Source organism: Medicago truncatula, chromosome 2 (genome assembly GCF_003473485.1).
Source record: "Medicago truncatula cultivar Jemalong A17 chromosome 2, MtrunA17r5.0-ANR, whole genome shotgun sequence".
NCBI lineage: Eukaryota > Viridiplantae > Streptophyta > Magnoliopsida > Fabales > Fabaceae > Medicago > Medicago truncatula.
The window spans coordinates 42,414,863-42,693,261 of NC_053043.1; the positions used below are offsets into that span (position 1 = coordinate 42,414,863).

General features: G+C 32.1%; 31 protein-coding genes, 1 long non-coding RNA gene and 1 other non-coding gene across 44 annotated transcripts; 23 read left to right on the forward strand and 10 right to left on the reverse strand.

Annotated features, from left to right (window-relative positions):
- The first annotated feature begins 5,034 nt into the window (after positions 1–5,034).
- Positions 5,035–11,845, forward strand: LOC11408129 (transcription factor TGA9). Of its 3 annotated transcripts, none has more exons than XM_013609492.3 (13): positions 5,035–5,342; positions 5,439–5,585; positions 5,663–5,751; positions 6,126–6,202; positions 6,423–6,674; positions 7,409–7,453; positions 7,554–7,613; positions 7,721–7,798; positions 7,899–7,947; positions 8,936–9,207; positions 10,030–10,251; positions 11,047–11,189; positions 11,492–11,845. In XM_013609492.3, the coding sequence occupies exons 2-13, from the start codon at positions 5,470–5,472 to the stop codon at positions 11,577–11,579; spliced, it is 1,491 nt and encodes a 496-aa protein (XP_013464946.1). In that variant the 5' UTR covers positions 5,035–5,342; positions 5,439–5,469; the 3' UTR covers positions 11,580–11,845. The 3 variants fall into 3 exon arrangements, with proteins under 3 accessions (XP_013464946.1, XP_003596814.1, XP_024632385.1); XM_003596766.4 differs by having other exon boundaries at positions 5,037–5,342; positions 6,126–6,205; XM_024776617.2 differs by lacking the exons at positions 5,035–5,342; positions 5,439–5,585; positions 5,663–5,751; positions 6,126–6,202; positions 6,423–6,674 and adding an exon at positions 6,984–7,197.
- A 5,906-nt stretch (positions 11,846–17,751) lies between these two features.
- On the reverse strand, positions 17,752–17,875 carry LOC112419614 (small nucleolar RNA Z278). The gene has a single exon (XR_003009739.1). It is a non-coding gene; the product is annotated as a small nucleolar RNA Z278 (small nucleolar RNA).
- Positions 17,876–21,479: 3,604 nt separating this feature from the next.
- On the reverse strand, positions 21,480–23,563 carry LOC11406589 (myb-related protein 2). Of its 2 annotated transcripts, none has more exons than XM_003596769.4 (6): positions 23,235–23,563; positions 23,052–23,128; positions 22,917–22,977; positions 22,725–22,821; positions 22,546–22,615; positions 21,480–22,344 (listed from the first exon to the last, which is right to left on the reverse strand). In XM_003596769.4, the coding sequence occupies exons 1-6, from the start codon at positions 23,440–23,442 to the stop codon at positions 21,688–21,690; spliced, it is 1,170 nt and encodes a 389-aa protein (XP_003596817.1). In that variant the 5' UTR covers positions 23,443–23,563; the 3' UTR covers positions 21,480–21,687. The 2 variants fall into 2 exon arrangements, with proteins under 2 accessions (XP_003596817.1, XP_024631594.1); XM_024775826.2 differs by having other exon boundaries at positions 21,503–22,344; positions 22,725–22,824.
- Positions 23,564–35,285: 11,722 nt separating this feature from the next.
- On the forward strand, positions 35,286–36,246 carry LOC11412224 (protein BIC1). The gene has a single exon (XM_024777532.2). The coding sequence runs from the start codon at positions 35,610–35,612 to the stop codon at positions 36,045–36,047; it is 438 nt and encodes a 145-aa protein (XP_024633300.1). The 5' UTR covers positions 35,286–35,609; the 3' UTR covers positions 36,048–36,246.
- Positions 36,247–40,006: 3,760 nt separating this feature from the next.
- On the forward strand, positions 40,007–42,925 carry LOC11412225 (60S ribosomal protein L10a-1). Its single transcript, XM_003596774.4, has 6 exons — positions 40,007–40,152; positions 40,260–40,300; positions 40,661–40,880; positions 41,459–41,624; positions 42,062–42,267; positions 42,696–42,925. Exons 2-6 carry the CDS (start codon positions 40,296–40,298, stop codon positions 42,747–42,749), a joined length of 651 nt encoding a protein of 216 aa, XP_003596822.1. The 5' UTR covers positions 40,007–40,152; positions 40,260–40,295; the 3' UTR covers positions 42,750–42,925.
- Positions 42,926–44,205: 1,280 nt separating this feature from the next.
- On the forward strand, positions 44,206–46,567 carry LOC11415783 (ferredoxin, root R-B2). Of its 2 annotated transcripts, none has more exons than XM_003596775.4 (2): positions 44,206–44,344; positions 45,865–46,567. In XM_003596775.4, exon 2 carries the CDS (start codon positions 45,872–45,874, stop codon positions 46,337–46,339), a length of 468 nt encoding a protein of 155 aa, XP_003596823.1. In that variant the 5' UTR covers positions 44,206–44,344; positions 45,865–45,871; the 3' UTR covers positions 46,340–46,567. The 2 variants fall into 2 exon arrangements, with proteins under 2 accessions (XP_003596823.1, XP_039686669.1); XM_039830735.1 differs by lacking the exon at positions 44,206–44,344 and adding an exon at positions 45,033–45,377.
- A 7,673-nt stretch (positions 46,568–54,240) lies between these two features.
- Positions 54,241–59,588, forward strand: LOC11417043 (glucan endo-1,3-beta-glucosidase 14). 2 transcript variants are annotated; one of them, XR_003009442.2, is made up of 4 exons: positions 54,241–54,401; positions 54,710–55,749; positions 56,401–56,545; positions 59,199–59,588. XR_003009442.2 is itself a non-coding variant. In XM_003596777.4 (3 exons), exons 1-3 carry the CDS (start codon positions 54,347–54,349, stop codon positions 56,470–56,472), a joined length of 1,167 nt encoding a protein of 388 aa, XP_003596825.2. In that variant the 5' UTR covers positions 54,241–54,346; the 3' UTR covers positions 56,473–56,860. The 2 variants fall into 2 exon arrangements, 1 of the variants encoding a protein (XP_003596825.2); XM_003596777.4 differs by lacking the exon at positions 59,199–59,588 and having other exon boundaries at positions 56,401–56,860.
- Positions 59,589–65,607: 6,019 nt separating this feature from the next.
- On the reverse strand, positions 65,608–69,892 carry LOC11408131 (probable calcium-binding protein CML48). The gene is made up of 5 exons (XM_003596780.4): positions 69,302–69,892; positions 69,163–69,209; positions 67,280–67,455; positions 66,657–66,675; positions 65,608–66,118 (listed from the first exon to the last, which is right to left on the reverse strand). The coding sequence occupies exons 1-5, from the start codon at positions 69,744–69,746 to the stop codon at positions 66,008–66,010; spliced, it is 798 nt and encodes a 265-aa protein (XP_003596828.1). The 5' UTR covers positions 69,747–69,892; the 3' UTR covers positions 65,608–66,007.
- An 8,970-nt stretch (positions 69,893–78,862) lies between these two features.
- Positions 78,863–82,300, forward strand: LOC11412913 (rho GTPase-activating protein 5). The gene is made up of 5 exons (XM_003596783.4): positions 78,863–79,603; positions 80,014–80,134; positions 80,241–80,360; positions 81,118–81,348; positions 81,527–82,300. The coding sequence occupies exons 1-5, from the start codon at positions 79,263–79,265 to the stop codon at positions 82,067–82,069; spliced, it is 1,356 nt and encodes a 451-aa protein (XP_003596831.1). The 5' UTR covers positions 78,863–79,262; the 3' UTR covers positions 82,070–82,300.
- Positions 82,301–84,912: 2,612 nt separating this feature from the next.
- Positions 84,913–86,057, forward strand: LOC11412227 (protein FAF-like, chloroplastic). Its single transcript, XM_003596784.3, has one exon. The coding sequence runs from the start codon at positions 85,029–85,031 to the stop codon at positions 85,812–85,814; it is 786 nt and encodes a 261-aa protein (XP_003596832.1). The 5' UTR covers positions 84,913–85,028; the 3' UTR covers positions 85,815–86,057.
- A 1,754-nt stretch (positions 86,058–87,811) lies between these two features.
- On the reverse strand, positions 87,812–90,860 carry LOC11406591 (N-carbamoylputrescine amidase). Its single transcript, XM_003596785.4, has 9 exons — positions 90,585–90,860; positions 90,228–90,276; positions 90,041–90,132; positions 89,758–89,909; positions 89,634–89,680; positions 89,506–89,539; positions 88,817–88,983; positions 88,442–88,538; positions 87,812–88,289 (listed from the first exon to the last, which is right to left on the reverse strand). The coding sequence occupies exons 1-9, from the start codon at positions 90,674–90,676 to the stop codon at positions 88,114–88,116; spliced, it is 906 nt and encodes a 301-aa protein (XP_003596833.1). The 5' UTR covers positions 90,677–90,860; the 3' UTR covers positions 87,812–88,113.
- A 512-nt stretch (positions 90,861–91,372) lies between these two features.
- LOC11406592 (40S ribosomal protein S25-2) lies at positions 91,373–92,206 on the forward strand. The gene is made up of 3 exons (XM_003596786.4): positions 91,373–91,528; positions 91,623–91,829; positions 91,917–92,206. The coding sequence occupies exons 1-3, from the start codon at positions 91,526–91,528 to the stop codon at positions 92,028–92,030; spliced, it is 324 nt and encodes a 107-aa protein (XP_003596834.1). The 5' UTR covers positions 91,373–91,525; the 3' UTR covers positions 92,031–92,206.
- A 1,942-nt stretch (positions 92,207–94,148) lies between these two features.
- LOC11406052 (germin-like protein 9-3) lies at positions 94,149–95,231 on the forward strand. Its single transcript, XM_003596787.3, has one exon. It carries the CDS (start codon positions 94,548–94,550, stop codon positions 95,166–95,168), a length of 621 nt encoding a protein of 206 aa, XP_003596835.1. The 5' UTR covers positions 94,149–94,547; the 3' UTR covers positions 95,169–95,231.
- Positions 95,232–98,071: 2,840 nt separating this feature from the next.
- Positions 98,072–98,692, forward strand: LOC11406593 (germin-like protein 9-3). Its single transcript, XM_003596788.3, has one exon. The coding sequence runs from the start codon at positions 98,072–98,074 to the stop codon at positions 98,690–98,692; it is 621 nt and encodes a 206-aa protein (XP_003596836.1).
- Positions 98,693–101,047: 2,355 nt separating this feature from the next.
- LOC11412228 (germin-like protein 9-3) lies at positions 101,048–101,665 on the forward strand. The gene has a single exon (XM_003596789.3). It carries the CDS (start codon positions 101,048–101,050, stop codon positions 101,663–101,665), a length of 618 nt encoding a protein of 205 aa, XP_003596837.1.
- Positions 101,666–105,232: 3,567 nt separating this feature from the next.
- On the forward strand, positions 105,233–108,699 carry LOC11413716 (nuclear transcription factor Y subunit gamma). Of its 2 annotated transcripts, none has more exons than XM_024775955.2 (2): positions 105,233–106,047; positions 108,422–108,699. In XM_024775955.2, exons 1-2 carry the CDS (start codon positions 105,294–105,296, stop codon positions 108,445–108,447), a joined length of 780 nt encoding a protein of 259 aa, XP_024631723.1. In that variant the 5' UTR covers positions 105,233–105,293; the 3' UTR covers positions 108,448–108,699. The 2 variants fall into 2 exon arrangements, with proteins under 2 accessions (XP_024631723.1, XP_024631722.1); XM_024775954.2 differs by lacking the exon at positions 108,422–108,699 and adding an exon at positions 108,057–108,242.
- An 11,565-nt stretch (positions 108,700–120,264) lies between these two features.
- On the forward strand, positions 120,265–122,607 carry LOC11408133 (uncharacterized). The gene is made up of 2 exons (XM_003596792.3): positions 120,265–120,466; positions 121,911–122,607. The coding sequence occupies exons 1-2, from the start codon at positions 120,337–120,339 to the stop codon at positions 122,297–122,299; spliced, it is 519 nt and encodes a 172-aa protein (XP_003596840.1). The 5' UTR covers positions 120,265–120,336; the 3' UTR covers positions 122,300–122,607.
- A 3,097-nt stretch (positions 122,608–125,704) lies between these two features.
- Positions 125,705–127,558, forward strand: LOC11417045 (NAC domain-containing protein 90). Its single transcript, XM_003596793.4, has 3 exons — positions 125,705–125,897; positions 126,265–126,554; positions 127,014–127,558. Exons 1-3 carry the CDS (start codon positions 125,741–125,743, stop codon positions 127,314–127,316), a joined length of 750 nt encoding a protein of 249 aa, XP_003596841.1. The 5' UTR covers positions 125,705–125,740; the 3' UTR covers positions 127,317–127,558.
- Positions 127,559–128,791: 1,233 nt separating this feature from the next.
- LOC11417046 (neoxanthin synthase, chloroplastic) lies at positions 128,792–130,630 on the forward strand. Its single transcript, XM_003596794.4, has one exon. It carries the CDS (start codon positions 128,893–128,895, stop codon positions 130,399–130,401), a length of 1,509 nt encoding a protein of 502 aa, XP_003596842.1. The 5' UTR covers positions 128,792–128,892; the 3' UTR covers positions 130,402–130,630.
- Positions 130,631–131,547: 917 nt separating this feature from the next.
- LOC112419485 (probable CCR4-associated factor 1 homolog 11) lies at positions 131,548–132,889 on the reverse strand. Its single transcript, XM_024777279.2, has one exon. It carries the CDS (start codon positions 132,730–132,732, stop codon positions 131,887–131,889), a length of 846 nt encoding a protein of 281 aa, XP_024633047.1. The 5' UTR covers positions 132,733–132,889; the 3' UTR covers positions 131,548–131,886.
- Positions 132,890–135,281: 2,392 nt separating this feature from the next.
- Positions 135,282–136,976, reverse strand: LOC11408134 (capsanthin/capsorubin synthase, chromoplastic). Its single transcript, XM_003596797.4, has one exon. It carries the CDS (start codon positions 136,890–136,892, stop codon positions 135,420–135,422), a length of 1,473 nt encoding a protein of 490 aa, XP_003596845.1. The 5' UTR covers positions 136,893–136,976; the 3' UTR covers positions 135,282–135,419.
- A 1,614-nt stretch (positions 136,977–138,590) lies between these two features.
- Positions 138,591–140,217, forward strand: LOC11412229 (casparian strip membrane protein 4-like). The gene is made up of 3 exons (NM_001424893.1): positions 138,591–138,984; positions 139,619–139,742; positions 139,867–140,217. The coding sequence occupies exons 1-3, from the start codon at positions 138,662–138,664 to the stop codon at positions 140,080–140,082; spliced, it is 663 nt and encodes a 220-aa protein (NP_001411822.1). The 5' UTR covers positions 138,591–138,661; the 3' UTR covers positions 140,083–140,217.
- Positions 140,218–150,990: 10,773 nt separating this feature from the next.
- LOC120578284 (uncharacterized) lies at positions 150,991–152,679 on the reverse strand. Its single transcript, XR_005644240.1, has 3 exons — positions 152,646–152,679; positions 151,909–151,962; positions 150,991–151,077 (listed from the first exon to the last, which is right to left on the reverse strand). It is a non-coding gene; the product is annotated as an uncharacterized lncRNA (long non-coding RNA).
- Positions 152,680–155,510: 2,831 nt separating this feature from the next.
- On the forward strand, positions 155,511–162,007 carry LOC11406053 (OVARIAN TUMOR DOMAIN-containing deubiquitinating enzyme 6). 3 transcript variants are annotated; one of them, XM_003596802.4, is made up of 10 exons: positions 155,511–155,650; positions 155,779–155,827; positions 155,912–156,711; positions 157,272–157,433; positions 158,703–158,780; positions 160,359–160,437; positions 160,520–160,665; positions 160,923–160,988; positions 161,085–161,259; positions 161,522–162,007. In XM_003596802.4, exons 3-10 carry the CDS (start codon positions 156,031–156,033, stop codon positions 161,728–161,730), a joined length of 1,596 nt encoding a protein of 531 aa, XP_003596850.2. In that variant the 5' UTR covers positions 155,511–155,650; positions 155,779–155,827; positions 155,912–156,030; the 3' UTR covers positions 161,731–162,007. The 3 variants fall into 3 exon arrangements, with proteins under 3 accessions (XP_003596850.2, XP_024632390.1, XP_024632392.1); XM_024776622.2 differs by having other exon boundaries at positions 155,779–156,711; XM_024776624.2 differs by having other exon boundaries at positions 155,556–155,827.
- A 3,506-nt stretch (positions 162,008–165,513) lies between these two features.
- On the forward strand, positions 165,514–171,392 carry LOC11414400 (mRNA-decapping enzyme-like protein). 2 transcript variants are annotated; one of them, XM_039830736.1, is made up of 9 exons: positions 165,514–165,818; positions 165,903–165,943; positions 166,059–166,108; positions 167,397–167,541; positions 168,551–168,607; positions 169,363–169,489; positions 170,235–170,699; positions 170,849–170,915; positions 171,103–171,392. In XM_039830736.1, the coding sequence occupies exons 1-8, from the start codon at positions 165,660–165,662 to the stop codon at positions 170,903–170,905; spliced, it is 1,101 nt and encodes a 366-aa protein (XP_039686670.1). In that variant the 5' UTR covers positions 165,514–165,659; the 3' UTR covers positions 170,906–170,915; positions 171,103–171,392. The 2 variants fall into 2 exon arrangements, with proteins under 2 accessions (XP_039686670.1, XP_003596866.1); XM_003596818.4 differs by having other exon boundaries at positions 165,515–165,818; positions 170,849–171,392.
- Positions 171,393–174,395: 3,003 nt separating this feature from the next.
- Positions 174,396–179,110, forward strand: LOC11412416 (leucine-rich repeat-containing protein 9). Its single transcript, XM_003596816.4, has 10 exons — positions 174,396–174,555; positions 174,650–174,721; positions 174,804–174,896; positions 176,269–176,350; positions 176,532–176,588; positions 177,112–177,176; positions 177,272–177,367; positions 177,527–177,613; positions 177,700–177,780; positions 177,873–179,110. Exons 1-10 carry the CDS (start codon positions 174,457–174,459, stop codon positions 178,545–178,547), a joined length of 1,407 nt encoding a protein of 468 aa, XP_003596864.1. The 5' UTR covers positions 174,396–174,456; the 3' UTR covers positions 178,548–179,110.
- Positions 179,111–189,461: 10,351 nt separating this feature from the next.
- Positions 189,462–190,828, forward strand: LOC11417523 (F-box protein At2g27310). The gene has a single exon (XM_003596813.4). The coding sequence runs from the start codon at positions 189,609–189,611 to the stop codon at positions 190,572–190,574; it is 966 nt and encodes a 321-aa protein (XP_003596861.1). The 5' UTR covers positions 189,462–189,608; the 3' UTR covers positions 190,575–190,828.
- Positions 190,829–195,278: 4,450 nt separating this feature from the next.
- Positions 195,279–199,326, forward strand: LOC11426519 (intracellular protein transport protein USO1). 2 transcript variants are annotated; one of them, XM_024776838.2, is made up of 3 exons: positions 195,279–196,654; positions 196,792–196,914; positions 197,514–199,326. In XM_024776838.2, exons 1-3 carry the CDS (start codon positions 196,202–196,204, stop codon positions 198,852–198,854), a joined length of 1,917 nt encoding a protein of 638 aa, XP_024632606.1. In that variant the 5' UTR covers positions 195,279–196,201; the 3' UTR covers positions 198,855–199,326. The 2 variants fall into 2 exon arrangements, with proteins under 2 accessions (XP_024632606.1, XP_003596858.1); XM_003596810.4 differs by having other exon boundaries at positions 195,506–196,654; positions 196,783–196,914.
- A 4,156-nt stretch (positions 199,327–203,482) lies between these two features.
- Positions 203,483–206,221, forward strand: LOC11413720 (NAC domain-containing protein 40). The gene is made up of 4 exons (XM_024775675.2): positions 203,483–204,025; positions 204,850–205,103; positions 205,204–205,551; positions 205,699–206,221. The coding sequence occupies exons 1-4, from the start codon at positions 203,833–203,835 to the stop codon at positions 206,050–206,052; spliced, it is 1,149 nt and encodes a 382-aa protein (XP_024631443.1). The 5' UTR covers positions 203,483–203,832; the 3' UTR covers positions 206,053–206,221.
- A 1,162-nt stretch (positions 206,222–207,383) lies between these two features.
- On the forward strand, positions 207,384–211,653 carry LOC112419516 (uncharacterized). 2 transcript variants are annotated; one of them, XM_024777493.2, is made up of 3 exons: positions 207,384–207,689; positions 207,913–208,079; positions 211,295–211,653. In XM_024777493.2, exons 2-3 carry the CDS (start codon positions 207,921–207,923, stop codon positions 211,460–211,462), a joined length of 327 nt encoding a protein of 108 aa, XP_024633261.1. In that variant the 5' UTR covers positions 207,384–207,689; positions 207,913–207,920; the 3' UTR covers positions 211,463–211,653. The 2 variants fall into 2 exon arrangements, with proteins under 2 accessions (XP_024633261.1, XP_024633260.1); XM_024777492.2 differs by having other exon boundaries at positions 207,385–207,689; positions 207,885–208,079.
- Positions 211,654–223,872: 12,219 nt separating this feature from the next.
- On the reverse strand, positions 223,873–224,205 carry LOC11414950 (protein GL2-INTERACTING REPRESSOR 2). The gene has a single exon (XM_003596806.1). The coding sequence runs from the start codon at positions 224,203–224,205 to the stop codon at positions 223,873–223,875; it is 333 nt and encodes a 110-aa protein (XP_003596854.1).
- An 18,312-nt stretch (positions 224,206–242,517) lies between these two features.
- On the reverse strand, positions 242,518–243,938 carry LOC11406595 (NDR1/HIN1-like protein 1). The gene has a single exon (XM_003596803.4). The coding sequence runs from the start codon at positions 243,736–243,738 to the stop codon at positions 243,073–243,075; it is 666 nt and encodes a 221-aa protein (XP_003596851.1). The 5' UTR covers positions 243,739–243,938; the 3' UTR covers positions 242,518–243,072.
- A 17,959-nt stretch (positions 243,939–261,897) lies between these two features.
- Positions 261,898–263,020, reverse strand: LOC25487546 (uncharacterized protein At1g08160). Its single transcript, XM_013609500.3, has one exon. The coding sequence runs from the start codon at positions 262,915–262,917 to the stop codon at positions 262,219–262,221; it is 699 nt and encodes a 232-aa protein (XP_013464954.1). The 5' UTR covers positions 262,918–263,020; the 3' UTR covers positions 261,898–262,218.
- Positions 263,021–278,399: the final 15,379 nt, after the last annotated feature.

The following is a 278,399-nucleotide window of genomic DNA, read 5'->3' on the forward strand; positions in this document are numbered from 1 at the left end:
TCTGATGGCCAACCATCAAAACTCATAGTCAATCATCCAATACACGTATGAATCAATCCTTGTTTTTACGTTAGTTATCTTGTACTTTATCTATGAGTAACTAATTCTTTTGTGGTTAAGCTTGAGATGAATCTGATGTAATCCTATGGGAACCCTAGTTTGTTGAACTCATTTGAATATCAATGAAAGTCTAGTTTTAATTCATATTACTTTATGTTTAATGCTTTTTGTGTTTATCATCGACTACTAACCCTAGCTTTATGAATATGCAAATCGATCTTAGAGATTGAATGACCACTAACCCTGGCTTTTGACTTTGATCTAGGTAATAAGTTTAACCTAAGTAATCAAGCTAGAGATAGATCATTATTAGGCTATGACACAGGGATTAACGTTCTGTTAATACCTCCAACAGTTTCAAATTAATTCACTTAAGAGATTAAGGAGTTGTCACTTGCAGGGAGAATTCTAGGTCAAGAGATTGGGTAGAATTACTTTGTTAATCTATCGTTAAATTAGATAATCATTGCTTGAATTAGGAGTGCAAATTACCATATGAGAACTTCGGAGGATTCAAAGGTCTTAACCATACATCTCTCTAATTTTCTAAAACCAAACTTTTATTGTTTTTAATCCGTTTATTTTACAAATACCAATCTAACTTCCTAGGGCAACTTTGAATTTAATACATCTTTTTTGATAAAGAAATTGCAGAGTAGAAGTTAACAACGGTCCTCGTGGATACGAATTTATTTATTACTTCGATAGTTTTGGTTCACTTGCCAAATATCTATCATGACTCGTAGCCAAGTCTGAACCCCGTCCTGAGTTTGGATGAATCTATTAGGGAGGCAAAAGGAAAAGAAGAAATAAAAAAAAAAATACTAAAAACAATTAATGGTAGCTTAAACTTTTAATAAATGGTTCTCAAAGACTCACTAAACTAACACATCTCATTCTCGGCATAACCCTTGTTCAGATAATACTTTAACTCAATCAGGTGAGGAGTCGACGCTATTTTTCCCCTCTTAGAAGGAAGCACATGGGGGTCGTAGGATCCCACATATCATATCTTCGAAAAAAATCTTGAGACCCCTCTCATTCAATTTATCCTTCTCAAAGAGCATTTTCTCTTGCATGGCCTTTTCCAATAAACATCAATTCAACATAACAAAAAATTGGCTAAGGGCACCTGAATTAGACCACCCTCTTCATCCGTTGATTCGCGATAGATGCAAGTCATCTTCTTTGCATTCGTTGAAACCTTCCGAATTTGATAATATTTGTCTTTGAGAGAATATGTCGGGAGCTTAAAGATTTTACTCCCATGTTTGAAAAAGTACACGCATTCATTTCCTAAAATATTTCTACTCTCAATCCAGAATAGGTAACATAATAGAAAAATCAAGGTGTAATCCCCCATGTATTGGCACAATGACTCGTAGCCATGTACGAACCCCATCCTGAGTTTGGATGAATCTATTAGGGAGGCAAAAGGAAAAGAAGAAATAAAAAATACTGAAAACAATTCCTGATAAATTAAACTTTTAATAAATAATTCTCAAAGACTCACTAAACTAACACATCTCATTCTCGGCGTAACCATTGTTCAAATAATACTTTAACTCAATCAGATGAGGAGTCGACACTTATTTTTCCCTCTCATAAGGAAGCACATAGGGGTCGTAGGATCCCACATATCATATCTTCAGAAAAAATCTCGAGGCCGCTCTTGTTCAATTTATCCTTCTCAAAGAGCATTTTCTCTTGCATGGTCTTTTCCAAAGAAGACACATGCATCAACTAAAGGGCAACTCAAAGAACGTGGATTTAAAAGTGCAATTATCACAAACAAATCTTGAGACATTGCTGAAACAAAAGGTCGCATCATGTGTTACCTCCAAGTTACACCCGGGACATTCGAAGATAAATATCACCCGGATTAAAACTCACCACATTCTGTTAGCACCAAAAAATTGCATGAAGGTTACTTCGGATTTTTGAATGCTACAAAGACCTCGTCTCAAGCCAAAAGCCAATGACTTGTGGCTACTGTTTTGAACCGGGATGACGCACAATCCTCTATATCTTTATTCCACTATTACAAATAAGTTCCAACAAGGCGTCCACATGCTAGTATGATCTACCTGGATCAATGAAGAGTCATGTCGTAGAGAATCATACACTTAAGAGGTACCTGCTTTTCTTTTGCAAATATTATAGATGAAAGCACTTCTACTTTAAAGCAAAAACCAATTTTTATTTTGAATAAAAAATTAAGGTAAAGGGATGGTACCCGATCTAAAGCGTGTTTATAAAGGTATTTGCACTTTTTTCCCTCCAATTTAAACATCATTTTTTTCCCGCCCACTTTAAACAAAAACCAACTTGTTTCCATAGGTATTAATGAACATCTTAAACCAACTTTGAACTCCTCTTATGCTAATCATCTAACTTACTGATATTTAATTAACGACTGATTTATATAGGTTTGAGTGAGGGAATTTGTCAAATTCCCACTAATAAGCAGTGTGACCAATACTAGTACAACTTTAGAAACTACATTGTCTCCTGGCATCATGGGTCCATGGCCAATCATTGATTTTTGTCAATAAATATGAATTGTTAATGCAATGTTACCTCCTATACGTGACATCCTTTAAGAAAAACTCCTATACATGACATCTCTGCTTGATCTGCAAATGACCATTCACCTATAGAAAATGGTCACAACTCACAACTGCTCAACGTTACTCTCGATGTGAATTTAGACCAAGATGCAAACTGGTCCACCTATGACCACCCTAGTAAAAAAAATTAATAAAAAAATTGCACTTTTAGTTACACACTTTGTCGACACGTAATGACTTAACATATTAATAAGTTTAACATAATCAACAAAAGAATAATTAATTTTGGGATTTGATTCAGACCAATCACCTTTCTAGATAGGTAAAACAAGAGACCTCAAAGAATTACGGCTCAAGGGAGTGAAACATTCAAGGAAGGAATGACCTAAATTGTCTAAAGCTATAAAATCTTCTCAAAGACACCCCCACATCAATGAGAAGTTGTAAGGTATATTGGAGACAAAGGTATATATTCATGTATATTATTTATGCAAATAAAAATATGTACTTTAAAAATATATTGACCTAACCCATTGGAGTGTTTATATTTTTTGAGCCAAACCATATATTTTAAGACCAATGATTGGCATCATAAAGGAATAATTGGTAGGAGGCATATTACACCTGCAATAGGTATTAGATGACCACAAGTATAAAATATTGTTTTTTACTTTATGATATGGATCATGGGTCCATTACATAAAAAGTCTCCTTTATCCTTCTACTCTTTCTGTCTGTCCTTTCTTTTTATGCCTTGGATATGTTACACATTTTTATGTGGTCAATAATATTGGTCCAAAAAATTATAATTTATATTGATAGACTTTTTTTGGTTACAATATATCGATACACTTTGAAATTGAGGAAATAATCAACTTTGACATTCATAATTTATAGTATGTCATAGCATTCAATAGGCTAGTCTGAAGTTGACGGATTAGTGTGATTAAAGAATACTTCTACCGTCTCAAAATATATGTCATTTTAATATCTATATTTAAAAATGTAACTAGTTTTGAATGAGAAAGAAAAATTATGACTTATTTAACAAAATCGCTCTTTATTAATAGAATATATTAAAAGAATTAGAAAAGAAAAAAATTAATAAATAGCAAATGGTAGTATAATAGAAGAAGAAGACATTAATGTTTTATTAATTTTTGTAAAACAGACATAAATAAATGGACAAAATTAATCAATAAGAATAATATATGTCTGTACTCATGTTGAAGGGTGGGAAAAAAACCAAAAAATCAATTCGAACGGCTGAACTGAACCGAACCAAACAAAAAAAAATTGAGTCATTACTAACAATTCTGAAACTGAACAGAAACAGTTCGGTTCGGTTCAAAACAATTCAGTTCGATTCAGTTTGGTAACTAAAATTTAATTTCGTTTGATTTTTTTATATATTTTTTTTAATGGTACCAATAATAACAGTTCCGTTCGATTCGAAACAATTCAATTCAGTTTGAAACAGTTCAATTCAGTTCAAAATGCAAATAGTTCGATTCAGTTCAGTTATTTTAATTTTAACAAATAGTTCATAATTCGGTTCAGTTCAGTTAATTTAAATTTAACAAATAATTCGATTCGATTTAGTTTTCATCATAAACCAAACCATGCCCACTCCTACTCCTATTAGATAAAGTTTAGAGATTTAACTAGGATAAAAATAGTCATATACAAACTACATATTAGATTAGTGATGGAAAATGAAATGAAATTGCTAAGTATTGGTATTTGATGATTACCATATGTACTACATATTGCTATCTGCAACAAGATTTGCATTTCTATAAGGAGAAACGAATCTTAACGTGGCATGGTTTAGGTGAAGACAGAGAGTGGATGTTGACCCATCAACAAAGGGGATAATACCAAACAAATCCATCTCAGAGCTAAGATTAAATACACAAAGTGGTTATGTTTATTATATTCTACTAGTATATAATGTTTTGGTTGAAACGGTATGAGCCTAAATATTTTGTTTCTATGTGTAACAAAATCAACTTTATCTTTCTATTTTTTGCCAACTTCAATAAGAAAGAAAACTCAACTTGAACTCATACTGAATTTATTGTGTTCCCATTTCCAAGATCAAAAATGCATGAGTTCTTCATTTTTTACTATACTTTGTTTTATTTGATTTCTTACAAGTACATATATATAGCCCCACAACAAAAGAACCAATAAGAAAATTCAGGCGGTTACAAGAGAGATAGAAGAGTGGAGTAGGAGTCAATGATTCTAGTGGGTTCCTGTAATAGGCCCCACCTGTTCAATTTTATAATAAATAAGAAAAAACAATTTTTTTTTTTTTGTTTTATTCAATTTTTTTTATATTTTATTTGAGCCACCTTTGAACCCCACAAGTCTAAAAAATGAGCCTGAGACAATTTTTTCTGGGACAATATATTGTGTGAGTTTTTTCTTAATTCAATATATTCATTCAACTAAGGACAGTGTGTGAAACAGACTAATCAATAAGGTTTCTTCATAGAGAAGGAGAAAAGAAATTGATATAGACACCCCCCTTATAAAAGATAGAAAGTTGCAAAGAGGATCATATCTGAAGAAAAAGACTGGACCCTCTTTCTGTCACAGCCTACAACTTTAGATTATATTAGATATTATTACTTTGACAACAATAAGCTTTGATCTTTCTTTGCTTCTCTTTATACAATTCTAATTATTGATCATTCTTATAAGGTAATTACACAAATGACATCATATATAAGTATGCACAAACTATATACCATATGATTATATTTTGTTTGTTTATGTGAATTGAATTTTGCTTTATAGGATATGAGAATGGTCTAAAGAATATTTATGCATGGCGAGCCAAAGAATAGGAGAACTTGATTTTTCTGAGACAGGACATTCAACTCATCATGTCCCTTATGGAATTCATCATAGGATTAATAATAATAATCCTTCATCAAGCTTAATGTATGAGACAGTACTGTTTTATTCATTTTGGTTTGTATAGTATTTAATTTAGTATAATGTTTTTGTTTGTTTGTTAGGAATGAAGAATCTGGTTTTGATTTTGGGGAGCTAGAAGAAGCAATTGTTTTGCAAGGAGTTAAGAATGGAAATGATGAAACAAAAGCATGTAAGTTTTGCTTTTTTTTCTATCAAATACCACTTTTTTTCTGACCTTAGATAAGCATAACCAACTCTTTCTAAAAGTAGAGGGAAAGAAAGAAAAAAAGCAAAGGTTTGAATATGTCTAAAGAGTGCATAGTTACCATTTCCAATACCATAATGATTCTGAGGCAATAGACATGGGAAGGTGTGGGGTTACAAACTTGGAAACCTCACTTCCCTTTTGCATGATTTTTACTGACTCCATAACTGCTGAAATATAAAGTTAATAGATTAGGTTCTTCTTTTCTTCAATACCTTTTACAATTATTTTGGTAAAAAATTTAAAGCCTTTTATTTTGGTTGATCCTCTCAGATTTTTTCTTTCATGATTCTTTGCAGCTTTTTTCACAGCCAGACCTGCTGCTACACTGGAAATGTTCCCTTCTTGGCCAATGAGATTCCATCAAACCTCAACAGTAGTAATACTCTCTCTATCTTTGACCAATCTATTTTAATTATGCTTATCATAGATGCTTCTTATATAATGTTCAATTCAATTTCAAATAGAATGCATGCTTTTTTGTCATTGTTTTTCAGCCCTTGTCGCATCGATTCGTTTAAAATAATGCATGCGACGATATGAGCCGATTAAATTATATATTTGAATATACTAATGATTTGTATTTGGAAATACAGGGAGGTGGTAACAAATCAGGAGGTGAAAGCAGTGATTCAGCACTATCAAGCAAAAATGAGAACCCTTTTGAGCCAGAATCACCCTTAAGTAGTAAAAAAGCATCTTCTTTTTCATCAGATCATAATAATAATATGGATCAGCAGAATCTTCAGCTACAACAACAGAAGATGATAATATCCAATGATGCTTCTGCTGCTATAAGAACAGCCTCTTCATCACAGAATCAAATATCAGCAGCAGCCAAAGAAAAGGTTAATAGTAAAAAAAAATAATCACTGATACTGTTAAAGTGTTAAATCACTTAGTTATCTGTTTCCATATCCCATAAACTAAGGGAAAGTTTGGTCTTTCTTTATTTACTGTTTTGAATTTGTACTATCTTCTTGGTCACGTAAAAACAGCACAGATCCCAACAGATTTCAGAAAATCAAAACAACAGAGAGTTTTCCTGATTCCTGAACGATTTTCTGACATGAAAACATGATAGAGAGAGAGAGAGAGAAGGATACTAGTAGTATTATGTTGTACTAACAAAAAAACAAAGTGAGAATCTTTTGAGTACTTATCAAAGTTTTTTTTCGCATTAAAAAGTGACTCATTCTCACACACTCTTCACTTGATATAGTGAAAACTTGTGTTTCTCTAACACAAGTCTAAAGAAACAGTTCACAAAAAATGGCTGAAAATGATCCATTTTGCTATCCATATCACATTGAAGATGATTGCATTCCTACTGAAAAATGGTCAAATGGACTTCAACATTCTCAAAATTCAGTGAGCACACTTTAATATTATCATGCCATCTTTTTGTTCTTCATTGAATTAAAAGTGTAGCATTTTTATATGCTTAACAAATTTTCTATTTTTCCCTCACTCATTTGCTTAACCATGCATTTTTGTTCTACACTTGAAATATTTGTGTATGTCTTTCTGTTTTGCTTTTAATTAAATAAAACTTATATATGGATAATTTCTTTTGTTGTAGAAAAAAGGAGCTGGTTCAACATCAGATAAGCCACTTGATGCAAAGGTGTTTGTTTATATTTAAGTACAAATGTTCATTTTTATTATGTCTTTTTTTTCATGTTGATGTTTTATATGCTAAGGTAAAAAATTTGTACTTGTTTTAGACATTGAGACGTTTAGCACAAAACAGGGAGGCTGCAAGGAAAAGTCGTCTAAGGAAAAAGGTTTGTGTGTCCTATACATATACATATACATATAGATACACAAAAGTTGTAGAAAAATGTAAAAATGAAAGTATGAAACTTACTCATTGAATTGAATTTTTCTATAGGCTTATGTGCAACAACTTGAGTCAAGTAGATTAAAGCTTACACAATTGGAACAAGACCTTCAAAGAGCACGCTCTCAGGTACTAAAGTCAAATATTGTTATATAATATATAGTTTATTTTTATTATTATTTTTTACTTTTATTGATTAATTATTACATAAATGTTAATTTAAAATTAGGGTATGTTCATGGATTGGAGTGGTGGTGTTGGAGGCAATATAAGCTCTGGTGAGTTTATTTTTCATATGAAATTATGTGTATTTTCTAATTTGTCACATTCAGAAACTTACCATCATTTACTATAATTTAATTTTTTTTTTTGGAAGTATATATAGGTTTTTTTAAAGGACAAGTAAAAGTCAAAACTTGATCTTGGGTGCTCATTTCAAAACGTAGAGAAGTCTCTGAATCTGACCGAAATCTAAGAATAAATAACTCGTGTGTTTGAATTATAAAAATATACAATAGGCCAATGTTTATGTTCAAAAAAGTATGACCTTTTTTAAAATATATAAACTCTAATATTCAAAACTATGTCCTTTTCTATCATGTATAAACTATATATTAAAGCTGCTTTCAAGGGTGCCACTTGAATATTTCTTTTGCAGCTTGGATTATTTTGGCTCTATATGGGAACTATAATAATACGATGAAGATTACATTTTTAATTATTAGCTAGATATTCATCTTTTGCTTTGAAATAATCTTGTTTTCAACTAATCTTGCTTTGATTTTTTTTATCAGAAATGACTTTTTAAATATCATTTTTTACAAATTACTGTATTATTTATTTTACAACAAAAGATATAAGTTGTCAAACAAAAAACAAAAGATATTAAAAAAATCATATTTAAATAGCAAACAAGATATCATTTTTCTTATTTTAAAATGAGCACCTAAAATCTCATAGAGGGCACAAGTCTTCTTTATTCCATTATGATACTGCTCATTTCCACTTTTTGTTAGTAATAATAATACAACTTTTGAAAGAAAAAAAAAAAGGAGTTGTAAATAAATAAATAAATAATCATGAATTATCATGCACAAAAAAATGCACTTTAAGAAAAGGAAACGCATTACGTAGTATGATTAATCCACTTTGTTTAATGACAAGAAATTAAATTTGGTTCATTCCTTGCCACATTATTGCACTAGCTAGTCACCAAAACAACCGACATAATATGAAAATGTAACATATATTATTAATAAATTGTAGGAGGTGCAATGTTTGACATGGAATATGGAAGATGGTTAGAAGAAGACAACCGTTTATTAACGGAGTTAAGAAACGGATTGCAAGCGGCGTTAACAGATAATGAAATGAGAGTAATGGTGGATGGATATTTGTGTCATTATGATCAAATATTTAGACTCAAAGGTGTCACTGCTAAATCAGACGTGTTTCATCTTATCAATGGCATGTGGACTTCTCAAGCTGAACGTTGCTTCCTTTGGATTGGTGGTTTTAGACCTTCTGAAATTATCATGGTTAGTACAATACAATACTTTTCATTCTATAATTAGTGTTTATAATTTGGTATAATCATGGGAGTATGTAACGTCAATACTTTTTAGATTTAAAAAAATACTTTTTTTTTTGTGTGTAAAAAAAAATGCTTTTGATGTAGAATAGATATTAATTTTTAGAGATTCTGTAAAAAAGTCAAAGTTGTTTGTTTATTAAAATGAAAATCATTTTTTTAGATAATCACTTGTAGAAAATATTTTTAGATCATATATGTTATTAAACCACTTATCTTTGAAGTAGTTTAAGATTATTTTCATTTGCTTACATATCATTGCTTGTACATAGAGTGGTAGAAACACTATTTTTTAACCTCTTTATAACATACACTTTTTTATTTAATGAATGAAATCAATGTCGATTTTACATAAGTGATGAGATTCACACTGATTTCACTCATAATAAAAAAGTGAAGTGAGTGTCATTAGGAGATGTTTAAGATAGTGTTTCTAACACTCATTTAATATCTAATTTAATAATTTAAGATGAAACTTACACTTGAAATAAATTATTTTAAACAAAAAAAAAGCTTCGTTTTTTATTTTGGTGAAGAAAGAGCTTGTGGTTACGTTTAGACATAAATAGGACTAAAAAATTCATTTAACTTAAATAAATAAATAAGTAGCGTTCCGCAACGTCACTTTCTCATAAGTTGTCAGATGTGTGGCTGTACGAACTTACTGTTCCAATGTAACAGTAAATTATTGCATGCACAGACAGTAATAATTACACACTAATTTGCATTAAGATTAATAATGTGTTAATATTGATAATCTGGTTGTCAGATGTTGATCCAACAATTGGAGCCACTAGCTGAGCAGCAGATAATGGGGATGTATGGACTGAGGCATTCTTCTCAGCAAGCAGAGGAAGCTCTCTCACAAGGACTTGACCAGTTGCAACAGTCTCTTGTTGACACCATTGCTGGAGGACCCCTTGTTGATGGTGTTCAACAAATGGTTGTTGCTATAGGCAAGCTTTCCAATCTTGAAGGTTTTCTTCGCCAGGTACATAGTAGAATTTAATTCATATATACATCGTCAGGGACACCATTTTATTCATACAATGATATATAACGTTATTATCTGATGCTAAAATACTTAATTAACCCGATCTTGATTCAACTTGAGAGTATCTAACCTTCTTTTACTTTGTCTTGCATGATTTTTCCTTATTGACATTTTGCTTTTGACTTGTTTTCTTTATTTAATATTTATGTCCTTTTTGCATCTGTATATATAATAATAGTAATTACATATGTTGATCTTAATTAAATTACCTCCACTACTTTGGTTGTCACGTCACTCTTTCCAATTAACTAGATATGTTGCTAATCTCATAATGCTTTAGTTTTAATATATGAATTTGCTAGCTACAAATGTTCCATCATGTTGCTCAAAAGTTAGTTAGGTCATAAGCTTGATGTAATATTTCCATCTTAAAATGTTTTATTCAAAAGTTGGTTTTGGAAAGAGATGCTCATCTTGCTTATTTTTAAATTAAAGACATTTTCTCAAATGTTTTCTAGTAAATTTAAGAAGTTAGCTTGGTTGTCGAGGTAAATGACACTTAAAAAGAGTTTTATATTTTAGGGTTCTACCCCTAAAAACTAACATAATCACTAACTTATTATTAACATATACTAATAGAGTAGTAGTATAAGAATTTTACTTGCCAGTGATTAGTTAAATTTTTAAGAAGTTGCTCATAAAATTTTATTTTATATTTTAGATTCAACTATTTTCCATATTAGCTTATTGCTTATTGATTAAGTCTCATTCATTCATGTTTTTCAATTGAAGGCCGATAACTTGAGGCAACAAACTCTTCACCAATTATGTCGATTACTCACACTTCGTCAAGCAGTACGCTCTTTTCTTGTTATTGGAGAATATTATGGACGACTTCGAGCTCTTAGTTCTCTTTGGGCATCAAGACCACGAGAGTAAGTTAAATATATTCTAAATTATATATTTACATTTAGTTAGTAATTAATCTGATGCATATTTGTAGGTTGAAATACATTTTAATTATGATCTTTGATTTAATTTTACTAAGATAGTACTTTTAATTTCATTGAATTGTGTTTAAATGATATTTTTCATGTAATAAATGGTGTTATAATTTTGCTTATAGAAAAATTATGCTCAACTTTTCATCCACTAACCATTTTTCTTTTATCTTTAATTAGAAATTTATTTTTGAGTAATTTATATATGACCAATTTCTTTTGTTATATTCAAACAGGAACATGATCAGTGATGATAACTCATGCCAAACAACAACAGACATGCAAATGGTTCAACCTTCTCAGAATCATTTCACAAATTTCTGATAGATGTATAATTAAAGTCCTACAAGTGGTTCTTGTTTGGCTGCTTAATTTAGAAAATGTCAGTTGTTATCTAGGAAAAATTATTTATTTATTTTACTTTTCAATCATCTGTTCTGGTGCCTTTATGTTTATTGTACATGTAAATTGAGCTTTATGTGCATGATGAGGAAGCTCCAATCCAACTTTAGCTAAAGAGAAATAGAAAAACAGTTTATGAAAATTGAAAAGGTGCCTGCGAGATATAGTTAAAGTATCCAAAAAATTAATATTGATATCTCCAAGATTTGCTTCTTTTCTATTAACTAAAGTGTATCTTGAAGTAATTTTAATCATAGTATAAAATTTTAGGATTCTTAACACTGTTTGATAATATTATAGTGCAAACTCACTGCTAGAAAAAAATCAAATTATTGACAAACAGTTTATGAAAAGGTGCCTGCGAGATATAGATAAAGTATCCAAAATGTTAATAATCATAGCACCTATCTAGCTATTTGCTTCAAGTTTCTATTTAACTAAAGTATATGCCGAGCTTGGTAACGCAAGCTTGTGACTTAAATATGGACATTAAGATGTTGAAAGGTCTTTGACATGTGTCAAAAATTTGACTAAAGTATATAATCTTATCTTGCAGTAATATTATATTGGAAAGTTACTGCTAGAAAAAATCAAATCATTGACTAAAATTAATAACAAAAAAGGGGGTCACAAATTGGGTGAACAGAGAAGGATCAAAAAGAGCAACCACTTGAAGTAGAATATAAGTCTTTCGCAACTGAAAATAATGCATGTTCACTAGAATCAATCTTGATAAGAACTGAATTCAACGAGATTCCTCAAGAAATAAATTGTTGGAAAAATACCACATAGAATTATTATAAGGTAATAGACAGCAAGAATTATTAGCATCAAATTAATAGAACTCTAAATACAATAGAATAGAGAATATGTAAACTTATCGAATATTGACTGAGGCGTGCACGAAGCACTGGTTTAAGAGTATTTCGCCATCTCGAATAGGTTACCCGATGCAGTAGATCTCGTGGCTAGTACTCTCCAGGATACAACAGTCAGTTCTTGCTAGCACCGCATGTGAATTAGTAAGGTCTCAGAAACCACTTTTGAATGCTCATGGAAACTTAGTATATATTTGTTATTAGAGACCAAAAGAAAAAAGAAGAGATGAAAGCATCTAACAATGTTCTCTCTCAATGTAACTTACGTATCCCTATTCTTCTTCTCTCCCCATGTAGCTTAATCATATAAATAACTCATTAAAATAAATCAATGGTAACGGTTACAAACTAAGTCTCATGTTAATCAGGAATGACCAACATAAAGTGCCAAGTAAATAACAACGGTTATGTGACCAGGTAGTGCAATTAAAAGAAAACGTGCATGAGACTTGGTCAAGGAAAACCAATTGATTATAATTATTAATAAAATTAATAGTAAATATAATAAATCTTTAAAATAAATAATTAATCAATTAAAAAATCCTACAAAAATGTGTATGCTTGGAAAATTGGTCATTGTGATGCTCTAAACCGCGCAATGTTGCAAGGTATGGAGATAGCTTGGAGTGAAATAATTTCAAACTCTATCGTGAAAAGTGACTCTAAAGTTTTGATAGATCTGGTTTGTCAAAACAACATGGTGGATTACGATATGCCAACGTTAATTAGTTTTTCTAATAAAAAATGTAGGTTGGAGGAATAGAGACGTCAAATCCAACCATATTTGACGTTAAGGAAATCGAAGTGGAGATTTCTTTGCTAATTTTGATCTTGGTTTAATTGAACTATTCAAAATTACTCATTCTTTAAAATCCTATCTCGGATAAATTGATGATTCATCTAGTTGATGATACTATTGGAGTCTCCTCCCATGCTTGTTAGAATTTCTTGCAATTTTTTATTCTTTTTTTCTTTTGGGATTTTAGGCCTTCTTTGCACCACGACAAAGAAGAGGGGATAGTGCATTGCATTTATAATAGAAGATAGATACTACATCAGCCGCTACATACTCCATTCGGTATGATATTTAGTATTTTTTTTTTTTTTTTTGGTGATCAAGGTTTGAACTCTAACTAAACCTTACATATATATATTATTTTACCAACTAAACTATACTCACGATGACTAAGCAAAATGTATTGATTCACACATATTAAGATATAAATTACAATTATTAAAACATTATTTACTACAAGTCTTTTTTTTTAAGAATCTTTACTGCAATATTGTAATTAAATTTGCATTATGATTATGCACACATGCCAAAAAATAGGAGAATTAATAAGAGTTATTTTAGGAACAATCACATTGAATATAATTAAATTTGATAATTTTGAATATATATGAGGCCACCAAATTATTTTAGCTATATTTACTTATACTATAAGGTAAGAGGGAGTATTATTTTGCATAAGTCACAAATAGTAAAATGGTCACAAATTAATAATGTTGTAATGGTATGGTAGCTGCACAAATTAAATTGGGTTTGTAGCCGAAAGGAAAGGGTTGTTTCCTCAAATCATTCATGGAATTTCATTTTCCACCCTTCACTCTTCTCAAATGCCCTCCAATATTCAATAACGTCTCAAAAAAATCTCTTACAAAATGAAACTTCACATTAAAGAGGTGATGTATTAACTAGCATTTCTACAAGACACAATGTTGTCTCTACCTACAAGAAAGGTGGTATCAAAGGGAGCGCCTAAATGAGTGAAGTCTACACCGAAAGAATTCATCCACATGTCGAATTCGCTCTACATGGGAGCGTGTTGATTCTCAATTTTTCGATAGCCAATCGTCACAAATCAAGACATCACTTCCAAAGAAGTAAAGTGCACGTATTAGCAATTACTCGCGCTCACAAACTTCAACGCCTACTACACAACCGTTTCAGAATTTACCATACATTAAACAAATGTCAAAGATCGTGAGACCTTACATCGAAAATATTGTGAATGCAAAAGGGGTGGTAATTATGGATTTCGGGTCATAGCTAGACACATGGACATGGATGAGGAAAATCACATATTGGTTCGTATTGCACTTATCGAAAACTAATAAGCAAGACTATTTACCGATATTTGGTTCATAGGAGTGTTTTCAATATATCATGAATGATTTACACCCTGCAACAAATAGTGGTGGAATTGCATATATAGATTGTACAGAGTGAAAGAATCGCAAGATTGATGAGGCTGAGCAATGAGAGTTTGCATTTATGGGTAGACAAGTTTTGTTCAAAGACCTCATGTCTAAGGAGCCGATACCGCCGAAAAATCATCTCAATCCAATTTATTGCGACACTCCCGAAAAACCAAGGAGAATTTGAAGTAATTAAAGAAGATGAAGATAATTCCCTATCATTAGCTAGTTTGATAGGCTATGATACTTTTTTGTCGGTGTTCATCCTTTTTTTGTCGATATTACACTGATATATTATTTGGTGACCGGTTATGTAACGGCGATATTTATTCCTAATATGTAACTAACATTATATAGACTAGCAAAAAGACGGACACGTGATTATTGCGCTAACGTTTAAAACATATAAACTGTGTTTTTTAATGAAATTTTGATTTTGATTAAAACCAAAAATATAAATGTTTATTGTTTTCAAGTTATAACAAACCAAACTAACCGAGATTATATATATCAATCACACCAACAATATAACAAAAAAAATATAATATAGCATTTTTTTTAATGACACTAACGACAATCTTTATTATAGAAAAAATTGTTTAAGGGTATACTTGAGATAATGAAAAAGTAAGTATAAATATACTCATCTAGTTTGTTACACTTTTAAAATGATAAAGGAAAAAACCCAGACATATATATTCATATAGTGTTTGTTACATTTTTTGTAATATTTAAATTTATTCTTATTTATTTGTTACATGTGTTATTTTTATTAAAAATCAAAGGCATTTTTGGAAAGAAAAATCCAGCCCAAAAGAGCTGAAAGGGGTAGTTCTCTTTATATATATATATATATATATATATATATATACAGCATACATAATATAAATATATGAAGTGAAATATTTGTTGGTGGACGGTTACGTAACGCCATTTATTGCTTGCATTTTTTAATATCTAATTATTCAACTATTTATTTTATCTTTCACTTGGTTTTATTACCATACTTGTTATTACATAAACTTCTGTGAAGTGAAACATGTCTGAAGATGCACATGTTGAAGTTGAAGGTCATGTCCAATACTACGCCACGAAGAAAAATATGAAGGTCTTCTTAACCCCCACGAACAAATTGAACGGGTTGAAGTCACAACTTAACAAATACTTCGTCCATATTGGTAAAAATCAAAGAACATCTTGTATATTTGTACATGTGCTATGTGTGAACCTAATGGTGGATAAAGATGAAAATAGTTGGAAGACCGTGTATTTTCCAAGTTACCCGTGATGATGGCGACTTAGATCACATGTTACTTAGATTACATGTTTAGGTTAATGGTTAAAAATAACATATTACATCTTTGTGTTCTATCCATTGAAATGTAATATTTATTAACATGAAAAAGTATAATATGTTTAAATTTGTGTCAGTAATGTTGAATTTTAATGTATTGGCGTCAAATTTGTGATTGTATATTTAACGGCGAATTTGTGTAATTTCGATCGATTATGTATAATTATATAATTATGTGCGATTTACGACGAATTTGTGTAATTTGAATTGATTATGTGTGATTATTTGATTATGTATGATTAACGATGAATTAGTGTAATTTGAATCAATTATACTCCCTCCGATCCTATTTATAAAAAACAGTTATATTTTAATAAATGTGAAGTTATCCAAATATTAAACAATAATGACCCAGGCAAAATATCATATTTAGTTGAGCATATAAATCAAACAATTTATATTAAATTGCACAAACCACGCAATGCCAAATATGTCATTCTAGCAAAATTTGTTTGTTTTAAATTATGTAATTTTACAATAGCAGAAAATCTTAAAGTTTACATCTCTGTAATGCCTATTATTATTTATTTATTACTTTATCTTTTTTTAATTATTTTAATTAATGTTTTTCAGGATATTTTTGTAAATCAACACACAATTATTATTTTCTATACGACATCAATTACATTTTCTATACACAATTATTAATGAACTAACTCAAATGACACATATAATACAGCCTCTATTCTATTTTATATGTCATTCAAAGGAAAAACACTTAGGAAATGTAGTTAACGTTGTATAGTAAATCGTAATTCGAGTTGTTTTAAAAAGATATCCTTCACAAAAAGGTATAGAAAACATAAATTTAAAATAATTAAAAAAAGATAAAAATAATAAATAGAAAATGGCATAATAGAAAAATAAAATAAAAATTATTGATATTATAAAATGACATAATTTGGAACAAACAAATTTTGTTAAAATGACATAAAATGAAACTTCAACTTGTAAATGAGTAAAGAACTATCTTAATATTCCTATATGAAACTTCAACTTTCGAAATATAAAAAAATATTAAAAATCAAAACAGAAAGTTGCCGTGGGATTAAATAATGATGGTATGCAGAATAAAATCTAAACAAATATTGAATAATTACAGAGACCAACCATATAATTAATCCCTGATAATCTAAAAAATCATCCACAAGATTTAACTAAACCAAAACAATAATTTTTATATCATATGGAGGTGTGCGTAACTCCAATCTCAACTAATTCTGGACAGAGCTTTAAACACCACTCAATCTATATGAGGAGTTAGCTAAAGAGAAAGCACTCATGATGATAAGCGTGCTCCTCAAAACAGCTTATACTCCCATAAAATTATTTACCACAGTCAATACAATCACAAAAATCATAGTAAAAAACAGACAGGTTAATAAAAAGGTGATGTTCATATTCGTGTAAATGTATCCCTAGCACCCCTTGCATATATTATCTCTTCGAAGCTTCTACTTATCTGAACAAACATTGGAATATCTCCATCTCCTTTTACACTAGTTGGAAAGTTTCAAATGGAACTTCTCAATTAGAAGTTAGGACATTGAAAAAACGCCAATGTCTGTACAAGTAAGTTCAGGAACGGTAGCCTAGGAGTCACAAAATAATAGACAAGCAGACCGCATTTATTCGTGTTACCATACAATATTAATACAGCTCCTCAGTTTAATCTCTTTATGTCATTGGAAATGTAGCAACACCAAGTAGGTTCACCCTGCGAACAGGATCTTGGGTTAACAACAACCTCAGACAAGTTGGATTGTTTAAAAAACATCATTGGTAGTTGGTACAAACCCAACTCAAAACAAAAAAGCACAATAGTAGCTAACTAAAAAATATCATAAACAAAACAAATGCATAAAAATAAAACAGTGAAATTGATAATTGTTCAGCCCGCGTGGCCATCACTGCCCCAACGCAATCAATACGAAAGAGGCTCTGACCGCGGGCAGTCTTCATCGCAGAGTTCCAACGGCAAAACGGTCTCCACCTCACAATCGGGCTGGGTACGGGGCAGAGTCCACCGGGAAGGGAAGCTCCGCCGTCAGCGTAACCGGCTAGAGTGAGATGGAAGATGAAAAGTGTGCCGCGGCTTCTCTGCTCAGATAAGATCAAGTAGTGTTTAGGTATGAATTAGGTTTTGTGTTCATTTTATATGCCAATTCTTGTACCCTCTTTTTATTCCCAAAATGCCCATCCTTATCGTTAATATTAAATTGGGCTGGGCCAATTTCATTCGGTTTACTCTAACTAGTTTAATTTAGGAAAGGTTTTTTCACACCCCTGATTTCTAAAATATCATACATGTGTCAAAAATTATATTTTACAATTCAGGCTATGTTTAGTAAAAATCAATGGATAACGGATAAGATAGACGATAAACATTAAACTTATATAACATATAATAAATAAGATGTTTGATAGTAGATAAAATAATTAATTAAATTTGTAGTATTTAGTAAAATTATAAGCTCAAATCGTACTTAAAGTAACTTATTAAAAAAAATGTTATAAGCTAATAATAAAAATATACAATCTACTTCGTTCATGTGAACTTGTATGCTAGCACCAAAAAAAAAAAAAAACTTATAGCTCATTCCAAGCTCAAAATTTGACCTAGTCAAACTGAGCTAAAAAAAAATTATTTTTTATAAAGAACTTTTAAACTTTACCTTGTTTTTTTATTCAAGTAGTTTAGTGGCTAGAACTCACCTTTTTCAAGATGAATAAGTGGAGTGTCTGAGTTCGAACTACGGTCCCTGCATATAACAATGCATGTCATTGTCAACTAAGTTGTGATCTCGGGAACAATTTTACCTTGTTAATATGTTTTCATCAATTATTCCACGTAAAAGATTGCATCTAAATGCTTTCGAGGGCTGTTGAATCTCAATGAATTACACTGGAAATTTTATGACACCAATCTTGAAGACCACACTCAGCATGATATGAAAGCATTGATAAACATATGAGTTGTTTTGAACTACTAACATATATATGCCACACCAATCTACTATACAAATTTTTCCATAGAAGTCGATTTCACTAGTGGTTTCATTACTTAAAATAATCGAATCGGTCTTCTTTCTAACTATGTACAATTAATCATGTCAAAGTTTGTTCACTTTTGTCTCTTAATATGTTTTTTTGGCTATGTCCCTAGTTTAGGACTTAAATTTCTTATATATGATAGGATTGATTCCTCACGGATTATTCCATAATCACGGAACAATTCTATCAACCATTGTATTTGTCCACCTTTTGGAACCCATCTGGCTTCGCATATTTCCTTCCAATCATTTTACTAATTCAATCACATATGTTTTCAATGTCACTGAATTAAAAAATAAAAATTAGTGGCACCCACTTTACGTCAAGACTACGATGGACTCACGTAAACATAAAACATTTTCAAATTACCAAGTTGGTGTTACAGAGACGTAGTTACATGATTGTTTACTTTTGAAATGGGATTGTTCTAATTCTTTTCCGGAAAAAGAAAAGAAAAGAAAAGAAAGAAAGAAAAAAACAGTATTAATTCTTGTGGCCTATATGGAAGGCGCGGGTCTAATTCTATGTGTAAAAAATTGGATATCCTCCGTTGACTAGAGGATTAAAATAATATCAAATTTAAAAAATTTTGTATGAGATATTTGATGTCGATATCTTGCGTTGATTAGAGGATTAAAATAATATCAAATTCAAAAGACTTTATATGGGATATTTGATGTCGATATCTTGCGTTGACTAGAGGATTAAAATAATATCAAATCTAAAAGACTTTGTATGGGATATTTGATGTCGAAGACTCTAATTATTATGGTGAGTTAGAAAGAAAGAAAAAAAGTAAAAGAAATTCAAAATTATAATTAAATTTATAATTTATCATGTGATCATAATAATCTCCATTTATTCGATATATTTTTCTATATTTTTTTTCCAACTATATCTATAAAATATTTGTAATATGCTTTCAGAGATTTTTTGGTAGTGGTTGGGATACTTTGCATATTTTATGTATTGTCCCAACCAACTTAGTTAAGCTCACGAGAACATGCTTTCAGAGATTTATTCCGCTATATCGTTTCCTCAAAAGTTTCTTATGAAAATTTCCTTTGAATCTTAATTTGATTTATTTCATTTTCATTCCATTTCCATCAGAAATGTAAGTTTCTATCAAACGTGAGAAAGTTCGTTCTTAACTCAAGATTAAGTGAAGTCACACACATCACTCACCCTCATGGTATTCATGAAACGACGAAGCACGAGAGAGCAAGACAATTAAAGAAAACACTTATTTGTTTCATTGATTTGATCATGATCAAACATATGTCAAATTTTCTCAAGAACGCCAAAAAAATTGGTTTTATTCTTCTTTCATGATATTAGCCTGATTGATACTTTAGTTTCTATCATAAAGATAATGAATAGTTAAGCAATCAAAATTCATTCTTTTTAGTCGAATTGACATTTTTTAGTTTCATTCGTAAAGAAAATTAATAGTCAACTTTATTCTTATTTTTTGTTAAGCAGTTACATATCGTTATTGGCATTTTTTATTTATCCAAAAAAAAAAAGGATAGTTGAGAAAAAAATTAACCGATGTATTTTCAACATTTTTTTGTATTTTTCAAAAGGATAATGTTTTATGGACACTCTTTTCTCTATATAAACATTATACCATCCCCATGTAAGATACACAAAATATGAATTCTTTGTGTATGTGGAAACCACATGTATCAATATCAAAATGAAAGTGTGGTATACATATTCCAACTTGTGGGGAGTAATATTAGTTAATTAGTTAGAACAGTTAGTTGTTCTCAATGGCTATATAAGCCTTATTGTACTCACCATATAATCATAATATTCTCATTGTTGAATATATATTTTTATCTCATCTACAATTTCTATAAAAAAAAATTGTTATATATTTTTCATTTCTAAATTAAAGAAATTAAAAAATGTTTCTAAAATCCATTAAAGTAATGATCGAAATATATGATCATCTATCACATTATTCCTTCAATATTTTTAAAATCTCAAATATACATCATAACATATCTTAAGGGTGTGTTTGGATGAAGGGTTTAGGAGGGGAAGGGAAGAGAGAGTTCACTTTTCATTTTTATATTACGGATACTATGACATATTTTTTAAATAGTTAACATATTAACATGATAAACAATTATATAATACTTCAATCACACTTAATTTATTTTAGAAAAACATGTTATATAGTCCGTAATTTAAAAAAGAAAAGTAAACTCTCCCTTCCCTTCCCCTCCTAAACCCTCAATCCAAACACACCCTAATAAGACTACTTCATCATGCTAATGTCATTTTTTTTAAAATTTTAATATTTGAGTTAAAGACATGATACTAGACTCATAAACAACCAATGCATGTTACGTACCACATACCAAGCTTGCATGGCATTGATAGCATGAACTTAATTTGAATTAGGTAGAATAAAATTGTATCGATATTACTGGAGCTATCTCCTTCATAATAATGGTCGATTACAAATTCATCATTGCTCATAATTTGTTGCATAAACTTATTCCATTTTGCTAAAATTGACTCTCTCATATTAGTTCCAACTGAACCTATTCAAATCAAGTTGTTTACAAGTTGTAGCACCTTCATTATTATCTCCACGACTGTTTAGATCCAATCTTGCAGTGTTCCTTTGTTGAAACTCACCAATATCTAAGTGATTCTCAACTCCAATATTCATAGACAAATTTCCATGATTTCTTTCTAATTCATTATTATTTCCTAATGGAGTTAGAAAATTACTGTTCTTTTTCACTTCCTCAACACACCATTTTAGTACTTCATTGTTTCTAAGGTTTTGAACAGAACCTGCTAATTCTGTTGCTTGTTGTTCTTTTCTTTCCATGAACACATGGTTGTTATTATTGTTGTTGAAGTGTCTTAATCCAAACCCTCCATTTTGAATGATCTCTTGTTCCTTTTGTGATCGGTCAGACGATGTTAAGCAACTACTGTCCATCGAGCCGTCGTTTGGTTGAGGACAAAATCCTTGTAACTCTTTCATCTCTGAAAATGTTGAATTCAGACACTGTGAGGATACTTTTGACACAAGCTCTGATAGTTGAACTTTTGCTGCTTCAAGCCCTACTATTCCTAAATTCTGTCTACCAAGTGTTTCTTGAGCTTTTTCAAGCACTGATTGAAGGTATTTCCCTTGAGCTTCTATCCTTAGCTGCAAGTGTCTTTGTACCTGGCACAGGTTTTGAATATTGGTTTCTTACAATTCAAGAAACAAAATTAACGCGATTGGATTCTCTGCAACGGCTGCAGTAAAGTTAGATCTTACATTCAAAATCAATGATACTAAGATCTAACAGCTCTACTGTCGCTGCAGAGGATCTGATATGATCCAAAATTAACATGCATATATATTTAAGCTGCAAAGACTCACCTCAAGTTGTTCATTGAGTCTTCTCTGAACCTCAATCTGCATTTGCAGCGCCTCACTTATGTGCAAATCTCTACCAAAAGGGATATGAAAGTCAGCATAAAATCTTAAAGTGGTAGAGTTTTCATATAAAACAAGATTACATTAAGAGTGTGATTAAAAAAGGGTTTTGTTTTTCTTACTTGTTGTTATTAGTCTGTGGTCCAAGGGTTAATTTATTCATGTGAGTTCCATTGGTTTCAGAAAGCCTCTCATCACTTACTGAAGTTGCATGTGTGTCTGCTAAATAAAATATAAGTATCTTGTTAGTAAATAGCACTTTCGATTAATCAAACTTTTAGATTAGAAGAAATGAAAGAAATTTGTTCTCTTACTTATTTTGTGTGTCACATTACTGCTGCTTTGTCCATGCAGATTCTTGCTTAATCTGTACTTCTGGTGACAAAAAGGTTAAGATGATCAGTAATTGAAGGACTATGAATTGTGAAAAGGATCAATGATATTTTTACCTGAAGATGACTCTTTAAATGGTATAAGGTAAGCCCTGGAATTCCCATGAGTTTCATTACTGTTTTTGGAGTTGCCTCTGAAATAGAAAGATGGTAATTAAATTTTCTTTAGTAAATTAAAATTCTATGTTACTCAAGATTTGATGATCCAAACCAAAAGAGAGTGAGTATATGTATACTTACTGTCCGCTCCGCCTAACTGATTAACTGCTTCGATAAACCTTGCATGAAGATCAGGTGTCCATTTTAATCTAGGTTTTGCATCTGTTGAGAGCACAAGTCCTGAATCACTAGAACCATTTCCTGTTTGAAGGAACATGTGCCTCTCAGATGGTATTGACATTCTTGAAGAAGAGTGAATATTTTTTCCTTGATGATGATGATGATACATCCTATATGGAAGTTGAAACTAGATTGAGCCTTGTTTTGAAGTATTTTTATGGTTGATAGTATCAAATATAAGAGAATTTTTTAATGCTTGTTGAGCTTGTCTTGGTACTTCTTTACACCTTCTCTTCAGCTGAAAGCATGCTGAGACTGGTATTTATATACAAGAGATTGAGGTATGGAATCTTGAATAGAACCAATTGAAAATTAAACTTAATCCTTCTAGGTTGGTGACCTGATGAATAGATACTATTCCTTCCTACTTTTGTTAACTTGTGGGGCCATTTTTCAACTTACACTTTCCATTCTTAGATAGTGTTGTCCATTTGAGCTCCAGCAATCTCTCTCAAGTGTGAGTTTATCCATTCATCGGGTACGCTCCCTTAAAGTGAAAGTTCTTTCATCAACAACACTTGCACTACGGTTGACTCACATACATTTAACAAAATAGGTTGTCTGGCCACCACACTTTTGGGATGACTACCGATACAAGGATCTGACCATCTTTATTCAAACCATTGATTCTAATACCAAATTGGGTCACAGGGGAGCCATAAACTATATGAGATGATCACATTAGGCTAAGAGCAACCACGCAAATGGTTCGGACACCACATCTTCACCAAAAGTGTGAGTCTTCTTACTCACACTTGATACTCCGAACAACATAGACAATAGATCCACCCAGTGAGCACGTATCCGCTCAACCACTCTCATTATAGAAAAATTTAGTATGGTCATTTTATAAGGCTTGAACAACCCTTGCTTACCTTGGAGCTAACTTTAGGGGTTGAGTTAGGCCTAATTGACAAATTCAAAGAGAAATCATTGATTTTTTTAATTTTCCTTGCACAAGCTTTATCCAAATACATTATGGGTTTCAGGTGCAGGAATTGTACATGAACTAAAATATTTTTAATATAAAGAAATTAAAGTTATATGCAAATATATCAATTTCCAAACTGCATTAGGTTCCAGAATTGATCCTTGAAATTTTAACCCAATATGCATTCTTATTCTTTTGCCAGATAAAAGTGGGAATCATATGCTCAAATTTGTAAGAGTATATTTTTTTTCTTTTTCATATTTTATGACTTGGTTCTAAAGAATCTGATATCCCTCTCTACTTGGAACAGCCAAAGCCCATCCTTTATTTTTGTTCTAGAGAAGAAGATTCTAAGAACTTATAAGCCTATAAAAATTTTGTTCCATACCTTGTTGATCTTGTTGTCATTTTTCCAAGTCCTGCATGTACATTGTTCTTTAATTAATATCATGATAAATGAATGTTAAGATCAATAGTAAAGTCTTGAGACAAAGACATTGTGAAGGAACATCTTAATTGGTTGTATATGAAGAACTTAGATAAATTGGATTCCATTGACTAAACCACCATAACATGCAAGATTGGATGTTAATAAAAGAAAGAAAAAAAATTGTGCAAAGATGCTTCCTATATTGGAGTGTTTGGAGGTAAACGAATAGAATATGAATACATTCTGTTTTGTCTCCTTCAATAAGTTTGGTACTTATTCAGCTTGCACCATTTAAAATATAAGTAAGATGGACCCTAAACTTTTCATTCTTTCTTTGGCACAAAAATACAGTCCCTATCCTTTGGAATCCTAAGCAGCCAGGACTTAATGAAAAGAGGAAAGATAGAATTGTACTTGCTTTTATACTTGCATTTGGTTTAAAACAGTACTAGTGCATACATATAGGTCCACTTACCTTGCATTTGACTTGTACTACATGGTTAATGTAATTGATTCTTAATGTAAGAATCATGAGTACATTTGTCATCCCAATTATTATGTTATGTAACACTATGCTTATAATTTTATTTTATTTTGTATACATTTGTTCTTATCCTTGGACATACAACTTCCACTAAATGGCATATACCATGCTAAACCACACTATGAAAACAATTTTCAAAATATTGTGTTAGAATCTGATTCAGTTTTATTTAAAACCATGCATTCCATAGGCAATGCATGTGTCAACTCCATGCAAATATGCATTATTATTCAATTTGAAAAATGTTATGTTACATGGTGCAAGTATTGTTGTGTGATTAAAATTCTTTCAATGATCTTTTAATGATTCTTAGAAATCGTGGTTGGGCCTAACATAACCCCACAAAAATTTGCTTGTGAGGTGAGAATTGTCCCCACTTATAAACACATTGTCAGGTCGTCTCCTATCCGATGTAAGACTCTTAACACACCCCATCACGACCAACACTATTGGGCTTCGTTCGTGGATAAATGGTGGGTGGCCCGATAACGGAAACCTGATAACAGGTGGCCCGATGGATCTTGAAGAGACTCTAATACCATCTTAAAAATTGTGGTTGAACCTAACACAACCCCACAAAACCGGCTTTTGAGGTGATGATTGCCCCCACTTATAAACACATTGTTAGATTATCTCAAATCCAATGTAAGACTCTTAACGATGATCAACAGCTAACTCATATCATCGTATAATAATATAAGAATTATAATAAATTAGAGTATAAGTCACAAAACACTAAACAACTTGTCATCAGACATACACATAGAAATAGAGGGCTATTAATAAAACCATATCTGATTTTCTGAAACCTGCTGATAGATAAGATAAACATATTATAATATATAATGCTAATAGCTAGAAAACATTAAAAAAAAAATATTTATAGTAAAGATTCCTTGAACAGTATCTTGATATCACTTCTTCTTGTTGTTCTTGTTCTTGATTCTGATATTTGAGAATATTTAATGCTGCCAAGAGAATCATAAGAGACTTTAGGCAAAGTTAAAGGTGAGTTCCTAAGTAGTTTTCTTGCATGTGGATTGGAATAATATGGGCAAGAGGATTGATTTGGTACCTTTTTCCCTCTTCATATCGAATTTTCTCCTTAATTGGACTTGCTACAACCACTTGTCAAGGGCATTCATAATATTTCAAAATTCATTATACCAAAAAAAAAAAAAAAAAAAAAAAATAACACAATTATATAACTCTTAGAATGTATTCCATCACAAAATTCAGGTGGTCTTTAATATTTTGCTCTTATGTCAACATAACCATTAAGTATTAGTTTATTGGAAGAGAATAAAGAAAACTAATTAACCTTTGTGGTAAAGTCCTAGTTTTAGTATTGTTTGTTTAGTTTTATATATTCTTGTTGACCATGCAATTAGATGTTTCTTTTTGGTGATGTTAATGATAACAATTGAGTGTTTTTTTATCTAATCAAAATTAACCATACATGGAAAAATTTGTTGCCACAACTTTCATTTCAAGTGATTTTTTATTCTGTTTGTGTTTGTATGCAGTATAAAAAAGTTGTGAAGTTTTCAAAATCAAAACCATATATGGAATAATTTGTTTATGCAGCTTTGAACATATTTTTGTTGATTCTTCTAACGAACAATTTTTCCTATATTGGTAGTCATCTTTACTTTATGCTGCCAAACTGTCCTTGCCACTTTCAATTCTTTAGCATCTTTAAAAGAGTATGTGTTTGTACAGAATAGAGGGTTACTTATCTCTTTCTATGAGAGTATCCAATTGGCTTTACCTTCTGATATAGTGGATGTCCCACCTTGTGACAGGTCCCATGGGAAATAAATTTGTATTCTTATTATAGTTGAAGTTATTATTACTTGCAGAGAAACGGACATTGACTTGTGTTAGTACAAAAAAAACTAAGTCCTTGAAAAGAATACATCTAAAACATCACTCAGTAAAGCAGATGATAAATACGATAGAGGTTTATTGAACGTGACAACATAATATGAACTATTAGCTTCCAACTTAGTGAGAATGCTTGCTTAAGAATTTTCCTCCGAGAGTATATATATGGTGAATATATATAGTCTATTCCTTAGCAAGATAGTTTCGATTGAGTTCCAAGAGATTTGCATTGTGATGGAACCGTAGAGTCTCCTTCATTATCAATTGCACCACATGAAGAGACTCATAGTAACACAAGTTTTCTATAGTCCGCCTCCCAACACAACTTGATTCCAAACTAAAGAGCCTAAATCTCAGCATGAAGGATATTAGAGATCCCCACTCTACCAAAGAAATCAAATTGAAAACTGTCATAGTGCTTACGAATTAGACCACCATAACCCATATTTTCTCGATTTGTCAAAGCACCTCCATCAACATTGAAGAAGTGTTGCATCTATCTACTTTTTCTATTATGCTTCATTTTCTATATTTATTATTGTATTGAATGATATACTGTTGAGTATAGCTAATATAAGACATCGAAGAAGGCAAGGTGCCCCGCAGTAGTGCTCTATAATTAAAGAGATACCAATACTACTATGATCCAGTTTACAATATTACCCATAAACTGTACTGCGGGGCACCTTGCCTTCTTCGATGTCTTATTGGTAATATTGTAAACTGGATCATAGCCCCGCAGTGTTGTTTTCCAGCGAAGGTATTTATCCCGAGATTTCCACGAAGCGCTTTCTATAGTGTGGCGACGTCATTAAATCCCTTATTTTGTGGAAAACAGCATGTTGGTGGTTTTATAAAGCCAATCACGTTGTTTCACAATCCTTTCGGGATACTCCATCCGTCTCTAAATAATAGTCATTTAAGGTTTATGTACGATTATTAAGGAAATGACTAGTTGTGTTGATTTTGATGGTAAAATTAGTATTATTTATTGAAACACTCTTATTAATTGTAGTTAGTGGAGTAGTTAAGTTGGATGAAATTCAATAAATAATGGTATAATAATGGAAAAAATAATAAATTCTGCATTGGTATTCTAAAGTGACAATTATTTTGAGAAAAAGAAAAAATGATAAAGAGACAATTATTGTAAGATGGATGGAGTAATTGTTTCGTTGTACATAGCTTTATCGTTAATTATATTGTGAATTTAAATTAAAATATGGTTATTGAGGGTAAAATTGTTCATAAAAGAGTCTGAGTAAGGTTAGTTGTTAGATAACTTTAAAGCTCCTTTTTTTAAAAGAATTTAGCGGTGAAATTGACACACACTAATGATAGTGAAGAGGTACTGTTGATTCGAACCTGCGTTTCAACATATGAAAGTATGTATTTCCACATTCTTTCAAGTATATATTTCCACATTCTTTTACCATTGAGTTTAAAGTTTTCTTTATAAAGTGGTATAATGGGGTATATATTATTATTTACATGTTACATTAACATAAGATATATTCACTTTTAAGTACAAGAAGAAACTTTGAAATGAGAAGAACAGGACACAAAGAGAATCAACTAGTAGACTAAGTGGTCAATCATCATGAACTAAAACCATTTGGTTGTGAATTTGTGATATTTAGTTGAGTACACATGATGGCATTGGTTGAAAAGAAAAGCAAGAAATGACCACGGAATGCTATTCCTCACGGGGAAAAGGTGAAAAACAATTAAAATAAAGAGAAAGTTTCAAAGATTCTTTGGAATGAGAATATGAGAATTTTAACTTAGATTAAAGCCCTGTATATCATATTCTCAAGTAAAGAATTTAGTTATTCTTCTTCTTTTAAAGCCACAAAAAATGGATTCTCACTTCCCCACCTATCTTTTTTACTAATTGCAATCAGATGCTTTTTAAGTATTCATTATGATTATCACAACTCCTTAATAGTATTAATATCAATTCTTAGAGAATTGCTATGTTTAGATGTTGTTTATGATGATCTAATTATAAGATTTGAGTTTCCTTTTAACTTTTATTCCATCTGAGAAAGTGACTTGGTTGGTTGATATTTGGATTGTTCTAGCTCATTGGTGTTTAGTTGTTGTTCCTACTTTGGATAATTCCATTACCTTTTCTACTTTATTTTTATGATGGGGTTGTCGAAGTCTTTAAATTAATTATCAACTTTCTAAACAAATTATATTTAGTTTGATCATGTAATTCTATTTTTATCTTCTGAAAATTGCTATCTATCATTATTATAGTATATGACTATGTTAGATTTGATTTGACACCTAATTTAATAGACAGCATGTAATTCTATTTTTAATTTTAACAAATATGCAGATATATCTTAATTTTATGAGTAGAATATGATTCTAGTATGAAAGGATTATGGTGACAACCAGCAGCATTCTTAGACTAATTATCATGGGTAACTAGCAAGGAATAGTAGAGATATATTTACAAAACATATAACGAATATATAGAAGAAAAGGGAATATGCGATGGTTATGGTAGAAGAAAAGGATATATATGTGGAGGAAGGCAATGTAGTATGCCCAAGATATTGCAAAGTGAAATGGTAGGAGTGTAGGATATAGGAAGATTTCATTAAAAAAATAATAATTCCTTCAACTAAAAAATTAAAAAATTGAATGTTAATCAGGCATCCAACATACCCTGCATTTGCGGGTATCCGGTTGAACCTGCCCCGACTTTGAAAGGAAAAATTTGTTTTGACTGAGTACAGAAACGGATTTAAGTTTTTGCTATATTTTAAAAATGTGGTGTTGAACCCGAACCAACACCATAATAGTAAAATAATATTTATTTTTTATATACATATATTTATCCATTTCCATTTTATTTAATACCTTTTATATATTATAAATTTTGATCTCTTTACAATAGAAAATTAGAGCTTGTTTGGTATAGATTTAAGAAAAAAATGGATTTTTCTTTGTTTTTTTAAAAATATTTTTTTTTATTTTGAAAATTTACTAAAAAATAGTAGAAGTTATTTAAAACTTATTTGTTATAAGTTAAAAAAAATAAATTTTGATATTCACTAACTTAAATATTTTTTAAAGCGTAAACAATGTGATGCATCTGAAACTCGTTCCAATGCCACTTACATATTGCACAATCTAATTTGATTGTTTTGTTCATATAATTAGTAACATGAAGCCCTCCCATCGTGATTAATCCAAGAGGGCATGAGACAAAAGTTATGTAGCAGTTAATGGGACAATAGATAGCAGATATCTCATCCTTGTAGAAGGAACTCTAGGTCATCTCTACCTCATAGATAATCAAGAAACCTTGAAAGGAGGCATAGAAAAAATGAAAGAAGATAAACAAGTTTGACACCTCAAGCTAGACAGATCAACCACATATCAAAAGGATTTGTTAGAGGAGTATCTTCTAGCGGCACTAGAAAAAGGCATCTATGGACTTTAAAGTCAAAACATCCCCGCACCAAGGTTGGGACGTCTTACCAACCATTACATTTTCAGAAAAATACTACAAGAGAATAGACAGACAACAAGATGACGGTCAAGTCAGTGAGAATGGTGAACTGTAACATAAAGATAATATTAATCAATCGTTGCAACTCGATCGATATTGTATTCGATAAAGCTTAAAAGTAGTTAGGCTTACCGATGAATAATTTCGACAAGTGTATTAAATCGTTCATAAGTTATAAAGTGATGGGTAAGATGTCTCTACATATTTGATTGCGCAAAACAGTAGTGGGTTAGTAACCTAGTTTGATTGTAGGATGTTAGTGGCGGTTAAGATTCTTCGAATCCCCTCTATTTATTTGTTGGATTAAAGACAAATCAGCATTCACTAATTAGACAAGGGTTCTATTTAAATGATGAGTTCGTGGGATAGTGTGTCCCTCCAACTGTTGAGTTTCACTTGTCCGTCACTCTAAGGTTATACTCGCTATAAAGGGTGCAGGGTTGTCAATCCTATAGGGTCATGCCTACACATGGAGTATTAAAATGGGGTCTTACTCTCTTAGAGGTAATTGAAACATAAAAGAATTAGGATTCCTAAATTGTCATATAAAGGCTCCAACTTTGTCTATGAATCTTAGAAGGTCATCATATACTATTACCTTAGTAGTTCTACCTTATCAAGGGGGAAAAAATAAAATTCAATATGCAACATTCGGAAGAAAAAAAGTGTTTGCTCTATTTCTATGTTCAGGCATCAGCCCTAGGTATGTCATACTCCTTAGGTTCAATGAAAGCATTAAGACTTTTGCATAAGAAATTATAACATAAATGAATAAAAGACCTGAATTAAAAAAAATCAACAAACAAACAAAGGTTTATCTTAGAATCCTACCAAATTAGGGTTTAGTTACTCATGGTAACTACAAACAAAATTACAAAAGAATAAAACATATCCTAGATACTAAGGTTGATAAGAGACTCCTCCCTTAAAGCTCGTAGTGTTTGCCTTCATATTGAACTCCTTCGTTCTGAATGAATAATTGTAAATGAGAGGAGTTGTATTTATAGGATGATTTCTAAAAGTTGTTTCTTCTCATATGCGCATGTGCCTCGTGCGTAGGTGCAAAAACAGTGATTTTTAGCACTGGTTTGCACAACTGGGGCGCGTTGTGTTGTCCTTCAGTGTATTTTTGCCTTTTTCTTTGTCATTTTGAGTGTTTTCTTCATTCAGTGTATATATTTGTCCAACGGAGCATTAAGAAGAATGTAAATTCATATACTTAGATCTAAGGGAAAATTATGATCATATGCCCCAACTTGTTGAAAAAATTGGAAGAGGTAGAGATAGTAGGGATCCACCTTAGTTCAAAAACTAAGAAGCAACTCAGACATATTTGCGTGGAATCTAGCAGACATGCCAGTTATCGATCCAAGGTAGTTTCTCATCATATAACTGATCATAATGTTTGACCTATAAGATGATTGTTGCCACGCAAAAGACCTTGAAACTAGCAAAGGTAAACTTTATCAAGGAGATCACATACCTGAAAAAGTAATCCAATATCGTTATGACGAAGAAGGGCCATGGAAAATGGTGAATGTTTACAGACTACACCAATTTGAGCAAGGCATGTCCTAAAGAACCTTGTTCATTAACAAACATAGTCATGTATTTGGATGGAACCTTATACGCCTACTCAAGGTACAACCAAATGCAAATGAGAATTTGCAATGGCCTAAATTATATTCTTTTATTTTTGTAACGGAGGAAGTACCACGATGGATCTCTCACTCAAATTAAAAATAAACATTATAAAATGGTCTAAATATTTGCTTTTATTTTGGGTTAATGATGGTCTCTATTCTCTCTCAAATGTTTTCACAAACAGAAAGTGAAACCCATCTATTGAAACTATTTTTTTTTTTTTTAAGATTTATTGAAACTATTTATGGGCCTCGCTTTATTTTATATATAAAAAATAGTAATTAATTTAGAGAGAGTAAAAATTTGTTATTCTCCCTCAAAAAAAAATTATTATTAATTTTTTCGTCATTAAATCAATTAATTAGGGTTAATACCGTTTTTGGTTCATGTAATATTAGTGAATTCCGATTTTGGTTCTTATAAAAAAAAGTTTAGATTTTGTCCTTGTAATATCATATACTTCCACTTTTTATCCCTCATTAAAACATGTCAGCAGAATCTGTCTACATGGCATGTTGACTGGGATGCTTTAATATTTTTTTAATCCACTTAAAATATTAAATTATTAACATCATTTAAAATAACAAAACATAAATTAAAAATAAACCTATACATTTTAAAGGTGTTGTTCTCATGAGCTTAACTCGGTTGATTTGGACAATGCATAATATATGCAAGGTCCGGGGTTCAAACCTTGGCCACCACAGAAGAAAAAAAAAGGTGTTAACACGTTGGAATGTGTTTGAGGGGAGAAAAAGGCGAATATAGAAGCGTGCGGTCTAGAAGAGGCGATAATTTGGCTTGGAAATCGAGGTTTGATGGCGGTGTCCATAGAACTTGACTGTAAGCAAGTCGTAGACAACATCTCCAACAAAATCGGTACCAATTATGAATTAGGAGCTATTCTAAACTATTGTAAATCTTCACTTTCTAGATTACCAAACTTTAAGATAAGTTTTATCAGACGACAAGCAAACAATGTGGCTAATTTGTTAGCAAGGGCTTCATTGTCATATGCTAGGTCTCAATGTCATGATCATATGCCATCTTGTATCGAATTTGATATTATGAATGAAATGAGTTAATTTTGTTCCTGTAAAAAAAAAAACATATACATTTTAAATAAAATCTGATCCATGTTCTTCATTCCTACGAGGACTAAAGAAATTCACATTCTTCATCTTCTCAAAGCTATGAGCAACAAATCCAAGAAACCACCTAACTCTTAAATGAGGTCATTTACTCTTCTCCAAAAAAGATGCAAGTAAAGTCTCACATATGGGGTTGTTTTTTGTGTCTATTTTCGTGGTCCCCCTTCTCCGACCCCATGAGCGAAATTGGGATTTTTTTTTCCCTCTTTCTTTACTTCGCTACTTTAGTTTTGGACTTCGATTCTGGTTTTTTTTTTTTTTTTTTTTTGGTTACAAATTCTGGTTTGTTTAGTTATGAGTTTTTTATTTATTTTTCAGACTAAGTTATACATGTTGAAGATGAACCATTAAAGCAACAAATTTAAGTTTTCCAAATCTGTTTTTTCATTAAAGACAATAGAGTTGAACTTCTCTGAGTGTTTTAGATTGTGTGTTTTGGAGTTTTCCATATCTGATACTTCCTCCATTTTAAAATGAGTGTCGCTTTAGTCAATTGCACGCAAATTAAAGAATGAAATGAAATAATCATTAGACATAACACTTTTACTAAACTGCCCTTATTTTATAAGAAAAAGATAAACTTAAAGTTGTATTGAAAATTGTGTGAGAAAAGTTTGAGTATATATTGAGGGTAAAGTTGAAAGAAAAAAATTAAAGTTGTATTGAAAATGCAAAGTGATATTCATTTTGATTTTTATTTTTATTTTTGCTAAAATGACACTCATTTTAAAGACTGAGTATTTTTTTTTTTTGTTGGATTTGGTTGTGTGTGGTGTGTTTTCTAGCTCTGTAATCAATAATTTGGGTTGTCGGATTGTTTCAATTAATCTAAACAATAGAAACGAGATCAAAAATCGAATTTGATTAAGGAAACGAAATCAAGTCAAAGAAGTAGAAGAAGAAGAATCGAATTCAAATTCGGGTTGAAGAAGCAGATTGGAGGTAGGAAGAAGAATTATTTATCTTTTTTATTTATTTTCAAAGTTTTTTTTAAGGACTTTATTTCCAAAGTTAAAATAGTTTAAATTATGTTTTTGTTTCACAATTTATTTTAGATTAAAATTCAACAAAAGCCATATATCACCTGAGTAGATAAATAAAAAAATGAAAACTAAAAGAATTACACAATCAGCTTGTCAAGTAGACAAATTATGCAGACGTGTTTAAATGAGGGATCAAAAGTAGAAAAATCTAATATTACAGAAACAAAATTTAAATTTTTTTTTATAAGGACCAAAAACCAAAATTCACTAATATTACATACCAAAATATAAAAGGAATTAATAGTTTTTATATGAATCGTCGTTTTCTTTATTAATTTAGAGATATAACCTTTTATATTGTGTAATCTTTTATCAGTAAAAAGTGTAGAAAAATGTTTTTTTAATATTATTTAATACGAACAATAATCTTATATAATATAAACGGTTGTGTGAGACTAGTTGTGTTCTTTATAAACGGTTTAATACGAACAATATAGTGTAGAAATATATATATTTTTTTCCATTGAGAATCGTTTATAAGATTACACAACCATTTTTAAGATAAGTTTAATACGAACAATAAAGTTTGACTTCCTCGATAAACATGGTGAAATAGATCAGTTTTTTTGATGGAAAAGTAGGGACACATTTTATAATTTTTTTAACCAAATTTTTGTCCTAATTTAATTTGTTTAGTAGTGTAGTTTGTTGGACTGACCCGGGGACAAAAGATGCGAAATATCTTGTTAGTTGGGGGTGCCCCTGCCCTTACTATGTCCACGTCTTTTCTCATCAAATCAATGCCAATGAAAGCCAAAGACAACTAAGAAGTAAATTAAACGCTAACAACTTCATACATTTCCACAATGCACGTCCACCTCACAAAACCCTAAGGTTACAAACCATTCTCCACCTACACATAAAATCTCACTTCTCCTTCTTTTTTTTTTTTTGCTTACGTACATAACAACTAAACCACACAATGACACAATCTATTTCTTGAAGACCATTCGATAAACGTAGAAACATTACATGCCATACAACATTATTTTCATGACGTGTACTCTTAAACCCCCACTCAAGTTCTAACTTCTTCTTGCACAAACAAGCTTATTATTAATTAGCATCTCCATAACCACATTAAGCAACAACAACAATCACCCTTTTTTTCTCAATGGATCAAGAAAATAGATTGACTCATAACATCTCAACATGGAAGAGAAGAAACCCTACTTGCCATATTCCAACTTCATTATTATCTCTTCAACAAAGTGATTACAAGCTCGAGTGTAACTCTCCAAATAAAAAAAACTATGATGAGATTGATGATGATGATGAAAAGGCCAAAGAGGAAGAGAATAAAGAGAATGGTACTGCTAGGGTAGAAGAAATTACGGGGCGTGAGAGGTTGAAGAGGCATAGGGAAGAGATGAAGGGAAAGGTTAAGGTACCTGAAAACTGGGAGAAGGAACAGAAGTTGAAGGAATGGGTTGATTATACTACGTTTGATGCATTGATATTTGCTCCTCATGCATTGATTGTTACTGCTCGTGATGCCCTTATTGCTGATGTACGTAAATCAAGGTCACAAAGATTAAGGATCCATACCTAGTTTCTTAATTTATTTTGATTATTTTTTCTTTTTCCTTTTAGTTTTATCATGAATCCCTATACATACTTACCAATAATTAATGGATCTATCATGTATTCAACCTAGCTACTATTTTTCTCATTTTGTTATTTGGTATAACAAAGGAAAATAAGAACTAGCATATATTTGTTTACGAGAGTTTATGGATCGATCTTTCCTAGATCTGCTTTTCTTCAAACCTAAAATCCAAAAAATAGGTACACCATGGAATTCCTTTAAATGTAAATTACATATGCATGGTGTGTGTGTGCGCACACACCAAATATCCTCTCAAAAAAAAGATCCTAATAAGTACAATATTTCCTATAGTCCAAGTAGCTAACGTGGGAAGTAATAATTAGGAATACCCATAGAGCTGTTGAACCTGAAACCTAACATTGCTTATAAAAAACTGCAATGTTTCCTAGTTTTAATATAATTAAATTAAATGTTTTTAGATACTTATATACAAAAATCAATCTTTATTTGGGAGCTGTCCGGTGGTCTTATGATCATATGTTTGGTTCAATCTTGTTATTCTCCTTAAATTAATTGGACTGGTATAGAAGACTATACCACATGGAATTTACTATACATTGACTATTCAACATATCCAGCTCAACTTGAGTGTTCAGGCCACGAGAGCTCCACCTCATCTCAGCTCGTCCCTTCAGCGTGCTTAGCTCAGCTCAACCATTCAGCATGACCAGGTCAGCTCGTCCCTTCAGCGTGACCAGGTCAGCTCGTCCCTTCAGCGTGACCAGCTCAGCTCAACCATTCAGCATGACCAACTCAGCTCGTCCCTTCAGCGTGACCAGCTCAGCTCGTCCATTCATCTCAGCTCGTCCCTTCAACGTGTCCAGCTCAGCTCGTCCCTTCAACGTGACCAACTCAGCTCGTCCCTTCAGCGTGCTCATCTCAGCTCGTCCCTTCGGCGTGCTTAGCTCAGCTCGACCCTTCAGCATGCCTTGCTCAACTCTTGTCTTCAGGCCAACTAGAGCTCCACTTCCTCACGTTACCATCCAACGGAAAGTTGTGGTCCTCATAAGAAGTGTTTCATGGTGTGTCACGCGTCCTGCACGGACAAGTGACGTAAGCTGCACGTGTTGTCATGTACGGATGAGATACACAGAGAAGGAGTAACCAATATTGCTAATGGGCCTGGACATCCATAGAGAGGCCCATTAGGTCAAGAAAATGATGACTATAAAAGAGGGCACTTAGAAAGCAAGAGGGATGGATTATTTCTAGCCTATACATTGTATTTTCACCTTAGTCATTTTAGAGTATTCTTGGAGCTCCTCATAGGCAGCTCCACTGAATATCTCATCTATTGTAATTCATGTTTACATACGTGAACACTAATAACATCTAGTTTTTAATTCTTTTAAGGCGAATGAAGAATAAGTTGAAATAACAATTACTTTTTGTGGCTCTTAAAATCAATTTTAATATGTTTTATAACATTTTTTCTATAGAAACTTACATATTTATTAAAATAGCATCTAAGATGTTAAATACAAAATTTAATCAACTTTTACATAATGTATTTAGTTAAAATATGCACAATAAATAAATTTATAAAAAAAAGTGATTTCAGGAATTGCAAAATAAGTACTTATTATTATTTTAGTATATTCTTAATTTTCCTTCTTAAAAAAAGAAAAGAAAAAGAATTACAGTCAAAGGAGAAAGGAGGGAAGGAGTGAATGAAATTAAAGGTGAGGTTTTCAACCACTTTAAGAAGAAAAACATTTTCCTTCAAAAAAAAAGAAGAGAAAACATTTGTACTCATTATGTGTACAACGTCTATCAAGAATGTATATATCAGAGTCAGATGGAGTTTCTTTAACTCAACAATTTTTTTTTTGAGAAGGTCAAACAAAGTTATTTGGAAGCTTCAAAAGTCCTGGTCCGAATAAGATTAATTGTGTTTTTAAAAGAATTTTCGGAAGACATTAAAGAAGATTTTGAAGTTTTTTTCTTCTAATTCTTATAACTTTGTACGGTTGCTACTTGTCGTGAATAATACTTTTAGTGATCTAATTAGTAAGAAGACGGATTTTTAATATTTGGTGGATTATATATTAACTCACATTTGTTTTTTAGGATGTCAAACAAGCTGTGCAGGACTGTGACGACTTCAAAGGTCCTAATCCGGATGAGATTAATTTTGCATTCTTAAGATAATTTTGGAAAGACAATAAAGATTTTTTGAAGTTCTTTTCCGATTTTCATAACTATGGACAATTGGTCTATGTCTTGAATAATACTTTTACTGCTCTAATTTCTAAGAAGACAAACTCTCCACATTTTTTCTGACTCTCTTGAATATGGTAGGTATTGGCATATGCATCCATGATGATCAGGGTGAGTTTTTCATGGCTAAGACAGACTGTTTCTCTCCTCTTTGTGTTGTTGAAGTTAGCGAGGCTGTTGGACTTCACATGACACTACAATGGGTGGCTGATCTTCATTATGACAATGTTGATTTTGTTTTGGATTCCAAGTCTGTTGTTGAACGTTTTAATTCAAACCTAGGTGATAGCAGTGAACTAGGTTGTATTATTCATACTTGTAGGCAGTTGTTCGATTGTCATTTTCAGAACTCCCATGTCGAGTTCAATAGGAGGCAAGCCAATGAGGTCGCTCATGAATTAGCTAGGGTAGCCCCATCTCATGCTAGCTCCCACGTTTATGGTGATGTACCGTCATGTATCCAAGACTTGATAGTTAATGAAAAACAATGAATTTTTTTCCTTCAAAAAAAACTCTCCACATTTGGTGGATTATATATTAAAATGTGTTATTGGGTGTGGGTATAAGGCTCTCTCTAAATGTTTGGCAAATTGTCTAAAATGTGTTGGTGTCTTAGTTGCCAAAGAGGTTGTGAATGAAGCTAAGAAAAATAAGTGGGGCTTAATCATGTTCAAAATTGATTTTGAGAAAACGACCGTGGTGAACTTAACTGAATATTTACGATGGGCCAAATATATTGAAACAGTTAAATAGATATAATCCTATCTTGATAATTTTAGTTGTTGACAAAGCTCCTTGTGTAGTTAGTTACATTTCAAATGACAATTTTGTCTTTCATATTTCTACTAATAATTTTCATAGATAAACTTATCTAGGGTAGTTAAATCTACAATAGTAGATTAATTAAAGTTTTTTTTTTTTTGCGCAACATATTAATTAAACTTAAAACTACACTAACTTATAAAAAAAGCTAAATAAATTTTAAAATAATGGGATAACCAAAACCATCCTGAGACAACACTACCTCTTGTCCCTCCTTCTGACTCTGTAAATTGGACTTATCTTGACTCTATTTTAAAAAGGATGAGTTTTGCTTTAAAATGGAGCTATTGGATGTTATAATGTCTTAAGACAACAACAATCTCAATTCTCATTAATGATAGTCCCACAAACGAATTTATTATGAGTCGAGGGTTAAGACAGGGTTTATCCTTTATCACCTTTCTGTTTTTGATTGTGGCAGAAGAGTTTAATCTGTTATTTGATGATGTTATATGATTGAGAAAATTTTGTTGTTTTCAAGTGGGTGATTATGTTGCATCCAGAGTTACTAATCTTTTGTTCTAAAACATAAATTAGATAGGTTCTGAATTAGCATCACTACTAAAGAAAAGTCAACATATTTTTGTATAAGCAGCCCATTTTGGTTTAGAGAGGGAGGATGAATTAAAACGAAATACAAAGGATTGAAAACATATAAGGATAAATGAACTCTTTTTACATAGAGATTGACATGATAGTAAGTAAGTAGTTATATGAATTGATATGATAATAAGTAAGTATATTAATGCATAATCAAAAATTGTTTCGAAAATTTTGATACATTATGTTGTGACAACTCGTTACCCATTAAGGATCAAAATGACTTTAAAAAAAAAAAGAGTGTAAACAGCAATTTTCTTGAAATGGGTCCATCAAACCCATGTTCTAGTGTAAGAAGCCCAACCCACAAAATACAAAAACCCTAAACTCTGAAAACGGGTTAACTTATGCGCATTGCTCTCATTTCTTTCGTGCGGCTTCATCCTCTTCCTCCCTCCACTCTAAGGTATTCTCACTCTTCTCTCATTCTCTGCCTGAAACCCTAATTACGCTTCTTCTTCGTTACTTTCTCTACTCACAAAACCCTAATTTTTTTTCTGCTTTCTTTCACAGGTATAAGATCCAATTGCTGCAAGACTCTGATTCAAGATGAGGTATTTTTTCTCTTCTATTTGTCCATGTTCACATTTTTTAGCTTTAGTTCTATTTGATTTTGATCGTGTTAGTGAAAATAGTTCAATAATTTGTTGTTTATCTTTATTGATTGAGAAAATATAGGAAAAAATTGAAATTAATGAGTTGGACCGAAATATGGTTTATAATAGAACATTATGGTGTAATTTGATCCATGTATCCAACCCCATTTAGTGGTAATAAGCTTGGTTGTTGTTTTGTTGTCATTGTTGATTGAGCTTTGTTTACTGTATTTATGATTTATAGCGTGTTAATGAAAATTATTAATTGAAAGTAAAAATGGGGTACTGCGATTTAATGTTTTTGATGTGATTTTGCAGTAAGCTTCAGAGTGAAGCTGTGAGAGAAGCTATTACAGGAATCATGGCTGATTCCAAGGAAAAAAACCGAAAATTTGTTGAGACTATTGAACTCCAGATTGGTCTTAAGAACTACGACCCACAAAAGGATAAACGTTTCAGTGGTTCTGTCAAATTGCCTCACATTCCTCGACCTAAGATGAAGATTTGCATGCTTGGAGATGCTCAGCATGTTGAGGAGGTAATGATTTTATGCTGTAGTCAAACTGTTTTGTTGGATCCATGCATGGAAATAGTTAATGCTTAATTGAAGTGAATTTGAGTTTCAAATTTGTGCACTATTACCTCATTTTGGTATCTTACAATTTATTTTGTGCTATTTGAATTGAGTTTTGTTGGTTGCTAGTATTGACTTGTTTTCTGAAATAGGTTGAAACAATGATATAATGTTTCTACCTTATGTCATATAGATGATATAGTAACTACAATTCATGAGCGTAATATTTTTCATTTATTGTTGATGGTTGTGATCTTACATCTTAGAATAACTTTTTAACATTTAGAAAAATCTTTATTGGTCATCAATATGCTGTTTAGTGGCACTAAAGTACTATTGCTTATTGGAATTTTAACAATCTGCTATTTTTTGCATTCCACGAGTGGCAAAATTGATTTAGCAACCACAAATCAACAAATTGAAGTCTTTAATTTAGTTTCGATGGTAGTGATTTTGCATTATGTGCTGAGGATAATTTTGAATATTTGTTTCCTGCTAAATTTCTTGTGTAAATGTCTTACACTCTAATATGCATATTGTAGGCTGAGAAAATAGGATTGGAATCGATGGATGTTGAAGCTTTGAAGAAGCTAAACAAAAACAAGAAACTGGTGAAGAAATTGGCAAAGAAGTACCATGCCTTTTTAGCTTCTGAAGCTGTTATTAAGCAGATTCCCCGTCTTTTGGGTCCTGGTCTCAACAAGGCAGGCACGTGTTTTATTTTTCTGGGTTTTTCAACTCTTACACATTTCCAGAATATTGTGATTTTCTACTGTCTCTATTGTTATCTGTTTTGCATTGCTGTCTTTTTCTTTATGCATGCTCACATGTTTTGTTTATCTTCCATGTTTGAGTTATATATGTATAGAATGTTTCTAGGGCCTGGTTGTATTCAAGTTCACATTGTGTTCACCCACACCACACCAATTTCTTGCTGGTTGAATATCACAGTCAGATTATCTAGGAACTTGAGAGTAACAATTGTACCTTGTGTTCAAACATTGTTACATTACTTATAAGAACCGCCAACCCTGCTTCTTTTTTATTTAGTTAGCAGCTTGTTTCAAAGAACCGCCATATCATGTTCCTTTCAAATTTCAGTTATTGCCTAGACTGATTTGGATATTTTGTTTGTCCCTTCACAGGAAAGTTCCCTACACTTGTTTCCCACCAAGAATCTCTCGAGGCTAAGGTTAATGAGACTAAGGCTATGGTCAAGTTCCAGCTTAAGAAAGTGCTGTGCATGGGAGTAGCTGTTGGCAATGTCAGTATGGATGAGAAACAAATCTTCCAAAATGTACAACTGAGTGTTAACTTCCTCGTGTCCTTGTTGAAAAAGAATTGGCAAAATGTAAGTATTCCACTCATACCGTGGTTTAAAGTCATTTCTTTGTTACTGTCTTTTATGTTTTGACGTTACATCATTGGATTTGGATGATGAGCAATAATAGGGCTATAACATCCATTTTATTGTGTTGAGTAAAATCATTGCTTTGTTACAGTCTATTTTATGGTTTGACTTGATGTATCATTGGATTTTGACATTAGATTACCGGTAATAGGCAAAATCGGTAGTAAATACTGTTTAATTTGCATTTTTATTGAAGAGTTTGGCCTCAATTAACCTTTTGTGAAGATGTAGCAGTACCTTGTTATGAATTTTCACAATTTATGTTCTTCAGTTGTGCTGTTGAGAATTGCTTTTGCTCCTGTTGTCTGCTTTAGAGTATTGAATTTGGTTGAAGCTGCCATCTAATGTAAAGCTATTGTTGGTTTCAGGTTAGGTGCTTGTATCTGAAAAGTTCGATGGGCAAATCTTACCGTGTCTTTTAAACGGTCTTTACATCCAATGTTTTTGAAATTGAGCTTAATATTTTGGTTACTGTAATAGCTGAGACAGCAGGTTTCCCTTTTCTACAGTTTTGTTTGATGAGATTTTGTTGTCAGTATTGTGTTCTTGAAGATTATGTCAGAAGTGCTAATTTTATTCCGCATGGTTTATTTCTTCAGCTTTTTGCCCTCTTCTTTCATGTATATTTTTTATGCAAAGTTGCTCCCATAGTCTTTGTAGAATAATTTTATTGTTATGCATTTCATCAGATATCTCGTCTATGTCTATTGTTCAAATGAATTTTGAGGTCACCTCCATGATGGTCCAAATCACCCTAATCCCAAATCCTCAGAATTCATATGTAAAACACGTCCTATTTTTTTATTTTTTATTTTATTCAAACTCAACTCAACATGGATTGACTTAAGTTGGGATTGGTTTTACTATCTGAAGTCCCATTTAGTCCCATTAGGTTTGGGGTTTTCCAACCCGGTGGAACTCCAAAACCAGCTTTAAGCCACTTATTTTGCACATATATGGTTTCGCTGAAGATAAGTTATAACAAGCTCCTTTATCGAAACCTCAATAATATGCGTACAAATAATAAAAAAAGAAAGAAAATATCAGTACTATATGCGTACAAATAATAAAAAAAGAAAAAATATCAGTACTATAATGACGCATAGATTAATGGGGAGTTACATAGAAAGTTAATGATGTTAACGTAAACAATGCAGTCTTTCTATTAAGTTCTTTGGGTTTAGTTGAGCTTTGTAAATTTGGAGAAAAAATCATGAAAAGAATGTGTTTCTTGAAAGTTTAAACGATGTCAAATCATAGTACAGAGAAGGAAGAAAATGAACTAGCTACCTCATGCGTATCGTGCAACTTAAGAAGAAATAAGGGTGTCAATACAAGAACAATTTTTCCTATTTTTATGATGATATCTAAATATATACAAGGGCCACCCATTTTGTCCAATAACATTTTTTTTTTTAATAAAAATTATGATTTTGTTGATGAAAAAGACACTTTATTAACACACTAGATGAATGGAAGAAAGTCCATTATAACCAATATGTAAATGAACATTTAATAAAGGATTAACAACCAAAAAGAAACTAAAATTTTGGGCACAATGACCCTGATGAGTCCCCGAATCCGTACAATAACTAGCTTGTTGGGGCAAAATTGGCTTAAAAAATAACTTGAGAAAGAGTTAAGTCACAAGACAATCTAATACCATGGAGAAAAAAGGCCACATTTGAGTACAAATTATATTACAATTACTAAGATTGCAGTAGAACCCTTTGATTAACTTGTCACAAATAATTTAACCAAAAGTGAAACCATCATCAAGACTATTGCTAGCACCATCTACATTTACTTTAAACAAAATTTATTAACGAAATGGGGTGGGAGAATGAATGATTTCGGATCATTTGAAAGTGAAGCCCAAGCCCAAAGAGGAGGAGATAAACTATCACTTTCCTTCCTTCATTCGTCCGTTTGGCACTTTCCTTCTCTCCTTTTCTCGTGACTTCCTTCACAGCGCTCTCCGACAATACAAAACGCATTCCTCATTGTTTCACTAACAGTAAGTTTTTTTTTTTTTTTTGAAGTTTTTCTATTACCTTATGATATCGTTCTTATTATATTTTCCCTATAGTTTTTATTAGGGTAACAAATAAACAAACCACTGGGAACTGGTAGTGGTACAGGCACTTGTTGTGTCTCATGATTGTGCTCTAAGAATTAAGGGTTCATTTGGATCAATAGCTCAATTATACACTCACTTAATTACTTAATATATTCTAACGACTTATGAATGTCCTTAAGCTGTTTTCAGCTTATTTCCATAAGCTTTACAATATAACTTATGGGGGCGTTTGTTTGACGGTTTAAAATTTCATTCCTGGGATTAACCTTTCCTGGGAAATAATAATGGGCATCTTATTCCTGAGTATTTTTAGAAAATTGTGTTTGGTAAATAATTGTCAGATTCATGGGAATTGTTTGTGATAGTGGGTATATGGGTAGTTATTTCCATTTTAGTACCATTTACATGGGAATCTTTTATTCCCGCCCACTTTCTTTGGGAATAAAATCATGGGTAAGTGGAAGTTATTTTTTTCCTAGGAATTCTTTATTCCCGGGAGTTATTTTTTTAACTTTGTAACAAACATAGGAATCTATAATTCCAACCTCCATGTTCCTGGGAATAATTTTTTAAACCAGGAAACAAACACCCCCTATATGATAACAATTTCTAGTTTATATGAGAGTAGTTTGACTTATCCTTTGTTATAGAAATACCTTATAAGTATTAAGTAAGCACTTGCATGATAAGCTCTTCTGATATATAAACTCTTAATTAAGTTGTTTATCCAAATAGGACCTTAACAGTTAGCACCTTTTCACTTTAATGTAGACAGGATTGTGAGTGTTGATTGTAGACAGTAGGTATAGTTCACTTCTTTGGTTGGGTCATGTTCAATATGATTATGAAAGAGTTTACCATTCTTGTGTACAAGCATGTTTGCTTTTTGAGATTTCCTTCCTGGAATCCCTCTTAGTTAGACATCGAATTCGGACCTAATGGAGATTGGATCGTGAGTTAGTCGACCCTGGTAAGAATCAGTGCGATCATAAGAACTGGGTACACAGAAGCATAAAAAAAATTTGATCATTTATTTCTATTGTGTGTGAATTGCATGAGGTATTATGAATGTTAAAAACAGTATTAGAAATCTTTGAGATACTAACCTTGTTTCTTTTCAACATTCATAACAGTTAACAACAATATTAATGATTTTGTTGTTTTTTTTACCCTAATACAATGAGACTAAAATGATCAACTGTTAATTGATAGTTCATAATTAATTTATTACTTTTGAATTTAAACAATGATTGACACATAATGTATCTTTATCCTACGTGCTGTAGCAATCGAGTTATTGCTCTATTTCTGTCTAGCAATGTCAAATTTATGGAACATAATCTGAATCCAGCTTGCTTTCTACTGTTGTTTTCTGTATTTATTCATTGAATCTGATATATTTTAACCCCTGATGTGTTTTGTATAAGACGCCATTTGTAATATCAATTCAATTTCAGGGTAATCATGTCAGCCTTGTCAACTGTGAAGGTTTACCGCTATTGCACGCTTAAAGCTACCAACCAAAATCAATTCACTACTGCCGCAACAGTCAAGTGCCCTTCTTCTCTAGGATCCGCGAAGAATGTTTCACGATCTTTTGGCCTGAAGTCATCTGCTTCATCTAGGGTTACTGCGGTGGCTGCTTACAAAGTTAAGCTGATTGGTCCGGATGGAAAAGAAAATGAATTTGAGGCAACTGATGATACTTACATCTTAGATGCAGCAGAGAATGCAGGAGTTGAACTTCCATATTCATGCCGTGCTGGAGCATGCTCTACCTGTGCTGGGAAGGTTGTTTCTGGTTCTGTCGATCAGTCAGATGGGTCATTTCTCGATGACAATCAATTAAATGAAGGTTATGTTCTAACCTGTGTAGCCTATCCAACTTCAGACTGTGTTATTCATACGCACAAAGAAGGTGACCTCTTTTGAAAATTTCTGCCAGAAACCCGTGCCCTTACTGGAGGAGATTTGGAGTTTTAGTTAGACATTGCAGCCAAACTCGGTTTGTTATGCTTATATGGGATTTTTAAGTTATGTACAATAATGGATTTTTGTTTGTGTCATGAAACTTTGTTAGTTTGTTATTTAAGATTTAGATAATGTGCGTTGTTGCTTGGAGTTTAAACGTTTAAATAGCCTCTTCGATGATTTTCTGTATGCTCTTTTGTTCGTTTCTAGATTCTGCTTTTTGAAATTGCTGCTACATGATTGTGAAAAATGAATTAACATATCTTGAATTTAATAGTAGCTGTTAGTAGCAGCTACAAGTAGACTTTAGGAAAGGCTCTCATATAGTATTAATATGGGAGTAATTACAAATTATATTTGAGTAATTTTTTAAATGTTTGAGCTCTAACATCATTCATGAAAAGTCTATAGATTGCAACTTGATAGTTTCAATTGACAAACGTCAAAGTATGTTTACACATTCATATTAAACTAACTAACGAGCTTTTGTATTTGAAGCTCAACTCTTCTGAATATGCCTGAGGATTTTTACATGATTTTATTACACAAGAAAAGTTGAAGATTAATGCTTTCATTCTTTTGGTTTTTTGTCAAAGCGTTTGGCTCAACTCTTTTTGCTTCCAAAACTACTATGAAGCAGAAGCTAAAAACAAAAAGTTAAACAAAAATAAAATTTAAGCTGTTGGGTAACTTTTTTTGGATCAAGAAATTACTTTTAAACCAAACTTGTTTGATATGATAGCTTCAATTCAAACCTTCGATTTTATTATAAAATACATAAATGAATGAGTTCAAAAACATTTTATCATCAAATTAAAAAACAAAACTGTGATTTTACTATATCATTATTTTTGGGTACAAACTATATAGCATTATTTTTATATGATTATAAATAAAATCAATTCAAATCCTTAAAGTTTTTTTTTTGGAAGGAAAATCCTTAAATTTGAATGCATTTATTCAATTAAACAGACAATTTTGACCATATTTTGAATAAAACGAATACTAGTTTGTCTCTCTTACTTCCCAATTTACACATTGATAAATAACATTAGAGAGAGTCGACATAGTTTTGTCTTTTAAAAAGAACGAGAGGAGGGAAACAATTTTTTGTTTGACACTACTAAAAAAACAAAAATTAGTGAGGAAAATTTAGTGAGGGAAAATGTGAAATTCCTCTAATTCAGTCACTAAATTTTACGATCAAGGAATTTGAGAGGGATTTTATTTTTTCCGTCGCTAAATTTACTCCCTAATTTTGTTTTTCCTAGTAGTGTGAGTAGAACTTTACAATACTTGCACACCCTGAAATTTACAATATTTACGCAACCACTTGCTCTAGACTCTGGTGCTAGCGAAGGGAACCAAATGAGGGAGGAAGAAGACATGTGGAACTAAAATAGAAAGGAATAAAAACAGAATATAAGTAGCTTGTCTTCGAAGAAACTTAATGTATGTTTGGGTTCACTTTTGAAGCGGTCAAAATTGATTTTAAAGGTGTATAATTGATTTTGACATGTTTAATTGATATGAAATATATTCGATTTTGTCTCAAGAATTTATTCTAATTAGAAGCTAAAATTTGGAGTTTTTTTTTTATAATTAATTCTCAAACTCAAATTTATTGTTAACTAACTTTTACATTCATACATTCAAATATAAAATTACTTTAGTTTCTACTTATGTTTAGTCAAAATCAATTTTACAGAATCCATTTATTTGAAATTAATTTTCATCGCTGCAAAACAAACATACTTAAAACAAGTTATGCGTTAGTCTTTCAAAAGCTCCTGACCTTTGTCACTAGGTTGTTCTAAACCCCTTTCTCAATAAAAAAAATGTTATCTTAAATAAGCTATTTTTATTTTTAAAGGTTTTCTAAAAATCTACTTGTTTCAGCTTTTCCTTCAAATAGAGAAGAGAAAAGTAAAATTAAGTTTGGTCAAAACATACATTAAATACAGAGAAAAATTCATTCCATTTAAGACATCTATGCCAAAAACATACGTTTCGTATTAGTCCATCCTCCTAAACACAAGTGGACCAAAACGCATAGATAGTGTTTCATCAAATATGTACAACAATAGGCAATAGTCATGCCTTCATTCAATGTCTGCGTATTTAAATAATAACAGGTTCATATAACCCAGTCCTATCTTTATAGGAAGGAGACTATTACATTATGGAGAGGAACTTTCACACCTTCGATATCACTTATGATAGTTACATATTTATGGTGTAAATCGGATGTTTTCTGCACGCAAGTATAAAGACTGACACATAATTTATTTTAAATTAAATAAAGATGTGAGGTACAATTTGAAAAAGAAAAAAACCCAAGTTAAAGTTAGATGTTAGAATAAGTTTTAAAGTGACATATCCACCTTATAAGTTGGTTAATGATGATTAAGTTCAATATAAAAACTTGAAAAATGATATTAAAGCTTATCCAACGAGCCACTACCATTTAAGTTAAAATAAGTTGCTTCCTAATTAGAAATTATTGTATCCAATTTCCAGCACTTAGCCAGAAAAGAAAAAAAATGAAACATGGTTACGTAATACTACTTGGTTATAGTACACAAATTGTGATTTGCTAGTTGCTACATATTTATTACGTTACCAATTTGAAATTGACATTTTCACACTTATTGGACAATTTGCATATAGCAGGCGGTGGCCGTACATATTGTTTGCGTTTCCACATATTGCCAAAGCCTTTGAGCCAAAATAGTTATTACCTGTTTGGTCAAATGGACAAATAGAGTTTCATTGCGTCTAAGGGATACATTTTACTCCGACCGTTCCTTTTTAAGTGTCATTTTTGGAGAAAAATTTTGTTCCTATTTGACTGTCACTTTCAAAGTTCAATGCAACATTAAATGTTGTTTTATCAATAGTATTATCTTGGTTATTTATTGCGGAGAGAGAAATATATGAAATGAGATATTAAATGAATAAGGTCATTATAGTAAAATTATAGCTTATTGCATCAAAGGTAGTATCAATTGTTGATTGTCTTGGTTTGTGTAAAATGTCAAAATGTGACAATTAAAAAGGAACGGAGGTAGTATCTCTCAATTTTTATTTAGTATAGACTCTGACACGGACACCAAACACGATACCAATACTAGCTAATATGTCAACATCGATAATAATTTTAAAAGAATGATATTATTCAATCTAATTATATGTGTCGGATATCATATATATTTGACATCAGAACACGTATAATCCAAAAAATGTATGTGTTTCATGGCTCAAAATCAAATACAACTCACCAAACAATGTCTTATATTTCGGTTTATCATCATTGTCCTTTGCCAAATAACAAGTGTGCTTGGTGAAGTGGGTTTTTGAGAGTAGCTATCGAACGTTTTGTAAGCATGCACGCTTAGCTGACGTTGCAAGCATTCTTTACATTGCAAAAAATAATGTTGTATCCCCGATAAAATAATGTCGAGTTGTTGATAGTGAAACAAAACAAGAGAATAAAAAGTTTGAAATTTTTTCTTTTAATGATTGTTCACAGAAACTTTTCTGTCATTTTCCCAATATAATTAGAAGATTGAATATTTTTTATGTTGGATTGGAGAAAAGGGTTGCTTTTTCCAGAAGGCAGGATTCAATTGAGTGTTAATATTATCATATTTTTAGATCGATTCTCATGAAACATTTATAATTAACCAAAGGTATCGAATCCTAATAGCAAATCGTGTTCCTTTCATTTGAAGACTTGTTTTTCTAAAAGAAAACAAAAATAATCGGCACCTAATTGCGTCAGAATATGGATTAATAACTCTCATTTGTGGAGCACTAATGCCCGAGTAACACAATAATCAATCAATTTGACTGTTTTATATGTAGATTAAAAGAATACTATAAAATAGTCTTAGGTTTTGAACCCGACATCTCATGGTTATATATGTGAGTTTCATTTCATGTGGTGTTTACTATTTGATCAATGAAAGATAACTATAAAGAGGAGTGATATTTGAACATCTAATTGAGATAATTTTTTTAACAACTTCTTTTTTCTCTCTTTTCATTGGTCAAAAACAATGGAGAGAGAGAAAAAAAAAGAGAATAAAGGTATAATGTGAATATGAGAGAGAAAGTTGTCAAAATGTTGTACAAAAGTGGTTGTACAAATATCATTTCTCAACTATAAAATAGTATAAGGTTTTGTACTCGACATCTCACGGTTGTATACGTGAGTTTTATTTTATGTGGTGTTTACTATTTAATCAATGAAAGATTAATGAATTTATCGATACTATAAATGAAAGATATTGAATTAACAATGGTACATATTCTCTTTGATCTCAATTATAATAAAAAATTATTTTTTAGACTTATTGAATAACTAATGTATGTGTTTATTTTAAACTAATTGTTTGAAACCATAGTTATCTCTTCACCAAACACACATTTATTAGAAGCTTTAATTTTTAGCTTCACTAGATTCACGGTGAATTTACATCGAGATGGGAGAATAAGTAACCAAAAGTCAATCCAAACGTATGAAAAATACATAAGTTATCCAATAAATCTAAAAATTTAATGTTGCTTAAAATTTAATGTTACATAGGTTAACCAAATAGTGTGATTCTTCATAAAATTCAAGTTAATTGGATTGCAAGAAACAATTAAAGAAAAGAAAATACATCTTCTAAAAGCCTCATGGTTGGATATTTTGAGATTCTCATTCAACATTTCCAATTTTTCCTTAAGAAAAAAAGTTGCACACCTCGTAGTAGTAAAAGGTGCCAAACCCTGGTTTATTTCCTCCGAAAGACCCTTACGGCTGAGCCAAAACTTATTAACCTTGAAAGGCTTCGACCCCATACATAATTGCAAGGAATACCATATCACCAAAGGATAATAGTCGGGAACATCTTGAGGAAGAGATCATTGAATGGATACCCTTCACATCTCCCACCAACCATCAGACACCAAGATACGCTATACAAACCATATCACTTTCGTTCGACTTATACTATATGAATCTTCTCCATATGATGGGCAAATAAGCAAGACTCGTGTGTTAAATAAAATTCCCAAACTCAAGTATCTCCCTCATCCCACCAACCGTTGATCCTTGAAATGCCTCTCCTCTCACTCTCATAAAGCACTGAATTAAAGTCGCCCAACACACACCACATTCTTCCTCAAGGGAACCAATCGACCTAATTAGCCGACTCCACATCACTTTTTTCTCCTTCGGGGAGATATTCGAGTAAAGACTAACCACAAATAACCTAGTCCTGAGAGCCCCCCACACCCGAGGAACACACTCTGGACGCCCACCTTAGAGAAAAAGAACAGAGAGAACCATTATGATTTGCACCATATAAAAAAGAATCCAACCACTATTTTCTATTGTCGTGGTAAAAGTCTAATAACAAAATGAGTCACCACAACGAAAAAACAAAGAGAATCTGACACAACCTTTAACTTCTTTCTTGTTTGGCCACAAAATCAAGATGAATGTACGAACAAAAATCTCGCATATTCTTATTATTATCCTCACCTCCCCCCAAACCTCTATTATTATTGACTAACCTATAACGACTCCATACCATATTTCTCTAAGAAATCCTTCTTCTCTAGTGCTACCAACTTGGACATTTATACTATATCTCTTATCTTTGCTACTTATTCAATACTTGTATATAAATTAACTCCATGTGTATTATCATTACTTTGAATCAACAAATGAATAAGATTAAATTCATTTCGCACTATTTTCTCGCTATGTAATTTGAGCGTTCTTAACTCATATCATATATACTCAATAAAACTTTAGAGTGTTAGAGTATTCACTATTTTAATTATGATTGATTGCACTTTTACTCCCTTAATTTTACCACATTCATAAAAATAGTATCCCAATTTTAAAATTATACATTTTAGTCACTAAATTACTATCACATTTTTTTTTAACTTTTCCTCACCAGTCATATTTTTCCTTCAAAAGTATCTATGTGCCACATCTCTAAATGAGCTCGCATTAAAACACCAAATCCAAGCTAATATATAATTTTTTTTTTTATCAAATAATTCAGTATTTAATATTTACATTTTCAAGATAAATAAGTTAAGTCTCTATGATTCAAACTCAACCTCTATGTAATATTTTTCAATGTTTTTATTAACTGAGCTAAACTCACGTGTAGCTGATATATATCTTTATATGCACCTAGGCTATTAATTAAAATGTATTAATAAATTACAAAATTAACAAAACAATTCTGAAAATAAAAATTAACAAATTAACAAGTTATTGTGAGGGAGTGCAAGTGCCGCAAAACGAGTACAGTATTTTAAATCGAAAACACGTGCGAATGCTGATGTGTCAGCGCGTCCTCATAAAGGCGGTGCTAAAAACATGGTCGATACTGAGATCCGCGTATATGCATTTAATTAACTTTTTATAGTCCCAATATTTTCACTTTTCATTAAAATATTACAAAACCAAATCTTTTTCATAAAATTACGGTTTTAATATGAACTTTTATTCATTCAAAAATCTTATAATTATTTAGTAGTATTACTAATAGTATTAGGGTTTTTCTTAACAAGTGTTTCAAGACACTTTTTAAACATTTCTAATGAAAAATTAATTTAAAAAAAGAAATAAAAACATCAATTTTCAATGTAATAAATGAACAAACTTTCATAAAATCTTACCATTTGAATGTTTAAGGAATGTTCTGGGACACTCGTTAACATTTCCTATAACATTGTTAACAATCTTTATTTATTTTGTAAATAAATCTTTATTTTTCGTTATGTACCGACAACAAAATCTGTGATTTTCTATAACAAAAAATTAATTAAGAATTTCATGAAAATAATTATATAGGAAATTATTTGTCAAAAAAACAAAGTATTTAGAAAATACTTACCTCACGGGAAATGAAATTAATTATTTGTCAAAGTTTAATAAAATCTATTTTGCAGTTTAAATCAAGTTATTTATTCAGGTGATTAATGAGTTTCATCAAAAGACGAATCATTTTAAAGAACTTGTTTGATTTTTAAGTGAAACAATTTTTTGACGACAATACTTACCTCATGATCCAAATGTTTATAACATATCTCATAAACACAACTCATTTGATTTGTAAATTTCTGCACACTTAAAATATATGATCGATTGAAGTAACCTACCGACCAAAAACAAATCCATAATAAACCTATGCATCTGCATGATTATGGTAAGAGAGCAAAATAGAGTAATTCCTAATTTTTAGGTAAATAAGATTTGAAACAAAATTGAGAAAGAATGAAAACTTGGATCAAAAGATTCACATTTTGACTTTTGTAGATTTCAAGTTTTAATTTGGAAACATTTTTTTTTTGTTACAAAAATTTTAGGGTGAGGGGATGGTGCCTCAGTCCAAGGTAGGGAAGACCTTCGGGCTCAAAGAGCACTTACAAAGGGAATTACATTTACCTCCCTCCAAAGGCACTAGCGGGGTTCAAACCCGAGTTTTCTCGAATTCAAGACCTGTCTGTTTACCACTAGACCAAGCCTTTGAAGTTAATAATTTGGAAACATGACCTGTGTAATCTTCACCTTTGCGTAATTAAATTACTGTAATGAATCAAAATTGGAGAGAATGTAATTAAAATATATTTCTTCACTTAAAATCCTATTTGCACGAATAAAAGAAAAGGATCTTATTTGTAAATATCATAAAAAATAGTGGCAAAATAATAATAAAACCTAACTATGTCGGTGACTTGCCAGAAATAAAATCTGTCCAATAGTACAATACGTGTAAAATATGTGGTGGATTATATAATAATGACAAAAATAATAAAATAGAACAAAAAACAGAGTTGCTCTGTTTATATTTACATTACATGATTGTGTTTATATATACACATATATATGATAAGACTTTGTTTTGTGGCTAACCTTAGTTTTGATTTCTCAGCCTTCATTTTTGGGTGAGAATGGCAATCTCTTCCTTCTGCTTCAGAGTGATAATGCTGTTTCTCACCTTTTCAGGTTAGTCTTTTACTTCTGCATGCATGATTCTCTTTCATACCACATGTTATTTTTATTTTTACAACGAATCGAAACGACAAGTGCTGAATTTCTCTGTGTTATGAATCACACAGTAAGGCCATTCTGCCGCTTACAATACCCAGAAAATAAAAACTGCTTTTTGTTGTCAAGTATAATCTTTATTTTGCACTTTTTAATGTTTGAATTTGATTTTTTACCTGTAACAATTTTCTTGAGTTAGATATTTGTTCTACTAAATTAATTTAATAAACAAATTTTAATATTTCAAACTTTTTTTTTTCTTTCAGATTTGTTTATGCAAAGCTATGGTTTGGATTTTGGAATAAACTATGGACAAATAGCAAACAATTTACCATCTCATTCACGTGTAGCAGTTCTTATAAAATCATTGAATGTGAGCAGAATCAAACTCTATGATGCTGATCCAAATGTTCTAACAACATTCTCAAATTCAAATGTTGAATTCATGATAGGACTTAATGATCTTCAAAGTATGAAAGACCCTATTAAGGCACAATCATGGGTTCAACAAAATGTTCAACCTTACCTTCCACAAACCAAAATCACTTCAATTAATGTAGGAAATGAAGTATTAGGTAACAATGATATAAACAGTTATAATAACCTTCTTCCAGCAATGAAATCAGTGTATAATGCACTTGTTAATCTTGGATTATCTCAACAAGTTACTGTCACAACTTCACATTCTTTCATCATTATGTCAAATTCATTCCCTCCTTCATCTGGTGCATTTAGAGAAGATTTGATACAATATATTCAACCACTTCTTAGCTTTCAAGCGCAGATCAAATCGCCTTTTTTGATCAATGCTTATCCTTTTTTTGCATACAAAGGTGATCCACAACATGTTTCATTAAACTATGTCTTGTTTCAACCAAATGCTGGTTCTATTGATCCTGCTACAAATTTGCATTATGATAACATGTTGTATGCTCAAATCGATGCCGTTTATGCTGCTATAAAGGCGGTAGGGCATAGCGATATCGAGGTTAAGATTTCTGAGACAGGTTGGCCTTCTAAAGGTGATCCGGATGAGGTTGGAGCTTCACTACAGAATGCAGAAATTTATCATAGTAATTTGTTGAAGAGGATTGCGATGAAACAAGGAACTCCTGCAAAACCTTCTATTCCTATTGATATTTATGTTTTTGCACTTTTTAATGAAGATTTGAAGACTGGTCCTGCATCAGAGAGAAACTATGGTCTTTATTATCCTGATGGTACTCCAGTTTATAACCTTGGATTGAAAAATCAAGTCCCTCAAGGGGGTTATTTTCCAGGAATGATTATTGAAGGCAAATCCAATGTAAGTACACTCATCACAAAATATTTAAATTAGGCTTAAGTATGTATTTCATCCTTGCAATTAGGGTTCGTTTAAAAATTGGTCCCTATAATCGCTAATCCTGACAATTTACCCTTGCATTGTTTAATCATTTAAAATTTCATCCCTCTCCCCACTTAATCACTGCCACGTCACTAATTTGATGACGTGGCAATCACTGTCAGACATAAAATTCCAATTTTACCCATGGGTTTCCAATTCTTTCTTCAATATTTTGTCCTCTTCTTAAGGGCAAAATTGGAATTTCATGTGTGGCAGTGATTAAGTTGGCCAAAGGACGAAATTTTAAATGATTAACGATTGCAAGACTAGTTTGCATGGATTAGCGAATACAGGGACCAATTTTTAAACGACCCTTAATTGCAAGGATGAAATACATATTTAAGCCTTTAAATTATTTTAGTTTATGTTAGTAAATTTGTAGATTACGTTAGTTTTCGGATTTTGAATCCTAGACATTCCGATTATGACTCATTTGATGTCCCTTAGCTCACCAACCGAGCAGTCTGCTTCGGATATTATCTTTTGTAATTAACATTTTTTTAGAGTATATTTCAATATGACTGAGTAATATTTGATGTATTTAATTCTCCAATTTTTGTTAATTTGCAGGCTTTGTCCATCAATTTTGTTCTCTATATTCTTACATTCTTGGTGTTTGTTTGGGAGCTTTCAATATTGTGATGAGAGAAGAAAATGATTGCTATGAAATTTCAAATGGATCATTCTTTACAGGAGGGACTACTTGGACTTGGAGGTGAGGAAAATTTTGATTTTGTTCCTGAATTTTATTTACAGTGTTAATATTTTTATCCATTTATGATTCAGTATTTGTAGGGATACCAAGTGGTTATTAAGAAAATGAAACCATAGTTTTTGTGTTGTAGAATTCTTTCTTCATTCTTTAGGTCCATAGTAATTACTAGCAATAGAATATGTTATAGTTTGACTTTGTAATAGTACTTTACTGGTACAAAATGAAAATACAATAGTCTGAAAAATGAGAAAGTTTGTAACCAAATAGTGCAAATGTTTTGCCTAAATGGTATCAATTTAAGCATAACCTTTCCAATGTTGTCCAAATAGTGTCCTAGTGCATGCACCAAGCAACTTTCTTGTAGTCTATGAAGTACAAACGCATACACGGGCATCAAATTTTACATCGACACCGATAATAATTTAAGATATCAGAATAATTGAGCGTAACCATACATGTCTTGCACCAAAATGCCTTCAATCTTAATCCTAGCTAAAAATATCCTAGAAAAACTACTTACTTTTCTCATTATTGTTAGAGAAATGATATTTGTACAAAGATTTTGTGACAACTTTTGTACAACTTTCTCTCTCATACTCACATGATGTTCTTATCATCTCTCTTCCTTTTTCTCTCTCCATTGTTTTTGACCAATAAGAAGAGAGAAAAACAAGGTTGTCACTAAAGTTGTTATGAAATTGATGTACAATGCTCTTATTGCTATTATTATTATAATATGGTGATGGGTCTCCATCTTTCTTATCTTCCACATGCAATTAATCATATGCATGTGCATCTTCATCCGTGAATAAAATTATTCTTGTCTTCAACTATACAAAAGTGCAAATTCGGTAATACAAAAAGAGGAAAGAAAGTCTTGAGGATCCCTCCTGCCAGTGCCAGATAACCAAACATCAATATTGTCAATGTTTGTGAACCTTATCTCAGATATGGAATCCCCTTTTTCCACCACTTTTCCCTTTCTATCATTTTGTAGTATAATGATTGGAGTTCTTCAATTCAATTCTATGCTACCCCATCTATCCTTAGTGAGGAGCAAGGTTTGGAACCACGGTCGCAGTTTTTGGCATGCTAGCGGTCGCATACTCGCATTGCAATCTTTAATCGGTAGAACAACTAGTAACGATAAATCGCAAGACAATGAATATGATCGTTTTTTTACGAAGTTCAGCCAAGCGTGCCAAGACTACAGAGTAGCTGTATACTTGCACGATTAGGGTTTATAGTGTTACAAGTCATATATATAATTCTTTTGTTTCTTAAGAAAGTCATGTACATAATACTAAAGTCCAGATTACAACAATAACTTTGAATCGTTTTAATACGAAGGTCGCGGTTCGCTTCATTTCGCTCCCTCGCCCTTTGCCTATCTTTTTATATAGAGAGAAAAAAAGTTCATACCAATAGGTCGTGCGGTCAAATAGTGACAGTGAGAAGATCTCAACCATCCGATTTCGATAAATGGTTTATAATATATACTATTTTCTAATTAACAAGCTTTAAATTTAAACCGTTTGATTTCAATCAAAATACTTTCATTCAAACGACGGTATGAAATTCATGTCTTTTTTGTCACCTTTGTTGAGCACGGGTCCCATATGTTTACATATTGGACGGTATTGTTGAGTATCATATACAACTTAGAAAATTTCAAAAAGCTTGGTGCAGATTTGACTCTTGAGCATCTGAATGGTGAATGGAGAAAGAAAAATTTGAACTCATGAACATGATTTAGAATTTTAATCGTGCTGATTAATTAATTTGTTGGACGAAAATCATGCCATGTTGTAGATTCTTCAAAATGTGGGTCGCAAAAAGTGGCATGGAGGTGGCTGATTTAGACATAGACATTAGAGTATAGACATGGACATGAATGTTCCTTTGACATGAATTTGTACAATTCTTACATCATCATGGTCCAAGTGGGGATGAGATTGACAGATAGACGCAAAAACAACTATGAGAAATTTTATAAGTATATCAAACAGTGATTGCTAGCTGCCTTTATCTATGCTTGATCTTTTGCTGCATAAAAATGATTCTCTTTTCTGATATTTTCCATATCAAGTATGATACTTATTTTGTTTTAAATATCAACCAATATACTCAAGAACACTGGAATGGGATGGCTAGAGTCTATTTTAACATAATCAAAGTTTTAAGTATGAACTCGGATTTAGGCATGCAACAATGTTAAAACTTTTAGAAAAAATTTACCGGTATACGGATCTCATAAAACTCTAGGAATTGGTTTCTGCAATTATGTGCGAAAGATCCCTAATTTACTTAAAAAAACACCAACTAAAGTGTGGATCCCTTTAAATTTCTTCAAAGGGACAAACATAATTAAAATCCCCAAACATGCAGAATCATCTATCGTCTGTCTTTTTACCATTAGACCAAAAACTTAAAAATTTAAGAGAGCATGGACTCAATTTTTGTATTAGTTAGTTCGGGAGTTGCCATTTTTTTAAGTCTAGACAATTTGGACAAAATATTCTAGGCTCTTTTTCTTTTTCGCGATTATTACTTAAAAGATTTCATCCACTTTTTACAAATATTTTTAGAACATCAGATTTCATGGATTAATGTGTGCAATTTTGTTGACTTAAACTCTGTTGGATCTTTGCAGGGAGACAAAAGAAAAGAAGCAGATCTTTTTATTTCGAAAGCAGGTCCTGCACTTTTTGTACACATTGGGGAAACTTTCGGTGCTTAGTTTGTATAATAGCTTCTTTTTTACCAAAACTATTCATATAATTTTGATAAAAAACAATTCATATAATTATTATTTATTTCAGAATTCAGCAATAATCAAAGGTAGAACCTAGAAATTAGATGTGTAATATGTAGTGCAATATTTATTTTTAGATCGAAAGTTGATATATAGAAAGTAGATTTTCTCTTCAATTTAGATATAGAAAGAAAGAAAAGAAGGATAGTGTTGTATATGTAGAAGAAAGTGTTGGGTTTGAGTCTGGGTCAGCAATATACCAATAAATTATTATTTGTATTTTTCTAATAATTTGCATTTGTATTATGATTACCATCATAATACAAATACAAATATTGTGCCTTGTTTATGCAAGCCAGATAGCAAGGTATATTTTACGATAGGGAAATTAACTTTTTTTTTTTTTTTTTGTCAAGCAGTTTATTGGTTAGAATTCATCTTTTTTAAAGTGAATAAGTGGGGTGTCCGAGATTCAAACCCGACCCCTGCATATAACAATGCATATCCCTACCAACTGAGCTATGCTCATAGAAAGGGAAATTAACTTATATTGGTGATTAAAACAATCTTATCAACTTGACCAAAAAAAAAAATCTTATCAATAGTTCAATGATAATATTAAAAAAAAATTACTCCATCCATTGCATTTTGTTTGACATTTTAGAAAAATAGGTTTGCCCCATTTTAATTTTAATTTTGATTTCATAATATCAACAAATCAATTTTTTTTGACAAAAATTATAAATGTTTTATCATACACCTTCAACATGAGTGATAATAGTGGTGATGCGGAGTACATAAGAAAATTCTAATTAATATAAGAGGTAAAGCAACCACCGTTGTCACATATGGTAGCCTTTATGCTCACACTTGTGATTTGAATTCCAAAAATTATGTAATTGATAGATTATACCGTAAATTTTATTGTAAATCTTCAATGAGGTCGTTTCTTTCACACCTTCTATGAAAATGTGTCACTTTTACTCTAAATTTTACATTATCAAAAATAAATTATAAGAGGTAAATGACATATTATACACTTATATAATATATTTTGTTAAATTGAAAATATTAATTAGGTTTCTTAATTTCGTTTGATAACAATAAATGAAATGGAATGGGTGGAGTATTTAAAGCTATCAATGCTAACATACTGAAAAATTTAATATTAAAAATACCCATATCTCTTCATTAAAAAAAAAAACTCAATTCTTTTATATTATTTAAGTTTATTCCCGGTCATTTTATAATTTAGGGTTAATTAAGTAAATTTTTATTCCCATCAATATTTTTTATCCTTAAAATGCTTAAGGAAAATGTCATAGAGACTAAAAAATGTGATTTTATTTTGTAGGAACTAAAAATAAAACTGAAAATATTTATAGGGACTAAAAACTTAATTAACCCTATAATTTAAAATGTACTATAAGACCAAAGTAGTTGAGATAAATGGAAAAGATTAGTCGTGCAAGCAGCCATTGTTACAAGTAATAAAGTATAAATAAAGAAGTTGAAAATTATTCTCTTGTTTTGTTCTAGTCACAACTTCTCAAGTAGTATATCCAATGAATATAATAGGCCAAATACCTCTTCGGGTTTTTTAAGTTTCATGTTTGTGTCAGATAGATCCTTTAAGTTTTCAAGATTTCAGATAGGTTCTTTAAGTTTCGAGTTTTTTTTCAGATAGGTCTTTTCTATCAACCTCCGTTAAGCCAAAGTTGATTTGATAGAAATGACCTATCTGAAACAAACTCGAAACTTAAAAGACATATCTGAAATCTTTAGAAACTTAAAGGACCTATCTGAAACAAACGTGAAATTTAATGGACCAGAGAGGTATTTGGCCAATATAATAACAAGAGTAGTGTTATATCTCGCGAGTAAGGAGTTGCAAAAATCACAAAAACAGGCGTGTCAACAATTTTCAGCCGGCTTTGGCGGGAAAACACGGGCCAGTGACCAATGAAATTGTTTCACTTTGCTTCGTGATGGTACCTTTCGCTACATCAAGCAATTTTCGGATTATAATAAGACTACTAGTAAGAATGGATAGATAAAAAAAACTTATCAAGTAGCGTATGTTCATATTATATGAGGAGCTATTTCTTAAATAGATTTGCTTACGCTTTGATTACAAAGAAAATGATGTATGATTGATTATTTTATTTTTGGTGCACGCCTAGCTTGCAATTTAGGAATTCTTTTTCATTTGAAGCAATGATCAAATGGGGGACCTCCTCATCTACAACCATTTTGAGCTTATGACAAAGAAGACAAATACCAACAAAAAAAGTAGAACGAATAATACTATCAATGAATATTTAATGAGCCACTCAGGATCGAAAATGAAAGTCTACCAGCTATTGGATGATTGCCAATGGCTCCAACCCATTGTGGTTGTCACTTGTCATCAATAGGTGACTTTGTGGAGCCCTTAGACTATGAGTTAAGATTAAGCCATGATAATAGCTTCAATAATGAACCATTAAAGTTTGATTAAATAGGCATTTCAATTATTGAAATTGTAATAGTTTATTAGAATTACTAGTGCAAATTAGATAAAAGTGTGAATTCAAGTATTAAGAGTCTTCAATAAAGAGCTAGTGTCAAACATAGATATGCAAGTTATACATCAATATTCCTTGTATTATAGACTTCACCAATTGTACTATTTCCATAATGGATAAAAGAAAATCATTCCACTCAGAAATCTCTGCCTTAATTTTATGAGCGATTGATATGTTTTATATATAAAACATGCATTTGTGCAACCCAATAAGTTGATATGAAGCTTAGCCATAACTTTTGAAAAGATTTATCAAAATTATCAAGCTACTTTGGATGCTTTTATAAAAAATCAAGATATCATCGACATGAAGCACACTTGAAGGAGTTCGAAAACCATATCTCATTCAATCCAATGTAGGACTTTTAATACACCCCTTCTCACCCATGATTGGATATCTGGAGCATACCTCGAGTGGCCTGATAACAAGTGATCTAATGAATCTTAGATAAACTCTGTTATCATATTAGAATTTAGGTTTGGCCTAACATAACATTTATTAAATTGTCTTGTAAGGTAATGATTGTCTGTCACTTATAAACATATTCTCGGGACATATAGCATCTAATACAGAGATTTAACACACCTTCCTCATGCGGCCACATGGAGATGACCTGAGTGGTCTAATTCAATCGTTAAAAACCTGACTTGTATGACGAGGACCGTCTAAACACTTTTTGAGGATTAAATGGACCAACCTTTACGATTTCAAAGATTAAAATACTTATTAGCTCTTAAACTTTATTCTTAAAAAAAAACTTAAACGATACTTTAGGGACTGAACCATTATAGACAAAGAAATAGTAAGACAAATTTTCAACATGAAAATGCTTAGCTCAAACCCTATGTAGTCAATGAAGTTAAATCTTTTTTTTCAAAAAACCAAAATGAATTATATTACTACCACAATACCCTCTCTTAAGCACAAGACATACCCTAGAGAAGAGCAAAAGTCAACAAAGATACAATATTAACAGTAAACAAGAAACAGAACAAACAAACCTGAATTACACAATTGGGTAATGCCCAAGCACATCAAAGGGCTAAGCCACCAATTGTGATAGTCAAAAGTAATGTTGCTGAATTTTGCTTTTAACCACTAGAAGATGAGCTTAACACCATTGGCGGAGCTGCATGCACCTTAGGGGATGCAGCTCAACCCCATGGGTTCTTAAAATTACACCAACAAATCTTTCTAATTTCAACTTTAAATCCCCTGAAAATTTAAGTTTGCACTCTTATCTCAAAGATTGTTTCTCTTATGCACCTCTAGTTTTTCTTTTTTACAGATTTGAATATTTGGTTGTACCTCTTTAGTTTTCGTGTCATGAATGTGTGTGAGACACTCTTATCATACTCTCTAAATGTATCGAAATTGTAGACACATCCTCAGTGCATATGTGTTTTTAGTAATTTTATAGATTAAATTGAACAATGACAAAACATATTCAAGAATAAAATTAACTATCTAAAAACTAATTCGAAGATTAAAATGACTAGTAAAAGAGACATTTATGAATGTATTTGCAATTTTGATACATTGAAAGATCAATACGGCAACAATATACATTCATGATAAAAATATGAAAGTTCGAAAGTTTGAACCCCCCTAACCTACGGTCCTGGCAACGCCACTGCTTAACACGGTCTAAAATTTGGAAGGTCGGGCAAGCCTTGTTAGAGAAAATCATGTTATTTCGATCTTTTCAAATAATCCAAATGCAAGCACTTCAAATCATAATTACAAAAGAGCATTTCAATTTTGAAGTACCGACTAAATAGGAAAACTGAAGTAAATGATCGAAAACAACAAATGGGGAGGCCGAAGCAAAGCACATAATAACAACGATCCAAACACAGGACAATTCAGAAAAAGGTGATCTGCAGATTCTAAATGACCGCACCCACTCACACAAAGTGGAATAATTCCGCAATTATACAACAGCTTGTCCTTCTGATGCGGTTCATTACTTTCTTCAATTTGGTTCGTGACTGTCTAGACTCTTTGGCTGACTGCTGTTCTCAGACTGGTGCAGCAGGCCCCTTTCATATGTTTTGTCTCACTCTTGATATATTTGTAATGTGTTAGAGTATCCCTTATACTCCCAATTAATATATTTTGCTTGTAAAAAACAAGTTTACACAATATTAAACGTGCATGCTGCTTGCTTTGCTAATCCAATGATATGAATCACCCTTAGCTTCCAATAAAATCTAAATTGAATGTTTCATGAAGGGAGAAAAACCAAAAGTGAATGTTTCAGTTCCCTTTGCATTACCAAACATATTTTTCTAAACTGTCTTCCTTTTTCTTTTTTTTAAAAAAACTCGGTATCCGATTCAAGTATCGACTGATCCGAGGGACCAATCCCACCGCCCACTTGCGGGGGTCCCATTTAAAGTCAGAGCAAGCTTTGTATGGACTTAGTCCACCGAAATTGGCACCAGAGGAAATCGAACCTGAGACCTTTGGAGAAGCAAACTCAGATCCCAAACCAACCACTAGGCCAACCCCAAATGGGTTCTAAACTGTCTTCTTAAAAATAGTTTTTCAAAACAACTTCAAACTGACCCTTAATTCTTTATCTACCGAGGTAAACTTCTATTCAAATACGTTTTGCATTCAGTTTGTAAATAGACAATTCCAATTGTGATCGCTAATTTGCTACGTGGTGATCAGTGCCATAATTTGTTTGTATTATTGTAGATTAGGTGGGGTTTAGCATGGGAAAGGGAAGTTGTTTCCCACCATGGGAAAGTAAATTTTAACCATTAGATCAAATGAGGAACACATTTTAATCCTATTCTCTCAACACTAGATTTTTCCACACTATCTTCTACCATCACTCTCTCTCCTCCATGGTCACTCACCCACCACCAGCATAAGGCCACTGTTTCTGTCTAAACTCTCATCAACACTCTTCAATTCTTCTTGAATTGCAAAAGATGATTAAATCACAAACAATATTTAAATTTATTTATCCTCCAAATCTAATGAATTTTCAAATCTAATGAAGTTGTAGACACTACAACAAATATCACGATCACATCTTTCTTTTGATTTGTGATTAAACCCTGTTTAATTTACCGAATACGATTAAAATGAATTGAATTTGAGAACACTACAACAAATTAGAGTGTTTTAATGAGTTTGTAGAAATAAGCGTGGATGAACACATCGGAAAGAGGCAGTGAAGAAATGCTTCGGAAAAAAGCAAATAGAGAATATGGCACGGCTGACATGCAAGCTGTAGAGACAATGGCAGGTAATACTGCTGTTGAAGAAGGCACTGTGTTGTGGTGGTGGTGGGTGAATGGGGACATAAAAGAGAGAAGATGGAAGAATGAAGATAGTGTAGGAAATAATCTAGTGTTGAGGGAATAAAATAAGAGTGCGTTCCTCATTTAATTTAATGGTTAAAATTTACTTTCCCATGGTGGAAAACAACTCCCCTTTCCCATACTAAACCTCATAATTTGTTTGTATTACTGCAGATAATATTTAGTCAATATGATACCATTTGTTTTGAAATAAATTCAGGAAAAGGGTGGTAACCATCTTGCCAATTTACAAAATCAAGAAGCAGAAGATACTAATATTATAATAAAAAATATATATTTTGCAATGACACTATCACATCAGCAACTACAAAAACTAGTCTATCAAACCATGTAAAACTTCATGAAGATGGAGTTCCCTATAAAATTTTGCAGAGCCATTGCATAATAATTCAAGCACCATCACACAAAACACTCCAATACCATCATTCAAATTATAGACAAAGATCATGAGATTGATGCAGCTTATTACAGAACTGTAAAATAGAGCTATATAGACAACCATAATCCAGTGCTGAAGCATAACTCTCTGTACTAGCAAAGTGCATATCTCTTCTCATGCAAAACTTCTAAATAATGTTTAGGATAAAAGAAAATGTGTGAAAGACACATTTCAGCTCTATTAACTACTATCCAACTTATTACATTGCTTATTTACCTGTTTTTAATCACTTTTTCTTGCCTTATTATTGCTCAATCAAAGTGAAATAGAACAGATAATTACAGCTTAAAAATTTATGGACAACCAAACACAAAACAATCAATTGAATGTAGCACAAAATTTGTCAATGAGTACAACTTCTCAATCATAAGATACAAGGAACGGAATGACCATAGACATAAAGTCGTCATATGCAAGTGTAGCTGAACCCGAGTAACGCTTGTCCTTATCCTTAAACTTGTCGGTCAAACCCTGAAAGTGCAACAAGTAATTAGCATGGTAACAAACAAGTAAATCAAGACAATGCACATTTATGTAATTTGATAAAAATGCTAATTTCTAAAAAGTAAAGGGAATAAATCTTTTTCCAAAACGCTAATGTCCTATTTTCGTTTGCAAAATTTATCGCATGTAAAATGCCACCCTAATGTTTATTTCCTATAACATAATCAAGACAATGCACATTTATGTAATTTGATAAAAATCTTCATCTGAAACCAGATATTCAAACTGAAACCATGAAGCAGGTAAATCAGCATATACCAATGGAAGGGGGGAATAAGGAACACAAATTAAGAAATATAGATATGAAATGCATGTCCTTAGCTTCCAAAGCTAGATATAATCAAGATGGTGCACATGAATGTAATGGCATAAAAATCTTCGTCCGAAACCAGATATTTCAACTAAAACCGTTGAGCAAGTATGGAAGGGGAGACTAATAAACACAATTAAAGAAATATAGATATGAGAAGCACGTCCTCAGCTTCAAAAGCTCAATGAGTTTTACCTTGATAATCATCCCACACCTGCACACATCCAAAAACAGAACATGAGATATATAATATAGGGACATTTCCAAATAAAATAAACCTCAAATTGGTCCTTAAAAGATTTCATAGTATTAATTTGGAGCTTGAAATATTAGCGATATAAAAATGATTCTCAGATGATGATTGTTATTGTCGCATGACATTTTAATGTAAACAGCAAGTCTTTCGACTATTTTAATGTAAGAAAATTATCTATTTGGATTGGTAAAAGGAAATGGCATGGAGTACAATGAAATAGAAAATTATCTATTTGTTTGGTTGGATTATTTAAAGCAAGATATAATGAAATGAAATCTGATAGATTTCGTTCCATCCAATGCCCATTCCCTCTTGTTTGGGAAGTATGATAAGGAAACAGTTTCTATTTCATCATAAAAATTCTAAATAAGAACATGATAATTTCATATCAATCTGTTACATTTCACTCCATTAGCTATTCATGCATAATCTTAAGAACAATGTGGTATAAAAAGTCTTTTCAGGACCAAATTAAAATCTTTCAAGACCAAAATTGAAGTTTACTCTTTTCAAATAAATTAGTGTAAAAAAATAAGCACGAGATCCAGATAAAATGTCTTACTCGACAAAACTGTCGAAACCGAGTTCAACCCTCCTGTTATTTCCATCACTATACTTTGAAAGCAGAAGTTGTAGAACTGAGGCCGGTACTGCATATCCAATACCATACAGAGCATCTCTTAGCTCTAATGGATCAATTTTTCCACTCCTATCTTTGTCGTATCTCTCAAATATGCCCTACAAGCGAAGTAAAAATTCAGAGGGAGCATGGATGAAATTCTATATTAAAGCACAAAATTTTAACATCCTGTTAAATTCCAATACAAATAGGTGTAGCGAGAATCGTGTCACTTATCACTAATTGCAGTAGAGAGGAGTCAATGACTTATTACACAACATGGATGAAGTAGTCAAAGTAGGATTTAAATCTGATCCACTTTTACACTGTCACTGAACTATATGATGCAATTATTTAGAAAGTTACAATCTTGGTAGATGGTGTGACATTTTTTTAGTGATAATGTGAAATATTTCATGTTGGAACAATTTTAAAAACTATATTCCGGTTCAGGATGTACATAGAAGAGGAGAGGTGGTGTTTTACAATGTTTGAAATAAAAACTACTACTAATCTATATAGCATTAAACACCCAAAGTCCATATTACTGGACAACTATGATGTAAGATATGTGATACATTAATCAATTCCTTAACAAAATTTGCCACAGCTCAGAAAAGCAAGCACATAACATCAAAACATGCTTAGATTTTTTAGATGGAAGCTAGCTAAGTAACAAAATTTGACACAACTCAGACAGGAAAGTATATAACAAAAAAAAACATGCTTTGGTGCTTTAGATGGAAGCTCACAACCGTACAAGTATATAAACTGGAAGAAATATGCTGCACTGGAGTTATTTTTTTCAGTTGTGTTATTGGAACATCAAAACACGAACATGGTATGGGACACCATGTCTGTTTATCTCTATCTCTCTTACTTTTTATCTTCTACCACTCACACACATTTTAAAAAATAGACAAAAAAATCAAACAACACATATTCAACATCAAAATTGTAATGTCAAAAATCATTACTCTTTTTCTGTTAGAATCCTGCGTAACAAATCAACAATCGTCCATGTTGCATTGACCATATAAGGATTGGAATAGGCTTTACATCACTACATCGAAATTCAAAATGGACTAGCCCGAACTCAATTCAGAAAACCATCTAAAGGGAGAAAGATTGCCCAATTCATCATAAGCCATTTAACATGAAAATAGCCCAACGATTAACCGAATTTCCTTTCTGGGTCTTACTAAGGAACCCAAAACTAGGAATTTTACGTTGAAGGAAACACTATGTTGACTTTTTAAAAGTTGAATGCAAGACTTTTAAGACGAATATTTCTAAATTAAGTTTCTTAACATGTGCCCCTAAGCCAAGACACATGTTAGCATTCTCATTTCTTATTATAGCATCTAACCTTATTTTCTACCGACATGGCTTCTGTCCTAGGGAAGCAAGTAACTAAATTAAATCACACAAAAATACCTAAGCTGCTGAAACAACAAACAGACACTATTTGTCTGCAGACATTAGAGAATATACAAATCTCATGTATGGATTAAATCATTTGAGCTTATCACCGACCAATACGGTTTAGGAGAGCTTATGGAAACACCTTATAATATACCCGTAAGTTGTATTCAGCTAATTTTCATAAGCTCTCCAGAATAGCTTATCAATCAAAACAACTTATATCTCGTATAAAAACAATTTGATTTTATTTCGTCTTTTGTAGAAAAACTAGCTTATATATAAGCACTTATATGGCAATCTTCTAAGCTATAAACAGTTAATTATCTGACAATCTTTTAAGCTATAAACAGTTAATTAAGTTGTTTATTCCAAGTTAGTAAAAGAATGAAAAAGAGACTTACTCGCCAGTGACCAAGGCAATTCCAAAGCTCTGTAAATTCCTTTGGCCCTATAAACAACACAAACAATAAAAAATTAGCATCAATAAAATCCTCCAAAAAAAAAATCAGAAAAATTAAAATTAAAATAATAAAAGCTTACCAATTCTAAGTGATTCATGAGGATGTTTGAAGAGAAACATAAGAAGACGAATAGTCCTTAAATTAAAGCTATGAAAAGAAGAAGAAAGAGCTTGTTGCAATTCTCTATCATCAATGAAACCACTTCGATCTCTATCTACCATTTGAAAGCTTCTTATAACATCTTGGTTTGTTCCAGGTGGAAAATTTGAATACCCAGATGAAGAAGAAGGAGGATACCCAGATGAAGATGGAGGGTACCCAGATGAAGAAACTTGTGAGGGAGGGTAATTATGAGGGTGGTTGTAGTTTGAAGAAGGAGGTGGAGGTTGGGTGTAGTTGTTGTAAGATGGAGGTGGGGGTTGGGTGTAGTTAGTATTTTGGGAGGTGTAGTTAGAAGGTGGTGGTAATTCAGGTGCAGATGGAGCGTATGATTGAGGAGAATTGTATCTGCCGTAGGAAGACATTGATTTGATTGATGGTGTTGTTGAAAATTGAAAGAGGAAAACCCAAAAACCAGAGATATAGAAGAAGAGAAAGATAAGAGAAACACGCGAGATGGAAGTTTCTGCGTATTACGTGTTTTTGCGTGTGACTCAGTTAGTTATCGACTAGGCGCGTAACTTAAATTGGATAATATCGTAAAGGATGACAAAATCATTACTTGTCAAAAAATTGATTCAACTTTTGTACAGAAAAAGGTTTTTTTTTGTGTGTAAGTTACTCCCTCCGTTCCGAATTAGCTGAGTCATTTTTTCTTTTTACATATGACAAATGTATAAATAAAGTATAGAGAAAAATGGTTTTAAGTGCTCTTGATGAGTATTAGTGCATTCTCCACTGTCATAAATGCAAAGTATAATATATTAAATTAAAAGTTGTGAAATAAGTATTAATTAGAGTTTTATAGTAAAAAAATAATTAATATTATATTGAAAAGTAAGATGGCTCATTATTGTAGGACGGAGGAAGTATATGTTATCATAGGAATTTAACAAAATTAGGTCACAGTTAATTTATATAAGCTTTTTCAAGCAATTACTCCATATTTTACCACTCTTCATATTTTTATTCTTCGTTTTTTTTTTTACTTTTTATTTTCAATAAATTTGTTGGATATGGAATCACATTGCCTTAAAAAAAATACTACTATTCTAACATATAATTGATGTAAAATACTTTTTTTCCTTTATACTCCCTACGTTTCAAAATATAAATAAAATTCACTTTTTAGGTTTATTCATTTAATGATGTATGTGGTTCATAATATGGATCACATATATCATTAAATGAATTAATCTAAAAAGTGAATTTTGCTTATATTTTAAAACAGATGAGTATTATTTAACTACTTCATCAATGCAAAAGTGTTTTTTCTTCTTTCTAATTCATCATGATTAGGATCTTATCCCTCATTAAACATCTCAAAGTATTCTTCCGTCTTAGGTCATTTATACCTATTATAAGACTAATTTTCGAGTGCTCAACGATACATTTATTATTTTTAATATGACTAGACTACATTTTAAATAAGCCACTCCTTGAATTCAATTCAATTTCCTTTAGTTTTTCTCAGCATACCATGTGGGATTTTAGTTTAGTTTTGCAAAAAATAATGTCGATTTTAGTCAATTATATTAATCTATTTATTCTTTGACTATTTTAATAATACATACAAAGAAGAAAGTATGCTTAATTGTATCTTTGTAATGTTTTTAGTGAAAAGAAAACAACTAAAAAATATAATGATTATTAGGGCTTCAAAGATTACTTAATATCAACCACTTGACTTGAACCCCACAAAATTAAGAAAATTGTTCTTCTTCCTTTCAAATTTGCCCATTTCAATCCTGAAATTTTCATATTAACCCCAACGTAAATTAACTATTGTTCGGTACCAATGACAGTTAACTCACGTTGGCACCAACGGCAATTAACTTGTGCTCGTGAGAGTTAAGTGCCGCTGATACCCAATGTGATTTAAGTGTCGTTGGTACCGAGCGACAGTTAACTTATGCTGAGGTTAATATGTGAATTTTGGAGTGGGAATGAGAAATTTTGAAAAGGAAAAGAACAAATTTTCATAAGTAAAATAGTTGATCCATCTAAAAATGCATACATATCAAATTTGTTGGGTATTTGGGTATTGGCTTCATTGTTGCTAAAACAAATACTCATGTATGTTGGATACGATGTTCCAACATCTTGGCACGGTTCAGTGTGCCCTGTTTATGTGGCTTGGTTTACGCAATCTTTATCTTATTAAGGAAACTACGTCCTATTTCTTGTTCACCAAGCAACGCGTTTTTGTCCAGAATCATCTAGAAGATTTGTTTCTAAAATATAAACAATATTTTAGGATTTCTTGGTGGTGTGTTTGGCAGTTCCTAAAGATGTTCCTACTTTTTAGGAGTTACCATATTTGTGAAATATATTTTCAAACGAGATTTTGGAAAATATATCTATGAAGAATATTTGTTTCGATATATTTCTAAAAATAATATTTGATTCAAATATATGTGTATCTAGAAGAAAGATATTTTTCCAATGGATATTTTATTTGTAAAATATATTTTCAAAAGAGATTTTGAAAAATATATTTTCTGAAGAATATTTGTTTCAATATATTTCTGAAAAGAATATTTGATACAAATATATGTTTATCCTATGACGAAAAAGCCCATGCTTTGAATGGCTATATAAGGAAGACTTGTACCATAGTTTTATTCACGAATTCAATGTTATTGAATTGAGTCATTAGGGTTTCGACTTGTGCTTTATCTGTGAGCCTCTCTTTGTATCACCTTGATGCATTGAGTTGGACCTTTAGTTGAGTTGTATTGTATCAAAACCATAGATTGTTAAAAGAATAGTTTTTAGGGTTTTGAGTCGTCTTCCATGTGTGTTCTTCTCTTGTATCGTTTGTGATGCAAGTCTAGGACTGTTTTTTGAGTTGTAAACTCATGTTCACTACTCCGAAGCTGTGAAGCAAGGAGCTAGGTAGATTGTGTACTACACCAAGGTTGTGAAACAAGGTGCTAGTTGTTTGTTTGAAGGTAACTTCAACTTTGTGTTTTGTGTTTAGGTCTGATAGGTCACAGGGGCTGTGACTGACCATAGGATAGTGAGATGGGATCTCAGATCTAGGAGTTCCTAGGTTGAAGTCTAGACGGGTAGGTCCTAGGTCATAAAGTGTAAACGAGGAGTTTGCTGAGAGCTTTTGAATAAGGACTACACTAGTGGATTTCCTTCCTGGCTTGGTAGCCCCCAGAGTAGGTGTGTTTGTCACCGAACTGGGTCAACAAACTCATTGCGTTCTTTACTTTCCTGTCGTTTATTTTCTTGTTTTTATTTCTGTTTACGCTATGATGTTGAAACATTAATCGAAACATCGCAAATGTTAAAAACATCATACATATAACATTTAAAACAAGTACGCCAGAATTTCAAAATTAACATTGTTTAGACCATAGAGGCAAAAGAAGGGACGACGATGTTGATTATTGTCGTTCGTCAATTAACTAAGATGGTCTATTCTATTCACCCCAATTAAGCTCCAGAACGACGACGACGTGAGAATCATGTTCTCTATATTTGCACAACATAGTTTGAATTGACCGATAGAGTTTGACGTTTCATTGGTCATATCTTTTCATGATATTTAGGAAAGTTTGATACCCATGACCTACGAGAAAAATTAGAGGTTGTATGAATAAACGAGATGAAGAATTTCTTTTGACTGATCCATGATTTTATTTGTGTTTGATTATGGTTTTTTTTTTTTTTTTTGTAGATGTTTAATTATGTCGTTTTACGTTGTTTAACTCTATTGTTAAGTTATCTTGTTGAAATTGTTATGTTTAATTTATGTTATTGTATAATTTAGTTTAATTACAAATTTTATTATTTCATGTGTTTTGAACATAGTTTGAATATCTAGATGAAGCGTGACAAACCTCCAAAATCACAACTTTTAGCACAACCTCCACACATGTCAGATTATACAATCTGAACTAATATTCAGTGCGCGTTTAGATGATATAATCCCAAAGAATACAAATTTGGATTGTGATGTTACAAGCAAGATTCAGACGGTTTGTGGTTCATTTTTGGCAAGTTTGGTTCGTTTTCCATTTTGCCTTTGATTATAGTTATAGTTTAAGGTGGTGTTGTGACTATAAATAGTCTTGCATTCTTCATTTCTTCTCCATTTTCGTTAATAGTTTCCCTCTTATTTCCTTCTTCTTTTTGCTTTCTTACTTTTTCTATGGAGGATGTGTGGGAAGTTATTAGGGTGAAAAAAGTATCTATAAGAAAAATAATAATAGGGTTCAGTCTAGGTTTTCTCTTTTTGAGCCCAATTCCGTTTGGTTTGACACCCCCATCATGTTTTGTTCTTGTGGCATGGGCTTCGTCAATTGATTTTTTTGATATTTTCTTTTTAACGATAGGATCATTATATCTTTGTTTAACTAAAACAATACATACGTAAAACAAAATTATTTAGAAAAGCCACATAAAATCTCTCACGTTCCCCATTTTATGAAATCAATCTTTTTAACAAATCAAAATGAAATATATATTACTCAATGGTGTTTTCCTTTGCACAAGGAGCGCAAAATGAAAACCCAAAAACAACGTTTACATAATTACAAAGTCACACAACCGTAATGGTCACCAAATAAACAAGACAAAATTACAAAAACACACCCATACAGGACAACAGCTGTCTCCATCAGTCGTGGTAAGTATAAGCTAAGGCCACCTGTTTAGATTTCAGCCATAAGAAGGAATTTAGCTTGACTTTCTCAGTGAGTATTGAAGGATTGGATATCGTATTTTGGAATACACGATTATTCCTCTCCTTCCATATCACCCAAACAGTTGCAAACCAAATTACAGTTAAAAATAAATGTGTAGTTCTTGGCATGCCTGCCATCTTGATAAACTGAATAAAATGATGTCAAAGCTCACCAGATGGCACTAAAGAAATGCCTAACCAATTCCGCACATTAGACCACACTTGACTAAAAGTAACACAATGTAAAAAAAGGTGTGAGGCCGATTCTATGTTATCACACCCAGCTGCACACGCACCATCTGTTGGAAGCAGAATACCCCTCCTCACGAGATTGTCTTTAGACAATGATCAACAATATTAGTCTCTTTTCTAGAAAACGCAGCATAAAAGTTAGGCTATTCTTCCATGGTCTCAAGACCAAATCAATAATGTTTGAACACACACACATAAAAAGATTCTCCTCAAAATATTCAATCATCTTTTTTATCAATTGTCTCTATTATTAAAAAAATACTTCTTTATGTGTGTGTGTCCAAACACTTTTTCTTTAGTCCTGTGACCATATTAGAATTTCTCTAAAAGTTGTTACAAAAACCCATTAAAAATCTACATTTAACAAGAATAGTGCCTGCTTTTGTATTATCCTGAGAGGGTCAGTTCAGTTGGTCTACAACCAACTTAAACAAATTAGTACGGTACACGTAGGGACGGATCTAAGAATACATTTCAAGTGTGGCTAAATAAGTAGGAACTGAAACAATGATTGATTTTTAATATTTTATACTTTAGTGATTGAATTTTCGGTCACTATTTCTGTCGGTAAACGTATCGGAGACTGATTTTTACTTTAACGACTGAATTTTCAATCACTATTTCTGTCACTAAACATATTAGCGACCAATTTTCATACCTTAGCAACTAAAAATTTGGTCACTAAAGAAATTTTTTGTAATTTAAAAAAAAAATTCGTGATGGCCATGAGCTAGATCCGCCCCTGGGTACATGCTAGTTTTTATCTTAGTGTGTACTCTTCTTGATTTTATTTTCTTACAATATTCACTCTTCTTTTTGGTATCTCAATATTGCAATTTACTCGATAATACATATTGTTTTATGAAAATACTAAGGATACACGTTAAAAAACTAAATTAAAAAACATTTTATTAGAATTTGTGTATTTTATATCTTAAAACTTGTAAAAAATTATCTTTTCAATATGAAATCAGTTTTTCTTTTTAACTCATTAACTTATATTTCTAAATTATACATGGGGCATAAGGTAGCATGACCATATTTTGCTGTTTAAAATTTCAGTGAGTCTCACTAAATTATGTAAGATTATATAAATTTGAAAAAAATATGTACCAAAAAATGTGTTGTTAACATACCTTATGTGGATTTTGCCGTGCTTTCTATGTTTCCGAGACCCCGACAACTAGGAACTATGCTCCTTCGACCAATGACATTATGGTATTTGCGATGGCATGAATTGGGGATGTTGGTTGCAACTTTTTATAACAAAGCTGAATCTTTTTTTAGTACTTTTGTAACAATGTTGAATTGGGGATGCTGTAATTTTACAACAAAGCAATGCAGATAGGGAACAAATTAACGTTTGATGTGTAAACTTATTAAGATAAGTGTATTTTCAGCGGTAGCACACCCTAGCTACACAATATAATCTAGTGGAATCTAACTAAATAGTCCTTGCAGTTTGAGATTGTGTTATTTCAAAATAGATGACTTTAGTCGTTTATCTAAGCAAACATAATTAAAAGTTTGAATTGTCAAAAAAATAATAATTAAAAGTCTGAGTTTAACTTATTAAAAAATATTCCTCTCTATTCTACAATAATAGTCGTATTTGACAAATTCAAATGGATTAAGAAAAGCGCTAACCATTAGGTCAATATCCTCTCCATTTATGGAAAAATTTATAAATGGAGAGGATCTTGACCCCTAACCATTACCCTCTGGGCAATGATTAAGGTAACCAAAATTAGTAGTTTTATATTGGAAACAACAATTTATAAACTTTTTACAAGTTAACTTGACTACTTTTGATCATTTTCGAACACAAATTTAAAATACCATCCATAAAGACAATAAAGAGTGAGAATAGCTATTTCTTGAAGATGTCTTCTTAATGTTGATTTGATGCTCTTGAATCTCTTCTCTCTTTTATCATATTCCTCCCCTTATTTTTCTATTCTTGACGAGGTGTGTTATGAAACATGATATCCATGGAATGAAGGAGAGAAATCTACAAACTCTTTGTATTGATGGAAATAGAATATTACAAATGAGTGAAAGTTACCCACTAATGGGGTGGTTACAAACTATTTATACTAAAATCTACTAAGACTAATATGAAACTAAATTATAAGTATATAAGTAATTTACAAGAGTTAAGAGTTCTTAGAGTTATTGTTCATATGTCTCAAGACATACATTTATTGTGAAGTGGAGAGGAAACACAACCTTTCATAAAATTTGTATTCACTACAATCAGCGAAAATCAGGTTTCTGAAGTTATAGATATATAAGTGGTTGTTGGATCTTACAGACAGTAAAATTTATATTTAAATATAATTTTAAATATCAAACTTTGATTGTTCGATCTTAATTGAACGACTGTTGATATCTCGAATGAGTAAATGTGGGAAATATTGATTGTATGAGTATCAAATGCCCTTTTATATTAAGCCATTTTTTTTAAGTATCATATGATGGGTGAGGGTCGAGTTAAAGGATAAAGAGTTGAGGTATCAGTTTAAACCCCAACTAATTTATGATTAAAAAACAAAAAGTCGTAAGTATCAAATCATGTCCTTCCATCAAAAGTTACCATGGTTCCACTCATCTTGAATTAATTCAACTATAAACTACACTATTCAAGTATAAGATGGATATTCCAGGTCTGTCAAAATACTATTCAACCAATGTTTAAATTAATGAAAGACTGATAATTAGAAATAAAATTTTTAAGAAATAGATAAATTATCAAAAGATAGTGGAAGTACTAAATTTTGAATCGGCTCAATCATTTGGAGTATCATCGTTAGGATTTAATTTATATGCATTTTTAACCGACTATTTTTTAACACCGTCAATCAATCATTAAAATATTTGACTTTAATCATAACTACATATTTTAAAAGTTATAAATATGGGTGATTGTGATTTTTTGACGTGTAAAAGTTTTTAAATTACCTATGTATGAAAATTAATCTCTTATTAAATCAATTATATTATCATCTTAACGTATTACAAAATCAAAGTATTTTTAACATAAAAAAAATGTTAATTATATTTGTTAGTTTGCATGTCATTACCAAAAACATCATGAGGTGTGAATACTGTAAACAGCTGTAGTAAACAATATACAAATTTAATAAAGGTTTAATAACATAAACGTTCCCTTAACTAACTATGAGATTTCATTTTAGTTCCATTATTAATTTTTATTCTAATATGGTCCCATAAATTTCCTCTCTAAGTCAAATAAATCCATTCTATTAACTTTTGTTCAAAACCGTTAATATTCATCTTCCTCCTTCATCAACTTCATCCTCAAACTCAGAAAATTCATCATCTTCATAACCAATCTAAAAAATTAATAAACATCATCACAAAACTCAAAAAAAAAAAAAAAAAACTATAAAAAAACCCAAAAACTATTAGTTTGGTTTAAGCTTTAAGGAGGATTCTGATCAAGATAATATTTTGGGTTTTTTTTATAGTTTTTTTTTTTGAGTTTTGTGATGATGTTTATTAATTTTTTTAGGTTGGTTACGAAGATGATGAATTTTCTGGGTTTGAAGATGAAGTTGATGAAGGAGGAAGATGAATGTTAACGGTTTTGAACAAAAGTTAACAGAATGGATTTATTTATTTAACTGAGGGAGGAAATTTATGAAACCATATTAAAACAAAAATTAATAATGGGACCAAAATGAAATCTTATAATTAGTTAAAGGACCATTTATGTAATTAAAGAATGATAGTACTCTACTAGCATTAGTTTAGGATAGGGTTTACTTATAACTTCAAACTAACGCTAGTGCTTCTAAACTAAATTAATCCCTATAATCAAAATTTGAGCTTTCATAAACACAATGGAAATGGATTATGTTGTAAATATGAGACGCAAAAATAATCATAAATATCAACTAGACTTTACCATGAGATAAATTTAGTGAAAACTTTAGAATCTCCGGACTTCATTTTAAACCTAAGTAAAAAAATGTTATTATCAATCTCTATTCGTCTGGGTGATTACGTTGAATGAGGTGTATGAATTTTCTTGTAGGTGTTTTTTCTATATTGTCAGTCTTTGTTCGTCTTGTGCATAGATTTAGTTGTTATTAGCTCCATTCATTTTTAATTGTCACATTTTGATATTTTACATGAACCAAGATAGTCAATGATTGTTACTACTTTTGATGCAATAAGTTATATTTTTACTATAATAACCTTATTCATTTAATATCTCATTTCATATATTTATCTATCCGTAAATAAATAACTAAGGATAATATTGGTAAAATAACATTTAATATTGCATTGAACTTTGAAAGTGACAGTTAAATAGAAACAAAAATTTTCTTCAAAAGAGACACTTAAAAATGAACGGAAGGAGTAATAAACTTTGCCATTAAAAGAAAACTCAAGTCACCATTAATATGAACTACTTTGACACCTTACTATTGCTCTTTAAAGACATTCAACTGTTGTAACTTGCAAGATTTCACTTTAAGTTTATTTCCCACCACTTTGAGGGTCCTTTAGCTCTACTCTTCCTTTTTGTTTCCCTTTCAATGTTGTTGAATAACATGTTGTTGTTGTTGGTGTCTTTCTCTCTCCACTCTATCTAACACACAAAATAAGTTTCATTTCATTTGCTTGCTTGTTCAACTCTCCAAAACACGCAACAAAATAATATATAAAACCTTAAAATACTCACTTCATGATTCTCACGTCCCACACTTTTCTTCATTCTAACTCCAGCTCAACACAATACTCAAAACCAAGTCTTACTATTTCTCATTTCTTAAACTATTTTCTCAACAAATCTTGCATTTCACCACTTTCTTTATTCAGAAAATATCTTTAAACATTCCTTTCTTTTTTATATTTTTTTTTTTGTATATTACAAGTTAAAGCCTTTTTCATTGCCACCATGACAGAAGTTCTCCATTCTCCACCTCATTTTACTTCATCACAAAGAACAACACCTTCAACTTCAACTTCTTCTTCTCCTCTCTCTTCATTCTCTTGCCATGCCATTTTTCAACCTCCTTCACAACCACATTTTCCACTTTTTGAGCTACTAGTAACTCTTTTCAGAAAATCATTATTTCCTTTTAAGAGTAGTGGCAACAAAGACCTTTGCAACATGGACATAAGTCCTCCAACTAACGTGCGCCATGTCGCTCACGTTACTTTTGATAGGTTCAATGGTTTCTTGGGTTTGCCTGATGAGTTTGAACCTGATTTTCCCAGAAGGCCTCCTAGTGCTAGGTATATTTAATACAAATTTGAGACAGAAAAAAAAGAAATTTGTCTCAAATTTCGTCGTCAAATGTTAGAGACGGAAAAATTTGAGACCGGTTTTATTTTTTTTCCATCTGATTTTTGTTAATAATTCAATTTTTTTAGTAGTGTATATAATTCATTTTTATGATGTTCTATTCCATTTTTTATTATTACAAAACATAGTTTACTTCTTTACCATTTATATGTCATAATTTGGATTGAATAAGGGTGACAATGCATTACTAATTTGGATGCTTGGTTTTGATTAATTTCAAGAGAAGATTTGTTTATTTAGATGCCGCCTTTAATTAGCGAATGAATCATTTTCATTTGATCTAATATGTCCTTTTTGTTTTACCTTTTTCTCTCTTTTTTTGTTTGATTTTCACATGTAGTGCAACTGTTTTTGGAGTTTCAACAGAATCCATGCAGTTATCTTATGATTCAAGAGGGAACAGTGTGCCAACAATTCTTCTGTTAATGCAAAGGCATCTGTATGTTCAAGAAGGGTTGCAGGTTAATCAGTTATATGATAAGTGCTTATGCTATAAGCGGTTGTTCAATTTTCAAATGACTAGTTCAATCACATTGCTTGATTTTAAAGTTGAATTTATACATGTAGGTGGAGGGGATTTTCAGAATTAATGCAGATAATAGTCAAGAGGAACATGTTAGGAATCAATTGAACATGGGATTGGTTCCTGAAGACATTGATGTACATTGTCTGGCAGGACTAATTAAGGTATGACATGACTAAATGATTGCATCTAGTTCATCTGTTCATGTTGATGTGTTTGTGAATGTTTGTTTAGTGAATTTATCTGAATGGTGATATTGCGAAAATTGCGTCTCTTTTGTGATCTGAATGTTGAATAGTTTTGCTTCCAGAATTTATGTTTTTCAAGATTTTTTACTTTTTTTAGAAAGGGTCTAAAACTGTTAAAAATAAATTATTATAGATCTGACTAGTAATAGAATCATGTGTGCAGATAATTGATTCATCATGTAATTGATTGGAGAAAGGAAATTATTAATTTCAAACAGTTTTCTGTCCGAGTATAATAAATGAGACAAACAAAACATCATTTTCAAGACACATTGGCTTATTTGATCAAATTAATACTATTAGCTACACCATGCAATATTTGGGATGGTAAATTGGGAATCTGATATATCCTGTAGTTATGAATGGACTTTTTTTTATTATAGAAAAACATTAGTATGTTAGATGTTCGGTTCGTTTTTTCTCCTTCACCGGAGTTTGAACATTGGTCCTTTAACTTCTTCAACTCCTTTACCCTATATGTAAAGTTTTATGATCTTGCACAAAGCAGAAGTCTTATGATCCTAATGTCATGCGTATTTGACAAGAATTTCGTTATCACCATGCAGTTTCGTCTTTGAAAATTAAGTTAAACGATTATATATTTTCCTTTTTTATTAATGCTTTTATACTATTTACTACGATGATTTAGTTTGATATTCTTGTATTTTTCAAGGCTTGGTTTCGGGAACTTCCTAGCGGCGTTCTAGATTCGTTATCACAAGAGCAGGTAATGCAATGCCAAACTGAGGAAGACTGTATTGAACTAGTGAGACATCTACCTCATGCTGAAGCTGCACTCTTGGATTGGGCCATCAATCTAATGGCTGATGTAGTCGAACACGAAAATCTCAATAAGATGAACGCACGCAACATTGCCATGGTTTTCGCACCAAACATGACTCAGGTCTGTTCCAATTAATTTTGATTCTCAAGCGATTTAGGGACATCTGAGCAATCCAATTAAACTTTTTTTATTTTGGCTATGAAGTATTTGCTAAACTATTATTAGTTCATGGTTATTCTGATAGTACTTTTACCTTTAGGTTCAAGTTAATTACAGTATTTGGATTTTCTGATTGCAGATGGCAGATCCATTCACTGCATTGATGTACGCAGTTCAAGTGATGAATTTCTTGAAGACACTTATATTAAGGACGCTACGAGAAAGAAAGGATTCTGTCGTCGAATCTAATCCAAGATTGAATTTAGAACCTTCTGATGAGAATGGACACCGTAGACTTTTCGAGTCGTTTCAGAAAGAAGATACTGCAGCAGCAGACAATAAAGAGGCTAAAGAAATTTTTGTTTCAGAAAAAACTGTTGTAGAATGTACACCCGAATCACTCGAAAAAAACTCCTCAACTGAAAGAGAATCTGGCAGTTTGATACGCACTTCTGAGAATCCAATTTGCAATGAGGAATTGTATTGTGAGTTTCCACCGAAAAAAAACATGGGGAAAAACAACAAGTCTGGTCAATCAAGTAGTTCAAATGCTAGAAAAGGGTCCAAAAAGACAAGAGGACAACAACCTGTGATCAATGGAAAAGGGTCGGTCGAGAAAAAGGGAATGAGGACTTTGAGCAGCACAGATACAAGATCAGACCGAGTCGAAGCTTGGCGGTGAAAGAAGCACTGAAATGTAAATTGATATTTTCACACTGTGCCTTTTTAAGTTTGTTTAAAGTATAAGGTTGCAAATTTCTAAGGGAATTCTGTGAAGTGATTCATTCCAGTATGTTTTCTATACTTCCTGTGTTTGTTTAACTTATATCTGTTTCTCATTCTATCAGAAGAAAAAAACTTATCTGTTTTTCAATAATATCAATATTATGATCACACTACCATTGTAATGAAATATGATTCCTTCATTCACAATAAGTTTGACATGTTCTTACATAGCTAAGTTGGTAATATACTATGCTACGTGTTTAATTTTGAGTGGAACCTTTTTTTTATTGGGCCATGATAGTGAAATTAAAACTTTACAAACATAAAAGAAATAAACAATACTGTATGGTTGATTTTGGAGGAATCAATCAAGGTCCACAAAAATAGACCCATTGATGGCATTTTTATGGAGGTAGGAAATATCAGGAGGATGGAAAACCACACAACTATGAAATTTAGAGTCACAGAAAATGTTGAAAGCTATACTCACTAATCATATCACATCAATGGATCATTTGTATGTATATTGCTATATTAGGATAAGGCAATAAGAGAGAGGACTAAATGAGAACCAAACATTTTCCTAGAATAGACCGGAAATATATCGAATGAATCGAATATTCAACCTTCTTTTTCCAGTGATGACAAAAAAATCATAAGTGGAAGTGGTAGAATTAAAAGGCATCCATGCTTTAGTTACTGGTTTGTGGCAATTCTACTTTGAATCCTTATCTTAATGCAGAAAGCAGAATATTTTTTTAGTGACACCAATTGATACTTGATAGAGAATGCAATTCCAAATTTAATCTCCAATACAAGTGCTATTCTTAGGGTACGTTAAACTCACTTACTGAATAAGTGTTCACATTATAGTTAAACTATTTAATATAAATTATAAGCTGTTTTCATAAACTATTATGAAGAGTTTATTCAAATAAGCTGAAAAAACAGTTCAAGAACATGCATAAACTATTTTCATAACTTCTAAATATTTATACTAGTGTTTGTCATAAAATAAGATCAAATAAACTGTAAATTAGATAACACACCTTCCATGTAAGAAGTCAATGTACTCATTAGTCCATTGTCAGCTATGAAACACGGACACTCCTAGACACGTGTCAGACACCAACATGACACCGACACATAATTACACTAAATTATGTGATTTTTTCAAATTATCAGCGGTGTCGGCATGTGAGTATCCGTGTCGTGTCTGTATCCGTGCTTCATAGATTGCCAGTTACCTATAAAAAAAAAGTTTATAGGAAATGCAGACTGAATAATAGAGATTCATCTTAAAAACACCTATATAATTATGAGATAGTTGACTAATCTTATACGAACTAAGATTTAACTTTTTTGACAGTATACGAATTTGATACTGTGGTACAATATTTCACATGACAAAGTCCATAAGCATGCCATGTTGCATGCACAATTGAATCTTGTGGAGCCACTTGTACAACAACAAGTGGAAGTGGTTACATAAACGTCTGATTGATAATTAAAGATCAGTTGAGAGAAGGTTGTGGCTATATCTATAGAATATGGATATTAGTGGTCAACAATCCCCCACACATTCAGCATACTTTGGACGTCTGATCGAAATTTGACAGTCCAAATTTGGATTCATATTCGATTTTTTAAAAAAAAAAATCTGAAGTACCGAGTTTGAAATCTAGACTATCTGATTTCAATTCAACGATTACAAATGTACTGACGACGTGAGTGCTTGGGATTGCTGACCGCAGGAAATCTGAATTCTTATCTGTACATGTACAGAATAGTATTTGACATTCAACATCAATGTACTCTGGACAGCACCATGACAGGATCAAATCATTGCTTAAAATTTGCACATCACATTCCAAGATAGTTGTGGTCCTGTCCCTTAAATGTCCTTCCTCAAAGGGAACTTGTAATTAGTTAGCCATCTGTACAAGCATGCTCATGATTATTGTACCTTTCTTTTCATGTATTTAGGTAGAAGTTTATAAGATTAAAACATATTTTGTCTGATACAATTAGTTATTACATATAATAAAATCTTTGAAAAATTCTATGCTATCAAGTCATTTTCCCATGACCTCGGAATAAAGGCAACTATCAGCTTGCAAGCCCTTTTAATATAGGTGAGGTTGCATGCAAAGTCTATCCTAGATATTATAGAAAATTAAGATAAATCTCACTAGTGGTGGGTTAGGTTCCTCCACTCGTTTGAGTTATGGGTTAAATGAGTTAAAGGACCGGAGTTCAAACTTTAGTGAATGTGAAAATACTAACACAACAATTATTGTACTAAAATTTGTCCATCCAGAAAAACAAATGAGTCTCACTAGTTACTAGGGAAATAGATGAATGCGGACATGCAGTGTTACTGTTGCAGATCTAGACCGTCCAATATTGATCGAACAATCCTTATTTTGAAATTGTTTTAGGATTTGTTTTACAAAGTACAAAGTTGGAATATGAACTATTTGATTAAGATCAAACAATAGAGAACGTTGACGGCATGAATTTGAGATTGTCTCGACTGGGAATCCAGTCTAGTAACTAGTCAGCTACTAAGGACTTTTATGGTTATATAGTGGGATTGGTCCCCCAGATTAGTCACTTATTGGATTAGATGCATAGTCTTTTTTTTTTTTTTTTTTAAAAAAAAAGACTTATGGTTATGGCCCCTAAATCCTGGTCAAGCATAGCATAGTCACTCATTAATAAGCCACGCCAAAAGAAAAAAAAAACAAGATACAAAATATCAGACCCTGTTGCTACATATATAACAGTATCTTCCTCTTGATTTTTTTTCAACTCATCTACTTGTATTCCTCCTTACCCTTTTCTTCTCTCACTCATCTTTGAAAAACCTATTTATAAGCAGAATACTAACTAGCTCACTAGCAAGCAAAGCCATGGCAACCTGTGACAGCCTACAACACATCTTTGATACCCTATTGCCAGAAAATCCAACACTGCTTCAATCCCTTTCATTTAACAAAATTAAACCAGTAAAATCCATAGAGCCCTCCTCCTTTACTGAGATATTTGGTGAACTCCACTTCAAGGAATCATCATCACCAGAGATAAACCACGCAAAGCTCAACCAGATCAAAGAGTCTGAGTCTTCTGACACTATCCAAACTCCATCTTCAGCTTCTTTTTCAATTACACCAATAGCAAGGCATACCAACAGGCACAAAAGCAGTGACAGCTTTTCATGGTTGAATTCCGAAAGTATGCATCTTTGCACCGAAGGTCTTGGTTTTGAGAGTTCAGACGATGTCGAGGACTCAAAGAGTGGAGCGAATGAATCTTTACAAATTGATCAAAATGAGAAACGTGTCGAACATCATTTATCTTCAAGACATCATTCTTATGGAGAATGTAGGAGGTTAAGGGTTAGTGAGTACCCTCCTCCCATTTCAAGCATAGGGAGGACTGGGAAGCCTTGGGTTTATTTCAGGTCTATTAGGAATAATGGAAGATTTGTCCTTGAAGAGGTAAGGATACCCACACAGGAGGTCTTGCGTGCTTATAGAGAGGATGGAAGGCTCAAGCTGCAGTTTGTTCAGCCTCCCGAGGATGAGTTTCTGGAAGAGGATGAAGAAGAGAATGATATAGGAAGCATAGATGAAGAAGGAGAAGACATGGCAAAAGAAGAGGACAATTCTGTAACACATCATCCAAATGAAGAATAAGAGATTGCTTGATGGTTAAGTTACTGGTTACTCAATTAAGGAAAGACAGAAAAATTGAATAATCAAGACACTTATATATGTTGCCTATGGATTTGCAAAAATAAGACTGAAAATAATACTTGATAAGCACTCTTATATATGTTGCCTTTAATTTTACTCTTTCATATTTACATGTCATAAGTTTTTGTTATTTATTTTTCAATATTTGTCCTGTAAATAGAAAATAACAATGTTTTATATGAAGCACAATCTTATTAAGCAAAAAACATATCCCTTGCAAACGAGTATTTTTTAAATGGCATGTGAACCTATGACTATGTTTCTCATTTCATTTTCAAGAGAAGAGCGTGTGAAGTATTTTTTGGTGGAAGTTCACATGAGATCTATGACAAGGAAAGAGACATCAAGACACTTTTACTATGTCTATCAGTTGAGCATACAAGTCCTACGTACATGGTTCAACCAATCAAGCTGTAACAACAAATTATTAATTTCAATTTTCAAACTTGTGATTTCTTGTCATAAAATATATAGTTTTATACATAAACCTAAGAACAAAACGCATGACATGCAAATGAAATTGTTAATTATATGGTGTTCCTTGTCCCTGTGAGCATATCTCAGTTGGCAGGGACATGTAGGGGTGTTCAAAACCGAACCAACCCAATAGAAAAACCGCAAATCGAACCAACCCAAACCGAAACCGCAAAAAACCGCACTTGGTTCGGATGAGTTCGGATGACTTTTAGACTGAACCGTGCGGTTCGGTTCGGTTTGCGGTTTGCATCTCAGCAATCGAACCAAACCAAACCAAACCGCAAAAATACTCAATGTTATTAAACTAAGTAAGTACTGTACTAGCCCAATACCAAAGTGAACCCAAGCCCAAGCCCAACACTATCCAGCAGAAACTACACAATATTCATTTTTTACTGCCATTCATTTTGGAGTTTAGAATTTTCTACATACAGTTGTTTATTATATGAATGATTGTTATTCATTTCTTAGTCTAGAATTTTCTATAGATTCGTGATCATCCTTGCAAGAAAAATTTTACATTTATTCAAAGAGGCAATATTTATATTGATAGTTTGCCGAATTTAGAATCATGATTTTTATTCACTAAATCATGATTTATATTGAGGCAATGTTTATGATTTTTGTTTTTTAACTTTAGATATGACTATCAAGTTGTTATTATTTTGGAGTCATGATAATGTGTTACTTTGGAACTTCAAGTTGTTCTTTTTTGGTTCTTAAATATTATTTTGGTACTGTAATGTTATTTTAGATAAATAACTTTTATTGGTATTGTAATGCTATTTTGGAACTTCAAGTTCTTTTTTTGAATAATTAAAATTGCTTGGTACTAGTTGGCAATATTAGAGTTAATGTAATTTTTTTATTTATCTCGCGATTAACCGCATCAACTGAACCAATCCAAACCGCATTGGTTTGGTTTGGTTTGGTTTGGATGACTTTTTAAAAATCAACCGAACCAAACCAAACCGCATGCTTTTTTCTCTCGCGGTTTGGATGATTATTATGCTTGAAACCGAACCAAACCGCACCGCGAACACCCCTAGGGACATGCATTGTTATATGCAGGGGCCGGAGTTCGAACCCTGGACACCCCACTTATTCACTTTGAAAAAGGTGAATTTTAGCCATTAGGCTACTTGACAAAAAAAATAAAATTATATGGTGTTCCTTTCACTTCAAAAGAGTAACATACCCCATTAACACTATCAAAATTCAGAATTGGCTAAGATTTCAAAATATATAAAATAATGAGAATAAAACTCTCTTTCACATAACTTCAGCCTAATCAATAATCAAACAATCAAACAGTGAGATCATACATAAAAGTGTTTAAATCAAACACTCTTTATTCGATAGTGTGAGTTGAATCTAGGTTTGCAATGACATCAAATCAAGCAACTCGTAAAGCATTTTTTCTTACCGTAGTAAATATGAAGATAAAAACCAAGGGAAACTAAGACAATCTAGTCTAGAAATAAACCAGAAGCTAGAATCAGGTAATAAGATTGCGAAAAGGACACTACATGAGTAAAGAAGAGGAGCAGGTAGTGTATTTAAATGGTGCAACAAAACATCAAAATAGTTTGCTCATTGATCTTTAATGCGCATATTTATTATATTACACAAAATTTGCAGATGGTGTTGTGTTCTCCCATGTTCTTGCCTTCTTGGAAAGTGACAAATGCTCTGGAAGTTTGAAAAGGCTTAAACCATCCCAGGCATAATTATATAACAGTGAAAAAGTAAAATGTTTCTATCACAGAACAGGATTTTTGCCGTCCAAAGTTAAAAGCACCTTATATAGATCTGGACGCCGATCACGGAATACCCCCCAACAATGTCTCATGGATTTGATTTTGTCCAAATTAAATTCAGCTATAAGAACTGCTTCCTCTTTATCATCCGCAATTGAAACAATTTCTCCAGTAGGCCCTATTTGTTGAAAGAAAAGCCAGAAAAAGGAAAAGAGAACTTAGTATGAATAAATGTGAAAAAAGCATATAGTAATATTTTAAAGATGAACTTTTATCAATGGTCAGAAGTAACATTTCCATTCCGTAAAGGAAACAGTTCGATCAAATCACCTGCTATGAAGGAGTTTCCATAAAACTTTATCTCACTTTTACCATGCTCAGTCTCAATTATCTCATTTCCTATCCTATTTGAAGCCACGAGAGGTACCTGCATTTCTTCCCATAATTAATTCATCAGATAAAGGACTAACTTGAAACTTTAAATTAAGTTACAGGGCCTCTGGTGCAATTTTGCCTATAAATAAATTTATATATAAGTGGCCAAATAAATTTCTCTCTCTCAGAGACATACTTCAGTATAGCATATCATGGCATACATACACCAAATATAAGAGATTGTAAGAGAGAAATGAGGATATGCATCTCATAGACCCACATTATATACAAAAATATAGGTGGGTGGGGTAGCTAGTATTCAAAACCTACCAGATTGGCCCCAGCATGTCCTTGCATTACTCGTTTCCAATGGTCACGAGAGTCGATGCTTTGATCATGAGGTTCAGATCCAATAGCAGTTGGATAAAATAAAATTTCAGCACCTTGAAGCGCCATTGCTCGGGCTGCCTCCGGAAACCACTGATCCCAGCAAATAGCTGACATGAAAATTAAACAATTAATTTTTCTGAGGAAAGGACTGGTGACATAACTAACAGAAAGTTGAAAAATGCGATTTCTAAAATGCCGTTTGATGCTATAGCAAAGCTAAAGTCAAACTGGGAAAAATGCTTTCTAGAGTCGTAATTCTTTGGGTTTTAGAAATACTAATATACTCACTCTAAATAATGGTTTGACATATGCTTTGTAGATATAGCCGATAGGGTCTCTTGGATTAACTTATTTGAACTTGTCGACTGACTTAAATACTTGTGACATTGTTTGGGAGAACTTATAGAAACAACTTATACATGTGCATAAGTTGTTTTCATCTTATTTTCGTAAGTTCTACATGATAGCTTATGAAAACAGCTTATAGCATCAATGAAAAATGTTTGACTTTATTTTATCAATTGTTATAGAAACTTATATAACAAGCGCTTATGATAAGCACTTAACTAATTTGTTTATCCATACAGGGTGATAAGCCAAAAGAATAGAATGCCAAGAAAAGTTCTTACCGACTCCAATTTTCGCATATTTTGTCTGGAAAACCTGTTTGGAAAAAGAACCTCAATGTTATACAATGTTTACCGGTCATAGAAAAGAATGAAAAACAAATGCCGACAAAGTAGTTCCCAACACCCACCTTAAATCCAGTGTCACCCGGATTAAAATAGAACTTTTCTTCATAACCTGTAGGGGAGATAATACAATTAGTTATTATGCACACATATTAAGTGACACATATAGATAACCAGAATATTGCATACCTGGTCCATCTGGGATATGGGATTTTCTATAAATTCCAAGATCTGTTCCATCAGCATCAATAATGGCAATTGAATTATAGTGTGCATTGTTTGCCTCTTCAAAGAAGCTAACTGGTATGACCACACCTAACTCTTTCGCAAGTTTCTGCAGCCTACATTATGCACATTCAAACAAGAATATTCACTACAAAATAATGTACAAAAATGTCAATATCTACTATTCCTCTGTCCCTTAAAGAGAACCACAATAATGTTTCAAAAGCCAGAATTTCACTTATTTTACCTCATAATTGTAGGATGGTCTTTATAGGGCTTAGCTCTTTGAATGAAATCCTCTCTTTGTGCCTGACAGAAGTAATAACCTTCAAAGAGTTCCTGAAATTAGGGATGCATCAATAAGATTGATCCAAACACACAGAAATAATTTGGAAAAACACCACTAGGGGTATCCAGGGTTCTAATATGCAAACCTGAATCAGAACAATGTTTGCACCTTGTTTATGAGCAGCTCGAACAAGTCTGCATAAAAGAGCCATAAGCATGAAATTATTTGTATACATTTCGTTTTCTCTACTGATTAATATATAGATTATCTCATATTTACTTTAAAAAGAATTAGGAAATATTGAAGAGTTTTAGTTTGAGGCACAAACAGAACACAATAGACAGAACTAAAACTATTACGTCTAAGATCCTAATTAAGTGATTATTTATAACAAAGATAAATAAGTTCAATTATTAAGAATTAGGAAAAAAGTGGAATTTAAAAAAAAATAAAAATTGTGGTTGATGATGATGAATTATATATAACGAAATAAGAAGAAAACCTTTCGGCAGTGGTAACATTGGTTGAGACATCATCGGTGCAAGCAAACTGAAGAGCGGAGACAACTACTTTTCTACCCTTGTCTTCCGCCATGTTTGGTTTAGGCTATGATTTTGGGAAGAGAATAGAATAGATATTAATATTATCTGCCACCGACTAACACACTGGTTGCTAACAATATTCTTTCTTTCTGGGTAAATTATTCGCCGAACCTCTTTTAGACTTTCTGAAAAAACACTTTATGCTCTGGGTGTGCGTGTTGCGTACAACATCTTTCTTTGATATTAATCCTTAGGAAAAGGGATGTAGGTAATTCAAATTCAACAATGTTATTTGAACGATTGTTTTATGTGACAACTTATTGGACAACCACGTTATATAAAAAAGTTTAGGTGGTGGTACAAAAATCAAAGCAATAAAAAGAGAAAGTAGAAGTAAAATGTGTCTATGAGAGAGAGAAAGTAGAAGAACAATTTAGATAGTTGTCAAAAAGTGATTGTTCAAATATCATTTTGTAATTAAATAAATTTGAACAAATTCATAATTCAACAATGTGTGTCGACACTTTAATTATTGAATAAATTTGTAATTGAACAAAGTCGAAATATACATTCATATGAACCAAAATGAACATTGTAATAAAACATAAAATTATTATAATATTTTTTTGACGTTGATAAAGTCTTGAACTCTATCACTTGGTTAAATAAATAATAACTTATCATACTATTTTTTTTTTTTAAACATATATTATGTTATTGACTATATATAGTCTAAGAGTTACTTGGGCCCTTGGTTCATAAGTGGGTCAAACCTAGGCCCATACAATTCGAAACACTACAAAATCCGAAACCCTATATTTTGTAACTGAGTTATTGAGAACAAACCTTCTTTCTTCCACATCTTCGCTGCGGCTGGTACCTCATCAACTCCAAAACCCTAATGGTAACAACCATCTTCAAATCCCTTAGATCCCCAATTTCCATCATCGAATTCCTTTCCTTAGTATTGACATTAACTTTCATTTTCTTTGTTGTAGGCACCGAAGAAGGCAGCACCACCACCGTCATCAAAGCCAGCGAAATCAGGAGGAGGAAAGCAAAAGAAGAAGAAATGGAGCAAAGGTAAACAAAAGGAAAAGGTTAACAACATGGTCTTGTTTGATCAAGGTACCTATGATAAGCTTCTCACTGAAGCTCCCAAATACAAACTCATCACTCCTTCAGTCCTCTCCGATCGTCTCAGGGTAAACTTTCTTATCTTGATTATAACCATTTTATAGATTCGGCCTTTGTCGCTTTTATTCGTTTTAATGAATTTGCAATGTTTTCAGATTAATGGATCTTTGGCACGTCGTGCAATCAGAGATTTGATGGCAAGAGGATTGATTAGGTTGGTGTCTGCTCATTCTAGTCAGCAGATTTACACTAGAGCCACTAATACATAGACGGTTTTGAGGTGTTTTTAATTTTGCAGATTGTGTTTAGGGACAACATTATTATGATGATGTGTTTGGTTTTGATGTTTTTGTTATTTTGATGAAGACAGTTGTTGAAATTTTGTTTTTAATTAATCATGACGAGTTAAATTTGTGCTTTGATGAATGCAGTTATGTTTACATTATTGTGTTTGGGGGTGATTTTGTATAATTGATTAATTTTGGTTAGATTTTAGATTGATTTTACTCTAAAGTTTAGTCAGGTTTAGATTGATCATGATCCTATTGTGCAATATATTAGCAAATTATTATAATGGGTTTGCGATATAGTAATTGTAATACAATAAAATCTTAGACATTGGTAACAAAAAAAAAAATTGGATTCGTCTTGTACGCCAAACTAGCATCAACATAGGTTATGGATGGATATTGATGTATAGGACTTGGTCTCGTAGAACATGGCCAGCAAGATTAGCACCTCCATTATATGATGGAATTTGTAGACTGTTTGGAAAACATAGGAATCTAAAAAATCATGCTGCATCTACAATTGACAATTCGTAAATTTAGCTGTTGTGTGTGTGTGTGTGCGATTTAGTTATATGACAATTCGATTCATTTAGATTTTACCTTAGTTATAAAATGCATGATTGTTGTTGGTATCAAATTAACTCTGGAAAATGATCTGTGGTGGGTGGGTGAATAATGTTAACTGTATTTGATGTATAACACAACTGGATGGTGAAGATGAACAGTACTTGTCTAATGTTTGATGTGTAAACTGATAATATTGGTGCTATTAATATAAAGTCCCTTTGGAATACTTATTTATGTTTCATTTTGGTTTAATGACATTTTCATCACTTGTAACATCCTGAGCATCTAGTTCCATTTTATCCCATCCCTCTTCTTGATAAACCCCTAATCTCATTTCAAAACCAACATTGTCTTGCACCCCACAGTTTTGGTTTTACAACAATCATTTTTTTGGTTTTACAGCAATTTGAGATAGTTACAATGAGAGTATGAGAAAGTGTTGGTAACAAGTCTCTTTTCAATGTCATGCCCCAGTGGCAATTTCAAGAGCAAAATATGTTCTAAGCTAAAGTTTTTACTTTGGCATACGTTGCTTCTGTTGCCTTAAAATGAAAAGTACTATTCAGTAGTAAACAGCAAAATGTCTTGCACAAGAATATTTCAGAATTTCTTAGGAGCACAAGCTTTCTCACGTATCACAAAGCCTGATAGTGTATGTATTTGGATAACATGATCTAGATATATATCAAACGGCAAAAATGGCTGAAATGGTTGGTTATTTTAAAAAAACATCATGTTAAGCAACGAACACGATTGTTATTTTTAAGTTTATGATGATAAAGCCGTCCTATTGATACCTTGTGGATCTGATGTTTACAAGGCACATTCTTATCTTCTTTTTGGGTGCTTTGTAATCTAAAAACAAGTAGAATATGCTATAACTCCTTCAAATTTTGTGGAAACAAGTAGAAAGGCATATTTTTGTTTTTTCAATATGACAGAAGTGACAATCAAGGCATCTACTGAAAATGATTATTTACAATGTTATCTAGGCACCACTAGCTCTTCATATTACACACATTACCATTTCTTTCAAGTTCAACCATGTGTGAGTCATTGACCATCAGCTAACCAATTGGCTGGTCATTTTCGGTGGTGTCTCAATTCCACTTGGATCAATGTAATGTAATGCTGGTAAATTACTAATCATGTTAACTTCGCACCATACTATACCGTTGAAGGAAACGAAACGAGTAGAAATACCTTCTAGTAGTACATAATTCATCTTGTGTTCAAATTTAATTACTTATGAGTATATTGTACCAGTGTAAAAAAACCATGAATCATGACTACTTGATTATAGGTGTTAATGAAATTTGAACACAAGATGAATTATGTACAATATACAAATATTCTCATATATTAATACAAACATCTTTTATGTTTATACATGTGTCTATATTTTTTACTCATATACTAATACAAAAATAATGTTTTGTACAATTTGTGCATCTGTCTATATTTTTATTCATATATCAATACAAAGATCTTTTTATTTTTATTTTTAATTTCTACACAATTGCGACATGTTTCCAAAAAAAGAGTGCAACACGCTCAATCGTCCCTATGCCTGGGTATTCTACTAGAGCATTTGATTGATCTCTTGTAACGTCTTTATTAAATTTAGTATTTAATTATTTGACGGAATTTTTTTGCCCCACTAATAGTGAGTCCAGATCCGTCCCTGCACACAACTATAGTAAAATCCTTAATAATTACTGTAACTTACATATATAAAAAGATTCTATGGTGTATTTTATTCCCTAAACGGCACAAGAAAACAGCTGCAGATAGCAGAATCTTGAAATCTCCATACATTATACATATGTTGCAAAACAAATCGGCAACATATAACAAAAAACCACTATAAATACATCATTCATCACATTTCAAAAAACACAAATCTTCCATTCTATCAAATCATACACAATGTCTTCTTCCACAACATCAAAAATGCTAACACTAATCATATCTGCATTTGCCATTGTGCAAATAACATTAGCTGGTGATCCGGACATCCTCACTGACTTCATAGCCCCAAATGGAACCCAAGTTGATGGCAACTTCTTCACATACACCGGTTTCCGCGCCCTTACTGTACCAAACATACAACCCTCATTTTTCGTGGCATTGAAAGCAAGCAAAAAAGAATTTCCAGCTCTTGATGGACAAAGTGTATCATATGCTGCTCTAATGTACCCACCTGGAACCATCAATCCACCACATACACACCCTCGTTCAGCCGAGCTACTCTTCCTCGTTAAAGGTTCCCTTAATGTTGGTTTTGTTGACACAACCAATAAGCTATTCACTCAGACACTACAACCTGGTGACATGTTTGTGTTTCCAAAGGGACTTGTTCATTTTCAATTCAATTCTAATACTACAAAATCTGCTTTAGCTTTTTCGGCCTTTGGTAGTGCTAATGCTGGAACTATTTCAATTGCTAGCACATTGTTTAACTCTACCATTGATGACAATGTCTTGGCTCTGGCTTTCAAGACTGATGTTGCAACCGTTCAAACTTTGAAGAAAGGATTTTCTTCTTAAGGATTATGATAATGGCTTGAACATGTGAACTTTCTTTCAAATTTCAATATTAATTATTGCTTTTTTTTCTTTGCTTTTACCTGTTGTAATAAATAATTCAATGATTGTTTTTTAAAAGGTTGTGAGATGTGAAATTGTTGATGTAACAATATCTGTTAATGTAATCACCTGAAATAATAAAAGACGGTTTGTGTTACCGATTTCCAATGTATCAGCAGTATTGTTGATATTACTTATAGGTAGATGTTTTCAATTAAGATTGCTTAAAAAAAGTTATTTGCTCCAATATTATTATTTGACCAATTTTTACTTATATTTGAGACTGCATCACTATAGATCAGAGTGGTCAATCCAGAATAGCAAGATAGTGTATAGCATATGATAAATAGTAGGATGGTCGTTATTTGATCATTTTTTGGGATAAATTACATGAATAATACTATAAAGTATAAATAAACATATATTTAATATAAAATTAAACATAACACTGAACTAATTTAGTTTAATTCTTTGAAATTAAGCATATTGGTGTTAGTAGATTAATAAAATTAAGGCTTAATTGATCATTAGGTCCCTTAATTTATTTTTATTTTTTTCAGTTTCGTCCCCCAACTATTAAATGTTTCAAATAGGTCCCTTATTTATGCTGCCGTTCATCATATTGGTCCTCTCTGTTAAATTTTTAACTCTAAATCTTTTAGGTGGACCGGCATTGTAAATGGTCCACTATAAACCTTATTAAATTTTTTAATTTAAACTCTTTGATCTTTTTTACAAAGACGACACCGTTGGATCATATAAAGTTTATTATATCGTACGGTGAACCACCACCACCTAATTTTTTTTTGCTATTCTACATCTTCTTCCCTAATCTTTTTCTTCATCTTCATCATAATCATCTTCATTCACCTTCATCAATCACATCCTCCAGAAAGAAGAAAAAAAACGAGATGTTGATGAATCATTTTTCATGTTCACATCTATGATCTCTCTTCAAATTTGCCCTTATAAATCATAACAACAACACTAATATCACATCTTGTCTCAACAATCTCCAACTCTTCTTCACCACCGCATAAAAAAATTAGATACCGGTGGTTCACTATTATATACAGTGGACCTACAATCCAACAGTCATAATCATATTAAAAATATTAGACATTAAAAAACTATCTGAGAGTACCAAAATAGATAACGACATAATACATAAGGGACCAATTTGAAACGTTTTTTTAGTTAAGGGACCATTGTGAAATAAAGAATTAAGTTAAGGGACCGGATGATCAATTAAGCCTAAAATTAAACACATCACTAGTAGTTGAAAAAAACACATCACAATATTCAACAAATATCGACTGATCTCACTAATTTAATCTATAAACCCTAAAACATCATGAAAATTTTGTGAAATTCATAGTTCAGATTCGATAATCCATCATGTAAACACTTAAATCCACAATTCTACACAGAGGAACAAAGAAAAGATAGAACGGGAAAAGATAGAACGAGAGGAAGAAGAGAAAGAAAAAACGAACAAAGGAACGAAGAAAAATGAGGAAGAAGCAATGGATCACAATCAGAGACGACTCTACATAGTGATGAGATTTTGGAGCTGAAAGGAGGAAGAAAAGAGAAAGTATTTGGATCTGCAAAGTGTTTCGCGGTGCACAAAAAGAGAGAAAGTGCATAAAGTTTCTAGGGTTTAAGGAAAATCTAAAAAATAAGAGGAAAATATAGATATTTTTTAAAATCATAGGTGATTTCAAAATTTTCCATTTTAAACAATATAGAGGTTTTAGAACCGCTAGTCCGCTACTGCTCCGAGATCCGCTACGCACCGTTCCGCTGCTATAGTAGTTGAAACGGCCACAATTTGAAACCGCAATGATGTATATTTTGATATGTAAGCAGGATCATATTGGTGGATGATCCTTAAGTATTTGTCAGTCCTTGCCGAACATTGGTCTGTCTTAATTCTGATGAATCTCCGAAGTCCAACTCACATGAACTAAAACAAATGTATATTTTGATGAAACGAAAATTAGTTCTTTAGGGAGTATTCAATAGTGAGTGTCATATCATTATAATTTGGCTTCAAACTGCTCACAAGGGAAAGGTCAATCTTTTTAAAATTGAGAGGAAAAAATTATGAATGAAACAAAATAGAGTACCAAAGCTGTATTTATGTCTTACTTTTATTTTAGGGTTATTTGTGTTTTGGTCCATAAAATTTGGGCTAGTATTGGTTTTAGTCCCTTGGAATTTTATATCTTTAGATTATGTGCATGGTATTCAGCAGGTTTGGATTTGTTTGACTATATGAGTAAATTAAATTTTACCATTGTCAAAAACCAAACTCACGAGTAATGACTACTAGTACTTGATTATGGAGTATTTACACACAACTTTGTCAAGAATCAAATAAACTTGAAGTTTGAGTTGATAGATAAAAGCTTCAGAATTAGTTCAAAACTTTAACATACGTTTTTCACAATTTAGTTTATCAGACTTTGGAACACAGTGCGCAAAAGAACAGCTTAAATTCTTTTCACACCTAAACATTAGTTCCTATGCACGTCATATAAACATAACTTATTTACATGGTTCAATATATAATGTAATTAACATTCTTAATTATTGTAACTATAATTAAAAAATTCATTTACTATATACTATACCATATATCTCCAAAAAATCATTCGGCACAAAACAGTTGCAGACAGAAAATAAAAGTATAAAACTACCTTGAAATCTCCATGCATGTTACGATGCAAATTACATATAAAAAGAAACCACTATAAATACATCATTCCTCAAATTTGTAAAAACACATATCTTTGATTCATTGATCTAGCTTTTCCTCAATAACCTCAAATTTTGAACATTCCATCAAATCATACACAATGTCTTCTTCCACAGCTTCAAAACTCCTCACACTAATCATATCTGCATTTGCCATTGTGCAAATAACACTAGCTGGTGATCCAGACATCCTTACTGACTTCATAGCCCCAAATGGAACCCAAGTTGATGGCAACTTCTTCACATACACCGGTTTCCGCGCCCTTACTGTACCAAACATACAACCCTCATTTTTCGTGGCATTGAAAGCAAGCAAAAAAGAATTTCCAGCTCTTGATGGACAAAGTGTATCATATGCTGCTCTAATGTACCCACCTGGAACCATCAATCCACCACACACACACCCTCGTTCAGCCGAGCTACTCTTCCTCGTTAAAGGTTCCCTTAATGTTGGTTTCGTTGACACAACCAACAAGCTATACACTCAAACACTTCAACCCGGTGACATGTTTGTGTTTCCAAAGGGACTTGTTCATTTTCAATTCAATTCTAATACTACAAAATCTGCTTTAGCTTTTTCGGCCTTTGGTAGTGCTAATGCTGGAACTATTTCAATTGCTAGCACATTGTTTAACTCTACCATTGATGACAATGTCTTGGCTCTGGCTTTCAAGACTGATGTTGCAACCGTTCAAACTTTGAAGAAAGGATTTTCTTCTTAAGGATTACGATAATGGCTTGAACATGTGAACTTTCTATCAATACTGTTTTTTTTTTCCTTCCTGTTATAATAAATAATTCAGTGATTCTTTCAATAAGGTTGTGAGATGTGAAATGGTTGATGTAACTATTTCTGTTATTGTAATCACCTGAAATAACAAAAAACGGTTTGTGTTACCGATTTCCAATGTATCAGTATTGTTGATATAGGTGGATGATTGCTCAAAAAAAAAGTTATTTGCTCCAACATTATTTGACCAATTTTTACTTATATTTGATACTGAATCACTATAGATCAGAGTAGTCAATCCAGGAAAGCGGCTGACCCCAAAAGTGGGATAGCAAGATAGCGTATAGCATATGACAAGTAGCGGGATGATCGTTATTTGATCAATTTTTTGGATAAATTACATGAAATTTAATATAAAATTAAACATAAAACTGAACTAATTTAGTTTAATTCTTCAAAATTAAGCATAATGGTTTTAGTAGATTAATAAAATTAAACACATCACTAGTAGTTGAAAAAAAAAATCACAATATTCAACAAATATCGACTGATCTCACTAATTTGATCTATAAATCCTAAAACATCATGAAAATTTTGTGAAAATTCATAGTTCAGATTCGATAATCCATCATGTAAAAATTTAAATTCACAATTCTACACAGAGGAACAAAGAAAATAAAAACGGGAAAAGATAGAACGAGAGGAAGAAGAGAAAGAAAAAAAAAACGAATGGACGAACTAAAGGAACGAAGAAAAATGAGGAAGAAGCAATGGATCGAAATCGACGATGACTCTGCGTAGTGACAAGATTTTTGATTTGAAAGGAGGAAGAAAAGAGAAAGTATTTGGATGCAAAGTGTTTTGCGGTGCACAAAAAGAACGAATGTGCATAAAGTTTATAGGGTTTAAGAAAAATCTCAAAAATGAAGAGGAAAAGATAGATATTTTTTTATAATCATGGACGATTTCAAAAATTCCCATTTTAAATAATATAGAGGTTTTAGAACCGCTACTCCTCTGAGATTCGCTACACACCGTTCCACTGCTATAGCAATTGAAACGACCACAATTTGAAACCGCAATGCTACGACTTATACCGTAGCGGTCCGACGCCGCTTCGCAACGGGCGGCCGCTATCAACAACTATATATGGTATATATTAATGTATATTTTGATATGTAATTTTGGTGGATGATCTGTACGTATCTGTAAGTCCTCGTTGAACCTTGTTATGTCTTAACTCTATGAATCTTTGGAGTCAAACTCACATAAACTAAAACAAAGGTTTATTTTGATGAAATGAAAATTAGTTCTTTATCTAGAATTCACTTAGATAGTGAGTGTCATATCATTATAATTCGGCTTCAAAATGCTCACAAGGGAAAGTTTAATCCTTTTAAAATTGAGAGATAATTTTTTTTGAATGAAGCAAAATAGAGAACCAAAGTTGTATTTATGTCTTACTTTTATTTTAGGGTTATTTGTGTTTTAGTCCATAAAATTTGGGCTAGTATTGGTTTTAGTCCCTTGTATTTTTATATCTTTAGATTATGTGCATGGTATTCAGCAGGTTTGGATTTGTTTGACTCTATGAGTAAATTAAATTTTACCATTGTCAAAAACCAAACTCACGAGTAAATGACTACTTGATTATGTAGTATTTACACAAAACTATACATGTCAAGAATCAAATAAACTTGAAGTTTGAGTAGAAAGATAAAAGCTTCAGAATTACTTTTAAACTTTTTTTTTATCGGGTAGCATAGTGGCTAGAATTCACCTTATAAGATGAATAAGTGGGGTGTTCGGAGTTCGAACCCCAACCCCTACATATAATAATGCATTGTCCTACCAAGTGAGCTATGCTCACAGAACAATTAATTAGTTTTAAACTTTAACATACGTTATTACACAATTTAGTTTATCAGACTATGGAACACAGTGCGCAAAAAAAAATAAAAAATAAATTCCTTTCACACCCAAACATCATCTTAAATTCCTTTCACACCCAAACATTAGTTCCTATGCACGTCATATAAACATAAGTTATTTACATGGTTCAATATATAATGTAACATTCTTAATTATTATAACTATAATTAAAAAATTCATTTACTATACCGTATATTCTCCAAAAAAAATCATTCGGCACAAGAAAACAGCTGCAGACAGAAAATAAAACTACCTTGAAATCTCCATGCATGTTACGATGCAAATTACATATAAAAAGAAATCACTATAAATACATCATTTCTTTAATTTGTCAAAACACATATCTTCAATTCATTGATCCAACTTTCCCTTGTAACCTCAAATTACAAACATTCCATTTATTAATCATAAAGCTATGTCTTTCATAGCTTCAAAAATGCTAACACTAATCATATCTGCATTTGCCATTGTGCAAATAACACTAGCTAGTGATCCAGACATCCTCACTGATTTCATAGCCCCAACTGGAACCCAAGTTGATGGCAACTTCTTCACATTCACCGGTTTCCGCGCACTTCTTCCACCAAACATACAGCCCTCAACTTTCAAAGCCTTGAAAGCAAGCAAAGCAGAATTTCCAGCTCTTGACGGACAAAGTGTCGCATATGCTGCTCTAATATACCCACCTGGAACCATCAATCCACCACACACACACCCTCGTTCAGCCGAGCTACTCTTCCTCGCGAAAGGTTCCCTGAATGTTGGTTTTGTGGACACCACTAATAAGCTATTCACTCAAACACTACAACCCGGTGACATGTTTGTGTTTCCAAAGGGACTTGTTCATTTTCAGTTCAATGCTGATACTTCAAAACCTGCTTTGGCTTTTTCTGCCTTTGGTAGTGCTAATGCTGGAACTATTTCAATTGCTAGCACATTGTTTAATTCTACCATTGATGACAATGTCTTGGCTTTGGCTTTCAAGACTGATGTTGCAACAGTTCAGACGTTGAAGAAAGGATTTTCTTCTTAAGGATTATGATAATGGCTTGAACATGTGAACTTTCTTTCAATATTATATTGCTTCTTTTTTAATTTCTTCCTGTTATAATAATTCAGTGATTTTTTTTTTATATAAAGGTGTGAGATTTGAAATGGTTGATATAACTATTTCTGTTTGTATTCACCTGAAATAATAAAAAGATGTTATGACTTATGTTACCAATTTCCAGTGCCTCAATAATAATATTGTTGATATTAATTGTCAAGAGAAAATTCACCTACACATTATCATAGTATCAAAGTTGTTTATTTTCATGAGAATTCTGCCTCAAAATGCTTAGAAGGAGAAACGTCGATTATTTTAGAAATTGGTAAAACACTATTATTTTAACCCTTTCTTTTATTTATTTCCTATGGTTGAAAATGTCATGATGGTTATCTAACAATCCATACCGGTAATTAATAAAAGGGAGCTTTCTACGGTACACCTCACAAATTGAGGTGTACACCTCACAAATTGAGGTGTACGGATACTCCGCTTCATAAATGTATAAATTAATGATCATTTTATAAAATAAGTTATTATTTGTCATTATTTATATTTTAGAAAACACCATCTCATGAAAAAAAAAAACACTATTTCATTGTTTATATGAATTATATTAAATTTTTAACATTTTCTCATAAAAAATAATCAATATTCTTCATTATGAGCAATAAAAATTCAAAAAAAGTAAATTTTATTTCATCGACGCTTTTGGTAAATAAGATTTAATTATTATAATTGTCAATGATAGAAAATAATTATTTTTTCTTCAAAAAACAATCAATTTAATTATTAATTTAATGTTTGGTGTACCGGTACACTCAAAATGTTGGATGTACCATAGAATTTACCTTAATAAAATGGTACAGTAAAACCCAATTATCCGAAAATATTTATAATTAAAAAAAAATTAATAAAATTGAAAATCAACAACAGGAAACAAAATCAAAATCAAGAATAAAAGATGAGTAATTAATGGCAATGATTTTCTACACTCATCTTTCTCATTAAAACTTTATTCACCTATCATCATTTTTACGCCGCCAAATCCACCTTTCACTTTCTCACAACAATAAACAAAAAACAAAAGAAGCAAAAACCGACCCGTCCCTGCCGCCGCCACCGATACAACCACCAACAATTCAAAAGTAAGGCTTCTCCCTTAGGCCTCCCGGTTCCATCGGAATCCTCGCCGTCTTGTCGGAAGATGAAGAATCTTTTGATGCCGGAAACGTCCATGAAGCTCCGGTCTCGGTTTCTCTCTCCGCTTCCGTGTCCTCCAATTCATCTTCCTCGTCATCCTCTTCACCAAAACCTATTCTTATTGTCCATAGACTGTCGCCAGACCGAACTCTGTCGTGGTCATTACCGGTGTCGATTGAATTCTACCATTCCATGCCAATTGACATTCCGATTAGGCAGAAAAACCTCAGAACTTTTCATATTAATTACACATGAATTAAAGACAAACCGACCACATAATGTATGGCAAAACCAATCATTGTGAAAAACTACATTGCCATTATGCTATTGACTCAGATACGCGCCTCCGTTTATCTTACACTCGTTTGCCACGTCCACTCCAGCCAACAATCATCTGAGCAAATATGGCAAGGAACTATGGGGACTCGAATGTACTATATAAGGGTTCAAACACATATGATCATTCACTTTACTTGTCACTTAAAACTCTGTAGTAGTACTATGTTACAATTTTCCCTATTTTCATCCTTATATAAAAGAATATTTGTGTTGTTTTGACTATGGATCTTTGGTTTATTGTGTCATTGTTGTCAAAATCCCAACTTAAATCCTATAATCTAGGATTTTGCGACTTTCTTCACCTTCAACGACTCAAGTTCATAGGAGAATCTCAAAATAGGCAAAATCCATCGATTTTGATTGCGATTGTACGATTTCTTATAAACTAAGTAATTTATGACTATATATCATTTCTAACATATATTTAGTATTTTTTTTTTTAGGTAAAATCCATCGATTTTGATTGCAATTTTAATTTTTTTTTTATCGATTCTACAAAAATTATTGAGTAATATCCTTCGATTTTGATTGCGATTTTACGAGTCCCAATTTTTATTTTTGCAAAATTTTATGAAGTCATCTTTTATTTTATAAATCCATAAAGTACTTTGAAATCTTAAAAGTCTATGTTATAAATCCAAAGCTTTTTACTGGACACTTCAACCTGGTGACATGTTTGTGTTTTTAAAAGGACTTGTGCATAATCCATTTGAATTGATTTGATGGTGTTAACTTGGAACCTTAAAGTGTGCTCCTCTATTGAGGTCAATTTTGATCGATTAATTTAACTTCTTAAAAAAAAATGGAATTGTGCAAATTTTGATACTTAAAATTTGTTTTGGCTCTTTCTGCTTTGGTATTGCTATTGTTGGAACAGTTTCAATTCTTAACACATTGATCAGCACTACGTACCATTAACGACAGTGGCTTGGCTTTGGGTTTCAAGACTGATGTTACCACTGTTAAAAAATTTGAAGAAAGGATTTGCTTCTTAAGGATTATATATAAGGGAGTTTCTACGGTACACCCTTCAATTAAGGTGTACCGGTACACCTATTTCATAAATTTATAAGGTAAAGATAATTTTTATGTGATAAAGAGATATTTATCGACTTTTATATTTTAGAAAATATTATCCCATAAGAAAAAACATCATTTCATTTTTTATAAAGAATTATACTAAATTTTTTAACATTTTATTGAAAAAAATAATCAATATTCACTATTATGAGTAATAAAAATTTTAAAAATTTGAATTTTGCTTTGCCGACACTTTTGAAAAATAAAATATAATTATTATAATTATAAATGATAGAAAATATTTTTTTCTAAAGAAAATAAATCATTAAACTATTCATTTAAATACACGGGTATACGGTACACTCAAAATTATCGAGTGTACCATAGAAATTGCCTATATATAATAATTGTTAGAATATGCAAACATTAAGGATTATAATACTGTCTCATTTTCTTGTTATTTTATGACAATTCAGTGATTGGTTTTTGTAAAGGTTGTGTAATGTGAAATGGTTGAATCTAGGGAAATGTTTAGTGTACACTCCACTCCATGTGAGTATACATTTTGAAATGAAGAGAAAAAATAGTGATGTGATACATCTAGATTAATCTATTATGTTTAGAATAAAATTTTCAAATTGGTTAGGGTTTAATGTATACTTAGGCATGGTTAAACAATTCTCAATATATATCACATGTAAAATTAGTTGTGAATGATAAGAAAACATGTCATTCCTTCAAAAAAGATAAGAAAACATGTCATGTATACCTAGACATTCTATTGATAGTGAATCATCTGTATATGAATCAATTTTTAGCCTTTATCGAAAAAAAAGTTGTTCAAAAAGAATTAAGAAAATTGAAAAAAACTTATAAGTAAACATAATCAACAAAATAGTCATCGCCCATTAAATTATTACTTAATCTTCCCGATAAAATTACGTTACGTTTTTACGCCGCCTCAACCTCAACCTACCTTTCTCTTTTCCTTCAATAAACAAATAAAAAGAGCAACAGGATTAAGAAAAAAACCACAAACCCTAACTCTCAAATGGATCTTCACAGACCGACCCGATTCCGAACCCGAAAATTCCTCCCCACCAAGGCGGAGCGTTTCCTCGGCGTCCAACCTCACGCGCCGCCGTCCTTTAATAATTCATCATCCCTCGAACTCGACGAAGACGACGTCGTTTTCGATTTCGACTATTCGCACCCCTCTTCTTCTTCTTCTTCTTCTTCTTCTTCACCTTCTATTCCCACCCCCATCTCCAACCATAACCGCCATCACTACAATCACCACCAATTCCAACGCAAATCCTCCCCCTTAGGCCCTCCCGATTCCTTCGGAGTCCTCGCCGTCTTGCCGGAAAACGAAGAATCTCCCGATTCCGGTGACAATTCCAACCTTCTCAACGATGCTCTTATCCCTGTTTCTCTCTCGGCTTCATCGTCCTCAAATTCATCTCCCTCATCCTCATCCAAACCTATGCTAATTGTTCAACGCCCCTCCGAACGAACACCGTCATGGTCATCACCGGCATCAGATAAATTCTACCATTCAGCGCCAATGAACGTTCCAATGATGTCTTCAGCTATGGCGAACCGCGCGAGGCGATACGAAGAAGAAGATGCACATGCTTTAAACGAGGAAGAGGAATTTCGAAGCACGATGCCACCGCATGAGTATCTTTCAAGGCAAGTAGATTTTTCGCCGATGCATTCGTGTTCGTTGTTTGAAGGTGTTGGTAGAACCCTAAAAGGAAGAGATATGCGTCAAGTTAGGAATGCTGTTTTGAGCCAAACAGGTTTCTTTGATTGAAAGCTACTGAATTTTGTATTTTTTGTTTGTTTTTGTTTTTATTTTCGACCTATGAATTTTGGTTGGGAAATTGCATATGCATAGAAACCCTAATCAATGGATATGAAATTCAAGACTTGGTCAACAATTTAGAAACCCTAATCAATGGATATGAAATTCAAGACTTGGTCAACAATTTTGCTTAGTGTTTTTTATTATAGAAGTGAAAATTTTCAATTTTATTATTTATTGTTTGTTGATTTTTGGAGAATTTATGTGAATTATAGAAATTCTGTTAAAAAAGGAATAACTAGTCCTATACCATTGGAACTGGGCAAAGTGCAAAGTAGCTTTTGCTTTTAGATATTTGCTAGAAATTTTTTGTCTTTATATATGGTTTTGTTGATGGTGGATGTTTGTTATTTTGCTGCAAATTGGCAGCAGACGTGCTTCTGTCCTGAAGCCACTACTACAGCTTCTATTTTAACACGGTGCCTCAAAAGCGAAAGCGAGTAGAAGTGGTTGAAAGCCAAACTAAACATCGGCTTAGGAATCATGACGAATATATTAATATAAGAAACATTTTCCAGAAACAGACACCTGTATAAAGATACAATTTTGTTTTTTAAAATCATTCATTTTATCTCTCTCCTCGAGCCAATATCAATACTTATGCAGGTTGTATTGTATACACTGTGTCGTTTTTGTGTGTTTAAATAAAGCATCATGTTGCCGATAAGAAAAATTGGTGTCCAAAATCTTGTTGAGACAAAAGTCAACGTTGATCTGATTGTGTAGGCTATTCCTGTAGGATGGGGAATGGCAACAAACATAAGCCTTTGTGTATTCATTTTGTGTATGTTAGAATGACATAAATGGAGTTTGGAATGTTGAAGATAAGTAAAGTTGGCTGGTTATTTAGTTTCTTTATAGACTTTTAAGTTTAAATGTGTTGAACTCTGTTTCCTCTAGACTCATGTAGCTTGAAAAATGGAAACACATTACCTAGGACTTTTCAAGACAGGGAGCTTTGCATCTTCCAGACTCATATAGTCCATATACTTGCATACTAGGTTTCGAGAATTGTTAAACATCGTGCTCATTGGATTACGAATAGCTCAGTCCGGAGAATCTAGGTTCGATTCAGCTGACCAAAAGGTTTAAACCCAATAGTAGTATGTCATGTAAACACAATGACAGAGAGAACGTAAGTCATGCAAAAATATTACTTATCAACTCAGAAAATGATAATAAGATTAGCACACTAAGGTTCCTCTGTGAACCTTGTTAAACAGTCATACTGACATTGAGGATTTCCCTTATTTAAACCACTAAGGTCAATCTAACAAGAAATATTTACTCTCATACTCTTGATAACAGGTACGAATTTGAATGTACCAACCCAAGTTCAATTTGTGGGAGACATCTTAAACATATTCTTTGTCCCCTCCAACCAACATTTTTTTTTCTTTTTTTTTCTTTTGTGAATTGTGGTATATTGAGCACAGAAAATTACGTGAGAGATAGAACAGAAAAAATGGAGAAATAAAATTGTGTGTGTGTTAGAGAGAGAGAATAATTCCTCTCCAACAAAAAATGTACACAAAATGTCACGAATTGCTGTCCACATGAATTAGTACTGCCGTGTCTTTTTCCAATCCTCAAATTTAGCTTTTTTACTGGCTGTTTCTATATATGTATTCAACGTAATCTTTGCCCATTCTCGGCATTTTGCATCAATTAAAATGATGGCAGACATTATTCACCCAAAAAAAAAAATGAAGGCAGACATTTTTACTAGTGTTTGGATATTTATTCCGTAGTTAACTCTTGAAGTATATACACAGATGATGTTTTACTCCCGTAATAGGTTTATGTGTGCTAGATTTTATTTGATTTACACTCAGGCTCTCGTGTATTCGGGAGTCATGTTTTCCTCCACTTTCTTTCTTATCATCTGTTTGATATTTGTTTTAAAACATGTAAGGCTTCTCTCTGACTGTCCTTTATCTTTAGGGGGTATACACACTTTCATACAGCATGCAAATGAAGTAACATGCACAGCAGAGATGCCAGAAGAAAGTTTGATAGCTTAGTGAAGGATTCATAAATTTTTCTTAGACTTCTTATTGTTGAAAATGTAATGACTTTTGGTTCTAATCTGGTTGCATGCTGTAATGCAATTGCTTTCAATTTGATTTGTGTGCCTTTTAATTGTTATCGTTTTGCTTTTTCTCCCACAACTCAAAAAACAAATTGTTGAAAATTCAACCCCAAACGACATAACTACTATGACACCAATCACGCAAACAAACAGAACTGTAACATAGTGAAATGATTGTTCTTCCAATTTTGAACAGAACCCTTTCATCCCATGACAGGTTGCTCACAATATACAAGAAATTAGAAGTTGGAATGTAAGAAAGGAGAGAAGGCTGAACAGTGCATCAATGGTAGTTTCTTGTGGCCTTGAATTATCTATTCAAAAGTGTTTACAACAAGCGGATATAACAGTGGAATCTGAATGTCTTCCTTGAATGTATTGGGCATTTTGGTTCTCTCATTTATGGTTTTGAAATTGGGACTCAAGCTCTTCAATTTTATAAGGTGTAGTGTTGTACTATTATAACAAGGGCTTATGCGTAGCTATTCTCTTTGAGCTTGGGTTGTTCTTTTGAAGGTCAATTGTGGATGTGTGGTATGGGGAAGATGTGCCTGTTTTGAGCCCTGTTTAGTTTCCCAACAATCTAGCTTTAGGAAGTTACAGAGTGCATTGCCTTAACCATTCCTAGAAGCCGAGGAGTATGAGTGTTGGTTCGTAGGGTGTGTGTGAGTGTTGAAAACCATGAGATATTAAGTTCGATTCTTCCTGATAAAAAATGCTAGTGTGAGCTAGGTTAATTAATAAAAATCTTTATAAAAAAACTTGATGCTTCAAAGATAAGCATCGAACAACCAAAGACGGTTTTGAATATTTCCATCAAAAGATGATCTTCAAAAGATTACTATTAGAAGTGTATCCAGCATCTCGTGTTACAAACGTTAAAAATGTGGTCCTTCAATATTAAGTGATGATATTGATCTTAGAATTGACTTAGAACACGAGAGATCAATCAAAACAAAAATAAAACGAAGAAGTTGAGTCTTTTCCTCCAAATCAATGGCGCCTAGAATTTTTTATTGTCCGAAAGGTTATTTTTCCCCAAATTCTCAATGACTTTTACATTGTTACAAACTCAACATCCATCATTTTCTTTGGAGAAATGATATTTGTACAACCACTTTGTGACAACTTTTTAACAACTTTCTCTCACATACTCACATTATACTCTTATTCTCTCTTTTCCTTTTTTTCTCTTCATTGTTTTTTATCAATGAAAAGAGAGAGAAAAGAGGTTGTCACAAAAGTTGTTTCAAATAAATGTTCAAATATCATTAATATTTTCTTTGTGTCAATATTTATTACCCTTTAATTAGAACCCCTTTCATGCTATCTTAACACTTTTTTCTCTATCGTTTGATCATGAAAGATGCAATCAGTGGCGGAGCCAGAAAAAATGTCAGGGTGGGCCACTAAAATTAACTATTGAAAAATTGTTTAAAGTCTCGCAAATTAGACCTATAATTGAATTATTTAAATTTTTCGGGTGGGCCACTACACCAATTTGCGGGAATTTGGATCAACCGAAACCTAAAATCGACATAAAATTGTATAAAATCTCGCAAAATAGACCTATAATTGAATTATTTAAATTTTCGGGTGGGCCACTACACCACTTTGCAGGAATTTGGATCAAGCAAAACATAAAACCGACACAAAATTGCATAAAATATCGCAAAATAGACTTATAATCGTTAATTTTTTAATTTTTTTGGGTGGGCCGTGGCCCACCCCAGCCCATGAAGGGCTCCGCCACTGGATGCAATAGTGACTTGATTAGTTGATTACCAAAAATAAAGGAATTGGTAATCAATGCAAGTGCAGATGAATCAGTACCGACCCAACATATGTTGAGACTTAAATCGAAATAGTATTTATTTATCATTAGAACCACTATGACGGCATAGTTTGTAACACATGTTAAACAATTTTTTTTGAAAGAACATGTGAAACGTGATATTTTTCTGGTGGTGATCGGGATTTGAACCTCAGATCTTACATATATTATACATTTTTCTTACCAACTGAACTAAACTTAAGAGGACATGTGAAACATGATATAATATAATATTAAATGATGTCTAATTTGAGCATAGCAATATAAAAAAAGAGTTGTATTATTTGAACACAATTTGTAAGACAACTTATGGTATAACCATAAATTTACAAAAAAATAAAGTATTGAAACAAAAATAAAAATAATAGAGAGAAAGTAAAAATATTTCTCATAAAAAAATGATCGTACAAATATTATTGAAGAAATTAGAGGCTTAAAACTTTAGTTTTATGGACTTTAGGGTTGGGTGAATGTGTTGAAAAGGTGAAAACTCAATTTTTCTATAATTACATCTCGGTTTATACAATGCAAAGAAATCCTAGATCATCATCAATTTGAAAACGAAATCACTAGAAAAGAAAGACTCAATTTGGTCTTTTCGATTATCACTCTATTGTCACAGAACCTAAAATTAAAGTGCATGAATAATATAATTCATATTCTAATATTTTCTTTTAAACAGTCTAAATTAATAAATTGTTTAAAAGAAAAAAGAGTCTAAATTAATTAAAAAAAATTACAAGCTAAATTAATAATTTGTTGTTAGTATTGGAATAATAATTATTTTCTAGTCGTCAGGGTTTGAATCTAAAGTTTCTAACTCCTTTATTCTTAATTCAAATAAGTTGAACTATAGTAAAAAAAAAAAAGTCGAACTATCAAATAAAGTAAATAGACTTTTAACTCCCAAGCATAACCCTGGTAAATGATTCACCACGTAAGCATTACCTTCAACTAGACCATTGATCCATGCTAACGCACGGGTCATTTTAAGAAGTAAATATTCACTGTAAAAATAAAACAATGTAGTTCGCTTGAATGTAAAAATTGTCGTGAATCAAAGCATAATGTCAATTACGATAGACTTTGTTATTGTTCCATAATTCTAAGACGCAGTTTCTGTTACTTTAACATAACATATAATTTTAAAAGGGAAACTGAAGTTCGTTGACATACAAATAGTTTCAATAAGTAAGAAAATGAATAGTACACAAAAAAGTCCTACACATTACGGAAAACTTCTTTGTAGACCACATTTGATGCAACATCGATACAATCGCCGTCCTCGTCATTAATCAATATCTTTAAACCACCCCTCGAACAATACGTGTGAGTAAGATATGATGGTCGAGCAATAAAGAGTATTACTTATCACGATAAGCACAAAATAGTGGAACAAAATTAGGAAATGCCCAACATTTTAGGATAAAGATTAATATGAATAAAATGAAATTAATATTTTTGATGAGACATTTTTTTTTACTTAAGAATTGGCATGTAAATAGGGAGGGCGCAGAACAAATGGATGCACTTGAAGTGGAATAAATTTAGGAAATGCCCAACATTTTAAAATAAAGATAAATACAAATAATATGAAATTAATATTCTTGATGGGGCAGTGTGTTTGACTTAAGAATTGACTTGTAAATAGGGTTTAGGGGCGCAGAACAAATTATTAGGATAGTTGACTCGGGTGAAATGTAGTAGTTACTTGAATGAGAGGAATTAGGATTTTTAGTTTGTTTCCACCCAAAACATATTTTAGAGATGTGGATGAAATCTCGTACTTATTTGAATGAGAGAAATAAGGATTTTAGTTTGTTTCCACCAAAAAGTTACTTTAGAGATGTGGATGAAATCTCTTGGCTACTTGAATGAGAGAAATTAGGATTAGAATTTAAGTTTTTTTCCACCTAAAAAATATTTTAGAGATGTGGATGAAATCTTTAGTAGTTACTTGAATGAGAGGAATTATGATTTTTAGTTTGTTTCCACCCAAAACATATTTTAGAGATGTGGATGAAATCCCGTAATTATTTGAATGAGAGAAATAAGGATTTTAGTTTGTTTCCACCAAAAAGTTACTTTAGAGATGTGGATGAAATTTCTTAGTTACTTGAATGAGAGAAATTATGATTAGGATTTTAGTTTGATTCCACCCAAAACATATTTTAGAGATTAGGATTATTAATTGTTAGTAATAATGTTACTAAAAGTGTCACCAAAAGGTAGTAATTGTTACTAATAATGTTACTAAAAGCTATGCTACTAAAATGCTTCAATAACACAGCAATGCTACTAAATATAGTTTGAGGAGCACAAACACAAATATAGAAATCAAAAACCAAAGCAAGCAAGGCTAAATTAATTATGAAATTCAAGGGACATTTGCTAAATTCAAAGACAAAAAAATAGATGCTTCCAAAACTCTAAGCAACTAAAACTTAAAATTCAAAGTGGAAAGGTGTTGCACAATTTATCTAAACATGGACTAATTGTAAATAACATCAAGGTAGATGATATCATGTGACCCAACCATCGGAGCACCCCCTCTGATCTTCACACCTTCACGGAGCCTGCGAGCTTCCATAAACCTATTCCAACGCCGTCCAATCTTGAAGTGTTCATAAGGAAAAGTTGCAAAAGTTAGCTCACACACCCATAAGTTACCGCAATCGTCGATAATATTCACAGTTGTCTTGAGTGTATCAAGCATCTGCGGAACATTGCCGGTGTAAAGTAGAATCTGCAAAATTAGAAATCCATGTAACTTATATCAACTAAACGGAAAAGGAATAAAAGAAGTTAAGGTGGACACGAAAAGTGTATCATACTATGCAACCTTTAGTAACATCATACTCAGTTAATTTTTTTTCGAAATCAAGAACCATGTCAGTGATATTATGACGATAAGCGAGAAGAGATGTTATTGGGGGGAGATAGTCATCGAAAGTTGCTTGCAAATTCATCTTGTCTAGAAGGAAATGCATAGGGGGATCAAAAACCAGGTAGGGATACTCTTGTGAAACCTATCAGTCAACTATATATCAAACTGTCTGTCACCAACAAAAACCAAGGTAATTCAGGCACCAAGATCGATTCCGTAAAAGTCACGAATCACTTTCCATCCCTTTGTGAGAAAAAATGCTCCGTTTACTCTGTCAACCAATACTTCAAACTTGTTGGACTTAGGATCATTCAATATTGCATAGCGTCCAATTTGATCTCCAAAATCACCGCCAAACATGTTTGGCAAGCATACTGCACCCTAAAAAAATAACAAACAAAAACATCACAAACATTGATAAAATAGAATGCAGATAATTAAGAATAGGTATATTTCGCAAAAAACACATACAACATCAATGTCATATTCAGCGATATATGATCTGTATTTCAGTCTCAGCTTGTTGATTGCTTTGTCAAGATCGGAAAGATGGTTTTTCACCAACAGACCTACAAAAGATTAAAAGGGATTGAAAGAATGATTTATACTTTACAACATCGAGGAATAAGAGCAAAAGTCTATATATTTAGTATAAACCAGAGTGGAATGAAGATATGGTTATGGTTTTAGAAAGAGATTTCAGTTTAGGAGAAATGATTAAAATATATTGGCGAGGGTTTGGAGGAGGGGAGTTAGGAGATATGGTTTATGGAAATCAATTAGATAGGTTTTAGGAGGAGTGAAGTTAGGAAATCATGGTTAGGGTTTGGAGGAGGGGAATTAGGAAATATAGTTAGGTTTTGAAGGAGGGAAAAGTTGCTAAAATATTAGGTTAAAATTAGGGCAACAAAGCTTTGTTTAGGAATAAGAAGATAACATTAATAACAATATTTCATCAATTTTATTTTACATATTATCATAAAATAAATAAATGTAATGGTTACTTTTTCGGTGGTTCCTTTCTTCCTTCAAAGCATGACGTAAACCCTTCACATTTTGCGCCTAATTTTAATAATACATTGCCATTTTTGGTAACATAACACTCTTCAGTCATTTTCTTTGGGGACAAAGGACAATACAATATGCCAATAATCTGTCAAGCCTTCACTTCTACAACGTTTCATTCAATACTGTAGCGGTGATACATTTGTTAATGAACATTTTATTCTGATGCACGTGGAGGTTATTTTCTTCCTTAAAATAGCTTTCATTAGACTTAGAATGAAATTAGTGCTTCTAATTTATTTATCCATATATTTAGATGGCATTCAAAACAATCCATCATTTTTTTAAAGAAAAACATGCCATCATATATCTTCATAAGAGATACTTTGAACAATTAATCATTGTTTTTGAACACATGAGTGTACACCAAGTATTTTTCTACTGTGAACATGCAGCTTAGTAATGCATGGCTCTAGCAAAGTCAAGCTATTAGCTTATAACATATATGCTCGTATGATCCAATCCAACTATAATTATTTGGTAGCAATAAATTTCTCACGATATTATAACTCTCTTTTTTATCTGTTTATAGTATTTTCATATACTACTTTAAATAGTGTTGAACTTATGACTTAAAACCTATTTTTCCCCTACTTTTTACTATCATCATTTTAACTACGAAATATTTTGTTATTTTTTATTTGTATTTATTTTTTGTTGTGGCCGGGGTTTGAACCCCGGACTTTACATATATTAGCACTATTCTTACCAACCGAGCTAAGTTCACGATGATTTTTTTATTTGTATCTTTTTTTTTTGCAGTGATTTGTATCTTTTTTTTTTGTGGTGGTCAGGGTTTTAACCCCGGACAATGCATATATTATGCATTGTCTATACCAACTGAGCTAGCTCACGAGGACGGTAGTGATTTGTATCTAAGGGTGTTCGTGGGTGGGTTTGGGTTGGATTTGGCCAAACCCAAAACCAAACCAAATAAGGTACTCCGGTTTGGGTGAGGTAAAATAACCACCCGTTATACTATTGGGTGGGTTTAGGCAAACTCATTAATTTTTAGGTTGGGTTGGATTGGGTAATGGATTACCCAACTTATTTTTCTATTATTTTAATATTAAATGACTAAATGACAAGTCCTCATAATTTTGTTTTAAAATAGTACTCAGCTTTTTAATTTTCTTAAAAAAGATATTTAACTTATTTTACTATAATCTTATGCATCATAGAATATCAAATAATAAACTCCATCATAAAATACTTGCAACAAATTAAAATTGCATGACATAAAATTGCATTAGTATCAAAATAATCAAAAAGTGCAACATATTAATTTGTAACTCTAGTATGTTTTGATTTTCAATATATAGGGTACCATTAGTATGTTTTGAAAATATAACTTTCTTCTACCCTATGAAAATAAGGATAAAAAATATTAACATTAATGGATAAATGGGTTTTTTGGGTTTGGTCTAGTTTTACCCGAAACCCATTTATTTTTATGGGTTTTCCATTTTTATAAACATACCCACCCAATAACCAAACCCAATTCATTTTTTTGGATTTGACCAGATTTTCTGGGTTGATCCAACCTATGAACACCCCTTGTATCTAATTCAAGGTTAATTTTACGGGAAACTTTATATTTAATTTACTAACATTTAATCTTATTTTTATAGGGAAACAACTATATGCTCCTCCTACAGCGCATATATACATGTACATGTAAATGAGAAAATTCGGTGGTCACTATTCTTCTAATTCCGCTGTCTCTCTTGTCGCTTTTAAGAAAATAGGAAATTTATTAGGCTAAATTGTATTTTTGTTCCCTTCACTATTTAGGTAGTATCGTTTTGGTCTATTAATAAAAATTTGATTTATTTTGGTTCATTAACTTCTCCCCGTTACACATTTTGGTCCTTTCCGTTAGTTTTAATTAAAAAAACGTTAGATTTTCTTCATTTTCTTCTGAAATTTTTATGGCATTCTTGTTGTTGAAGGTTGATGGAGATCATATGAAAATGAAAAAGAGGAAAAGAAGATGAAGAAAACCTAATGTTTTTGAATTAAAACTAACAGAAATGACTAAAATGTGTAACAGAAAGAAGTTAAAGGATCAAAATAAATTAAATTTTAATTAAAGGATCAAAGCAATACTATCTAAATAGTTAAGGGACCAAAAATATAATTTAGCGAATTTATTATTTCATCAAAAACAAACAAATTTGGAGGACATGTGATTCGTTTCCATCAAATAATTAATTCGATGTACAAGTACTTGTTATCATGATTTTGTAGCAAATGAGTAAGTTTACTACAATTGTGTGGATGCTATGCTTGGTGGTACAAAAGGGAGCCTAATTATAAGCCACCCCCGTTATTGGTAATGGAAATTCTTTCACGTGAAAGAATTCAATTATAATGAAAAATAACTATATACTTGCAACAAAAACGGGTTGCATATTCAATGATCATGTTTGGCATGATGTTGGATCATTCATCCCCACACTTGGTCGCCCTTTTCTGAAAGAGTTAAGATGCATGCTTATTATGATTCAGGCCCGTCCCTAAGTAAGAGCAAGGAGCTCCGTAGAGTCAGGTCTCCAATTTACGAGGCCTCAAATATTTGCAGGGATAAATGTATAATTGTTGGTTGCAAGATAAAAAAAAATAACACTTTTACTTACGATAAATTTTGTCACTATATGTCATTTTTCGTAGTTAAGTGTCTATTTTTTGTACGTAAAAGTCATTTTGAACCAATGTTTATATATTTAATTACAACCTAATTACTTATCATTATAAGTGGTGTTGATTTTTTTTTTTAATTCTTTTTATAAAAAGTTGTCAAGATTACAACTGAATAAATTGTCTGGAACGGCCTTGTTAAGATTTAAGATACCTTATCCTATGAACATAATTCAATTGATAGACATTCGTTTATAAGAGCAACCTACAACGCCTTACTTATTCACACTTAAAAAGTATAATATTCTTGATAAAAAAATATGGTATTTTAACCACTACTCTATTTGAATTAAAATCAAGATAAACTACTATCAAATACCTTATAAAAAGTGTGAACTGCATCTATTTTAATGGACTTTTAGTATCTTTATACTCACAATATATAATAGATCTTTGCTTATAAAAAAATTAATTTAATTCTTAAAATATGGTTGTTATATACTCCCTCCGTCCCAAATTGTATGTCACTTTAGAAAAAATATTTGTCTCAAATTATACGTCGCTTTACAATACCAATGAAACATTAATGTTATTTTTTCTATTATATCCTTAATTATTTATTACTCTTTCTTTTTTCAATTCTTTCATTTATCTTTCCCATATTATTTATTAAGGACAATTTTGTAAAACAACTCATAACATCTCTTTCCCACACAATATTAATTACATTTCTTAATATGTGTGAAATGTCCAAAACATCATACAATTTAGGACGGAGGGAGTACAAAATTTAACAATTTTGATCAATTTAGTTTCAAGTGTCTATTGACTCCACCAAAAAGATTACTACTTTTGACTCAAAATATAATAATATAATTCTCCTATTTTGTGGTCATAAAAATAAGTAAAACCAAAGTAACTCCACTCTATTTAAGCTATATTTATTATTCTCAAAATATTCTTCAATAAAATAAGTTCTCATACAAAATTCAATGAAAAAAATGGTAGTTTAGAAAATGAATTTACTTTTTGGTGAACACTAATGTCATGTCATTTTTTATATTTAATATTATAAATTTAAGTTAATTATTTTCTCCAAAAATAAAAGTTAATTTTAATTTGGTCAAATGCATCTAAAGATCTTTTAAGTTTTTCATTTTTTCCAAAGTCGTCCTTTAAGTTTCAAAAGTCTCAAACAAGTCCTTTTAGTTTTTAAATCGTTTCAAACAAGTCCTATAGTAGATAGCATAGTTGGTAATTGCTTCCTTGAACTCATCTTTGGTACCAAATCTGGCTCATAACACCTACTTAAAATTAGTCATCTTTTTAAGCATGGCAAATGGTGGATAATGCTCTTTGTTGCTATCATCTAAATTATCACCATCATCCTTTAAAATGACTTGTTTGTAACGATTCAAAAACTAAAAAGACTTGTTTGTGACTTTTGAAACTGAAAAGACTTGTTTGAGACTTTTGAAACTTAAAGGACGACTTTGAGAAAAACGAAAAACTTAAAGGACATTTAAATGCATTTGACCTTTAAATTTTAAACTAGTTTTATCTACCCGAACCGGTACTCAACAAAACTCTTGAGTACAAAAGAATTATCATTTTATGACATAATAAAAAAAATAAGATTAAAATATATCAAGCGTAGAGATGAAAATAATTAATTATAAATTTTACATAATAATATTAATAGTAAATTAAAATATATATTTTTTGGAAGAAAAAATAACAGTTTATAATATATTATTTTCTGCAGTATATTATACAACTAATAGATGATTATTAAACATAATTAAAGGTAATGTTAAATTATATCTCTATATATGCATACATATGAGAGATTGATCAATGAGTGGGAGATCAGGGCTATTAGACAAAATTCAAGAACTACAATAAATAAAGATAAAGGTGTAAAACGAATTATAATAGATGATACTCTTCATCATATAAACTAGTTCCAATTTGTCCATATAATTAAGTTTGGATTGATTCAAGTGACATGCAGACTACCTACCTTGTTTAGAGTCCCGTAATGTGAGTGAAAAAATATAGACGATGAATTGGTCCACTCGTGTCTAAACAAGGTCCAATATTGTGACCTTTTAATACCGTGATCATGACTCATGACCTACTACTTACGGTTCATTAATTTCAACAAAGGAATGTGGTACTTCTTTAGTACTTCCATGTAATTTTTTTGTTCTTCCTTTTTGACACCATAACACGTAAATTCCTTGTTAATTAACGCCTCTTATGCATGCATTCTCACTACAAGGATATAGGCTCATTTGAAAGCGACTTTTTCCTACTTTTTATTTAACAAAAGCAAAGTGAACTCATATCATTAATAACATTGTTCAATATAAGTAGGATAAAACTAAAAAATATGGTGACTAATCTAAAATCATGTTGTCCTTAGTTAAAGAATGAGCAACTATGTTCGTTTGTTGTTTAATAAACTTCACCTCGAAGTTGGAATGTAAAGAGAATTGAAAAATAATATGAGAAACAACAACAAAGAACTCGGAATCACCACGACACTTAGACGAGATTGCTTGCCCAAGTGTAGCTGAATCTGACTCAAACACAACCCCTATGTTAACTTTAGATTAAGGCAAAATTATACTATGAGTTCTTAGGTTAATTTTAGATTTCATTTTGGCTTCCTATGTTTTTTTCGTTTCATTTTGATCCCTTAAATTACAAAAGTCGGACAATTTGATTCTTAAGTTTTTTTTTTTTGGTTTCATTTTGGTTAATTAACTTGCAAATATGAGTTACTTTTGATCTTTTAAGTTACAAATTTTTGACACTTTAGTTCTTGCTATCAAAGACCAAAATTTCTTAATATTTGTAGCTTAAGAGACTAAAATAAAACGAAAACAATTTAAAACCAAAGTGTATAACATATATAGCTTAAGAGACCAAAATAAAACAAAACAAAATTAAAGAACCCAAGTAAATCCTATAAATAATTTAAGAGATCAGAGTGTAATTTAGCTAAAATTAAATAACCTATGCTTCATTTGTTATTATTGTCCTAATTTATTTTTCCGTCTGATTTTTTAATGTAAACAAAGTGATAAACACCACCTAAAAACTCACACACATAAAAAAAAATATCCCAAATTTAAATCCGGATAATCATAACTTAATCTCGATATTATCGGTTGAGGTATGTCTTACATACATCTTTGTTTTTTCTTTTTAAATACTAGAGTTTTGTACTTAAAAAAGCCTATGCTAGCTTTTTTGCTTGTAGATAGAAAAAAACATGAAGTTTCATCTTAACATCTACTTTAAGTCTCATTGTTGGACCGGTACTTATTACCACTTTCCATAGAGTCACGGATAATCGTATTTTTGTTTTGAAAAGTACCACTTTTAATTCGTTTCGTACCGACTTTATTCACGTGATGCATCAATATGTGTGGACACCAACGTAAAATTTTTGCTACAATATCTACATGATACAACTATAAAAAATTTATTTAAGTAAATTCTCACATAACTAAACTCTACATGCATGCAAAAACTTAACTATAGTTAAGTGGACACCAACAACTAATAGCAGCTTACATTTAATATGATTTTAAGTCACAAGCTGTCACTATATATAACTACCATCTTCTCTTCAACATTCTCTAACTTAGTTATCTGTCACCTATTGCTATTTCTTGCTTTCACATCGTTCAATATGGCGTTTGTTCATGTTATCACAACACTTCTTTTTGCATTAGCTCTTGCAAGAATTGACCCTTCTGTATGCCAAATGGTAAAGGGCAAAGTTTCTTGCAATGATTGTGCTCAAGACTATGATTTCTCTGGTTTGTCTCAAATCTCATCACATTTTTTTTAATTACTTGATTTCAGATTATATTAATGTTCTGTTTAAAAAATATATTTTAACTAACTCAATTTCCTAGCTTATTAATATATCCTGAGCAATCCTAGGTAAGTATATACTTCATCTGATCATATTTATAAGCAAAAATCAACTTTTTAAATTTATTAAATATCTAATATATTTTGTCTTAATATTGACCAGATACATTAGTCATTCGTTGGAGTACCTAATGACATCAATGATGAAAATTCTGTGCGGTCACAAGTCACAACTGCAATAGTGCGTAATCTATATAATAATAGTATTAAAGGCTTGTGCAAGTAATTTTGTACAATATCAAATATTGCCACATAATTAATTGTACTTCCACCGTTTTACAATACTTGTCGCTTTTGAGGAAATTACACATACTAAGAAATCAAATAATTTTGCTATTTTTAATAAAATTCTTTGTATTTTTCTATAATACCCTTATACCCATTTATTATTTCATTCTATTATTTATCCCTCTACAATAAATAGGTAAGTGTTCTCTCAAAAAAAAAAAAAGGTAAGTGTATTATTGATAAACCAATAATTAACATTGCATTGAAATTTGAAAGTGACGAATAAAGTGAAACAAAATTATTCTCTAAAAGCGACATGTATTGTGAAACGGAGGGAACCGTGATTATAATTAAGCTTTAAAAGATTAGGTAAATTCTTCAAAATAATATCATATAATTCATGGATCAAATTCTTTTCGGTTTCTCAAAGGAATGGAGGACTCTATAATGACATAGAGAGACGAATTAGTGAGACGAATTAGTGAGTTTGATAAGTTTCTTGTTTAATGGGATCCATAAAACTCATTAGTATGTATTTTCTTTCTCAAATGAAATTCTATTTCTTTTAAAAAGAGAGAGGATCTTGATCCATAATTCATATCTATTAGGACAGCCCCAACAATTCTAAAGACCTAAAACGAACTTTTACATATGTTGTTTTACAATTTTAATAAAAAATTCAATTCTTAATATTGTAGATTTTTTTTTTAGAGAAATTCTTAATATTCTAGATAGATATATAGAAAAGTACAAGATATATTATTGTAATGTCTTAGTATTAATCACATTCTTTAATTCAATACTAATTAACATCTTAAACTACTTTAAAAAATGGGACAAAGTTAATATTTTATTGAATAATGTTAGGAATACACTTTCTAACATACACATATTAACATACTCTCTTTTATATGTTGAAATTCATATATTGATCCCACAAAATTATGTGGATCCGATATGAATTTTAATCAATAAAAGAGACTAGAGAATGTGTTGGCATGTGTGTGTTTTAGAGAGTGTGATGCTAGCACTTCTCGTATTTTTTAGCTATAGAACATACATCCACACATTGAATCTACAACTCTACCATGGTTTCAGGAATTAAGGTCTCAATGAAGTGTGAAGGTGTGAAAAACATGGCAATGGCAACTACAGAAAATGATGGCTCCTTCATGGTTGATCTTTCCACAAGCCATGCAAAACTTCCTTATGATAATTGTCATGCAAAACTTCTTGGTGGGCCAAATAACCTTTATGCTTCAAGAAGAAACCAATTCTCCCAAATTGTGAAGGGAAAAGAGGAAAATAGCTACACACTATCCACTCCTCTCAGTTTCTTCACTTCTTGCCCACAAAACAAAGAATGCAAAACTGAGAAAAATGAGTTTGGTTCATCAAAAAGCATCAATTTCCCATTGCCTCCAGAGTGGGGTTTGGCACCAAGTAGTTATTATCTTCCTTTCTTCCCCATCATTGGAATACCATGATCATATGTTCCATTAATTACACTATTATATGGTTTTGTTGTCACACCTGGAAGAATGGAAGGCACAGACCACAGTGGTAAAAAATAATAACGTATGTTTAAGAAGTTTGTTTTGTGAAGGAAGTTCATTTCTTTATTTTATTTAATTTTTTGTTGCCAAGCCAGTTCATTAAATTCTTAGGTTGAAAAGCAGATAAGTATATCTTGCTGTTTTGTCCAGTATTTATGTTGAACTGTTATGATATGTAAAAGCTTTATTCTGAATATGTAATGACTTGAGTTAATCCATATCAACCATATATATCCTAACTAATTTTGTAATGTAATTAAATTTTTATACATGAAGAATCATAGCAAATGAGTCTTCGGTAGAAAAATGGCCACTCTTTGGTCTAGTAGTCTAGTGGTTGAAGCTCGCACATTTTAAATGAGGAGAAATGGGAGTGTCTGAGGTTCAAACCTCGACTCCTGCATATATTATCCAATGTCTCTACCAACAGAGTTGACAACTCTGCTCATTAGGTAACTTGATTTATAATTTGATCTAGTTGCTAACCGTTGGGTCATGAGGGTGTTAGGTTACTTGACACGTCACAACAATGTCTCTTAAGTGACCTGAGCGTTGATACCACATGAGAGGGAACCTCACTAGTTTGGGTAATTAGATGAAGCTAAAAACAACTACGCAAGTAAGATTGAACACCCCATCTTCTTTTAAATTTGGGTCATTTCACTTATTTTTTTGCTCAACTTTAACGCTTCTTCTATCAAATGTGAAACTTTATCTCAAACTTAACACATAAGGTAAATAACAAATTCCAACTCTATCTCGTAAGTTAATCACAAACATTTTTGCTAAAAAAAGTTCATATACAAAATATAAATTTTGGAATTTGATTTGTTTAGACTTAAATTTGAATTTATTGCACCCAACAATCCACATATTCATGCTGATAGCACGTTGATAATTGTTGAGTACCAATTTCAAATAATCCATATTTTAAGATCGTTATTTCATTTTTTAAGAGTAAATTACACTCTCCTTCTCTAAGAGAAGCTTGAATTACACTCCCCTTTTCTTTTATGTTAAAATATAGGCTAAAGTGCACTTTTCCCCCCTTAACTTTCAAAAACTTGCAATTTTGGCCCCCTAAGTACAAAAACTACAATTTTGCCCCCCCAAGAATTAGGCCCTTTGCAATTTTGATCCTTTTGACCAATTTTGACCGGTCAATGCCTACGTGGCATGCCATGTGTGTAATTATTGAATTAAAAAAAATTAAAAAAGCCACATAATCATTTATAAATTAAATAAATTAAAAAGAAATTAAAAAAACTCAAAAAAAAATAAAAAATAAAAGTAAAGGAAAAAGGAAGAGGCGTGACATAACGGTTGGTTTTGGATCGCACATACTGGAAGACAAACATTCTTACATCACTACTCATTCCATAGAATTGGGTTGCTGCAAACTTGAGGGTAAAAGTGTGAAAATGAGTGGATTTGAGAACGAGGTGGAAAAAAAATGGTTAAATATGTTTTTGATCCTTATAAATATACCAACTTTTCGTTTTAGTCTCTCTAAATTTTTCTTTTAACTTTTAATCCCTTTAAATTTTCAATCACTACTTTTGGTCCCTATTTTTAAGTTAATTTTTGTATTTTTTTAATGAAATTGTGCAGAAATGTGTAGAATATTGTAAAAAACATTACCCCAAAAAATTAGAATTTGTTAACAAAACATAATTAATTATGAATTTTTAACCATCAAACGTATAAAAATTCATATTAAATTCATGTTTTGTTAAACAATTCTAATTTTTTTTGGGAGAGTTTCTTATAATATTATGCATTTTTCTGCATAATTTTATTCAAAAATATGTATTCTACATATGAGTTTACTTTAAGAAAGGGACCATAAGTGAAGATGAAAATTTTTTGAGGGACTGAAAGTTGAAGGAAAATTTTAGAGAGAGTAAAATGAAAAGTTGGTATATTTATAGGGACCAAAAACATATTTAACCAAAAAAAAAACAGAGAGGAGGTTAAAGTTTGAGAAACAAACTCAGAAAATGTCACACCCTTCCTTTTTCATTTTCTTTTAATTTTTAATTTTTTCTGATTTTATTTAATTTATAAATGATTATGTGGCTTTTTTAATTTTTTTTAATTCAATAATTACATACGTGGTATGCCACGTAGGCATTGACCAGTCAAAATTGGCCAAAAGGATCAAAATTGCAAAGGAGCTAATTCTTGGGGGGCCGAAATTGTAGTTTCTGTACTTAGGGGACCAAAATTGCAAGTTTTTGAAAGTTAAGGGGGAAAAGTGCACTTTAACCTAAAATATACACTCCTCTCCCTTAAAAAGTGAAATTTATACTCCCCTCCTCAATGAGATGCTTGAATTACAACCCCCTCTCTTTAATAATTAAATATGCACTACATTTAAATCAATTTTAACATAAATATATATTTTTATAATATATACTAATTTTGAACCACCATTTAAAAAATAAATTTGTTTCTTTATAATTTAAATGTCAATGATAATTGAATTTAAATATTTTGTTATTAATTTTATAATTTATAGTACAAAATTCAATTTTAAATAACCATATTTAATCGACTTTAGTAATTTTTCACATATTTTAATTTTATTTTGGGTTGTTTCATATTTTAAAATTGGGTTTAAAACTATATGTTAATGAAAATGTGAATAAAAAATATCAATGTAGTCAAAATTTGATTATATTAAAATAGACCCGCAATACTATTTTTCTTTAAAGTGTGTTAGTTTTTTTTTTTTTTGCTAGATTATTAAATATAAAAGAAAATATTAAAGGACTAAAGCGTAGATTTTAACATAAGAGGGGAGGGAAATGTAATTCAAACTTCTCTCAAGAGAGGGGGGTGAAATATTTTCTAATATATTTTGAATAAGAAAGAAGAAAAATGTATATTTTAACATAAAAGGAGAGTGAAGTGTAATTCAAACATTTTAAAGTGAGAGGAGTGTAATTTATTTATTTATTTCTTTAAAATTAAAATATGCATCAAAATCTCAATCTTTCGATCTCGATCTAACGACCACTATTATGTTAACCAAGTGGATTCCTAGAGTTGGTCAGCAAATCCATAAGATGACATATTAAAAAATGCGATGATGATAATTGATAACCATGATACAAAAGCATGCCTAAAATGAGGGAACACATTTTGGGGGGCAAAACAAAATGACGATTTCTTTCTTCGTAACCGCGTTGAAGTTTCTAACCCATTTCACACGGAGAATCTCTCTTATCACATCTTTAACTAATATAATAATGACATCCACATAGGTCATAAAACTATATATATATATATATATAAGCTTAGCTCATTGGAAATAATTATAATGTACCAACAGTAATTATATATACACAATCAACCACAAACATTAATATGGGGGATTCCCCACCTGGTTTTCGTTTCTACCCAACAGAAGAAGAGCTAGTTGGCTTCTATCTACACAACCAGTTGGAAGGACAAAAGCATGAAGACATAAACAAAATCATACCTCTCATTGATATCAATGGCAAAGAGCCATGGAACCTTCCAAGTACGTAACTCATTCATTTCATTCTTCATGATATATATCACTTTTATAATTTTTATTGTCTCAAAATTATTCTCATTCAAAATATACTTCAATATCTCACAACACTAGAAATATAAAATTAGCTATGAAGAAATTTTTTTCTTTTTTTAGGTTCATTAAATAAGTAATGTATCTGGTTAACAATATAGATCAGATACATCAATTATTCAATGAATCTAGAAAACTAATCTTTTCATATATATGAGACCGAATGTAGTACATGTCTAAGGGTGACACTTTCATTCATGTAAATATTTTCTAAGATATTATAACACATGTCTAAGCTTTTCATATATATGATGACAATGTATATCTTGCTTGTAATCAGCATTTGCAGGGGAGAGATGTCGTGGAGACACGGAACAATGGTTTTTCTTTTCACCAAGACAAGATAGAGAGTTGAGAGGAGGAAGACCAAACAGAACAACATCTTGTGGGTATTGGAAAGCTACGGGTTCTCCTAGCTACGTTTACTCTTCTAACAACAAAGTCATTGGAATAAGGAAAACCATGGTGTTTTACATAGGAAAAGCTCCATCTGGAAGGAAAACCAAATGGAAGATGCATGAATATAAAGCCATTCAACAATCTGACCAATCCAATACAAACCCTCCTAAGGTATATTGGAAAAACTAGAACTCGTTAGTATGATTAGTATTAATACTAATCATGCTAATGAGTTCTTATTTTTCTTCCATTCCTTTTTTTTCCATTCCTTTTTGGATCGTGTTTGAGGTTTGCATTGGTTATGTTTGACCGTGATTCTTAAATAATGTCACATTTTGAAGTGTGATTGAACCGTAAGATATTTATCATAAATTTATAACTTAAAAAGTGATGTGCTACAACAATAAGATTGTGATGTCATATTTCGATTTTTTAGCATGTACAATGCTACTAAATGCGATTAAAGTCATATTGGTCATATTTGACTGCGATTTTATACAATATATAATAAATTTTGACGTGGTCAAAGTTTGATCACGATATAGAACTGTAGTCATAAATTCACATGTTATCATAACCTTAATTTTTTAATTTTTCAATTGATCAATAATTTATTTTGGTGTGTTGTAGCTGCGACACGAATTCAGCTTGTGTCGCGTTTATGTGATATCGGGAAGCTTTAGTTCGTTTGATCGAAGACCATTAGAGAGGCCAATGACGGAGTTACAACATGCTGCTTCAACAAGTACTCAACAAGTGGTGGCAGAGCTCAATGGATCAAACTCGTATGCAACTTCTCGAGGGATAGAGAGAGACCATGATGCTTCTCTTAATATTGGAGGGTCAAGTGGCACAAATTGGAATGATGTACCAAATAATGGGGTTGATGAACCTGAACCTATTTGGGAATGGGAACAACTAAATTGGATCTAACCTTTTAAGTCAAAACATGCATATACCTTGCAAGACCTCTTCTTGTGGATGTGGTTGGTAAACAAAGACCAAGACAATCATCTAAATGTTGGGCATAATTAAATCCTAAACCAGGAATTTGTTTACAATAGAAAAAAGTAATATCTTGTCATTCTTTTAGAAGTAATCACATACTATATTTATGTTTTTTTTTTAAGGAAGACTATATTTTCCTTATGTTATAGTATGAAGTTTTCAAAGGATGATTAATCTTTGTAGAAAACCATAGATTCTGCTCTCCAAAACACATTAATGTTTTGAATATTTCTCCATCTCAAGTGTAATGTCGTTTGTAAAAAGACTATACGGTGATAATAGGCTAGACGTAAAAGAGGCTCATATCTTGGTCTATATTAAGTTTAAATTAGATATTTTTTAGAATAGACGATGTTAAGGCATTTTAGAAGTCTATTTAACTAAATACTGCAATCCGAAAAAAAATATTCAAAACACATGTATATTTCTTTCTTTCTTTGGTGGAAAGGGTAGGCATTTGTCAATAGGTGGTAGGGTGGTCCTTACTAATTTTATCTTGAACAGTTATCGCTTTTCTACATCTCATTTTTTAAAGCTCCAAAAGAATTTATCAAAATACAAAGAAGATTCTTGTGGGGTGGGGGCTTGAAAAATATGTATCTCTTCTAAGCAAGTGGTTGTGTTAGGCAAGATTTCTCAATCCAGAAGGAGCCACATTTGGAAGGCAAGATTCTTTATGGTGGCATGTTCAACACTAGATTTGGACAATTTAGAATCAAATTGGTTTTCCTAGGTGGTGCAAAAAGAGCTTGGAAATGACGTTAATATTTCTTTTTGGAAGGATTGGTGGATCGGAGAGCAACCATTGTATTTATGTTTTCCACAGCTAGTTAATCTATTATCAAATAACGACTTAATGTTGCAGATTCCGGTTATTGGTGGAAAACAAATGCTTTTGGACGTGGAATTGGAACATGCCGAAGTTAATGTTGCTAATGAGATTTATTGATCCAATAGTTGAAATTAGCTTTTACATAGTGCAAGATTCGTCTCACTTGTGCATTATAAAATTAACCTCAAACAATACGTATTGTTCAAAACATTTTTTATAATGTGGGATCAAAGGATATCCAATGGACTATACTCATAGTTGGTGTGACCTTTTTTGTTTCTTATAAACTAACTCTAGTCTCTAGTATAGTATCCCTAAAAAACAAAACTCTCTATTGATCAAATTTTTTCAAGAAGTAAAAATATAGTATAGTAGTGTCGTTAAATGACATCATTAATTAACTTCAGGTTCGTCGTATCTGCAACCAATTTAAGCTTGCGCCAAAATTGTATGACAAAGGAAAAGAATCATTTTGGTGCTCTCAGTTTATGATTCCTTTTTGTCTCCATACACATCTTTTTCATTACCAAACTTCTCTTTACTGTTCTGTTCATTAATATTACCAAAAACAAAATATCACAGTTGTTATAGTCCTCTTTTCCACACAATCATTTCTCCTTCAATCTGACCACAATCACAAAACAAACAAAAAACACCCTTCCGCAAAAGATGGGAACTAGTCTTATGTTAATTTCTCCACCGCCTCCAACAAAAACTCACCAACTCACACCTTCAACATTCCCTTTCCTCAAAACCCATCAAACAATATCACTTCCTTCTTCAAGAAAAACTAATACCATGATCAACAGTACCAAAAAGTTTGGAAATTTCCTTGACTTAAAATCCGAGTATCAACCCGAAGCCTTAGATTTCGATCTTCCATGGCACCACCCTTCTGATCGTTCTCAATTCGACGTGATCATAGTCGGTGCTGGCCCTGCAGGAATTCGCCTTGCGGAACAAGTTTCCCTTTATGGAATCAAGGTTTGTTGTGTTGATCCTAACCCTCTATCTATGTGGCCAAATAACTATGGTGTGTGGTTGGATGAGTTTGAAGGACTTGGGCTAGAAGATTGTTTAGATAAAACATGGCCTATGGCTTCTATTTATATCGATGATAACAAAACAAAGTATTTGGATCGTTGCTATGGAAGGGTTAGTAGGAAGAAACTTAAGGAGAAATTGGTTAAAGGTTGTGTTTTTAACGGAGTTAGATTTTACAAGGCTAAAGTATGGGAGATTAAGCATCATGAGTTTGAGTCTATTGTTGTTTGTGATGATGGAACAAAGTTAAAAGGGAGTTTAGTTGTTGATGCTAGTGGTTTTGGTAGTAATTTTACAGATTATGATAATCATAAGTTGAGAAAGAAAAACTATGGTTGTCAAATTGCTCATGGAGTTTTGGTTGAAGTTGATGGTCACCCTTTTGATTTGGATAAAATGGTTTTGATGGATTGGAGAGATTCCCATTTGGGAAATGAACCTTATTTGAGAGATGGTAATTCAAAGTTTCCAACTTTTTTGTATGCTATGCCATTTAGTTCCAATTTGATTTTTCTTGAAGAAACTTCGCTTGTTAGTCGTCCGGTTTTGTCTTACATGGATGTGAAGAGAAGAATGGTTGCAAGGTTAAGGCATTTGGGAATTAATGTGAAGAGGGTATTGGAAGATGAAAAGTGTTTGATTCCAATGGGAGGACCTTTACCAAGGATATCTCAAAATGTGATGCCATTTGGTGGAAATTCTGGTATAGTTCATCCTTCAACTGGATACATGGTGGCTAGAACAATGGCACTAGCACCTATTGTAGCTGCTTCTATTAACGAGTGTCTTGGCTCTACAAGAATGATAAGAGGGAAAAATCTTTATGCTAATGTTTGGAATAGTATGTGGCCTATTGAGAGAAGATTTGTTAGGGAATGTTACTGTTTTGGAATGGAGACTTTGTTGAAGCTTGATTTGAATGAGACTAGAAGTTTCTTTGATGCATTCTTTGATTTGAAACCTTATTACTGGCAAGGGTTTTTGTCTTCAAAATTGAGTTTAAAGGACTTTGCTTTGTTAAGCTTATCACTCTTTGGACATGCCTCAAATTCATCTAGGTTTGATATTGTCACAAAGTGTCCTGTTCCATTGGCTCAATTGATTGGTAATATTGCTTTAGAATCTATAGGATGATGGAAGGTTTTGAAATACAAATTTATGGTTTGTTCCCGTCATAGCTGAACTTTAAAATTGATCTATTGAATTATCAATAATAATATCATAGTTTACTAGTTGATAATTAGTACATTGAATTGAATTTGTTATTGACATCCACTGCTTGAAATATCTAGCAACCACTAGATATAAGAACATGGTTGGTTTTATAAATTGTTCTGTTGTTATGTATTTTTTTGTTTTTTAACTATCATTTTGTTTTTACTTGTTTTCAAATATTACACGTGAAACAAAAAATTTAGCACAAGATGAACCAAAAATGAGCTGCATAGTATCAGAATTCAACAAGGTACTAACACATGAAATAATTAGCAACATAGGGGAGTGGATTAATAATGGGTGGTCATAGAGGCTATCTTGGAAGCGTAATGCTATTGATTGGGAGGCCTAACTGGTGCAGAATTTGAATACGCTGCTGCTGTCAGCGTCTCCAAGGCAGGACCAGCCTGATACTGGGTCTGGAAACTAGAGTCTACACAGAGATTCAGCTGCAAAAGCTGATGTAGAATGCTGTCAGATTTATATGCAGGCGACGAGTTTAAAGTAGCATATCACCTAATTTGGCGATGTGTCGAAAGTCCAGGTTTTCGTGTGGAAGCTCCTGCAGAAGAGGCTGCAGTCAATGTTGAATTTAATCACAAGAAACATTATGCCTGCGGATCATAATTCATCCTTTGTGTTCTGTTCTGACAATAATTAGAGCGAGGAACATCTATTCTTCGGCTGTCAGTGAAGTTTTGTGGTTTGGTTGGAGTTTTATCAGTGGATTGGAGTGTCAATTGTAACTCATGTAGATCCTGTGGTTCATCTGCTGCAGCATAATGTGTCTTTATGGGGAGTGAAAAACAAAAGGCTCGCTCGGTCTGTTGTTGTGGTGAGCGGTTGTTTGGTCTCTATGGATTGCTAGAAATAATATAATTTTTATGGACAGTATTCCTAATGTGTTCAATCTCTTAGTTGGAAATGAATGTCGTCGAAAATAGGTAGCAGACCGAAAATGACATTCTCTGGCTGGAGTTTATGCTATTTAGAATGTTATAAAAGTTGAACATTGTGTATTGGGGTTGAGTACCTTATGTACTCATATGCATCTTATTTGAATTAGAGCTTCTATTTCAGTTTTTCAATATATTAATTACTTTTCTGATAATGAAAATTAAAATCAAAGCTAAATTTCACCATTGGGTTTTAGGTGCAAAAGTGGAACATCTGAACATGGCATATTCTCATGCACATGTTATTTCGACTTAGAGCTTCTACAAATTACTTGTATCACCTAGGAGGAGCATGCCATTGGTTGGATAATAGGCTTTCACTTTATGTGGCTCTCTATTTCATGATAAGCTTTAGAGAAACTAAAGTAGTAATATAGACATTAAAGTAATAACGTTGATTCCAAAACAAAGAATACCAATATATTTTTACAATTTTCTTTTTCTAATCCTAAACTGTCACTTCTAACCCAAATAACACCCCTGCGTGCATAGTGATTCCATTGTTGACAAAATAAATGTCCTTCATCTTCTTAAAAGCTTGCCATGTCAACAAACTATCTGACGCGGCTTGATGAGAGTTTCCGACCGCCCGGCTGACCTTGAGTTTAGTGGCAACACGTTCCAGACCACCATATAAGTTGCAGAATTTGATCATATACTTCATATCATAGACATTCTGTCCAAATATTTGTGTTAAGATGCTTAAGAATTCCTCCAATCGAGACGGTAAGTAATTCTGAGTCAAAATCTTAACTAGATACCCAAAATCATATGAGCTGTGAAATGTAACCCAAGAAACTCCACTGTTGACTAGTCCAGACTTCAGTCTGAATAATTTAGCAAATTCTAGAGAATCGACACCGTAAATTAAATTACGTTTAAAATCGATGCCTTGACGACGAAGCAATTCGATAGAGTCTGGATTTTGAAGATCACGGTCCACGTCAAAATCTTTGAAATTAAATTCCCAAATATAGCTGTATGCAACATCTCCAGGTAGGTTACCATTTGCATCAGTGAGAGTAAGACCTAGTTGAATCAAGTTGAGATTATCCACGTTAGCCTTCAAGAAACTGTACTGTTCTGATGGATCCATATGGCGGAGGTGATACGGTATATTGGGATCAAAGTTAGGTGCAACGACGACACCAGGAAACTCGGTATCCATTGATACATAGGGAAACATGTGAACGAAATCTCTTATAAGATCAAATTCACGCTCCAGATTTTCAGCCCACACCTGACGAATCTTAATAGGTTTATTTGAAGCATCCTCCTCCTTCACTTTGGTCATGATGATGGAATTTCTTCAACGTAACTCTCGATTTGAACTTCAACAACTCTCAGAGCCGCTTCTCAATAGAGTTATTTTTTTCCTTTCTTTTGCGATTTGATTTTAGGTTATGAGGGTGGGTGGTTTTATATTTATACAAAGAGGAAAGTTGTTACTTGGAAAGTGGGGAAGTGATTGATATCAGTTTATAAATTTTGGATCGGTTATAAGTGATTTGATTTGATTTACTTTTATTCATCAGAATAGTAGGATTTTTGTTTTCTTTTATTTAACTTCTAGAAAAAAAGATTTTATTATATTTTTCCACAAAATAATGATTTGATTTTTTTTTTATGAATGAAAGCTTTTATTTTTACAGAATTTGATTTTCTTAAAGAAAAAAATTGTTTTTTTATTCATACTTAGTATATCATTTTCTTTTTAATTGGTTTAAATATTTGTAAATTTTTAAACCAAGAAATTTGACTCAAGTAGTCAACAAACGCTACTAAAGATGATTTTCTCATGAGATTATGGACTCATAACGAATCCTTATTATACTTTTTTTTATCTTCTGAACAAATTCCGAATTACTAGGGCCCTTATTTCCTCAAAACCAAAGTTTAACACACAAAGGAAACATTTATAATTTTGCATATCTCTTTTATATTAACATAAATATATAGTGAAATATTCTTTAAAAAAATATATAATGAAATATTATAACTAAGAGTCCTTTTCATGGTTAAGGTATGATAGAAATTGATAAGATAGTTGGATAACGATATATGATAAGATCGAAAATTTTAGAAATAATTATATTAGTAATAGATAAATATTCATTGTGTCGAAAAAAAATTAGCTATATTTTTATACTTCGATAACTTTCATATCAATTTTATTTTTTCAATTAAAACATTTTTTTATTTTTTAATTCTAAATTATATTTAATTTTAATTTCTATAAATTACATAAAACAGCATCATTCCATCCTTCCTTAAAAAAAAAAAAAAGCAATATTTCCCCAAATTAGATATAACTTTTGAGTTTACTATTAAATATATTTATTTATTTACATTATTTTATATTTGATAATATTTTATTTTTTATTTTAATTATTATTTTTTATGAATAGAAATATAACTGGGTATCTAGAATTCACACTGCTCACACACATATCAACCATTTACACAAGACTTCGATTATATTTTGAACAATTTTTTACCTTCCAAACTATATTTTATAACAATAAGGAAAAAGATATTTTTTATCATATCATGTTGTTTTAATGGAACTTTAGAATTTCTTGAGGTATAGTTTTATCATTTATTATGATCTTATTTAAGTCGAAAAATTAATTTCTACAGTTGTCATACAACTATCCAATTAAAAAAAGAAAAAAATCAACTCCACTTCACAATAAAAATTTCACTAAGTATAGAAAAATAAGGTCTGGTCACCTTGGATTCTCACACCCCTACCCTCAAACCATCCGCTGGTGTGCAATTTGTTGTATTCAGATTTAAACGCATGGAATCTAAACATAATCAGTGCCAATTTTTCCATAGCAGATGCAAAACTATTCTTAGTATTCCTCTTCGTGCTCGCTGCCTCCAATATACTCGAGTATGGAAACACTCTTTTCATTTTGTATATTGATTGATAAGCGGCAAATTACGTCATATTTTATAGCATTTATCAACTTGTTTTGTAAGTAATTCAATAAAAAAAAAAAAAAAACAATTTTATATAAATATAATTTATATTTGTAAACTATGTCAGAAAGCTATTATGTATGTTTCCCATACCTTTTTATAGGTTTTGGACATGACTACGCCAATATATATCAAAGTAAGACAAGCACATGCGCCAAGATCTAAGTCAAAACATCACAAAGACATCTCCATCAAGAAGATTTTGATTTTTTTCTTGAATATGAAACCTTGAACCTTCATCTTTAAATTTAAATTATGTCTCTTGTCTTATGATAGAGGAGCACCCATTTAAATTATATGGTTTTGTTCAAGTTGGGGAGAGAAAGGAGGCTTACTTGTAAGACAATTAACATGGTGAATTTTCAAAATACTATCTTGATAACAATTAGAATAATGAAAAGAAAAAGAAAAGAAAAAAAAAAGAAATAAGTTGTCAAAGGTAGTGTATTACAAATGTTTATATCACCAAAGGATTGTAAAAGAGGAGATTTGTGATTGTAACTAGTTTTGTTTCTTGTATAATATCAAATGTATGAATGCCCCTCTATACCAAGGTTACTTTGATTCAAATGCTCATGCAAATGACACTTCTTTGTAACCATTACAACTCTCAAAAAGACCTTAGTGATATATGATTTAGTGCTTTCAAACTGATATGCTTAGATGAATGCCTAGCTTGATTAGAATGTTAGCATAATTGTCGGATGTGAGTTCAAGTTCACAAATGTTCTTCAATTATTTATTTTTTAAGAAAAGGTTCTTCAATTTTATTATTTACTTGTAAATAAGTGTGTTAGGTGTGATTCATTAGTGATTATGTTGTTGACTTGGAATGTATGAAATGAATTAAGTGTATTGGACGAACGCATAAAAAGAGGTCTATAGATACAATCCAAACAGCAGAAAAATCCTCTAAGAAGCTTTAGATCAATTCACAGTATGCCAGCAGAATGAATTCAAACATAAATTCAGATTTTATTTTAACATGTTCAATCATTTGATAAATTCTAAACAAATATTACCCATCATTTTAGCCAATAGCTCAGGACACTTTCTGGCAATAGCAAACCTAGATGGATTTGAGGCATGTGCAAACAATGACATACTCAACCAAACAATGTCATTTAAAGTCAAGCTTGAAGAGAGGAACCCTTGCATGTAATAAGGTTTTAACTCAAAGAATGCATCAAAAAATTGCCTAGTTTCATTCAAATCAAGCTTCAATAGAGTCTCCATTCCAAAAGTGTAAAATTCTCTGGAGATTCTGCTCTCAATAGGCCACATACTATTCCAAACATTAGCATAAACTTGTTTTCCCCTTATCATTCTTGTGGAGCCAAGACACTGATTAATAGAAGCAGCTACAATAGGTGCTAGAGTCATAGTTCTAGCCATCATGTATCCAGTAGAAGGATGAACTACACCAGAATTTGCACCAAATGCAATCACATTTTGAGGTATTCTTGGTAAAGGTCCTCCCATTGGAATCAAGCCCTTCTCATCTTCCAATACCCTTTTCACATTAATTCCCAAATGCTTTAACCTTGCAACCATTCTCGTTTTCACCTCCGTGTGAGACAAGGCCGGACGGCTAACAAGCGAAGTTTCTTCAAGAAAAATCAAATTTGAACTAAATGGCATAGCATACATAAAAGTAGAAGACTTGGCATTACCATCTCTACAATGGGAATCTCTCCAATCCATCAAAACTACTTTATCCAAATCAAAAGGGTGAGCATCAACTTCAGCTAAAACTCCATAAGCAATTTGAAAACCATAGTTTTTCACCTTATGATCATCATATTCAATAAATTTACTTCCAAAACCACTAGCATCAACTACTAAACTCCCTTTCAAATCTACTCCATCGTCACAAACAACAATAGACTCAAACTCATGATGCTCAATTTGCATTGCCTTTGCCTTATAAAATCTAACACCGTTAAAAACACAACCTTTAACCAAGTTCTCTTTAAGTTTCCTTTTATTAACCCTTCCGTAACAACGATCCAAATACTTGGTGGTTCTATCATCAATATAAATAGAAGTTATAGGCCATGTTTTATCTAAACAATCTTCTAGCCCAAGACCTTCAAACTCATCAAACCAAACACCATAGTTATTAGGCCAGATAGACAGAGGGTTAGGATCAACACAACAAACCTTCATTCCATAAAGGGAAACTTGTTCTGCAAGGCGAATTCCTGCGGGGCCAGCACCGATTATGATCACATTGAAACAAGTGTGATCAGAAGGGTGAAACAATGGAAGGTCGAAATCCAAGGCTTCGGGTTGATACTCGGATTTTAAGTCAAGAAAATTTCCAAACTTTCTGGTGTTGTGGATCCTTCCTTGATGTTGTTTTCTTGAAGATGGAAGTGATGTTCTGTTGTGATGGGTTTTGGGGAGAGGGAATATTGAAGGTGTTGTGATTGGTGGAGAAAATAACATAACTGAAGTGTTCATGTTTTGTATTGTACATATGCAGGTTCGTTGACCTTAACAATAGGATGTGTAATGTGTTAGTAACTTGCAGATACATAAAAAAGAAAAATATTATATGAACACGTCTATATTGCTATTCCTTTTATAACCCTCCAATTCCTACTTATTAAAGGTTATTTCGGCTAGAATTTGAACTCGAGTTCTATCCAACGGTTCATTTTTAACTAAAATTCATCAACTACTTTAATAGATATAAAGTTCGTTATATTATATCAATTAGTTACACTGATTAGTTAGTTAGATTAGTATAACTAAATGATATAATTAACTTATATAACTACATTTATATCAGAGTCTATCAATTCGATCATCCACCGTTTATATTCATGTGTCAAGTCTAATAATGTTGATTGTGATGGATGTATTGAAAAAAATCTAAATTCCATGTAGAAAAGATATAAGATAAGGCCACTTGCTAATTAATCTATATGATCAATTAGTAAATCATATAACTAATTTTATATCTAATGAACTTAAATACAATCACATGGTTAAATCATCTGTTAAATCTTCACTATTAAAAAACTAAAACGTGTATTATAGTTCAATTTGTTAAGTAAGTCACTCTTCTAAAAATAGTAATAAATGATTACCCACTTGCTTAGGTGCAAGTTCCAAAAATGCATCTACTGATTTATTTAGCAAAAATCTACAAAGCACGATACCGCAACAAGTGGATGCGTTGAGAAACGTTGTTGCTACAATTAGGAGTAGCTAGGAAGGATTGCCAGCTTTTGTTGTTTTCTTGAGATCCACGGTGAACATGAACAATTAGATATTTACTACTTACTAATTAAATTACAAGCTAACTAATGTTTACATGTAGGATTCGAGCTTCAAATTCTCCAACTTCACTTCAAAAACATCAGTTTGGTATGTTAGTCTAACTTATAGAGGCTAGTTGACAAAAAAAATTAACATTACTTTCATATGAAAAAAATAAATTATATTATATTAAAGACTAAACTGTATTTTTCGCCCCTTAAGTTTTAAAATGTTGCGATTTTGACCCCTATTTAAAAAATGGCAAAAGTGACCCCATGTTTAGGGAAATATGATCTTTTGACCCCCTAACATAAGGGAAATATAATCTTTTGACTCCTTATCTTCTCAAAAAGTTGCGATATGGCCCCTTTTTTGAGACACGTGACATCTTCTCAGCAATTTTGGGACGAAATGGACCAAAATTGTCATTTTTTTAATAAGGGATCAAAATCGCAACATTTTGAAACTTAGGAGGCGAAAAGTGCAGTTTAACCTATATTAAACTAATAAGGTTTGACCCGGAAAAATATGATTCAATTTACATCTAGGCAACCCCCTCATACAATACTTGATATTAGATTTGTGTCTGAGACAACTTATGAAATCCTTACATAAAATTGGGATATCTAATCTAAAGATATACAGATATACAAATCATCCATAAGAATATTTATTTAATATTTGTTCTTACAATCATTCATTGGTTTAGTTAGTTGTTTTTTTGTCATTTTGGTGGTAGTAGGAACCTAACAGAATCACATAAGAATGTTTTTGGTACTAGGTGGAGCAAGTGAGTTCTTAACAACTCCTTGATCATAAACCTTATCATAATTAAATTCTACACATAATTTCAAAAACCTTATATATATACACATCAGCAACAGTTTCAATATCACATACAACAGAAAAGTTTTCTCAGTATCAGTATATATCCTTCAAGAGAGCATTTATAAAATTTGATTCAAATGGATTCAAGAAGAGAAGTTGAGGAATCATCAACAGCTCCCATCCTAGAATCCAAAAGGACAAGAAGCAATGGAAAAGGGAAATCCATTGATGGAGATCATTCTCCTCCACATGCTGCAACTGTTGTTACCACAAAAGCTACTCCACTACAAAAAGGTGGAATGAAAAAGGGAATTGCAATCTTAGACTTTATTTTGAGGCTTGGTGCCATTGGTGCTGCTCTTGGTGCTGCTGTCATTATGGGGACTAATGAACAAATACTTCCTTTCTTCACTCAGTTCCTTCAGTTTCATGCTCAATGGGATGATTTTCCAATGTTTAAGTAAGTTCATTTTACATAACGGTGATGTCCCACTTTCTTGTATTTTTGGTCCTCCTATCTTAACTGAAACACAATTTTAGATCTCTTATTTCTAAATTCAAAATTTTAGTCCTCTTGTTTCAAAACTTTTTTCTCACAATTTAATTTGAGGTTTGCTTTTTGTGACGACATGAAATTATATTCGATGACATGACATTGTTGATTTGAATTAGAAACAATAAAATTCTGAAAAATAGGTTTACATTCGATGAATGAGATCAAAAGAAAAAAAAAAAATATCTTGTTAGAGGGTTCTTTCCAAATAAACACTCTCATATCATCAAATGTAATCCACGTCATCAATTAAAATGATAGCGTAAAAAAAAAAAAAAAAAGTCTCAAATAGGTTCTCGGAGAAAAATCATGACATTTGCAAAACTAGGGACTAAAATGCCAAAATTTTGAAATAGGGTGACTAAACTATATTTTTTAGGAATAGGGTGACTAAAATATTGTTTAAGATTAAAATAGAGAAATCAAATGTGCATATAATTGTTTTTTTTCCTCCCTTCATATATATCCCTGCAATTATACCTGGGATCTTTACTAGTTATAGATTTAAAATATCATCCTTTTTATGGATCTAAACATGCAGGTTTTTTGTGGTGGCAAATGGAGCAGCAGCTGGATTTCTCATCCTCTCCTTACCATTCTCAATTGTCTGCATTGTTAGACCCCTTGCAGCCGGTCCGCGGTTTCTACTTGTCATCGTTGATTTAGTAAGCAAAAATTCAATATGAGTAATGATAATGCACAAATCAACAATCATCGTTATATCTTATTTCAAATGATCATTCAACACTTAACTAGAAAAGAAAAAAAATGTTGACTACTTAATTGCAGGTATTAATGGCCTTAGTGGTTGCAGCTGCTTCATCTGCTGCAGCTGTTGTGTACTTAGCACACAATGGGAGTCAAGATGCAAATTGGAATGCCATTTGTCAGCAGTTCACTGATTTTTGTCAGGGTTCAAGTTTGGCTGTGGTTGCTTCTTTCGTTGCGTCGGTTTTCCTAGCTTGTTTGGTTGTTGTGTCTTCTGTAGCTCTCAAAAGGACTTAAAAATTGGAATTGAAGGATGATGGTTGATAGAAAGTTAATTGCTCTTTTAATGAGTGTTGTAAACTTGTTTTAGTTTGTGGTTTGTAATTGATGTTTATAACATTGAAGTGAAAAATCATGTTTAACGTTTGTTGTTGCAACAAATTCTGTATTGTAAAAAATGCTTCTTTATCTTCTTATTTGGTTGAATTAATTTGCAGCAGATTAATTTGTGGTAAAAAAACAAGCTTAAGAGACAAATCCAACACCATCAAAATATTAAACAACATAGTTAACAAATTTAACTAGATAAAACAATAGATAAGTAAATTCTGTATAGTAGCAATGTTACCATTGTAAATCCAATAACATTAAAAAGGTTTTAAAATAAAACAAATCACAAAATTAATCCAACCAAATAAACCCGAAAATATAAAATAAGTAAAAAAAAAAAAATCACCACATAATTTCTCTAGGAAATCAATCAATAAAGTAAATCAATCCCAAAAATATTAGTTTGAACCGATTGAATCATACCCGTTTTGCAATCCCCTAATTGGAGGCTATGAATCCCGAAAAACGGAGACGTACCCATATCGGATATGTATCGGATACCGATACTCCACAGATACTTGTGAATACGTACTCACGAAGTATCGGAATTAATTATTTTAATTTAAAAAAATATTTTATCTGATACTTATAGGATAATCCACAGATACACAAAGATACTTATAAGATACTTCACAGATATGTAAACTAGAGATGATGACGGGTAAGAAAGTGAGACAATGTTGTAAAAATTCAGTTGAAATGTATATGATTCAATTTTAGATATGCATAAGTAAAATTGTTTCTCGATGAACCACTTAAAATTATGATTCTTGTGGATGAAGGTAATGAGAGAGATGTGATTCAATTAATCAACAATAGATAAAATTTGTGTTGAATGCTTCTCTCGATATCCTAACAAACGAAAATAAAATATGGTTTATAAGAAAACTTTACATACATGTAATAATGAAAGGTAATAAGTGCTTATTTTCTTCAAGTGTTTTACATATATATATTTTAGTATAAAAATTTTGTTAACGTATTTTAGCCGTATCGTATCCTAAATTTTTGAAAAATTGTGTCTCCGCGTACCCGTATCATATCGTACCTGCATCCGTATCTGTATCTGGACTTCAAAGATAGGAGGCAATACATAGATACCACATTCACAAAAAAAAAAAAAAAAAAAAAAAAAAAAAAAAAAAATTAGGAAACATGAATCAAGCAAGTGAATAATTAGTGGTTTTTCTTTAATGTAAAAATAAATTGTGTTTCCTTATTATCAATTGATAGCATAATCCGTGGGTTTTCTTTAATTCGAAAATAAATTGTGTTTCCTTATTGTAAATCCTCATTCCTTTTTAAAATTTATTTTTTTCAAGATAGCATAATCAGTCTTCTTAGCTCGGTCCTAATAAATTTTGGATAGTTTATAGAGTCTTGCACGATAACAATATTTTCATTCTAGCGTTTGGTGTCCGACAAGGTTTTTCTCAAGTTTTTCAAGGTAGGTAATCTCTCATCATGAAACTTCTAGTTGTCTGCACATGATTGAAGTATTATATGATTATTTTCTATATTTTTAATTCAATTTTTAGTATTTATAGTAAAGAAAAATAAGATCTTTCATTCTAAATCCATCGGTTCAAACACACTTTTATGGTTTGTTTCACATCAGAAAAATATGTCTCAGATATATATGTTGTTGAGCTTCGTGTTGTTTAGGGTTTTTTATGTAGCGTTTATGTCAGATCTTATTGATTTTTTTTTAGGATGATCTTATTGATTTTTATTTGTTTGTGTCAGTGTTGTCCTATGAAATTCACAACAATCATTTTCCCTGCATTTTTCTCATGTTTTTTATTTCCCTGATTTTGTTAATTTCTATTTCGATTTCCTTCTGAAATTCAGGTATTTACTGTTTTTTATTTTCTTTTATTTCCCATTAAACTAGATTGATTGATTCTGCAAGGGTGCTAGAGATTTGATTGATTCTGCAAGGGTGCTAGAGATGAATGCGGCACCCAATAACAAAAATTCATTAATTAGTTTCTTATCTTTTTGCAAATGTGTTTTTTTAATCAAGGAAATAAATTACTTTTTTGAAATTAAGGAAATTAGTTTTTTTAATTAGTTTTTTATCTCTCTAAATATCTAGAATTTTGTTTTTAATTCATATAAAAGAATTGTACTTTTAAGTTCTATAAAATGATTTTGCTCAACCAAAAAAAAAAGTTCTATAAAAAATTTCATCGATATTTTCCATTTTTGTGGCGAAAAATGTTAAGAAATTAAAAAGTGTGATTTTTTTGTGACGAAAACGAAATTTTGGATATTTTTAAAGACATTTACTAAATAAACCTTTTTTATTAGGAATGTTTTTTTAATAAGTTGCTCGTTGCTCTCTTATTTTGTATATAAGTTGAGATGTTCCTCAGCTAGTGAACTCTAGTTTAGTTTTTTTTTAATTGTTTAAACGTTGCAAATATTTTTTTATTTTCCTATTTTGGCCAAACCAATTTGAGACCGAAATTGCGCAATAAAAAATGAATGACTAAAATTGTGGTTTGACAAAAAAAAAAAGGGACTAATACTGTATTTAAGGTTTTTTTGTTTTTTTTACAAGATATTGCATTTAAGCCTAAATATTAAAAACTAACGGAAATGTTATATACAACAAAGAGAACATTGCAAATGCATAGCGAATTGATTTTTCCTGTTTATCAAACTTTGACTAACCATGATATGTTGCTGAATATAGCATTGCTCTGCAACTAATTAACATCAGTTATTTTCTCAATATTTATCGTACATATTTTTTAAGAATGTTTTGTATTCCTTTTCTTTTTTAATACCATAATTATTCGTTCTCATTGAACAAGAACTGAATAGTACACAAAAAAGCATAAACTTACTAACTCAAAATTAACACATGCAGGTGCAATTTAAGTTGTTTCCATACCACACCCAACATCGCTATCCAATATGAAAATAACTCACGATGAGGTACAAATTTATTTTTTTATAGATGCTTTGAATTTCTTTCTATTAATTATTTTTGTATATGCTATGTAATCTTTTATTTTGATAACATTCATATGTGAAACAATGGTCTTGAAAGTATTTTAAGATGATTTCTAGTTGTATAATTGTGTGTGGGGGTTGTACTTGTATCAAATCTACCAAGGGAAAAAAAAATCCTTATGTTAAACTAGTTAATGCAGTGAAAAGGACGGAATTGGGAAAAACATGCGATTCCTCGGATACGTGTTCTTCAATATGAAATTGTTTTTCATTAATTTAATAATGTAATGACAAATCTACCCTTCCACTTACAACATGTTTGAGAAGTTATAAATATGTTTTTTGATAAATAACTAGTGGGCGTAGTTTGCTAACTTGCACCTTAGTGTTTTTAAGTGGATGCAAGTTAGCAGCCCCATCTTTATATATATATATATGCAAAACAATAGTCAATCCTTAATTATGTCATTCTTTGATTTTTAGGGTTCTACCATTCTTGTGCAGGGACAACAAACCGGTCTTGGGCTAGCATATGATGCACCTTTTGGGGTAACTCCTTGTTAACTTAATACTAATGTTAATAACCTATTTGAGTTCGAATTGGTGAAAAAAATAATCATTTTCTTATGTTAAATAGTATTATTAAAAATACTATTTAACATAAGAAAAATCCATCATCCGGTAACCACAGGATGATCCACAAGAAAGGTGGCAGGATTCGAACCTATGGCCGGCCCGCCCCTGACCTGCTGGGTTGGGTGGCCGGGTTAGCACCCCTCGTCGCCCCTGAACCCGAAACAGATGCGCTGCGCTACCCAGCGCGTAACCTTGTCTCCCCTACTCCTCTTCTGGTTATGCCATTACCAATCGCGGGTAACCCCCGGGCCGGCCGCCCCTGACCTAATAAGTGATCATTTGTATTTCCTTGATCTTAGAGTATTACATAGATACCAGAGATTTGAAGTTTATCCAAGACCTTCCAAAGTTATCACTCGATATATATTTTTATCCCTCTTTGGTGGGGTTTCTGGTCCTATGAAGTGAAAAAAAAAAAAAAAAAAAAAAAAACTCCTTCTAAAGTGGGAGGGGAAGACTACTCTCTCTTCCTATTCCCTTTCCTCCTCAAAGCCCGGTCTTTATTTCCCCTCCTAACTCTCAAACAAACCCTAATTGTCAAAATTATCTTCAATATTGAACGAAATGCATGCCTATATTACTCGTTGAAATACAATATTTTTTAAAGTGGAAGCAATAAGGATCAGAGTGTTGGTCATTTAACTAAAGCGCCTTGGATATTTGTGTTGGTTCACGAGAATATCCTTGTAGATCGCACACAATAGGCAAAAGCAATCACACAAGTGAGAAACACCACATTTTTGCCCAAAATCTTAAGGTAATGGGTTCATCCGGTCACTTATAAAGTGTCCAACCTCTGTTATTTTAATTAATATGTGACTTTTAACTCACACTTGCTACTACACCATGGCAAAGAGCCAATCAAACCAAGTACATACACAAATAACTTTGCTTACATAACTTGAATCCATATAGATGATTTATTCTTTTACGGTGTTGACTTTGTTGACATTGCAGGAGATGGAACAATCTGCATTCCTCCTGGTGACCTTTCCACACACAGGCAGTCGTCATGGTCAGTTCTGTTTGCATCATGTAAGGAAATGACAGTAGAGTTTAGAGGATTACTTATCGCGATCTCTTCCTGCTGGATGATTTCCTTGATTTTTGATATAGGTAAACCATATGATTGGCATGGAAAGAAAGTAACAATGCCATTTGGAGGGAGAACAACCCTGATGTTTATGACCACTGCTTCTTGGGTGCTTATTTTTGGAGCTTCATGTTTTTTATCCATATGTGCTGCCTTGCATTTAAAAATAATAATGGTTGTTTTGACAATGGGGTCTGTTTATTGCCTATTCAGATTGCTGGGCAAAATCACCTCTTACCAAATCGTGTTTGGTTCTTCCAATTACGAAATCAATGGTATTTGGTTGTTTTTTGGTTGCTTCATTGTAAATTGTTACTTTTTGTCTATTTTGTTTGTAGTGTTTTATAGGCGATTGAGTTGACCTGTTTGCATAGGCAAACCAGGAGACCCAAAGAATAGTAAAAATAAATGAAGAAAATGATCCAATTATCAGGATTACTTGTTTTGTAGAATTATCCTTTGAATTTGTCTTTCATTTGATTGACTTAGCTTCAAAAAACAATGTTATCTTATTGTTTTATCCCATACGAACAAATTCTTCAATGTTGATATGATTTTAAGTTAATATTCTATATACGAGTAATGCTAGCAAAACTCCTTTTTTAAGACTCTCTCTAATACTCACTCTTTTATTGGTTTAAATCATTGTGAGTTTACATTTTGAAAATTGAATCCATAAAAAGTGGTGAGACATACTTTGATTTCATCCAATAAGAGATTGAGTGTCAGAGAGAGTGTTGAAAAGTGAGTGTTACTATCATTCCTCCTCTACGTATAGGCTAAAAACTAGCAATTTCCTCTCTTTCACTAATGAGGATCTCTCAACCCGCATAGTTCATACTCCTTCCTATCACATTTATGAGCAAAAAATAATTTTTTAAGTACATCCAATAATTAATGTATATAACCCATAAATGTGACCAGAGGGAGTATGTCTTAATAAAAAGTCGCCCAAATCCGACCATTTAAATTTTATGATTATAACAAATTTATTTTTAAATTTATTTTTGTTACAAATTGATCTTTCAAGTTATAAATATATACACCATTATCTTATTCAGTCTTGATTTGAAACAAAATTGATCGACTAATTGATTTATAATATTTTTTTGGAGAGAACTTGATTTATTATATTCTTGATGAAATATTTACCTGTAAATTTAGGCTTGAATTCAAAAACAAAAAAGAAGAAAATGTGTAAGTAATTAGGTTTGATGTCATAAACACTTTTAGATCTCTCACCTCAATGTTAAATTATCCATGAACACTTTTTAACGAAGTTGATTGAAACATGGAGACAATATAAATATTTTATGACTTAAAAGGACTAGACCAGTTTGTAACAAAAAAAAAAAAAAACTTAAAAGGACCAATTGGTAACAATTAAAAAACTTAAAAGACTAATTTGTTGTAATAAACATCTAACTTAGAGATCGCGAAATGTATTTGATCAAAAAAGTCTAAAAAATATTCATTTTTTTAGGGATTAAAAAAAGTTTCATTTATCTAACAATTAATGTTTTTATTTTCTAATTAGACAATTCCAAACATTGGATTAGATAATATGATATTTCATTCGACTTAATCCGAAGGAGCACATCGGTTTGTTACTTACTTCTTTCAATGTGGCAATGCTTGGTAAACAGGGTTGAAAATTTCTAAAGGATCACTTTAGTCTTGTAACTCGGTTGTTTAAAGCTCGTTATTTTTCTAACATTGATTTTATAGGTCAAAGATTGGAAATAATCCGAGCTATGTGTGGTAACGATGGTTGTAATAAAAGGAGCAAGATGGCGAATAGGAACCGGTGAGAAGATCCCGTTATTTGGTGCACCGTGGTTAAAAGACGGGCTATTTTTGACAGCTGACAATCCTATTTATGCGCCCCTAGCTCACGTAAAGGTGAAGGACATTATTGATCAATCCTCTAAGGAACGAATACTCCCTTAATTTATAATATGTTTGATATAAGTACGACCCAGCTGATATTGAATACACAGCTACAAACTTTAGAAGATAAGTTGATTTGGAAAGGTGAAACAAATGGTAATTATTTGGCGTGTAGCATTTATAGAATGTGTGTTAGTAAAATTGTTGATGATTCCCATATATATATTCTAGGTCATTGGAAATTGGTTTGTAAACTCAAAGTTCCACCAAAAAGAACAAAAACAAAAAACTCACTTGGCATGTGTATCTTGGGTGTTTTTCAACTTGAGCTCTCCTGGGTAGTAGAGAGGTGCATTGTCCAACATATTGTGTCATATGTCGTAGTAATTATGAGGATAGTATTCATGTGTTTTTGGAATGTCCTAATGTTGTGCAGGTTTGGCGTGATGTAAATTTGTGGGAAAGTATTGATAGAGTACTTCACCAAAATTATAATATGGATGCGGTCATTTTTCTCTCTTGCAACAACTTACTGCTAGCCAAAGTGAACTTTTTGCTAGTGTTTTATGGAGTTTTTGAAAGAGAATGAATTTGAAGCTTTGGCAACAAAAGAATGAAACGAATATGCAGGTGGTTGAACGAGCAACACATTTTCTTAAAGATTTAAAATCGGCTCAAATTATCTGGGGAAGTCGTGATGTGCAGACAAATACAAGTTAGCTGGATTCAAATCGACATGTTATGATACGGTGGGAAAAGCCAGTAACCGGGCGTTGCAAATGCAACATTGATGCCTCGTTCTCTTCATCTATGAACAAAGTAGGAATTGAGATATTCGTGATGATGCTTCGCAAAACAGTTTGGTTTTCCCCTCTTTGTGATGTTGATATAGGGGAAGCAATGGGTTTGCATACGGCTCTGGAATTGACATAAGAACTATGAAGGCTACCCCACAAAAAAAAGTTCTATTTTCGGGAAAAATTAGCGATAAGGATGTGTTTATATTTACTGATGCTGATTGAATGGGATCTATTACAAATAGAAAGTAATTTAAGCTTGTTTCATGGTAACATGATTTAACAATAATTTTCCGGTGCTTCACAAGAAACAAGATGAGGAAAAAAAATTAAGACACAACATATACATTAATTCGGTTTGTAACTCAAAAATTGGATACTCAATGATACTTCCCAAGAAGCCCGCCAAACCAAGAATAAATTTGTTGGCAAAAAATTTATTGTGATTTAAACTTGCTGGTCTACAATAATTACGCGGTTTGAAATATGATTTTATTTCTTTTGTTACTTTGCACGAGACTTCTTTTCTCTTCACCATAGTTTTATTCCATAAGATTTTTCTGATAAGATTTTTAGTTAGACATTTTTTGTGTAATCTTGGATTTTGGTCTAGTGCTCCCCAAGTGTTTGTTTCTTCACTTTTTTTATTTTAATCAATTTGTCAGGGTGCTACAGATGTTATTTGATAGTTTTTGGGTGCCAATATAGTTGGAATGTCAATGTGCTTTGCGATGCTTTTGCACTATAATTTGTGTTTTAAAAAAATTGAAATATGATGTTACATATATCAAGTTGTCTTAAATTTCATGATTATTGTCCCCGAGCTTAGCTCAGTTGATAGGGACAATGCATAAAATATGCAAGGTCCGGGGTTCAAATTCCGGCCACCACCAAAAAACTTCATGATTATTAATAGGAAAGAGGAAGTTGGATTAGAGAGGTTGCAAAAGTTTAGACGTGCGAAGCTAAAATGAGTGATTTGAGATCCAAAGGCAACAGCATAGAATGAGAGGTTAGACAAGAGAACGTGAAAGCTGGAACGAAAGGCTGGAGATGAGAGGTATAGGCTTCACAAATAAGGCAAAACGGGAATAGGTTTTCATAATCTTATCGGATTGTAACCCAGTAAACTTAAACGATAGAAATAACAAAGGGTGAGCAGATATGATCAGTAATATTATTATCAATTTTATCATATAGTATTGGAGCATCAAACAATAGGATATTAAAACTTTTAAATATACGATTAAAAGGATGTTGTATAAAACTACTCACGTCTTTGTTCTGTACAAAACAATAACCATGTCCGTGTCAATTTGATCTCTAAGAAACAACCACGAAGTTGCAATTTCCCCGCTAAAATTACACTAAAACACGGGTGGCAATAGAATCGTACCATGGAGTCATTTGACTTACAGACAATATTTTAATAGAATTAGAAAGAATTAATAAAATTTAAGACCAGATGAAAAATGCCCAAGCTAAGCAATATTAGAAAATATGAGGGTGTTAAGCCAGAATTAGCAAATATAATAATGTACAGTATTATTATTATTATTTATTGTAAGAAAATTATTTCCTTGAATCAATTTGCTAGCTTTGGTTTATTATTTCACTCTGCGTGATTGCAAAAATAGTCTTAAAACCAACACTATAGTGGCAAACGGGTAATAATTTCGCAGAATATCACTCATTCGTTGATACCACAAAACCCACATAGCTTCATAAAAAAATGAGACATCTTTCAAGGAGAAGACCATTTAGACATCCCACTAAGTGGTTGAAGACAATTTAAACCCACAAAAATAAAATTGAGTAAGTCATGAAATTGATTAGGGTGAGGTTTAGTATGGGAAATGGTACTTTTTTCCCACCATGGGAAAGCCTTTTTTTAACCCTTAGATTGAGTAGTACCACCATTGTTATTATAGTCTATCCACACTATATTTTTCACATCATCTCCAACCTTAACAACTCATTTTATTATCTTCACCTGTGAAAATTACATCTCTCAATTTATTTTTGCCTACAAAAATATTCTTGAAACAAAATAGAGAGAAATGGAGAGAAAACAATCTAATTTGAAACCCAACTATTCATCTTCATTCGTTCATACATTTATGTGTTCTTCAAACAAATCATTCATCTTCACCAATTTTTTCTTCCTAAAATTTTAGATCTGGAACATCACAACAACAAGAACAGACAAGAGAAATAAAATTGTATAGGATAATTATTTTGTGAGTTTGTTTCAATAGCCGGAACAGAACAAACACAGTTGTTGGGGGTTTGTGTTGTGTGGTTCCTATAGTACGAGCTAGGAACAAAAAAGAAGCACTGTCACAAATTCATTCATTGTACTTTCTAAAATTTGCATTGGCCAGGACAAGATTTTGGATAATTAATTTGATTTTGGTCCTCAAAGAAAATAAATTGGAGAGTTCGGATTTACTTTGATAAGCTTTTACTGAGTAACAATTATGTTAAATCATTTAATTATAGTATTTATGTTTATACTGAGATTTTGTTTTAAACATGTAAAATAAGATTGTAACTTGATAATCATAACTAGCAAAACTGAACAAAACTAATTCCCTAATTTAGCCGATGATTAAAGAAGAAGAAGAAAAGGAACAAGATAAGAGTACAAGAAATTTCCAGTGAAAGGTGTTCTAATGGAAAGATATGGAAGATGAAAATAGTGGGTGAGAGAGAGTGGTTGGAGAAGATAGTAAAATAAAAATCTAGTGATAAGAGACTATGATAAAATTGTGTTCCTTATTTAATCTAATGGTCAAGAAAATCTTTCCCATGATGGGAAAGAACTCCCCTTTTCTAGGCTAAATGCAACCATTGATTAGTAGTCAATCTAATAAGAAGTATAATTTGTTACCATACATCAAGGCTGAGATAGCACAACAGCAAATACTATGACTCTAGGTCATCAACCTAACAAAATCATACAATTCATAATGTTTGTGACAACAATAAAATGTATATCATACAATGAAAACAGCTCTGCCTTTGCTGCCTAGCCTGCAACTGGTGTCAAATGGCAACTAGCGAGGCAAGTACCTACGAAAGCACCACAACACGGCAAAAAACCAAAACTAAAAAAATGGTGCACAAAACAACCCAAAAACCATTAACTTCATGATTGGCAGTGCCAATCACAACTCGGTAAGTGGTTGTTTTGTACACCCACACATATAAACCCCAGCACAATCCCACAGTGTAGATAGCAGCCAAAATGAATCTTTCACGCAAGGGCCAAACAGATGCAACTACCACATAGTAGGAAAATAAGAATCCAAACAACCAGGAAATTGAGGGGATAATAGAGGAAAGAGCTTTCCCCGATGGAAGAATTTTGTCCTTGCCATAATGCACGGATTTACCTATAGAACTTATGAAATAGACCATAAGACAACCCACGAAAAGGAGTGTAATGAGTCTGGCAGTGGGAGGCATTTGCTCGGGTCCAAACCGAGCAAACGACAAATCAGGCACAAGAGATGAACCCTACAAAATTTTACCAAAAAATAATGTAACAAAATCATATATTAAAAGTATGCTCCCACTGTAATGTATTATAAGCAGCCTCAAGAGAGGTTTCAAGAGTTGCAGGCCCAAGAGAAAACAAAGCATGGCATGTGTCAAATATGTAATGTAATGTAAAGATATAACTCGATGACAATTAAGACAAAAACAAGATAACAGAAAACATATCATATGAACTGAAAATGAGTGTGGCAGGCAGTGCCAGAATAAAAAATTACATTATTTCATTGTTGTGTATATCTCACTTTCGCTCTTTCTAATAGTTTGATATTTTCCAACATTTCATGTAATTAACAAGATCTGATTTATGTACACAAGAAAAATAGACACATTACTTGGAATTTCACAAAACGTAACACTCAACATCATCTGTTTCATTCACAAAAGAAGACATGGTCAACCCCCACAAGTTTTGAAATTTCAGGTTTTCATTATTAGAACCATGCGCTTCTAAGATACAAAATTATTTATAATTTTAAATGCATGTTCTTGATCTTTCACCCAATTTAGCATACTCTAGCTTCTACCTAAAAACATATATGCAGAATAGAAGCTTTGCATTCCCTTTCATAAAAGAACCGACAAGGTTGTTATTGTTGAGACAAGGATCTGAACCCCAAATAAAATCAGTCATCTTTTTTTCCTGTTGTCCCCCCATCCCACCCCATTAGTATTTATGAAGTATTGACATGTTAAAAAAGATTCTTCGAATCGCTTATCTATAGATTGCTTACAACACAGGAACTAAATACAGAGATGACATATCCAGACTGAAATATCTGAGAGAGGAACCTGGGAAACTGGAACAACAGAAAGGCCACGAGGAATGCCAGATTGTTCGCTCTCCTGCAAAGCACAAGTCAACAGTGTAAAGAATATAATTAGTTGGAGATAGAGGGATAAAAATATATAGAAGGATTCAAGTTATGTCAGCAAATATACCATGGTATCCAAGACACTTTAGTTAAATGGCCAACACTCAGATCCTTATTGCTTCCATTCAGAAAATATATTGTATTTCAACTAGTAATAGCAATATGTATTTTGTTCGATATTGAAGATAATTTTGACAGAAAAATATAAACCATTTAGCTTTGTTTGGGAGTTAGGAGGGGAAGGGAAGTGAGGGGGGTCTTTGAGGAGGAAAGGGAAGGGGGAGAAAGAGTAGTTTCCCCCTCCCACTTTGCATGGAGGTTTTTTTTTCCTCTTCATAGGACCAAAAACCCCCACCAAATATGGAGGAATAAAAATATATATCAAGTGATAACTTTGGAGGGTTTCAGATACCCTCAGATCAAAGAAAATATTACTCATAGGTACTCTCATTCTCCAAGAGCGCTTTGTTATATATTTTGTAGCAACATAAATGGCCAAATTTTTCCTATAACAAAGTGGGTTTTTACTTACAAATGTTATTTAAATGTCATTATTTACAACATAGAAAGTGAAAATTTTAGTACCACCAATTTGAACTCAAATAAGTTATTAACATCAATATTTAGTTAAAAATGTTATATATGAGGAGGTACCCCAAAAGGTGTTTCATGTGCTAGCCCAAGATGATGCACAAGAGTAGTAGAACCTTGGAAATCAAAGAACGACAATTATTAAACAACCATATGTTGAACATATATATTTGCATGTTAAAGGATTGACCATTGTTTCAGCATCATCAGTTTACGGATGATTCACAAAAGACCAAGTCAGCCCACAGGTTTTGAAATTTCAGATTTTTATTATTACAATTACACGCTTCTAAGATACAAAAACATTTTCTTCTTTCCCTCTTTCCTTAGACATTTCCTTTTGATTTATTTCCAACTTTAAATTTTAATCTTAAATGCATGTTCTTAATCTTTCATCCAATTTAGTATAATCTAGCTTCTACCTAAAACCAGATATGCAGCATAGAACCAAAAAAATCAGTCATTTTTTCTGTGCTTCTAAGATACAAGATCACATTCATCTTTTCCTATTTCCTTTTGATTTATTTATAATTTTAAATGCATGTATGTTTGGTTTTAACCTCTCAACCAATTTAGCATAATCTAGCTTCTACCTAAAAACAGATATGCAACATTGAACCAAATAAAATCAGTCATTCTTCGTGCTTCTTGGATACAAGATCACTTTTTTTTTTGACAAATCCCATCATGTTGCACTTGGTTACATTGAATTTTGATATCATGGTCACATTGTCTCTATTTTTTTAAGACTTAAATATGTATTTCATCCTTTGCAATTAGGGGTCGTTTAAAAATTGGTCCATGTAATCGCTAATCTTAGCATTTTACCCTTGCATTGTTTAATCATTTAAAATTTCGTCCATCTCCCCACTTAATCACTGCCATGTCACTAATTTGATGACGTGACAATAACTGTCATACATGAAACTCCAATTTTACCCCTGAGTTTTCAATTCTTTCTTCAATATTTTGTCCTCTTCTTAAGGGCAAAATTGGAATTTCATGCGTGGTAGTGATTGCCACGTCATCGAATTAGTGACGTGGCAGTGATTAAGTTGGTCAAAGGACGAAATTTTAAATTATTAATGATTGCAAGGCTAGTTTGCAAGGATTAGCGAATATAGGGACCAATTTTTAAACGACCCTTAATTGCAAGGATGAAATACATATTTAAGTCTTTTTTTAATAACCCAATGTCGCTCAAATATTTTCTTATCCCTATCACCCCGAAAAATTTATATTAAACCCCTAATTATTTTCTTTTATGAAATATGTTTTCGTAAACTTAACTCAGTTAGTACATAATACACGATTTTAGTAAAAGATAATACATGATTTAATTTTTTTATAATATAGTGTCTTTTAAATAAGGATAAAAGTAGAATTAGAAAATTAAAATGGTCTTGTTAACGAGTGTCCTCGGGACACTCTTTAAGCATTCTAAATTAGGAAAGATTTTTTTTTTGGTTTTCGCACCGATTTTCGACCCATCAAAGGTGGACGACTCCGGCTCATGCGTAGAGGCATGCGCACTGGCATTGAGAAAATTATTTTTAAAAAAAGTGAAATTGTTTAATTTCCAATGCATTAAATACACATGTTTTTATAAAAAGTTACTCCTATTTAAGACCCTTAACAAGTGTCCCGGAGGTACTTGTTAATATTTTCCAAATTAAAATAGGTTCAAATTCTATCGACATTCCAAATTGCGTTCCGTTCTGCTCCATTCCGTTATGTTTCATTCCGCTTCATTAGGTTCAATTTCATCGATCCAGAGCCTAAAATGAAAATATTGCTATTGTCACCTTCATTATATAAGTTTAAATCTAAACTAAAACTTATAAGTTTTTTTTTTTGAGGGAAAAACTTAAAAGTTTGTGCATGAATTTTAGAGGTGTTCATTGTTTCATCTATAAATAAGAAAACAAATCAACAATATTAATTAGAATTATGTTTTACGAGATGAATATAATAATCTGAAAGAGCACTTATATATCTATAAACTCATTTCCCTTTGTCAAATGATACTTTTAGTTTATTTATTTATAAAAAAATGATGTTTATAATTAAGGCCAGATAAATATTTGTTAAGGTGTTCCGTGAGCATAGCTCAGTTGGTAGGACAATGCATTATTATATGCATGGGCTGGAGTTCGAACCCCAAACACCATAATTATTCATCTTATAAAGTTTATAAGATGAATTCTAACCGCTATACTATCTTCAGGCCCGGTCTTGAGGGTGTGCAAGGTGCTCAACCAGGCCGGACCTCCAAATGCTACGGGCCTCTAACGAAAAATTAAATCTAATACCCACCCCCCACTTAAATAAAAAATATATATGTTATATCATTTTCTTTCTTAGTACACATTTGAGTTTCTTTTAGACTCTAATTCTCCTTTTTGTACATAAATTGGATCCTTTCAAACCACCCCTAATTTGTATAATCACTTAATGGAAAGCTATTTCATTGAAAGAATCACAACAATCATTTTTTTCTTCGCATAAACCATTCATTTTACCCTTTTCCACAACAGAGGAGTGACAAATCCAAACGACACCGGTAGATAAATTTCACCTCTTTCACTTAATTTTTTTTTAATTCCTTTCATGTTTAGAAGTTCTTCTGATTCTGATTTTTTTTAATGAAATTTAACCACACAAAAAAATTACGTTTTATTTTACTAGAAGACTATTTTAAAAAGAGAGCCAAACCTCCTATGTCACAGGGACGGCCGTGGCTATCTTACAAAAAAGAAAAAAAATCCTTGTTACCACCACCTTAGAGCAATGATCTGAGTCACTAAACCACCGTTCATCTATCATCACAAACCATTTATTGACTAAGATAGCACGTGCCATCAACTGTATAAACTAACCACGTGTCATAACCTAACCTCTATCTCACGTGCCACTCTCTTTTCCTTCCACCGTTAAAAACGCTATCGCATTCTTCTTCCCATTTCTTTTTCTCAGTTTTCTTTTTCTTTCCCCTTTTTCTCCGACACAAAACCCTAATATTTTCCCCAATTTCTCTAATCTTTCATCAATTTTTTCGATTCTCACAGGTTTAACTTCATCTCTCATTTCTCTCCCTGTTAAATATTCACGATTCGATTTTCCGCGTGCGATTCTTGTTACGAATTGAAAAAAAAAATGATTTTTTTGATGAAGTTTTTTTGGGAGGTGGTTGCAGGTTGCGGTTGCGGAGGAGGAAGCTGAATCAACGGTGGTGAAAAATCTCGGTAAATTCGACATCTCAAAGAAGGTTTTGTTGTTTAAAGTAGTTGAAGGATTTGGGTCTGATGAGAATTATTAGGGGAATGCAGAGAACGTTTTGTTGCGAGGATCTGAAGAAATCGTTCAGCAAAGGCATTGGAATCACTGCTCCCAAGGCAAGAACACGCGATAAACTCTTTTGGATTAGGGTTTTGGGTCACTAAGAAGCATGACTCGTATCTATGTTCAACGTGGTTCTTCTGCTGCTAGTGGTAGTTCTCAGAACACTAATTCTAACCCTAACCCTAATCGTGCTGGGTCTTCTTCGGTTCGGCCGGAGCAGGTTACACAGGTACAATCTGTTACCAAGGATGAGGAAAGTGGAGAGGAGGAGCCTGGATTGGTTGTTGCTGATGATGTTTTGGAGTATGCTGGGAGTAGTAATAGGGCAAAGGGTGATGACCCTTTAATGGAAAGTCTTCATTTTGAGGAGAATGATACTCATACTCCTTTAGGAAATGAAGTTTTGGTTGATCTTCCTGGGAAAGATGTTAAAGAAGAGGTTGAGGGGTTGCAAGAATCGAGGGAAAGACCAGTGATAGAGAAGGAGGGATTGTGTGAGGATAATCCTGTTGTTAGTGGTGGTGGTGGTTCGTCTCCTCCACCTCCACCTGTTCCACCTCCTAAGCCTTCATCAACTAACTTAAATTCAAGAAGGAGTGCATCGGGGTCTCCTAATGCTGTTAATGTAGGATCACCAAGGAGAGGATCTGCGTGGCCTGTTGTTGTTTCGGCTAGGACTTCGCCTGCTGAGTCTCGACCTTCATCTCCCCGGGCTCATAGTGAAAGTGAAGGGTATAATAGTGCTGATGAACAAAATCCATGCTATGTGTCCTCTTATGATGACGTAGTAAGTTGATGATTACCTTGTTCTTGTTAAGTAATTAATTGGTGTATGTTCTCATGAGCTTAATTGCATAATTTTTTTTATATCCCCAGTTAGGCGAGGGAGGTGTTAGGTTAAAGTAATGTTGTTACAAATGACCTTGTTCGTGATACATGTAGGACATAATTTTTATGGATTATTCTACCAAGAGACTTGTAGGAATAAGGTGGATAATTTGGTCCTTCTCTTCAATGCTATAAGAGAAGAACCACAGTAATGAAGTAATGTTTAACTCTGATAAACTATCCTACACTTTAACTGGGCTACTTCATTTAGACTTCATCATTTATTTCTAGTTATGACTAAACTAAACTTGCTTGCATCATTGCGGCCTAGTTTTGAAAGAGTTGTTTGTTAGGTTTCCTATATTGGCATGTTAATGTTGGGTTTTATGATTGTATCATAGTGCTTGAAGGTTTTGTAATGCACTATTGCATGTTTATATATTAGTTAATTAGAAGGTTGATTCATGGCCTTCACTGAGATAATATCTTATATTGAAATGGTATTTGCATCCATGTCAGGAAAGAGAGCGACAGTTTGAAATTGATATTAGAAGGGTAAAAGGCTTTGAAGTAAAAAGAATGTCAGAGGATGGGAATTGCCTTTTCCGTGCTGTTGCAGACCAAGTGTACGGGGACTCAGAATTGTATGATTTGGTCAGGCAGATGAGTGTAGATTATATGGTATGTTAATGTTGGGCTAAATATATTTTTCCTTCAGTATCCATATTTCTGCTTTGTTGGATCGTAATGTATTGTACCTATTAGGTTAGCTTCTAATCAATTTTATGACTTACTGATTTGATTTCCACGGGTTTAAATGGTATTCTCGCAAAATGAGGAATTTATTATGAAGGTCCCTGGGTTTTGTGGTTGTGATAATAAGTGAATTTTCTATCAATTAGTGACATTCTGCAGAATTAGGAACACTGCCACTACCAGTCTGCCATAGGTGGTTCTAAAACTAGGATTTAAGAAGATTTGATTTTAGGTTAGCGATTCATATTGAAGGTTTTTAAATGCATCTAGGTTTCACTAAGTCTATGCACGCCAGAATGCCTGGGGCTGGGCAGCATGAATTTTTTATTATAGCTGGCCAGACTTATGACCTTTTGTTACAAAATCAAAGAAATGTTAGGGTTTTGACTTTTGAGAATGAGTTAGTGAGAATGGGTGTTTTTATCTTTTAAGATGTAAATAAGCAAGGAATAAGGGACTAATATATTGTTATTAGAAGTAATTGAAAGTGAAACATGAACAGTGTTGGAGATAATGAAGTCCTGAACTTTAACTTCTAAGAGTAGTCTGCTCTAGTTCAAGCATATTAAACCTAAGCCAACAAATGGAATGAAGGAAATAATTTTCTTACATAAATAATGCTATTATCCAGACATTATATTTGCTCATTCTGGTTTAACTCCCTTGATGTATTGTGTTACATCATATTTTCTCATTTTTGTTCAGCTGGCCCATTTCTCCTCTGGTCTAGCTTTTGATAATTATTTCTAATTCTACATAAATATTGCCTGTGGACTGTGAATCAAACTAACCTCCCATCATGGCATGATTCTAATTCCATTCCATGTTTTAGTGTAATTTTAGTGGTATAAATGCTAACTCATTAGATTTGCTCATTCTTGTTACACTCATGTGGTATAAATGTAAATTTAGCGGTATAAATGCAACCTCGTGGTCGTTTCTTGCTCACCCACTGTTATGAAGGAAAAAATGTTCTTACAAAAATGATATGATATTATATAGGCTAACTCATTAGATTTGCTCATTCTGGTTACACTCCTGTGGTTTATTGCACTACTACATCTTATTTTCTCACTTTTGCTTAGATGGCATATTTTTCTTCTGGTCTTGCTTTTCATATACCTTTTAATTCTATTGAAATATTGTCTGGTGATCAAACTAATTTTGTCGCACATTCTGATTTCATGTCTTTAGGAGCGGGAGAGGGATCACTTTTCTCAATTTATAACAGAAGGTTTTACCTCATACTGTAAGAGGAAGAGAAGAGATAAGGTATGTCGGAACATAATTTAGGCTTCTATGTGGTTTTATATGTTTTATAAACCTACGCCTGCATTTGCTGGGCTTTTAGGCTTCTAAAACAAATATGCCAAAATTTCCCTTGCATGTATTGTTTTTCAAACAAATTTCTAAATATTTAGGTTTGAATCTCCACAAATGTTTTGAAAGCTGTACTTATGGTAGTGATTAATGCAATTAGCAGTTGAAAAAGCACATGTACACACTTCAGTGTGCCAATTAATCTGGCTGTGGGTTCTGATTGTTCCCCTCGCCCAACCCATATTTAGCTTACACCATCTCCACAAATATTTTGAAATTTGTTTTGTACTAACAGGAGTGATTTATGCAACCGGTAGTTGAAAATTCACATGCAAATACTTTTTACATGCAAAATAATCCAGATGTGGGTTATGATTGTTCCCTTCTCCCGGCCCTTTTTTGTTTAAACCACATTGTTTTATTCAAGATATTTAGATTGTTATCTGTGATTAAGTCGTCATTTTTTCTCCACTTTCCGCTCTTCATTCAGTTATTTTCTTTTTCCTGCTAGTTACGTTGTGCCATGCTTTACTCTTCTAAGATGTTCAGACAAGCTTATTTTACTTTAGCTTTGCAGTTCTTTCATGAACATTTAGTTTTTTTCTATGAGAAATTTGGCAATTATATCACCTTGTCGTGATAAAGGGAATTATTTGGCATTCATGCTATGATCGAATAGTCCATAGAATTGGCGGGGATATAGACTTGGGTCTTTGGTGTTTAATTTAGGTGCAGCAGTGGCTGTTAATTTTACTCCCTTATAGCTGTGACACAGATTTCCTTTAAAGAAGTGTGTTTGGCTGTGTGTGCTTTGCAAAATTTTAAATTCATTAATAGTTTATCTGTGTATCTGTAGCATGAATTTGATTTAAAATAGTTAGTTGGTAACTCTTGAGTCTTTTGGTGTGTCGTGACATTTTATTTCCCAAACTTTTTATGTATACTTGGTCTTTACTTTTTCAACCGTGAAGTTACAGTTACAGTTATACCTAAAATCATATATTAGTTAAAAGTGAAGCTTGTCTTTTGAAGTTATTGAACCTATAACGTGTAGATATTAGCATTGACTGGTTTTTTTGTTATAGCCCATCACATACGATAAAGAGATGACATGTTATTCTTAATGAAATTCTAATCATTGTGTATCTCAAATCTCACATGTTAAGAACTTCCACTTGGTTTTGAATGTGTCAAATTCACGCAGAATTTATATTTTCTATAGTCAGTGCACACTTGATAAAGTAAATTAAGAGAGATCTCAACAACTAATGGAAAAAAAAAATTGTTGCTTTTAGTTTATTACATGTAAACACATTACAGGATTTTCTGGAATTTATTCACTTGATTTTCTTGTTAATGATTGAGTTGACAACTTTTACCTTTCCCTCTAAAATAAGGGATCACTTTGAATTTTACTCCGTTATATTTCAGTTCTAACACCACATGCAGTTTAGTTTGTTGGCTTATGTTGATAGTTGGTACTTTTTAACTTTTTTGAATAGGCGTAAATATGTTAACCCTTCCTGGCAGGTTTATGGGAACAATGTTGAGATCCAAGCCATGTGTGAAATGTATAATCGACCTATTCATATATACTCCTACTCCACAGGTAGAGCTTATCTTACATTTTTTGTAGTTGTTGCTTGTTAGTCATCTACTATATTATTTAATAACATAACTTACTGATGCAGAGCCTATCAATACATTTCATGGAAGTTATGACACCGATACGCCACCAGTACGCCTAAGTTTTCATCATGGTAACCATTACAACTCCCTTGTTGACCCACGGCGTCCCACAATTGGTGCAGGACTCGGGTTCAGCTCTCTTCGTGGGGTGAGTACTTTGCTATTGTATACAATGCATCATTCTTTTCTTCTTTCTATTTTATTGTATGATGCAAATGTTAATAATACTTGTTAATCTTCCAACTGACAAAACACAAATTTGTGTTGTGCGTATCTATAGAAAACATTGAGTATTATAGAAGCCCCAAAGAAAGGGCCCTATATAACTTGGTAATTGTCTCAATATTACATTGAACAGAGATTGATTGGAAGATGGTTGACGGTACATTTTCATTTACAATGCAGACAAATGTTGACAAAGATCAAGTCAAGGCTGCTATTAAATCTCAGCAAGACCAACAAATCGATAATGCAAGTATTTTGACTTGAAATTTTTAACAGCGTGAATACTTTTTGTTCTTTGAATTGAACTTGACGCTGCTGGTTTTTACAACTTCCTTCTGACAGGCACTTTTAGCTGAGGGGCGGTTTTACTCTGATCTTGAGCTCACAGAGAAGGAAATTGAACTTGCCGTGATGGAAGCTTCTCGGGCTGAATACCTTGCCGGTGGTACATTTAAGCAACAACTTGGCAATCGAGAGTCGTCTACGTCAACTGCTGAGCCATCTTCCTCTGGAGCAAGTTAGTATCTCTTCTCATACAATTTGGTTTATTTGCTTTAAAAGCAATCTTGCAGTTCTATTGGTTGCAAAAGCATTAATACCTTATGAAATCAAGTTTAACAAAAGCAGTTTAAGAAGTTTTCTTGCATTTTCCCCCCCAAATTCACCCATCTTAAATCTATCAGTAGACAGACTCATATTGTCGGTACTTGGTCTTGATGTATTTGTTGAAATTTGGTGGACTAAATAAAGCTAACTTGGTGTATTAATGTGAGTTGCAGGATCGTCAGGTAGTGATCCCAAGATGGAAAGTGGGAAAGGAAATAATTCTAATCTTAGCAGCAGCATGAATATGTTACTATCGATGGGATTTAGTTACCTGCAAGCAATTGAGGCATACAGCATATTTGGGGATGATGTTGATTCTATGATTTGTTACTTGTTGGAAACTGGCAGCAGTAGCAGACGTAAAGGAAAGGCTACTGAATGACACGAGATTTAGTTCGTTAAAAAAATCATGGAACTTAAGTTTTCAATTGTCATCCAGATCGAATAAATAAATATCCTGTATTTACTCTAGTATGTTTTCGTATCTCACGTCTTCACTAAGTTGTTAGAGAGAAAATTGAGCAAATAATATAATTTAGTTTGTTAGTGTAATCCCAAGTTTGATAAATGAGAGATTATTTGCAACATTTTTCAAGGGCCAAATCTATTATACATCTGTATGGGACGATTATATTTATCCAATTTGATTACTTGATGCATATTTTATTACTCAATCACCATTTAGGCACTCTGCCAAAGTTGCCGGTCTTTAACCATCTTGGGATCCTTAACTAAAGAAAATAACATGTAGGAGTATTTGTATTGAAATTGGTATTGGGTGAATGAAATTTTGTACAAAATGTTTTAAATTGTTAGAAAATTATTTCAGTAGAATTTTAGGCAAGTTGTATAAAATTTCTAATTCAATGGCGATTGAAATGGGAAGGATCGGTTGTAATAGAGTTGATGACTCTTTAAGAATGAATTGTGAGCCGTTGAAATTCTGTCCTTTGGATCTTCAATTGTTATTGTGACTTTTGAATACATTAGATCATTGGGCAATAGAAGCACTATGATTGAAACATTGAGATGGAAGCGGTCAACAAAGCAAATGATACATTGTCTCGAGGGAATTATTCGATAAGTTGGAAGTGGTAGGTTCAGGAAGAGTTTGTTCCAGGAATCCTGCTGTGAAACTGATCTATCTCTTTTCTTTTAGCTTTGATTAGACGTGCGGTGGATGAAGAGGTGATCATGGTTCCAAACACACTCTTATTTTATTGACAAACTTTCGTCCATTGAATTCATCTAAATGTTGAGTTTGATTTGAACTCGTGTTTTTGTTATGTTCCACGTTTTTGGTTTTTGATGATGAGACACCGATAATTGATCTACAACTTCGTGGCCCACGACACCGAATACAACAAGTTCAATGGAAACTTCATTGGCACAAAGAAGGATCCGTTAAACAAACTTGTGTACATTGCGCGACATTACCCACTTGCGCACCTAGCATGTGCCATAAAAAGAATAGGGTGATAATAGTTTTCCCTCGCAAGGTAATTTAAAACAGCAAGGCTTTAAATTTCAACAAATATATTTCACATACCTAGCGAAACCGCACCAATTTATAAATTTATGTTTAACATGATGTTCAATAAATTTTAAGTAGATAGTTATACGACAAATTCTATTGTACACCCAAAGATTTGAGTGTATTGGTACACTAAATCAATAAATTAATAGTTAAATGTATTATTTTTTGAAGAGAAAAATTATTTTCTATCATCTATAATTATAATAATTAAATTTTATTTACCAAAAACAATAAAATGTAAAAAAAAAAAATTAGTATGATTTTTATAAACAACAAAATGATATTTTCTAAAATATAAATATCAACAAATAGCTCTTTATTCCATAAAAATAGTAATTAATTTAAAGATTTTTGAAGTATGAGTACCGATATACTTTAATTTGCAGGTGTACCATAGAAGTTCTTTAGTTATACTATTTGAATACACTCTGATGTTTTTAAAAAATATGAACTAGACTTAATTAAATTTCTATAAAATCGACTTGTAAAATAAAAAATAACCATATCTCATATAATGTGAGACTCTCAACAAAATTTTTACCGAAAAGAATAGTAGTTACTAGAGTTCCTTTCCACGGCTGTTTCTAAAAAATCACACATTTATTCATAAGTACACTAATAGAACAAAATGGTGGTTTTATTTTTTGAAAGTGTACTTTTGGACACATTTAAGTGGTGGGAAAAAAAAAAAAAGCTACCTTGTTTTCACAACTGCAGTAATTATGATTATGATATGCTTGTCAAAGGTACTAGTTTTTGACAGGACAAAGAGGGCATGGACCAAAAGACGAAAGAAAAAAAAAGACAAAACAGAAGCAGTTTTTTCACGTGTCCACTGTCATTCCCTCCAAATTTATGTCTTGGGTACCCTCCTTGGATAGGATTTCTGTTGCCATTGCAGTTGCCATTTAAGGTCGGATTTATTTATTTAATTAAAATTAAGCTGTGTACTCACTCACTACTCAAGCATTTTTTTTCCTTCCCTGATTTTCAGATACATTCTTCACATGAAATTTATGTGCTAGGAATTAATTTAACTGGCTAATATTTTAAGTCACTCCCCCTTAAAAAAAAAAAAATTTAAGTCAGTCGTTAATATCTAAAATATATGAAATTCGTCATTTTTCGTTTATGTATTTATAAACTTAACCGATGAATTTCATATATTTTAAGGATTAGTTAGTAATTTAATTTTAAGGAGGTATTCCCTCCGTTTCTAAATATAAATAATTTTAATTTTTAGATTCATTCAATTAATGATGTATGTGGTTCATAATACGTACCACATACATCATTAATTGAATGAACCTAAAAAGTAAAATTTGCTTATATTTAGAAACGGATGGAGTATTGGTTAGTATATTAATATAGTTGGAGATTAAATTAAAAAGTAAATTACAAATTAAATTGATGATTTATTCTTTTTTTTATTTACCTCATCAAATAATTTTTTTTTTAGTTTGTAAATGTAACGATAAATATCATCTAAAAGATGTTTAGCCTAATAATATCAACATTGCTAATCGTAATTGAGTTAAGTGTTACAAACCCTCCTCAAATAACTCTACAATAGAAACCATCAGTTAGTAAATAGACTTGTTTGTTAATTAATCATCATAACCACTAACTAGAATAAAACACCCTCAACATCACCACGAGAGATGTCAAACATGCTTCTTTTTGAAGAAAAATACATTTTTTTAAGGTTGAAGAAAACTTGAAGTCTACTCTCTCACATTTTACCAGAAGAAAACTTGAAGTCTACTTCCAAACTGTTTACTTGTTAATTAAACAATATTTTAGAATAGCCGTAAAAAATTGGAAATATTTGAAGAATAAATATGTTAATAATTTAGATTTTCGGTGAATACTAGTAAAAATACCCGGTACAGTGATAATATTAATCATAGATGTTTTTATGAATATATTAACTAGCATATATGGAATATATATGTAACACAAACATATATCATTCACAAATATTGGTTGCATATTCTTTTTTTTTTTTTTTTTTAAGGATTGCATATTTTTTTATATATATATCATTCACATATATTGGTCCATCGTGAATCAAAAATTAAAAAATATTTAAAATTTCAATAGTAACATACATTATTGTTTTGAAGTAGGCGTTTTCTTTTTAAGGTGGGAGTATTTAAGTTAGATGATAACTTAATTGATTCTAGATTAATTAAAACAATAAAAAATAAATATGTAACTTGTATTGAACCATCTCTAATCATGTCACGTTAAAAGATGTGAACTTTTACCTCTAAAGATTATTGTCAAATGCCGTTGAATTTTTTGATAATTTAATCTTTAACATCGATACAGGTAGATCATTTATAAAGATGATTATTGTAGCATTCACTTTTAGAACAATCCTAAGTGTGATCTATAGATTAAATATTTTCTTTTGTCAAAAAAGATATTGTCGGAAAATTAACGTTAGTTTTTATTGCAATATTTTCTTTTATTGGACAGATAAAACCTTTTTATTTTTTGATGGATGGACAAATAAAACCTTAAAAAGTTGCACAAACTAAAAAGAGAGGGAGTAATTAACAAATTAGTTGGAAGGTTATTTAAGTAATTTCAAAATTCTATTTCTTGATGAAGAAGCTGAGTCTGATAGACTCAAACACGGGTTCACCTGCATTTCATTTTCCATTGCACTCTTTCTACGTCTTTCATCATCTTCTCCTTCTCACCCAACCCTAACCCTAACCCTAATCCCCAATTTTCAATTCTAGGGTTCAATCCCTAACTCAACAATGTCTCAGAACGGGAAATTGATGCCGAATCTCGACCAACAAAGCACTAAGCTTCTCAATCTCACTGTTCTCCAACGAATTGACCCTTTCGTTGAGGAAATTCTCATTACTGCTGCTCATGTTACGTTCTATGAGTTTAACATCGATCTTAGCCAATGGGTTCGTTCATTTTCACCCCCTTTTTTTTGTGTTTTCTCTCTCTAGTTAGTTTCTCTCTCAATGTTGTGTTTGATTGTTTTGCAGAGTCGTAAGGATGTTGAAGGATCTCTCTTTGTTGTTAAGAGGTTTGAAATTTTGTATTTTGTTAACGGGGTTGATGGGTTTTAATTGATTTAAGTGGTTTAATTGGGAATTTGTTTTTAACTGAGGTTAATTGTGGTTTTGTTTTTTTAATTTCAGAAATACTCAACCAAGATTTCAGTTTATTGTGATGAATCGTCGGAATACTGGTTAGTGAGTCTGTCTGTTTTTGTTGATTCTAAAAATTTTCAATTTTTGTTAAATTTTCTTATTTGGTTTGGTTATGAGAACTTATGTTTTGCTCCCAAACATGTGTCCAATGGATTATTTGTAAACTAGACTATACTAAGCAGTGTTATCAATCACCGATAGGGGAAAATGATTTTTAAAAATCCGCTACTCAATATTGCTTTAGCGCCCGCCACTATAGCTGCAATATGACAACATTTTGTACTCCATCTTATATTGTGAAACACTAGTGGTTTTAACTTCTATTTGCGCTGTATAACTTCTATTTAACAACACTGATAGGAAGTGAGATCAAAACACTGTCGTCAAATCAGAAATGCTTGAATCAGATGCTATTACATTTTCTGTTAATATGGTGGCTGCATAAATTTCAGTTTGTCACCTAGGTTGTTGGAAAGTTAGTATTTTTAGTATAGTTTTTTGAGTTACATTCTGGTCTTGGAATATTTAAGTATGTAATTATTCCTCTATATTTGCTCGTGTTTGGTAATAATATATTTTATAGTTAGTTGGTATTCTTTTATACTTAAATTTATAGAACTTGTTTTAGGTTTGGCTATCGGCCTCCATTTTCTGCATCTTGCACTCAATATTTTGAAGTGTTGTCAAATAGTGGCACTATATCACAGTGGATGTTGAGGGATCACTTATAAAAACCACAATTTTATACTAGTTTCACTATTATATGACAATAGCCAATATCAGCTGCTATTCCACTTTTTGTTACCAGATGTAGCGGCAATAGATGAAAAAAGCGAATTTTAGGGTTTTTAAAAATAGTAAACAAAGAGTCTGCGTGTGCACCAGACATGACCTATTTTTAAAATTGAAAAACTGAAGAGTTGGTGACTATTACTCTTATATTCACCGTAATGTGCCAGCCTTTCAATATGCAAGCCATGCTTAGCCTCCATTCCCTTTTTAATTTTCATGCAACATGCCTTTTTATATTTAATTATTGACTTATTTCAACTGCTATTTGGCTTCTACTATTTGCCCGCAACACTATCTGAGTATCTGCTATCATTTCACATAGTAGGTTTTTCAGCATTTTGCTATTTTCCGCAATCCACTATTGATAAAAGTGATATTTAGAGTGTTGCGAATTATTAATCAAAAATTGTACATTTGTATTGTAGATATTGTTTTGTGGATGAAAATATACTTTTGTGATTGGTGGTGATTGAGAATTGATAATGCCCTATCTCCATGTATGTATTTAATCCTTGTCATTGTTGGCATAAGCAGAAAATTTGGTGGAAAACCTCCTGGGGGATTTCGAGTATGAAATTCAGGTTCCATATCTATTGTATAGAAATGCTGCTCAAGAAGTGAATGGTATTTGGTTCTATAATGCTCGCGAATGTGAAGAGGTTGCAAATCTTTTTAGCAGGTATTGTTTTCACGTTTTGGTGAAAATGTTTGCTCTTGCGGTGTATCTGAATTGTCAAGGGAGAATACTCCATGTTTGAACTTGTATATTTTGTTTTCAAAATAACTTATAATAATATATTTATTAGAGAGATTTAGGAATGTAGGATTTTAAAGAGTAGTTAATACAATTTCAGAAAATATTTCCCTGGAATAAAGGGTAATTTACCATTATAGTTTTGAAAGCTAAACACCAATGTGCTGTACCTATTAGGGTTTGGATGTGCCATCTCTCCCTCTGCCAGTTCCTCTGGATGATTAGTTGAACTTAAGTGTTAACGTCCAAATACAGTATTTGTTTTGTATGCCAGTCAATTTCAATTTACGACCATTAGTTGGAGGGTTATGAAGTTAGTTGATGGTATACCATTGATGACACATACTAGGCAATAATTGACTTTTTTGTTCAATAATTTACTTAAAATATCTAATCTTTTGAGCATTACCCTGGATTGCAGATTTATGTTAATATATACAATCCTTTAGATATTTCCCTATACACCCAGACTAGAAATTTGTTGCACTTCTTTGAGAATAGGAAAAACCTTGATTTATCGTTATTGATATTTTATTGTCGAAATGATTTCCTTGTAAAACCTGCAAAAAATAAATAATCAGAATTGTACTTTAGACACATTCAATGGGGAAAAAAGTTTATTACAACTATTTCCTAGTAAGTTATCTAAGAAACGGCGAACATTAGCAGTGGATAGATAGGCTTTGAATGGTGTGCATTGTATTTGTTGTTAGAATTTTAGAAAGGCATACAAAAGTACAATTTTTGTTAGGGCCGAGAAAAGTATATAAATTATAGATTATTTATTTAGTGGTGGCTTTGGTTTCTGATGTTCTTATGAATCTAAATTGATTTGTAATTCATAAAATCATCATTAAATTCTCACCTCACAGGCGTACACATGTGCATCTGGTCATCATATATATATTCTCACTTATGTTTGGCTAATTTTCAGGATTCTTAATGCATATGCCAAGGTGCCTCCAAAGTTAAAGGTCTCTTCTACAAAGAGGTAATTATATGTTTCTAGCAACACCTTATTGCTCTCCAATGAATGGCAGAGCTGGTTTAATCAATATTATTATATTTCTTTGCTCTATCTACCCCGTTCTACTCTACTATTATATATTCATATCCATGCATTTGACAAATGCATGGGGTTTGAAGTGATCTTCATGGACGACTTCTCTTTCTGTTGCATGTTTTGTTTGCGAGTTCTGTCTGATCTCTATCTCATGTAACTCTACTTTGATGGGTCATACCTATCTTTCCCAACACACTTTCATGGACGGTTCTGTCTCTATAAGTGCAGATCACCACTTGCATGTCGATATATAATGACTTTGCAACTCACACCTTGGGCATGTTGTTGTATAATGTTATTTTGGTTTGGAATGGGATAAGTTCTTTAATTTGTCTATCTTTGTGTCATTTGTATACATTTTAGAAATTCGCACCGTTTCCCTTTTCAAGGGGGTTCCCATCTTTGATATTCATAAATATTGGCACCATGTTGCATTCTTAGATTTCTTCTTTGTACTTTGTCCGCTTAAGCTTTGGATAATCTCTTACCCTCCCCCTCATTGTACTATCCTCATTTTATCTTTAGGAAAAAAAAAAAGTAGTATTCCCATCAAAAAGATTTCAACATCAACAGTAAGTGATTATTCTGTAGTAGACAGATAAGTTATGGATGCATACATTGTCATATTTCTGTACTCTATACTTCATATTCAACTAATGAAGCCTCACTTGCATTTATTGCAGTGAATTTGAGGAACTGGAAGCAGTACCAACTATGGCAGTCATGGATGGTCCTCTTGAGCCATCATCATCAATTACTTCCAATGTAGCTGATGTTCCTGATGATCCATCCTTTATAAATTTCTTCAGTGTATGTACCATTGCGAACACTTTTCTTTTGCTCCAAATAATTTGTTACGACGACCTTTTTTCCTTTCATTTTCTAAATTGTCTTGAATTGGTTTTATATCTTGCATGCTTATCTTGCTTGTGTCCTTTGGTTCCCTGGTACATAAGCGCTCCTCATTTTTTTAATTTTTAACCATATTCGTGTAAAATATTTTCGTCTATGTCGCAATAGTCTTCTCTGCTTATTGATGTTGGAGAATAAGAGAATTGAATTAAATTAACAAATGCAAACTGGATAAGTTAATTGATGTTTTTTCTTTTAAAATTGGGAAGGGGGAAAATCATTAATTAAAGTGGCACTAACAACCATTTTACAATTCTCCCCAAGGGGATTTGAACTCCATCCTTTGTGGGTATAAGGTCAAGACTGGGATTAATTCCAAATACAATTTTTAATTCTTCTTTCAACGCATGTACCTACTTTAGTTCTGACATTCTTAGTGACTCACATTTTTGGATTTATATTTTGAATTGAAATTTCATTGGTTGTCCATTTTTTACACACTTTTTCTATGCTAGACTTGTTTGGACATATTTCAAAACTATAAGATCTGCTGATGAGCATATGGTGCTCCACTTATGATCATTTTCATTTGTATGTAAATATGTAATATTCAGCACATGGATATTTTACAAATTTGTTCTTGTTAAACATTTGTAACTCAGTTCTGATCAGGTCGTTTATTCCTGATACATTATTATTACAGGCGGCTATGGGTATCGGGAATACTTCAAATGCTCCGATCACCGGACAACCTTATCAGTCTTCTGCTACAATTTCTTCTTCTGGGCCAACTCATGCTGCTACACCTGTTGTGCCACTGCCAACCTTGCAGATACCATCTCTTCCAACATCTACTCCGTTTACACCCCAGCATGATGCTCCTGAGTCCATCAACAGCAGCAGCCAAGCCACAAATCTTGTGAAGCCTTCTTTTTTTGTTCCTCCCCTTTCTTCTGCAGCAATGATGATGCCCCCTGTGTCTTCATCCATACCTACTGCCCCTCCACTTCATCCTACTGGTACTGTACAACGACCTTATGGTACTCCAATGCTACAGCCATTTCCACCTCCAACTCCACCACCTTCACTTGCTCCTGTTTCTTCTCCCCTTCCAAACCCAGCTATTTCTAGAGAAAAGGTTCGAGATGCTCTGCTGGTGCTCGTTCAGGTTAGTTTACTTTCTTGGGAGCTAGTAATATTTATGATCTTGTCACACTATTCCTTACTAAGAAGCATAGATTATACCATTATTTATTTGTTTGTTTGTTTGTTTTTCCTCTCAATTTCTAATTTCTCTATTTTTTGGCTGCATGGTAGGACAATCAATTCATTGATATGGTTTATAAAGCGCTGCTGAATGCTCATCAATCATGACTTTCGAGAGGTGTTTAATTATCAACTCACTGGAAGGATTGTTTTTTGGGCTGAATTACATTTGCTATAAGTTTTAGGCCAGGCTTTAATCATGTCCTAAACTTTTAAATGTTTCGGTCATAACAATTTGTAAAATTGGTTTTGCATTGTGACTGCCATTTTGATCTTGCTAGTTTCCTGAATGTGTCATAGTTCAGTTTTCTACGGGTTAAACTGCCATATCAACTATATATACTGACATAACATGGCAGGAAATGATGAAGGTCCAGATGAGTGGTTATAGGGGTGCTAAGGTTGTTATTAAGTCTTGTTTATTGTGTATTTTATTAAACTGTTATGGTAAGACGACTTTCTTTGCATAGCACACCATTTGTCGGTGTTTCATTTTTCAACAAACATGGACTCTGTTGCATAATGTAAGTATATAGTCAGCCCATTTTTTGTGTGAATTACACATCAACTGAAAAGCATTCTTCTGACTGACAAATCTGTTTATCCTCCACCCCTAGTGATTTTGCAATATCTCTACATTTTTTTTAACAAGATGCGATATATCTACATCTATCAACCTCAAAATTGCATTGTTTTAGGTAAAGAATTTTAATATTTATTTTTATTTTTGTTTGTGAAATTCTAGGCTTGAGTAGTTGACTATTATGCAAAACGTATTATATCCTTGAAAAATGTAAGATATATGTACAGGTTACATACACAAAAAATATTAAAAGATCAATTTTTAACTCATCAAACCCTTTGTCCAACTCAACTTTTGTTTTTAAAAACTATTTCTTCACTTCCACAATACCCAAACACAGGAAAACCACACAACTAGTATTCTGAATTTGTACACATTCGAGACATTTTTATGGAACTATTTTATTCCACACCAATTAGTTTATCTCAAACCTTCCTTGATATATTTTCCCACCCCCATCTCCCACACCTATTTGTCTGCAACATTTTCCTGTATGATTGTATCTTATTAATCTCATTTACTCATTTATGATCTCCTCTTCTCAAAAACTAAATAAATCGCATCTTTATCTATTACCAAGTTAAATAATCTATCAAATTTGTCGTGTAATTTTGTACTCGCAATCCAAGGATCCCTTTTCAATCCAATGATCCCTCCAAAATAATGTGTCCAAACCATTTTACCACTCTTATTAAATTATCAATCCTACACATATACTTCCACCGTGTATTTTAATATTTTATATCAATGTCATTGGTCACCCACTTTTATTCCCCACAACCATTAAAAGCTATCAAGTCCTATCAAAGGAGGTTTGGTCCATGAGAAGAGATTAAATTTCTTCAATGTAGTAAATCAAAGTTCAAATTTCGACCGGGAGATGTATCCACATTTAATGTTCGATACGTCTCAAATTTGTTTTGCTTCAATAGAAAGAACATGTTAGAAATTAAAAAATCTCTCTCAAGTTCTTACCCCTAACTCCCCATCCTCCTCGGTTACGAAAATCATTTCTTATTTTAGCCAATGTTCATTCCAACCAACAATAAAGTACTTTTGCCGCCTCTACCAACAATGTTGACATACATTTATACTCGCCAGTAGAGTTTTATAAAGGTTCACTTAAGTTTCGAAATAAGTTTAAAAATTACAATACAACTTTATTGCTATGGTGTTTGCCAATATTTTCCTTCCCACAATTTATGGTTCATTCACGAATTATAGATTTGTCACCTTCAACTCCTATAAACACCAAAATGGTATCCAAAATACAATCCTAAATTCCCAACTTTATTGATTTGTTCATCATTGTATTACATGGTTTTTATATAATACTATGCCGACCTCAATTAACGGACAAGACTTAGTTGTTGTTTATCATTATGTTAAATCCTTCAACAACAATTGGAAAGGAAAAAAAAGGTGAGAACATGTCACCCTGTCTCGGACGGATTGCACTTGTGTGACATAATGTTACATGATATTGACTAATTCAAGTGTGAGATGTGACAATACAATTTTTGTAAACATAAAAAGATGTGAAAGAGAAAGAAAATAGTTGAATTGACTTAGGCGTCACAATTGGATTCGTCGATGTCAATGACGTTCTCTCCTTAGTGGTACACAAATGGAGTCCATCTCAAATCCTTGCAATAACAAACCTTTTTTTGTTGGATTACCATTTACCAACTCAAATGTTCATGGAGATCTTGAACATCTTTCTCAACTGTGGCACAATTAGTTCAAATTCTTTCAGAAGCGAATGCTTTAGAATATTCCATTCTTGTAGCAGCCACCGCTTCGGATCCTGCACCTCTGCAATTTCTGGCCCCATATTCTGGGTGTGCCAGTTCATCTCTTTCAACTTTCAAGTCTCATAACCTCTCTTAGAAACTCCCAATATATCGAATCATATGTTATTCTAAAGTCCACATAGAATCATACATTTACACCTATAAAAAATAAAACATAGTATCTTTTATGATGTCAACCTTTCAATTCTTAAGGAAATGAGCTACCAGTGATCTAAAAAAAGTTCAGCTGAGATGTAAATAAAAAATACATATAACTTTTATTACTAAGACTAAAAACACCGATTATTTACATTTGTAACGACTAAAAAATAATTACCGATAAAAATATTTACTTTTGTAACGGCTAAAAATAAAATTATGGATATTTATAGAAATCAATGATTTAATTAACCGTAAAATAAAAAGGCAGTTTGTCAAAACAAAAACAAAAAAAGTTACCGAAAAAAAAAAAAAGCATTTTCTTTAATATTTGAAATTAGGGGTGTTCAAAACCAAACCAATCCAATATAAAAACCGTAAATCGAACCAGCCCAAATCGAAACCGTAAAAAATTGCATTTTGTTTGGATGTATTCGGATCATTTTTTTACTCAACCGCATAGTTTGGTTTGGTTTTCGGTTTTTATTTTACCAACCGAACCAAACCAAATCAAACCGCAACATAGCAAAAACACTAATTAAAATCGATGTCACCTAGACTAATACTAATAGAAACTCAATGAAAACTTTTATAAAATGGCATATTTGTTCTCTTGTTAAGTTTCTTCTTTGCTTTTTATTTCAAAATGTATTTATGTTCTACTTGAACTTACAGAGAATGATAAAATCTTGGTATTTTACATTTCTTACACAATAGAATTAATTTTTGTCCACATTTTTAATTTGGTTTATGTTGTTTGGTGAAATTGAAAATGAAAATGTAATGTGGAATGAAATTAAAAACATTATCGGAAACATTGTTGAAAATATATTGCGTTTTAGGTTTTTAACTCGATTTTAATGTTGGAATAAAATAATTCTAGTGTCCCAAAAAAAACTGCACCAACCGATCCAACCCAAACCGCAATGGTTTGGTTCGGTTCATATTGTATTTTAAAAGTCAATCAAAGCAAATCAAACCGAATGATTTTCGGTTCGGATGACTTTTAGCCTCAAAACCGAATCAAACCGCTTTGCGAACACCTCTAATCGAAACCATTATCGATTTAGGTTAAAACTTCATAAGCATTGCACTGTTCCTTGAACGAGTGAAGTGAGGAAGCAATGACTCGTTTGAGCTCTGAGCAGGTATTGAAAGACAACAATGCCGTCAATCCAAGTTCAATTTCCAGTCTTCACCTCACTCACAAAGCTCTTTCCGATGTAACTTTCCATCCACCCCCTTTTCTTTTCTCTAACCCCTTTTGTTAAAACCCTAAAAAATCATAACTTTTTTGAATCTTTGTTAATTTCCCAGGTATCATGCTTAGCCAGCTTCAATAAATTGGAAAAGCTTGACCTAAAATTCAACAATCTCACTTCACTTGAGGTATTTTATTTCTTAATTTTTTTAAATTAAGAATTTATTTTTGAAGTGTATTTGATTGGATTTTGTATGTGTGGTGTAATAGGGATTGAGGGCATGTGTTACTTTGAAGTGGTTATCAGTTGTGGAGAATAAATTGGAAAGCTTAGAAGGAATTCAAGGACTTACTAAGCTCACTGTAAGTAGTAGCTAGCTACTTTGTTAATATCAGTAATATTTTTTATTTTTAAAGTTTAATTTTTAAGCCATATCCTATATGTATGGGTAGCTTAGAAGGGTTTATTTGTTATTGATAGCTTTTCTTGTGTTAAGGGCCTGTTTGGATTGGCTTATTTTTGAGCTTGTGAAAAATAGCTTATGCAAATAAATAAGCTTTTATGTTAATTCATGAGTTCTCACTAACGCAAATTTTATCTTCATAAGCTGTTTTTTCATAAACTACCTTGACAAGCTTATGAATAATACATAAAAACTTACATAAGCAAAAATATAAGGCAATCTAAACAGGCCCTAAACTTGCTATATTTCTATTTCTATGGGAAAATAGGATACGCACCGACAATGTAAAATAATTTTTACACTGTCATCCAATAGTAACCGTGTATTCAACCAAATTACCCCACTACATATATGCCCCACTTAAGGGTATGATATGGAGAAATAGTTGATTCCTAATGGATGCAAGTGTAAAATTAATTTACACTGACATAGCATATCCATTAAACTCTATTTGTATGGATTTAATATATATATATATATATATATATATATATATATATATATATATATACATATACACTGTCAGTGTAAATATTTTTACACTGTCAACCAATTTAAATCCTCGGATAGTCAGATCGTTAAAAACATGTGACTTTAATCATAATTACTTGTAAACTTACATATGATTGATTGTGATTTGTTGGCAGTGTATCAAAATTAAATTCTGATTGTATTGAGAAACCAAAGTTGTATGATTAAGGTCATGGAGAGTCTTCTCATCTTGAGATTTATGTGATTGTAGTTCCACTAATGAAACTGAATTTCAAATGGCTGATAGAAATTATCTTGGTCAAATGGCCACCGAGTAGAATTGTTTAGTTTCGGATGAATAAGCTGTTTTATTTTGCCAGTGACAGTATTTTTGTGTACTTATATCTTATTAATATACATGTTATGAGTATCTTTATGGTAAGTACAGATTTATTTCCATGTGCTCGAGTTTATAGTTATTGAGATTATATTTGTTAGAAAGTAGAAACCTTTCATCTCACAGGTCATGCTAAATGTTTAATAAAGCGTAATGCTTACGGTCTTAATAGCGTTGTTACGCTTGTACAGAGAGTGGCATTCTGCTGAGTTATTTTCAGAAAATGGGGATTCTTCATTTCACTACTTTTTCTTGTGTTTGTTTTGTTTCCACATCCATATGTTCAGCATAATTTACTAAACATATTTTTGTCGAACGACCTGCCTATGCTTATAATTTGTAATAAAATGCAATGAGTTATATGAGAATGTAAGAGTCATTTTTATACGATCATGTGAACCAGGTACTAAATGCAGGAAAAAATAAACTTAAATCTATGGATGAGATTGGGTCACTTAGTACCATCCGTGCCCTGATTTTGAATGGTGAGACTTCTTACTTTATCACATGCCAGCCTCGTCTATTTTGAAAGTTGAACTTAGAACAATGCATGCAAAAAATATTAGTAGTGAATCTTTATATATATATATATATATATATATATATATATATATATATTTCTGTCTTTCTAATTTTTACAATCATGTTTACTTTTGTTTTTGACAGACAATGAGATTGTCTCCATTTGCAATCTTGATCAGATGAAAGAATTGAATACTCTCGGTATGACTAATTGTCTTCAATTTCTTTGAAGTCTTAAGATTTTCTGCGCTAGTAGGATAAGTTTCTGCCACAGTCCATCTTTTTCAGACTTTAGCGAGTGAGACGGCTTTGATGCTGTGCTTTCATCACAATAGGCTATATTTTAGTTTTGATTGCTTCTTAGTTTTTATCTATTTATAAAAATGATGCACTTTTTGAAAGCAAATGTTACTTGAAAACAAGAGAGTTTGTAAGCTGGAAGTATAAATAAAATAAAAAAAATTACTCAAAAACTTTAGTTCTAAACTGTTAAAGTAATTGATTCAAACTTTTTGATAGATCCTATTTCCCAAGGGATTTTATAAGAAGAGGAGGTTTATCAACATACAGTTGTTAAATTTTTGTATGCATGCAACACAACTCACAGACACATGCGCACACTATGCACCTGTTGTATGTTTGAAATGCAAACTATTTTTGGCCAAATAATATCTTGCTGATGGTTCCAGCTCAAATAATTTTTGAAAATCTCTAATTTCTGTAGTTCTATCTAAAAATCCTATCCGTAAAATTGGCGAGGCTCTGAAGAAGGTGAAATCCATCACAAAGGTAAAGTTTCCCCCTAAGCTGTTAAGCTCCTTTGGTGCTCATTAGTTATTTCAGTATTGTATTCTGATTTCTCCTAATTCCTCTTCTGGTTCCAGCTTTCCCTTTCTCATTGTCAGCTTGAGGGTATTGACACTTCCCTCAAGTTTTGTGTTGAACTGACAGAGCTTCGTCTTGCTCACAATGATATTAAGGTGTGCCTTAAATTCGTGACGCGGCTTTGCTTTTTGATTCTACATACTTTTGGAATGTTCAATGTGGTTCATTCATATCACATTTGCTTTTTGACTTAATTTCTTTAGAATATTTTGCTTTATATTGTGTACACTATTGTGCTAACTTTTGGATTTCAGTCTCTCCCAGAAGAACTAATGCACAATTCAAAGCTTCGGAATTTAGATTTGGGGAATAATGTGATCGCAAAATGGTCAGATATAAAGGTTTGTCATCTGGAACTCTTCCAACAACATTTTATCATTATCTAGAACACTTAACCATGTACCTTCATCTTGTATTGCAACTGTAGGTGCTCAAATCACTCACCAAACTGAGAAATCTCAATTTACAAGGAAATCCTGTTGCTACAAATGAGAAAGTTATAAGAAAGGTGATCCCCCTGTTTTTTTTTTGGTTCAAAATGTTAGTTTTTATGACATTTTTAAATTTCATCCTTAAACAACCATGTGTATGATGTTACAGATTAAGAATGCATTGCCAAAGCTACAAGTATTCAACGCCAAACCAATAGATAAAGATACAAAGAATGAGAAAGGTCACATGACCGATGATGCTCATGATTTTTCATTTGATCATGTCGATCAAAATGAGGATGATCATCTTGAAGCTGCTGACAAAAGGAAGTCCAATAAAAAAAGAAAGGAAACTGCTGATGCATCCGAGAAGGAAGCTGGGGTCTATGATAAGGAAAATACAGGTCATAACAAGGATAATGGAAATAAAAAGAAAGACAAACTCACAGGTACTGTTGATCCTGACACGAAGAATAAATCAACGAAGAAAAAGCTAAAAAAGGACGACAACAAGCCCTCGGAAAAAGCTTTGGCTCTTGAGGAGAATGTTAATAGGACTGAGAAGAAAAAGAAGAATCGAAAGAACAAGGAACAAAGTGAATTTGATATTATTGATGATGCCGAAGCTTCATTTGCTGAAATTTTTAACATCAAGGATCAGGAAAATCTGAATCATGGTGGTGAAATGAAGCTACAGGACCAAGTGCCTAAGGATTTGAAATTGGTGAGCAGCATAGAAACTTTACCTGTCAAGCATAAGAGTGCCAAAATGCATAACGTGGAGTCTCTATCATCTCCAGGAACAGAAATCGGAATGGGAGGTCCATCAACATGGGGAGATTAGTTATAACTTGTCGAGATATGCCGCTATGTTTAAAAACCTGCAATTTTTGACTCTTGACTCATCTGTTAGTTTTCTCATTGCATCTCTCCTTGTTCAGGGTGAGCACATTTATTTTCTGCTTTGTTTTTGACATTTTTGACCAGTAGGAATCGAGCTCGGTACTCTAGGGTTTACAACCAACCACTTGTGCTAAGCCCAGGTGGAGGCTAACATGTGAATTGCACATCAGATTCTGGCCCTGCTCGTGATGTTTGTCTCTTTAGATTCAATCAATACCTTTCTTGCCTTTTCCATTATTTAGTGAGTTTTTTTTGTAACCAATTACTTCAAATGAATTTCTTCATATGCCATTAAGTTTCACGTCTCCTCTCCCCTCCCCTTTTTGCATGAGTACTATGAAATGCAGTTAGAAATTGTTGTTGCTATCCAAAGGGGGTTTAAAATTTCCAGTTACTCTTATTTGTAATCTTCATCCAAAAATGTAATTGTGTGTATACATGTCAACCACTGGCAAATGCAACAATATCTTGGTATCCATGTATAATCAAAAGATATTTTTGGTACATTGAAGTTCTTGTCCTTATTTAAATTTATAATTTTATTTGAATATGCAATATATGTTGGGGTAAACTGTAGTTTTTTCTTTTTTTAAAGTATTTTTTATCCAATATGTGTGAGATTGATTAATTCTGAATAGTGATAACGCATTTTGCTTCTCTGAATAGAAACAATTCATTTTATACGGTAAAATTAGTGGATCTCAGTTGTTGATGATTGAATAAATGAAGGCTAGGATATGTTTTTGTAAGGTCTTGATGTTATTTTTTCAATTGGTCAATTTTATTTTTTTATAACACAAATTTTGGGTGAGGAGATCGAGCACTGGTTTAAGGCGTGAAAAGTCTTAAACCGCAAAGAACGTTTACAAAGAAATTGACATTTACCTTCTTTCAATCTGAGACCTATCTTTTTATCTCTAGATTAAACCGTTTATTTATTTTATTATTGATTTCATTGTAATAATTTCCGTTTAATTTGTTAGAAAGGAAGGATCATATTGATATAATAACTTTTGTAAAAAAGAGACTATTCTAGAACAAAAAATGCTATCACATTTAGTATTGGACATATCTTGAATAGGATTAAGTGGAGGGGAACCTATGATGAATAAAATAAAAGTGCTATCGAATTTGAAACAGAAAAATAAATGGAGCTACTTGAAACAGAAAAACAGAAGGCACACATTGAGATTTTTAGAAGTGATGTGAAAACATATAGAACCCGCGTACAAAGAGTAATGTTTATTGAAACTACTCTTCTCCTAACCACAACTAGACGGTCTTACAAATTATAAACGTGTGAAGTACTTACTTGTCGCAATTTGGACATGAAATTGTCAGCGTTTACAGTTACACTTCAATGTCAACATTGATTGGAAATGTCAAAATAAAATGTCAATATTGATTGAAAAACAACAACGAAACCCATACGCAGCCAAAAACGAAAATATCTTTTCATGGACTAGTGTGTGTATCTTTCGTTCTATTTCTAGTCAAAATTTATTTTGTATAAAATATATCAAAACATAAATTATTTTACGTTCAACTTACTTTTATTAAAACCATTTAAAGACATAATACATTCACTCTAAATTAATTTTTATCGATGTAAAACCAATGTTTTCTAAAGTGAACCTTGCATTGAAATGTTGAGAGTTGAGACCTCTCTGTCATCATTTAATTAATGTAATAGTTGAATTAGATTATAAATAAATAATTCGAAAGTGATCCAATTGAAGTTAGGGCAAAGTCCTATATGGACTAATCAAAAATAATTTGAACATGAGATCATGGCCAATCCTAAGATTTTTGGTGCCCTAGACGAATCAATAAAGATGTACGTTTTTAATCATTCAAATGTCTTTTTTCTTGCATTTTCGTTGGAAAAGATTCGTTCATAGGTTTTCTAAAAACGTATTTTCAATAGAATCAATCAAAGAGAGTTAAAAACAAATATTTCTATATAATACTAACTACTAATTAAAAATAATGATTTTTCTGCTCCTTAAAAAATGGTGTCATGGATTCATGCCCTTTTCACCCACCCTCAGAACATAAAATAAAGTAAAAACATAAATTACACCTTGTTCACTTGCTTGCTTTTTAATGAATATTGACAATGATATAAAAAAAATTCAAATCTGTTTGATTTTAACAAAAATAATTTATTTTCTTCAAAGTTGAATAATTTAATTATGCTCCGGACGTTTATCTTAGTAAAGTTATTCACCTATCGAAAAAAAAGGTACAAAAATAGTTATCCTTTGAACAACTTTAATTTTTTTTTTTATTCAACTTTTGATTGTTATGTTTTATTAATTTGTCAATATATTTCAATATTATTATTAAATAATTAGAAACATAAAAAGAAAAAAGACGTGGTTTGGTTTCATTTCCCACAGACAAAATAATAGCAAAACATGTCAACTCCACATACTTGCTTAGCTCAAAAAGGATATAACAGTGCTGATAATTAAGTGGGATAATGATATTAAACCAAACACATAAGAAAGTGATTAGATCAGATGAACAATGCCTGTAAGAAAGTCCAAACCGTCTAGTCCAAATTAGTGTATCTTAATTTTCATCATTGATTAATCTCTTTAAAGTTTCAATCAAAATAATAATTATTAAAAGTGATAGGTACACATGCATGCCAATTAAACAAGCCAATATGAACTACTTACCTTTGATGATGTATCCGCCGGAGCCATTATTAAGAGTTTAATAAGAATTTGACTTATATTATATGTACCGACAACGTATAATTTTTGCCTAAAAATACATAAATATTTCGATACACTCAATCAACTATACAAATAGTCAAAGAGATATTTTTATGTATCTTTTATTATTTTCCTCTTTCTCCTTTGAGCTGTCACACAAGCCCTAGTTTCTTCTCCTTCATCCACCAAAGAATGGTGACTTAGGGTCAATTTTTGACCCAAAATCACCTCTCTGACTCATTTTTCTATTTTCCTTTTATTGAAATAAGTAATTTCACATCTATTTTGTTTTTTATTTTGTGATTTCGTCGTCTTCGTGCGACGTTGGTTGTTCGTTGTCTTTGTGCGACGTTGTTTGTTTTTCTTGTTTCTCTCAGGTATTTGATCACTTCAGATTGTCAGATCAGCTTCGATCCAGTGCAGATCCAATCAATGACTTTGGCGTCATCCACGTTGCAGATCCGGAAACATGGTTATTCCAGAGATTTAAATATAGTCATATGTGTAGGCATTTGTACTTTGCCGTTTTATGCTATTAACATGGATGTTGTGAACCTGTTCACAGATTCATCCTTTTTGCTTTTAGCGAATTTGCATTATATCGATGTACTCTTACAATTGAATGAATGAATATCTTTTATTTTGTCAAAAAAAAATAAAATTGTCAAAGAGATTTATAAGAGAGTATATATGTAACAATTTTTTAGCGTAAAATAGGTATCATTTGTTTCATTTATAAGGCTAGATTCGAACTCATAACAGCGGGTTAAGTTGAAAGTGATTTCTTATCTTTCATCCTAATGTTCATGGATAATATTCGTAAAAAACTGAATCATTTAAGATAATTTTTCTAGAATTTTTTTAATAGTCAAACTTGTATGTAAGATTCGAGTCTTGCGTATGTAGTTCGGTTGGTGTGTTAAAAGACATTGAACGAGTTTAAATAAGGAGGTCCCCAACTGAATCACCAAAAATGTAATACTTGAGAGAATCTTCAACTTCATCGGCAATTTACAATATAACTTATATATAACTTACCAATGAACTTTTTTTACTAAATTAAACTTTTAGTGGGATTAATTAATTGTGATTGTTTATACATTTTAAATTGATCAGAATCTAAGAAAAATGATTAAAATGAGAAATTGGTATTAGTAATTTCTTCAAAATTTTGATTTTAGTTATTGTGACAGATGAATTAAATTTTTAGAGTTTGTTTGGTTTTATTTATTTTTGGTGAAATAATCATTTTCATAAATTTTCGCCCGTTTGTTATATATATATATATATATATATATTTAAAAGAAGAATCTGAACAAAAGAAAAAAAATTACTTCAAATAAGAAGTTTTTTTTTAGGGAAAATAAGAAGTTGTTTAAAACTTTAAATAGCTTGTTAAAAAAATCATTTTTTTCATAACTGAACTTTTTTAGGAAAAAAGTAGATTTTCGCTATGCTAGAGAATAAAACAACTTCTCTCTCTTTCTTTTAAATAAAAATTATTCTCTAAATTATTGATTCTCAATTTAGTTTTTTACAATCCGTAAGAAATAAAAGGGTCTTTTAATCTCAAATAAACAAAACTATAATTGATTGATGGTATAAAATATTTTCATTTTGCAACTGCATTAAAATCATAAAGTTGAGAGGTACATGCGTACAATTAGATCAGATAGATATAGTTGGACGATGGCGGAAGTTGTTAGATGAGCAAATTGCACAGTTGATGGACTGGTATACAGTATACAGTATATGGTATGAACCCTACCAATTTGGAAGAAGAAAAAAGTGTCCAAAACCCCAACTATCAACTACAACAAGCAAATTGCGTCCCTATCTATCTATATATCTAAAGTCTTGTTAGTGGATGTGAATACCAATTAATTAATACTACCATAATTCAATTCGTATCACTAATTTCAATGTATTGTCTCGATAAATATTGATTCAATTGGTAATAAGTTTAAATATCTCCGACAAGAAAATGATTTAAACTATTATGACTGACGTGAAGATATCTTCAGCGGTTGATTTGTAAGTATCTCCGCAAGTGTTTTGAGTTTTAAAAGTTGTCTTAATTCTATTGAGTCTTTAGGATACAACTCGTCTAAAAAAATATAAACAAATTCAAGGTCTTACAAAATCGTAGCAATAGCAAAAGTGATTTTTATAAGAGAATTGTTGTTCCCACATTTGGTTTGGCTATGTCACACGAGTAAATTACTCAAATGTCCCTCGGCAGTAAACTACCGAGGAAAACTGAAAACTTCGGCAGTTAACTGCCGAGGAAACCTCAAATCTGTTTTTTTTTTTTTTTTTTAATTCTTTAAGAATATTCCGCGGTCTTTATCATTTTTGATTGATTTTTCTTAATAATTCGTTTTTAATTTTAATGATTTGCCTTCCTTATTTATTTTAATTGTATTACTCCTTTAAATCTTTTTTTTTTGTTATAACTGCTTTGATCTTCAACAATAGTGAATATTTTATTTCCAAAGAACTTTCACGGAATTTTCTTCTTTTATTTCCTTTTTACGGAAATATTCACAATTATTTTAATTGTATTACTCATTTGATCTTCTTCTTTTTTTGCCTATTTTATTTTCAAAGAACTTTCACGAAATTTTCTTCTTTTATTTCCTTTTTCTTTGTTTTAGGCTTAACATTTAAGTCCTCAAAAAACATTTCAATAAGTGTAAAAATTAAGTATTTGAATATTGTTTTGCAAATTACTTAAATAAAAAAAAATCTTTGTACACAATTATTTTAATGTAGAAAATATAACAACATATTATACCTTAAAAAAAATCGTTGTTTTTTAACGATTTTTTTATTGTTATTTGTATTTAAGTAATGTGCAAAACAATATTCAAATGCTTAATTTTTACACTGATTTAAATGTTATTCTTATTAAGATATATACACATAAGTATAATATTGCAATTGTTTAAAACGTACCAAAATAATGATTGAAACATTCAAAATCAATAAATATTATTAAAGATAATTTATGGTTTTTGTCAAAAAAAAAAAAAAGGTTTGTTATTAACGACAGTTTATGGATTTTGTCAAAACAGGTTTGAGGTTTCCTCGGCAGTTAACTGCCGAAGTTTTCAGTTTTCCTCGGTAATTTATTGCCGAAGTTTTCCTCGGCAGTTAACTGCAGCCGTATTTCTAAAACTTCGGCAGTTAACTGCCGAGGGGTATTTGAGTAATTTACTCGTGTGACACAGCCAAACCAAAAGTGGGAACAACAATTCTCTTTTTATAATATGTGTGAGTAACGAGTAAATTTTGGACAAACCCAAGTTACAATGAGTGTCGGTATAAGATTCAACCATCTAAACCTAGTTTGCTACAAATATTTTAAAGAAGAAAAATGCAAATTATTTTTCAAAACATCTCAAATCGCTGACAAAGTTAGAAAAATAAAACAACTAGTTAAAGAAGAGACGAAAGTTTCCATGAGTATAACTCGGTTGGTTAGAACAGTGATTGCAATATATAAAGGCTCAAGTTTGAACTCTGCATTACCACTTATTCATAATACGTAAAATTCTAGCTACTTAAAAAAAAAAATATTACATAATACACAAAACTTAGCTCTCAAATTTGTGTTAATTTTACTTATCAATAAAGAGGTAATAAATTATTGAAGTGAACAATTGGGTGTGTTTTCTATAAAAACACCAAAAAATTATTTTCAAAAATACGCCAATCTCAACTAAAATGTCATCTTCCCTAAATCATAATAAATTATGAAGAGTGTTATGAACACTCTTTCTAACACTTCCTATTTTATTATGTGAAACTCATGTGGATCAAACATTTTAAAAATTAATCTCACATAAAATGGTAAGATCCATATGAATTTCATCAAATATAAGAGTAAATGTGAGCAAGAGTGAATAGAATGTTTCTAATAAATAATGGTTCATTTCATGTGTCTATGTCTTGTTGATTATTAGGAAATGGTAGCGTTCCACATAGCTAAGAATTAATGGTTCAATTCATGTGTCTATGTCATATTGATTAATTGAAAATGGTAGTGTACCATGCAACTCAGAAGTCCAAGCTCAAAATGGACCAGACTCAATCCTATTACTCTCTTCGATCAATATTATAAGAAAAAATCACTTTAATGATAAACTTGGGACAATCATTCAAGAGTTAAATATGTTCTTAGTCCTTATAAAATTACAAACTTTTAAGTTTGGTCCTTGCTTAATTTTAATAGGTTTTTTAGTCCCTGTAAAATTACGAACTCTTAAATTTTTGAAAGATTTTTTTTTAGACAAGTTTAGAACACTATGAAATGTTTATTTTCTAAAATTTAGAATTTTGTAACATAAAACAAATTAAATATGGATTTTTTAAAACGACAAATGTTAAAGATAAAATTAATAAAATCTGGATGTAAAAATCAAATTTTGCGACAATTTTTTACAGAGAAACTTTTAGTAATATTCTTAACACGTCCTGCAAAAAATTGTTCAAAAACTCAAGAGTTTAAGCATAAATTAAACAAATTAGAATTTAGGAGGAACTAATTCTGGGTGCACAATTTTTTTTAGGGACTAAAAGAACTGTTAAAATTAAATAAAGACTAAACTTAAAAGGTCCAATTTTATAGGGACCAAAAACATATTTAACCCATCATTCAATAAACACAAATAATTTTTTTTTTTATTAATAATAGTTATCAGAGAGAGTATTGTGCATAAACAAAAATGCAGATCACACTCTAGAATCATCAACCAGATCAAAAGTTATATCAATTAGAAAAGAGAATACATGATTTTAAACCGATCTTTTCACTTTCAATTATACGACAAATGTATTATAAACACTTGGTATACAAATAAAATTAAAAGAAAAAAAAAAGTACACTGGTATAGTAATATAATAGCACGTGTGCGCGTGTATGGTCGATTATTTTACGCAAGGAAGATTTAAAGATTTTCGTGGGACCTAAGGATGATGATATTGACACATTCAATTGACTAATAGATAATGCAAATCTCATGCACTTTTCCTCACTGTTAATGTTAAATCAATAATTTTTATGTACGCGAAGAAACTAAAGTTCACACACGTTTCAATCAAAAAATTTAGTTGTCAATGGTCAATATATCACAATTTGTGTTTAGCAACAAAAAAAAAAGTATTGCTATATTTTTATTTTTGATGTAAAAGTATTAGTAGCTTGTTTATTTATTGTTTTGAAACAAAGTTTAATTTTGACAATGGGGATACCACATTAATTACCACTAATGAAATTAATTAGAATGGCCCAACTTAGTTTTACGTATGAACTCGGGCTCTTCATCGGTCTACATCAACCAGCCTCAAAAATTACCGTACGAAACAGTGGGAAAATAATCGGATAAATTTTGTTTGTATTGTATTAATATATGAATCAAAATAATCTATTCAATAATTTACCATTTACTAAAAATAAAAATGAGTGACTTGTTGAGTTGGAGAAATTGTTGTTTAGTAATATAAACATTTCATGAAATAAATGATGTATATATGTGCGACTTCTTTTAAGTGTTTAAAGTAAGAAGTTCTATTTTAAAAAGTGTAAGTCCAATGAACGTAAAAATGGTGGGTGCTAGTAGCTCCCCACCCCAACAAATAGATATCATCCGCAGCTTTAGGAGCTAGTAGGAGCTAGTAAAGCAAGCACTTGATTCACAATGACATTCTGAATGTTTTTTTTTTTTTTGATGGAATGACATTCTGAATGTTTTCACTCAAAATTCTCACATTAATGATATGAAACCCATTTATCCAACCATAAATTGATATTTTTACCATTGTCAATTTTCCTCACCACATGCCACTGAAAGTCGTTCAAGAACCCTGAGAAAGCTATCTATAATCGAGAATCAAAAGGTTGAGAAATGCAAACTAAACTAAAATAAGAACTTCTCCCATATTTTCTAAGAAGCATTCAACACCAAAGATCATCTGATTTTTGAATAAAGTTCGAAAGCATCTTTATGAGAAAAACCTCAATCATATATGTTTTTTTTTTATCCCTAATTCGCCATTAAGCTTTTGTTGACAACATATATCCCACTCTATAAGGTGAGCCTTTCTCCCGTGCTCAGTATTTCCCCACATGAAAATACGTTGGATTTTCTCGATCTTATCATAAATAGATTTGAGAATCTTCACATAAATAGATTTGGAGGATGCTTTGAGATCATCTTATAACTTGTGGTTGAACCTAAAACGACCCTACAGAACCGACTTACGAGTGAAGATTGTCCCTACATATAAACACATGTTTGAATCATCTCTTATTCGATGTGAGACTCTTCAACATTCGGAATTTATATATGGAAAACAATACAAAATAAAATTAAGATATTAGAAAACTTAATAAACCTGATCAAATATGACAAATTTTTAAGAGGGGGTATTTAAAAATGAATTTTATGTTATTAGCCACTAAATTAATAATAAATATTTAAATTTAATTGACGTTTCGTAATTAAAAGAAAATGAATTATTTTTTTTTATAAATGATGGCTCAAAGCTAGTAGATTTTATAAAAATATTTATTTATGTTAGAATGAAATATATATTTTAAACAAGATGATTGTAACTCAAACATCTTTTAGAGTATAACTTATAGTTTAGTCTAAGTTTTTAATTCTTCACGGAATTGAATATATATTTTAACTTAAGAGAAAAGAAGAGTGTAATTCAAATTTTTCATAGGAAAGAGAAGTGTAATTTATTTATTTATTTATTTTTATTTTTTATAACCTACGTACTTCAAGTAGCGTTTGACCCTATAATTTATAATGTGACATTCTTTATTGAAATTTTACTTTTACTATCTAAATTTAAAAGTTAAACATCAATAAAACTATATACTTTTATGTTTATCAGTTAGTTCAACCATTAATTTTATGAAACACTACAAATTCAATCAACTATCTTATTAGTATCAATTTCCCCAAAAAATTTACCAATATGAATTAATTGTTGTTATAAGCTAATAAACTAGCTTATAGTAAAAGTTAGGGGAATTGATACTAATAAGATAGTCAAATGAAAAAACATCGGTTAATTTTTTTTTTTGTACATGACTTTCTGCAAAATCAACAAGTTGAGAAAGAAATCAAAGCTCTCGGTTCTGGTGCGACACGTGGTTGTTGTTTCTTTTACGAATTAAAAAAATCACGGTTTCTCAATTTTGTTTTTTTATTGAAATTGGGTTTCTTGTTCTGCAATATGTTGATTTGGTAAAAATAAAATATCAATAATTTTATTTATTGATAGATAGATGGAGTAAAAGTATTTGCTTTAAAAACTCACACACATAAGTCAAGAATCCCGAATTCGAATTCAGATCACGACATTAAAACTTAGCAATTATTAACCAGATATATTTGTTTTTATAATTTATTGTGTAGACCTTAATGACTTAATCAAACTTTACTGCCATTTTTTATTTCCTCTTTTTGTTTCATAGGGTATATAAGTATAAATTTTTATTTTATTTTATTTCTTTAAAAAATAGTAAGGGTCAAGACCCACGTACAAGTATATATGGGGCCGTCCTTGTTTAGAAGATGCGTACACATAAAAAAGGTAATTCAATGAACACGGTTTACCGATTAGGAAAAGGCAAAGCTAATGCATATCCAAAAAATTCTGAAAACTTCATAAATCGTTGTCCAAAAAAGAGCTTCGTGAATCATTATTTAAGCAAGTTGTTAGTATTTATCCATTAATCAATGGAAAAAATTGACTAACAAACCCAATCAAGAAAAATCCAAAAAGAAGGAAATATCTTAGCTGATTCCAATCAAACAAAGAGGAATTTAAATATTATTATTCGCGTAACGGGGATTACGCCAACTTCATTACCACTAAACTAAACTAATTAACAGCCACTCTTGACTCTTGACTACATTATTTCCTCAAATTGTTTGTATTTGCCACTGAACACGCAAATAACGTCCCTTTCCTAATCCCTCACCACCTATCACCATATTTTTTTTTTACAATGAGTAAGTATTATTCGTAAACAATTTACAAAATAGCTATTTAAAAATCACACAAGTGAAGAAGGGGAGTTCTCACACTACTACAGTAAATCAATATACTATCCACCTATATAAAACCCACACATCTCTTCCCCTCTCCACACTTTCATTTCTCACACAACACAAAATCTTCATCCTTTTCCTCCTAAAACCCTTCCAATATTCCAACACAAACTATCAACCTAATAACATACATATTCATTTATGGATTCACCAATCACCACCATCCACCCCTACATACTCCAATCCCACATCCTCTCCCGACTTGACGGCACATCACTCACCTCCGTCTCCTCCACCGCCACCCACCTTCACAACCTCTGCACAGAACACCACCTATGGCAAAAAATCATCACCTCCACATGGCCATCTCTCAATAACCCCTCCGCCACGTCACTCATCTCCACCTTCCCATCCTCTCATCGCTCCATCTTCTCCGACTCCTTCCCGTCCATCCATTATTCATCTTCATCTTCAGATACTTCTTCTTCATCTTCATTGGCTTTATCTGCTCCGAAGGAATTATTCTCCGCAGTTGATTTATATTACAAGGGCAGACCTGTCTTTTCAAAGCTTCTAAGAACAGAAACACATAAAGGATGGTTTCTTTGTTCACCTCTATGGATTGAAATTCTAGAACCAAATGAAATTATTGAAACAAATATTAAGTTTGAACAAAACGACGTCGTTGAATGGTTAGAACAAAATTTGAGTCTTAGTTGGATTATTATTGAACCGACACGTAAGCGTTCGGTTAACTTGTCAAGCCGGTTACCGGTAACAGTTAGAAGACATTGGCTTACGGGGGAGTTAGAGGTTTTATATGGTACGGTAATGGGAATGGTGCAGTGTATGGTGAAGGTCACGTGCTGTGGGAAAGTTGGGGGTGAGATGCACGTGACTGGGGTGAGTTTTAGTATGGAGGATATGGATGGAAGACATTTGATTGGGAGGGATAGTTTGGGGATTTTGGTTGGGGCTATGGAGAAGGGTGAGAGGTGGAAAGTGGATATTGACAGAGAGAAGAAGAGGTTTGAGGAGTTTTGTGGGAGGAAGAGAGAGAGGAGAGAGAAAAAGTTGAGGAGAGAGAGGGTTATGGATATGATTATTATGGTGGTTGCCATTGTTGTTTTTGCTTTTCTTTTTCGATTTGTGAGGTTTTGGGTTTGATTACACCTTGATTACAACTTACAAGTAAGTTTACTTTGGGATTTTTTTACCTTGTACATGTAGGGGTGGGAATAGATAGCGTAAAATATTACTACTAATTAAGGTTGATAGAGAAAAAAGAGGAAGTGAAAAGTTGTAATACAAAGGCAACCAACATATACATTATACAACTATTATTATACAATAGTACACTATAAATGTATGTATTGGAAATTCAAAAGAGAAATGATATTTGAACATCTATTTTATGATAATTTTTGTGACAACTTTCTCTTTTATATTCATATTATTTTTTACTTTATCTCTCAATTGCTTTAGTTTTTGTGTCAATAATTACTTTTTCTTTGTAAATTATGATTGTCCCAAAAGTTATCAATCAAATAGTTGTTCAAATAACACTCCTTATTTCAAAATTTGTTGAATCATTTCTTCTTTTGATTGATATACTATGGTTAAGCACATTAAGAGTAATGCTGGTAAGAGAGATATTGTGTAAGAATTTACATGATTTTAACTTCTGAGTGTGTTTGCTATAGATTTTGAATATGAAAACACATGAAAATGAATAGTTATGTGCAGTGGATTAGTTGTGAAATCAGAATTCGAATTGATTTGTAACATTATTTTTCTAAACCATCCAATTTAAGAGAATGATGCCCTCAAATATGAAGCATGTACTTTTAATTTATGAAAGTTATTTAATTTCAGGTAAAGTTTTTGAACATCTATCATGTTTTTGAACCAGGGTATGAATTGGAATATAGCAAAATTGATTCTACTAGTAATAATAGACAAAATTGATCTAAGATGGGAAAATTTTCCATTGTCCCATATACTAAAGCCCGTCGATGCAAAAAGATATTAGTTTATTCGACGTCACGTTTCTTTAGGCCTAACCAAATATTAGTTTATTTTAGACCTAACCAAATATTGATTTCCCCCATAGTCAACTTCTTCTTTCTTAAAATATACACTTAGTAAACTCTTATTAACAAAAAAAAGTTCATATATTCGTAAAAAAAAAATTTAATATAAATGATTTAATACTTCAACTATTTAAAATAAATATAAATCCCCTAAAAAAATATTGATGTTTTAATATAGTTTTTATTTTATTTGACTCTAATTTTTATTTGTCAGTGATAACTTAAAAAATTATTTTCGGCACGACATTAGTTTGTGTAGGCCTAAACCAAATTTTATTTGGAGTTGAGATGGATTGGTGGAGACATGGTTTAATGCATTTGTTGAGAATTCGTTTTTGCAATTGGTTAATAATCCAAACTTACTGGTGTTTCATGTTTTCTGGTGTGAGGGTTCGGCTGCTGTTTGTGCAGTGGTTCTGTTTTTGGGGTAGTTAGTTTGGTTATATCAAGCTTAGGCTAGTTATGTTCCTACTGTATTGGTTGTTGTCTGTTTTAGCAGGATAGTGATGTGGTGTAGGCACATTTCCTTTGTATAGGTGGGTTTGGCATGACCTTTGGGTTGGTTTGGCCTCTAGGTGTTCCGCCTTGTTTCGGCGCCTTTGTATGTTCTCATAACTACCCCGGTTATGACATCCGGCTTAACAACTTATCGCAACGAATATAGTCATTGTGACATGTAACGTAAGTCAACAATAATTGTCGTTGCAAAACCTTTAGTTTTCACAGCGACATCAAATGTCGATGCAAAACTTTTCGCAACAGAACTTATGCCAACGACATGCAACGATATTTTTTTCGCTGGGAAAAACACATTTCGCAGCAACGTTGCATTTTTCTCAACGACATATATCGCTGTCAAAAACCTTTTTTCTTGTAGTGGTACCACATTCATCGTCGTTCTCCAATCTATCTTGGATGAGATATTTCATTCTCTCAACTTTAAGATTCGATTGTCCAAATATCTTATATTTATAGAGTAGCCAATAGTTGTGCGGATCTTCTAGCAAACTTGATCACAATGGCTAATTTAATTGGACTATTGTAGATTCTCATGCTCTTCTCTTAGTCTGAAGTTACATTTTGATGTATAGCACCTTGAGGCTTATTACTTAGTTCTTTCCTTCTTCTATAAGAAAAATAGATAAAAATAGCACCAATATAATGATTGGGAGAAAGTTGTGGGTTTGTCTTGCTTTTTCCTTTCTTGTTGCTTGGAAAAGTCTGTCTAGTATAGCCTCCTTTGCTGTATAATAATAATAGTAAATAAGATTGTTTTAGCTGTTGTTGAACTTGTCTGTTTCAATTATTTCCCCACATGAAAAAGGCACTTAAATGTGGATGTTTCATGTTGGTCCTTGAATTTTCATAAGAAATAATAACACATTTTTGTTGTGAATGATATAAATAACACATCTTTAGCATCTTGTGAAGGAAACATAGAACAAAATCTGGAGTATCTTGTTTTGCCTTGTTGGCAATGTTTAAAATATGGACGTTTCTCAACAACCTGAACATGTGGATGATGAGAGATTGACGAATGTGGCCACTAGAACTTCGATAATTTATCTTTTTTTTTTTTTTTTTTTTTTTTTTTAAGGAATCATTCAAGTATTCTATAACTTCTATTCTTAACATCAATTTTCTTATCTTATCAAAATAATAATGCCACCAAGCACTAAGGTCAAAACGTTCCATTATATAATTAAGTGAACTTTTAATCAAAGTATTTGTAAAAGTTCAATCTATTATCACTGTTGAATCATGAAGACTGTTTGATTTTATTCAATAACATGAAAGATGAGTGTTAAGGATACATGTTTAATACATATTTTTAAATACACTCTTAGGTTATTGGTTAAAATTCACATGTGTCTTATCAAATTTATGAAGATCTACATGATTTAACGAGATCTTTGTAAATTTTAACTAATAAAAGAGATCATGTTAAAAAATGTGTGTTGAAAGCATTATTTAACATGGAATATTCATACATTGACTTACGAGATGAATTACTTAAAAATGTTCTAAAAAGATATATCAATTGTGAATGGTCTTAACATACATGAGATAAGAGAACATGAAGATAGAAGTTGACTTTGCCGTCAAAAAAAGAAGAAGATAGAAGTTGACTTGTGTATTCAGAAACAATTTTCGTTAACAAGTCATAAAACAAACTCTTTCGTTAACAATATATGCATGTTGTTTTGAATGGTTATACTTAGTTTCAATTTAGATTTTTTTTTTTCCTTTCTATATAATCTTATGAACAATTATTAGTGATTTTGCACTTTAAAAATGCTAGATTTATATTATTCTTATTCTTATTATTTTATAAACAAAGAGAAATTTTATTATATAAGAGATATTCCATTCCATATCAATGTTCAAAGTGCATACATCAATTTATTTTGAAGTTCAAAGTAACAACCAGATGGACATTTTAAAGGACAATTAAATCAACCAGAATACACTAAATCAGATTCCCTACCAGCTCTATCAACAAACCACCCCATGGCACCATTTTGATTTGAGATATGATTATCGAATTATAATTCGCAACCCCGTCTTGAAAAATAACTTTGTTCTGAGCCATAAGCACCAAACGATGGTTACCTAAATAAGAACAGGAGTTCTCTTCAAACACTTGCCCAGGACCAAGTTCCATGCATAACGAGATGTCAAACACCTTCGTTATGGTTTACACCTTGAACACGGATTCATTTATTTATGGTGGGCAATACATTATGCGAGAAAGGATTAGATCAAGGCCAGTCTAACATAATAAAAGGTCTAAAGCAAAAATTTTAATGTGGATTTTAAAAGTATTTTTTTAATAGAATATTAATTTTTTCTTTTTTTGGGTCAGGTAGCCTAATGGCTAGAATTCACCTGGTGAATAAGTGGGGTGTCCGGGGTTCGAACCCCGACCCCTACATATAATAATGCATTGTCCTACCAACTGAGCTACGCTCACGGGACAACATAATATTTATATAAAATCAATTTTGTGGAGACCAAAATTTGAATTCATGACAAGAGTAATAAAGGCCGTTTTGATAATTAGTTAAGTTATGCAAATATCTGTAATTTATTGTCATATAATATAATTATAACCCAATTAATTTTTTAGGGGAATTTTTTCCATCCAAAATTTTGAGGCTTAAAGCACTTGCTTGGGTTGCTTGGCCCTAGACTAGATAAGAAGATATAGTTACTAAACTGAATATCAGTTTAGCAAAAAACACAAGATATGTCATGAATGGGCAGACATTGCTCCCTTGTAGCCAAAACCTCTAGATGAGATCGGGAAATGAATAAAAGGAGTGGTGGCGGGGTCTCCATGCCATGCATCAGCCATGAGACACTGTCGTTTAGTTTTCTTTCTGACCATTGGATTTGTTAAACATCAAAATCCAGTGATGACTTCCTCAATGTTGAGCTTGCTTGCATGGGCCCTACCTCGTGCCCTTCTGGATAAATGATTAATTGGAATTTTGGATGTAGTACACTACAATGTTTTTAAGGTAAACTCTTTAGTAATGAAAAGAATTTTATCAGCTTATAAGGGTAAATATTGGTCGTCATTGTATTCATATTGTGGTCACTAATAAATTCTTTTTCATCATCAAATAGTATACCAAATGTATGACATGGTAAAAGAATGAAATCATAATTTTTATCAAGTACGAATCAAACACATAATATAATTTATATCATAATATGCCTATTCTATCTGCACACCAAACAAGCTTTAGTGTTTAGTTCAACATTTTAAATAATTTTTTCTCAGTTCAATAGGACACTTTACTAATTGATGACTCGTTGACACACTTGGATGGATTATGTTAATATGTTTTTCTGCAAGATGCATGTTAATAGAATCTGTCTTATAATTATCAAATCACTATCATCAAACCACCATTATTGAACATTCAATGTATCAATTAGTGTATATCTTGACTATGCTCCAATGAGAAGAATTATTTGAATTACAATTAACTTTCTTTCATGACATTATTAGAATATTTGTTTTTTTCTTCATGACACCTATTGAGCAAATCATTGACATTTTAATAGGAGAAATAGTACTATAGTATATCACTTTTTCTAACTTCTAACTAACCAAATGGCCATTGAATAGTGACCACTTTTCTTCATATCTTCTTCTCATTCTTCTTTCACTTTCATAATTCTCTGATCCCTTTTCCTTTCCCTCTCAATCAACTTAAAGCTTCAATTTATTGCTAACCCTTAACGTATCTTCCAATATATGTTGACATATTCCCACTTTTTTGGTCCTCAAATCCCTTTACACATTCAAATAACGCTATTCTAGGACCAAAAAGAACAAGTATACATGATCTTTCACAACCCACTTTACACTAACTTCAATGCTAATAGTTCCTTCTTACCAAAACATTGGAAAAAGCCCATGATGATGACCTCAACTTGAACTCACTCAAACATTCCTCCCATAAAACTTTTGCATCCAAACCAAACACCTTCCTAACCTCATGTTTTTAAATTGCAGTTGCGATCGCGTCACAATTCTAGATATTGCGATCAAATATTATATCGCTGGCCAAGATCGCAATCGCGGACCTTTTTTCCCATTAGAATCATCACTATTTACATATGATGCAATAAATCTTACAAATTTGAGATATTTGCTCACTGATTTTTTGTTTCACAATTTCCATTATGTCCTCGTGTCAGACAAAACATCTTAAACAGAAACATAACAAGATCAGAAAACGAGGTTGTTCCTCCACTTCTTCTTCATCACCCTTTTCAAGAAGATATAGATTTAAGAGAGCCATTTTGATGGGAAAGAAAAGTGGGTACAATACACCAGCACCTATGTGGAAAACAAGCTCAAAGTCACCTTCTATGGCAACTCATCATCACCATGCTATGAAAAAGACAGCTTTGCATTCTTCACGTACTGGATTACCCTTCAAAGAGAAGAAAGAAATTTCTGTGTCTGCTAGAAAACTTGCTGCTACACTTTGGGAAATCAATGATTTAACTCCTTCAAGGATCAAGAAGGAATCAATGAAAAGCAATAAGGAAAGAGACAAAGTTGAGAGGTTATGTAGATCAGTGTTGTTGGGACCACAAAAGTTAGATCCATTGGTTAGTCCTTTCTCAGAGGTAAATTACTAAATTCATATAGAAGTTTTGTAGATTTTATTGTTTTCAAATGTGAATTGTGAATAAACTTAATTAGTCCAATGGTGAAATGAAATCTTTTTTTTTTTTTTTTTACAAATATGATTAAGGTAAAGCAGAGAACAAAAGGTATTGAAGTTGATGGCTGCAAAAGAAATGTGTCAGATTTATCTCATCAATTTCACTTTGTTGATCCCTACTTTAGAGGCATGGATGCTGGTTGCAATGCTGATTTAATAGAGGTAAGTTTTGTAATGAATCTAAGTAACCAATTAGAAATGTGGTACAATATTTCATTATGCTTGATCATCATTTACTATACCATTTTTTTATTAGATTAACTAATGATGAACATGATGATATGTTACAATAATACAAATAGACACATAAATTGGCTGCGAAATTTTTAAAATTTGTTCACTTTGATGGTCACGCACTTTTTAGTTGACGGTAATACAATAGAATCACGTTGAACTACTATGATTGACAAAAGCTACAATTTAGAGCTTCAACAAAATCACGGCGTGTCAACGTGTTTTTTTTTGCTAAATTCCCCAATCCAAACATACACTTAACATATTATTATATATAAAACTTAATTATATTAGTTTTGTCAAAGAAAAAAGTTAGTTATATTAGTTTGTTACACAAGTTAGTTGTTCTTCTTATTGACCATATAAACCTTATGTATGCATTAATGCAGTTCATTCTCTCTTTATCAATATAATTTCCATTTTACTTCTATCAAGAATAATAATACATATTATATTATGATTTCATCTATACTTATTTATTTTGGTCACGGTTGAGAAGGATCAAGTTAAACTATGTTGAAATGCAGAAGGTTAGCAATAAGCCAAAACACAAGAAGAATTGTGGTAAATGTAAGGTTGGAGTCAAGAACCGTCTTAAGGAAGCTAAAAGCAGTATATCTACATCGAAGAAGCTTCTAAAGGTGTTAAGTCAAATTGTTGTTGAAGAGAAGCATTCGTTGAGAAGCATGCCCCTCATCTTGGCTATGAGTAACGAGCTTGATCGTGCCTGCAACCAAATCGATCAATTCATTCAAGAACAAAGCTCCAACCAGAACAATATCGAGTATCTCATGAAGCATTTTGAAGAAGAAAAGATTGCTTGGAAAAGAAAAGAAAGTGAGAAGATTCGCGAGGTGAAAATGAGCATAGTGCAAGAGCTTGAATTTGAGAAGAAGATAAGGAGGCAAACTGAGAGACTGAACATGAAGATTTCCAAAGAAATGGAGAACATAAAAGATTCCTATTCAAAACTCTCTAAGGAACACGAAATGGAGAAAAGGGCTAAAGAGATTTTGGAGCAAGTTTGTGATGAATTAGCCAAAGGCGTTGGAGAAGATAGAGCACAAGTAGAGGAACTGAAAAGGGAATCGGAGAAAGTTCGAGAAGAAGTTGAAAAGGAGAGAGAAATGCTTCAGTTAGCCGACATTTTGCGCGAAGAACGAGTCCATATGAAGCTCTCAGAAGCCAAATATCAATTTGAAGAGAAAAGTGCAATGCTAGAAATTCTAAGAAATGAGCTTGAGAACTTTATAAGAAATAAAGAAGAAGAGAAAGGTGATGATATTGATGTTAATCCAGGGCTTAAGAAACTCAAGGATCTTGAATTCTATTTGAACAAAACATTTTTGGAATTCCAAAATCTAGATGAAGATAATAATTCAATTGAGCATGAAGATGAGTCAGTTGAGAGTGATCTTCAATCAATTGAATTGAATATGGACAATGACAAAAAAAGCTACAAGTGGAGTTCTTCTTGTGAGAATATTCCACTTTTTGAGGCAAAAAGAGTTTCAATTGATAAAGATATAGGGAGAAGATCTTTTAAAGATTGGGGAAGTATTTGCTTCAACAAGGGAACTACAAATAGTACTAAAAAGAAGGACTTTGTTGGTATAAATATTCAAGAAAGTTTTGATCAGCTTGAAAGTGGACAATCAATTGAATTTATTTTTGGAGATGAAATACAAGAAGAAAATGAGGGTTATACCTATAAGCCTATGAGTCTAAGAGACCATATATCATTTCCAGATTTTGATAAAGAAAGTGGTAAACTTTTGAGTTTGAGGTACATTGATGGGGAAGCTGAGGAGAATGCCCTGGCTTTGGAGGGACATGATATGAAGAAAGATTATGCACGAAGAAAATGAAAGGATAATTTTTTTTAGGGTTAACCGTGCTTTACCCCTCTGTGTAATATAGGTAATTTCGAGTTTTCCCTCCTGTAAAATTTTCTTTTTGGATTCCGTCCTTGTAATTTGAAGTTTTTTGGTTTTGGACCTTCATGAATTTTGACTGTACAAAATTGATGATATGACAGTGGGGTAAACCGAAATTTGCTCAAATTAATAGGGTGTAAACCGAAATTTGCTCAAATTGCAGGGGGGTAAACTGAAATTTCCTCAAATTACAGGGGGAAATTTTTTTCATGAAGGTCTAAAACCAAAAAATCTTCAAATTACAAGGACTGAATCCAAAAAAAATATTTTACATGGAAAAAACCGAAAATGACCTATATTACAGGGGGTAAAACACTATTAACCCTTTTTTTTTATTTTTTATAGGCTAGCGTTAGTATCATATTGAAAGGTTATTCAATTTCTGTTCTTATGTTACTATTTATTTTTCATGGAGAGTTTATTTTTTGACAAATTCATGGAGAGTTTATATTCAGCACAAAGTTTAGACAAACATATTCTCAAAATTTACCTAAAGTTGTGTTAAACTAAATCAAACCTAAACTATTTTCATTCATATATTAGGACGTCAACAAATGCATCAATAAAAAAACTCAAAACAAAATTTGTTTAATATTGATTGATTGAATTACCTGTCTCTGTCGTTACTCTCATCCAACAAAAACATAATTTGTAATTGATTAATCGAAAAACAGTTATATTGATTGAATCATGTACATCTCCATTGAATTCTCACAACACAATCTCACTTTTTTACCCTTCATTGTTTTCCAAGATACATATATTTGAAGTATCTTCTAAGTATTTGTGGGTATCTGTCGAATATCCTATAAATATCTGATAAAATATATTTTTTAAATTAAAATATATTTTAATTAAAAATATCCTATAAATTTTGATACTCCGTAGGTATATATCTACGGAGTATCGGTATCCAATACATATTTAATATGGATACGTCTTCGTATTTAGAGTATTCGAGCTTCATAGATAACAGGTCAGGTAACATTATCTATATTATTTTCTAATCAAATTTTAACTGGTAATTGGAGATGGAAATTTGGGTGCTTAATATATATATATATATATATATATATATATATATATATATATATAAGTTCAAATCTTCCAATCCTTCTTCCTTATTTATTCGTTTCAACGTTAACGTATGATGCAAGTAAACAAAGACTAAACTTCGGGCATTATTTTTCTTTTAGTTAGCTTTGTGCTTTAATAAAGCTACTTTTCTTGCCAGTTGCCACCAACAAGTCTGTATCAACAAACAGTGAACGATGTAAACGTATGGAACTCTGACATGTTCGCATGGTCGCATAATTGTATCGAGTTAATCTCATTTGGATTCTTTGAATCATGTATTAGATGAGATGTGAATCATGTGATCTCAAAAAAGATTTAACAAGTTATCTCACTTATAAACCATTTTTGTAAAGTTAACTTCAACTTAACTTAAATTCTAAGACCATTTACAATGGCAAAATATATTCAACAACCCTTAACACCCACTTTTTCAATTCCCAACACTCCACATTATTTTCTCTCTCTTAATTTAACACCCATTTAATTTTTACCTCTCCAATGATTTTTTCATTCAACACCTTATCCCACCATATTTTATTTTTTATTCTTATTTAATTTTATATTTTTGTTTTTATAATTACATAAAATTACAATTATCGATTATAATTAAATTAAAATGAAGAAACACTTAACAATTTTTTTTTTGTAAAAACGAAATTTATTTAAATAATTTTTTTTTATTTTCTTAACATAAATAAAATGCAATACAACAAACTAAATAAACACTAAAACTTCAAAAGAAAGGCTAATACAAAGCTAATAATAAGATTAAGAGAGTGAAAAACTTGATTTTTTTTTTCTGTGTCCAAATCAAATGATCCAAGTCTCTATTTATAGAGAAAAAAAAAATACGAATTTTGGTAAAAAAAAATAAAATTATTTGCAATGAAATAATTGGGTCCAAATTATTAAGAAGATAAAAATCCGAGCAGCCAATCAGCGCGCGCCAAGTGTCTCCGTGGGCCAGGCATTCAACATGTTGAATTGTTTCAACACTTCCCTCCTCCAACTCACTTTTTTCCCATTTCAACACCCCCCACCTACAATGGTTCAACAAGGGTTCAACATGTTGAATGGCAAATTCAACATGCCATTGTAAATGGTCTAAGAAAAATTGTATGTAATTTACTATGGTAAAAAAAATCAACATGTGCTTACATACTGATTTGATGATTAAGAAATAGACATTGAGAACAGTCATACATAAATGTATAGAAAATTGCACACAAATGAAAGACAAACTGCGCCAGTAACTCTTTTTCATTTGCTAAAAACTGGGGATTAAACTAAACAATTTTTTTTACACTATTTGATTTAAAATTTGGTCACGGGACTGCACAAAACAGGTAACAAGGAATTGGACCTCTACAATAATTCTTCTCTCCAACCCATTGGAGTTGATGGTGTTGGCTTGAAACATTATAATATGCTAAACTTAAGATCTTAAGTTTAATTCTCACGATGTCTATTTCGGTAAATTAACTTGGTTTTTTTAAAAAAAAAAACCTGTCCCCTGCCCAACCATGAGACAACTTTGTACACACTATCAAGAATACAAAAACTCTAAACCCTTTGTCTTTTTTTTTTTTTTTTTTTTTTTTCATATCATGTACTTTGTATAATATATATTGTTTTGCAAATCAAATGCTTCCTATCCATTTTTTTCTTTTCAATTTGACAAGTCTATGATACGTACCGAAACACTTATGTTCCGAACAAGACTAAGACCCAATCTAGATTGGACTTAGACGAGAACATAATTCAAGACCATGCTCACCATTCAAACATATCTTCATAGTTCATAAACACTAGCGATTCACATCACACGATGATCCGTAGATTGGGTTAAGATCCTCTCAATTTATAATCTTATTTATTTCTTCCATTTGGAAAGAGATACACGCAAGAATGTCTGGAAAAATTATAAAACAATTAAGGCAAATGCTAACTTGTGCCCTCAAGGGCACATGTTAATAAACTTAGGGAAACGTTGACATGTATCAAAAGTCGTGCATTCAACTTCTTAAAAGTTGACATGTTATGTTTTCCAATGCAAAGCTGCTCTTTTTAAGTTGCTTAACATGTACCCTAAGGACACAAGTTAACATGATTCAACAATTAATGGTGGTGAGTATAAGTATGAGAGAAAATTGTCATAAAATTGTTATATAAATATCATTTCTCTTTATTCTATCCACTACTACAATAATTTTAAAGTGTTTTGGCGTGTTTAAAAAAGATTTGGATACATTTAATGCCACACTTTTACATTTATATTTTAAAAGCTGGTAATGAAGAACATGAAGATAATAAGAAACGAGAATGCTATCATGATCGCTTGTCACACATATTAATGTCACAAAGATGAAAATTATGTATTGAAAGGTACATCAATTTATTTTTTTAAACTTTAGATGAAAAAAATTCCCAACAAATACTTACTATTTGTCGAAAACTTATCGTATACTCTTAAAACACAAGTTAGGATTATCTATAAAAAAAATTATGGTATAAACAAAAAAAAATGAATTTATTGATTGGTGAATTATTTAAGGGTTAATAGTGCTTTTCACCCCTGTAATATAGGTCATTTCCGGTTTTCGCCCCTGTAAAATTTTCGGTTTGATTTACATCCTTGTAAAACTTTTTTTTTCTAGAAAACATTATTCCCCCATCCAACTCAGCAAATTCGCTTACGTGGCGCTGATTTGACATTTTTTTTCATTTTTTATTATTTTTAATTAGCCACGTGCAAATAAATATTTACACATCAGATTTTATTTTTAAAATATTTGAAAATAAATTTTAAAAAATAAAAAAATCATAAAAAGATTCAGTTTTTTTTCCAAAAATTTAAAAAATCGAAAAATAATTTTAAAAAAATTCAGAAAAAATATTAAGATTTTTTCCGAAATATAAAAAAAACAGATATGACTATTTTTCCGAAATATAAAAAACAGATTTTTTTATTTTCTGATTTTTTAAATTTTTGAAAAAAAATTCTAATTTTCTTTTCGATTTTTAAATTTTTTGGAAACAAATATGACTATTTTTCTGTTTTTTATATTTCGTAAAAAATCTTAATATTATTTTGTTGAATTTTTTAAAAATTATTTTTCAATTTTTGGAAAAAAAAACTGAATATTTTATGATTTTTTGGATTTTTTTATTTTTTAAAATTTATTTTCAAATATTTTAAAAATAAAATCTGATGTGGATATATTTTTTACATGTGGGCAATTAAAAAAATGGCAAATTAGTGCCACGTAAGCGAATTTGCTGAGTTAGATGTGGGAGGAGTTTTTTCTAAAAAAAAAAAGTTTTACAAGGATGCAAATCAAATAAAAAATTTTAGAAGGACGAAAACCGAAATCTATATTACAAGGTGAAAAGAAGTAACCCATTATTTAATAGATGTCCATTTATTTATTAGAAGAAGTAGGAATATGTGAGTAGTACTGACTATAGATGAAGTCAATGTCTGACATGATTAATAAAAGAAAGAAAGATAAGAAAAACCTGAAGAAAGAAACGGTGGTAGAAAGCAGTATTGCACGTGGGTGGTGACACATTGACAACACAGAAAATAGAACCGCACCATTCCTCTTCTTTGTCTTTACTCATTCTTTGCCGACCCTTCCCATACCCCCACTTGCCTTACCTTGCCACCCTTAACCAAGCAAGCAAAGAACAATCACAATCAACCTTTGCAACAGGTTTTGTATATACTACTAACTTAAACCTTAATTAAACCCTAGCTAACTAGCTCCTTTATTATTATATTATTATTATTATTATTATTTGTGTGTTGAGGAGGAAAAAATATAGGAAGATGGAGATTGTTGTTTCAAAGGAAGCTCAGATGTCTATTGCTGCTTCATCTATGTTTCCTGGTTTTAGATTCTGTCCTACTGATGAAGAGTTGATTTCTTATTACCTTAGAAAAAAATTAGATGGTCATGAAGAAAGTGTTCAAGTTATTTCTGAGGTTGAGCTTTGTAAATATGAACCTTGGGATTTACCAGGCAGGTGTCTCTTTCTTTTCTATGTATTTTTGTTTTTAATTTTAAATATTTGGAACTTATTTTTTTATTTTTTGCTTTCAATTTCATGTGTTGTGTGTCGTTGGTTCTTAAATACTTGGAATAGTTTATTTGGAAGGTGTTGGATTGTGAATTATTGGGTTGATTTGCTTAGCTGGAATTGTTGGTATGTGACATGAGAGTTTATTCAATTCAATTACACATCATTTTAATCACGCTTTTGGAAATTGAAACCCTAGCCCGTGTTGGTATCACGGTGTGATACCATAATCACGTCGTTGTGATTATGACATATCCACCTTGATACCATACCAAGTTTCAACATATGAAAAATGAAACCACGTGTTTTGAGCATTGAAAATGTTATTTGGTTCCACACCCAAAATATGTACGTTGGTGGAACCTGGGGTGATTCTTATTTCTATGTTGTGTGTGAACAAATAAATCACTATATAAGTGTACAAACAGAGGACTTTCTTGGATACTTGCATCTAATTACTGCATTGTATGAATTTAATGTAGGGTCCATTTATGCCTCTCATTATTATGTTGACCCCCCATGGAAAACCTACACATATGTGCCTGAGTAGTTTCCTTATCACTAAATCCCCTCACCCTAAATGCGTTGACACCAACACATTGACATAGACACGATAGTCATACATTGACACCGGTAATAATTTGAGAAATGTTGTTTAGAAGATAAACACAATTTAAAATTGCTATGCATGTTTGAAGTTTAAATTTATCCAATTAACTCAGCAGAAAATTTGTAAGCTGACTAAATAATACTTGTTTCAAACCAGCCAAATCATTCATTCAATCAGATAACGAGTGGTTCTTCTTCTCTCCTCGTGGAAGAAAGTATCCAAATGGTTCACAAAGTAAAAGAGCTACCGATTGTGGCTATTGGAAAGCCACTGGAAAAGAGCGCAACGTGAAATCGGGTTCTAACGTCATAGGTACGAAGCGAACTTTGGTGTTTCACTTAGGCCGTGCCCCTAAAGGAGAAAGGACAGAATGGATTATGCACGAGTACTGTGTCAGTGACAGGTCTCCGGTGGGTAATAATCTGAATGTATCCTTCCTCTCCCTAAGGATGTTAAAATGCAATAGTGATTCATAACTTCTATGTTTTTTGTTTGTTATGCATGTTTCAGGATTCTTTGGTTGTTTGTCGTCTCAAGAGGAACACGGAGTTTCGTGTTAACGATGCTTCAAATAGAGCTTCTTCAAGTCAAATAAATCCTGTACATTCACATGAAAGTGATTGTGCTGGTCAAATAAACCCAGTAAATTCACATGAAAGTAATTGTGCTATCTCAGAAGGCGGTACTGATCATAGAGAAAGGGGTATCTGTGAACAAGAAAAGGAGGTTGATGGTAGTTCGAAACGGGGAAGCAGCAGTTATGGTTCAGCTTCAATGGAACAAATTGATTCTATGTCTGAATCAAATCAGCGACCAGCTAATGACGGTTTTTTGACAGACTCTTCGGGCCAGCTAAAGGTATAAAATTGATTTTGAAGTTTGAATGTTAACAGAAAGAAACTTTTGTAACAGGAGAATGAGCACATTACATGTATATTATCAGATTCAGCTTTTTGCATCGGATAAAATTGAGCATTTAATCTTACTTACACCTTTGTGATGTAGATGGATGAAGAGGATTGTTATGCTGAGATATTAAGGAATGATATCATAAAATTAGATGAATCATCAATGTCTCAAGGAGCTCAAACAAGACCAAATAACCTTGCACATTCTCATCCATGCCAAGGCACTGCACAACGGAGAATACGATTAAGGGTTCCGAAATCAACGCATTCTCAACCAGGAGCTCGTTTCTCAAAAACAATGCACCAGTCCAAGAGTAGCTTCATTGCCAGAATGACGAACCGTTTGATGATATTTGCTTTCTTCGTTTTCACTCTCACGGCTATATTATTTTGGTCTTCATTGGGTGGTCACAAACAAGTTAGAAATATTGTAGGAAAATTTCAGGTGTAAATTGTGATTAGTACTATCCAAGTTTCTAAATTCCATTGCTGTTGTACCGCGCAGCGGCCATAGGGAATCTAAATTCACTAAACTGGGTTTAAGAGGACTGATAAATTTTTAGAACAATTTCCTCTACTTCACCTTTATGATATGGCTCTGGAAGTGTATTTTTGGATAACATTTTGTGGTTTTTTGAATGTGCACATCAAAACTGATTATGTGAGAGGGAAAAATTCCTTCTGAAATGTTGGTCAAAGAAGACTGATATTTTGTACTAGAGGTTCTAGAAAGATGGTACTAACCAAAAAGGACCTTGCAGTTGCAGGTCTCCTAACCTCTAAAGGCCTTAAAAATGACCTGACATTCCTCTTAAGAACTACCCTCATATCTGTATTTTATCATAGGTAGCTAAACTATAACCACTTAATATTCTCATATGCACATGATAATTTACTTGATTATTCTTGGATAATTTCAATTGCTATCACTAAAACTTTGATCTTAAATTAATTTTTCTGCAAACTTATTTTTCTGTCAAATGAACTTAAAGTGAACTCCGTTTACACCGACTATGTATGTATGTTAGGGGTGTTCATATTGAAGTTGATTTAAATGAAAATTGCAAACTGTTTTTTTTTTTTTTTGATGTCCGGGGTTTGAACTCGAAAAAACTGAATATTATTGGACCTTCTTCTCTAAAAATTGTTCCGATTATAATTAGTATTAGATATTACATTATTATATTATTTGTTGATTTTCATTTTTTAATGGTTTAATTTAATTTATACTTTTGGTCAATATACTTTTGACTATTTTATATGTTACAAACATAATCAATCATTCTTATTTTATAATATAAAAAATTTAGTATTTTTGTAATTTTTTTTTGAAGTAAAGTTGTTTGCATTATGTAATTATAAATTGGATCAAGCGAAACTAAGGCCAATTTAATTGAACCAAATCAATTCTTCTAAAGAAGACACCTAAAAAAATCTTTTAAAGAGGACATCCAAAATGAACAAAATCACATAAGACTCAAATCTTTGAATCGGATAATTTTTTCATCTCAAAATGAATACAAACTACATTGCAAACATCCTTTATTTTCAAATTCTATTGATATTTTACTTGTTGAGAACCACTACGTTGGATCCATTGGACCAGGTTAAATTTCCACAACATAAAGAATCCATGTTTAGATAATGACTAAAAAAACACTCATATTTAACGTCCATTTTTATTTTTTTTTGGTAATGACATCCAATATAAATCGAATATGATTATTTCTACTGGAGCAAATCTTTAGAAAAAACAAATTCTAATTGACATTTTATTAAAATACAAAAACTTTTCATAGACTTGAGTCCTACGATACACTGTAGTGTTCTCAACCATAACATATCGCAAACTTCATCTCCCCCGAAAACGCGTTACTCTGCAGGTTTCAATCACACTCATCACCGTCGTCGCTTTCACCTTCCAACCGACCTCAACCACCGCGTCACGTCACTCTCCGTTTCCATATCTTACCTCCTCCCAAACTTACTTTCTCACCCCCCAACCTCACACTCTGAGGAAAGAGGGGGAAACCCTAAACTCCTCACAGATCGATAATGAATCTAGCTTCTCCTCAATAACACTCTTCCGTAAGTCTTCTCCTTCCAATTCACACTCATTTCCTTAATTATCCATCATCTTCAATTACTTAACCCTAATTTCAATTTTCACTTTAATTCTTTTACCATTTTTTTGACTTCATTTGACTTTCACGCTTATCAAATCAACCAACTGTATCTTTGTAAGTTGTAGCTTATAGTTAATTGATTTTGAATGTTTAACAGGTGTTGATACTGTAATTATTATTATTAGGAGGAATCATGTCAAGGCCTATGTTGCTTGTTTTCTTGTTGATTATACTTATAATCACTTCGCAATTCGAGTGGAAGCAACCACTTGTGTCTGATGTTGAGTCCAACTCTAGTGTAACTCAAAAGCAACATCGTATTTCTAATGCTGAAGAAACTGTTAAAGAGAAGGTTTTTCAGTTTTTTCTTATCTCTTATTTATGTTTAGTTTATGAATTAATGATAAATATCTCTGTTTTCGAGTGTTTAGTTGATATAATTGGTAGGTTTAGTTGAATTAATGGTAGGTTTGGTTTGTGACTGCAACCCCAATAGCTTAGATTGTCTCTTGCATATTGTTATTGTTATAGGCTCTGTTTGGATAAACAACTTATTTTCAGTTTATAACATAAGTGCTTATCATGATAAGTGCTTGTGTATAATGTATTTCTATAGCAACTAATGAAGTAAAGATAGATTATTTTTGTATAAGCTATATAGGAGAATTAATGAAAATAAGCTGAAAATAGATTATGAACAATTTTATAAGCTGTTTTCATAAGTTATCCCAAACAGTCTCACAAAACTTATGAAAGCATATAAGCTCAAATAAGCCAATCTAAATAGGCCCAATGTATTGTATCACTATGTAAGGGACTCATTTACAAGATTGTGCACATAGCAATATAACATAGTTTGGGAATATCAACACCCAAAACAAATCTAAATTTTAAACATTAGCATAAATCTCATCTTGCACTTGGCTTATATCTCAGGGTGGAGTCCAGTCAAGCGTTATTTATACCGTGTCATTTCATCTGAATATTTTTTCCGGAAAAACAATTGCTTGACTAAATTATTCGCATAGGATACCGACAAAAAAACCATCAAACTCACTGCCCAGGGAACTGAAACCCATTAGCAACAAAAACCCATATTCCCTGAATTTTTTACCGCCCTTTAACAGCAAAAGGACCAATATAATTCCCTGTACTAACAAAAATGTCTTTGATTTCAAAATCCACGTATGGTTAACTTCAAACCTTAGAATAGTATAGAAATGACAGAACCTTGAATGATAAACATATTTTGTAATCTCTTCTTCATATTGAAGATCTGTATTCTTGGGCCTTCACTTTTGTGGCATTATAATGATGGATTTAAAGAAAGGGAAATGCTAACAAGAGCCCTAGTGCCCTGAGGGCACTTGATGGATTTAAAAATTAGATTTTATTTTTTTTCAATAACCATTTTATTCCTATGGAACAAGTTCCCGTGATGGGCAATTTGAGGAATACAATTACCTTTCTGATTACTTTAAGAAAAATAATGAAAATAACTATATTTACTAAAGTGTGTGATTGGGTTTTAATCTGATTGGTTGCTTCCTTAACAAAATGATTAAAAATGGCAATGGGGTAGCAATTTGTTATGAATTTCCTTTGCACATCTTACCAATTCTTAACCATTTAGAACGGATATATTACTTTATATGGTAACTTGGAGCTTTTGCTTGGGGAGTTGCATTTTTTTTAGCCCTTTTGGTATTCATTGGCATTTTGTTGGGGAATTGTGTGCACGCACATAAGTGTTTATAAAATTCATCAGCAATGCTCAAGTTCTGTTCAATAATGAAGCACAAATATGTTTGTTTCCTTCACATTACGGCAAATTTTAAAATAATCTCTTTACCCGTCCTCTCTTATTTTCAGCCTTCTCTCTCATTTCCTAATTCTAGAATTTTCTCACCCACTACTCTCTGCAACTTGTTCCATCTGTTAGTCGCAGCCCATTTTGAGTGGGTATTTTCAATATTTCCTATCCTCCTAACCAATGTAGTCAGAATCGAGATCCTACGTAGGATTGGTCGGCCAGTGAAAGAAAGTAAACACAAGGCACGTAACACGGTTTGTAAGTAGGATCGGTAGGTTGTTGATAGAGTTGAGAGGAATAGATAGAGAAAATAGAGGAAAAACAGAGGAACCAAGCATAAAAACAGAGATAATAGAGGAAAAACAGAGGAACCAAGCAACAAAATAGAGAAAAACAGAGGAAAAACGGCAAAAAACAGAGGAAACAGAGGAAAATGGCAAAAAAACAGAGGAAACATAGCAAAAACGAACCGGAGTAAAGTCGAAGGATGGTCGAGGTTCTGTGGAACGTAGAATCGTACTCTCCTACGAGCCAGCACTCGATCCTGACTACACTGCTCCTAACTACTGAGGATCTAACATACTCCCCCTCACCCCCAAAAGATTCACAGATTTGATAAATTTGACCGATTTGTGCAAGGAAACACAAATGTGTGCAATCAATGAAATCTTATGAAAAACAAATATGAGTTTCCTTCTCATATTAGTAAGGAGTACAACTCCAATCCATTGCCCTTCTCATATTAATAATATATTTCCATACTCTATTTCCAGAGTAGCACTAGTAATATTCAATATTCCATTCTATTTTGCTTGGTTCGTATCTACTTATCATATATTTTTCAAGCATATTTGTCTTATCAAATTGGATACCCTGCTTCTATTTTGTTTATCTTATACTGTAATTCTTTCGAGTTAAAACATTTCATTTGAGTGAATTTTGGCGATGCAATTTAAATGTTGTCTCACTGGGAATAGTGATGCATTTATGGGTTTAGATTTGAATGTCTCTTTTTAAGAACATTTGCACTTGTAGAAGATATATACAATGTTCAATGGAACATCACATTCGTTGGAAAATTGCATCCTATCCTCTGTATGATTCAATGTTTATCAGTCATTATATGAAAATATTGTTCTAAATTTTGGAGCCTGAGCCATAAACTCTCTCGGTGCTAAAGACAAAATGTGTCACACCAAAAACGAGATAAGAGTCAGTTCAGATAGAATATTCTCCAAATACTTGTGTTAGAAAAGTTGAAATAGTCTAACAATGATTATGGAGTTTTCTAAACAACAATTGTGTGCATAAGTTAAGATCAGCTTCGACACAATCTCCATAAATGGTTTTATCATGAATTAGAAATCAAATACTTATATCAGCGGAAAAACTCTTGTACATTGCTCCTTGCGGTCCTAAATAAGAGAAAGTTAGGTCAATAACCAGTCCTAAATAAGAGAAAGCGAGGTCAACAAAAGTCAATGTGTTTGGTCTCTGACAAAATACGTCGACTTTTGTTGACCCAATTTTCTCTTACATTTAGGACCATAGGGAGTAAAATCTATTTCAAGTTGGCCCATGTATTATGATTCTTGTCATCATTGTATATAACTTAGTGCTATATCTTTGTATAATTGTTACATGTTTCACGTGTAAGCTTTCTAACTCCAAATTTTATAACAGATAAATATCTGTTGTGGCCATGCTATTTTAATTTTACTGAAGTTCTCTTTAAATGATGGTGCTCTCTGCAGATTATTTTAGTACAGGAGAAGAATATTCGAAGACTTAATGAACTTGTGCGGCATCTTCAGGAACAACTGCAGCAGTGCAAAGGAAGCAATGGAACTATAAATAGCACCGTAGGTCCTCTAACTGAGCGGATTCTTGAGCTTGAGCGACAACAAATTTTAGAGGATTAAGCCTTTGCAGCATGTTAATGAAGCTAATCTTGATGCTCTAGTTGTAAAGTTGTTTCTTAATTCCTTCAAAAGGGGTTGTTGTAAGTTGTAACACATTTGCTACCTGTATGAATTACTAATTTGAGCTCTATCTAAATGTAAGTCACTCATCATTTGTATGATTTATTAATATGAGCTCTATCTCAATGTAAGTCACTTATCATTCGACTAGGGCTGGAAATGAGTCGAGTCGAACTGAACCTGTCTGAGCTCGGCTCGACTCGATAAGAATTGGTTCGGCTCGAAACTCGGCTCGAGTTCGACACGAACTATTTTTTCAGCTCGAGTTTGGCTCGTTTAAAGTTCACGAACAGTTCGGTTCGGCTCGTTAGGTTCAGTTCGGTTGCTCAACTCGTCCAAAAAAAATTATAAAAAAAAAGAAGTTAATTCATAGATCTTTGATATTTTATATATAAATTAAATATTGAATTAAAATAAAAGTTCCCACAAACATGCATATAATAGACATAAATTATATAAAGTTAAAGATTGCATAAATATGAAGAAAAATATCTGATACAAGTAACAGAGACAAAAAAATCCAACAAAATTCAATTAATTGTGAACAAAATTCATAATATTCTTTTACTTTTAAACTCCAACTGCTCTTCCCTTCAAGACAAAATTGTATTCAGCCACATTTGTCACATTTGAATTAATTTTTTTTAAAAACTAACTCAAATTGATTTATATATATAATCAATAATCGAGTCATCTCATGAACCTAACGAGTCGAACTATATGTAGCTCAAGTTTAGCTCATTTAATTAACGAACTTAATTTTCAGCTCAAGTCCAACTCGTTAGGTTCATGAACCAAGTTCAACGGATTAGATATCGAGTCGAATGTCGAACTATAATCGAGTTGGTTTGGTTCATTGTCAGCCCTATATTCGATGGAAAAATGCAGTGTTTAAATATTCTGTTCACCGATAAATATCAAAATATGGCCGTGAACCTACTTGGGTTGGCTTGGGACCTTGGAATGTGCTCTTCCTCAAGGTCTCAAGTTTAAAAAAAATATGGATCGGCCGTTTTGTTAAGAATAGAGTTAATATCATGAGAACTGTGTGAAGAGAATGGGTTGGAAAGGGAATGCAGCATTGCTAATGCTATGTTGCAATATTTGGCCAGATGTGTTATTAATTTCTTGAAGTGGAGGTGAAAACACTATTAGACGTTCGTTCAACAAGAAATGTGCGCTATTTCTTCATACGTATTTGATGTCTTTCATGAATCTTGACTTCCCCTTTGATTTGCTATAAGTCTATAACCTATAGTTAATCAAAAGTGACCAAGAAAATTGTTTGAAAATTCTGGAACGAAATCTGTCTTTTATCTATTTGGACAGAGAAAATTCAATACGTATAACTGTATAAGTAAGATTTGCATGAAGGTGATCATTTGTTTGAGCACGCACGCATTACGCGTATAAAAATGTCAACTACTAGAAGTTAAAATAATAGTCCTAGTTTAATGTGAACAGAACTGCAAGGAAGGTCATAACTTAATTAAGGCACTCGTTTTTAAATAAATGGAAAATTAAATAACCTGTTGACATTTTAGAAAAAAACAGGGTGGGTGGATATATAAACATATATAAAAACAATCATACGAGTTTCTTCTTTGTGTGTTGGTATAGCCACTTTTCGTAATCCTGATCCATTTCCTAATATTAAAAAGTGGAAGGTGAAGACTTTTTTAGTTTGTATGTTAACCACGACTCTTCAACTATAAATGAAGACACACAACACAAAGTTTATATAATGAAATTAAATTAAATGTGATGACATTTTGTAACATGTCCAATTGTCCAACTAGAGAATAGTCAAATTGTTAATTTATAGTTCTCTTTAGCTTTACACAAAAATAATAAAGATCATTTACATACATCAGTATATGTATATGGTCTGGATTCAGCAGTGCATCTAAAATTCCGGGTCAATGTGATCAATTTCCTGTATCATTAAAGCAAACAGTTTCTCTTAGCAACGTGCATGGTATAAACTCTCTTATTTTAGCTTTCTCCATTACTAGCCACAATTAAATAAATTTAATGCTTAATATTTAAAGTCAATCAAACACCTTCCTCCTCTGTTCCTTTCTCTTCAATTGCACAATATATATAATGACCCTATTTGCTCCACATAACATAAACCACTAACATAATCATAATCCTAGATATTTTACTTCCTTTCATTGCAACCATTTTAGAAAGTTCTTAGGCATATCTTAGAATCAGAACCGCCGATACACTTCAACCGACGGTCTATAAACTCATCATCGTCAGCTATGTCTTCCGAGTTTTCGACTACTTCATCAGTTTGTAGTACGGACTTATCATGTGTGTCTTCTGAGGCTGAAGAAGAGACAAGTGCTATGGTTCTCCTAGGTTGTCTTCAATGTCACATGTATGTTTTGTTATCCGAGGCTGATCCCAATCCAAAATGCCCTAAGTGTAAGAGTACTGTCTTGCTTGATTTCCTTAACAACAAACAAAATACCAGAAAAACAAGCAGCTAGCAAGATGATGATGCACACCATGTATAAATAATCAGAAAGATACAAATTAACATGTATTTGTGCTATTCTATTTCATGTTGCTATTTAATTAATTATTATATATAGATTGTTTTAAAAAAATTAATTATATATAGATGGTTGATTACATTTTCCTCTTGAATTTGCTTTTCGTTAGATTTCAATGTTTGGAATACAAAGGTAAAGATAACCATTTAAATTTCATTTCATTTCACCGTAATTGCGATTTAATATTATTGCATAGGTCTTTATAATATTTATATTGCGACTGTAATTGCAGCATAATCCGCAATTTAGTACTATGAGAAATACAAAGATTGTTTTGAATTGGCAAAATAAGAACATGCAAGTCAAATAAAAAAAAAGACGAATTGTTCGTGATAATTTGATTCTTAAATGGAACAATATTTTATAAGAATTTACTTAACTCAACTCTGAATTACTAGACCTCTTTCCGCTAGAACTAGAGGGTGAACCAAAAAAAAAAAAGCAAGCAAGATAGGTAGAAATTTATTAGTTTCCAGCGCCTCATTTAATGTATGGGTATGTACTATCTATTGATAACTACAAGAGCTTGAACTAATAAGCACCACACCCTCAAGTTGGGAGGTAAAGGTTGACGACACCTTAAAAATCAACTCACTTAATCAAGAGTTTAGCATAGCTTTGGTAATTACATATGTTGTTTGCTGAAGTTTAAGAAAGGAGAAAAGAACATGTCTTATAAAATCACTATCTCTATCAGTGTATAAAATCACTAGGCTCATGATTTTTTTATTATTATTATTATTATTATTTTATTTATAATGTTTTTAGGTATACACAACAAACTAATTTTTTTTATAGACAAATGTTAATAATTAATTGAGGTTACTTTTTTTTGTCAAAAAACCTAATAATTAGAAATTCACCTCTAAGTGAATAAGTGGAAAATAAATTATGAGTTCCAACCCGTCCCCTAAAGAGAAATAGAAAACATTTGTTGCTATTCATGTTGTTACAATAGAAATCATCCCTTAGAGAGAAATAATATCATATAGAGGTGTTACAATTTTTATTTTTTTTAAGAAACAAACAATGTCAACTAACAAGAAATAAACAATATTCAACACATACATAACAGAAAACTGACATCGTCAAAGACAAAGTTACTAAAAAGAAAATTGACTATAACCCATGAATTTCCTCCTATGCAACATTTCTTTTACGTCTCTAGTTGGACGTACCATCACCCAAGTCGTTGTGGATATTTCCTTAATTCCAAATTATTGAAAACCACTTGCTCATCTTGAGATCTTAGAGTGATTTCACATAGCTCCATGTTTATTGTTGTCGTGACAGTTATAAAAAAAATTAGTTCCAAAATGAAGGGGTGCTTCTACATCTTCATCCATATCAAGAATTAGGATGTCGCAGAAAACCAGAGATCAACCACCTTGATAGGAAATAAATATCACATGAATTACATTTTTCACCTTTTTGTAGGCCACATTGGACTTTGGTGTCTTCATAAAAGTTCTAGATATGGATGTTATCTTTCATGTTCCACTGTTCCTTATCCATTTTGTGACCTGGAACTCCATATATGATTAAAATACCGCACAAACTTCACGTAGAGATCAACATGCCTCACTCGTTTTCTTTTACTCTTTTCCCCATTTCTCTTCACTGTAACAATCGTGATGGATATACTACAAGAGCCCCATTTCTCTTCACTGTAACAATCGTGATGGATATACTACAAGAGACAACTTGATTGTTCTTGTAAAAAACATAGCACAACCATTGAGTTGTCTGGTTAGGTGAATTCGAGCCAGTTTCAAGGTCTTCTTTGTATATTTTTAGTACAGTGTTAATTTCTTCAGTTCTAGCTAAACTCTACTAAAACAAGCCTGATAATGGCTCAAAGGATTGTAAAATCACTCAAAGGACTGTCAAATGACTCTTAAGGTGCACTAAAGACATAATATGACATACTGCCATCAAGTTATATTTCGCAACATTTTGTAACATGCTTTTTGTATCTTCGCATTTTTTTCCCATATAATTTCCATAAAAATGAAACCCACTAATAAATGTGTGCATGACTCAAGATTCAAACTTATTTTATTTTGTGCATAACTTCCAACAACACATAACTCGACGTATAATCTAAAACATTAAATTACACATTATTTGTATTTTAATACAAAGATATATTTTTTTATAAAATCTCCATACATATGACACTCCATTTATTTTTCTACAACTTAAGGTATGCTCTTGAATATGCAGTGAGACAATTTTGTATCTTTTGAGATAAAAATATCCTGACAATGCATTCTCTATCCATAATGATTATTTCTATCAAATTCACTCACTTTAATATTCTCCTATAATCAATCCAACAACATCATCTTCTCATAGACCAATTTTGCCCCCACCGCTTTCACCTTAATCAAATTCTCCACTTTAAAATCTATAAAGCAATCGGGTTGGTTGGGGCATTAGAGTTTTACATTTGAATGAGAATAATATTATTTATTGTCTGAAAGTTTTCTAAGTATATGGTGTTTTTGTGATATTTGGCTTTTCACAATGCTTGATATTCTTTAGTCATTTGCTTTTTTTTGTTGCTACTTCTTAAATCATACTTGGGTTTAATAGTCTTTTATACTCTCCTATATTATTTCCCTTTTTCTTCTACCAATGTTCAAACTTCTTGCAATTTGTTTTGGTTTTATCTAACTTTTTTTTTTGTTAATTTTTTGCAGATTCTTTACATGACATTTTTTTATTCTTTTGAAAAATTGTTTCATGTCTCTTTAATAACATGCCCGTTTTTCTTTGTTTACAAAATATTTTCTATTTTATCTTTGGATATTGAATTAATATGGGATCTTTTGCTATATTTTTTTAGTTGGAAAAATCTTGATGTTGAACTTAGCTTATTTGCCAAAGATTTTGGTTCTCTTATCATGTAACCACAAGAAGTTTCATAGATAGAAGTACAATTGTTGCACAATTGTGACATATACTAAAAATATCTTAACAATTACTTGGAATATACAATTGTAGCATATTCTTCTTTAACTTTCTATATTATAGTGATTTTACTTTCAATATTATGGTTACTACATAATACTTGTCTTTTTTTTTTTTTGGTAGATACATAATACTTGTCTTTATTAAAACATGACTATGTCTTTGAAACCAATTAAATAGAAAGATTAAATATTTTAACCTGATTTCTAATTGTTTGAATTTCATGTGTTTTTTCACTAATTTTCCTCAAGTACGTCTATATGTCTTATTTCACATGATTGTGAATATTGTATCATGTATTATCTCTAATTGGTTTATCCATGTAAGTGATATGTTTATCTTGTCATGTTGAAAGAAAGGCTAAGAGTGGAAGATTTTAGAAGGCAAACATATTGATGATAAGCATACTCTGATTGTACCAAGAAGTATCAATGATTGAAAGAAAAAAAATCATGGTTCTTACATTATATATCTATATGTTTGTAAAAATGAATTTTCATGTAAGTTGCAATTCTACTTAATTTTTCTTGTTTTTGTCGAAGGAAGCAAAAAAACCTTTAATAACATATATTTTAATACCCTTTTGAGATAAAGTGAAATCTTTGGTAACATGCAAATATCTTTAAGACTCTTTTTGGATTAATGGAAATAAGCAGAATATAAATGATCGAAATGGAATATAACATATTTTGATTCCATTATATTGTTTGAGTATTTTATAATGTAATAGAACAAAGTTCCTACTCCATTGTTTGGAAAATAAATGGAATAAAATGAGTTACAATATTTTTTTTTCCATTTCTACCCTTATCTAAATATATCATGTAAAACATATTATTATTAAAATTCTTGTACGTGTGACACTCTAATCTAATGACAAGTGCTTATGTTGCTCTAAACTATACTCACAAATACAATCACAGGAAACACAAATTAATAATCCTACATCTATTTGATAAACAAAATGATATTGTTCACAAAATTAAATGGCTCACCATCACATCCAGTTCAAAATTTTATTTCACAATCATATACGCTTCAATATCATTTTTCAGTATTTAAAATGACTGATTGCTTTTATATAGTTTCTTTTAGTTCCAAACTTGCAATGTTGTTCACAAAATGAAAAAAATAAACGGCTCACCAAAAATAAATTACTCTATTTTTTCAATATTTTTTCTATTTGATAAACAAAACTCATCGGTGAACAAAGCAATGCTATTTTTAAAAAAATGTCACGAGTAAATAAAATAGGGTACATGAAATCCATAAAAAATGACATAACGAAGAAGAAACATGATGATACGCCGGCCTTGTGAAGAAATGATCGGTCACACCGAAGAAGAAGTGAGGAAGAAAGACGTGGGAAGTATGAGTATTTGAATAGTGGAAGAACAAAAGTAATTAAATAAAATAAGGGTAAAATGATATTATTGCAAACAATGAAATTATTATATGTCATTTTATTCTACAACACATCTCAAATTCAAACATAACTAAAAGGGCATATTAGAGGTATTTGGATTTCAATACGGTATCTTATCAAGTCTTGTTGTGTTTTTTTAATAGATTCGTGCATCCCACAAGACAAAACGTCTTGTTTAAAAAAATAAAAAACGTATCATAATGTTATTTTTCAAAACCTTAATTAAAGAACTATCTCACAGACATTATATTTAATTCACTCTCAATATGAATAATTATTTAAACCATTATTCGAATTAAAAAAAGAGTAACATTTTACATGCATTTGGCGATCAAACTAACACAAAACAATCCATAATTCTTCTGATTTTGCTTAGTTTTATCTATCTCATTAGTCAATTTTAATCATCCTATTTGAAAAGATCAAGAAGTACTGTGGTGTTGCACTGGGGACACTTTGGCTCAACCTCTGATGAAAGAACATACATGTAACATTTTTGACAACCAACAAGCACCATCTTCTTTGTAACTGCTTCTCCATGCTCCTTATTATCTTTTTTTGTTGAAATTTCTGGATCATCAACAATACTCGAAGACACCAACTCCGGCAACTGATCAACTGATGATCTAACTTCATCGGAAGATGGAGGCCTCAATTGCAACTCTACACTCTTTGTATTGCTCATTATGATAGATGTCAAGTTATCCTTAACTTTCAAGCAATGTAGTTCTTACTCTAAATTGTGGATCTAATTATAAGATTTTTTTTTTCTTTCTAAAAAGATAAATTAAGTAATATTTCTTTTTTGACCATAATTAAGTAATATTTATTAATATTGTAAAAACCCATACATGTAATTCTTGCGTGGATACACATTTGAACATATCATTTAGACATAAACGAAAAAGGAAAAAGCAGTAATAATAATAATAATAATAATTAAATCAAATGTATTTTTAAATAATTAAATAATACACCATTTTGACATACACTAAAAAGGAAAAAGCAGACAAACAATAAATAAATAATATATTTTTTTTGAATAATTAAATGAGATGTATATCATATTATTTAACTATTCAAAAAATATATTATTTAATTGACTCAATTTAAAAATGTTTTAATACTCTTCTAGTCTTTACGAAAATACTTTTTATCCTTGTGAATATATGATTTTTTTTATTTATGTTTTTTGTTTTTCTATTTTTTTAGTCCCTTTTTTAAGGAACTATTTTTTTTAGTCCTTGTTTTGTTTTATTTTATTCCTAACAAAATTTAACTATATTAAAATTCGTCTGTCGAATATGTAGAGTATACTACAAGTATAATTTTAGTCTCTAAAATATGAGCGGAGAAAAAAAGATATAAATAAATATTAAAACAAATTAATGAGACCAATTATTATTTGAATAAATTTTGCAAAGACTAATACAAAATAACAAGAAGAAAAAAGCAAAATGGAGTATATTTAGAAGAACTACAATAATAATAATAAATTATAGGGAATAAAAAATAAAAATAGCATATTCCATGGACCAAATTTTAGTGTATCATTTTTTCTTCTAACTTTATCCTTACATAACATATTTTATATAAAAATTTATCAATTTCTATCCAATTAAATAATTTTTTTTTAATAATCACATAAATTTTATTATTTTTATTGAGACGAGGAATATACGAGCACCTTAATGAGTGTGAGTGTGCAGGCTAGTCTGAGATAAAATTAATTCTTCTACGAGTAAGAGATGTATTTGTACTTTTAAAAAAAATAAATGTGCGATGTATTTAAATTGAAATTTTATATCACAATCTTGATTAATTTATTGAGTCAAGCAATAAAATATTCACTATTCCTTTGTTTATTCAATATTTGATATTAGGAGGAGTTAGGAGGAATGTGGGTAATGGTGATACTTTTTTTTTTTGGACAAATACATGGTTAGGGGATGTTATTTTTCGTGATAGAATTAGGAGGTTGTTTGATTTATTACAGAATTAGTGGATGTCTGTGGCAGAGTTGTTTCGGTTAGGGTGGGGGAGGGTAGCCACGCTGGGAAATGGTGTCATCGGTTGTTGGTTTGGAAGGAGGAGTTGCTAGGAGAGTGCAAGGGTTTGCATTGTCATTTTGTAGGATAGTGAGGACGACATATGGCTTTGGCAGCTCCCCTACGCAGACTATATTGTTAGTGTCATTGAAGAATTTATTTTATATTTTCTATATTGTTGGTGTCATTAAAACAATAAAGCATGGTTTGTTACACTCACAAATGTTTATATCGATACTTTTAATTAAAATTAAAATTTCATGAAAAATACTTTTTTTGGTGGTGTGCGGAATTCGAACCTCAAACTTTGCATATATTATACATTATCCTTACCAACTGAGCTAAGCTCACAAGGATGAAAAATACTTTTTATAAACAAAGATTAAACTATGGACTCTCTGATTACTATTATAAACAAAAATTGACATTTTAAATTCATTTAATAAATGATGTATGTGATCTTTAATATAGATCACATACATCATTTATTGAATGAACCTGCAATATTAAATTTTGTTTATAATAGTGATCGGAGGATGTAGTAACTAATTAGTTGAGTCAGTACCCATTTCAGGAAGGAAAAAAGGCTTAGCACCTGTTTGGATACGCGTTTTCCAATCCCAAAAGCGAGTTTAGAGATTCAAAAGCCATTTCACCATTTTTTAAGATGTTTGGGTAACTGCAAAAGCGCTTCAATCAGCCGTGATTCTAGCTCCAAACCCACGTTTCCTCAAAGCCATAAATTGGAGCTTCTGCGGCTGCTAAAATCAATTCTGCAAAAGCCCCAAATTTGTTTCCAGCTTTACCCTTCTTTTCTGCTGTGTTTTCTTCCGCGATTTAGTTTTGTTTCACTATTGCTTGCTACCGTTCATATTCTGAAGGTTAGGGAAGCAAGATCAATGTTGTTTCAGAAAAGGGCCATTCGATTTTTTTTTTTAGTAAGCCCCCTCAATTATTTCACAGATGCTGTTTTCTTTTTTTCTTTTCACACCCTTTTGATTTTTATATTATATTAAAATATATATATAATTAATAAAAAAATTAAAAATTAACTCTTATAAACTAATATCATTTTAAAGTGAATCCTTCAAAAAAAAAAACATTTTAAAGTGAATTTATGAATCAATTAAAATGCATTTATGATTTTAGATAAGTTAAAATAATTATCTGAAATATGAATAAGATATTTAGTTTTAAATATAATTAAAAGGATAATTTAGTCATTGTACGTTCAAAATCAATTTTAATTTAAATTATCCAAACAACATCAACCCATAAAAATCATTTTAAGTGAGAGTATCCAAACATAAATCAATTCACATCAGACTCACTTTTAATCAAAATCAATTCTCTCAAACTCAATTCTATCAAAATCAATTTTCACCACCGCCATACCAAACACACACTTAGTAATTTTGTGTCAAATAACTTTTTTCAAAAAGTATTATTTTTTTCTAAATAGAAGTTTAACTTGGTCCTCAACTTCAAAAATTGTCAATTTGGTCGTTTAATTTTATTTTATTAACACATATTGCTCATTTTTCGTTCAAAACTTTAAACCAACTCACCCCAACTTCATTTGTAAGTCTAACATAATGATTGTAGACCGAAAATATGTTAAAAAAAATTATAGAAGGAAACATTACTTCATAGCATCTAATCTATGATCATAACATGGGAGTGCCACTAGAAAGTACTAACAAATAAATACTAATGCTTGTCCTTGGTCTCCTTCAAGCCTTTCTTCTTTATTCTTTCTTGCTTCATCAATTTTTTTTGTATTAACTACTAAAACAAAGGATGATATTTATCTTTGCAAGAACCAGTTCTACATTACCACAGTGGCAGATACAAACAACATTTAATGGGCAAATGCGATGTCCCTAATTTAGAGAAAAAAAGGGATTATATAAATCTTAGGAATTGGAAAAGATGGAGGATTTAAAAATATTATGACTTGGGGATGATATTTTTTTTTTTTTTTTGAAATAGCTTGGGGATGATGAAATAGTTTTATAAACCTTATAATTTAGGGAACAATAAAGGGTCTCGCTATGTTAATGTGTGAATGTTGGCGATGATACGTACCAAGTAATAGAGGATTAAAGAGTGTAATACGGAGAAGAAATTTATTGCCTTTAATGGTAATTTCAACTTTAGCTATGCTTCAGAAGTGGGGTTTTGTAGAAATTAAAAATTGTTGTTTAGCATGTGCACAAAGAGGTACGTTCCATAACCAAATTTACCGACCATTTTCTAACTTCTTAGAAACTGCACTACCAGACCGGTCAGTATCCTTTCCAATTTGGCAAATATCTTGGAAATTGCTCCTTTTCGATCAAAAATTGCTCCCTTCCATACAAACTGACGAAAATACCCCACGTGACTTAAGTCACGCATGTGTTATTATCCAACGTGACTTAAGTCACGTTTGCTACATTGGTACATCTCACGTCAGATAACTCAAGTAAGTTATAACCCCAACATGAGTTAATTCATGTAGGTTATACTTTAGCGTGAGTTAACTCACGTTATTTTGGTCAGTTTATATGGAATGGACAATTTTATATGGGAGATTGGAGAAGAACAATTTTCAAATATCTTTCCACCACAACAAGGATGACCGTGGTTCCTCACCAACCTTAAAGCCCGTCTTCCCCATAATATAACCCCGTATTTCGCTACTAACACTTCATTCCACAACTCCTCTTCCTTACCTAATAACTTCTGCGACCATTTAGCTAAAAGACTGACATTCACCACTCTAAAATCTCTCTCACCTTTAAACCACTTTCACTTTTATGTTTACACACCTCATTCCAACTAACTCAACCAATCTTCCTCCTCCTGTTTAGACCGCCGCACAAAAACTCCCTTTGAATTTTAACAACCTCCTTCCATACCTTGGTAATTGGTAGCCATTTTAAGAAAAGAGATAAAAAAAAAAAAAAATCAGAATTGCACTAACCACCGGATTAATAAACACAATCCTCCCTGCCCGAACTAATATTACTTATCTCTCACGAATAATCTTTACTATATAACTAAGTATTTCAAAAAATTTAATAGGTACGATCAACACAATATTATTAAAATTTGATACTTTCTATTAAGGAAAAGAAAGACGTAGTATTGAATATTACACGAAAATGCATCTCATGTAAATTCATTTTCAACATGCGGCATTATTTGAACCAATATCAGATTATAAAAACAGTAACACAAAATCCCCCCTCCCCCCCAAAAAAAGTAACACCTTACTTGCATTTTCAACCATACTAATTAACACACTTGTGTTCATTACTTCATTCTTATCTTAACTGTGGATCGGTATTAATCTTCCTCTATAAAAAGATCAAGAAAAACTGTAGTCTTGCACTTGGGACACTTTGGTTCAACTTCTGATGACATAACATACATGTAACATTTAGGACAACCAACAAGAACCATCTCCTTTGTAATTGCGTTTGCATACTGCGCTACATTATCTTCTTTTGTCTCCGTCGAGGCTCCTTGATCATGAACAGTCATCTTTGATGAATTTGATATTGAAGACGAGGATGAACATGGTGACACCAACCCCGGCAAGTGATCAACTGACGATGATTTCGATTCCTCTGGTGATGGATGCCTCAATTCCAACCCTCGACTCTTTCTTTTGCTCATTGTGTGTAGATGTCAAGTTAACCCTTAATTTTCAAGCAAAATAATTGTTACTCTAAAAATGTAGATCTAATTATAAGAAGAAGAAAAGACAAGATGAATACAATGGCACTCGTGTAGTTTGGTTGGTTATATATCCCTCATCCAATGAATCAATGACATATCATATTTTCTTTCGAATTCATTATTTTAAAATAAATTCAAATGTTAAACGACACTACTAAAAAAACAATATTTAGTGAGGGAAAACATGAAATCCCTCTATAATTCCATCACTAAATTTTGCGACCAAATAACTTGTGAGGGATTTATTTTTTCCATCACTAATTTCCCTCTCTAATTTTGTTTTTTCTAGTAGTGTAAATTTTGTCTATAGAGTATCAAAATCCAAGATATCTAAGAATTTACCCAAAAAAAAACTAGACAACTAGAAACAAGTTGTCTTTATTTTATTAATGTTGTAATCCATACACACAATTTTTGTGTGCATACCCATTTGAACATATCATTTAGACACACTCTTTTTGTACATTAGCTTGTAAATATACCGCATTTTGTTTTTGGTTCATGTTTTTATGTTTTAGTCTCTAAAAATTTTAACTATATTGGAATTAGTTTGTGTAATATGAAGAGTATACGTATAGTATAATTTTAGTCCTCAAATATGAGTGAGAAAAAGACTAAAATAAATATAACAACATGTATTGTTGTGACTAATTCCTATTTGAAAAATTTTAAAGAATCAAAGTGATACATTTTTTAATATTAAGGGATCAATTTGAGCCTTAGAATAACTTAATCGACAAAAAAGGTAAATGAGTCAACACTATATATATACTTTTCTCATTGTCAACTATTATTTATCAATTTGATTTGATTAGCATATGAAGAAACAACATTATAAAAAAAAATTGTAGAAGTAAATACGTGAATATATACCTTATGAAAAGATCCACGGAGTAAGAGGGTAACGCAAGAATATATATCTAAACCAACGAAATCTTTGGGATTTGTTAGAGCAGTAGTATATGCTTGATTACAGAGCAGACTCACAGGGACATAAACACACCATTATATAGCAATGTTAATGTGTGATGTTTGGTGATGATACGTACCAAGTAATGTAAGATTTAAAGAGTGTAATACGGAGAAGAAAATTTATTGCCTTTAATGGCAATTTCAACTTTAGCTAGGCTGCAGAAGTGGGGTTTTGTAGAAATTAAAATACTGTTGGTGGGCATGTGCACAAATGCATTGTTTAATTAATATTGGTCTATTCTTGTCGTTAAATATTGACCTCATTTTGGATACTAGATTATTGGCCTCGTTAGGTAGGGAGAGATAACAGAATATAAACGTGGTTAAAAATAATGTGAAAAATAAGTGTATGTAATTATGTATAACTTCAAAAGTTTATCTAATGGTAAAAAACGATATGAAGGTTCCGTGTTTGAGCTTTCATTGATGTTCTAGTGGAAGAAAATGGATATTTATTTGTAAATATTTTTTTTTGAAGAATAAAAAATTGATGATACTAACACTGCAAAATGGTCTCCTTAGCACAAGATATGCCGAAGAAACTACTGAAAAGAAGCAGTTCAAACAATGTATAGAATTAGTCTATCCAATGTCTAAACACGACAGAGGACTCGACCACCACATATGTTTTCCAAATACAAAACTAGTCTTTTTGGCTTTCAACCATCACAAAGAATAATATTTTACTTTGTTTAGTAGCTGAACTATAGAGCATTCTTTTTGTTTAAATAATATAGTATTTCTTTCATTCCATAAAATCCAAACAGTTAGAAGCCAAATAAGCTGAAGAAAGGACCTCCGCGATTTCAAACCACCTGTATAGTGAGCAAACTGAATAAAGTGATTAGAAATCTCTTGATGGTCTACACCGTCGAAACCAAACCACGAACGCACTGAGGGCCCCAGTGACCCAAAGCAAGAGCATGACAGAAACAAGTGACATACATCCTCCACCTGGCCGCATCCAGAAACGCACAAACACACCTCTGCATCAATAACACCTCGCGATGCCAAATTTGATTTTGTAGGAAGGCGATCACAAAGAAACCGCCAACCAAAAATAGACACCTTTAGAGGAACCTGTTTATGCTAAATTAAATTGAAACCTCCTAAATTGTGAGCATAGCATACATACCACAAACAGAGTAACCTCCTGACAGGTCCGATAACCACTCTGCCTATTTGTAAATATTTTGTGTACCAAAAATTCTTCCATCTCAAATTGGAACATCATATTCTCTCGTCTTAAATTTTACTCCTAAGGAATAAATCACACTCTTTATACATATAAAACTAAAATAAGTTTATGTGAAAATAACCAAAATAAGGTAATCCATCTTTTTTTTTTTTTTGGTCTAGACTCTATACGTTCTTATTATTACACCATGAGCAGAATAAGACAAAAGGAGAAAGTTTAGTTGAATAACGTACCGTACAAGTTATCTTATCTTAGTGTAGTACTAGCTAGATTATAAGTAAATTAGCTTTGTATATAAACACTCATTGTACTCCTTGTACTCAATTAATAAGTTTTGTACTTTTTTCTCTCATTTCATATTACTATTATGAATAAAAAAAAATATTTTGTTAGATTTATTGAAGAACTAATGTATTTCATCTATATTATAAATCAGATATATTATTTATTCGATTAACTTTGTATCGTAACTTTCAGATGTCTTTTTAAGTATATCTTATGCAGAAGACTTCTTGGTTTGATATTATAATTCATTTTAACCTGTTTAAAATAAATTATTCAATTAATCTGAAGAAATAAAAAATGTAGTTATATATGAGTCCAAATGAAGTATATGTCAAAAGCCCAAAAATAATATTATCTGCATCAAAATAGTGATTTATTTGTAAGAGATGTATCTCTACATGTTAAATTATAAAATATATCAGATCGAGATATTAATTTTCATAGTTACACGCAGCAATACACATCGGCATAAAAAATAACGAAATGTATAGTAGTAATTGTCTTAAATAGACCATTTATGATAGAACGGATTGGGTGAAATAAGAAGAAAAGGAGACGAAACTCATACGTAGAAGAAATTCAGAAAAAAAGTAAATGTTCGCACACAAATAGTTAAGTTAAGCTGCGCTGCACCGGCTACGTAAGATGTACACTACTAGTACAAGTACTCAAATTACTGAGTATACCTAACATCGATTAATTAATTTGACTAAAGTGAATTCACATGAATGTCAAGTTTGAATTCTTTTCTTTTCTTTCTGTCCTATGATGATTGGTTTACAATTTTTTCGGTTCTTTTTAAGTGTCATATTTTACTTTTGTGCAGATATTAAGATAAAAATTGTTCCACTGGTGAAAAACTCGAATTTAAATTCTCTTAAATAATTTATGTTTTGATAGAGTTCATCGACTACTTGAGTCAAATTACTTGATTTGAGTCTAATCATTTAATTTCTTTTTCTTATTTATTTTTTTGGTAGATGGTGTTATTGTTTTTTTATATGATTATATATCTTTTTTATTTCTTTAAATGATAGTATTAACCATTTATTACTCAAAAAAAGTCTTAACCATTTAATATTTTCAATATCTTATGTAATATATAAACTTTTTACGGTCACATTTATAAGCAAATTTTACTTTTTTAAATTTATAAATGATTGGTGTATATGGACCATAATATAGTCCTGATACATCATTTGTTCAATTTTTTTTTTCCAACAAGCTAAAATAAGATATATTAACACACAAAAAAGTGTCACTCCTTAGCACAAGGAGTGCCTATAGAAGAACACTGTTACAACAACCAATCTTAATAAACAAATGAACAAGGAATAAATATTTCAGCCAATACCCAAACAAATTTGTTCAATGAACTTGAAAAAGCAAAATTTACTTATACATATGATTGGATAGAATATATATTACGAGTTACATTCATGATATATGTGCATTTTCTTTCTACTATTGAGTTTTGCTGACGGCTTCTATGTAGGAAGTTAGATGGATGATGCATACAGAGGCATAGTAAGAAGGACAGTTTTTAATTGTGGTGCTGTATTGAGTTTTGACTAAGGAGACAAAGTGTTGCAAGAGCTGTCCTGATTCAAATTTTGATTTCATAGGGTATATCCAAATCCAAGTGTGACGTGCGTGGTCATCTATAACAATAAGAAAAGAGGAATAACCATGAATTCGGTTAATGGCAAGTGGTCCCTAAGGCTTTGTTTGCGAGTTGAATTTTGGAGGGGAGGGAAAGGAAAGGAAAGGCTTATGGAGTGGTAAACCCTTGTTTGTGAGTTTTAAAAAAATAAGAGGAAAGTTTTTGGGGGGTTTTGAAGGGCTTCATTTGTCCAATTTTAAAGTTTCCCAAATTGGGGGTTTTGGGGGGTTAAACATACAAATTGACAATTTTGCCCTCTTAATAATTCAAAATTCCAATTTTAGACATTACTAAAATTATTACTATCTTTTTTAAAAACAACTTATTCAAAACAACTTATTTATACAAAACAGCTTATTACGACCTCATTTTCAAAAACTGCTTATTCAAAACAGCTTATTTATGCAAAACAGCTTAGTACGATCTCTTTTACAAAAACAACTTATTCAAAATAACTTATTTATACAAAACAGCTTAATACGATCTCATTTTCTAAAACCGCTTATTCAAAACAACTTATTTTTACAAAACAGCTTATTACCACATCTTTTTCAAAAACAGCTTATTTATACAAAACAGCTTATTACGACCTCATTTTCAAAAACCGCTTATTCAAAACAACTTATTTATACAAAACAGCTTATTACGACCTCATTTTCAAAAATCGCTTATTCAAAACAGCTTATTTATACAAAACAGCTTATTACGATCTCTTTTTCAAAAACAGCTTATTCAAAACAGCTAGAAATAAGTTGTTTTGAATAAGCAATTTTTGAAAATGAGGTCGTAATAAGTTGTTTTATATAAATAAGCAGTTTTGAATAAGCTGTTTTTGAAAATGAGGTCCTATTAAGCTGTTTTGTATAAATAAGTTGTTTTGAATAAGCGGTTTTTGAAAATGAAGTCGTAATAAGCTGTTTTGTATAAATAAGCTGTTTTTGAAAAAGAGATCGTATTAAGCTGTTTTGCATAAATAAGCTATTTTGAATAAGCTGTTTTTGAAAAAGAGGTCGTAATAAGCTGTTTTGTATAAATAAGTTGTTTTGAATAAGCGGTTTTTGAAAATGAGGTCGTAATAAGCTGTTTTGTATAAATAAACTGTTTTGAATAAGCGGTTTTAGAAAATGAGGTCAGGTCTTAATAAGCTGTTTTGTATAAATAAGCTGTTTTGAATAAGCTGTTTTTTTTTAAAAGAGGTAATAATAAGCTGTTTTGTATAAATAAGTTGTTTTGAAGAAGTTGTTTTTTAAAAAAAGATCGTAATAATTTGTTTTTCATAAGATAAGCTGTTTTTTAAAAAGAGGCCGTAATAAGTTGTTTTGTATAAATAAGTTATTTTTAAAAAGTGATTGTAATAAGTTTTTTTTTTATTTTTATAAATAAGTTGTTTTGAATAAGTTGTTTTTTAAAAATAAACTTTGACAATAGATCGTAATAATTTGTTTTTCATGAGATAAGTTGTTTTGAATAAATTAGAAGTTAAATTACGAAGTATAACAATGTATTGATTTTAAGAGGAAAAAGGGTAAAATAGTAAAATTATAACATAAGCCCTCCATCTTCTTACCTTATTGGCTTTTTAACTCCCAAACAAGGGGAAGGTTTTCCCTCCTTTCTCCCTTCCCTCCCTTTCCTTCCCTTCCCCTCCTTAGCCTTTCCTTTCTTTCCCCTTAAAACTCGCAAACAAAGCCTAAATGTTAAAATTAACTACTACATCCCTGACAAAATTATAGAAATTAAAAAAGATGATTCTAATATTAAATTTGTTTGTAATTACTATTGTTTTTACAATTATATCTTTTTAAGAGAGGGAGAGTTGATTTATATTGTCAACATAATATTTATTGTTGATTGAAGACAGATATGTAAAATAAATAAAGGTAAGTTAGTAAATATATAATTAATATAGTTGAAAATAACAAACGAGCCTTATAAAAAAGGACATAATTTTTTTTCAAAATGACCTTATAATTAGGGATGGAGGTAGTATATCAAAAGTTGTTTTTTTTAGTGTTACAACACTAATCAAAAACAAAAACAATAAAAAGAAAAGGATAAGAAAGAAACAACAACTACTCTCTAGCTAGAAAAGAACGTTTCATTCGCATCAATCTTGAGGAGATGCAACAAATCATTGAGAGGAGAACCATAGAGTAAGAACTCAATATTTGAAGAGGCTCCTAACTTGACCATGAAATCCGGACATTGATTTCTCTCGTGAAGAGTGTGACAAACAATGACGTTTGCTTGCGCTATTAACTCCTTTATATCATGAATCAAAACCACATACACATGGAACTTCATGGAGGGATCTTAAATGAGATTGACATAATGCAAAGAATTAGAGTAAAACAATGCGGTCAATAAAATTAAAGTCTTTGGCAAGAAGAAGACCCTGATAAAATAGCATATAATTCAGCATACACAATGTCAGATGAACTATGAATATAGCCGAAAAACCTGATAAGTAAAAACTGATGTAAGATTTTTACATGTCATAAAACTATTTACACGTAAGTATAATATGATCGTTTCCGCAGGGAGTTGTGTATTTCATAAGCATTTTCACAATATTTATCACATTAAGTGTTTGGGTATAAATTGTTTGTTTGTGTAAAACTATTGTTTTATTCGACATAAAAGTAAAACGAGAAGAGATAGGGCTATTTCGCTTGGGGTCAGAGATATCAACAAAGCGTAACAGTTGCAATCTCTCGATCAAATAACGGATTCTAGCCTTTTAAACGATATTATCACAATCACTTGATAATATCATTCGTGTCCAAATGATATCGTTATTTATAAGGGATCGTTTAAATGTCAATTTTCCAAACATTTACACAATCACAAAGTCGATTGCATTGTATAATCGACGATTTCCCAGCCGTTTGAATGACCCAAAAGCATTAAGTTCTAGATTAAAAGTGATTATCAAATATTAACATCTATGTCTAGAGTGATAACTTAAGATAGATTGTTATTCTATTTCTTAGATTCAAAAGTATTTGTCAATATCATATTGAATAAATAAGTTAGAACCATATATTAAAAGATCAAGAGTTTACATAATAGCTTGTTTGAATACCTCAAAATCCACAAGGGTAGATGTACCTACATATGTCTATGATAGCTTTGCAAAGGATGAAGAAAAGATGAAGATTAAATGCCTAGATCCATGATGTCTCAACAAATCTTGGGTTGAATCTACTCCTAACTACCTTGCTATGTGTTTCTCTCTCTAGAAAAGCCTTAGTTCTCCCTCTAAGTATGCAGAAAAATGAATAAAACAATAGTAGTATGGAAGAGAGAGAAGGAAAAACTAGTTAAATGGGTTGTGTTTGAACAACTCGCTTATGGCCAAATAAACTCGCCATAAGAGAGTTGCACGAAATCTGCTTCTGCACCAATGGTTGTGCTCCACGTGCCCCTTATCCTGTTGAATCTTCTGAATTCACCATGAACACGCTTATGGCGTGTATCCTCTAGAGAAAACTCGCCCATGGCCAAAAACTTGCCTATGGCGAGTTGCACTTTTGTCCTTTGGCTATTTTTTGGTCCTTACTTGTATTTTCCTGCACAAAAGGGTAGAGTAAGACATACAAAACATAAATGGCATAAATGCACATAATTGAAGTTTTTCCATAGATAACTAGTAAAGTAAGTCACCAAAATGCCTAAACTAACATATGAATTAAATCACTACTGAGCACTTATCAAAAACCTGCATCATTACGTAAAACGCCATCATAACCAGCTCTAATTGGAGAGCCTAGGTAACTACTATCGACATTAAGGATGAGATTATTATTATTATTATTATTATTATTATTATTATTTCACTTGATGAATCTCTCATTTGGAGCACCTTGGAAAGTTACCATCTGAATGTTGAAGGAGAGATGGTTCAGGGACCAATTATCATTACTAAAGCACATCATATTTCTATGTCGCCAACCCCACCAAACAGTGGTGGCAAAAGTGGTAGAGTGAAAACTCGTGGTGCCAACCTCTAGCCAATTATGCGCTTCAGGAGTATTGAAACAATTTGGATGATTGAAAAGTTTTTAGAGAAATTATAATCTCGCACTGTTAACACCAAACATGAAATATTTGGTCGAACTCATGATTATGTCGACAAGGCAGATTGGTTATTTCAACATGTTGCAAAGTGCAAAGGGATTTCGACCAATAACAAACAGACTTCGACACACCGCAATTTCGACCAAAGACAAGGAGAAATAATTCAAAGTTGCAATTGGAGCGCATGGCGGGTGTTGTGAATTCGATGAAAAATCACACCAATAATAACTTGATGTGTGGAGCAAGGGATAATCAAGCAACCAAAACAAAGCGTATGGAACAATTAAATACGAGCCAAAAAGTAGAAAACAACTGCGAGAAGAACACAAAGGAATTTGTTGACCCAGTTCGGTCCAATCTGACCTAGTCTGGGGGAGAGAGCAGCCCTCCGATCCACTATTTGATGAGTAACGTTACAAAGAGAAATCAATGGGTTACAAGAATAAGTCTCCCGCCTAATTCTACCCAAAGTCCCAATCTCTTCCCGTAACCAAGAGACTCCAATCCTAATAGTGTTTCTTTCTATCTCAATCTCTACTCTCCAAGTTTGCTTTGATACAAGGTCTATATTTATAGTAAAAGTCCTGCTTAAAATCTATAACAAATCTGCCTAAAATTTGTAACAAATCTGTAACAAAAACTGTAACAAATCTGCTCCCAAAAATATGTTTTATTTTTATCCGCCAGCGCACCATCGTGCCACGATGCGACCCCATCGTGCCACGATTTTTCCAGTGCCTTGCCCAAAAAACTAAAACCTCCATCGTGCCGCGAAGCCCAGCCGTCGTGCCACGATTGTGCAGAAACCTGATTTTAAGTTAACTCTCACAATTCTCCACCTTGACTTCAAATCAGTGATGATGCCGATCATCAACCTCCTTGCTGCTCAAACCCTTGCTTCCCACTACTCCAAGTAGCTCCACAAGTTTACACCCTCAACCTCTTCAGCCATCGGAATGTCTTCCGCCTTCTCGAAGATGCTTGTAGTCCAACTACACTAGGAATTTCAGGTAGTTCTACAAGACTATACCATAACCTCTTCAATACGAGATATCTCCCGCTTTCCTTGAAGATCTACTTGTACCCAATCACCCTTGGCTTTCAGAGTAATCCACAAGTATACACCTCAACCCCTTCAGCCCTCGGAATATCTTCCGCCTTCTCGAAGGTCCTTGCAGTCCAACTACACTAGGAGTTTTAGGTAGTCCCACAAGCATTCACCATACCGTCTTCAACGCAGAACATCTTCCGCTTCCTTGAAGATCACCTTGCATCCAATCACCCTTGGCATTCTTTTAGAGTAATCTCGCAAGCCGTGCTACACATTCTCCAACTTCATGAAGAAATCCCTTGCTCACCATAGAGCATAGCACCCAAGGTCTTCATAGTCGTACCATTACCGGTGTGTTCAACTCCACCTCACGCTGAGCGTACTCTACCTCAACTAGCAAATGCGTACATCCCACTATGTCTTCAACCTTGAAACTCCACCTCAACAGGTAGATCATGAGTATTCTTACCACCGCCTCTCCAAGCTGATGTTGAGTGTTTAACGTCTCTCCAGACGACCACCGCTCCACTAGGCATCAATCCCAAGGCGAGACACATCACCTTCTTCATCCTCCAAACAACACCACACCATCAGAGCACCCGCATGCTCATAACCCTCAGAGACAATTTGTGCGGAGCTACCATCCTCCGGACAATCCTTCTTGAAGTGACCCATCTTGTGATAGTTAAAGCATTCAAACCTTGCCTTGTTTCCACTCTTTCTCCGGTTACCTCTACCTCCACCATTCCCTCTTGTGACACTTAGGCCATCACCGTATTCATGAGTCAAGTCCTTGGACTTGGTCAACTCCTTGGTTCTCAAAGCCGCTTGAACTTCTTCCAAGGTAACAGTGCCTTCCTTGCCATAGAGCATGGTATCTTTGAACGATTCAAAAGATTTCGGTAGAGCACACAACAAGAGTATAGCTTTATCCTCGTCCTCAAGTTGCACCTCAATATTCTCCAAGTCATCTAGGATTTTGTTGAACTCCGTAAGTTGCTCCATGATGGCCTTTGACTCTACCATCCTGAATGAGTAGAGTTGTTGCTTTAGGAATTGCCGATGAGCCAAAGACTTTGTCATATACAAAGATTCCAACTTTGCCCATATCGATGCCGCGGTTGCTTCCTTTGCTACTTCTCTCAAAACTTTATCCCCGAGGCACAAGACAATGGCACTCCTGGCCTTGTCCACCATCTCGGTCTTCTCCGCTTGTGACATGGTGACCGGTAACGAACCTTCACCCTTCAAAGCTTTCTCACACTTCTGCTGTATTAACACCGCTTCCATCTTTACCTTCCATAACCCGAAATCGTTATCTCCGGTAAACTTCTCGATATCCCACTTTGAACCCATGGTACTTAATTATCCTTCGACCCTTGCCCCACGGTGGGCGCCAATTGTTGTGAATTCGATGAAAAATCACACCAATAACAACTTGATGTGTGGAGCAAGGAATAATCAAGCAACCAAAACAAAGCGTATGGAACAATTAAATACGAGCCAAAAAGTAGAAAACAACTGCGAGAAGAACAAAAGAAGAAGAAGAACACAAAGGAATTTGTTGACCCAGTTCGGTCCAATCTGACCTAGTCTGGGGGAGAGAGCAGCCCTCCGATCCACTATTTGATGAGTAACGTTACAAAGAGAAATCAATGGGTTACAAGAATAAGTCTCCCGCCTAATTCTACCCAAAGTCCCAATCTCTTCCCGTAACCAAGAGACTCCAATCCTAATAGTGTTTCTTTCTATCTCAATCTCTACTCTCCAAGTTTGCTTTGATACAAGGTCTATATTTATAGTAAAAGTCCTGCTTAAAATCTATAACAAATCTGCCTAAAATTTGTAACAAATCTGTAACAAAAACTGTAACAAATCTGCTCCCAAAAATATGTTTTATTTTTATCCGCCAGCGCACCATCGTGCCACGATGCGACCCCATCGTGCCACGATGCGACCCCATCGTGCCACGATGCGACCCCATCGTGCCACGATTTTTCCAGTGCCTTGCCCAAAAAACTAAAACCTCCATCGTGCCGTGAAGCCCAGCCGTCGTGCCACGATTGTGCAGAAACCTGATTTTAAGTTAACTCTCACAGCGGGAAACAAGGCTAAAGTGCATTGAAGATTATTTCCTAGTGTCTTAGCGCATGGAAGTTATTTTCTAGTGTCTTTGGAAGTTATAGGAAGTTATTTCTACTTTTAATATGGACCATATGATTTAGTGGTAGTTTTCTCTACAAGGTATATATATATATATATATATATATCAGTTTGTAATAATAACAAGGAGTTGGTTTCTTGATTGCTTAAACTCGAACACCCCCGTCGCGGAGCAAATGAGTTCACGAGTGTATGGATTGACAGATTCCAACCACCCTTTACATTCCTCCAATTTAATATAATTGTTCTTGCTTTTTCCTCTTTCTTTTGCAATTTGCATTTCTTTTCATCTTTTCTTTCTTCTTCTTTTGAACATGCTCACTTGAGCATTTTTCTATTACTTTGTCATGAGACAATTTGTTATTAAAAGATGTTGGATGCAATTCTGACAATAAAAAGAACAATAATTTTGTTCTTAAAGAATGCATGAAGTGATATCATAAACCGCGAGGCTTGAACGAACCCTTTAAAAAGATATTATCCGATGCTAAATCATTGATGGATAATGAAATTTACTTTACCAAAAATCGGTGTAAAAAACGCAAAACAAAGCAGTCACAGAGCGCTATAAGATCAAGATGGATTCAATGGGTATTACGTGAGAGTGAAGGAAAATGTTCAGTTGGGTAATTGTGAGTGCATGGTGGATAATTTTGCATTTAAATCATTGAATATGGCTTAAGGTGGTGATCTCATAAAATTATTTAGCATAGAAGAGGTGAAACAAGCAATTTGAGATTGTGACTTGTGAGAGCTTTAAAAGTCTAGATAGTGTTAATTTTGGCTTTATCAAAGGATTTTTATGAAGTTTTAAAGATGATCTGATGTGTTTCATCACAGATTTCCATCGCAACAACAAATTGGTAAAAAATAATTAATATTATTTTCATAGCTCTGATTCCAAAAGTTGAGAGTTCATAAAGATTATCGAATTTTCGCCCGATTTCCTTAGTTGAGTGTTTTATAGGGAAATAGTTAGGTGTCATTGGTACCATTAGTTCATTTTTATGAGAGAATGATGAATGAATGAGTAAAATAAATTATTTAGATGAGAGAGAATGAATGATTAAGAGAGAGATAGGAACAATGGTACCAATGACACCAAAAGCCAATGGCACCCAAGAGCTACCCATCTTTATATGGTGTTGGCTAAAGTTTTAGCTAATTGTTTGAGATCAATAATCGGTTTTGTCATATATGAGGAACAAACCACATTCATTCATGGTCGTCAAATTCTTGACAATATTTTAATTGCGAACGAGTTGGTGGATGAAGGTCGAAAGTAAAAAAAAAAAAAGAATTAATTCTTTTTAAAATTGATTTTGAGAAATTTTTTGACTCAATGGATTGGAATTATTTGGACAGAGTTTTGACTAAAATGAATTTTACCACATAATGGAGGAAGTGGGTCAAGGAGTGCATTAATATCGATGTGGCTTCTGTTCTTGTCATGGTCATTCGACAACATAGTTCTCTTTTCAAAGAGGGCTCCGTCAAGGGACTTTCACCTTTCCTTTTCTTCATAGTTGTATAAGGTCTGAAAGTTATGATGAAAGCCACGTAGTTGAGGGGTTATTTTCTGGTTACAATGATGGCGCTGAAAATGGAGTTACAGTATCCCATCTTCATTTTACAAATGCTACTTTGTTAATAGGTAAAAAAAGTTGGGCTAACATAAGATCCCTGAAAGTTATCCTAATTCTTTTTGATGTGATCTTGGGTTTTAAAGTGAATTTTCAGAAGAGCCAATTAGTCTGGGTAAATGTTTCTAATACTTGGTTGGTTGAGGCTTCAACTATGGTGAATTGCAAAACATGATTTCTTCCTATTTATTATTTAAGTTTACCCATAGGTGGTTATTCTCGTAATCTAAGTTTTTGGAAGCCTTTGGTTGACCATATTAAGTCTAGATTGTCGGTTTGGAAGAGCAGATGTCTATTTATGGGGGGTCATCTGGTTCTCATGAACTCCATTGTGTCATCTTTACCTATCTATAGGGAATAAGGGTTACGAGAATTAGGAAATTTAATATGGCTCTTTTGGGGAAGTGGTGTTGGAGGTTGAGGGAGGAAAGAGATATGTCATTGTATAGAATTTTAGCGGCACGTTATGGGAAGGTTGGAGTTTGGATTTGTGTAGGTGGAAGGTTATATTCGGTTTGGTGGAAAAATCCTCATGCTATTAGTGAAGGGGTTTGTTTGGGGCAGGGAATTGGTTCTTGGATAACTTAGGTCGTTGTGTTGGTGACGGGTCATCTACGCTGTTTTGGTTTGACCCTTGGTTGGAGTCATGTCTTTGAGCTAGCAAAGAACAAAATGGTGTTAGTTTCTGAGATGAATCTTTTAGGATGGGGAGACGTGGAAATGGAAAAGGTGTCTATTGGCCTGGGAGGAGGAGCAGGTTCAGGAGTGTAGTGCATTGTTACATAATATTGTGATGCAGGTTGGTGTGTTAGACAGGTGACAATAAAACATTCATTCATCTCAATGTTATATGGTCAATTTTGCTTATCACTACTTGACAACTATGGAAAATGTTACGACTCATGAATCTACATACATCATTTGGCATAAGGCGATCCCTCTAAAAGTCAGTCTCTTTGCTTGACATCTTCATCAGAATCACATTTCTACTGCTAATAATATTTTGCGTCATGGCTAACTTCAAAATTCGCAACAACTATGTACGGGTAGATGTGGCTCACATGAGGACATTAATAGTTTGTTCTTGAATTGTAACTTTTTTGTTATATTTGGACTATGGTTTCTCATTGGCTAGAGTGTATTATGGTGAATCCAGCTCTCTTAGCGGACCATTTACATCAATTTGGTCATCTTGACGGTTCTTCCAAACATCATCGTTCATCTGTGTGTCTTTTATGATTATCTTACGTCCGGTGATATTGAATTAAAGAAACGATAGAATTTTCAAGCACAAGGAGCACTATTTGCATCAATTGTTCAACAAGATTAAGCTTCAAATTTTCTGGTGGTTAAAAGTGAATACGCTGCTTTCTCTTTTGATTATCATTTTTCGTGGCTTAACCCATTTTTGTGCTTAGGAGCTATCACTTAGTATGTGATTTTCATTTTCTCTTTTTTGCATGTTACATTACCTTGACTTTGTATCCTTTTGATTTAGCCTATTTTTTCTAACACACCTTGTGTTGAATAGTCTTAATTCTTTGGTAATATAATTTCATTTTAACTGCTTAAAAAAAACATTGTTGCAAGACAAGTCTCACAAATTGAAATCAATATTTTATTTACAATATATTTTACTAAATATTTTATTTACATTTAGTATATTACAATTTTTTTTATTAAGTATGTTTAGTTGTATTAAAATGAAAGGGAAAGAAAAAGTATAAAATTCTGTTTGATGAAGACTACATAGATGAGATTGTGAGGTTAAATTATGAAAGTAAATCGAATGTAAAATGAATTAAGAGCATAGAGATAAAATTGTGAGAGAAAATTAGGTGTAAAATTAAGGGTTAATAGAGCTTTATTCCCTGTAATATAAAACACTTTTGGTTTTCCTCCCTGTAAATTTTTTATTTTAGATTCCGTCCTTGTAAAATAAAGATTCTTCAGGATTGCCCCATATGCCTTGGGACTCAGCAGAATCTTTGATGTGTCACTGACGTGGCATTTTTTATATTTTTCAAATTTTTTTTATTCCAGGTGTAAAATTCATTTTCCACCTCATTTATAATAAACAAATAAAAATTTTAAAAATCTGGAAAAAAATTATTATTTTTTTTTTCAAAAATTTTAAAAATCGAAAAAAAGTCAGATTATTTTTAAAAAAATTTAAAAAATTAAGTTCCAGAATTTTTTTAAAAATCAGAAAAAGCATTCAGATTTTCTAAATTAAATTTTAAAAATAAAAAAAATTGATTTTATTTTATATTTCAAAATCTTTTATTCCAGAATTTTTATAAATTCTTTTTCGAAATTAAATAATTAGAAAAAAATTCAAATAATTTTTACAAATTCAAAAAAATCAGATAATATTATTTTTTTTCGAATTTTATAATTTTAATTTAATTGGATTTTTTATTCCTGAATTTTTATGAATTATTTTTATGAAATCAAAAAATAAAAAAATTCATTTTTTTTTCTGAAATTTCTGAAATTCATTTATTTTACTAGGACGGAATCTAAAAAAAAAAATTACAAAGAGGAAAACCAAAAAATGTTCTATATTACATGATAAAGTTGTGTTAACCCTAAAATTAATTAGGAATTTATAGCTTATAAGTTCTGTATAAGCTTAGCTTGCACCTCTCTTCTCGCATATATATTGTTAGAACTAACTTGTTTTTCAATAACATGAATCATTTTCTCTTATTTCTCTAGGTTGTTTACTTGTTTCTTGTATTTTATTATTTCTTCATTTAGTGTTATGAGCTTCTCGATATGAGTGCGCGTTCGTTAAAGGTATCAAAGGAGTAAATAGTCAATTTTCCCTCTGAAATTGTAAGTTTCATCAATTACCCTCTTGAAATTAACAAAACTTCAATTACCCCCCTGAAATTTCACAACGTTAGTCAATTTCCAAATTCCAAAATTAATAGTTAGCTTTAATATTTAACTATTAATTGTTTGTTTTTAAGAAAAAAATAATATAAATTTTTAAGTTTGGGAGGCATTTTGCACATAAGTGCAAAACTTCAGGGGGGTATTTGCAAAACGTCATGTTCACTAACAAAAAAATTTGACGGAGGGGGTAAATTGACTAACGTTGTGAAATTTCAGGGGGGGTAACTGATGAAACTTACAATTTCAGGGGGGAAATTGACTATTTACTCGGTATCAAAGCCTTGTAGCTGAACCATTTGTTGAGTTAAAGATAGACTTAATTGCACTTCTGGACCCCTATCTTTTCAAAAGTTGCGGTTATGGCCTCCTAACTAATTTAAATACAAAACAGCCCCCTATGTTTTGATTCTTTGGCAGTTTTGGACCCCCAATCCATTAGTGAGGTGCCACGTGTATTATTTAGGGGGCCACGTGGCACCTCACTAATGGACTGAGGGTCCAAAACTGCCAAAGAATCAAAACATAGGGGGCTGTTTTGTATTTAAATTAGTTAGGGGGTCATAACCGCAACTTTTGGAAAGATAGGGGTCCAGAAGTGCAATTAAGCCTTAAAGATATGACAAGAACTTGATCAAAGGAAATTTGAGCAAAAGAATCATGGATGGGAAGTTGAATTCTTACACTCTGTGTGTTTAGATGCAGAGTTTAGGAGGGGAAAGGAGGGGAAGGGATGAGAGGATTTACTTTTCATTTTTAAATTACGGACATTATGAAAGTTTTTTATAAAAAGTTAACATATTAACATGATAAATGATCATATAATACTTCAATCACAATTAATTTATTATAGAAAAACATGTTATATAATTCATAATTTAAAAACGAAAAAGTAAATCATCTCCTCTATTCCCCTCCTAAACCCTCAATCCAAACACACTTAGGCTTTGTCTGTGAGTTTGGAGGGGAAGGGAGGGGAGGGCTTTGGGGGGTTGAAAATATATAGAAAAATGGACAAAAAATTCACATTTTTTTAAAGAACGATTTTTTAGAGAATGATAAACTAATACTTATGATTAATATACTTTTAATTTTAAGAATATTATAACAACATAGATTGAATTTGAAAAATTCATATAAACCCTCCATAACCCCCTAAAACTCTCCCCCAATACAATTTTTGAGTTCCCCCAAATGAGGGAGATTTTTTATTATGAGTAAAAAATTAACCTCCAAAACCCTCTCCTTCCAATGTCTTCTATTTCTTCCACTTGCTCCTTCTTTTTTCCAAAACTCTCCCCTCCAAACACTCAATCAAAGCCTTAGTGTGAAAAATGTTCAGAGACCAAATGTTTGGCTCTTCTTCAGTTGGTTCCTCTTCCGCATCTTTTTGAGAGCTTATCACTCTTCCTTAGAATCCTTTGATATATGGGGTAAAAACAAAATATGAAAGATACTTTCTAATACTTTGATTGGTGGGAAATGAACATAGTCAGGATCCTCTCCAAAATGACAATCTCAATTTTCATTAATTTTTTTAATAGTTATTGGTAGCCATTGCTAGCAAATGTTGTTTAATTTAATTGTTTCGATTCATTTTGCCATTTTAACTAAGGAACAATAAAATATTAGAATTTTTTACATGGGAGATGCAGACATGAGCCGGAGTGAGTGACAAAGTGGCTGAGCGGCAATGTTGGGGGTTGGTGGTGGTGGAAAGCGGCGCAATGGGTGCAATTGTCGCGATCGACACAAGTATTGGAACCTTCGGCAGGTATTATGACAATTGAATGAAACTTTTTCGTTTTCTTTTTAATTTTTTATTATCAAATATTAAAAAGTTAACTGAAGTTGTTGATAAGTTTTTTTTTCTTCCTATGTGTCTGTTAAATATGAATGGAAATTGAGATTGTTATTTCCTCTCCACATGGAGAGGATTCGGCATCGGTGGGCATGCAATTCTTATTGACAAGAAAAACTCCCTAATTACAATATATTTATTTATGGAAAATGCTAACATGCACCCTCGAATGAAAACATAAGAATATTTGGACAATCAAAGCTATCATTTTTAATTAACTTTCACACCCTTTCCATTTTATCTTTGGGTAGGATTTTTTTTGAAATATTTTATCTTTGGAGAGATAGATGCACCTAATTCCACAAAAGACTCACCCATTAAAAAAAACATTACCATATAACAAAAGTAGTCTTTCAGAAAAGAAAAAAAAGATCTACTCACGATCAACATAAATTAATTAATTAAGCAATTGTAAAAAAAAAACATAAATTAATCAAGCATGTTTAAATAAATAAAAAATGCATACATTATTATTTTTTTTTTTTTTGTTAAGTAACACAGTGCTAGACGCCTAGATCCGCACACTTCGTGACTTTTGTCGAGTACCAGCTCAGTTGTACATTCTGAGACAAATTCCATATGACAGTGTAATCATAATTAAGTACTTTTTTTACTAATAATTAAGTACATAAATATGCATGAAAAATTGTACATAATAAAATTTCAAATTGTAATCCTACTCCTTAAGTACATTGCACATAAATATGCGTGACAAAATATACATTCTAAAATTTCAAATTTTAATCCTACTCCTATGACCAGAAGTTAATTATAAGTTGATTTTTTATTCCATGAGGAATCAAGCATAACAAAAGTTACTGTGCATGTAACTTTTTTCCATATATAAAAAGCTGAACGAAACTTCCCAAAAAGAAAAGTTAAAAACAAAAAAGAACATTTTTAGAAAAGGGTGGTTGAGATTGAGACTATATAATAATCAAAAGCAATTAGAAATAAAAACAAATTATTACTTTGCTTAAACATTAATTAAACATCAACAACACAACTTTGCAAAAACTGAAACTTCACCGCCGGAGCAGAAACTCCGAACCCATCATCACCCTTATCACCGGCGACCTTTATAAACGCCGGACAGTTCACATCAATATGGTACCTTCCAGAAACCCAAGTCCCTACTTTCCACTTAACCCTACCGTTGACTTTAACGTTGACCAACACTCCTCCTGAAGTTTGATCTTGCCTTAGAATCTCCGACAAGTAAGGCGAAACCGGAACAGCCGCGCCGTATAGTATAGGTGACCAAACCGCGACGTCACGGTGGCCTTGATATGTTTGTGGAAGTTCAGTGGCTAATGAGATTTGTTGTCCTCTATAGGAAGCGTATGCGTCAAGTTTATGATAGTAAATGCCTATTTTTGAGTTTGGATTGAAGGATGAAAGAGTGACTTGAATAGTGAGGGTTATGGTGTTGGGTGTAGGGGTGGTTGAGGATGGTGTTTCTCCGGTGGAGGAGAGGTTGAAGGCGAAGACGGTTGCGTCTTGGAGGATGAAACGGGGTTTGGTTGGTCGGAGGATGATCCAAATAAGGAAGATTACGAAGAGTATGAGGATTATAAAGCTGAGGATTGCGGCAAATATGCGACGGATGAGTTGGCGGCGTTCATCTCCGTGGAAGTCACATTCTTTAGTCATGGTGGTGGAAATTTTATATGATGACTTTGCTTTTGTGTTTTGTGTGTATTTGGAATGGAAAGAAGTATTGCTTTGCTTGTAATGCAAACACTGATTTTGGAGAATGTTTTTTCTTACATGGAGTATGTAATATATAGGTGAATATTGTCCTCTCAAAAAAAGAAAAATATATAGGTGAATATTGTAATAGGGTTTGGGTGGGTAGTTAGTTTAGTCTTTGTTTTCATATGTATGTGTTGAAGCTTGTAGTACACGGGAAGTTGGTTGAATTTTAGTCAATTTTTATATTCACATTTATGATTATAATGTGATGTGCATGTTTACTTCTGTTTTAAGTTTAACATCATTTTACTCCTTTTTTTTGTATATATCAATTTACGGTAGCACATGCAAATAATCATTTGAGTTTGATAGGACTATATGAATATATACTTGGATCCACTATTATAATGCATCAATTGTGAAAACCGTTATATCTAAATAGAGAAAAATTGTCCTTAACTTTTAACCCGATTAATAATGTCGAAATTATTGGACAAATTTGTCTACAAACAAAAAAAAATAAGCAAACTTTTTAAACTAAATATAATAGTCTCTACAGCTGTTGTGCTATTAAGCTCCAATATAGGATGCTTGCATTTTCCTATATGATCCAATGGCTATCGATATGTTGATTACATAAATTTGTAAAATTGCAGACTGCTAAAAATCCTGAATTTTATATCCTATAAATGTTAAGGATTACTCTTGAAGTGTGGGTTTTTTTCTTTTTTTGTTAGATAGACAAAATTTGAAAGCCATTAGAAACTTAAAAACACAAGTGGAGGAGTCACGGCTCAAACCCGGTCATGGTGTCTAACAATTTTAGTAATTTTGTCGATTGAGCTAAGACTTATAGATGAAGAGTGGGTATTTTCGTTAATGTAAAAATGGTTAACAAAACAAGAACAAAGTACAGGAGAATATGGCATACATACACTCATACTATAGAACAGTAGAGGAAGTCACTTGTTCACAAAATTCCTCAATTCCTTAAATGGCATGAATCGCATGAAAAGTGTTCGTAGAATGTTTCCATCCACAGGACAAAAATTAAACACATACGAATAATTTAATCATAGAAATGCATCGAATCCATAGCAGAGGGTTGGAGAATTTTTTGTCACTGATTTCAGTTACATATCTTTTTTTACTCTACTACGCATTTTTGGTACTCATAAATGCAAACTACTAAGGGATAGTAAACAATTATTTCCTATATAAGGAATGGTCATTACATGTGACATCAAACTACATCCCAAATATTGATGAAACTTAAGAACTCACAATTATCAAATGTAACGCTATCATAACTGCTCCCTATATAGAGTTGCTCTAAATAAAGTACTCATCAAATGTAATGGTTAATCAATCATCCATCGATATGAAATGAGAGTTTGTTAAGGTGAATTAGAAAGAGATAGATTATAAAAGTACTCCCTCTCATTTTCAAATCAATTTTGTAAATGTTAATTAGGTTCAATTTCAAATCTAAATGATATGAAAGTCATGTTGATATAATAGCACAGCTCAAGTTGAGTAGTACATCACACCCATAAGAAAAGATAAACATTATGGTAACATATATGTATAATTTAAAAGACTAAAGTGTATATTTATACTTGAGATTAGGAGGTTAAACTATTACCATTAAACAAGCACCTCACTAACTTAAGTTTGGAAATATGTGTAAAATTTATACTTTTGGAGGAAAAAAAGATAAAGAGGCAAAGTCTAATCAAAGGATGTTACTTTGAAATTTCTTGTCACTATAAAGTCCAATACCGATGTTACCGCAATTTGGAAGTGTATCCATTGGAGGATATGCACATACAGATGGACTAATGCATCGTTTTCCATAGATGTTAGCAAAGGAGGTCCTTTTTCCAACACATGATGAATGAAAAGTATGATACTCCTAACTGTTTTGATTAATCAAAAGTTGGATTGTAGTGGATGATTTTGTTCCCAACAAACTTTGATTAGATAGAGGTAGACTGAAAAACGAACCCGTGGGACCTTCACGACCATATGTGAGTGACTATAAGTCCTTACATTAGATTAGATTAGATTATGGTAATAATTTTATTTTATGGTTGTTGGAAGTGGGTGATAGATATGTTTGGGAAAACAACCACTTAGTACCAAATTTGCCTTGTCTTTCAAGGTAGACATGTAGGCCTTTAGGAACATACCATGTCCTCCTAATGCATGCCCTCTTTCAGGTCATTTTCTCTGAATGACTTGTTAATTTCTTTTATGATAATTTGGTCGTCAACTTTATTTTACATGACTTTTTATTTGAAATAAAATATCACTATCATCACAAGGGTATTCACAAAAGTTCCTTTTTTATTGCAAAGGAAACTCATAATAATACAATCTGGAGAAAAATGAAAGTTGCACCTAAGAAATAGATGCCCTTGTCAATATATAAGTAATATCGTATCATAATTTAGCTCGTAAAAACAATTTAAAAGTTGTTGTATTAAGATTTTGAGTATAAGAAGAAAAAAAACGATAAAAGAGTTTTATAACTCAAGTGAAAGTAAAATTTATTGAAAATTATATTGATCAAAAGATAGTGATTTGTGTACATAGTACTCATATTTATAGAGTTCAATTAAACTAACTAATTGAGTAAACTCTAACTAATGTAACTAACCAACTAATATTAACTAACTCTAACTATCTTAACATGTTGTGTCTAGCTGGAATGACTCTACAATCATCTATAATAAAATCATATTTGAATTTCACATTGTGAAGAAAATCATCAACAACTTAATTGTTTGTAATCAAATTTAAAAATGATATTTCTTAGACCATAAGCTATTAGTAATCCAATGAAGTGCTTGAAACAAACTCCAAGCTACTACTAAGCTCACAAAAGTCATTAAGGAATACTTCGTTTGAAAACTTTTAACATTTTTTATTTGTATTTATGTCCGAGTAAGACTTTCTCTTAAACTACTAATCCCGGATTGAAAGCAAGAAAACAAATGTAAAAAAGATGCGTGGCACTGGCCTGGCTACATATACGTGCTTGCTAGTAGGAACTTTCACCGTATGCATGCAGATATACGGTGACATGCTTAAAGGACTTTTCCAAATGAATATAGCATCCTTACCGTAACATATCACATATGTCATAGGGCATCTTGTCTTTAAATTAAAGATCCAAAAGGGGATGATTTATGCCCATAAAAGGTAAGGATAAGCCTTTATAGCAAGTGGGTATTTTATTCCTGAGATTTGCACCCAACAGATTCATATAAATCAGAGTACAAATTCATTTAGTCCTAGAAAAAACTCAGATCTAAGTTTGGGGAAAAATAAAAACAAACTTTTTAATTAGTCTCTTAAAAAATAAATAATAAACTGGGCCATCAAAGAATGGATAATGAAATCATAACAATAATTAAAAAGAGACAATTTAGTCATTGACAATAATTGAAACGAGACAATTTAGTTCCTACAACAGAAAAAACTTAGAATTCAAACAAAGTCATTCATTGAAATGCAAGAATTATTCAATTGTCCTCATTGTTACAACCTAGCTAGTGGTTTGATTGTGATGACATTTAATGTGAGATTCTCGATTCCAACTTGAGTCGCCATACTTCCCCTCCCAGCATTGAGCATAATCCAAAATATCAATAATAAAAAATCACATGTTTCAAAAGATTCACAATTTAAAAAGATTTGTGACATTAACTTCAACATTGGCAATTTGTGATAGAGTATCTTGATGGTGTACTTTACAAGCTTCTCTCACTCAAATCTCAAACCGAATTCCTCTATGTTATAGGATAAACTTGCAAGCAAGTGACCTTTGGGAGACTAGCTGTACTTTACAAGCTTATGATGAGTAGAAATCTACATTATGAATGCATACTTGATTGTGAAATGAGAAGTTAGATATATAGTTTTTTTTTTTTTTTTTAAATTGGGATAAAGGAATATTAATTAAAATAACACTGATGAATCTAAGAGCGTTCGAATACACCTTAAAATGCAGCAGTATTAAATATTTTAAAGGCTCACACTAAAAAATTAACATTTTTAAAGATTTAAACTTCGTCTCATAAGATAATAAGATTTAACTCTTACACTAATATAACTTTAGCACATTGGAAAATTGGTTTATCGTCAAACTTTTTATTTGCTAAAATGAAGTATGATACAAGACAAATCAATTTTAATACTTCTCATCGTAAATTCAAACACTTTCTTAACTTCCATCGAAGAATTCATAGTAGAATTTCATCTTAACATACTCTTAGTATTTTTTTTTTAACGGTAAATATTAATAATAAATTGTTATATTAGTTTTTCTGTTTAGTTTGGTTTAAATCTAGAATCTCCAACTCATTATATTTTAATACAATAAATTGAATAAAGTTGGCATCGGAAAATGAATATAAATAAAGGGAACCGTGAAAAAACGCAAAAGTGATATGTAGGAATAGAGTAAAGACGGTCACTTGATTTCACTTCATAGATAAACACTGAAAATGCCGGTGATAAAATGGAGAGGAAAAGCAAAGACAAAAAGTAGATAAGGGATGGCAATCCATAATAAACACCTTAGGCTTTGTTCGCAAATTTGGAGGTGAAGGGAAGGGAAGACTTTAAGGGTGAAAAATCTTTCACATTTTTTAAAAGAGCATTTATAAACTAATACTTATGATTAATATATTTTTAATTTTAAGAATATTATAACAAGATAAATTCATATAAACCCCCCCCCCCCCCCCCCAATACAATTTTTTAGTCCCCAAGTGGGGAGGGTTTTATACTTTGAATAAAAATAAGCCTCCAAAGCCCTTTCCTCCCAATATCCTCTATTTCTTCCACTTACTCCGTCCTTTTTTTTCTTTCCAAACCCTCACTTTCCTTCCCCTCTAAACTCGCAAACAAAGTCTAGGGACATACCATAATTAGCTATTTCAGCATAATCAGGATTAATGAATTTAAGCTGAGAATCTAACAAACAAATACTCTATCTTCATATACAAAGGTAACTAGATGATTAGGTTCAAATGGTTGATGAGTTCTCATAACACGGAGAGAACCGAATTCGATTCTGTAAAGAAAAAAAATTGACCGTGAATTTACTTACCTCTCGGTTGAATATCTGATTATGAGAACCATTTTCCCCTAAGAATCAAAAGATAACACCAAAAAACAAAAACTTATCTAAATTTATGACATGAAATACATTTTTGTTCAATACCAAATAATTTACTCTATAAGAACAGTGCATACTACCTGAGAATAACTAAGTGAGTATAAGTATAAAAAACTTCATTTGAGTTATGTGTCGGTAAGACCTGAGCATACCCATACAAGACTATGAGTCATCGATCCTCTTGATGAAGACAATCTAATCGATCGAGCTCAGGGTTGATTTAGTCGTGTCGATTTATTATGATGTTGGGTCCATCAAATGAATATATGATTATGTTGTTTTATGGTCGAAAGACATAAGACTCATGAAGGGGTCTATGTCACTTACTTATATAAAGAACATCATTTGCTGTAATTCATGTATTCTTATCTCTTTTCCACTACTTTTACATCATTATCTTCAGATCGACTTTGACATCACGATGACTTTTGTAGATATCTCTCCTTGGATTGTCGTTATCACATTGATTGGCATAAAATTCACCTTCGACAAATATTCACCATCGTCAAAATTACTCGAGATTGATTTATGTTTTTTTTACTAATAAAAATTTAAAGTGAGGGGATGATCTAATTTATGTTTTCTTTTAAGAACAATATTCATAACAACATAAAATAACTTCTTTAAAAAAAAACATAAAATACCTTATAATATTATTTCATCTTTGATCATTGAAATCGACCTAACATGATATGATAAAAAAAAGTTATACTTAATAAAACTATTTACCCACACACGCCCATCGGAGAGAAGAGAACTATTTCACAACTACAAATTCTCCTTTTATGTGTTTCCTTAGTGACATATTACAAAGAGATTAGCCCAAATTTTACATCCTCGTTCTCACTAAATAAAACACTAAAACCCCAAGAGAGACTTTGAAAACTAAAAAAGTTCCATTGATTTCCCGCCTGAGTATATCAACCGAAGAATAGAAAGACCAAAAGAGCAAGAAAATAAAACCTTAAAAATAAAGGCATCAATACAAAAGAGGGGCATCACCAAACAAAATCACATGGAGAGCTTGAGTTTCATCCTTCCTAGATCTTACCAAGTCCAAGCCCTAAAGGTGAAATCTCGTCCTACTTGGGTTTTACTAGAATCTTAACCAAGAAGATTGATTTTTGGTTACCTAGCACTTGCGGGGTAACCAACCCTCTATATTGGCAGTAACACCCATCTAGTTTAAGTGAGTTGCTTGTAAGTGGAACAACTCATGCATATATGAGGATATGCTCAATGATGGGTTGGGTTATGTTTCTCATCAATAAGAGTTAGAAGAACTCTCATACCAAGGTTTCTCTCGAGATCGCTCAAATATCCCAAATATTCATTCAATCATACAAGGTACACAATCTAGTATTAGTGTTTGTCTTGATGTTAGTTATATATAACGAGAATATATGATTTTGTTGTAGTACTTTTTCTTCAAATTATTTCCTTTACATAAGTTATTGTGTTTACCATTTTATATTTTTTATCTATATATCCTACTTCTCCTTCTTCTCTTCTTTTGGAAACTGCAAAAGTTTGCATAGTACTATTACACGTAAGTTCTATTTGCTGTTTTATTTGACTTAATTGTCATTAAATTCCTAATTAAGATGCAACAAGCTTACATTTGTGGTTGGCTTAGTGATTGGTTTAAGACCTTGTAGTACTAACGCTAATTTCGATGGACTAAGTACATACAAAGCTATGTTCTAGCTTTAAACGAGACTCTTGCAAGTGGAATATGAGATTGAACCCTTAGAATAGTCAGCTTTTGTGTTGAATACTGAGTTTTCTGAAGCGAAGAAAAATGCTACATTCTCTTCGAGAAGATTTTATGAAACCAATCTTCGTGAGATTTAACATTTTCCCAAAACTATTTACATATGGTATTTACTAAAAATTTCAAAATTAATTAGATAAGATTTGAGTGTGTCATTGTGAGCAATAAAAAGTAGATAGACAAACACCTTTTTTAACCAATATTATTTTTGAGAAAAAATATTTTTTAACCAATATTTAAATAACATTATTTGAGTTTAATCCCTAAGACCGCTTTTTATAAATAAAAAATCATTTTTTAAATAAATGATGTATTTTTTTTTTAATAAAAGGAACATATATGTTAATTATGCATGTCAAAATACAAGTGGGTTTGGACCTCTATTGACACATCTTCATTCCAATAGTTGTTGATAACATAGAAAATTGCTCTTCTCCCATCCAAAATTGTTGACTCTCATACAAAGTAACGAAAATACCTTACACGTGACTTAAGTCACGTAGACGTTATACACATCGTGATTTAAGTTACGTTGAACTCCGACGTAACTCACGTCATTACAAGGCAAATTGAGCTAACTCACGCTGACTTCTGGTATAGCAGCAGAACATCGTTAATTGCATGCTATCAAACCATTAATGACTTGTAATCAATACACACTCATAATTGATCAAAATTACATCATTTCACGATGTTTGGATTATGAAGGAATATGGAAATAAAGAGTCTTGGATTAAATTGTTTACCGTGTCTTACATGCGAGATCCCTAGTAAATCTTATGTATTAACCAAGGCAGTCTATATTTTTGATGATGACCACCAAGTGCTGCTTGAGTCTATAGGGGATTGGGATGTGAAGTTGATTGTTTACAATTCTAGGAATAATACTTTTAATTTTACTAAGTTTCTTCAAAACAAGAGTTCTTTTAATATATGGAATCGTGACCCAGAAGTATGCATTGAGAGTTTAATATCACCTTGGTCTTAATGTTAAGATTTAAATGCGGGTTATGTCATTTGAGCATGAGATTCAGGTGCAATCTCTCTTTGTTAATGTCTATTTGTGTTAGTTATTGTGTACTTGTTCTGATTACTGATTACTTAATAGATTATTGTAAATTATTGGCCCATTGATTCTCCAACTAGAGAAATTGTAGTTATTTTCATTTATTTGTTTGTTAGAGACTTAGGAGTTTTTTCCTTTTCATTTTATTTTTTGTTAGACGATTTATGTTTTCAATTGAATCCCTTGTGCTTTAGAAACACCATGTGTTTTACACCTTATGTCTTGTTAACTGCTCTGAGCAAGAGAGCAATATTTTGAGACTTTTTAGGATCCAATACCCCGTCCTTCTGATTTTGAAGGGCAAGAACTGAACGTGAACTAGTACCCGTTGGTTTTGGATTTGGTGTGTTCACCACAAACAACATTTCTATCATTTCCTGATTCACCCTGCATCCAATTCATTTCAATCCAAACCACTTTTGATTCTAAAACACATTGCAATATAGTACTAAATAAACATCAGATTTATTAACTACTTATAACTAACATTCCCAAAATAGTTACGATAACAATCATCTATAATAATATGAAAATGGCATGGTGATAAAAGTTGGGTTGAATTGAAACTCATACTTAAAACAGTTAGGCCTGAAATGATCTCAAACCATTTCATGATCAGAACTAGCCCTCACTTTATCCCAATGAGAGGACTTTAAATATGATCAAATAATATACTACAAGTCTTGTTAATTTTGATTTTTGGCTGAAATATGAAGATCATTTGGATTACATTGTTATTGGTGATACTGATAATGTATCATATCAGTATCACCAAATCATGGTGAAGGTATGCAAGACCCTAATCAATTCCAAGTTCGATTCTATACTTAGTAGGTCGATCCAACTCTTGTGAAGTGAATCATATAAAGTACCATTTGGCATGTACTCATAAACAAACCAACAAGCTACAATCCAAAATTGAGAAGCAACAACAGAATAAGATAAACATGTTCTTGTGTTTTATACTTCCCAAGTGTCTCTACCTCTGCCCTCAACGCCTTGTCCGCAAATAATTTATCTTCTAGTGACGAGTCCTTCAAATTTAGACTCTGCAACCTCAAATTGTACATTGCCCTTCACCCTCCATAATATTCTTATCCATCAAGGACTCAACAATCTCTTTTTGATCAAAATTTATCATGTGAAAGCTCTTAACATAATACGAGAAAATTATGAAGAGAATGTGTACTCATGTTCGACAACATAATTGAAGAAACTATTATTCCAAAGGAACAGAAGAAAGATGAATTATGTTGGTCTCAGTCAGACTCAGGTCAATTATCCCTCAGGCAGGCCTATGCTCATCTTATTCCTCCAAGTTTCAATCATTTTTGGGCAAAGCTTGTATGGAACATCAGTAGTATTCCTCCTTCATGCATAATGATCTTCCCACTGATGACAACTTAATGCTCAGAGGTTGCCACATGCCATCAATTTGTAACTTGTGTCTCAAGGAAGTGGAAACAAGTCTGCACATTATGTTTGAATGCTATACTACGCTAGAAGAATATGGTGCTGGTTTTCAACTTTCAAGTATTATCAACATCACCTCAATTAACACCTCATAAGTTATGTGGAATGTAATGGAAAAGCAGTGGTCCCTTCCCCGCAATGCAAGGTCACAGTTCTGTCTGCTATAATTAACAATGTTCCCTTCAAATTCTGAAAGCTTCAATCCTCATGTTCTAATAATCTATGAATTGAAAAGGGAACATTGAAGCTTTCAGAATTTGAAGGCTGTAGAGCATAAGGATCAAAACATCTGACACTGAATGTGAACAATTGTTTGAGCTTATTTTTAATAGGCTTAGGTACCGTTTGGCCCGACTTTTTTTCAGCTTTTCTACGTTTTTAAGGAGAAGCTAGGCCAAACACAATATCAATAAAGTACCTTCGAAAAAGAGTACTTTTTTTAAAATGCATAAAATTGAATGGAATGAGCTTTAACCAAAAGTTGTTCAAAAAACTATTTCTCCCCAATTTATTTCACAAGCACCTCTCTTCAACTCCCGCCGGCAACCTTTTGTTTTATTTTTTCAATACGCTTTTTTCATCCATTTTATTTTTTTTAACCGGTCCATTTAATTTTTTAATGAGGTTCCATTTAAGTTTATTATCTATTTTTTTAAGGAATTTTATTATCTTTTTATCACTTATATATTAATTTCAATATTTTTTGATCATCACAACCACGCAAATATTTGTATTCACGCTGTCAATGAATGACACCGAATATTTTTATTCCCTTTCTTCAACCACGGAAATACACACACACATTAGTGTTTAGAGTAATACTTTATGTTCCTCTTTCTGTTTTTTTTTTTTTTTTGTTATGCTAATGCGTATAATTTTTGTTAGTGTTGTGTAATGCGTATAATTTTTTTTATAAAATTTTGATTTTAATTAAAAGTACAAGTGTAGTTGCCTAAAAAATTATACTTATATATAATTTACACATTTGTATTGTAACAAACTATGCGTATCTTTTTCTTATTAAAAAAACTAAACATATCTTTTTCAATGACACGAGCAATGTAACAAATATAATATTATATATATAAATTCTTATCTTTTTGACCAACATTAAAAATATGGTATTCTTATAACAAAATTTGTTATAGAGTATAATTGGAAAAGAAAAAACCAATTATTCTCATTATATATACACACATATACATATTATAGATATGATTGAGCGTGACGAAGAAAGCAATATAAATGAAGAAATCAGTTCATATAATCCAGGAAGAGTGCAAGATGGAGGCTACATGAATAAAGTTAGAAATCAAATAGAAGTTGCGTTGATGGAGAGTAGAAATATTTGAGTTTGTGATGATTTATGTCTTAAAAAAAAAATGATTATTGTTTTTAATTTTCCAAACTACTTTGATATTATTTATGTTATTATTTGAGCCTCCTTAAATTATTTATCCTATTCAAATATTTAACAAGTCGTTTATATGATGATACAAATTTGTATTCATGTTACACAAAATAAACGTCATTGAGTAAATTGAATACAAATTACCAATACTATATTTACTCAATGACGTTTATTTTGTGTAACATGAATACAAATTTGTATCATCATATAAACGACTTGTTAAATATTTGAATAGGATAAATAATTTAAGGAGGCTCAAATAATAACATAAATAATATCAAAGTAGTTTGGAAAATTAAAAACAATAATCATTTTTTTTTAAAGACATAAATCATCACAAACTCAAATATTTCTACTTTCCATCAACGCAACTTCTATTTGATTTCTAACTTTATTCATGTAGCCTCCATCTTGCACTCTTCCTGGATTATATGAACTGATTTCTTCATTTATATTGCTTTCTTCGTCACGCTCAATCATATCTATAATATGTATATGTGTGTATATATAATGAGAATAATTGGTTTTTTCTTTTCCAATTATACTCTATAACAAATTTTGTTATAAGAATACCATATTTTTAGTGTTGGTCAAAAAGATAAGAATTTATATATATAATATTATATTTGTTACATTGCTCGTGTCATTGAAAAAGATATGTTTAGTTTTTTTAATAAGAAAAAGATATGCATAGTTTGTTACAATACAAATGTGTAAATTATATATAAGTATAATTTTTTTAGGCAACTACACTTGTACTTTTAATTAAAATCAAAATTTTATAAAAATAATTATACGCATTACACAACACTAACAAAAATTATACGCATTAGCATAACAACAAAAAAAACAGAAAGAGGAACATAAAGTATTACTCTAAACACTAATGTGTGTGTGTATTTCCGTGGTTGAAGAAAGGGAATAAAAATATTCGGTGTCATTCATTGACAGCGTGAATACAAATATTTGCGTGGTTGTGATGATCAAAAGATATTGAAATTAATATATAAGTGATAAAAAGATAATAAAATTCCTTAAAAAAATAGATAATAAACTTAAATGGAACCTCATTAAAAAATTAAATGGACCGGTTAAAAAAAATAAAATAAAATAAAATGGATGAAAAAAGCGTATTGAAAAAATAAAACAAAGGTTGCCGGCGGGAGTTGAAGAGAGGTGCTTGTGAAATAAATTGGGGAGAAATAGTTTTTTGAAGTAGCATTCAACAACTTTTGGTTAAAGCTCATTCCATTCAATTTTATGCATTCTAAAAAAAGTACTCTTTTTCGAATGTACTTTATTGATATTGTGTTTGGCCTAACTTCTCCTTAAAAACGTAGAAAAGCTGAAAAAAAGCCGGGCCAAACGGTACCTTAGTCTATGCCCAATCTTCGAATCTGACATATAGCAAAATATAACCTCTCTTCTTTATTTTTTCTTCAAAAAAAAAAACTTTCTTTTTTATTTTATTTTTTTGACCAATAACCTTTATTTTTGTGTTTTCTTTGCGAAACCATTTTTTCATTCTTTGTGACTTTAGTTCAATTGATAGATACATTGCATTATATATGTACGAACTGAGGTTCGAACATCGAACTTATTCACCTTAAAGATGAATTTATAGTCACTAGATTAATTGACAAATAAAAAAGGTATCCTACTATGATATGCCAATCATATGTGAACAACTCATTGTAGAAATGATATTTGTACAACCCATTTGTGACAACTTTTAGATAATTTTCTCTCATACTCACATGATGTTTTTGCCCTCTCTCTTCCTTTTCTCTCTTCATTGTTTTTGACCAATTAGAATAGAGAAAAACAAGGTTGTCACCAAAGTTGTCATCAAATGGATGTACAAATATCATTGCTCTTGTTAAAATTTGTAGAACACATGTGTGTCATGTGCAATCCTTATAAAAGAAATGAACAAAATAATACTAAAACATAATAATATTATTGGAAGATTTTAAAAAATAATAATAATAAAGGGTTTAGGGACCAATATAAAAAATGTTGAAAGTGTAAGGACTAATACTAAAACTTTGCAATATTTTAATTTTGAAAATTGTCTTTTTGTGTGCCACGTGGTGTGTAATAATTGATCAACGTGGCACACCGCATTTTTCCTTTTTTTTTTAACATGGACTTAACAAAAGGACCAATTGCAAATTTTTTACGAAGTGCACGGACCAATATTAAACAAAAAAAAATGTAGGAACTAATATCAAAATATGGTCAAAAGGTAGGGACCAATGACATGTTTAAACACGTGTTTTTACTATGTTTGATAAAAACTTAATCTTTCTTAAATATTTAGTAAATATAACATACGTATGTGTATTGTTTCTTTGAACCTTTATAAGATTTAATCACACACGTATATGTATTGTTTCTTTGATTTTACAATAAAAAATCACCAGAACTGACTTTGTCGCTGTCTAACATAGTTTAATTGTAACACAGTTTAATAAAAACACGTGTTCAGTATTTGTCATGCAAAATTGTCTCCATAATATGGTTTAAATAGAAAAATAATAAAAAGTAGCATGTGTTTGCTTAGATATATCTCATTTTAACTATTGATTTTTATCAATAGTTGAGATGTCTTGTTATAGTGAGAACTTGGACCAAATCCGTAAGACATACATGCACTCGAGAGCATTGCTAAGCAAACTCTACTCAAACCTTAAAAAAGAATCTTAAAAAGAAAAATGAAAGAGAAAACCATCTATTGACAGTTCTAGCGTTATCCTTCCATTATTTGCAGAAATCAGAATTGAAGCGGATCCATAATTCCTAGCAAATAACCCACACATACTTCTTTTCTTAGTATCTCGGTGATCATAAAACCGTTGTATCTATCAGACAAAAAAATGCAATCTTTGCTGCTTTTTATTGTGATTTTACGCGTTTCGATCGAAAAATAAAAATAAATCGAAACTTATTTAGAATTCTACGAAACTTTACAGACCTTCTATATATATTCAATTTTTAGATCGACGTTTTGATGTTTTGATTTTTGAGTTATTGGCGCATTAAAAATTCGTATTTAATTCATCCGTTGTCGAAAAATTTTAATTTTTTGCGGGAAATGTTTTTTTTTTATGTTTTTAATATGTGTACAAAAAATAATGAAAAAATTCAACCTCTATATAACTTTTCCAGACGCGCAGTTGAAAAAATATTGCAATTTTACGCGTTTCAGTAAAATATTCAAAATAAATTGAGGATTACTCGAAATACTAAGAAAATTTGCAGATCCTTTATATGTATTTTTATAGAGGTGTCTGCAAAAAAAAAAAAAACAACTCAAAATTCAATTTTTAGGTTGATGTTTTGATGTTTTCTTGTCTTAAATTTTAGGCGCGTTAAAAATTCATATTTAATTCATCCCTTGTCGAAAAATTCAAATTTTTTGTGGGAGATGTTATTTTTTTGTTCTAAACATGAGTGCAAAAAAGCGTAAAAAAGTTCAACCTCTAGGACCCTTTTTCGGACTCGCATTTGAAAAAAATTGCGATTTTGCATGGTTCGGTCGAAATGATATGAAACTTAATAGACACCTCTATAAAAGTACATATAGATGATGTGCAAAGTTTCGTAACATTCCGAATAAGTGTCGATTTTTTTATTTTTTCAATTGCAATTTTGCGCGTTTCGGTCGGAAAAAAAAAAATCGAAACTTATTCGGAATGTTACAAAATTTTTCACATCATCTATATGTATTTTTATAGAGGTGTCTGTAAAGTTTCGTAGAATTCTGAATAACTTTCGATTTGTTTTGATTTTTCGATCGAAACGCGTAAAATCATAATATAAAGCAGCAAAGCCAAGGCAGTTAACTGCCTCTGGAGCCAGCGGCAGCCGGCGCATATACCAGAGGCAGTTAACTACCGCTGTAGGTAATTTAGTCATGTACTTGTGTAATAGGAAGTATTCAATGTAAAAAAAGCAATTTTCTTGATGCATAACAGAGGAAGTTAATTATAGTTGGTTCACAAGCTGTCAAATTGTTTATGCTCTAATAGTAGTATCAGGCTTGCTGCTCAAGTGCAAAATATTGTTCTTGAAAATGTGGTTGAATTACTAGAACAAAATGATTTTATGTTTTTATTTGTATGTCTCAAGATACTTCTGGTACAAGTTAAATTTTATCATTGGTATTAGGCTATATTTTAACAGGGGTTCATAATCTCTATCACATAAAAGGAGATCAATGCCTTTGACATCGTATCTTATCTCCTACTATCTATACAGAACTACAATACAGACTTTTTAAGGCTTTTGCGGAACATCAATAATGCATTTATCTTTCGTATTCTGCCCATTCTATAGGTAAGATTACAAAGCATTGTAAAATAAGCCATTTATACAAGTCAAAAACGAATTGGATTTGACTCCATATCACATCCCCCACTAGGGCTGGACAAGGACCCGCGGTCCGACCCAACCCGCAAAAAACCGGAGGAAACAACCCGATATGTGCGGGTTATAGCGGGTTAACGGGTCTACGGGTTATAAATACGGGTATTTAAGGGTTTAATTGGGCAGATGCGGGTAGATGAACTTCAACCACGGGTACCCGAACCCGCCCGTGAATACAAATAACTTATGGGAATTGATGATAATAATAACTGCTTTCATTTGTGGTACAAGTTTTTTAGCAATATAATAACACCTTTGTTTGACCAATTCAATACTATTTTATATCACATTTATTTTTATTTACTACTAGGATTTTACTTTGTAGTTATTTCCTTTTATGTTTTCCATTAAAACGTTACAGCAAAACATCATCTCTCTCACGGCTTCTTCACCACCACCATGCTCCATCAGTATCACTTACTTTTCTTCAAACATTAACACCATGCTCTGTCAGTCTCCCTTATTTTTCTTTTGACTACGTCCCTCCTCTTTTCTCTTCTGCATCTTCTTTTACTTCTCAAATCTCAGTTTTTATTTCAATTTTCATTTTCTTCTTGATGTTTTTGTTGGTTGATGAATGATATAGATCTGAGGTGAGGCTACTGTTTTTTCAAATTTCTATTATGAATCTTCTCAACCTGCGTGAACCCACCCGTAAACCCGCAACCCGAAAGACCCGAACCCGTGCAAACCGAAGAAGAAAAGCTAGCTTAAATGGGTCTGTACACACAAACCGCGGGTTGAGCTGGGTCGAGCTTTCAGACCCGAACCCGCCCGTTGTCCACCCCTATCCCCCACTACCTATAAAGGGATGCATATTAATCTTAAAACTTCTTTGCTACAACAACACTTATCTCCGTGAATTATCATATTAGGTAATATGTCTCATAAGTGATCATTAATTTTAATGTGTGTAGAGAAAAACAAGACAAGTTCAAGGATTTTCCATATTCACCTAATGCCTGCCTCAATGTTAATATATCTCAACAATGCCTAATTCATTGAAGTTAAAAGAGAACAAACGTTTGCACAAATATTACATACTAATTTTCATTCAAAAGCCAATGCCTTTATAAAATGCAGTAATGCACAAATCCCCAACTTAAACTCATCCTGAACTGACCCATTGTTGTCAAGGTACAATAATGGCATTTCAGATATAACCACAGCCATGAGTCACGAGTCAGGACTCCTCTAATCTCAAACTCTCAAAATTAATAGCAAACCACAAATTAGAGCTCAAAGTGCAGACAGAAGCCACCACATGTATGTCATGATAAAAATGTACTATGCAGTAACAAAGACCAGCACAGATCCCAAGCAGACTCATTTGACACCACATGGGTACCCGAATCAGCCTGTAGGCTGTACCACTACCATCCAGCAGTGAAACAGGACAACTCATGTCTGATACCCTTTTGCCAAAGTACAATTCAAGAGTTCAGAAAATGGCAAAGCTAGCCTGTAACTGAATGGTTAACAGCATCGCTCAACAACAAATGTGTCTTGTTTAGAGTCAAAGTTCTTGACTCTTTTTTTTTCAAAGGCAAAAAGGAATTTTATTTATGTACTTAATAAGAACAAGACATCCTATTTGGTAAGGAGTTACAACCATATGAACCATTTTGTAAATCCCCCAAGCATTTCCTTTAACAAAATAAAATACCATGGCAATCAAAACTCGAAGTTCTTAAATAAGTACTCGATCAACAACGGCCTTCCTATTGGATGATCAGAAAAACTCACATAACCCACTATATTCTTTTCTAAGGTGTAAGTAAAAGGATGAACGCAGATTTTCTAATAATGGACTGTAGCCGAAAAAGTAGAAAATTATAAGTTGTTTCTTTTTGTTAGAATTTACTAATTTTTCCATAATTTTATCAATCTTATCCTTGCAAAAAAAAAAAATCAAGGAACAGCTAAAATCAGAATTAGAAATGGACACTAAAACAAAAGGCCTTAATGTAGGATAGTCGGATACTCGGAAACACTAGCAAGAAAATAAAATAACACTCCATATATATTCTTCTCTGAGGTGCAAGTAAAAGGTGAAACACATAAATTTTTCTTTCTTAAGATGATGGAGTGTAGCAGAAAAAGAAAAAGGTACAAATCCAAATTTAATTTTCTTTTTTGTTAAAATTTACTCCAAACATAAAATGCATTTTTCATAATACTATCAACCTTCTTGGAAAGAAGAACAGCTAAAACCAAAACTAGAAATGGACAACAAGTTTCATTTTTGATTTGCCAGTTTTATAATCTAACTGATAGGTTTCCTTCATTCTTTAGCAATATACGCATCAACTCACTAACAGATGCCAAGTTCAATTAATGAAAAATGTAAAGCTTGTTATGAAAGAGCAATGTTATTTGAACAACCATTTCTTCTGACAACCTTTTGGACAACTAAATTATACAAAGAAATTTAGATAGTGGCACAAAAATCAAAGCAATAGAGAGAGAGTAAAATGATAATGTGAGTATGAGAGAGAAAGTTGTCAAAAAATTGTCAAAAAATGGTTGTTCAAATATCATTTCTCGCTATGAAAAGGCTATGAAGCACATGCCCCAATGTCAGATATATATCATGTACAACACCGCCATGACACCAACACATATGTTTACATCAAATTATGTCATTTTCTCAAATCATTATATGTGTCGACGCATCCGAGTTTGAGTTTGTGCTTTATAGAACTACTAAGTTCATAAGAGTGTGATCATTAATGATAACAAAGCTAATGATTGCTTTGTCATAATCTGAATAAACCTAAAAATAACATTGTTAAGTAAGGAATTAGCCATTACACTCAGCAGCAGAATAGACCAATTCTTCAGTCAATGATCAATAACATATAAAAGTCAAGATTCACAAAGCATATAAACTAATATAACACGTGAAAATTATATACAATCATAAACTAATCATCAATACTCGATTTCGTATTAAAATCAAAACCCATAGTCATAAACCACTAAAAACATTAATCACCAAATCCAATTTTCAAATCTAGCTAGGGTTTCAAAAAGGGGAAAAAAAAACCCTAAAACAAATTAAGCTAAACCCTTAAACAATTCAATTCAATTCAAGTCCACACCTGACAATCTCTATATCCGCCAATCAATTCACCAGAAGTCGAATTTGACGAAATCCCAAGATCAATTTTCCTGCACAAAACCTTCAAAATCCTCGTCCTAAACCTCCAAGAACCCGAACGAAACGAAGATTCAGCCACAATCTGCACATCAAACGGAACAGAACCTTTTGATCTATCACCATTAAGAGCGTCAACCACACGCGAATCAAGATAAGCGTTAACAGCAGAAAAAGTAGCATTAAGATTCGCTTCAGATTTCGTGTCCATTTTAAACGGAGCAAGATTGGATTCAGCGATGTAGTTAGAGTGATAGAAGATTGAAGAACGGAGAGCGTTATAGTTAACGGAGAGTTTGTTATTACCGTTGCGGACGTTAAAGGTGAGACGCCACGTGCCGGTGAGGGATTGGGAGGAGGTGTTGAAGGAGGAGAGGGAGAGAGTGGTGAGAGTGAAGGTTGGGAGGGAAGGACGAAGGACGAGCCAGGTGATGACGAGGATTACGCCGAAGATAACGGCGAGGCAGATCATAGTGGCGAAGAAAGCGCGGAAGAAGGAGCGGGAAGCGTATGAGCGAGGTGGGGGTGGGTTGTAGTATTGAGGGGGTGCAGCGTAGGGGTATTGAGGTGCGGCGCCGTTGTGGTTGTTGTAGGGTGGTGGGGCTGGGTAGCCGGTGGCAGGTTGCTGCATAGTGTTGTTATTAGTGAAGTGTGTGGGTGAAAGAAAAAGTTGAGAATAATGAAGAGAAGAGAAGAAGACTGTGACGTTTTATTAGGTCATTTTTGTTCAAATATAGAATGTTGTGGGGAGTTAAGGAATTTTTAATTTTTACAACAATAAAGGAATACGAGTTATTACAAACGCGTCAAATTACTTGCTAACGAAGGCTAACGGTAATTGAGCAAACAATTTGAATAAGAATCAAGTAGTTTCCACGAAGAACAAATTATTCAGCAAAATCTAAATGGATTTTTAAAAAGAATAATTACCATAAGATTTTACTTAAGAACTAGATTAATATAAAAAAGGTTGTCCATAATTTGAAATTCCGATGGAATGTAACTAAAGTTTGGTGAAAAATAATTGTTTTATCTAAAAATTGAATTCAGATTGTCTTAAACAATTGATTTTATAGTGAAGTTTATTAATTATTTGATCTCATATTTTTTATTATCTTGACTCCGATTTTGTTATTTTCCATTTGAAATAAACACGAACAATTTATTTATTTATTTATTTTAGACGAAGACTCAACTTGGTCATTCTCAAACTTCTCCTTATTTAATTTAGTTTTCGATAAAATAAAATACTTATAACATTTTTATATTGGAATAAATTAGTTGATCTATATAATGAATGGATCAAGAACTAATTTGTAATTTGTATAAAAATGTTAAAGACAAATTTAAATTTTATTTTTGTCAGAGATTTAATTGGGTCACGAGAAAGTTTTAAAGGATGAAAAATGAATCATTACTCTTTATTTTAAATGGTGATTGTCGAGTTGGAGTTTTTAATTCATGCAACAAGAAAGGAATTGTTGTTTATTTTTTTTCAAAAGGAAGGAATTGAAGTTATTATAAACACGTTTATTTTACTTTTTGAAGAAATAAACTCGTTTACATTATTAATATAAGGCTTAATTGCACTTTTGGACCCTTATCTTTTCAAAAGTTGCGGTTATGGCCCCCTAACTAATTTAAATATAAAACAAGCCCCTATCTTTTGATTCTTTGACAGTTTTGGACCCTCAGTCCATTAGTGAGGTGCCACATGTATTATTTAAGGGGCCACGTGGCACCTCACTAATGGACAGAGGGTCCAAAACTGCCAAAGAATCAAAACATATAAGGCTGTTTTGTATTTAAATTAGTTATGGAGCCATAACCGCAACTTTTGAAAAGATAAGGGTCCAAAAGTGCAATTAAGCCTTAATATAAATAAAGGTAAAGAGATTGTGTCTTGGTTCAAGCCATAGAAGATTTTAAGACTTAAATAGCATTGTTTGTCTCTTAACACTCCAAAGTCCACTTGAATTTTATTAACCTTTAACCTTTGAAGTTTATCTGAAAGGTAAATAAAGTCTAATCAAGAATTAGACCACCTATATATCGAAACTTAGTAATCGCGTGAGCTCAATTGGAGTTATAAAATTTTGGCATGTTGCATAGGAATTAAACGCGTACAATTTATTTTAGGTGAGGACAAAGTTGATCATAATTGTAGAGCTGTAATCTAGGATTAAACGACTAGGAAGACTCGGTTGAAATTGGATTTATTTTGGCCTGCAGCAAAAAACATATAGCTTTCGAACTTTGGCATATGTTGTTTGTTCGTTTTTGAAGAGTTGAAGTGGTATTTATTCCCACAACATAGAGAGAACACAAGTTCACAACCAATGCAAAAAGAACCTATTTTAGACATTAATTATTTTAGTATAATTAAAGATTTTCGCAAGACAACCAATGCAATATTGATTTAGACAACTTTTTTTTCTCTTTTTGAAGAAGTAGACAACCTTATTAATGAGATCATATTACGGTTGTGATCGATAATGATCATATTTAGACATTACTAATTAATGATTTTCTTACTCAATTTTGACGTTTGTTTCAAATTATATTTCCAGATTTTTGAAAATAAAATCATAAAAATATACATGTGCATGTATAATTATCTATTATAATCTCTATTTTTAAGTTTACTTGGAATAATATAATGTTAACCAACATCAATTTTCTAAATATAGAATAAAATTTACAATATATATATTCCAACGAATGTTATTCCTAAAAATAAATTTAGTAAACTTAAAACAAACTCACTCTTATATTTTCAAAATGTATAATACTTTTGAGGTTATTATTCTTTTGCACACCTTATGCTAGGAATGCCTTTGGTGTGTTAATATATTTCATTTTAGTTTCTTAAAAAAAAAAACACACCCTTATATTTTAAATGTAACGAGAAAGATCTTTGGTTTGCGCACAAAACAATGTGTGATCTGAAGAGAGAAAAAGGGACAAACAATCAAACACTGCACTAGCCAGAATAATTTACCCGAAAATATAAGGTTGAATGTAGTGCAATTATTTTTAGAGGGATTCTTGGTTTTTTTTTTTATTAAGATTCTTGGTTTTTTTTAAGAGTGTTTGACATAATATGAAATGCTAGTAACACATATTTTAAAACATATTTTTTAAGGGTCCCTCTAATATGGACCTCTTTTTTAAAGGTCCAAACATGGACCTCTCCAACTTAACCTGCCATAGCCTGTTACAATTTTTTTTAATTTTTTTCACTATACTCTTTTTATCTGCTTCTTCTCCACGTGCTATATCATCTTCACGTAATCCTTCCAAGTAGCTTTCTTGATTGTGATAAACCTGTTTCTACGTTTAATTAACTATTAATTAATTAATAATATGCAACATATTATATATTATTCAGTTTCTTTGCTCTCCCAAAAAACTGAAGTAAAAAACAAAACAAAAGAAATGCAGTTTCTCCACCGTCTTCCATTCTTCGGTCATCGGTGGGTTTATTTACCGTCAAAATTAATTCATTTTTTCACAATTTTTAACTGTTAAATGCTCATTTGTTTTATTTTTACCGAAAACTTGGTAAATCAGATCTAATTAAAACTTACAAGTTCTTAAATCAAACATGTTGGAAACAATAAACTGTCAATACCTTTTTTTGAAGAAATCAGATCTAATTTGAAGAGACTGTTCATACCCATTTGTTGTACTACACTATTCCTTACCATGTAGCACTATTTCCATTGCATTCCTTAATTCACTTTAACTTGCAAATTAAAAATGTGTGCGTGTTGGGGAATTACAAAGGGATGGTGACCATGGAAATGGATGGAAATGGAGGCACAGTAAAGGGCATTCTCTTGTAACAAGCAAAGAAAAAGGGTAGCATTTTTCTATTTTAATTTTATTATTTGATCAACCGGTTGCATTACCTAGTACAGCAAGTTGAACTAAAAGGTCCATGGTTGGACCTATTTTTGAAAGGTGCATATTAGGGCTCCCCATTTTTTAACACACTTTTTTTTTTGTTAAAATTCACATGGATCCTATAAAATTATATGAGTCTCATATGAATTTTAACCAATCAAAAAAATTGTGTGTAAAAATATGTGTAACATTTCTCGGACACAATTATTACTACGAAAATGGTGTTTTAAAAATAATATATAAATAAATTTAGTAAGTGTTGGTGTGAGATTGATCGAGAGAGAAATATTTATTTAAGTATAACCTCAAATGAAAAATGTTTGGGTAAACACACATAAATAAATAAATTAAAGAGAAAATGATTAGATGATAGGACTAAATTATTTTAGTTTTAATTTTTTTTATTTGTATGTGCGTCCAAACATTTTTTCAGTTTTTTTTTTTTTTTAAGAAGCTAAAATGGAATTTATTAAAATCAAAGTGAATCCTAACCAGCACAAGGAATGCTAGACTAGGAGTCGTAAAGTAACATACAAAGAAAACAAAAGTTGTACCAAAACCATCCCCCAAACATACATAAAAAAAACCCTCAACCAACGTCACAAGCTATACCACCCTCAAACAGCAACGTCAAGAACCAACACAACAACCAAACAACCTTTGAAAAACAACCGGTAACTATAACGATTGAAACAACAACAACCACCACGAATCCACCTTTGCAACAACAACAACAACAACAATCAGTGCAACAACAAAATCCACCTTCACAACAGCACCACCATCGATCCACGTCGACAAACCACCAGATAACAGAGTAGCCAAACCGGGTGAGAAGGTTATGATCGAACCCAACAGTTGAAGACCCACCGGCCCTTCCTCACACCACCAAAAATGTGGCCTACATCACCACCTCACACCACCATCACCTCCTCCACATAGATCTGGATCAGAAGGAAACAATCACCACACAAAAACACCAGACAGCATGTGTTTTTCCAACAACCGCAAACTCAACACCCACAAGGAAGACAATCACAAAACCCCCAACACAACACAACCCACAAGCTCCTCATCATCATCATCGCCCCACCCCCGAACTCCCCACCCACAAGAAAGAGACAGTAAACTTCGCCTCCCAACTCAACACCAACCACCACTTGTGATACCCATCACAAACAACCACCAAAATAACCATCAACTCAATAATCCATGACCTTAGATCTGAGATCACCAAACACAGACTACATCACCACCACTTGGACATCATCCAAAACAGCAACACCACTCCCTGCATCACCTCCATTCGAAACTTCACAAAAAACAGTAGCACACTAACAACACTACCACTCTAACATCACCAACCGAAACATCTCCCTTGGTTGCCAATTCATAAAACAACGCAGATCCAGATCCGGATATGGTTCATATCCGAGTTCGCATCCACCACCACTACAACCACCCACAAAAACCTCCCCGAAAGTCACCACGAATAGCAAACCATCACCCAAAAAAAAAAAACAACCACCAGGAACAAACTATGAAAATCCATCACGGTTTATGTTGCTAAAACCTTCCAAAGTTACCAGTGATGTAACACCCCGTTACCCCAAAAACAATTAAATAGCAATATACATCAGAGTAATTCCACAACGGGCATGCTACATGTCATTTCAAAAGTTCTTAAATAGAAAATAAAACTATTTAATCAATTCAACTTATTATATATGAAAACATAGCAACGAAATAGTTTTCAAAATCCATAACCTCATGAACATCCAACAATAGTCTATGGCATTAAAGGCCTTAACATAATTCAACATCATAGTTCAAAGACAACAAAAGGGCTCCACACCACAAGTTCCAAAATTTGATACATGGAAAGGAAAGCAACAATAATAAAAATGATAAATCCCATCCCACGTATCAGAGCCCTAGACACGACTTTGAGCCACCACCTACTACTCAGGATCACCTGCAAGTTACCCATAGGAAGGGCAACATTTTCAAGCAGAAGGGGTGAGATTCACAACAATAATTATAGATATTAAAATCATCAATTGAATCTAACACCCTAATCAACAATACTTTATCTTGTAAACATATATATGTATAAGTCACAAGCAACAACAACATCAACAATACACCATGATCACAATGAATATATATATAAATGCATATTCAACACCAACATCATCCATCAGATAATAACTGAAATCAACAACCAAGACTCATGCAAATGACATGACCACTGCTAAGACACCATCTTAGACTTCTTAATGAAATGCAATATGCATGTGGTACCAAACAGGACCGAAGCCCTCACCGCTTTTGAATGGTTAAAGCATTCATCAGGACTGAAGCCCTCACCGCTGTTGAGCAACTAGTACTCCAGGACCGAAGCCCTCACCGCTGTTTTATGCATATGCAATGGACCTACTTGTGTATATCTACATACAACTGACCATGCAATGCAACTCCATGTGACTCCACTTAAACAACATGTATGATTCAATAATTAACATACATTTAAATCATCATCAGTATTCATCAATCCAATCAACCAAAATAATGTATGATTATATACAACCATGCTCAAATACAACAACACCGACCACTACTAATCATGCAAGCAAGTCAACACTCAGAAACTGTGCAACTCGCCTCGCGAGCACATCTGCTCGCCATGGCGAGTTCACAAAACACTAGCTCGCCATGGCGAGTTCAAGGCGAACTCGAGGCGAGTGGAAATCAGATGCTCTCGGGAAAAATGCCATTTTCTCACTCAAATCCAAATTCTAAGTTCCCTATTCATCTTTTTAACCTAAAACTTTCACCATTCATCATTAATATCATCTAGGTACCATAAACCATCCCCAAAACATCTTATAACAACTTTTCAAAAATCAAGTTTTATTCAGGCTTGCTCGCCATGGCGAGTTGGACTGCTCGCGAGGTGAGTGATGATGTTGTTCACTCGCGAGGCGAGACATGAATGCTCGCGAGGCGAGCGATGAACATCAGTACGGGCAGAAAACTGGTTTTTCCCAAAAATCTCATTTTTCTTCCAATCACTCCCCAAATCAGTTTACAGATACATAATTAAGTGTTCTATGCAACCAGGAACTAATTCTAACATCAAAATCATGTTTACAACTTCAAAATCCTCATTCTATCATAAAACCCCAAATTCCCAATTCCTCACCAAAACCTGTTAAATACAAAATCAGGATTTAATAACTACATTCTTGAAGTAAACCTCACACTTACCTTAATTCAGAATGAAAAATGCACAGCAATTGAATTCTCTGGGTTCTACTTGCTCTTCTCTCCCTTTCTCCCAACTTGACAGTTTTCACGTACAAAGCTTCTAACTTCTCTTTTCCTAACTTCCCATTACTTAACTCCCTATATTTTCACTTAACTCCCCATTAACTTTAATAAATATTAAATAACTCCCCAAACTCCAAAATAATTATTATTTCATACTTATTCTAATTATTATTAAATAAACCATATGATAAAATAATACACCACATAAATCACCCAAAAACACACATATATATAAATATATGCATATACTCCACATAAATCACCAACCTCATATATAAATATAAATATATATATATATATATATATATATATATATATATATATACACTCCACATAATAAAATAATTAAATAAACAACTAGGGCGTTACAACTCTCCCCAAATCACAGAATTTCGTCCTCGAAATCTTACCTCAAGCAAACAACTCCGGATACGACTCCCGCATCTTACTCTCCAGCTCCCAAGTCAAACTTTCACCAGTCGCTCCACCCCAAACGACTCTCACAAGAGGTACCTCTTTACCTCTCAAGGACTTCACCTTTCTGTCATCAATCCTCAACGGCATAGTCTCAACTGTCAGGTTGTCCCTAACCTGCACATCATCCCTTGGAATCACATGTGAAGGATCCGCAACATACTTCCGAAGCTGAGAAACATGAAACACATCGTGCAAGTTCGAAAGATGTGGTGGCAAACCAACTCTATATGCCACAGTACCAACTCTCTCTGAAATCTGATACGGATCAATGAACTTAGGAGTCAACTTTCTCGACTTCAGCGCACGACCAACACCCGTCAAAGGAGTGACCATCAGAAAAACATGATCACCCTCCTGAAACTCAAGATCCTTTCTCCGCTTGTCATGGTAACTCTTCTGTCGACTCTGCGAAGCTTTCATCTTTTCTCTTATCAACCTGACTTTCTCAGTAGTCTCATGAACCAAGTCCGGTCCCAACACAACACTCTCACCCGACTCAAACCAGCATAAAGGAGTCATACACCTCCGACCATACAAGGCTTCGAACGGTGCCATACCAATACTCGAGTGATAGCTGTTGTTATAAGTAAACTCAATCAAAGACAAGTGACTATCCCAAGCTCCACCTTGTTCAAGCACACACACTCTCAACAAATCTTCCAATGATTGAATCGTCCTCTCCGACTGACCATCTGTTTGAGGATGATAAGCCGAACTCAACCTCAACTTCGAACCCAAGGCGTCCTGTAAACTCTTCCAGAATCTAGAAGTGAACCTCGGATCTCTATCCGACACAATACTAGACGGAACACCATGAAGTTTCACCACACTGTGAATATAAATCTTTGCTAACTGCGCTACCGGATAATTGATATTGATAGGAATGAAGTGTGCCGACTTTGTCAACCGGTCGACAACAACCCAAATAGCGTCATGCCCTCTCGGAGTGTTCGGTAAACTCGTCACAAAATCCATAGATATACTGTCCCACTTCCACGCCGGTACATCCAACGGTGTCAACAACCCTGCAGGCTTCTGATGCTCAACCTTGGACTTCTGACAAATCAAACAGGCATAAACAAACTGAGCAACATCTCTTTTCAAACCGGACCACCAAAACAGTTTCTTCAAATCATGGTACATCTTTGTAGCCCCCGGGTGAATACTCAACCTACTTTTGTGACTCTCCTCAAGAATCAACTTCTTCAACTCTTCATTATCAGGAATACAAACTCTACCTCTGAACCTCAGCACACCCTGATCATCAACCTTAAAATCACTATCCTCGGTATCATTACCTGAAGTCATCAAATCAACAAACTCCAAATCCACTTTCTGAGCTTCTCGGATACTGTTCAAGAAATCACTATCAATTTTCAACATTCCCAACTGTATACTCTGAGATGACAATTCACAGACAAGACTCATGTCTCTGAACTGTTCTAACAATTCAAATTCCTTTACCATTAAAGCAGACATATGCAAAGTCTTCCTGCTCAAAGCATCAGCAACAACATTGGCCTTACCAGGATGGTAATTCAAGCCAAAATCATAATCCTTCAGTAACTTTAACCACCTCCTCTGCCTCATGTTCAGTTCCTTCTGGTCAAATAAATACTTCAAACTTTTATGATCACTGAACACTTCAAATCTGGAACCGTACAAATAATGTCTCCAAATTTTCAAAACAAAAACCACCGCAGCTAACTCCAGGTCATGTGTAGGATAATTCTTCTCATGAACACGCAACTGCCTAGAAGCATACGCTACCACCTTACCATCTTGCATCATAACACCACCTAAGCCCAGCTTAGATGCATCACAGTACACAACAAACGGTTCTTCTGGTTTAGGCAAAATCAAAACAGGAGCAGTTGTCAATCTTCGCTTCAACTCATTGAAACTACTCTCACACTGAGCATCCCACACAAAAGACTTACCCTTACAGGTCAACTGTGTCAACGGAAGAGCCAATTTCGAAAACCCTTCTATGAACCTGCGGTAATAACCAGCCAAACCCAGAAAACTTCTGATCTCAGTTACCGACTTCGGAGTCTCCCATTGTGATACCGCATCAACCTTTGAAGGATCCACTGCAATACCACTACCAGAAATAATGTGACCCAGAAAGCTCACTTCACTTAACCAGAACTCACATTTCGACAACTTTGCATACAACCTCTTTTCCTTCAACACTTGCAACACAATTCTCAGATGCTCTGCATGCTCCTCCTCATTCTTGGAATAGATTAAAATATCATCAATAAACACCACCACAAACTTATCCAGAAAAGCATGGAAGATTCGATTCATGTACTCCATAAAAACACCAGGCGCGTTAGTAACACCGAAAGGCATCACTTTGTACTCGTAATGACCATAACGTGTCCTAAAGGCCGTCTTCTGCATATCTTCATCCTTCACCTTTATCTGATGATAACCAGACCTCAAATCAATCTTACTGAAAATCTTAGCACCAACCAACTGATCCATCAAGTCGTCAATTCTAGGAAGCGGATACCTGTTCTTGATCGTAACCTTGTTCAACTGACGGTAATCTATACACAGTCTCATACTACCATCCTTCTTCTTGACCAACAACACCGGTGCTCCCCAAGGTGAAGCACTGGGTCTTACAAACTTCTTATTTAACAGGTCCTCTAACTGTTTCTTCAACTCAGCTAACTCAGAAGCTGACATACGGTACGGTGCCATCGACACCGGCTTAGTTCCCGGAACAAGGTCAGTTGAAAATTCAACCTCCCTCTCTGGTGGCACATCAGGAATCTCATCAGGAAACACTTCCGGAAATTCATTCACTACAGGTAACCCATCAATCACAACTTGATTTTCTAACGACAATTGTGCCATTAGAGAATACATCAGAATTCCATCACGTTCAAACTGTTTCATCTGTTTTGTAGACAGAAGCTCAACTTCACCTTCTTCCTCAGCAGAAGAAAAATGCACCGTCTTACTATAGCAATTGATATGAACTCGGTTATACTCTAACCAATTCATACCAAAGATAACATCCATATCCGTCAACGACAGACAAACTAAATCAATCACAAAATCTCTACCAAACATAGATATAGGACACCGCAGACAAACAAGAGAAGTGGTTACTGAACCCTTAGCTGGAGTTTCAACAATCATTTCCCCTTTCATATCAGATACATCCAAACCCAACTTATATGCACATTCAATAGCAATAAAACAATGAGTAGCACCAGTATCAATAATAGCAATTAAAGGAGTACTATTAAAGAAACAAGTACCTCTGATAAGTCGGTTCTCATTAGGAGTCTGCGTACCAGTCAAAGCAAACACCTTCCCACCAGTTCTAGTCTTCTTCGATTCAGGACACTGTGAACTAATATGACCTTCTCCATGCAATTGTAACAGACAATGTCCCCACGCTTGCATTCAGCTAAACTGTGACCCTTCTGACCACACCTGAAGCACTTCCTATCATCTCTTCCACAAACATTACTCTTGTGGCCTTTCTCACCACACTTGTAGCAAACAATCTCAATAGGAGCATCTCTCCTCTTGGGCCTCCTACCATCACCCATCTTCTGCTTTCCTTTGACAGCAGGAGCACTGTAAGGCTTAGGACGATTCTGCTGTCCCTTACCCCTCCTCTCACTCATTATCTTGTAATGAGCTTTGGTGTCCTCTTCATAGATTCTGCACCTATTAACCAACTCAGAGAAGACTCTGATCTGCTGATACCCAATAGCTCTCTTGATGTCAGCCCTCAACCCATTCTCAAACTTGATACACTTGGAGAACTCAGCTGTCTCCGCACTGTAATGAGGATAGAATGTGGCAAGCTCCACAAACTTAGCAGCATACTCTGTGACAGACATGTCACCCTGCTTCAACTCCAGAAATTCAATCTCTTTCTTTCCTCTGACATCCTCTGGAAAATACCTGCCCAGAAACTCCTTCCTGAACATGGCCCAGGTTACCACAGCATCATCCTGTTCCAACACAGGCAATAGACTAATCCACCAATCATCGGCCTCTTCAGCTAGCATGTGCGTCCCAAACCGCACCTTTTGAACCTCAGAACACTGCATGACCTGAATATCCTTTCAATCTCCTTCAGCCATTTCTGAGCACCGTCAGGATCATACCTACCCTTGAAAGTTGGTGGATGATTCCTCAAGAAAGTCTCTAGCATCCTGGTTCCATCGTTACCAGTCTCAACCTTAGGTTGTTGTTGAACAGCTTGAGCTACAGCCTCAAGCGCAGCAACAAGGGCAGCATCACTACTTCCAGTCATCTCGAGGTTCTACACGACAAACAACAACTCAGAACAACAACAAAAAGCAACATTAAAGTTGACACTCTATCCTAGGTGGCTCAACACGACTCTACTACTTGGCCGGACGGACCAACCAGGCTCTGATACCAAATTGCAACACCCCGTTACCCCAAAAACAATTAAATAGCAATATACATCAGAGTAATTCCACAATGGGCATGCTACATGTCATTTCAAAAGTTCTTAAATAGAAAATAAAACTATTTAATCAATTCAACTTATTATATATGAAAACATAGCAACGGAATAGTTTTCAAAATCCATAACCTCATGAACATCCAACAATAGTCTATGGCATTAAAGGCCTTAACATAATTCAACATCATAGTTCAAAGACAACAAAAGGGCTCCACACCACAAGTTCCAAAATTTGATACATGGAAAGGAAAGCAACAATAATAAAAATGATAAATCCCATCCCACGTATCAGAGCCCTAGACACGACTTTGAGCCACCACCTACTACTCAGGATCACCTGCAAGTTACCCATAGGAAGGGCAACATTTTCAAGCAGAAGGGGTGAGATTCACAACAATAATTATAGATATTAAAATCATCAATTGAATCTAACACCCTAATCAACAATACTTTATCTTGTAAACATATATATGTATAAGTCACAAGCAACAACAACATCAACAATACACCATGATCACAATGAATATATATATAAATGCATATTCAACACCAACATCATCCATCAGATAATAACTGAAATCAACAACCAAGACTCATGCAAATGACATGACCACTGCTAAGACACCATCTTAGACTTCTTAATGAAATGCAATATGCATGTGGTACCAAACAGGACTGAAGCCCTCACCGCTTTTGAATGGTTAAAGCATTCATCAGGACCGAAGCCCTCACCGCTGTTGAGCAACTAGTACTCCAGGACCGAAGCCCTCACCGCTGTTTTATGCATATGCAATGGACCTACTTGTGTATATCTACATACAACTGACCATGCAATGCAACTCCATGTGACTCCACTTAAACAACATGTATGATTCAATAATTAACATACATTTAAATCATCATCAGTATTCATCAATCCAATCAACCAAAATAATGTATGATTATATACAACCATGCTCAAATACAACAACACCGACCACTACTAATCATGCAAGCAAGTCAACACTCAGAAACTGTGCAACTCGCCTCGCGAGCACATCTGCTCGCCATGGCGAGTTCACAAAACACTAGCTCGCCATGGCGAGTTCAAGGCGAACTCGAGGCGAGTGGAAATCAGGTGCTCTCGGGAAAAATGCCATTTTCTCACTCAAATCCAAATTCTAAGTTCCCTATTCATCTTTTTAACCTAAAACTTTCACCATTCATCATTAATATCATCTAGGTACCATAAACCATCCCCAAAACATCTTATAACAACTTTTCAAAAATCAAGTTTTATTCAGGCTTGCTCGCCATGGCGAGTTGGACTGCTCGCGAGGCGAGTGATGATGTTGTTCACTCGCGAGGCGAGACATGAATGCTCGCGAGGCGAGCGATGAACATCAGTACGGGCAGAAAACTGGTTTTTCCCAAAAATCTCATTTTTCTTCCAATCACTCCCCAAATCAGTTTACAGATACATAATTAAGTGTTCTATGCAACCAGGAACTAATTCTAACATCAAAATCATGTTTACAACTTCAAAATCCTCATTCTATCATAAAACCCCAAATTCCCAATTCTTCACCAAAACCTGTTAAATACAAAATCAGGATTTAATAACTACATTCTTGAAGTAAACCTCACCCTTACCTTAATTCAGAATGAAAAATGCACAGCAATTGAATTCTCTGGGTTCTACTTGCTCTTCTCTCCCTTTCTCCCAACTTGACAGTTTTCACGTACAAAGCTTCTAACTTCTCTTTTCCTAACTTCCCATTACTTAACTCCCTATATTTTCACTTAACTCCCCATTAACTTTAATAAATATTAAATAACTCCCCAAACTCCAAAATAATTATTATTTCATACTTATTCTAATTATTATTAAATAAACCATATGATAAAATAATACACCACATAAATCACCCAAAAACACACATATATATAAATATATGCATATACTCCACATAAATCACCAACCTCATATATATATATATATATACTCCACATAATAAAATAATTAAATAAACAACTAGGGCGTTACAAGTGACGCCGCCGCCACCCACCACAAGAAGCCCGAACCAGAACAGTGTTAACAGTTTATCTGAGAGGACGAACTACCAGATAGGATGAGGGACGACAGAGGTGAGGTGTTGCGGAGGCCGCGCCTCATCGCACCACCATCATTTGGATCTACATCGTGATTAATAGTGGTTGGATTTGAGGAAAAGGGAAAACGGCGGTGTGGTTTTTGGCTATCGGATTACTGAGTTTTGAAGGGGAAACAGCGGTGTGGTGAAATTTAGAAACAGCGGTGTTCTTCACATACTAGGTCTAAGTCTAACAATTGACTCGTGAAGAGGATTTTTTAGAAACGGCAATCATTTTTCAGTTGATGATCATATTTAGACTTTTACTACTTAAATGCTTCAATTAATTAAGGATTATGGCAAGACAATCAATGGAATCATTATTTTCGCAAGGCCGGGATGGATAATGATAACCAAGTGCAGAGTGGCCAAACATTACATGAGGCCTAAAGCAAACTTTAAAATGAGGCCTTTAATAGATTTCATTAAAATTATTTACTTTTGTTTAAATTTTATTTTTAGTATTTTAAGACGCAAAAAATTATCATAATCAACTTCATTTAAATATTATTTTATTAATTTTAGTTTTGAAAAATTTCATTCAGTCAAAATGATTGTTACAAGAGTTTTTTTCTTTTTGAGGATAATTGTTACAAGAGTTGTTTGTTAACAATATTCTATAAACAATATGGTTTTCTGATACAAGGCTTGAATCTTGTAAGATTGTTTCTTTATTCTAACACCAGATATTTGATTATGATTTTCTTCTTTCATATTCTACCTATTATGGTTTGTTTACTTTAAAAATCCTGCAAGATTGTTTCCTTATTTTGTGACTAAATATTTATGATTTTCTTATTTCTTATTCCATAATATTTTTATGTGAGATATGACATAGTTTCTTATGAAATGAATTTATTTGATCATGATTTTATGCATAATATACACTTTGGAGATGTTAACTTGTAAAGGATATTATTAGGTTTATAAATATATTATTTAGTCCTTATAAATATAGAAACTTTTCGTTTTAATCTTTAAAAAAAATTCTTCAACTTTTAGTCCCTCAAAAGTTTTCTATTTTCATTTTTGATCCCTCCTTTTAAGTAAACTCATATGTAGAATTCATATTTTTAAACAAATTTTTGTGGAAAAGTTTATAATATTATAAGAATCTCTCCAAAAAATTAGATTTTTTTTTAAAAAAAACATAAATTAAATTAAAATTTTACAATATTCTAGACAGTTCAACACATATTCATTAAAAACTACATGAGTTGACTTAAAACTAGGGACCAAAAGCAGTGATTGGAAATTTTATAGGGTCTAAAAGTAGAAGAAAATTTTAAGAGGGACTAAAACGAAAATTTGATATATTTATAGGGACAAAAAACATATTTAATCCTATATTAAAAAAAAAATTTAATCCTATATTTATAGACAATTTGTGTTGCCTAATTACTCTTTTGAAAAATATGTATGATTTATAAAGTTTAATTTGTTGGAAATTTTTTGTATTTAGCTCTTTTTATATATTATATATTTATGGTAATGAAAAAATTAAACAAGGGATTTACAATTTAAGTTTCATAATGCACAAATGTCTAGTTTTAAAGGAATAAAAAATCAGATTTAGTATGCTGGAACACAAATCATGGGGCAGTGGCAATTAAAGCTTGACAATCATCACTTGAATAATACTAAAAATACTTACTTTACGGAATACATGGTGGTACGGCATTCAAAGTATAAGCAATTAACAGAATTCGTAGCTTTTCGTAGTTACATTCCCGTACCATTCATCATTACCCTTATCGTAAACTAGAAGTTTACAAATCACTTGACCAA

Coding starts and splice junctions, on each gene's coding strand:
- LOC11408129 (XM_003596766.4), top strand. CDS start 5,470: ATGGCGAGCCAAAGAATAGGAGAACTTGATTTTTCTGAGACAGGACAT. Junction 5,586..5,662: donor AATCCTTCATCAAGCTTAAT/GTATGAGACAGT, acceptor TTTGTTTGTTAG/GAATGAAGAATCTGGTTTTG. Junction 7,614..7,720: donor AAAGTCGTCTAAGGAAAAAG/GTTTGTGTGTCC, acceptor ATTTTTCTATAG/GCTTATGTGCAACAACTTGA.
- LOC11406589 (XM_024775826.2), bottom strand. CDS start 23,442: ATGTATCATCATCATCATCAAGGAAAAAATATTCACTCTTCTTCAAGA. Junction 22,978..23,051: donor ATTTAAAGAGTCATCTTCAG/GTAAAAATATCA, acceptor TTTTGTCACCAG/AAGTACAGATTAAGCAAGAA. Junction 22,345..22,545: donor GACTCAATGAACAACTTGAG/GTGAGTCTTTGC, acceptor AACCTGTGCCAG/GTACAAAGACACTTGCAGCT.
- LOC11412224 (XM_024777532.2), top strand. CDS start 35,610: ATGGATCAAGAAAATAGATTGACTCATAACATCTCAACATGGAAGAGA.
- LOC11412225 (XM_003596774.4), top strand. Junction 41,625..42,061: donor TCCTGGTCTCAACAAGGCAG/GCACGTGTTTTA, acceptor GTCCCTTCACAG/GAAAGTTCCCTACACTTGTT. Junction 42,268..42,695: donor TGAAAAAGAATTGGCAAAAT/GTAAGTATTCCA, acceptor TGTTGGTTTCAG/GTTAGGTGCTTGTATCTGAA.
- LOC11415783 (XM_003596775.4), top strand. CDS start 45,872: ATGTCAGCCTTGTCAACTGTGAAGGTTTACCGCTATTGCACGCTTAAA.
- LOC11417043 (XM_003596777.4), top strand. CDS start 54,347: ATGGCAATCTCTTCCTTCTGCTTCAGAGTGATAATGCTGTTTCTCACC. Junction 54,402..54,709: donor GCTGTTTCTCACCTTTTCAG/GTTAGTCTTTTA, acceptor TTTTTCTTTCAG/ATTTGTTTATGCAAAGCTAT. Junction 55,750..56,400: donor TTATTGAAGGCAAATCCAAT/GTAAGTACACTC, acceptor GTTAATTTGCAG/GCTTTGTCCATCAATTTTGT.
- LOC11408131 (XM_003596780.4), bottom strand. CDS start 69,746: ATGTCTTCCTACGGCAGATACAATTCTCCTCAATCATACGCTCCATCT. Junction 69,210..69,301: donor TCATGAATCACTTAGAATTG/GTAAGCTTTTAT, acceptor TGTTGTTTATAG/GGCCAAAGGAATTTACAGAG. Junction 67,456..69,162: donor ATTGCCTTGGTCACTGGCGA/GTAAGTCTCTTT, acceptor CTTCGCTTGTAG/GGCATATTTGAGAGATACGA.
- LOC11412913 (XM_003596783.4), top strand. CDS start 79,263: ATGACAGAAGTTCTCCATTCTCCACCTCATTTTACTTCATCACAAAGA. Junction 80,361..81,117: donor GTCTGGCAGGACTAATTAAG/GTATGACATGAC, acceptor GTATTTTTCAAG/GCTTGGTTTCGGGAACTTCC. Junction 81,349..81,526: donor TCGCACCAAACATGACTCAG/GTCTGTTCCAAT, acceptor TTCTGATTGCAG/ATGGCAGATCCATTCACTGC.
- LOC11412227 (XM_003596784.3), top strand. CDS start 85,029: ATGGCAACCTGTGACAGCCTACAACACATCTTTGATACCCTATTGCCA.
- LOC11406591 (XM_003596785.4), bottom strand. CDS start 90,676: ATGGCGGAAGACAAGGGTAGAAAAGTAGTTGTCTCCGCTCTTCAGTTT. Junction 90,277..90,584: donor AATGTTACCACTGCCGAAAG/GTTTTCTTCTTA, acceptor TCTTTTATGCAG/ACTTGTTCGAGCTGCTCATA. Junction 88,984..89,505: donor ATATGCGAAAATTGGAGTCG/GTAAGAACTTTT, acceptor TTTTCATGTCAG/CTATTTGCTGGGATCAGTGG.
- LOC11406592 (XM_003596786.4), top strand. Junction 91,830..91,916: donor TCCTCTCCGATCGTCTCAGG/GTAAACTTTCTT, acceptor CAATGTTTTCAG/ATTAATGGATCTTTGGCACG.
- LOC11406052 (XM_003596787.3), top strand. CDS start 94,548: ATGTCTTCTTCCACAACATCAAAAATGCTAACACTAATCATATCTGCA.
- LOC11406593 (XM_003596788.3), top strand. CDS start 98,072: ATGTCTTCTTCCACAGCTTCAAAACTCCTCACACTAATCATATCTGCA.
- LOC11412228 (XM_003596789.3), top strand. CDS start 101,048: ATGTCTTTCATAGCTTCAAAAATGCTAACACTAATCATATCTGCATTT.
- LOC11413716 (XM_024775954.2), top strand. CDS start 105,294: ATGGATCTTCACAGACCGACCCGATTCCGAACCCGAAAATTCCTCCCC. Junction 106,048..108,056: donor TGCTGTTTTGAGCCAAACAG/GTTTCTTTGATT, acceptor CTTTATCTTTAG/GGGGTATACACACTTTCATA.
- LOC11408133 (XM_003596792.3), top strand. CDS start 120,337: ATGGCGTTTGTTCATGTTATCACAACACTTCTTTTTGCATTAGCTCTT. Junction 120,467..121,910: donor TCAAGACTATGATTTCTCTG/GTTTGTCTCAAA, acceptor CCATGGTTTCAG/GAATTAAGGTCTCAATGAAG.
- LOC11417045 (XM_003596793.4), top strand. CDS start 125,741: ATGGGGGATTCCCCACCTGGTTTTCGTTTCTACCCAACAGAAGAAGAG. Junction 125,898..126,264: donor AGAGCCATGGAACCTTCCAA/GTACGTAACTCA, acceptor GCTTGTAATCAG/CATTTGCAGGGGAGAGATGT. Junction 126,555..127,013: donor CCAATACAAACCCTCCTAAG/GTATATTGGAAA, acceptor GGTGTGTTGTAG/CTGCGACACGAATTCAGCTT.
- LOC11417046 (XM_003596794.4), top strand. CDS start 128,893: ATGGGAACTAGTCTTATGTTAATTTCTCCACCGCCTCCAACAAAAACT.
- LOC112419485 (XM_024777279.2), bottom strand. CDS start 132,732: ATGACCAAAGTGAAGGAGGAGGATGCTTCAAATAAACCTATTAAGATT.
- LOC11408134 (XM_003596797.4), bottom strand. CDS start 136,892: ATGAACACTTCAGTTATGTTATTTTCTCCACCAATCACAACACCTTCA.
- LOC11412229 (NM_001424893.1), top strand. CDS start 138,662: ATGGATTCAAGAAGAGAAGTTGAGGAATCATCAACAGCTCCCATCCTA. Junction 138,985..139,618: donor GATGATTTTCCAATGTTTAA/GTAAGTTCATTT, acceptor CTAAACATGCAG/GTTTTTTGTGGTGGCAAATG. Junction 139,743..139,866: donor TACTTGTCATCGTTGATTTA/GTAAGCAAAAAT, acceptor ACTTAATTGCAG/GTATTAATGGCCTTAGTGGT.
- LOC11406053 (XM_024776622.2), top strand. CDS start 156,031: ATGACTCGTATCTATGTTCAACGTGGTTCTTCTGCTGCTAGTGGTAGT. Junction 156,712..157,271: donor TGTCCTCTTATGATGACGTA/GTAAGTTGATGA, acceptor CATCCATGTCAG/GAAAGAGAGCGACAGTTTGA. Junction 157,434..158,702: donor AGATGAGTGTAGATTATATG/GTATGTTAATGT, acceptor TCATGTCTTTAG/GAGCGGGAGAGGGATCACTT.
- LOC11414400 (XM_039830736.1), top strand. CDS start 165,660: ATGTCTCAGAACGGGAAATTGATGCCGAATCTCGACCAACAAAGCACT. Junction 165,819..165,902: donor ACATCGATCTTAGCCAATGG/GTTCGTTCATTT, acceptor ATTGTTTTGCAG/AGTCGTAAGGATGTTGAAGG. Junction 166,109..167,396: donor GATGAATCGTCGGAATACTG/GTTAGTGAGTCT, acceptor TGGCATAAGCAG/AAAATTTGGTGGAAAACCTC.
- LOC11412416 (XM_003596816.4), top strand. CDS start 174,457: ATGACTCGTTTGAGCTCTGAGCAGGTATTGAAAGACAACAATGCCGTC. Junction 174,722..174,803: donor ACAATCTCACTTCACTTGAG/GTATTTTATTTC, acceptor GTGGTGTAATAG/GGATTGAGGGCATGTGTTAC. Junction 176,589..177,111: donor GAAAGAATTGAATACTCTCG/GTATGACTAATT, acceptor TAATTTCTGTAG/TTCTATCTAAAAATCCTATC.
- LOC11417523 (XM_003596813.4), top strand. CDS start 189,609: ATGGATTCACCAATCACCACCATCCACCCCTACATACTCCAATCCCAC.
- LOC11426519 (XM_003596810.4), top strand. CDS start 196,202: ATGTCCTCGTGTCAGACAAAACATCTTAAACAGAAACATAACAAGATC. Junction 196,655..196,782: donor TGGTTAGTCCTTTCTCAGAG/GTAAATTACTAA, acceptor AATATGATTAAG/GTAAAGCAGAGAACAAAAGG. Junction 196,915..197,513: donor GCAATGCTGATTTAATAGAG/GTAAGTTTTGTA, acceptor GTTGAAATGCAG/AAGGTTAGCAATAAGCCAAA.
- LOC11413720 (XM_024775675.2), top strand. CDS start 203,833: ATGGAGATTGTTGTTTCAAAGGAAGCTCAGATGTCTATTGCTGCTTCA. Junction 204,026..204,849: donor TGAACCTTGGGATTTACCAG/GCAGGTGTCTCT, acceptor GTTTCAAACCAG/CCAAATCATTCATTCAATCA. Junction 205,104..205,203: donor GTGTCAGTGACAGGTCTCCG/GTGGGTAATAAT, acceptor TGCATGTTTCAG/GATTCTTTGGTTGTTTGTCG.
- LOC112419516 (XM_024777493.2), top strand. CDS start 207,921: ATGTCAAGGCCTATGTTGCTTGTTTTCTTGTTGATTATACTTATAATC. Junction 208,080..211,294: donor AAGAAACTGTTAAAGAGAAG/GTTTTTCAGTTT, acceptor TGCTCTCTGCAG/ATTATTTTAGTACAGGAGAA.
- LOC11414950 (XM_003596806.1), bottom strand. CDS start 224,205: ATGAGCAAAAGAAAGAGTCGAGGGTTGGAATTGAGGCATCCATCACCA.
- LOC11406595 (XM_003596803.4), bottom strand. CDS start 243,738: ATGACTAAAGAATGTGACTTCCACGGAGATGAACGCCGCCAACTCATC.
- LOC25487546 (XM_013609500.3), bottom strand. CDS start 262,917: ATGCAGCAACCTGCCACCGGCTACCCAGCCCCACCACCCTACAACAAC.